The sequence below is a fragment of the Perognathus longimembris genome, chromosome 11 (genome assembly GCF_023159225.1).
Source record: "Perognathus longimembris pacificus isolate PPM17 chromosome 11, ASM2315922v1, whole genome shotgun sequence".
NCBI classification, from domain to species: Eukaryota; Metazoa; Chordata; class Mammalia; order Rodentia; family Heteromyidae; genus Perognathus; species Perognathus longimembris.
The window spans coordinates 9,115,245-9,403,602 of NC_063171.1; the positions used below are offsets into that span (position 1 = coordinate 9,115,245).

The following is a 288,358-nucleotide window of genomic DNA, read 5'->3' on the forward strand; positions in this document are numbered from 1 at the left end:
ACACCCTGTCTTTCTCTCCCATCTCCACTAAAAAGTTGTTTAGCTCATTTTCAACATAGTGCCTAGTTAGTATCACTACTGCATTTGTTCACCCTTTGTTTCTCCATTTGTCTGCCCCCCTTACCCTCCAAAAGACAGATAGAGGAACAAATAAGATTAAAGAAAATTAAGACAAAACAGCAACAAATACTAGTTATTTTTTGTAGGTAGAATTTTAACCTTTTTCTTCTAGGTAGTTTAAAGACATTATCTCATTGGTGCTTAATATATTCCTATTGTAATAGGCAGGAATGCAAACTTTCAGTTACAAATTAAAAGCATTTTATTTTCAGAAGATACTGCAGATAATTTTTTTTTCTACTTCTGGAACTTGAACTCACTTAGCTTTCTTGCTCAGCTGGTGCTCTACTACTTGAGCTATGACTCTAGCCCTATTTTTTACTGGTAAACTAGAGATGTAATCTCACAGACTTTTCTATCCAGACTGGCTTCACACTTTAATTCTTTAGATCTCAGCCTCCTGAGTAGCTCAGATTATAAGCATCAGCCACTGGCATTCAGCAAATGTGTTTGTTTGTTTTTAAGTGTAAGAAAATCTACTCATAGTTTTAATGTTTGAAGACATGGAAATTTGCACTTATATATAAGAATTTCCCACTCAAAACATTTCAGCTTTGGAATGTTGCATCTCTTCTGAAGATCATATTTGTAGCATGTGGTACTCTGGGAAAGTTCCCGTTCTTTCAGGAATTCTCCTAAAGGTTGACCTAGCACTATCATCCCCTGAATCATTTGCGGACCACCCTCATCCTCTGTTACTAATGATGATTTACAATGAGTTAGTCATGTTATGGTTTGGTTAACATTAACCAAAGCTTTTTAAAGATGAGGAAATGCTATTTACTCATTTATAATAATAATGATGATGATTAAAAATAACTCTATTAAGATTCATAAATCGAAAGGATTGTCATGCTGAAGTTTGGAGTTCCAAGTGATCTTAAATAGAAAATCTACTTATTGATTCCTCAAGGGTCCTTTGGCCAAAATCATTTTTTCTCAGAATAGACATTAGAGGGTCCTGTAAAACGGCACCATAGTTTGTGTCAAAGTAAACTAAAAATAGGGTTTTCTACCCATTAAAGTTTCAAGATCAAGGATATGTAACATTTTCAAATAATAATATGTAAAATTCCATAGGTTCTTCTTTTTGTAAATGCAGAATCTTTAATTGTTGGATTTACTCAGAAAGAATGCAAGCAATTTTTTGCGTTATACATCTGAAATATGAACTAGAGTGATGCATATTTTTTCTACAATGCACATGATTTGTTATCTAATATTTTACATTTAGGTTTTGTATACCAGGCATTGAGACTTACTTTTTATGCCAGAAACTTAGTCATTAAATAATAAATCATGCTATTGTTTTTTCAATTGATTTAGAATTTAGGAATTGTTCTTTCAAACCACAATTGATTGACCAAAATGTATGTCTTTGCTAATGATTTATGATAATTCAAAGGGCAGATGGCATCCTCTTGGATTTGTCTAGTAGTTTATTCATGGAGAAGTCAGGACTATTGAGTCACACTAAATGAATACACAGTTCCTTAGATCTCAACATTCTTCCAGGAAGATATCTTCAACTATTTCTTATGAAAATCACATTGTCAGGATTTTATCCTTCTGTGTTAAAGGAAAATATCATTGTGCCAAGAATAAGGACAGATATTCTACATTAAATATACTACATTCTGTCATTACATCAAACAATGAGTCCTCACAGCTCTCCTACCATTTTTCAGCTACTGTTCTATTTTACTTTGCTCCCCAAAACTGCATATTACCTTTTTTTTAAAAATAAAAAAAATACATCCAGGCATTCTTTTGGCTATGAACTGTGGCAACGAATGAGAGAACGTGGAGAATGTATGTGTCTAAATGGATCTTACATTCTTTATTATCTGAAAAGACAGGATAGCAAAATGACATTGGGAAACTTTGAAAAACTTATCCTGATAAGATGGGTAAAAAACAAATGAGTAAATGGAAAGCTAACACTTAAATCTATACTTAGTAATAGACATTGAGAACACTAAACTTCAAAAATTATTTTCATAAAATAAATTGTTATGAATATGGCAATATTTTGCCCCCCAAAAGACATAATGCTAGAAATAAATTATAAAGGAAACACTACCTTAGTACAAATAGTATATAGCAAATCTTTGCTTATAATTAAGCTTTTATCCATAATAATGTACTACTACTATATAAAGCTCTGTGTTCAGGTTAGCTATAGAGGAATATTTCTAATTTTATATGGGCAGTCTTTTAATGTGCTTAGTCTCAAAGTCTAAATAGACCATGTCTAATATTATCCAAAAGTTGTTATTGCATTAGTTCCCACTGTATAACAGAAACATCTCTTACTCTTGTAATTCAGTTATTGTGTGGTCTAAGGATCACATTCTAACAGTCTGTGAATTTCATTTAGCCACAGAAACCACCGATTCATCCAATTTTCTCTGCTCTTTTCTTGGCTCTACTCAAGCCAAGATTTCATGGTCAATGTTTAAATATCTCTTCTTTGGAAATGTTGCTTATTTCTACTTCAAAATAGGCTGCTATATAGAGTTGAGTTCTACTGTTGTAAGGCCTTCCTTAATGCAAAAGTCCTGGCTTGGGAGAATAGATAATATATTCACTAAAATCATGTTCTGAACTCTACCCAGCAGCAGGCTAGAGCTCTTAACACCTGTAAGTATTTTAAATTTACTTGTCCATCAAGCATGTAAGCTTCATTAAGAGACTTGCTTTATTTTACTTCTTCTGTGTTCCCAGAGAAAGAGTTCCAGAATACAGTATTTCCTATCTTGCTCACCAGATAGAAAGCCAAAAATCTTTATTAAGCTCATTTTGTTGCTTTTTGTCTGTATGTGTAACACAATGTTCAACATCCGAACATTTTCTTTTGAGGGGAGCCCCTAACAAGGGAGGAGTGACAGCTGTCTTCTTCAATTCATGACCACAAGCCTGCTACTGGAACTGTTTCTACATCAGAAGCTGTAAGAGGTCTCTTACAAATTTAACTTTAAAAAAATTCTGATGTTAGTCATATTCTCTACTCTTACAAATCGCCATAGTTTTCCTGTTTTGTTTCCCTATGACTGTTATGATAACTTCCCTTTATACAGAATTGAGAAAATATATCTTCATAAAGCTTCCTTCAACATCCACCCACTACCATATCTGCTCACCCTTTGGACCAATATTTTCTGCATACCTCCCACTATTACTGGAAGAGGGCTGGGATGTAGCTCAGTGGCAAAGCGCTTGCCTAGCAAGTGCAACGTCCTGGGTTTGATCCCCAGTACCAAAAAAGAAAAGATAAAAAATACTGGAAAAATGTCCCACTCTCAATCATGACAAATATTACACATGTGCACTGCACCCAAGACATCTCTTATTTATTTAAAAGTCCATTGCTTTATAGAGCAAAAGCTACAGAAAGGATATTAAACATAAGATTGTGTAAAGAGCAAGTGTTCTTGTAACACTGATCTTTACTTATTAGATGTATGCTTTAGGAATGGGAAAATCAAAGTAAAGAAAGGAAAAAGTAAAATGTGAAAGGAGGGACACTTAACAAATTGTTTTGTGGGATGTAGTGAATGATTAGGCTGGACAGAAAAGCCCAGTGTTTTGGCGATATGGACCATAAATTCCTGTTTGAGGAATTTTGACTTAATCCTGATTTTTTTATTAAACTTTTTTCTTTATTGTCAAAATGTGATACAGAGGGATTACAGATTCATATGAAAGGCAGTGAGTACATTTCTTGTTCTACCTGTTACTACCTCCCTCATTTCCCCCCTGCCCCTCTCCTCCCAAGAGTTGTGCAGTTGATTTACACCAAATGGTTTTGTAAGTATTGCTTTTGGAATAGTTTGTATTTTTGTCTTTTGTCTCTCGATTTTGATATTCCCTTTCCCTTCCCCAGTTCTAAAACTTGCATAAACAGTATCCAGGGTACTCAGTGGTAGCAGGGGTACAATCACAGGAAATGAATACAAGAGAAACAAAACTAAACAAATCCTGATATTTTGTAGAGCATGAATTAAGGCTTTTTATTTGTTTTGCCAGGCTGGGATCTGCACTTAGTCCTTGTGCTAGAGCTTGATATGCAGTATTCAAGTGCTCTACTATTTGAGATACACATTCCATTCAGATTACTTTTCAGTTAAGTCTTAATATTTTTTTCATCAGAATTCTCTTTAGGCTTCCTCTCCACCCCCTCACTTTGGTGGTACAGGGAGTTTGAACTCAGGACCTCAGGATTGGATTGTGTACTTGTTCATGGTTGTACTCTACCACTTGAGCCATAGATTTAGCTCAACTTTTTGCTGCTAATTTGGAGATAGAGTCTCACAGACTTGTATGCTTAGCATAAGGTTCCAGATGTCGACCTCCTGAGTAGCTGGGATTGCAGTTGTGAGCCATAAGCACCTGGTGGGAGCACTGACTGATTCTTGTGGAGTCAGTCCTGCTGGAAGTTCTCCTGTGAGATGTGCTACCCAGGGCTCCCTGTCAGCAGTGGAAATGCTCTTATTTCCTCTCTTGAAATATGACTTTCATTTGTTAAAAATGTGAATTTTAATTTTTCAAATTCACTTATAGTAACTAGTATTTGAATTCAGAGCCTCACACTTGATAGACTGCTGTCATATTGCTATTACATCTCCAGTCATATTTTTCACTATTTTGGGGACAAGGTCTCACTTCTTGACTGGGCTCAGCTCCGAAAGGTGAACAGTCATCAACTGCATACTCACTTGGGCTCAGAGAACTTAGTTTTGGTCTATTTCCTCTCCAGGCAGTAGAACTTGCCTCTCACAAGAGAGTGCAGGCCCACCAACCACTGCACCCTCCACATTCTGAGTCTTCTCTGGCCTAAATTTCTCAGCAAGAGAGTGCCTATCAATTCCCCTGTCTACAACTGCCTCTTGTGTATGTCTCTCTCCCAGAAATTGTGCAACAGTGCCCATGGGTGCTCTGCCTTGCATTTATTCTTTGTTTACAGGTCCCAGGAATAGCTTATTCTCAAACAATAGGCCACTCTCAGGAGCAGAAATGTAGTCATTTTCCTCTCCAACATGAACCTACCACACAGTAGGTGTCATTGACTCTGTGATATTAAATGGTACCTCAGGATTTAAGGCCTGTGAAAACTAAGAGTTGTCCTGCTGCTAGGATAATCTTGACAGGATAGCTCTTGTCACCAGAGCTCCTCGCTTACCTCCTGGTTGGGCTTCAGCTGCTCACTAGGAAGCTGTGAGCTGTTTTCCTAGACTCTCTGTATAGTCTTTCAGTTTCTTCATATTTTTCAGTTGTCCTTTCATGCCATAACGACTCCTGACACTGTTTCATTCTTTCTCTCTTTGGGATATACTGTTGCTTTTCTTACTCAACTCTTCTCTTTCACAGAATTTTACAGACGATGCTGTTAATCTAAACATCTTGCCCAAGAAGCTACCTTGTTTTGATATTCTAGATTCATAACTGGATTTGGTGGTTATTCATTTTAATATTGAAAGCTCAGACTTAAAACATGCATATGCACATTTTTAGTTCAAGGCTCATAGAATCTTTTGTTGCATCTGAAAGATCCCAATTGAAGTTCATCGAGCTATTACTAAGATTGTATGTTTGTCTTATCTTCTATAGCATGGTTTGTTTTTTTGTTTTTTTTTTTTGGTAAAGAAAGAAATAATAATATTACTCCTCATTTTCAGTGTCTGTCTAAATGACTACCTTGAGCCAAACAGCAGAAAAATACTAACCTTTATTTGCTAAGAAAAGACAGAAGCTGGGAGCTGGTGGCTCATACCTATAATCCTAGGTACTCATGGGGCTGAGATCTGAGTATCACAGTTTGAAGCAGGCCTGGGCAGGAAAGACCGGGAAACTCTTATCTCTAATCTCAGAAAAAGCTGGAAATGGTGCTATGGCTCAAGTGTCAGACCACTAGCCTTGAGCAAAAAGTCGCTCAGTGACAGTGTCCAGGAACATTTGAGCCCCAGGATTGGCACAAAAGAGAGAGAGGGTAGAAAAAGAGAGAAAGGAGTTGTTTGTGGGTGTGTCTTTATTTTTGTACTACATTAGTAAAAGTCAACAGGGGTAATATATATTTTGAGGGAGGATTTGCTATAAAAATAGAAGTTGGTTAATTTTTTCTGCTTAGAAAAACAACTATTTTACACTGTATGTTCTATAGTTTATAAAAACCCATGCATGTATGTTTTTCCTGAGTCTTTTCCACTTTGAGCTTTAAAATGAAGGCCTGAAAAGTGAATTCAATGTAGATCACATGAAAGTAGATATGGCTGGGTGATAAGTGGCACTTGGCTCTTCTGTGGATTTGGTTTGAAGCCATACACATAGGTTTCAAAGAATAATAGTTTTCTACTGTGTATGTGTATGAGTCTTTAATAAGAAGCACTTAAAATTTATGCTTTTACATGCCTACATTTCTAACAACAGATAGGTATGTATTTGAAATAACTTTTAGGATTAATCAAAAGGTAGCTGTGAATTATTATAAAATCCAAGTTGCAAATTGGTATTTGCTATATACTGGTTTCCTAAGTCTCTGGCATATTCAACGGTACTTGTTTTATTGTTCTAGGGAATACTTATAATACAAAGGAGGGGATGCTTTAACTCTTAGCCATTTTACTGTCTAAGGAATGATATTCTGATAGTCACATCCTGTCTGCCATGCATAATGCCCCTCAATTAACTTGATTTTTACTTTATTTTCCACTGAAGGAGTGTCTGAAAATTTACAAAGCTAAAGCAATGAATCTGCAGTTCAATGACAACTTCCAATGACTCAGAGGAAAGGCACTGCAACTGTCTACACAATAACCCATACTGGCTACACTTAAAAGCAAGTAAAATGCACATTTATAGCTAATTATAAACAAAAACTAGTTAACACTTTAAATTAAAGAAAAAACATAGCAAAAAGATTTAAAGCCTAGACAAATAGATGAAAGGATCTGAGCTGCCTTCCTTGTGATATTACTCAAATGCAACGGTCTGTCTCCAATTACCTGAGGCTGTGGTATGGTATTTATTCCCTCCTGAAAGCCCAGATCAGAGCAGGAGTCTGTTCCATATCTCTGCTTACTCACAGTCCTCTGGAACAAGGTCAGCAGAAATATTTCACATTACGAAACAGTCTGGAGCCAGGCAGCGATGAAAGTAATCACAGAGTCACAGTACTAACTTAGTAGGACAGCTGTCTCCCAGAAATGTTTGAAGAGGCAGAGATTTGGGTGAGGAATTTTTAGTGATGAGAGGGAAGGCATCATGGAATTTCCGAAATGCGCCAATAAGACCACTGATTACTATTTTTAACCAGTGGGACCATTTGGCCCATGGTGGTCTTCGGTAGAACCAGTCTTAAAAGATTATCTTAGAGGAACCCTTCTCCACTGTTGGTGCGAGTACAAATTAGTACAACCACTTTGGAGAACAGTATGGAGGTTCTTCAAAAAGCTCAACATAGACCTACCCTATGACCCAGCCATACCACTCCTAGGCATTTATCCTGAAAAACAGGTCTCAGGATATCAAAAAGACAACTGCACATCCATGTTTATCACTGCACAATTCACAATAGCCAAAATATGGAAACAACCCAGATGCCCCTCTACAGATGAATGGATCCAAAAAATGTGGTACCTATATACAATGGAATACTACATAGTGATTAGAAATGATAAATTATTGGTGTTCTCAGGGAAATGGTCAGAACTTGAGCAAATAATATTGAGTGAGACAAGCCTAGAGGGCCATGGTCTCCTTGATATATGACTGCTAAGGTGGCAGGGTGGGGGGGTGGGGGGTGGGGGGTGGGGGGGGAACAGTAGAAACCAGGTCTGCAAAACAAAAAACTTCTTGTCCAATGGTATTTCCAAAGGTTTGGGTCAGTGACCTTACATTATGTATCTAAAACCAAACAACTATTAAACATGAAAAGGTCTAAAATAGACCTCTCTGTGGATCACAATAACTCAACAGCTATGTATGTATGATCATATAAGACAAGGATAAGCAAACTCCATTGTTGACATTATATTTAAAGTTGTAGGTGAATTTCCTTTGGTGTATACCACGTGGCTACTGTATATGATTTTGGTATACTGGGTATTGTATATATGCCTACCTGATCTAGGGAAGGGAAAGAAAAATGAGGGTGTAAGATATCACAACAAATATACTCACTGCCCTATTATGTAACTGTACCCCTTTTGCACAACACCTTGTCAACTAAATTTAATTAATGAAAAAAAGATTATCTTAAACTCTAATCCTAAAATAAACAGAATTAAAAGTTATCAAAGAAATAAAGAGCAGTCTTAAGAAGTTTACAGTTTCTTTAGTGGTTCCAGCCATAAGCTTTCTGTGACTGTAGAGCTGTAACAGTAATTTGGGAAAACAATCTTCGGGGAATCAAGAATTGATTGCTATATTTCACTTAATAGATTCTCACTCCACTTTTTTCAGTATATTGAATCTCAGGATATTTTTCTTGCCTGGTGCAGTTGTGGCTGTGTAGTACTGAGATTGGTATTCTGGGCATTGCTTATTGTTAGATTGGCAATCTTACTCCTGAACCATATTTACAACCTTGGTCTCTGCTGGTTACTTTTTGAAACAGGATATTGCTTCCTGCTTGGTGTGCCCCTGGGTGTGATTCATTTATATTAGGCTTCCCTTATAGCTAGACTGATAGGCATATGCCACTTTGTCCCACTATCCATTGACAAGCGGTCCTATGAGCGTCAGTATGTCCTGAATACAAAGAATGTCGGCTTTGGAGAACATGGCACATTTTTCAGAAATTATTTTATTTTCTAGATTTTTTTTTCTCTTCTGTAGCAACTTTGTTCCATGTTATTCCTATTTTAACCGCCCCCTCCCCAAACTCCAAGAAGCTGGTAGGCTTTATTCATACCATACAGACTGAGAATTCTTTATTTTAGATCTATTCAAACAATTCTGAAGCTAGATATATGTGCCTTATTTTTGGGTAGTCTGAACTAGTGGAATCACCTGAATGCAGGAGATTGAGGCTAATTTGGGCAATACAGTGAGACTGAATCTAAAAATACAAAACCAAAATAAACCAAGCAAGCCCCACAATTTGGCATACAAGTAGGAAGACAAAGGAATGGTATTACATATGTGTGCAAGTTATTCTCAGATATTTTTAAAAGGTCTGGGGAACTTATTTAATTTTACTGATAGAGAGGTACCCCCATTTAAACACAATATATGTTTAATTCTACATCTGCATTCTGTATAGATGAATTATAAAATAATTTTGTAATATTCCTGGCACAGAATACTTTTCACATGTTTGAGATATTGTATCCCCATCCGTTTTGGATGTGATTGTGAAGTAGAATATGCACCAGGTAATTTATATATTATCTTAGTGTCCCATGAGACAACTCAGTTAAAAAAAAAAGAATTATCACCCTGATTTAAATTTATGCTACCAAATTGATGTTCATAGTCAAAATCTACCACAGTTTAGTGGAGACACAAAAATGCAATTGAAAAACTACAAGACAATCCTATGTTTTTATGAAAAGTCTGATATTCAAGGTCCAAACATCAACCTTAATGGTGCAAAGAAGTGGAAGATAAAGTGGTCCTACATCAGTCAGGGATGTTCAATGCTTCTGGTGTGAGCTATAAGAGAAGTGGTTTCTACAAAGTGTGGGCTGCCTGGCTTACTCATAAGCAATGGTGGATATTAGCGGTCATACAAACACCTGTTAAAGATGGTCAAGACCATATAGCAAACACAGGAAGCTCAGAAAATTTGATGAAAACAGAGATAATTAAAACTTTCTCAAGAAGTTTATGGGTTTCTTATGATTTTCTTTGTGATGCTCAGCATGGGGCTTCGTACATATTGGGCACGTTCCCTTCTAAGCAGCTACATCTCAGCACTTGGTTTTTTTTGTTGTTATTGTTCTTTTTTTTAAAAAAAATAACATAATCAGCATCAATATCATCATCATCATCATAATTTTAAAGAGAGGCAATGTAGATTAGACTCCAGCTCACCATCCTCTAGCCTCCAGTTTCTGAGCTCTAGGGTTATAGGCATATATCATTATTTGCAGAGTTCAGAAAATATTTTCCAAGATTGCCATAGAGAGGAAAAATCCATTTGGTTCTTCCAATTGTGGGCTTAAGGGTCAAAATGCAGTCTTTAAGGTGATTCATTTTATCTCTAATTTAGCGTTCTAACAAAGCTGAATTGGAGCTGATTACAGTTTCAATATGCCAATTTGCTTCATTTTAAAATCATGTAAAATTAAAGGATACATGAGAATTTTAAGTATTTTCTGTTACTCTAATTTAGCCTTCTGATTGTAATAGAGATATTATGTTCAGTAACATGGTCTGCTTTTATGGTTTATTGCTTTGTAGGAAATCAATATTCTGACACATTGTATGTAATAAAGTGTTCTTGCTTTTGTTTTAGTCAAACTTGGTGCATGTACTTGAAGCTAGAAGTGTTTGGGTCATATCAAAAGGGAATCCTTCTGAGCTAGTGGAATGCACTTTATTCCACTTACCCCAATATAGAGGATTCAGCTGTTTGTCTTCCAGTCCCAATTTGTCAGTAGATATTTATTTAGTATGTTGTACCGATTACTGGAAGCACTCTACAAAACGTTATGTGTATGTTCATAGTTTTCTCTATTTGCCTAAGGTTACATAGATCACTTTAGTAGCAGAATTAGGAATAGAACACAAATCCCTAGCATATGATTATCATGCATTTTAAGTTGTAAAAGTTGTTTACTTAAATCTTTTTTTATTTTTATTTTATTGTCAAATTGATGTACAGAGAGGTTACAGTTTCTTACATTAGGCCTTGGGTACATTTCTTGTACTGTTTGTTACCTCCTCCCTCATTCCCCCCTCCCCCACCCCCTTTCCCTCTCCCCCCATTAGTTGTTCAGTTGGTTTACACCAAATGGTTTTGTAAGTATTGCTTTTGGAGTCGTTTGCCTTTTTATCCGTTGTCTCTCGATTTTGATATTCCCTTTCACTTCCATAGTTCTAATACCAGTATGTACAGTATCCAGAGTATTCAGATGAGATACAGTGATGGAAACGAGTGTTATATCACTGTTGTAATTACTTTCAACACGCCCTGTGAAACCGTAGCTTCTTTTGTTGATGATCCTCTTGCATCTCTTCCTGTGGTTGTACTCACGCTATCGCTGTATCTCATATCAATACTTGAATCTTCTAAACAACCCCCAAATCCTTACTTTCAAGTTCAGTCTTTTTTGATGCCAGTACTGAGACTTACACTTAGGGCACATTTACTGGACATTTTGCTACGAGCTAGCACTCGACTACTCAACCCAAGCCTCCAGTTCTAGATTTTTAAATGTTAATTGGAGATAAGAGAATATCCGATGTGTCTGCTCTGCTGGTTTGGAGCCTCAATGCTCAGATCTCAGCATCCTGATTAGCTAAGAACTTAGGTGTGTCCCACCAGAGGGTAGCTTCATTCTCAATCTTAATGTTTTCATTTTATGAAGAAAAGAGAAAATATTCTTCTTTAAAATGGTGCACACTGTGGTACTTCTGTTGTTTTCCCTTAAAGAAAGCTCATGTGATTCTAGAATTTTATCTGGAAACAAATCAAATTATATGCTAGAGATCTGAGAGCAGACCTTTTATAAGATACTATATTCCCATTGGAGTCTTTTCAAAGCACAATTATTGGAATACTTGCTCTGTTCTGCATTTGATAAATATGGCTAGTGACTGGCATGTAAGTTTATATGAACAATATAAAGTACAAAAAGGGAAAGGAAAGAAAAACAAAAATTCCCACTGCCAGCTCCAGTGATCTTTGTTAAATTTGACAATCTTGCCAAAGGGTTGGCAAGACACTTGGTTATGACTTTTTAGATATTGTACAGACCTTCGAGAAAACAGTCAGTCTTGAAATGACAAAACCTTAACCAGCCCAAGCTGTAATACTGTGTTATAAGTAGTGATCCAGACACTTTGCTAATTCCTGAGTGGCTGTGGTTGGTTTTATTTTTTATGCACATTTGGAATGTTTTATAATCAACATCCTCAGCACCACTTTGTCTTTTATTTTTTCTAAATGGTCATAAGTATGGGGAAATAAGTATAAAATGACATCTTTAAAAATAGTATTGGAATTTAATAAATGTTCATTTTCAAATGACAGCTTCATTTACTCTAGGAGTTTTTTAATTGAAATTTTTACTTTTTTCCCCATGGCTCATTAATTTTGAAACTGTGGGACACCAACCATTTATTTATTATGTCACAATGAATGTTTCAAAATCTTACAGAATATACTGAACAAATTAAAAGTGAATTACTTGAAATTGAAGTATCTTTGGAATGTCTACGCCAAATAATAAGTATTGTATAGGAGAGAGAAGTGGAAGAGAGGACATATTTACATAAATTCCTAGAATGCTTACTTGTTGAGGGTGAAAAAATTCACTGATGTACTTATTTTACCTGATGGTGCTTCTGTATGATTCTTAAAAAATTTAAAATATTTATGTAATTTCCTTCCCAAATTTGCTCTTTAAATTTCTGTCAGACTACCCATTCTTTATTTTTAGATAAAAATTATAGCAAATAAAACTAAAGGCATAGATCAATAGTAGAGCACTTGCCTAGCATGTGAGAATCCGTGGATTTGATCCCTAGAGCCAAAAAAACAATTGAAGCAAAATAAATGGGTATACAGTAGATTTCTCCATTTGGAAGACATCATGAACTACTCACTTGTAATCTTGTACAAGGAATATTATTGGAAAGAGTTACAAATTCTTACCATAGGGGCTGGGGGATATGGCCTAGTGGCAAGAGCACTTGCCTCGTATACATGAAGCCCTGGGTTCGATTCCCCAGCACCACATATATAGAAAATGGCCAGAAGTGGCACTGTGGCTCAAGTGGCAGAGTGCTAGCCCTGAGCAAAAGGAAGCCAGGGACAGTGCTCAGGCCCTGAGTTCCAGGCCCAGGACTGGTCACAAAAAAAAAAAAAAAAATTCTTACCATAACTAGAAGGTTGCACCTTTTCTGCTTTCTTGTTTGTGTTCATACCTTCACTTGAGAGAATTAAATCCCATGACTTTAAATATAATGGTGAAATTAGTACATTATCTTCTCATATTGCCCTGACTGATATAAAGAAATTATTTAGAATTTTTGAATGAAGGGAAGCGTGGCATTAATCAGGATCTGTTGTCCTCATAGATTAACATATTGATTGAAACCCCTTCGTAAAAACACTGAAAGACAATTGGAAAAAAAAATTTAATTGGGTATGTAATAATCTTACCTATGTTGCTAGAATAATATCAACTTAATCAAATGTGTATATATTATTTTCAGCCATGTATCAGTATATTAAAAATAAACTAATTGGAGTATATTAGGATTAATAATTTAAATAAAATTTGTGTTATATAGTTCATAGTTTACTTGAGATAGAATAAGTATTTACTCATGCCACATCCTTTTCTTATTTTTTTTTAGCTAAAAGTAACTGAGAAATGGAGATTTCCCTGACAGAGATTCACTAATGGTGGGAAGTTGTTTTTCTTTAATATAATATTTCTTCTCATACTATAAAGAGCTTAGTATATTTCATCTCAGGGAAACAATAATTAGTTTGATTTTTGTTTCAATTGTAAGTATAAATCTATTATATGCTTTAATTCTGGTGAGTTTCTGAATTTTATTTTTGCATCTCTATATGAATTTTAATTCTTCTTAGCATGAAATTATTGTGAATAGCATAGTACCTTCTCTTTCAAATAGGATTTAGGCCAAATGAAACACAATGAAAACAGCAGATAGAAATTTTAAGGGAAAAAAAGTTGAAGTACTTGGTTATAGAACACTACTCAGTTTCTATATTAAAATTAAATTTCATGGAGGGACACTTAAGCTTCTCTGGGTTACCCCTTTCCTTCCACAGTGGAGATTTTCCATCAGGCAGAGAATAGCAAGGGTCTTGCAAGTCTCCTTGCTTCTCTGATTTAGATTTTTCTTCTCTTTCTCTCTAATATCAGTCAAATTTTCTAGGAAAAAAGTGTGTACTTGCATATACACATATATCAACAGTTATATATGTATTTGCATAGTTCTGTCTGGTGTATATATTTATATTGTTATCTATATCTTTATAGATATGTTGGTGAATAAATGGTAGACAGAGACAGGCAGGCAGACAGACAGACAGACATTGTGGTCATAGAAGCTTTCAAGTATAGAATTAACTAGGCAGGCTGACAATTCCAGTAGAAGTTGATGATGCAATCTTGAATCTAACATCTGCACATAGTCTGGAGACACAATTCAGTCTATCTGAATTTTGAGCCTCAGTGTAAGTCTTCCACTAACTGGATCAGGCCCAACCATGTTATAAAAGAGAATCTGCTTTTTGTTAACTTGACTGATTCTAATGTTAGTCACATTTGAAAACTGCCTTCCCAACAACTGTTTGGTTCAAACGGGGCATTATAACTTAGTCAAGTTGATGTGTAAAATTAACCAACACATTCATTAGTGAGAATGTGATTGCTATTTAGGAAATTTTTTATCTATCACACTCTTTGTCATTACCTTAATTAGGCAAAATATAGATGTTCTGTGAACAGATGTTACACACTCAATAGTTCTTGACTTGCTGTAAACTGTTATCCTAGATGAATTAGAAAACAGAATTTCTCAATTTCTATAGAAATCAATAGCTGAGGTAAACAATATCAAGAATAAGCACAGATTTCAATTTATGGTTAATGACAAAATTGTTGGTTTAAACAACAACTATCTTTTAAGTTCAGAAATTAAAGAGGGAGTAATGAGTAGTAGGTCATAGTACATACTTAACATTTCCCTAAAGATATAGCTCTATAATTTCTAAGCAGTTTTATATAACCTGGACAGTCAGTAGTAATGCTATTAAGAAAAGCAGTGAAACCTTGAAAGAACTTTTCAATCTGATTCTTGCTCCTCTCATTTCACAGCTCTAAGGCCTCAGACCAATACCAAAACCTTCAATATATAATTTCTACATAAGGATTAAATGGACAAGGACAACCCCTGGCACTGAGAAAGTAATTAATAGATGCTAACTGCATGCTATTTTTATAATTATGAATCAGAAAATGTTTAGTGGTAGAAACAGACCTGCAGGTAATGTATGGTAGGCCTGGGAAGCAAGCCCAGGAGTTTCCATCTCAGTTTCTGACTGTAGAATGTCACCTGGGGGAATTGGGCCACTGTCCCATCCCGACCTTCAGCTCTTATATCAGTACATAGAAGTTGTCCAGGAGCTCTGCTGGGAAAACTTGGGATTTTATAGGGAAGAAAGCGTTGAGAAATCCATCCCCAAGGGCTCTTCATAGAGAGGAATACAAGAGGGCTCTCTGAGCTCCAAGATACAGCAGGAGCAAGCAAGCTTAGTGACATTAGTTTAGAAATGGCGGGGGTGGGGGGGCATGACAGATGCAGAAGGAATGAGTTTGATCAAGGTATATCCATAAACTTAACAAAGGAGATATCCATATATACTTAATTAATGCAAATAAAAAAGGATAAAATTGCCAGGTGCCAGTGGATGTTACATTTGTTTTTTTTTTTTTTTTTTTGGCCAGTCCTGGGCCTTGGACTCAGGGCCTGAGCACTGTCCCTGGCTTCTTCCCGCTCAAGGCTAGCACTCCGCCACTTGAGCCACAGCGCCGCTTCTGGCCGTCTTCTGTATATGTGGTGCTGGGGAATCGAACCTAGGGCCTCGTGTATCCGAGGCAGGCACTCTTGTCACTAGGCTATATCCCCAGCCCCCTGGATGTTACATTTGTAATACTGGCTTCTCAGAAGGCTGAGGTCTTGAGGATTGTAGTTCAATGCCAGCTTAGTCAGAAAAGTCAGTGAGAGTCTTATCTCCAATTAACCAGCAAAAATCCAGAAGAGGAGCCATAATTCACGTGGTAGAGCAGTACCTGTGAGGACGAAAGTTCAGGACAGAACCCAAGTCCTGAGTTCAAGGCCTAGTTCAAGTCCAGGGTCCCCCCTCTGCTTCAAACCTCATTCTATTCGAGTTCAAACTATTTCAGTGGCTTCACCAAGGCCTGGAGCAAGAGCAAAGTCAGGAGTATGCATTTATTCAGATAGACGGTTTCCATCTGTGTTATTGTCTATCCATTATGTAAACAAAGCGATGCTCCTGGATCTATTTGTTTAAGTACCCCCAAAGTTACTTTGTACTTTCCAGCCTTCCATTAGTCCTTTGACTTCCTGAGACAGAAGATGGTGAGAAGTTTCCGTTTTTTGAACATACTAACTCTCAAACCAATCCCTATCCAAATAAAGTCTAATTTTTTATTTTTTTATTGTCAAACTGATATACAGAGCGGTTACAGTATCATACTTTAGGCATTGGATACATTTCTTGTACTGTTTGTTACCTCCTCCCTCGTCCCCCCTTCCCCCTCCCCCTTTCCCTTCCCCTCATGAGTTGTTCAGTAGATTTACACTAAGAAGTTTTGCAAGTATTGCTTTTGTAATCCTTTGTCAATTTACCCCGAGTCTCTTGATTTTGGAATTCCCTTTCAGTTTCCCAGTTCTAATACCTGTATACACAGTTCCCAATGTACTCAGATAGCGTACAGAGATAGTGAAGGTACGACCACAGGAAGGGGATACAAGAGGATCATCAATAATAGAAGCTACGGTTTCACATCGCATGTTGAAAGTAATTACAACAGTGATATAACAGTCTTTTCCAGAACATGGAGTTCATTTCACTTAGCATTATCTTATGCATTCATATGGGCATAGCATATAGAAATGCCATTGATTTTTGAGGGTTTATTTTATATCCTGCAACTTTGCCAAAGTTTTGGATCAGCTCTAGTAGCTTTGGAGTAGTCTATGGGGCTTCTTTAAGTATAGGATCATGTCATCTGCGAAGAGAGAAAGTTTAACTTCATCTTTTCCTATTTGGATCCCCTTTATATTTTCTTCTTGCCTAATTGCTATGGCTAGGAATTCTATCTAGTACTATGTTGAAGAGAAGGGGAGAGAGCAGACATCCCTGTCTTGCTGCTGATTTTAAAGGGAATGGCTTTAGTTTTTCACCATTTAGAATTATACTTGCTCTTGGTTTGTCATAGACTGCATTTATTATACTCAGGAGTGTTCCCTGGAATCCCAGTTTTTTCAGGGCTTTTATCATAAATGGGTGCTGGATTTTTTCGAATGCCTTTTCTGCATCCAGAGATATAACCATGCGGTTCTTTTCTTTGCTCCGGTTGATGTGGTGTATTACATTAATTGACTTGCGTATATTGAACCAACTTTGCATCCCTGGGATGAATCCAGTTTGATCGTGGTTTATGATTTTTTTGATGACCTGTTGTAGTAGATTGGCCAGAATTTTGTTGAGAATTTTTGCATCTATGCTCATCAAGGAAATCAGTCTACAGTTCTCTTTCAGTGATGAGTCCCTGCCTGGTTTTGGGATGAGAGTTATACTGGCTTCATAGAATGTGTCTGGTAGTGAACGTTCTCTTTCAATTTCATTGAAGAGTTTGAGAAATATTGGTGTGAGTTCTGTTTTAAAGGCCTTGTAGAATTCTGCAGTGAATCCGTCTGGACCTGGGCTTTTCTTGGATGGGAGATCACTTATTGCCGTTTCTATTTCAATGCTGGATATGGGTCTGTTCTGAAGGTTTAAATCTTCATGGTTGAATTTGGGGATATCAATTTTTTCTAGGAAATCATCCATTTCTTCCAGGTTCTCGAATTTCTTGGTGTAAAGGTTTACAAAATAGTCCCTTATTGTGTTCTGAATTTTGGTTGTTTATGTGGTGATGTTACCTGTTATATCTCTGATCTTGTTTATCTGGGTTTGCTGCTTTCGTTTTTTGGTCAGGATTGCTAAGGGTCTGTCTATCTTGTTAATTTTTTCAAAGAACCAACTCTTTGTTTTGTTGATTCTTTCTATGTTTTGTTTTTTGTCTCTAATTCATTGAATTTTGATTTGATTTTAATTATTTGCTTCCATTTATTGACGTAGGGTTTGGCTTGTTGATCTCTTTCGAGGACATTAAGGTGCTTCCTTAAGTTGTTGAGTTGCCCTTTCACCGGTTTGTTGATGTAGGCACTCAGAGATATAAATTTCCCCCTGAGTACAGCCTTTGCTGTGTTGCAAAGGAGCTGGTAATTTGTGTCCTCATCTTGGTTGAATTCCATAAACATTTGAATTTCCGTTTTAATTTCTTCAATGACACACTGATGGTTCAGCAGTGTGTTGTTTAGTCTCCATGAATTGTAGTATTTTCTGTGGTGGCTGATTGAGTTGAGCTCTAATTTTATTTACTTCTGAATTTGTACATATTTTCTTTGTGCCCTAAGATGTGATCTATTTTGGAGAATGTTCCATGTGCTGTGGAGAAGAATGTGTATTCTGTTGTTGCTGGGTGGAATATTCTGTAGATGTCGTTTAAGTCTAGTTAGTTGGTCTATGCAATTATTTAGTTCTGTGGTTTCTTTGTTCAGTTTTTGGCGTGTTGACCTGTGATAGTGGAGTGTTAAAGTCCCCAACTACCAATGTGTTTGGGTCTATGAGTGTTTTTAGAGTCAGTAGTGTTTGTTTGATGAAGTTGGGTGCTCCTGCATTTGGTGTGTAGATATTTAGAATGGATATATCTTCCTGTAGGAGAGATCCCTTTACTAGTATGTAGTAACCTTCTTTATCTCTTCTTACCTTTTTTAATTTGAAGTCAATTTTGTCTGATACTAGGATTGCAACTCCAGCCTGCTTATGGTGGCCATTTGCTTGATAGATTTTATTCCAGCCTTTCACTTTTAGAAGATGTTTACTTTTGCTGGATAGATGTGTCTCTTGGAGGCAGCAGAAAAATGGATCTTGATTTTTGATCCAACTTATGAGCCTATGTCATTTGATTGGAGAATTAAGTCCATTAATGTGGAGAGTTAGGATTGTGAGATGATCGTTTTTTGCTTTCATTATCACTATCTTGTTTGAAGCTGTGTCTTCCCATGTCTTGATCTGATTTTTCCTATTTGGGGTTCATTTCTCTGTCTGTATTGGGATCTTGATTATTTTCCATGTATAGTACATCTTTGAAGATTTTCTGTAAAGCTGGTTTGGTGGATATATATTGATTCAGTTTTTCCTTATTGTGGAAGACTTTTATTTGACCTTCGGCTATGAATGAGATTTTGGCTGGGTACAGAATTCTTGGTTGGTAGTTATTTTTATTTAGTGTTTGGTATACTTCATTCCAAGGCTCTCCTTGCTTTTATGGTCTCTGCTGAGAAGTCTGGGGTAATTCTGATTGCTTTTCCTTTATATGTGATTGTTTTCTCTTCCTAACAGCTTTAAGGATTCTTTCCTTGTACTCTACTGATCCTGTTTTGATCACAATGTGTGATTTTTGATCTTTCTCCATAGAATCTAAGGAATCTTCAGCTCCTGAAATTTTTTTTTTTTTTTTTTTTTTTTTTTTTTTTTTTTTTTGGCCAGTCCTGGGCCTTGGACTCAGGGCCTGAGCACTGTCCCTGGCTTCTTCCCGCTCAAGGCTAGCACTCCGCCACTTGAGCCACAGCGCCGCTTCTGGCTGTTTTCTGTATATGTGGTGCTGGGGAATCGAACCTAGGGTCTCGTGTATCGGAGGCAGGCACTCTTGCCACTAGGCTATATCCCCAGCCCAGCAGCTCCTGAAATTTGATCCTCTGCTTCAGTTAGTCGGGACTGTAGGCTAGCTAGTTGATTTTGAATCTCTTTTCCTTCTGACTGGTCTTTCCTGATGATTTCCATGTCATTTCTTAGGTCTTGTATGGACTTCTTTACTTCATTAACTTCATTAATTTGGTTTTGAGTGCTGTCTCTCAAATCTTTTAGCTGGGTAACTATCTTTTCATTTGACTCTTGAAGTTCATTTATCTTTCTATTTGTGGATGTCATGAAATTCTCCATTAATTTTTGCTTTGCCTCCTCATGCTCTAGAATAATTGACTGAAGAGATTCAAACTTTTCATTTATCATGTTTATCAGTAGACTTTGTAGAGCATTTTGGGGGTTCTTTTCTATATCTTTGATTGACTGCTCTGCTTCCTGCTTGTTTTGAGTGGGGGATAAGACATCATTGTTTGCCATCTTTCTTGTGTTCCTTCTGCCCATTTGAATTGGGAATGCCAGTCTACCAGCACTTGTGAGCACTGTTCAAGACCCAAAGCAGCCCTTACCAAGCACTGTTGTGTTAATCTTACTAGTTCACAATTATATACAGATACCTTGTATACCTGTGTATAAAGTTAGATTTGGTGTTCCTAAAGAATACAATTTCAATATAACAACGAATCCTGGGCCCTGTATTCAGTAGTTACTTATTTACTGTTACAACCCTATAAGCAATTCTTGTTTTTATATTAAGTTCTTTTAGGACGGGCTTTCTCTATGAACCCCTTTGATTCACTCGGATTAAGCTGGGATACCCTCTATCCAATAACCAGGAGTCAATGGAAACTGGAGTTCCAGGCAGTAAGTCAGGAGGGTAAGTTGGAGGTAATAAAGAGAATAGAGTAAAATGTATTGGGGAGGGGTGGTGGTGATTTTGGTTTAGTTTCAGTGACGTGGAAATGTGGAGAAGAGTAGAACCAGTAGAAAGAACAAGGTTAAAATGATAGATAATGGAGAGTTAGCAGAAAAGAGTGGAGGTGTTATTCATAGGAAAGTAATTTTTAAAGAAAGAGAACACAAAGAGAGAAATAAAGTAAAAATAGTGGAAGACAGATGCATAAAACAGAGAAAAATTATTTTAAAAAAGAAAAAAATAATAATAAGAAAAAAAAACAGAAAAGAAACAACCCAAACATACAGAAAAGAAAAAAACTTGATAAAACAAACAGGTAAAAATAGAAAACATAAAAAAAACTGACGACGCTTCAGAAGTGAAAAAAAAAAATTTTTTTAAAGTTTAAAAAATGTTGAAAAGAAAAAAAAAATGGAGTTCTCCTTGTTTGGGTGGTCTTTTCCCAGTCTCTGGTTTCCTTGTAATGGTCTGCAGTCTAATTTCCTGATTGGCTGGGTTTGACTTGATTTCAGTTTACTCCTCTGTCTGCTGTGGGGCCACGCCCTTTAATGCCTGGCTTTGAATAGGCTGTGGACTCAGCAGGGCGGGGCACCTCTGGCCTGGTTTACCCAGCTGAGAGTTGCTTGCCTGGGTGAGGCTCCTCCCTCCTGTGCTGGGCGGCCTCCTTGGCAGAGGTGGCTATGGAATGCAGCTCTGTTTCGGCCTGGGAATTGGGCTTCCTCTGTGACGGGACCGTTTAACTCTCTCAGGAGCTAATTGTTCCCCCGTCTGGTGTTTCCGTGCTGCTGGGAGCTGCTCGCTGCTTTCGCTTTAAATTTAGAAATTCTGGTGGGTAGGGTGAGGCACCTCTGGCTAAGCCAAGGCGCAGGACACGTCTCTCGCCAGGGCAGGGGGCATTCTCCTGGGCCGAGTTGGCTCTCACTGGTAGGTCCCTCTTGCCCTTTGCAAAGATGGCTCCTTTGACCTCACTTTCCCCAGGCCTGCTTTAGTTCCAATCTGGTCTGAGCCTATGCCAGTGGCAAAGATGGTGCTTTGCTCTGGCGGTGGGGGAAGGGCTGCCTTCCAGAAGCTGCTCTGTGGGCACAAGTGAGAATATCTTTCGTGGGGTACTCACGCTTTCTCTGCGATTTCAGGTCGTCCGTGCTCAGCCGCCATCTGGAGTATTTCTCCCTGGTCTACGCTGTGTGCTTTAGCTGCATGGAGTGCGGGTTGCTGTGTCATGTGCTGTGCTGACGCTGGCACTGGCGCGGTGGTGGGATGCTGCCCGGAAGTCAAATCTGTGTTTTCAGAGGAGCAAAGTCGATTTTTCCTTCCTGGCCAGAATCCCTGTACTTTTAGAACTTACTTTGGCTGTCTTTCTAGGAGTAAAAGTTTCTATGGGGTGAGAAAACTGTAATGTCGGAGGGAGCTCAGCTACTGCTCTGCAGCTCCTCTGCTGTCTTCCCAGAAGTCTCAGTTCTGTGGTTTCTTTATTCAGTTTTTGGCATATTGTTCTGTCCAGAGGTGACAGTGGATTGTTAAAGTCCCCAACTATCAATGTGTTTGTGTCTATGAGTGTTTTTAGAGTCACTAGTGTTTGTTTGATGAAGTGGGGTGCTCTTGTATTTGGTGTGTAGATATTTAAGATGGTTATATCCTCCTGAAGGAGAGATCCCTTTATTAGAATATAGTAACCTTCTTTGTCTCTTCTTATGGTTTTAATTTGAAGTCAATTATATCTGATACTAGGATTGCAACGCCAGCCTACTTATGGGGGCCATTTGCTTGATAGATTTTATTCCATCCTTTCACTTTTAGAAGATGTTTCCTTTTGTTGTATAGATGTGTCTCTTGGAGGCAGCAGAAAGATGGATCTTGATCCAACTTATGAGTCTATGTCATTTGATTGGAGCATTAAGTCCATTGATGTTGAGAGTTAGGATTGAGAGATGATCCTTTGTTCCTTTCATTATATCTATCTTGTTAAAAGCTGTGTCTTCCCATTTCTTGATCTAATATTCTGGTTTTCTATTTAGGGTTCATTTCTCTGTCTGTATTGGGATCTTGATTATTTTCCCTGTATAGTACATCTTTGAGGGTTTTCTGTAATGCTCATTTGGTAGAGATATATTGTTTAAGGTTTTCCTTACTGTGTGTGGAAGACTTTTATTTGACCTTTGGCTGTGAATGAGAGTTTAGCTGGGTACAGTATTCTTGGTTGGTAGTTATTTTTATTTAGGTTTGGTATACCTCATATCAGACTCTCCTTGCTTTCATGTCTCTGCTGAGAAGTCTGGGGTAATTCTGATTGTTTTATTCTCCCTAACAGCTTTAAGGATTCATTCCTTGGACTCTATTAAACCTGTTTTGATCACAATTTGTTGGTGGGATGTCCTATTCTGGTCTGGTCGATTTGGGGTTCTAAATGCTTCTTGTATCTGTATAGGCCTATCCTTCTGGATATTTGGGACGTTCTGGGCTAATATTCTTTTAAATAAGTTGCCAATTCCATTAACTTCTTTCTCAAGGTTTTCCTCAATACCCATTATCCTTAAATTGGGCTTCTTGATTGTGTCTTGAAGCTCTGGAGTGATCTGCTTTGTCGATTGGAATGGTTTTGTATTGATTTTTTTATCTTTCTTCATAGAGTCTAGGGAATCTTCACCTCCTGAGATTTGACTCTCTGCTTCAGTTAGTCAGGACTGTAGGCTAGCTACTTGATTTCGAATCTCTTTTTCTTCTGACTGGTCTTTCCTGATGATTTCCATGTCCTTGCTATACTTATCTTTTAGGTCCTGCATGGACTTCTTTACTTCATTATCTTCATTAATTTGGTTTTGAGTGCTGTCTCTCAAATCTTTTTGCTGGGTAACTATCTTTTCATTTGACACTTGAAGTTCAATTATCTTTCTATTTGTGGAGGCCATGAAATTCTCCATTAATTTTTGCTTTGCCTCCTCATACTCTAGAATAGTTGACTGAAGAGATTCAAACTTTTCATTTATCATTTTTATCAGTTGACTTCGTAGAGCATTTTGAAGGTTCTCTTCTATGTCTTTGATTGACTGCTCTGCTTCCTGCTTGTTTAGAGTGGGAGATGAGACTCCATCGTTTGCCATCTTTCTTGTCATTTTTTCTGCCCATTTGGATTGGGAATGCCAATCTACAAGCACTTGTGAGCACCGTTTAAGGCCCAAAGCAGCCCTTACCAAGCACTGTTGTGTGAATCTTAGAAGTTCACAATTATATACAGATACCTTGTATATCTGTGTATAAAATTAGATTTGTTGTTCCTAAAGAATTCAATTTTCATTTAACAACCACTCCTGAGCCCTGTATTCTGTAGTTACTTATTTGTTACAACCCTATGAGCAATTTTTGTTCTTATATTAAGTTCTTTTTGGACTGGCTGGCTTTGTCCTTGAACCTCTTTGATTCACTCTGATTGAGCAGGGATACCCTCTATCCAATAACCAGGGGTCAATGGAATCTGGAGGTCCTGGAGGTAAGTCAGGATGGTAAGTTAGAGGTAGTAAGAAGAATAGAGTAAAATGTATGGGGGGTGGGGTGATGATTTGGTTTAGTTTCAGTGACATGGAAATGTGGAGAAGAGTAGAATCAGTAGAAAGAACAAGGTTAAAATGATAGACAATGGAGTGTTAGCAGAAAAGAATGGAGGTGTTATTCATAGGAAAGCAAATATTTAAAGAAAGAGAATGTGAAGAAAGATAAAGAAAAATAGTAGAATGCAAATGCACAAAAAAGAGAAAAGTAAAGAAAAAAGAAAAAAGAAAAAAAAAACAGAAAAATGAACAACCAAAAAAAAAAAAACTTGATAAAACAAACAGGTAAAAATATAACACAAAATACCAATGACGTTTCAGAAATGAAAAAAAAAATGCTTAAAAATGTTTTGAAAAAAAATGGAGTCTTCCTTGCTTGGGTGGGCTTTCTACAGTCTCTGGTTTCGTTGCGATGGTTCGCAGTTAATTTTGCTGCTTGGGTGGTTTGACTTGCTTTCAGTTTGCAGGGGGTGGATCTGCTCTGACCCCCCTCCCCTGTTAGTGAAATCCTGGGGCTCTGTGGTTCACACAGCTTGCAGGTAGGCCTTGGGGGCCACTGTACATGCGGGACTTGAACAGTCTTGGGAATTGTGGCTCCTCCTGTCTGCAGTGGGGCTGCTGCCTTTAATGCCTGGCTTTGAATAGGCTGTGGACTCAGCAGGGCGGGGCACCTCTGCCCTGGTTTACCCAGCTGAGAGTTGCTTGCCTGGGGGAGGTTCCTCCCTCCTGGGTGGGGTGGCCTCCTGGGCGGAGCTGGAATTCAGCTCCATTTCGGGCTGGGAACTGGGCTTCTTCTGTGACAGGACCGTTTATCTGTCTCAGGAACTGTTTGTTCTCCCAATTGGTTGTTCCATGCTGCTGGTAGCTGCTTGCTGCTTTCAGTTTTAAGTTAGAAATTCTGGCGGGCAGGGCGGGGCACCCCTGGCTGAGTTCACCTGAGTGTGTGAGCTGCAGCCTTGCCTGGGCAGGGGACTTTCTCCTGGGTGGAGCTGGCTCTCACTGATTGGTCCCTCTTGCCCTTTTCAAAGATGGCCACTTTGTCCTTGCTTTACCCTGGCCTGCTTTAGTTCCAGCCTGGTCTGACCCTATGCCAGTTTCAAAGATGGCAGTTTTCTCTGGCAGTGGCAGAAGGGCTACCTTCAAGAAGCTGCTCTGTGGGCACGAATGAGAATGTCTTTCTTGGGCTTATGCTTTCCCTGCGATTTCAGCCTGTCTGTGCTCAGCCTGTGATCTGCCTCTGTGTGTGGCCATCTCGAGGATTTCTCCCTGGTTGCCACTGTGTGCTTTAGGTGTGTGGAGTGTGGGGCACTGTGTGGACGCTGGCACTGGTGTGGTGGTGGGTCACCACCCAGAGCTCAAATCTGTGTGTTCATTCCAGCAAAGTCGATTTTTACTTTCTGTACTGAATGCCTGTACTGTTATAACTTACTTGGGCTGTCTTTCTAGGAGTAAAAGTTTCCCTGGAGTGGGAAAACTGCGATGTCAGAGGGAGCTCAGCTAGGGCTCTGCTGCTCCTCTGCCATCTTCCAGGAAGTGTCCTAAAGTCTAATTTTTAAAATATTTGTTTTAAATAGTGAGGCCATTCATTCTTAAGTATATACTGTGTCATAAGAGACCCCTGACAAACTAGTGACATTTTTGTATTTGGGTTTTTAGAAATGACAGAGAATCATTGACAGATTTTCAACTGGTGAGTTGAGTTTTAGTTTCAAAGGATGATCATATAGTCCCCAAACAGCTGTTCTTGTGTGAACAGAGAAGTTTCCTGAGGCTTTCAAGGTGACTTAGCTCAGCATCTCCTTACCACATATGTGACAGAAGGCAGGATAGTGTGACTGGCAGAGCTCTGGCATTTCCTGTGAGGCCAGATCCACCATTCCAGAAATACAGCAACAGAAACCATAGAAAGGTCCTAGACCTCAGCTTCCTTCATCTTGAAACTGATGGAATCTAAGCTTCTGTAGGAAAGAGCTATAGGAATACGACTATAGAAACAGAACTACTTGTTCTGTGCAATGTGAAAAGCTGCTTCCGGTGGCCTTACTGGAAACCACACAGTGTGAAAATACTTTGCAAACTTCACACACACACACACACACACACACACACACACACACACACACACTATCAGCTTGCTGGTAAGGAATTGCTATGCTGTCCTGTGTTCTACTACTTAAAAAAAATAAAGTAATAATTGCAATTGAATATAGTAGAATACTGTTTTTTCAGATCATTTTATGATTTCATAACTAAATGTATTCAAAAGAAAAAAGATCTGTGCGTGTTTGAAAGGAAGCTGAACTAGCTGAACATCTTGTATTCCATGTGTTGATATAATACTGTCATGTGATAATTCTACTTATTCATGTGTTCTTTTTTTTTTTTTTGCCAGTCCTGGGCCTTGGACTCAGGGCCTGAGCACTGTCCCTGGCTTCCTTTTGCTCAAGGCTAGCACTCTGCCACTTGAGCCACAGGGCCACTTCTGGCCGTTTCCCATATATGTGGTACTGGGGAATTGAACCCAGGGCTTCATGTATACAAGGCAGGCTTTCTTGCCACTAGGCCATATTCCCAGCCCTCATGCATTTTTTAATTAATCTACAAAAGGGAATTTGGAGGTCCAATCTAATATGACCAAAAATATATGCTTTGAATAAATAGTTTGAAGTCGTCATTTCTCCCAGGAAGTAAAGGAGCATTTGAGATGGAAGCTGTATCCAAGCACTGAAATAAAAATTGAATGAACATAGTGTAGTCTTCACATGATTTCACAGGGGAAGCCAAAGTAAGATGTTATTCTAAGTTAGATTTCTGGGAAATATTGTTAAAGTTGTCTTTAATCCCACTGTATGTGTTTAATTCAGCTCTGCTTTTATCTTTATTGGTATACAATGCTTCATTTGTATCACCTAAATAAATGTTTGATTTATTTTCTTGCAGAGTGATTCTATGTCAGTTCATAAATGGAGAATGTAGAAGATTTAGATTTGTCTAAAAAGAGGTCATTCTCTTGCATTTAAATTTAAAAAATAAAGGCACCAGGGGTAAGAAAAACAACTATGTTCTGAAATCTCTATTACCGTATAAGTTATGTCTAATTTTTGTTTTTTGGTTTTTTTTGGCCAGTTCTGGGCCTTGAACTCAGGGCCTGAGCACTGTCCCTGGCTTCCTTTTGCTCAAGGCTAGCACTCTGCCACTTGAGCCACAGCGCCACTTCTGGCCGTTTTCTGTATATGTGGTGCTGGGGAATTGAACCCAGGGCCTCATGTATACGAGGCAAGCACTCTTGCCCACTAGGTCATATCCCCAGCCCCAAGTTATGTCTAATTTTAAATTCTTTTTTTCTTTAAATTTCATATACTTGAAAATCAACATTTCAAATGAAATTGACTCATGAAATAACAAAGACCAGGTTTTAGAACTACATTTTTTCCAGCTGTGTTTATTTTTTACTAAATTAATCCTGGAATGTATAAATGTACAAGAAATGATTAAAACATAAAATGTAAATTCCTTATAGCTATTTGGTTAGAGATCTTACTCATATCTATTAATTTGGGTGATGTTCTGGACTGAGAGAATTGAGACATGAATCCATGCATGCTACACCATCCACTCAGGGTAAAGATGAATAAGATGCAGAGATGAATAAGATACAGCAGCCTTTATTTCCACTGTATGGATATTTTCCTTGAGAATATTCTTATCTATTGAAAAATTTGTCCATTTCAATAGGACATATATGTGCTATTACAGTTTTCTATAAAATTACTTTTAAAATGTGTGTAAGAATAAAAGTCATTTTCTTTTGGCAAGAGTGAAAAACCTATAAAAAGCTACAAGTTGTGTGATACTTATGTGTGTAGTGTATTTGTTGAATGTGTGGTGTGGTGTCATGAAGCCAGAACCTTGCACAAGGCAGAAGACAGACTTTGAGCACACTCCAGTCCTTGTAAGTAGTCTTCTGATTACATCATGAGAAAATTAATGAATTTGTTGAACAGTGAATTAGCACAATCACATGAAAGCAATATTAATAAAGTAGTAGTGTTTTTTATTATTATAGGATGATTATATGACTGTGTAGGTTATAAATATGCTTAATTTACCTTATAGTGTCTTTTAAGTTAGTTACCTAGTAAGCTATTCATTTATTTTGAAACTGGATCTTACTACATAGCCAGAGCTGGCCTACAATTCCTAATCCCCTAACTCAGTCCCCCATTTCTGGAATTTCAACTATACACTACAAACACCAGTTCTTTATTTATTTACTTTATAATTCTTAAGAAAATATGACTAGATTTCTATTTTTTCCATTTTTAGTTCAGTTTTAGCAAAGGCATTTTAAAACATCCAATAATAAAAAAACAAGAAAGTAATAGAGGCACATTTGTGATAAAGCTTTAAATCACACATAAAAAATAAATAAATAAATATATGCAAGTTCTTCCTGTGATATTGCTTGAGTATTTTACCAGAGCCAAAATTACATAACAAATGAATCAAAATGGAAATTTAATCATTCATGTAAAATAAAGACAACAGGAAAAAGAACTCAAAGGAATGTTGGTTTTAGTGACTTCATACAGGGTACACTGTTCATTTGTTGTGGGAGAGAAAATATTTAATCAATCCTGAACCGATACACACATACTTTATTATGTCTACTGACTTTTAGAGTGTCAACTTGTAAAGTGTTTATTCAAGAAATGGACTTCTGGCACATGGGTAAAATGAAAAGTGAAATGTTTAGTTCATATTTAGCATATTTTCCAGAAACGTTCTGAGTAACTATGAGAAGAATAAAATGACTACAGGTTTTTGTTTATCTGATTTGTGCTGGCAGACCATGGAGGCTCCAGCCTGGTATTAAAAGTGAAGTGACATGGAATGCCTTAGCAAAATCCCCAAACAAAGACATCATTCCCTTCACAATATTGATAAAGCAAAACAGATTTAGTTATTACCCAATTTGGATTTGTTATTTAACTACTTCAAGTCCTGTAGAAGACTGTGTGCGGACCACAGGGAGAGGGTTCAGGCTTCTTGGGATGAATGGGGGAAATTTGAATTCCATGCCTTTTATTTCAGGCCATGTGGTAAGTTGTAGGTCCTGCATTTCTGTGGCTGTTCTATCTAAATTGTTATAACAGCCATTGACCTTCAACACGGTAAGACTCCTTAATAGCCTTAGTAGCCTTCAGAGATTTGTCACTTATTAAAAGAATATTCTCCAATGGTGGAGTTTCTGAAGTCTCTTGGTTGTTAGCTTTAGTGCTCTCAGGATAGAAGGATATCCGTATGTCACACTTCAGAGGATAATGATAGCCTTACCTTAGAGTTTAGGTTGGTCATTATAATGACAATCTTTACCAAGGTTTTATTGTATAAAAGAGAAACTTTCATACAGTCACAAAATCCAGTCTGATAAAGTTAGAACTCATGAAGATTTGTTCCTTAAAATAATGACAAAATATTGGTGAAATTACTATATTTTTGCTGAAGATTCAAATCACTGCATTCTTTTTGTTAATTTCCTTGTTCCAGACCTGGGGTTTGAACTCAGAGTTTGGGTGCATTTTACCTTAAAGCTAGTACTCTTCCACCTAAGCCACATCTTCACTTCTGGCTTTTTGGTGGCTAATTGGAGATTAGAGTCTCATTGTCTTTCCTAAGTGGGCTTCCTTCAAATCAAAATCCACATTAAGTATGCTTCGTGAATAACTGGGATTGCAGGTATGAGCTACCAGGCCCAACTAATGACTGTATTCTTGAAATGTATGTACCTACGAAGAGAAAGGGAAGGACAATATGAGAAAGAAAAGTCATGTTGTTTTGTCCACTAGTTTTTACTGAAAGAAAAAGGAAATTTTGAATAATGAGATTAGTTTGACAAGGTTTAGAGGGAATGAGAATGACTGAGAGGGTTAGTCTTATCAAGGTACATTGTATCAACAACTCAAAATAAACCTCCTTATACAACTAATTGATGCTAATAAAAATAGAAAACAAACCCAGAAATAAGAAAGGGTAAAGATTGATTATTGAGTTTAGCAAGTACATTTCACAATCATAGAAATGTGACTTGAGCCCATTAGTGTATACAACTTGAATAAATATGCTACCAGTATAGTAGATATTCCACTAACACTAATTAAATGGAAATAGTCTGAGAAAACAGTTCATGGATATTTTCAGAGCAAGGGAAAATTTGGAGGAGGAGAGGCTTGAATAAAATCATGTAGCAGTGAAAGCTATTGAGTGGTATGCAAGTGGTTACAAATGAATCAAATAAAGTAAAATAGACTTTATGAATGCTCAAATAGTATTATTCTGTAGAAAGACTAAGTCAAAGCCCAACAAAATAAGTGCCAACAAGAGTACTAGCATTGAGGGAGGGGGGGATAGAAGAAAAAAGAGGGGAAAATTCAGTCAAGAATTCATTGTATGTACCACAAAATGAAGAAAAATATGGGAAGGGGTGGGTTCAAGGGGGATGAAAATATTGAAAGGATGACACAGATAAAGATGCATTATATATATATATATGTATATATATATATGTCATTTTTAAATAGCAAAATAAATCAATACATATCCCAAAATATTAACAAAAGTGAGGTAAGGGGTGGGTTGGGAAGGGTGGCTCAGAATGTTCAAAGGGGTGATACTGTTCAAGATTCACTGTATTCACAAACTGCTTTGTTGAATGGCAGCTCTTTGTACAACTACTTAGAGGTAATAAAATACCCTTCCCCCAAAAAAACCCAGAGGATTTTATCTAACCACACATTTCATAAAGTAAATTGTAAAGTGCTTCACAAGCTTACTAAAAGTACTCATTTGGTTGTAAGATACAAAGAGCCATGATTAATGGATTTGCATGACAATGCATTAATAATAATAATGCATTATAATGTATAACCTTCTAGAAGCCAAGGGACTCCAAGGCAGCCACCAGGGAGAGACTTTAGCAGGTATATGAAAAGCATTCCTGCCAGAGGTATTGTCATAGTTACAATTCAACCATGAGAAACAATTCTGAATCTAAATCCTGATTTCATTGGTTTTATTTCTCTTTCATTTGTCTGACATTGGAAAGTTATTGAAGTCAGACTGATCCATTTCCTCCTTCCTAACACAAGGAGACCAGAAGAGTACTTGGCACAGAAAAAGCAAGAGACCTGCTTGATGGTGTCTTACTTTTTGGTGTTTATCAGCAACATGTCCCTCTTTACTCAACTCTGTTTTCTTGATGACTATTATTGTAAATTCCTAGATGGGAGACATGGGTTCATGAAGTACAGTTATCATGACTCCAGGCTGGACAGTGAGTGAGGCAAGCTTTGTAAATCAATGTAAAGAAGAAAAAAAAAACATACTATGCCGAATTTTCTAAGGAAAAGAAAAAATAGTGGAGCAAAGAGAAAATTTTATGAAAATACATGGTGATCTTTGTATATGTTGAAAGGTTTTTGTTTTCTTTTTTCATCGTGAGAACAACTTGTACATCCTAAAATTCTTGTATCGTCTCATTTGGGTGCCTATTAGTGCATATTTTAAATTATGGACAAACTTAAAATATAGCATGAAGACATCTGACTGATTTTCCCAGCAGTTACCTTGAAAGGAAATGCAGTTGGGGCCTTTCACCAGGAGAGCTTACAGCTCCATTTACTTTGCAGATTCTAATCAGAGTTGAGGGCAAGATGTAGCCATGTAAATGTCAGCACTGCAGAAGATGGGCATCTATGTGGGCTGTTAAGGGGAAATGACAGCCACTATGCCGGTGCCTACAGCAGAATCACCACTCTGTACAGGCTTAGTGTCCTTCATTTGTTTGGCAGTTCAATGTAATCAGATACATATTGTATTTAACACTGTAACTGAAAATGCAGTATGTTTTCTGTGAAAGAAGATCTAATTTTCCCCAAAGGATGTATTGTTTTCTCCTATTTCTGCTATTCAAATAGCAGATATCTTCAAAATCCCAAGGCTTTCTGTGGTTCCTCCCTTGCTTCTTCCCCCTCCAAACAATATCCTCCTATCTGGGTGAGACCACGTTCACACTCTTTTTGCTGTTCACAGTCTCCCAAGAAGATACATTTGGAAAGAAAATATGTTTTAATCCCCCTGGCCATACTGTGGTATGGAAACTTGCATCTAAACTAATTTCAAAAGGGAAGTATTATTCCTGACACAGGAAACCCTAGATTAGTGTGAATCTATGTAGGTTTGCATGTACTGGCAGAACGTTGTCCACCTCTACTATATAGTCTAGAACTCTCTGAAACCATCCTCAGAGTGATTGGGAGTTATTTTACAATGTGATAAAAATATATCTGTACAGAATTATGTTGTCATTTTTTTCTTTGTTTTTGATTCCTTTTTACATGGTTAGCAGTAAACCATGGATTTTGTAGGGAAAAATTAATGAATTGATGGAAATGATTTGACTTAATGATACTATGATTAAAGCAGACAGATTGGGATTAGTTGATATAGTTTTTTAAATTTTTCTCAAAAATACATGAACAACTAAACAAGAAGTCCTTGACTCCTTATGTCCACGAATCCACAAGAAAGAGAGCATAGGATGCAAAAGCAGTAAGAGAGATTAAGGCCAGGTGCCAATGGCATCCGCCTGTATTCCTCGCTACTCAAGAATTTTACATTTGGAGGAATGAAATTGGAGACTATCCTAGGCAGATAATTCTTAAGAGATTCAATTTCCAAAATTATCAGCAAAAAGATAGCTGGAACTTTGATTCAAGTGGTAGACCACCAACTGAACAAGCAAGCCTAGAAACCTTGAGTCCCTGGGTTCAAGCCTTGATGTTGGCAATAAACAAACAAACAAATAGATTCTATAATTTTGATAAATCAGGGAAAGAATAATGTTAGGCAAAAAGGCAAGAAAAACATATTCCAGCAGCATTTTCCTTCCACCCCATCATTTTTATTTTTATTTTTGTCATTCACAGGGCTTGTCAGGGCTTGAACACTATCCCTAAGCTCTTTTGGTCAAAGCTAGTGCTCAACCACTTTGAGCCACAGTACCACTTCCAGATCTTGAGTGGTTAATTGGAGATAAGAGTCTTACAGGGACTTTTCTGCCCTGGCCGGATTTGAACTGCAATCTTCAGATCTCAGCCTCCTGAGTAGATGGGATTACAGGTGTGAGTCATCAGTGCCTGTATCCACACCATTTTTAAGGATTATTGTAAATGAATACACAGCACAGCATTGCACATTAGAGTATTTTATCTAATAGTTAGACCTTGGTCTTTAAAGTTGGTTTTCATTTTCACAATTTAAAGACCTCTGAGCAAGGATGAAAATGAGTAATTATAGGTATATACACCTATAATCAATGGACAGACATATCTATATGTACGTATTTGTTTTGAAGCTTTTCAAAACAAAAATGATTTTCATTTATAATACTAGAAGAATGTGAAATTCTGTTTTGCTTCACTTGACTGTGTGGGGAGTTGAATTTATAATCTGTCTCCCAACTTTGAAATTCTGTTTTAATAACTGTAGGATTTAAACCTGAGCACAGTCTATTATTGTCATGCCTGCCTGTAGTTTCAACATTTGAGAAAGTAAGGTTAGAACATCATGAATTCAAGATGCACCTGGGCTACATATGAGAACCTGCCATAATATCACAGTTAATTGTTTAATAAATAATTAATTCTTAATATAAATTATTGGAAAGTTGAATTTCTTTTCTCTCCTTCCTAGTGTTATTTAAAACTACATTTATGTAAAGTTTCTGAGTGATTTATGTTGTAATATTTTATTAGAAAGGCTCAAACAAGAAAGCAAGTGATAAGATTTTAAATGGTGACCAGAGTCTTTTCTGGTTTGGTAAATCTGCAGTGTGTAAGCATTGTATTGAATTAGATAGTCTATGACCTATTTGTACTTCAGAGTCAAACATACTCAGAATATAGGAAAAGACATATGCAAGTAATTTTATGCTGAAATGTTTACAATGTCAGTATCCAGAAATATTTGCCCACTATTTTACCATTTTGCCCAAAGCAAGGGATAGATTTCAATAAAATAAACATAGAAACAAATTCAGTGTCACAATCAAAAATTGGTGATGGGCATTTGTGGTTTATGCCTGTAGTGCTAGCTACTGAAGAGACTGAAATCAGATGATTGTATTTCAAAGTCAGTCTGTGCAGGCAAAACAATGAGACTCTTTTCTTAAAATAACCACCAAAAAGCTGAAAGTGATGCTGTGGTTCAAGTGGTTGAGAGGCAAGCTTCAGTAAAGAAAAAAGAAAAAAAAATAAGGAAGAGTACCCAGGCCCCAAGTTCAAGTCCCAATATTGTCACTCCCTCAACAAAAAATAATAAAAACTTGATATTTTAGTTACAATGAGGAATAAATTTAGTAACTAAATAATGGAATATCTTGTTTCCAGGGCAATGATACATAAAACAGAAAATAAGGATATTTGTCTTTTGCTGATAAAGAAAGCAGATACAGGAAGAAAATGTAACATTTTCTTAATTCCATTCTGAAACAGAGACAGATTCCAAATCTGATGCATAAATACTATTGCTAGAAAATCCTCATTAAGAAAGCTAAAATCCTGAAAAATCAAATCAAATCAAAACATAGCAACAACAAAACAAGCTAAGGATCTTTGTTTGAAGCCAACCCAGTCAAGTAAATCCACCAGATTCTTCCATTTGATAAACAAGCAAAATAAATAAATAAATAAAAAGCTAGAAATGGAGTTGGCTCTACTGATAGCCAGCCATGAGCACAAAAATAAGCAAGAGGCCTAGGGTTCAAGGCCAGAAGTACCAATCCATGCATGTACACACAAACACACATACACATACATTCACAGTCAATAAAAGAACCACAAGTAAGGCCAGTTGAAACAATTCAAAGTTTTAATATACAAAAGGGAGGTAATCAACATTGAAAACTAAGTTCCTATTAGAATTGAATCAAGAGTTTTATGTTAGATCATCAGCCAAATAAACTCCAAAAGCATAAAGAAAAAAATTCAACTTTAAAGCTGGAAGTTTAACTGGGGGAATATATTGGGAAATATTTACAGGATTTGGAAAGAGGAGAAGTTGCCAATATCTAGCCACAAACTATTGATACTTATTTCTATTTTGGTAACTTATTTTTAAATGAGTCATTGGGTTTTTTTGTTTGTTTGTTTGTTTTTTGGTCTTCCACTAAGTAAGAAATTGCAGAGGGGGAAAAATCAAGTTATTTTAGGGAGGCTTTTTGCTTTTTTTTTTTTTTCAAACTTCTTGTTATCTACATATGTTCCTATGCATAAATTGCCTATCTCCTTTATTACACCTTTATAAAAATATCTATTTCTTACAATAGTGTAAGTGTACAAGCTGATGACAATTAGTACTATTGGTTGGTTACAAATGACAGTAACTTTTGCTGCTGCCACACTGTTCCTTCTCTTGCTTTTCTCCGTATTCTATCTTATATTTTCTAGTCTATTTCTCAGCTGTGTGCTTCTTCTATTTAATTGATTATTCATGGAGCTATGGTCTGTTCACTTATCATAATGACATATGTAGTTTTAGCTTTTGCTTCTTAGTCTCCATACCTTCCCATTTCACCCTACTTCCTCCTGTTCATTGTTCTGACATACTCATATTAAAATATTTAGTTATGAAGATTCCAAACAACTATGTAATATACTTTATTTTCTGTAATTCCAAACAGCTATATAATATACTTTAGTTATTGCAGAATTAAAGGCTTGTTTATTTTTTTAATCTTAGTTGAAAGTTATTTTCCCTGAGAATATGGGAGTTATTCATTTGTTTATTTTGTTTTGATTTTTCCTTTTACAAACACTCCCTGGTATGAGAGTACACATGCCTGACTGTGTGACTTGTTATCTCAATGGAAATGTGTTTTTTTGTTTTTGTTTTGGAAGGGGGGGGCAATGTCTTTCTCTTCTGAGGTTGATCTAGAATGATTCATTAGATTCTGATAAGAGTGATTGTTTCCAGAATCCCCAGGGAGATAAATCATTGAAATGAGTATAAGCCAAACATGCTGGGTGTTTAATTCAGTGTCAAAGGATGCGGCATAGGGGTGTGCCTTGTGAGTATCTGCATTTGGTACATCTTTAGGAACAAGTAGAAACAGAAACCAGAAGAGTGCAGGAGATCACTCCAAGAGATGATATCCACAAAGGATGAGTGATCTGACACCAAACCTTGAAAAATACCATATTTGAGTTGCTCCTAAAAGAAAAAGATCACTCAAAAAGGGGAAAACCCTTTCAAATGAAAAGAAAAATAAGTTAATAATGTATTATAGAGGTCCAAAAAATTCAGAATACAACAGAAGTTCAAGAACAACTGTAATATATATGTATATATATACATGTATATACTCATACATGTAGGTATGTATATATATACAAAATAGTTGTTTGCAATATTAAATAATGAAAAGTGTGTAACCATGTCCAAAATTCTTGAATTTTGGTGCATTTTGAGTCATGAGTCAGAAGCTAGATAGAAATGGGCTGGAAAAAAGGAAACTGAAAGTACTAAAGATACATTATTTTTGCGAGAGGGTTGGACCAGAAGCCGATGGAGAGAGACAGAATGGAAGATACACACACTCTTAAAAATCATTTTAGCTTGTTACATATGAAAATCTAGATATAACCAGTTGTGTAACTTGAGAGAGAATCTGCATTTTACTGTAGACAGACAATTCACAAGACACAAGATAATTGTGATCTAATTGGTGCTAGTTAGGATCATGGATAGAGTTCAGTAAATTTGAATGATTGCAGAAACGTCTAACCCAGGGTGATACATTACAGTCAAGGGGGGACACTAGAGGACAAAGAAGATAAGACGATTTTCCCTTTCTTAATACTCTGAAATAGAGAGGCTAGACAAACAGGAAAGTCCTTCCAAAGAAACCATTTTGGATTAGGTGCTTTGATGTCCTGCTTTGTTGTCTCATACTTTCACTCACAAAAGTAGCAAGTATATAGCAGGAAGAATGTGTAGCCTGACATCCAGAGGGCTTTAGGATATAGTTTTCTCAGCCAGTCAGTGGTGGGGATTCTGTAACTCCAATCCATGGAGGTAGAGATAGAAGAAGGACAATTGGACTTGGAAGGGGTGGCATTTAAGAAGATATCCATGCTTAATGAAGAATGATGGATGGATGCTCTTATGAGTATCAAAAAACAGGGAGCTTACTGGCTAGGATTTTTTTGATGACTGACCACCTCATTGTGGGGCATTTTCTATAATTTGATTTCTATATCTTGAACTTCAAGATATAGAAATATAGATGATCCTGACCAGCTTAGGGTAGTCTTGCATGCCTACTGGTAGAAGGAGAAGAAAGAATAGGAAAGAGGATAAGGGAAGAATGGGAAAGAGAGTTGAAAAATGAAGCGATGTCTTAAGGATGGAAAATAAAGCTAGGCCTCAATGGTTCATGCCTATAATTCTGCTCAGAAAGCTGACATCTGAGGATTGTTGTTCAAAGCCAGCCCAAGCAAATATGTTATGACACTCATATCCAATTATTCATCAAAAAGCTGGACAAGAAGTTGTGACTCAAGTGCTACTTTGCTAGCTTTGAGTATAAAAGCTAAGGTACATTGTCCACACACTGAGTTCAAGCCCCAGTACAGACAGACAGACAGACAGACAGACAGACAGACAGACACAGACACAGACACAGACACACACACACACACACACACACACACACACACACACACATGATGGACAATGGTGTATGGGCAATCTATAAGAGTTCCCAGTTACTTCTATTACCTTAGATTGACATTTCCTTTCTCACATATTTTAATGTATTTGGAAACAGTGGAGGAAGCAATAATATAAATATATTTAGAAACAATAAGAATGTATATAGGAGTTGGGTGCCAGTGGCTCAAGCCTCTAATCCTAGCTACTGGCTGAAATGTGAGGGTCGTGGTTCAAAGCCAACCCAGGCAGGAAAGGCCATGAGACCCTTATTTCCAATAAACCACCAGAAAATTGAAAGTTTTGAGCTGTGGCTCGAAGTGGTAGAGAGTTAGCCTTGAACTGAAGAGCTCAGAGACAGTGCCCAGGCCCAGAGTTCAAGCCCCGGGACCAACAGCAATGACAACAAAAAGGAATGTAGATAGGGACTAAGAGTAGAATAATTTCCCTTCTGCTAGACACTGATTTTATGCCTTCAAGTTGAACCAGAAATGTACTCACTGCCTTACATATGAAACTGTAACCCTCTGTACCACCGTTTGACAATAAATAAAAAAGTTTCACAAAAAAATGTTAAGAAGGTAAAGAATCAGATTTGCTTGTAAATATTTGCATGGTAATTGTTTTTCAACTCAGCAATTGCTAGGAGGCTCCTTGTCTCTTATTAACAACAACAACAACAAAAAAGCTTTCAACATGTCAGGAGTATCTTACAAGTACTGTCGGGCTACTGAAGTTGAGGTTTATATAAGCACTGGAAGCACTTTTTCATACATGCCAAACATGATTTGATTGTTACTATTGTGTGTGTGTGTGTGTGTTTGTGTGTGTGTGTGTGTGTGTGTGTGTGTGTGTGTTGTATTTGAGACAGGCTCACTAGCTATTCCTAGTCGATTTGGTACTTGTGATCCTCCAGTTGAGCCTCCTGAAAGCACTGAGATTATAGGTGTGTATAGCCACACCTCTCCTTGACTGTTGTTATTTTCTTTTTCCATCCTGAGAACTCTGAATTTGCATCAGTGGGAAACCTGGGATTGTTTGCTTTGTGGAATTGCTTGGGATGAGTCCTAGTATTTAGGATGGAAATTTGGTCATACAATTATTTTCTGTCCTTGTTTTTCTTCCATCTTTCCGTTTTCTTTTCCTTTACGTTAATATGGAAGCATGAACTCAGGGCCCCTATGTTCTCACTCACAGTATTTACTACTCATGTCTGACACTCTACCATTTGAGTTAGATTTCCAGTCAGCCATTTTGCTGACTGGAGTCTCACAGATTTTGGCTTTGAAACTGGATCTTCTAGGTCTCAGACTTCTGAGTAGCTAAAATAATAAGCATTCCTACCTAGAATGGTTCATTTATTTTTAACTGTGTATGTCAAGGTTGTAGATGCCTCCTCACTGTCCATATGAGCTCATGCTGGGAGCACCTGAGAGCCCATGGCTCCTAAGAAGTCAGTCAGCATGATACGCTCACCTATGGAAACGTTTACTTAGGTTTAGGCTGGCCTTCTGCAGTTTAATGAAATTCTAGTCACAAAGTGGTTAGTATTGGAAAGGACGTGATGATTACTCAGTAGAGCTGCAAAGCTTATAGACATATTGTTCCCTTCAACTTGACACACAGCATTGCCAGATACCTTTTTCTAGGTACAAATCTCCATAAATAATCTTGTTTTTTCACTTCCCCAGGCTCCTCTCTCTCTGCTTCTCATCTGAATTTTCCTCCTCAACCCAAATTTCATAATCTAGGTTCATCCAACCAGAGCCCCCTCTCTTTCTCAGTATGAAGTTTCTTTTATGTATACCTGCCTCCTCCTTTTCTACTTGTAATCAAGAAAGTACCTTCCCCTTTTAAGAGATCTGTTCTGGATCCCTCTGTTTCTGCTTTCAGTTTCTCTTTAATAGACATTAGTGCATTGGTTTTATTGTTGCCATGAAACAACTACGCATAGGCCAGAGTCCTGTAAAAGATTAGGGTTTGTTTGTGCAATTCAGTTGAGGGTACTGTGAACCTGAAACAATCTGAAACTAAACTCTGCTTTTGATTGAGTGTTTTTTTTTTTAATGTGATCTGTTTTTGTTTTCTACTTTTTTCATGGGACATGGTTGAGTGAGTTTAGATGAGAACCTGGCTTATGATTCAGAAACTTTCTACTCTTCTTATATCTACTCAGTGCTCAAGTTGGGACAAACAAATTTACTTCCTAAGTAGAGGTGTGTGTGGGGGGTGTCTTTCTGGTTCTTTCTCCTTTTCTCTTACTCTAGTTCTTTAGTGCTTTAGCTTATGATATATATGCCTTGGAGGAAGGACCAATGCCTTGTTCTAAGCCTCATTCTGAATTATTTCTCTCAGTGAAATATAAAATAAGATTTTCTTTGTCCTTTTTTAAAAGCCTTGTCATATTAAATTAATGTGACAGTATATCTTAGATAACATTTATTAATTATAAACTTTTTTTGTAAACACTTTCCATCACGGCCTGCTAGTCTAGTAATTGTGCTGAGATAAGCCATTATTCTATACCTATTAAGTCCTACTCACCTGTACCAGGACCTAATATACTTGTTACTTGATGTTTTCTAATAGCTACTGAGGCCTGATAATCCAGGACCCTTATTATACTGTTAAACTTAAATGTGAAAGTTTATTACACTTCATAATTATTTTTCAGCCTATAGGGGACATAATTAAGAAGCCAAATAGAGGCTTACAATATATTTGTTTATAATTAATGATGCCATGTTCACTCAACCATCTCTACAGATCCCTGGGGATGAAGACTCTGTAGCAGGTACTCAGTTTAGTGAATGATTATGGTAATCATCATTTCCAGGCTTTGGCAATTGAATTTCATTTCAGGGTCCCTGTTTCCTTACAGCCCCATGACTCAGTAGATTTTAATGAGTCCAACACTGTGACCTACCCTTACACATATACCCTTGGCTTACAGAGAATCTCAGTGCTCAGCCATGTCTTCAGTCCTTTCTTTGCTTTAGTTACTCTTTACATAAGGTTGTGTGCTTATTCACTTGTATTTAGGCTTCCTGTGTACCTGGGATTATAGACACAAACCACAACACCCAGCCTAGAAATTGTACGTTCTCATCAATTAATTCATTAGTGTATATTAATTATCCAATGGTGTTTCATTGTCTTATTTCCATACATGCATGTATTACTGTTCTTTGACCACATTCACACATTTTGTTACATTTTCTAGTACCACCTTACTATTTACAAACAAGTCCTCATTATTCTAATTTCATACATACACGTAATATACTTCAAGAAAAAAACATGTATTTCTCTCACTTTTAATGGATACATTTAAATTAACAAGATTCAGGAACTGTGAGCATGGCTCAGGTGGTAGAATGCAAGCACTAGGCTCTGACTTCAATCCCCAGAACACCATACATACACATCCTCCCTCTCCATCCCTCTCTCTCTCTCTCTCTCCCATACACACACTAAAGAATCATTCATTCATTATAGTTTTGCTTTTGCAAAGTCATATTACCTTGAAATTATCTTTTCTAATCATTATTCCACAAATTGGTAAATATTATAGGTTTGCCTTTCTCATTCTTGTGAGTAACATGAAGCTTGAGGTTTGCTTTCATGTATTCAAGTTTTTTAACACAGACATCCAAACATTCCATCACTACGTGTAGAAAGGCTGTCTTCATTGAATTGACTATGTCCCTTTGTTACATTCAGCTGACTATATTTGGATGAGTCTACTTCAGGACATTCCATTTCACTGATCTCTGTGTTTCTTCTTTTGACAGTAATTACCATAATGCTGTTGATCACTGGTATTTTCTGCCTTCTAGGTTCAGAAACTTTGCTTGGCTCCTGGATAGTAAGGATCAGCATGAACTCCATTTTATATTATTCCTCTAGGGACAATCAGTGCCCCAATATACATCACTTAGATTTTCTAACTTCCCTTTTCACATTGTGTATGTGATGAACTTATTCTTATGTAACTAACTTTTTCTGAAGAGCAGTTTGCTGCTTTCAAATCACAATTCCCATTAAGGTGTAAATCCCAGTTTTCATTTTAAGAAAAAAAGAAATATCAGCCTATCTGCTTAGTATTCTGAAGTTTTCTGATTTTTCTATTGCCAAGAACAAAATAGTTGGTATAAAAGTATTCTTTGTGCTCTTTAAGAAGATGTAGAAGATCACTCCAAGGCTTTTAGTAATGAGAACAGAGGATTTGTTCACTATTAGACTAATGTATTGTTACATTTCATATATGTTCTTACAGGGTACTGAGAAGGAGGTGGAAATGAAGATGATGATTTAAAGTTCTAACAATTTTAGTTACTTTTGAAGCCTTTCCTGAAAATAAATGATGCTCTTAAGATTTTTACTTTATTCTGAAAAATATTACAAAATCTAACAATTCATAATAGAAAGACAAAGTCAGGGAAGGATTTATGATAACCCTTGGCAATTCATTAATGGTGGTGTGATTTTTTCCCTTGTGTTTAGTACTGATATGCCTTATGTACTTTGCTGCCTTGGTGGACTGAATTGAATTATAGTCATTGTGTGTGTACATTTGTTTAGTGCCAACCCAATTGCACACTTTGAAAGGAAATGATAGTGAAAGAAATCGAATGAGGAAAGGTCACAGAAGAACCAAAGAGGACTAATTACTAGGTCTACATTTACTAGAACAGAATTGAATTGTTGAATCACTGGAAGGCAGTCAGATCATACGTGTGCACATGAGAAATGACCTTACCAAACACTTCGTTTCCATCCTTCAGTATAAACATAATGGTCTCAAACTATCTTGAACTGTCACTGCAATAGAGACACTGGGTGAGAGCTTTGTCCCTAAGTTTATTTTTTATTTAAAGGTGAAGAAATTAATAAATTACCTGTCACTGTATGTGCAAGGCTTGGAGTCCCAATAGGCCATAATACTCATAGCTCAGATCTGAATTAAGATACTAGCTTTGGGCTGGGGAGATAGCCTAGTGGCAAGAGTGCCTGCCTCGGATACACGAGGCCCTAGGTTCGATTCCCCAGCACCACATATACAGAAAACGGCCAGAAGCGGCGCTGTGGCTCAAGTGGCAGAGTGCTAGCCTTGAGCGGGAAGAAGCCAGGGACAGTGCTCAGGCCCTGAGTCCAAGGCCCAGGACTGGCCAAAAAAAAAAAAAAAAAAAAAAAAAAGATACTAGCTTTAACAATAACAACAGCTGCAATTGTGATGGAAACAAGAGGAGGCTGAAAAAAATTGATTTACTTCCTCCCTCAAACATGTTTGCTTAGCTCTTGACTGTAATAGTCTGTTAAATAGGACTGTGTGCATTTATATGCATGCATATGATCGGCCTATGAAAGAAATTGAGTCATATGAGATTCTCAAGAAAAATATATTATTCTTTATTACTCATCTCTAATAGAATTCTACAACATTATCTTTATTTCTACATAAATTAAGTGGGGAATTTTTTTTTTAGCAGGAACTACTGTAAACTTTCTCTTGAGATAAGTGAGATAAACTGTAGATAAGTAGAGAGGAACAAATAAGGGTTGTGTCATCACCTCACTGTGACACTGGCTAAGCTATCCCCAGGAGACTGAGATTTTTACATCAGTTTTAATTTGTAGAAGTGACATTTATTATCTCCTAATTGTGTAGGGAAAGGATGAGGCAAAGGAATTGCCCTTCTTAACTTCACTATGGAAAGAATAAGTGAAAAATCATCTCATTCTCTACATCATGATGGTTAAAAAAAAAAAAAGCCCTGTGTATTGGTTGTTGCAGAGTAACAACATCATCTCCTGTAGCTTACTGTGGGTCTAATAACCCTCAAAGCCAACTTACATACTTGAGCTCCTTTAAATCCTTTAATCCTCACCAGGAAACTCTGTCTTCTCTTTTTAAAAATTAGGTAACAAAGTTCAGAAAAGTCAACTGTGGACCAACTAAATCTTAGTGATCCAAATCCAAAGCCATGCCTTTTTAAATTTAGGCTGTTAAAAACCAAAAACCCCAAACCTGGCCTAACAGACTTTTTCTATTACGAAGTTCCTAAAAATGAGGTTCTGTTATTTTTTTTTCCAGGAATCTCTAGACTATTGGTTCGAATTTTTTTCCCTAGCAAACACTGTATCAGATAACTATGTTTCTATTAGTGTTTAGAAGCTGGGATCAAGCAGAGAAATTAGAAATCCATTATAGAGGTTAAGTAATAGGGGTGAGCACCAATAGTTTCCATCTAAGATATCTTCCAGATGAATCTTGAGTTCCTATCCAGAACAGTGTAGGGAGGGGGAAGAGCTTTAAAAGGAGGAACCTAGTGGAAGAAAGTTAGGTCTTTGAGACATATTCTCAAAGAGAATATACAAATTCAGCACCCTTCTTGCCCCTACATACTCTGTGCTTCCTGGTTTCTATCACATAGCAGCTTGTTCATTATGTGCTGGGTACCGTGATGTATTAATGCCCACAGGCACAAAAGCAAAAGTCACTGACCATGGACTAAAACCATGAGAGAGCATCAACTTTTCTCTTTGAACTCCAACATATGGAAACAAGACGTTCTTATTATGCACTGTAAGTAGTTTTTTCATTTAAAGTTTCTCTTTCATCTCTCTCAACTTTCCCTACCTGTGTCTTGCATATAAGATTATTTGATCGGGGGAAGGGAAAGGAAATCACAGAAAGAGCAGGTCAAAATACAAACTAATAGAACTGTACTTGCTTAACAGTAGGTTAGAGCTGGGTGCTGGTGCCTCACACCTGTAATCCTTGCTACTCAGGAGGCTGAGATCTGAGGATCGCGGTTCAAAGCCAGCCCGGGCAAAAATGTCCGAAACTCTTATCTCCAATTAACCACTCAGAAAACCATAAGTGTTACTGTGGCTTAAGTGGTAGAGCGCTAGCCTTGAGCTGAAGAGCTCAGGGACAGTGTCCAGGCCCAGAGTTCAAGCCCTATGACCGATCAAAATAACAAAACAAAACAAAACCTACAACAATAGGTTGCATATCAACCTTACAACTGGGGTGGGGGGTGGGAGGGGGAGAGGGAGTCGGAAAGCATTAGGAGGAGAAAATAAAAGATAGGATAACATTGTTTAAAAACAAATGTGATCATTACCTTACTTATGTAACTGTAATCCCGCAGCTCATCACCTTTTCAGTAAAGAGAAAAATATTAAAAACAGCCATATTGGTGCAGGAGTTTTTGTTGGGGACACTTGGGACCTTGAGTTTACACCATAAACACTATTGCACTTGAGTCATGTTGCCAGCATCTTTTACTTTGGTAATTTCTTTACATTTATGTTAAGGACAAGCCTTGTCTTTAATCCTCCTCCTTTGGCATTTTGTGTAACTGAGATTACTGGCCCAGATTCTTAAGACAGGGTCACACTAACTTTTGCTTAGTTTGGCCTCCTACTCCTCCCATCTCCACCATCGGCATAGTTAGGACCATATGCTTCCACACCTGACCCATCTCAGGTATTTCTTCTAGTGACAGAAAGCTAAATAACACAGACACTAGTAGTTCACAATTATACCAAACATCTCTTATTTTTTATGGTGGTGTGTGCTATGGGGAAAAATAAGTGAGGAGTTACTGTGAAGCGATACAGTTGTACTTTTGCTTCATCATTTCGTAAACATCCCACTGTAGAGAGTTTGCCTGTGTCAAGACCTTAAGAAATTTCTTTCTTAGGTATGAGAACACCTGGATTAAGAGTATTCCAGGAAGATGAACAAATGTAACATTAGATGTTAGGTTTTCTACAGTCAGAGGATAGGAGCAACAAACTAGTACATAGAGAAGCTATAGTAATAAAATTGTCATTTGCGATGGAATCTCTCTGACTTCTTTTAATTAAATGTAAAGTAAAGACCCTGAAAATTCAGGGTATCAGTCAACACTCCTTTGATGACTCACTCCTGATTGATTTTTTTAACATAGTTTATTTTTTCTATAATAAGAATCATTCCTGGAACTCCATGACACACATAAAAAAATACTACTCTGCATTGTCTTAGATATGTTTCATGTTGCTGAGACGTAAATATTAAGAGATGCTTCCCATCTTCTGCACATGGCCTTGACAGAGCCATGACTGAGGAGACTGACCTGATCTCAGAGGACCAGTGAATGTCTGACTGCCTGCCAACTTGAGGAAAAACATGGTCAAATGCTTTTGTGTTGGCAGATGGGAAATAACCAATAGTTATAACTGACAATATAATATTGCAAAAGTATTCCATTTGCTAAGAAAATGCCTCTCCACAGAGGTCATATCTTGTGGCAAGGAAATGCTATTTCAGGATAATTACTAGCACCTCCTTTGGTTGCAATAAAAACCAAGTTTTGAGTCATTCTTTGCATGTATAACTCCCCGTCTGAGAACTGCCTTAAAAACAGATGAGAAGTTTAAGACTACAAAATAGTCTGTGGCTTGCCTAGTCATTTCCTTATTCATGTTTTGATGAGCAGGGTTTTTAATTTGATAAGGTTCAATTTATTTCTTTTTTGTTTGCTTTCTTGGTTGCTTTCTTTGTGTCTTACCTAAAAAGAAAGTCTCTGCCTACCCAAATGGTATTTTAAGAGTTTAATTTTTAACCTATTTAGTTTTAGAAGTTCATGTTTCTGTCCCTTAGAATACTTATTCCTTATATACAAGGATTACATTTTCCCATACAGATATCAAATTGTTCTATCACCATTTGATAAGACCTTTTACTTCCTACATATAATAGGCTTGCCATCTTTGATAAAACTTAAATGACCTAATGTATGTGGATTTTTTTCCCTGTACCTTTACACATACCATAATGTATTGATTTTAGCTTTATCATTCCTAGGTAGCATAAATCCTTCAATTTTGTTCTTTTAATCAAAATAGATATTTGCTATTTTAGATGTTTTAAGTTTCTGCATAAATTCTAGAATCAGTACCCATTTCATTAGGTGACTGAAAATGTCTCCAATCTGTAGAATGCTGTTAGACCTAGTAGATGGCGCAATACTGAGTCTTCTAAACTAAGAACATATTAATATTCTTGGCATTCATTTGGGCTTCTATTGGTTTCTTCCATAATTGTTTTTCACACATTTCTATTTTGCTTCTCTGTTACTTTATGTTTTGTGATACAATTCATTTATTTTTGAAGTGGTGTTGGGGAGTTTGAACTCACAGAGTTATGTTATTAGGATGGTATTGGTGTGATAACCCTAGATTTATCTTTTTCTTGTGATTGCTGCATTTTTTTAGTGGTATAGGTGTATTTTGGGGGGAGAGGGTCACTCACAGGGCTTGAACTCTGGGCCTGGGTGCTGTCCCTAAGCTCTTTTGCTCAAGGCTAATCGTCTACCACTTGGAACCACAGTTCCACTTCCAGTTATCTAGTGGTTAATTAGAGATAAAAGTCTCAGGGGAACTTTTTAGTCCAGGCTGGCTTTGAACCATGATCCTCAGATCTCAGCTTCCCGAGTTGCTAGGATTATAAGTTCTTCAATGTATAGATATCATTTGAGAATCTCATAGAGTAGCCTGCATAGTGAGGAAGGTTCAGAGAAGATATCTTGTTTCTATCCCAACCACACCTTGCTGGACAGTGAATGGGACATGCTGGATTCAAATTATCTAGAAGAGAATTCGGAAAGAATACTTTTTCTGTCACACAGGTTTTCATTAGCTGAAGGTTGCATGAAACTAGAGAGCTTTATGTAACTGCTTGTGATGTCTAATATCCAAAATATGATAGTGTTATTTTCTTGATGATGTTCAGAAAAACACTTATTTGCTGCTACACTGAGGGCATGATTGAGAGTGCTCTTCACATCAAGTAGGAGATGCTATTCTTTGCCATGGCCACTACCAAAGATGTAGCTCCTAACAACAGTGTCTTTTCCTTGAGACTTATACCATTAACCAGATTTCTACAGGACAGTGGTTGGTTTCTAATTTCTCTTAAAGATTCATAACATTCTGAACCATCTTCATAGACAATCCTTATATTTAGGATGTCAATAAATAGATTGCTATTTTACTTCATAATTTGCCGGGTACATATCCTCTAGTTCTCAAGAAAAGCAGCGCTACTTTATACACAAGGAACATAAGGTTTAGAAGATTAGTCATCTGCCTAAAGTTATGTGACTTACAACAAAGCCAGGGAGATATTATTCAATAATTACAATAATTATTGGCATTACCAGCAGTATCTATACATATCAGAATTGAAAAATATATTCAGGGAAGATAACCCTATGACTGCCTCTTCAAAATTCAGCTCCTGTTCAGTTAGTTGGAGAAAATTTTTGGTAATAGGATGCATATTTTTAAAATGTGACATAAAGTATACAGTGTATGTGATTTTAAATACTATACAATACAAAATAAATTTGTTTGCTGATAATCTCTCTTTTATTGATAAAATAACTTGATACAATGGGGTCAAATGGTTTCCTTGTGCGTAGCTAGTTATAACCAAAATGCAATATTCTACACCTTCTTGTACTAAATATTGTGTTTTCACTTTATATGATGTTCCATTTTGATTAAAAAACATTAAAATGTTATAAGATAGATAAATGGATGAACCAGATATTAGAGTTCACACTAATTTACTCTTTAAAAGTCAATTTCATAAAGTGCAAATATCAGAGACATGATGCAAAAGAATAAATGACTTGTCAAAGCATTTGTAATTTAACTTCACCCTAACAGTTTTCAAATACTCCTGAGGCATGTAAGAGAAATGATTTGTTTCCCACATGAGGACATACTTACTTGATTGGTTTTTAATAAAACATAATCCAGTTATGTCTTATAACATTAATGTTCTTGATTATCTACTCTCGAAGCAATTCTAACACTAACACTTTCTGCAGACAGATTCTACAGCTCAAGACAATCAAATTCTCACATGCATGCACCCTTCAGAAGCTGTCAGGATTAGTTGACGATATTGTGCTCTTTTCCCTAGTAGGCTAACTAAAAAGAAATGTAATTCCTGAGACCCACAAGACATCAAAGCACTGTTGTCATCTCTTCTCAGCACCTAAAAGTTGATACTTTACTGCTCAAAGATAATGACAACGGGAAGTTTAAAGGAGAGCCAAATTGTATCTCATAGTCAGGAGTTGCCATATATTTCATATGTTTATGTATTTACGTGTGGTAGTGGGGATGGAAACTCTATTTTTGTGTGTGTAATATGAGCATTCCACCACACATTATCTGCTTTCATTTCTATTTTATTTATTTGTTTCCTTGTTCATTTTTTTGTCTTGCTCCCATGTCTGAAATTCAGGGCCTGGACATTGTACCTGAGCATATTTGTTCAAGAATAGCACACTAACACATCTCTACTTCCAGCTTTTTTGGTTACTTGGAGATAAGAGTCTCATCAGCTTTGCTGCCAATCTAGGATTACAGACATTACCAATGCCCTATCATCTTCAACTTTTAAATCAATAATATTCACTCTACAAAGAGATTGTCAACTGCCATTGGCAATTCTATTTAAAGTCATTATGGAGGGGCATTAAGGAATTATTTCAATGAGAAATAATACTGCCTTGGATAAGCTTTATTGGCTTTCAGGTATTTCAGATATTTAATATCCCTTACATTCTGAGCAAAACTAAAGATCTCATTTTTAACATTCATATTGTTTTTCATAGCAGAGATTTTAAATCAGCTATATAAAATATAAAAGTTGAATTAAAAAATAAATATCAATATTTAACATACATTTTTAGTTAACAGAAACAATTAAATTGCTTTAAAATATTTGTCATTTAATTTTAGTTAGTGGTAAAAATAGAATTGCTTTAAACGTTTTCACCTCAGGGCAAATAAAACTTAAATACAACGTAGCAATCATAGTAATGCTGGTCCAGACCTATGTGAAAAAGAAGACAAAACTTCTTTTTATATCACCTGTTTTTGCTGCATCTCTGCTCATAATCACTTCATCATGAGTAACAGACAGCATACTTTTCATGGTACAGATTCATATTGTCAAGTTTTAAACTCACTGTATACTAGGTGTGGATTCTTTGTCAAGGAACCATTTTGAAACTTCTGATCTGTAGCAATAATAGAATGCATCCTTCTTCTGGAGATTAATCCTGATTGCAGCATTGGCTATGACACTGGCATGGATTCAGTAATAGCAGAAGCATGTATAGTGGCAGTCTTTACTGATGTCTCCCAGTACTCTTGCTTCCCCAGCCTTAGTAACTTAGAAAGAAAAACATTATGTAAATATGGAATGTGTGTTAATTTGGAGACAAATGTTTGATACCATATTTGTTCAGGGTTTCAAACAAAAGAATCATCCCATTACTTCCAGTGTATCCTACTTTGACCACCGTTCATTTCTGAAATATGTCAGTCAGATACATTATGTTTACTGAAAGTGGAATTGGCCCAGGTTTAGTTATCAGCATAGAGAGGACTACTTTCTTTGTCTACTGCTCTATCTTGAAACTGTGAAAAACTACTGTTGGTGCCTGAAGAGTTAGAATTCTCTTGGTTATAATAACTGTGCATGAATGAAATCAGTGTTTGGATGGAAAAGAATGTCCCATGCTGGAAAGTAATAACAGCTTTTATGTTCTCATGTGTGTGCTCTCATAGCTTTCTGGAGACTGCAGTATATTTCTTAATGAAACCAACAATTGGAGAAAAGGAGGTATACCCAAATGTTTTCTTTGGTATCTGGTATGAATTCAGTTCCAACTTTAAATGCTTTGAAAGAGGAAAGAGAACAAACACATTCTCCCAGAGATAGGTATTTTCATTTGCATGGTGGCATTTAAAACTGGTATTTTATTAGCTGTGACATGGGAATTGCCAGAATTGATACTATGGATGAAAAATTCAATGTCCCTCACCCCGAGCTGTCAAATGAAAAAGTGTAATGCTATTTGACAGAATTTGGAGTTTGGTTAGGAAGAGTGAGCCCTGAACTGTGACAATACAGAGAAAAGCTAAGGTATGGGACAGAGTGCCAGGATCATTGTCTATTTAAACACCTTCTGCCAAGGTAAAAACCACACAGATACAAACTATTTAGAGTCTGGATAATCCTGTAGGATGATAAACCCTCTCAAAAAAGATGATAAAGATAAGATTAGTAGTTTTTATTTTCTTGTTTTGTGCCAGTCCTGGGGCTTGAACTCACGGCCCAAGCACTGTCCCTGAGCTTTTTATGCTCAAGGCTAACATTCTACTACTTGAGCCACAGCTCTACTTCCAGATTTTTCAGTGATTAATTGGGGATAAGAGTCTCATGGACTTTCCTGGTGAGGCTGGCTTCAAACCATGATTCTCAGATCGCAGCCTCCTGAGTAGCTAGTATTATAGGTGTGAACCATTGGTGCCGGGCTAGATTTTGCCTTTGCTTTTGCTCAGTTTCTGGCACATTGTCAGTTCTGTCATTCTACCAGAATTTCACCCAAATGATTCCAAGAATCACAGATAATCAATGTTACTTAAAAGTTCTTTAAGAGACTAGTGGGATTGCTTTACATTTCCTAAAATAAATCTTTTCAGGAATGAAGAGAAGTCTTTTTCTTAAATATGTGAAATGTCATCTCTGTGATTATGAAATTCCACAGTCATATTAAATATTAAATCAAGAAGAAAGCTAATTCTCCCAGGGCAGCCTGTCCAAATGGCTGGGTCTAGTGGGAAAATAAAAGGAAAATAGAATCTACTATAAAGCAAAACCTAATACTGAACTAATTAGCATACTTCCTAAGATTTCTACACTAACAAAGTCTCCCTTTGAATATTTAGAGAACTTACATCTTAAGGGACTTGGTTCACAACCACCACAAAATACTGCAGCTTTTGCTTGTCTTCCTTATGTTCTAGTGACCTGTAAGATCATTGTGCCCACCTACATTCTGGTGTCTCTTTAAATTAGATATAGTTAGTTGCTAACATTTATTGAACATGGAGATCATGAGTGGGGAGAAGGCCAATATCCTAGAAACATTTGGTATCATGGGCTATCAATGGCCTTTCTAGCTGTACAGATAATTTTCTATGGACAGTGTGCATTGTTATAAATATGAAATGGCTGTGGAAGAAATGAACATTCCCCTTAACTATAGATGATGACAGACTTGAGTTCATGCATGTAATTGCAGGCATGCATGTTTTAATGGTGGGGCATTCATGCTGAGAAATGAATTGTAGTTGATTGATTGTATGAGCATTGCAGTATGTTTCCATGAACTAGGATTGTTAGAAAATCACTAGATAGTATTTCAGGGACCAGCAGCATATATGCAGTCAGTAGCTGACCAAAAGTTATGCAGTAAATGACTATGAATTCTTAGATTTTATATATTTATTATAGAAGGTAATATACCTCAGTGAATAGCACAAGAGAAAACCCACAGCTTTAATAGAAAGAAATAAGGAGGAACAATATAAAGGGTAACATTGATCAAGACAGGTTGTACTCATAAGTGACAGGTTGAAGCAAAACCTGTTTATAAAACTATTTAAGGATAATAAAACATTTAAAAAAGAAAACATTTTCAACATCATTCTAAAGATAATAAACTACATCTATCTTAAAATGTACCAATGTGAATTAACATAAATTGAGTATTTAGTCAAATACCTTTATGGTTGAATTAGGAAAAAGAACTCTGAAAATAGGTATAGTTGGACTAGAAGCTTGACTTAACAGGTAGCACCCTTGTCTTGCAAATGGGAGGCCCGGATCCAATCAATCCTCAGTACTAAAAGAAAAAAAAAAGAGAGCATTGTTTTGTTCCTTTAGCCATATATTAAGTGACTAAGTGACTGTTAATATGTTTTGTGCCAAAAAGCCTTGCTCAGCTTAGGCAATTGTAAAGAAAGTACTTTTTATCAATGAAGAAACTTGTTTAGATAAATTAAAGACAAGAAATGAGAAGAATGTATTCATAATAGTCAATGTACATCCTATGAAACTAGGAAAATTGAGGGAATATGTAGAGTTGAGATGGGGAGAACAATGAAAGGGATTTCACTGATCAATATGCATTATATTCACAAACTGATGATTTAAATTATAACTCCATAGCACAACTATCTCAAGATAACATAATTTAAAAAAAGAAACATTTTAAAAGCTTAATACGTCATACAAAACTTCCATTCTTTTACTACTTTTCACTACTAAGTCTTCATTTGTTCTCTTAAAAAGGGGGTGGGGTAACCAATGCAATATGATACTCACAAGACAATATGTTGGCAATGAACTGCACAAGGGTTGGGGTGAGAAGGAAAGCCAGAGAAAAATGAGGGAAAAGGTAATAAGTTTGACAAGAAATGTACTCACTAGCTTACATAATTGTAACCAACCCATCTATACATAATCTTAACAATAAAATTAAATTTTAAAAAATCTGAAAAACATTCCTGCTAAAATTCAAATGGAAACCGAAGGGTTGCATCATCCCCAGGATGGTGAGAATAGACATGTTGTGAATGAGGCATCCACAAGAAAGGATAGGTGCAAGCTCCATGCCCTGGTGCCCATCACATTAACAAATGTGTCACACAGAAGAATGTCCTGGCTTGAATGAGGACATAGAAACATACATTTACTGTTATTTTCTGCAGCCACATAGAACATAAAAGGTGGTGCCATGCCTGCTATCTTGTAGAAAAATTTGGAAGTGCCAGAAATGCAAGTCCATTAAAAACACTCATGGTATCTGTCCAACATGAACTTATGACCCCATTATATTTCCAGGTAATTAGCATCATCAGAAGTCTATCCCTCTGTTTTATGGTATAGCATATGCACCAGGCATGCTCTAAATTAGTTTGGCTTACCCTTCTACCTATTTCATACATGAGCAGGATGGTTCTTTATACTTTATCCTGTGCTTGTCCTGTGCTAGAATTCTGCTGTGGGCTCTTGGATGCTCAGTTGATGACCTTACTTTCATTTTGGCGATATTTTGAGTTGGCAAAGTACAGTGCTCCTCACCACAGACATCTAAGTTTACTAAGTCATATTTCTTTAATAACAAACTGACTGCCGTTAGGGAAATGCAAATCAAAACCACTTTGAGATTCCAACTTACCCCAATCAAAAAGGCTATCATCAAGAAAAATGACAAAGAGCTAAGGGTAGGGCTCAAGTAGTATTGTGCTTGCCTACCAAGTCAGAGGCCCTGATCTTAAAACTCAGTATTTTCCCACCAAAAAACAAAAACAAAACCAAGAGGAAAGAAAGAAAATGCAAACTGGTTCAGCTACTCTGGCAAGCAGTATGGAGATTCCTCAGAAAGCTAAACATAGAGCTCCCCTATGACCCAGCAGCCCTACTCTTGGGCATCTACCCAAAAGACCACAAACAAGAACACACTAAAGACACCAGCACAACAATGTTCATCGCAGCACAATTTGTCATAGCTAAAATATGGAACCAACCCAGATGCCCCTCAGTAGATGAGTGGATCAGGAAAATGTGGTACATATACACAATGGAATTTTATGCCTCTATCAGAAAGAATGACATTGCCCCATTCATAAAGAAATGGAAGAACTTGGAAAAAATTATACTAAGTGAAGTGAGCCAGACCCAAAGAAACATGGGGTCTATGGTCTCATAGGGAATAATTAGCACAGCTTTAGGCTAGTCACAGCAGAGGATCACAAGAGCCTAATAGCTATGCCCCTATGAATGCATAAGATAATGCTAAGTGAAATGAACTCCATGTTATGGAAACGACTGTTATATCACTGCTGTAATTACTTTCAACATGCCATGTGATACCGTAGCTTCTATTGTTGATGATCCTCTTGTATCCCCTTCCTGTCATTGTACCTGCACTATTACTGTATATTATCTGAGTACATTGGAAATTGTATATACTTGTATTAGAACTAGGAAAGTGAAAGGGAATACCAAAATCGAGAGACACAGGATAAAAAGACAAATGACTCAAACTGTTTGGTGTAAACCAACTGAACAACTCATGGAGGGAGAGGGAGGGGGAATGAGGGAGGAGGTAACAAACAGTACAAGAAATGTATCCAATGCCTAAAGTATGAAACTGTAACCTCTCTGTACATCACTTTGACAATAAATAAGAAAAAAAGAAATAGTAACAAATACTGGAGAAGATAGAAGGAAATGCTAATGGGAATCAAGTTATTCTAGTCACTATGGAATTAAATATGGAGATTCATCAAAAAATTAAAAACAGAGCTCCCATGTGATCCAAGTATTCCATTCCACTTCCGGTAATATACTTAATAGAATCAACATCAGCTTGTACTAGAGATACCTTCATATTCTTGTTCATTGTGGCTTCAAATTATAAAAATCTGCCTACATGTGCTATATGTAAATAATGAATTTTGATTCAGCCATTAAGAAGAATGAAACATGTCATTTTTCTGGAGAATAAGTATATTAATTTAATAAGTAATTCCCAAAAAGACAAGTATATTTTCTCTCCGTTACTTGATGCTCTAAATCTTTTTGGTGTTAGCATTTTGGTCTTTATCTCCCATGCAGAACCTCAGCATCCTCATTGCCACATTGCTGTCACTTGTCACTTCCCCACTCTGCCATTGTCTTCTCAGTATGTCCATAAATCTTTCCTTATTTAATTTTTATACCATTAATTCTGATAGAACATCAAAGTAATGACTTAGCCTTCTAAAGTGATGCACAGGTTTTCTCACCTTTATTAAGTTGAACATTGTATATAATAAAAATACCCCTTGAACCTATGCAATGGTGGTCCAAGCCTGTAATCTTAGCAACTCAGGAGGCTGAGATATGAAGATCCTGGTTTGAAGTGGGCCTGGGAAGAAAAGCCAATGAGACTCTAATCTCTAATTAAGCAGCACCAAAAAACCCAGATGCAGAGCTATGGTTCAAGTGCTAGAGTGCTCACTTCAAGCAGAAAAGCTCAGGGACAGTACCCAGGCGCTGCGTTCAAGTCTCAGGACTTAGACACACACACACACACACACACACACGCACACACACACACACACACACCACAGACACAAGTCCACCTCCAAATACCTTAAGTAAAAAGAGAGACAGAAAACAGAAGGAAAATGGACAAAGAGCTTACACCCAGATGGGATGGCAGGGGAAAAATCCCACTGGTAGTCCATGAGGAAAGTGGATATCTCTCTTCCTCCTTTTCACCATCCCTTTTTCACTAGGTGTGCCGCTTTGTCTTCTCTCTGTCTCTTTTGAGTCTGCCTTCTCCCTCCTTCTTCTTTATCTTCTCTTTCTTTCTCTTTCCTTTACTCTCTTTTGGCTCTTTCTCCTTGTTTCTCCGTCTTTCACTCTCTTCCATGGATTTGCTAAATTTTTCAAACAAGGGCTTTCCTTCCTTTTTTTTTTTCCTGTCTGGCAATATTAGCACTAGCATGTAGTTCAGGTCCTTGGTACTTGCTAGGCAAGCACTCTAGCACTTAAGCCATACTTCCAGTCCCATTTGCTTTCAGGCAATTTTTTTCAGATATGGAATCTTTTCTTTTTTTTTTTTTTTTTTTTTTTTTTTGCCTAGGAGTTGGCTTTGGTGAAAATCTTCTGACCCACAGTCTCTCTACTAGCTGCAATGAAAGCTGGATATCACCATGCCTAGCTTATTGGTTAAGATGGAGGATGAGAAAGATATTATTTTTTGGCATAAATTGGACTCACCAGTTATCCTACCAATCTTTTCCTCTCAAGTAGCTGAGATTACAGGCACAAGCCACCATGCATTGCAGGCTTTTCTGGCACTAGCATGGCTTAACTCCTCACAGAAACAGAGTATTTGTTGTCTACCTCCTTCTGGAAGATGCTAGGAATGATTTCTTGTGGTCGTCTTTACATCTCTTGCACTGGCTAAGGGGAGAGATACTACTGCCTGCAGTTTGCATACCCAGGCCTGAGCCTTCATAAGCATGTTCTTTCATAGCAGTATAAGAAAGCAAACAATTATTTACCACTATGATCCAGTTTGCAGAAGTAATAAGTAATTATTCTATTGTTTTAGCATGGTAGAAATAACATAAAAATGATGTGAGTGGTGTCCCTTACAATTTTCTTTTCTGAGGAAGTTTCCTTTGGTCTAATTTGGTATTTATAGATGGAATAATCTCTGTGTGTGTGTGTGTGTGTGTGTGTGTGTGTGTGTGTGCGTGTGCATGCTTGCGTGCATGGATATGTGTACCAGTCCTAGAACTTGAACTCAGGACCTCATGCTATTGATTGGCTGTTCCTTAAAAGACAGGTACCCTTCTACTTGGGTCTCACCTCCAATCTAGAATTATTTTTGCTGTTTAATTAGTGATAGTCTTGCAGACTGTTCTGGCTGGCTGGCTTTGAGCTACTACAATTCTTAGATCTCAGTGCTTGAGAAACTATGTGCCACACGCTCTGTGCCAATTGAATATCTTTTATGGTTTTAAATTTGGGCTGAGGGGCTGGGGATATGGCCTAGTGGCAAGAGCGCTTGCCTCGTATACTTGAAGCCCTGGGTTCAATTCCCCAGCACCACATATACAGAAAATGGCCAGAAGTGGCGCTGTGACTCAAGTGGCAGAGTGCTAGCCTTGAGCAAAAAGAAGCCAGGGACAGTGCTCAGGCCCTGAGTCCAAGGCCCAGGACTGGCAAAAAATAAATAAATAAATAAATAAATTTGGGCTGGGAATATGGCCGAGTGGCAAGAGTGCTTGCCTCCTACACATGAGGCTCTCGGTATCACCTTCCTATGGTTGTACCTACACTATCTCTGTAATCTTATCTGAGTATATTGGAAACCGTGTTTACTGGTATGGGAAGTAGGAAATTCAAAGGGAATACCAAATTTGAGAGACACAGGGTAAAAAAAGAGAAATAACTACAAAAGCAATACTTGCAAAACTGTTTGGTGTAAGTGAACTGAACACCTGGAGGGGGGAGGGAAAGGGGGGGAGGGAGGGGGGCATGAGGGACAAGGCAACAAACAGTACAAGAAATGTATCCAATGCCCAACGTATGATACTGTAACCTCTCTGTACATCAGTTTGATAATAAAAATTTGAGAAAAAAAAAAATTTGGGCTGGGAATATTGCCGAGTGGCAAGAGTGCTTGCCTCCTACACATGAGGCTCTCGGTTTGATTCCCCAGCACCACATATATGGAAAACGGCCAGAAGGGGCGCTGTGTCTCAGGTGGCAGAGTGCTAGCCTTGAGCTGGAAGAAGCCAGGGATGGTGCTCAGGCCCTGAGTCCAAGGCCCAGGACTGGCCAAAAAAAAAAAAAAAAAAAAAAAAATTCATATGGATTTTTCCTTACTCTGTTATTTCTTTTTTTTTTTCCTTCAAATTTTTATTATCAAACTGATGTACAGAGAGGTTACAGTTTCATATGTTAGGCATTGGATACATTTCTTGTACTGTTTGTTACCTTGTTCCTCATACCCCCCTCCCTCCTCCCTCTTTCCCTTTCCCCCATGGGGTGTTCAGTTCACTTACACCAAACAGTTTTGTAAGTATTGCTTTTGTAGTTGTTTGTCTTTTTTTACCTTGTGTCTCTCAATTTTGGTATTCCCTTTCAATTTCCTAGTTCCAATAGCAGTATACACGGTTTCCAATATTCTCAGATAAGATTACAGAGATAGTGTAGGTACAACCACAGGAAGGTGATACAAGAAGATCATCAATAGTAAAAGCTACAGATACACATGGGACATTGAAAGTAGTTACAACTGTGATATAACAATTGTCTCCATAACATGGAGTTATTTCACTTAGCATCATCTTAGGTGTTCATAAGGGTATAGCTATTGGGCCTTGTGATGCTCTGCTATGACTTGCCTAAACCTGTACTAATTATTCCCAATAAGGGAGACCATAGAGTCCATGTTTCTTTGGTTCTGGCTCACTTCACTTAGTATAATTTTTTCCAAGTCTTTCCATTTCCTTACAAATGGGACAATGTCATTCTTTCTGATAGAGGCATAAAATTCCATTGTTTATATGTACCACATTTTCCTGATCCATTCGTCTACTGAGGGGCATCTGGCTTGGTTCCAGATTCTCACTATGACAAATTGTGCTGTGATGAACATTGTTGTGCTGGTGGCATTACTGTGATTTTGTTTGTGGTTTTTGGATAGATACCCAAAAGTGGGGCTGCTGGGTCATAGGGGAGTTCTATATTTAGCCTTCTGAGGAATCTCCATATTGCTTGCCAGAGTGGCTGAACCAGTTTACATTCCCACCAACAATGAAGTAGGGTTCCCTTTTGGCCACATCCCCTCCAACAATTGCTATTGTTAGTTTTCTTGATATATGACATTCTTACTGGAGTGCGATAGAATCTCAATGTTGTTTTGATTTGCATTTCTTTTATGGCCAGTGATGTAGAGCATTTTTTCATATGTCTCCTGGCCATTCTCATTTCCTCATCAGAGAAGTCTCTTTGTAAGTCTTTAGCCCACTTGATGAGGGGGCTATTGGTTCTTTGCGGTTTTGTTTTGGAAGAGGTAATTTTTTTAGTTCTGCATATATTTTAGATATGAGGCCTTTGTCCATTGAATGGCCGGTAAAAGATCTTCTCCCAGTCTGTGGGCTTACTGTTTATCTTGCGAGCTATGTCCTTTGACATGAAGAAGCTCTGCAGTTTGATGCAGTCCCATTTGTCCAACCTTTCTTTGATTTGTAGCCTTTCTGGGTCTTTGTTAAGGAAGTTCTATCCTGTGCCAAGGAGCCCAAGTGTTTCTCCTACTCCTTCCTTTAGTGTTTTCAGGGTGTCTGTTTTGATTTCGAGGTCTTTAATTCATTTGGAATTGATTTTGGTGCAGGGTGATATATAAGGATCTAGTTTTAGTTTGTTGCATGTGTTGAGCCAGTTTTGCCAGCACCATTTGTTAAAGAGGCTATCTTTCTTCCATACTATTGTTTTAGCTCCTTTACCAAAGATTAAGTAGGCGTAGTTCTGTGGGTTCATTTCTGGGTCTTCAATTCTGTTCCATTGGTCTTCAGGCCTGTTCCGGTGCCAATACCAAGCTGTTTTTATTACTATTGCTTTATAATACAGCTTGAAGTTGGATATTGTAAATCCTCCAGCACTGTTCTTTCTGCTTAGAATTGTTTTTGTTATTCTAGGTCTTTTATTGTTCCATATGAATTTCTGGATTGCTTCCTCTATTTCATTGGTATTTCATTGGTATTTAATTGGTATTTCATTATAAAAGTGATAGTAACGGTTTCTCTAGATTTGTCTTAATAATCCATGTAATTCAGTGAATGTAGTTCTTGAAAGGGTGCATTTCCACACATTATAATCATGTAGCAAAGATTTTCTGTATTTTTAGTATACATAGTTTGGAACATATGAGTACTTTATTTATTTATTAGTTTGTTCTTCTAATTGCTACTTCCAGAATTGTAGAGAGTGTTTGACTTGTAAAAGTTGTGCTTTCTTGACCTTCTAAAATAGAGATCGCAATATCTTTTTTGCAGTGTTAGTGATGATACATTAAAATATGTAGTGCCTTATCTACATGTCAGGTGACCAATGGCTTTTTCTCCGTCACATAACAGAAATGGTACCCCAGTTATGGCTCATGACAAGATGATATAGTATGGTCAGAGGCATGGTCTCAAAATACAAATTGTTATTGTGACTTAGTTATATTCTTGGTTAGATTAAATGTCTTCATTCTGAGTCTCATAATGAACTTTTATTTTAAAATATTAATGTAATTTGTACCTGCATATTTGCACTGGGTTTTATGATGGAGTCTTGACTTCATTTTGAAAACAGCAAACCCATGGTTTTTTTCATCTCCTCAAAAGAGGCAAAATATGCATAAATATCTATCGGTAAGAAATTCCCCTTTATCTCTAGGCATTGTTGCCTCACACCTCAAATTCAATCTACAGTATTCCGAAGTCTTAGGATCATAGTTCAAAGTCAGACCTTGCACAAAAGTTCATAAGACATTGTGTCCAACCGAACTATACAAAAGCTGGAAGCAGAGATGTGGCTCAAGTAGTAGAGACCATCCTTGAACAAAAAACTCAGGGACAATACTTAGGCCTTGAGTTCAAAGCCCAGGACTGGCAAAAAATAAAACCCCCTTTTCAAAGGATACAGACATATTATTATTGAGCAACATAGAACAGGACAAATAATTAAGAAAATCGATTTGGCTCTATTTATGAAAGGATGGAGGAAGAGAAATGAACATTTACTTTCACTAAAGTTCCTAGAGAATGTTTATGTGTATAAGAAATTTTCAGATTTCTGGGCCTTTGTTGAGGAAGTTTCTTCCAGTGCCAAGGAGTCCTAGAGTTTCTCCTATTTCTTCTTGTAGAGTTTTCAGGGTGTCTGATTTTATTTCCAGGTCTTTGATCCATTTGGAGTTGATTTTGGTGCAGGGTGATATATAGGGGTCTAGATTTAGTTTGTTACAGGTGTTGACCCAGTTTTGCCAGCACCATTTGTTGAAGAGGCTGTTTTTTTTCCAACCTATATTTTTAGCTTCTTTGTCAAAGATTAGGTAGTTGTGGGTCTGTGGGTTCATTTCTGGATCTTCAGTTCTGTTCCATTGGTCCTCAGGCCTGTTCTTGTGCCAGTTCCAAGCTGTTTTTATTACTATAGCTTTGTAGTACAATTTAAAGTTTGGTATTGATATTCCTCCTGCACTGTTCTTTATACTTATGATTGCTTTTGCTATTCGAGGTTTTTTTTTTATTGTTCCATATGAATTTCTGAATTGCTTCCCCTAACTCATTGAAGAATGATGTTGGGATATTGATGGGTATTGAATTGAATTTGTAGATAGATTTTGGTAATATTTCCATTTTCACAATGTTAATCATCCCAATCCAGGAGCATGGGAGGTTTTCCATTTCCTTAGTTTTGCCTTAATTTCCCTTTTTAGGTTTTTAAAGTTCTCATCATAGACTTCTTTACTTCTTAGGTTAAGGTTATTTCTAGTTATTTTATGCTATTTGAGGCTATTACAAAGGATATTGATTTTCTGATTTCAGCCTTGCTCTTCAGGTTGTTAGCATATATAAAAGCCATTGATTTTTGAGGATTTATTATATATCATGCTACTTTGCCAAAGTTTTGGATCAGCTCTTGTAGCTTGGGAGTAGACGCTATGGGGTTCTTTAGGTATAGGACCATGTCATCTGTGAAGAGAGAAAGTTTAATTTCATCTTTTCCTATTTGGATCCCCTTTATGTTCTCTTCTTGCCTAATTTCTCTGACTAGGAATTCTAATACTATGTGGAAGAGGAGAGAGCGGACATCACTGTCTTGCTCCTGATTTTAAAGGGAATGGCTGTAGCTTTTCACTGTTTAGAATTATGCTTGCTGTTGGTTTGTCAAAGACTGCCCTTATTATATTCAGGAATGTTCCCCAGAATCCCAGTTTTTCCAGAGCTTTTATCATAAATGGGTGCTGAATTTTATCGATCACCTTTTCCACATCTAGTGAAATAACCATGTGATTCTTGCTCAGGCTGATGTGATGGATTATATTAACTGACTTGTGTATATTGAATCAACTTTGCATCCCTGGAATGAACCCAGTTTGATCATGGTGTATGATTTTTTTGATGACTTGTTGAAGTCAGTTGGCCAGAATTTTGTTGAGGAGCTTTGCATCCAACAAATCAAAGAAAGGCTGGACAAGTGGGACTGTATCAAACTGCAGAATTTCTGCAGGGCAGAGGATATAGCTCCGAAAGTAACTAGAAAGCCCACAGATTGGGAAAAGATCTTCACCAGCCATACAACAAAGACCTGATATCTAAAATATACACAGAACTCAAAAAGTTAAATTCCTCCAAAACAAACAATCAAAGAACCAACAGCCCTCTCAACAAATGGGCTAAAGACCTAAAAAGAGACTTCTCTGAAGAGGAAATGAGAATGGCCAAGAGTCACATGAAAAAGTGCTCTACATCACTGGCTATAAAAGAAATGCAAATCAAAGCAACATTGAGATACCACTTCACCCCAGTAAGAATGTTTATTATCATTAAATCTAATAATAACAAATTCTGGAGAGGATGTGGCCAAAAGGGAACTCTACTACATTTTTGGTAGGAATGCAAACTTGCTCAACCCCTCTGGAAAGCAGTGTGGAGTTTCCTAAGAAGGCTAAACACAGAGCTCCCCTACAACCCAGCAGCCCCACTTTTGGGAATCTACCCAAAAGACTAAAAGCAAGACCACACACTAAAGCCACCAGCACAACTATGTTCAACGCAGCACAATTTGTCATTGCTAAAACATGGAACCAACCGAGATATCCCTCAGCAGATGAGTGGATTAAAAGAATGTGGTTCATATACAGAATGGAATTCTATGCCTCCACAGAAGGAATGACACTACCCCATTCGTAAGGAAATGGAAGGACTTGGAAAAAAATCATACTAAGTGAAGTGACCCAGACCCAAAAAAACATAAACCTTATTGTGTCCCTCATAGGGAATAGCTAGTACAGGAATAGGGTCATGGTAGAAGACAAATTACCCCCAACAACTACACCCATATGACCACATAAGAAGATGCCAAGTGAAATGAACTCCATGTTACTGAAACAGAGTTATATACCACTGTTGTAATTATTCTCAATATGCCACGTGAACTCACAATACTTTTTTTTCTCTTTTTCCTTGTCAGTTTGTTTGACTGAGTGGTTTGTCTAGTTTTGTTTCTCTTGTATTCCCTTCCTTTGGCTGTACCCTCGCTACCACTGTACTACATCCAAGTACCTTGGATATTGTCTGATACAGGTAATAGAACTGGGGAAGGGAGAGGGAATACCAAAATCGAGAGACAAAGAACAAAAAGACAAACCATTCTAAAAGCAACACCTAGAAACCATTTAGTGTAAACCAATTGCACAACTCTTGGGGGGAGAGGGAAAGGGGGAAGGGGAAAGGGGAAATGAGGGAGGAGGTAATAAGTAGAACAAGAAATGTACTCACTGCCTTTCATATGAATCTGTAACCCCTCTGTATCACATTTTGACAATAAAAAATTGAAAGAAAAAAAAAGAAATTCTCAATTTTCTGCAGAAAATTTTCAGAAAAGCATTAGCACTAGTGTCATTGAGCCACTGATGAGATGTGTGACATTGGGTCAAGAAGAGTTCTTTCAATTAAAGGTCCAGGCATCAGGTGCTGAGCATGCATGTCGCTTTTTGCCTCCTTGATGGGATAATGGCTGAAGTCTTAAGGAAGAGGACCTATAAAACAACTTTATTTCTTGCTTTGTCTGCATTGGAATTTGAGGTTTGTTTTGAAGCAGAAGATTAAGCTGTGTAATTATGTCAAATTTTATCTACTTATTTGCTCCTTCCATACTGAGTTTTTCTAGGTGCATGTTCACTTTCATTTGAAGAAGGTCTGGCTCTGATGCCTTGCTCTGATAGTCTACAATTCTGGTGGAAGCTACAGTGGGAGAAATGAACAAGGTGATGGGGGAGATTAATCATACCAGGAAAACATTTAAAATGGAACTCTGGACCAGTGTGGACTAAATGTTCTAAGAAGTTCAGAGACATTAAGGGCATTTTAAAACAGAGAATCTAGCTCCAGATAACTAACCCTCAAACTCCATAATACGAATTATGTGCTAATATAATTGCAGTTCTAATCTGCTTGACACTTTAATTTAATGAATTAATTATGACATTAGTGAGGGTTGTTTTTAAAGTACCATCTAAATAATTTACTAATTTATTTACTTGCAGACAGATAGTCTTGGATTTACCTTGCAGGAAAAAAATAGCACTTTGGTACAAGCATGCACCAATCAAAGTGTGTCTTCATCCTAGCTAAAATCTGTAATCAGGGAGAAAATACTGGAATCCCAGTCCTTATATTCTTATGTGTCCTGATGGGGAGAATGCTGGTGCCATATGAGAACATCCTCATTTCTGTAACTTGTATTTGAGTGATCTGTTTGTTCAGGTTGACTCTAATGTTAAAAGAGCAATATAAGAAGGAAGAGAGCTGGGCACAGGTAGCTCACCCCTGTAATCCTAGATACTCAGGAGACTGAGATATGAGGGTTACAGTTCAAAGTCAGCCAAGGCAGGAAAGTCTATGATACTCTTATCTCCAATTTACTACCAGAAGTGGCACTGTGACTTAAAGTGGTAGAGTGATAGCCATTAGCAAAAGAGCTTAAGGACAGTACTTACACCCTGAGTTCAAGGCCCAGGATCGTGAAAAAAAAATGTGATCCTCTTCTAGGGGTATCCTATACATATACTAATTATTACAAATGAGGTAAACCATGGAGTCTAGATTTCTTTGAGTCTAGTTTACTTCACTTAATATGAATTTTCCCAAGTCTTTCCATTTCCTTAGGAAAGGGGAAACATCATTCTTTGATAGAAGCATAGAATTCCAGTGTGTGTGTGTGTGTGTGTGTGTGTGTGTGTGTGTGTGTGTGTGTGTGTGTATCACTTGGTCCATTCATCTACTGAGGGGCATCTGGGTTGGTTCCATATCTTAGCTATGGTAAATAGTGATGCAATGAACATAGTTGAGCTGGTAGCTTTAGTGTGGCCTTGTTTATGCTTGTTTGGCTAAATGCCCAGGCGTGGGATTGCTGGATCAGAGGATTCTATGTTTATTCTTTTGAGAAACCTCCATACTGCTTTCCAGAGGTGTTACATCACTTTATGTTCCCAACAGCAGTGTAGTAGAGTTCTCTTTTGGCTATATCCCTACCAGCATCTACTATTATTTTTCTTGATAATCATCATTCTTACTGGGTGAGGTGGAATCTCAATGTGGTTTTGATTTGCATTTCTTTTATGGCCAGAGATCTTGAACATTTATTCATGTGTCTATTGGCTATTCTATTTCCTCTCCACTGAAGTCTCTTTTTAATTCTTAGCCCACTTATTAATGGGGTGGTTGTTTCTTTGAGGATTTTTTTACTGGGGGGGGGCTTAATTTTTTGAGCTCTAGGTATGTGTTTTATATGAGGCCCTTGTCCACTGTAGAGCTAGTGAAAATCTTCTCCCAAACCATGGGCTTTCTATTTGTCTTGCCAGCTATGTCCTTTGCCACTCAAATCTCTTCAGTTTAATGCAATCCCATTTATCCAGCCTATCTTTGATTTATGGTGACATGAACTCCAAGATATTGAAACAATAGATTTATTGCTGTTGTTGTTGTTGTTGTTGTTGATGATGATGATGATGATGGTGTTTTATTTCTTTTTTTAAAAATTTTTTCTTGTTTATCCCCTGATGTCATTGGATGGTTTTTTGTTTGTTTGTGTTTTGTTTGTTCTGGTATCTTGTGTCTTGAATATAAGTTTATGATTTGGGGAAGGGAAAGGGAATAAGAAAATGGTTAGAAAAAGGACAAAGTGTGAACTAAATGTGAAATCACCTCTTGGGTGGTGGTTCTCTAGTGTTGTCACATCTCATTACAGTAATATGACTTTGAAAATGACTTTGGCAGACCATTTATACTTTGTCTTTAGATGCTAGCTTCTAAAGAATAGCTCACAAAGATATCCTTTTCCTAGCACCAACTTTCTATAACTGAAATATTGGCAGGACTACTGACAAGCTGAGAGTTTAAATAGTGGAAAGCAGAATCTGAGAATGTGTCTGCACTCACAAATCAGAATAATTAATATAAATTTAGGAGTAATAAGCAATTCATTCCACAATTATTCATGTTCTCTCATGTGCCGGGTAGGGTTCCTGGCTAGGGCTCTGGGTCTTATTCTTTAATTTAAAAAGAAGACAATTTTAAAATATAGGCATATATATATATATATATATATATATATATATAAGGCTTAGGAAATAAAGAGGGAACCATTTTGTAGAATCATAATTGGGAGAGGCTCATTAAGAAATGAGGGAGGCAACATATATGTGGACACGTGAAGAATTCAAGGCCGCAGCTGAAGCAAGAGGTAATGTGAGGTGTGAGCCCTGAAGGGAGAGGGGAAGACATAAGTCAATTACATGATGCCGATTATGACTTTTACATTCATATATAGATATACAAAAATATTTTTATCCACATTATGCTTCAGTAGCATATTTGAACATTTTTTATTTTAGTTCTGTTGATTTATTTTGCCTTTGATTCCCCAGTAAGATCTGCAATTAGATGTGTAGACTCCCTGACACCCTGAAAGTCTCTCTCAGCCTGCAAAATTTAATCAGCTTCATCTGTCATTGTATCTTGTTGCTCATGTTAAACATTCTCTAAATAATCCATCAGCCCTGTCTCCATCCTCTCCCACTTGGCCCTGGCCATGTTCCACCTCCCATTGATTAGAGAGGACACTCCCTTCCTTTAGGACTAGCAGTTAAGCTGGCCTAGAGTGTCACACACTGTATCCTGGTGAAAGAATGTGTTCCTGGCCAACATGTCTCCACAGCTCATTGATCTCCCTCTAGAGAAAGACTGATGTGTCTCCTTAATGAGTTTTCTTTTGAATGATTTAAACTTGATGCTGAGCTGAATAAAGGCTTATTTGGAGAATTTGGCTTATCGTAGGGGTCATCTTGAGAATTGCTATTTCCACCTTTGCATAGGGAGATACAAACCTCTCCTTGCAAGTAGCTACCATCACGTGCGGTGGAATTAGACACCAATTTTACCTCAGAAAGCTTGGATTCAAGGGTAGTGAGGACATGTTCATACTAATGTAGTCAGGTATCACCTCTGCCCCATCCTTGGGACACACCAGCAGACTAAAGCCCTCTGGCTATTTGGAAGGAAGTAGGAATGTTCACTAAGGAGTAATCCAGAAGAGTATAGAATTCTGGCTGTGATAGTTGGTGGGAATGAGCTGGGTGATCACAGATTGGTGTGACCTGGAGGGAAAGCCAGCAACCTGTTTGAGAAGTAATACCCGCTACTTTGCTGAGAAGTCTCACATCCAATGAGAGTCATTAACTCAAAGATGTTTCTAGCAAAATAGGAATCAAGGAGGAGCAGAACTTAGCAGAAGTCTTCTATGGCCTATTAAGCCAAAGAAGAAATACTTGATTAAATATTCCATCAGGGTAATAGGATGTTGGGGTAGAAATTAACAGCTCACATTAATGAGACAGGGGAGAAAGTTTAAAAAGATAAGCAGGAAATATCTTAAATGATATTAAAGATTTAGTATTTTGCTTTGTATGTTTATATTATGTTGTTGATATTTCCTTATCCTATAATATGGGCATTAGGGATGGGTTGCCTTACTACCATTTCGAAAATGATTGACATTGAAAATTAAGTTATTGTCATTAACTCCTTTTCTAACAAATTTTGAATACTCATGGTAAATAGGTATTGGCTTCTTTTAAATTAAAAGTAAGAAGACATAGGAGTTTGTGAGAATCCCAAACTTCTGAGTTTTAATTTATTATGAAAACATGATGAAAATTAGGCTTTCAATTTAGGGGAAAAGAAGTAAGTGTAAGCTTTCAGTGCTCAGTCAAGCTCTTCCTGCTTAAACATCCCCAGACCTGGAATCAAAAGCCTGTACCGGGCTGGGGATATGGCCTAGTGGCAAGAGTGCCTGCCTCATATATATGAGGCCCTGGGTTCGATTCCCCAGCACCACATATACAGAAAATGGCCAGAAGTGGCGCTGTGGCTCAAGTGGCAGAGTGCTGGCCTTGAGCAAAAAGAAGCCAGGGACAGTGCTCAGGCCCAGAGTCCAAGCCCAGGACTGGCCAAAAAAAAAAAAAAAAAGCCTGTACCACCATCAAGGGCATGCTTTAAAGTATTTGAATTATCATATTATCTTTACACAATGCATTTTTCAACTATAAAGCCCATCAGAAAGAAAGTACACTCATAGCAGACCTTAATTTTATTTGATAGGATTATTATTCTTAAAAATTAACCTCTAGGGTTCATATTCTTAGGTCGAGGAGGCAGACATTTTTGAAATGCTTCCTGAAATTCCACTGCACTCTTCTAAGTGTCTGTGGGAGTTAAATAAGATGAAACAAAGTAGAAAGAAAAGTTTGTTTCATCAATTATAAACCTTTCTTATGCGCACAGATAACTTCAATGTTTTCATTGTAAAAGTCTTAAATTCATGTGCTGTTATAATGGTAAATACTCAACTCTATTCTGAGTTCAAATACGCATTTATTTTCTGTTACCTCTGACAAAGTTTCCCATTTTTTTCATTTTGCAAAGACTGGACATGACAAGTGTTAAGAGCCACAGCTTATGTTTATGACTCAGAATTGAAATTCATTTCTGATAATATAAGTATTACCTTGTCATACTGCTATACTTTTAAGAACCTCAGTTTGTCTGTCTGTAAAATAGAGGTGAAAACAAACATTGCACAGTTCCTAGAGTGAATTATTTAAGACACCAACTGCAAACCTTTACCTGCTTCTAATACACAGAAACTTCTCTTTGAGCACTAGTTTCAGATATTATCAATTGAATATTAATCTTATTCCAAACTCAATAAACTTGTTAGTAGAAAGATTTAACCCTAAAATTCATATAAACCAGATCCTGCAATTTTTTTCTGAAAAAAATGAAGGTACTACCAAATATAAACTCTTGACTTCGGGAAATTATTTAGTGAACTTTAGTTTTCTAATCTGTACAACTGAAATAATAACCTAGAAAACAAGGTATTGGGAGCAGTGAATGGTTTTAGGAGAAAAAAATGATATGTCAATGGCTTATTGAAGATGTTCAATGTTTTGAGTGGCATCAGTAATGCTTACTAATAATAATTGTTATTAACATACAGTAAGGAAGAACTAGAGAGAGAACTTGGGAAAGGAGAAAAGTGAGAGATTAGGAAAGATAATAATGTCTCAAATGGTAGGTATAAATCATATAGAAACTAGAATAACCACTTGAAATAACCTCTCTGCTAAGAGGCTCATACTTTCTTATGCCAGCAACATTATTCATCATTTAATATTTACGACTAAACCAGAGCCATGCTTACTGCAGAGCCCTATCCAGCCTTCATTGGGGTTCCATAAATCACAGAAATCTGCTGTTTTGTTTTCATTACCAACTCAATTCCTGATGATCATTTCTGTTAAGTTGTGACTTTAAATACTGTAAGCTTTAGATTTATAACAGAGTGTTTTATATATATATATGAATTTTGTTATATATATGGATTTTTTCTTTAAAATACATCTGATCCTCTTAGATGAGTATTAAGCAAACTATTGATAGAACATGAAAACCTAAAACCTTGGAGTTTGCTGAATCTATCTAAAATAGAAGGTCAGTAAGGAACTAGAAAAATAGGTATTGGTGGAAAATTAGAAATAATGGTGAAAGGGAAATAGTTCTTTAAAAAATGGATAAGCAGATGAAGGATTTGGAATATTTTCCCCTAGATTTGTACCAGAAAAAATCAATTCCATAGGTTGTTTGTAGTCTTTACTCACTCAACTTAGTGTGAATGTTCATATGTATTTTCTTATTCTGTGCTGTGCCAGATGCTTTGTGTGTAGTGTTATAAACCATATTCTCTTATGAACTTGGGATAGGCTGCCTGACCTGGGTTTGGGTAACGGAATTAGTGGTTGATTGAACTATGAATTCATTGACACTCACTCCAGAATCATAGGGATGCATCGAATCCCTTTTCCAATAAATGGATTTTCTTATGTTTGGGTTAATGCTGATCATGCATTAACTAGAAGAATTTTATTTCTCTGATGCCATATCATCAGTTTTATTCATTGTGTTGGACATTCTTGAACCTTTCTAGTTCATTTACTTCTGGTTTTGTCATGCCTTTGTCACATTGTATTCAGCTATGTCCTTTCTGGTACTAGGTTGTGTACAACAGATTATACTTCTCAACTGGTCATCTCTTCTCAGTCAGTAGGCACAGCCTCTTACCCTTCTACTCTGGAAGACATTCTCTAAGCTCAATTATTTAAAAAATCAGTGTTGGATAACCTGAGATGCATTCACTCAGGAATGGATATCCTAAGGCAAATCTTGGGAAACAGGTCAAGAATGCTTTCATTCTAATTTTCATTTTCTTACATAATTGTTCCCCACATGTTGTCTCCTGCTTTCTCTAGACCTTAAGCAGCATGTCTCCATTTTTACTCTCAGGTTAGCATTTGTCTACATACATTGCACAATTCATGCAACATGTAACTGGAATTGCTTCAAAAATCAAATCTCTGTCCTGGTGAAGGTGGAGGTGACATTATAATAGGTACATATCACCAGTAAACATGGACAATGAACATGTAAACAGAATTAGGCCAAGGAAGTAGTTTGTTTTCATGTCTTTCCATGTAATTATAGAAAACAATATACTTGAAGAAAGTGAGAGTAAAGTGTTTGAAATGTGAAAAGGGAGAACGTTCTAGACAGAGTAAGTAGCAAATACAGACATGGAGGGAGGAACAACACATGTAGCAAAGGAGCTCAAACTGATGGTACAGTGCAAGCTGGAGGAGAGGCAGAAGATGAGTTCTCAGAGGGAGACTGGGCTAATGGATTGAGTAGGGCCACCAGAAGGAAGTTATATAGGGAGAACACATAAAACACTGTAGTGCTCAGGCAGGGGGACGCTGAATATTGACCTTTTATTTGGGATCTTATAGGAGCTGCCAGCATGCACATTGCAGTCTGGTCAGCATTAGGGACAAATGCCTGCCCCCTGGAACCAGAAGAAACAAACACAGCCACTGCAAGCAATTCTTTGGAGAAGTTTGAAAATGTGAAGATTTAGCTTTTCCATCAGAAAAAAGAATTCCAAGCTTTTCCAAATAAGTGAAGAAAACCCATGTGACCAAAAGCTTAAAAATCCTAGCATTTATATGTATTATCAGGACGGAGAGGAAGATTAAAGTTTATTTTCTCACGGTTCTCTTTTGTTTGGTTTTTGTATGGAGGAATAAAAGACATATTTGTAGACAGAGGATTTATCCAGTAGAGGAAAATTGTGACCCTTCTCCCTTAATGTGTGTTTCCTTGATATGTTCCTGCCTCGTATCTCCCATGTCTAATTCCTTAATTAAGGCACTCTTCCTCTTGCATAACTCTCAAGCATTATGATATAAATAGCTTTGTGGTACTCTTTTATGCATTTTACAGTAAGGAAATTGGAAGAAATTTCTATAATCTAATTGTTATGTCTGATAGTCTTGAAGTCCCCCAGACTCCTAGTGCAGTTTTTCAAAAAATAATAAAAAACCATTACTCACATCACCCTTGCTGAGACATGTCAAAATGAAAACCACAGTTTAACTACTAGGAGAGGTGTTTTTTTGTGTTTTTTTTTTTAGTCTGTTGTAGGGTTTGAACTTAGGGCCTGGATGTAGTCCCTGAGCCCTTTTTGTTCAATGCTAATGATCTGCCAATTTGAGCCACAGTGCCACTTCCAGTTTTTGAGTGGTTAATTGGAGATAAGTTTCTTACAGGGAATTTTCTGTCCAGTCTAGCTTCTAACCATGATCCTCAGATTTCAGTCTCCTGAATAACAAGCATTACAAGCATGAACCACTGACACCTGGCTAGAGCTGAAATTTTTATCCATTAGCTATCATTGAAACTTTTCTCAACCACATGCAAAAACAATTCACTGAGATTGACTGAGGTTAAGAAAATGTCTTCACTTGCCCAGCAGGCATGAAGTTTTGGGCTCAATCCTCAGCACTGAATTATTGGTGTATGGAAGAGTGCATGTGAATATGTGCATATGTGTGCTCATATGTGTATGTGGGATATGTGTATGTAAGAATATGAATTGTGTGTTTGCATATATGTGAATGTACATGTGTGTATGTGAGTATATGTATGTGTATGTGAAAATGTGTGTGTGGATACAGATGGAAATAGTAAAGAGATATTGCTTAAGAAACAGTATTACTGTAAAATAAAAGATGAATTTTCCTATCAAATTTAACTTTTTACTTGCTTTAGTCAACACAAGCAACAGGAATTTGTTTTTATGTATTATCTCTAGTTTCTGGTACTAGTGATAGTTGTTTTACCATTTTGAGGAAAATTTAAAAATGTTTCTGACTGTTCAGATAGTGTATATCATCACTCTTGTAGAACTTAAAGGGCACAACAAATGAGTTACTTTTACAAATTTCATGAAAATCCATGCCTAACATTAAAAGATCCATGAAGAAAAACAAATCCATTTATTTTCCAAATCAGAGATTTCAAAATATTACTGGGTTCTGGTGGCTCATACTTGTAATCTGAGCTATTGGGGATATAGGGTTGGGAACATTGAGATTTAAAACCAGATTGTATGAAAGGAAGTTCATAAGAGCTCATCTCAACAGCAAAATCTGAGCAGAGTGACATGTACTTGTCATTCTATCTACAAATATATATACAGGAACAAATAGGATCCTGGCTCTTACTTTACTCATCTACTCTCCAAAGAAATTGTATTTTCTTTCCTTGGTATCACATCTTTCCAGGGCTTGTCTGAGACTCCCAGTCTTCTCTGCTTGTTTTTCAATTAAAACTTTTACTTTGAGAGACAGGAGGAATTGTGTGAACTTTCTTTTCTTTAGCCTTTTCAATATTTTACCATGCCTTAGATTAGATACCCCCTGCCTGGAAATAAATTTCAAGTGTCATTAGATTCTTCTACCCAGAATCATCTTCACTAACTCAAATTTTAAAACATATCTCAGTTTATATAAAAACAAGAAATTATCCACTGAAATTTTTCTGTTATTTCTATATGATTAGATTTGTCTCAACTTTACAATTTATATACCTTTATTTGGAAAGCCAAGTCAAAATTCATTTTTTTATTCTCCAGAGGAATCTCACATGCAAACACACTTTTCATTTTCAGCAATGAGCACCTCAGCTTATTGGGAAGCTCCTACTATCTTTGTTTAAAGGTAACAGTGTAAGTTGGACACTCCTTTGTGGTTCACACCTGTAATCCTAGCTATTCATGGGTGGTTTATACCTGTAATCCTAGCTATTCATTGGTGGTTCAGAGCAGCAATCCTAGCTATTCAGGAAGAAAGTATCAGTATACCCTGGAAGCCATGGCAGAAAAGTTTGTGAGGTCCTCTCTTAAAAATAACTAGCAAAAATCAGGAATACAGGTGAAACCAAAATGGAACAATGCCAGCCCAGAAAATATAAGGCCTTGAGTTTAAACCCCAGTATTGTCAAACAGAATTCAGAGTATCTTGTTGCAGAACTGCCCTCCAGGATCGAATTAACCACACCCATTTTTCTAAGAAGTTCTCTCTCTCTCTCTCTCTCTCTCTCTCTCTCTCTCTCTCTCTCTCTCTCTCTCTCTCTCTCTCTCTCTCTCTCTCTATCTATCTCTTTTTAAGAGATAGGGGTTTCCAGACACCATTGGCTCATATCTGTAATTCTAGCTTTTCAGGAGGCTGAGATCTGAGAATTAAAGTTCAAGCCCAGACAGAGCAGGAAAATATCCCTTAGATACTTATCTCTAATTACCCACCAAAAATCTGGAAGTAGAGCTGTGGTTCAAATGATAGAGTGCTAGCCAAGATAGAGACAGAGTGAGACACACACACACACACACACACACACACACACACACACACACAGAGAGAGAGAGAGAGAGAAGAGAGAGAGAGACTATATAGGGCAGACACAGGCATAAGCTCCCTTAAATAATCTTTAATTTCATGTCTGTTCACAGAAAAAGTCCCAAGCCAGACATCGCAGGCAGCCTTGTCTAGATTCAGCACCTCTTGTGTTTGGGGGTAAAAACATAGACTGTTGGTCTCAGGTCTGCTTGAAGTATGAGCTGAACTGGCAGTGATGATTCCATGCCTACTCCTAGCTTAATACAGACATCTATCTCCATTATCAAGACTCAGACCTGTAACATCCCTGCTCTGTGCTATGTTTAAATATATCACAGGCCTGAAGACTCCAGTGAGGAATGAAGCTGCCACCAGAAAGCCAAATCGGAGCCAGGAAGATGTGACTCTGTCTGCCACACACACTTATTTAGATCCAATTGTTAATGTTTAGGAGCAGGGAAAAGGCTCCCTTTCTTGTTCGATTGAATGATGAGAGCATATCTGCTGTCTTGATAAGACTGTGACTAGAGTGGAATTTGGTCCAGAAGGTAGAGGAAACAGGCTCCCTGTAGGCTACAGGACTTCTGGCTTTTTTTCAGTGTCTGTGCCAGACAAATTGCCCTATTCATCTCACAAACTGTTTTTAAAGTTAATCACACTGAGCTTTTCATGTATATTTGCCTGACAATAAATGGGTTTAGGAGTAAGGTGGGAGAGCACAGAGATAACTAAGTCTTTATTAGGAGAGAAATGAGAAACTTCTCTCATCAATTAGACTTTTGTGAAAATCAACCCAGTGATAGTAAGAGGATAATTAGAGAAAGTCTTCATTTTGCTTGAAAAACTAAAAATAATGAGGAGGAATTTCAAAGTATTTTAAACAAATGCCATACTAAGACTTACTTACTATCTGTTCCCTTTCATACATCTATCTCCTTAAAATATTATAATTCTTGTCTCAAATTTTATTGGCAGAGTAATTTTTAAGTGTAATACATTAAAATCAAATAAGGCCACTATAATTTAGACTATCAAAATCCATATGGATACAGCAATATTTATTTAGCTTTTCTTCAAATGATATTGTTTATTTCATCTTTTTTTTTTTTTTTTTGGCCAGTCCTGGGCCTTGGACTCAGGGCCTGAGCACTGTCCCTGGCTTCTTACTGCTCAAGGCTAGCACTCTGCCACTTGAGCCACAGCGCTGCTTCTGGCGGTTTTCTGTATATGTGGTGCTGGGGAATCGAACCTAGGGCCTCGTGTATCGGAGGCAGGCACTCTTGCCACTAGGCTATATCCCCAGCCCTTATTTCATCTTTTTAAGAGATAAATTTTGAAGGATTTTAAAAAGCAAGATTAAGCTTTAATAAATATTTAGAGATACTTTGCACTCGCGCACGCGCGCGCGCGCGTGTGTGTGTGTGTGTGTGTGTGTGTGTCTGTTTGTATGCCAGTAGTGGGACTTGAACTCAAGGTAACTTGCTCTTACTTGGGTATTTTGCTCAACACTGGCACTCTCCTACTTGAGCTACATCTCCATTTCTGTTTTTTTTTTGCTGGCTAATTGGAGGTAAGAGTTTAAAGATTTTTCTACCTTGGCTGTCTTTGAACCACAATCCTCAACCTCCTAGTAACTAGATTGCAGGTATAAGCTGCTGTTACCTACTTATATCAAATTAGTTTATAATGACTAAGAGGAAGAACTGCATAATCATATTTCTCACCAAAAGCATTTCTGCCTATTCTTTTCATGGGACTTTGTTGTGCCAGAGACTGTCACTATAAATTAGTGGTATCATATTTCTTATCTAAATATGCTCAAATTTCATGTGTTCCTTCATCATTATGGACAAGCTGTTGCATAAGCTCAATGTTACTAGTTGTGCATCATTTTAGACACTTTGTTTTTCAGAGTTCTGATGTCTTTTCAATCTGTAAGCCTAGCTCTGGCCTCATAAACACAGCTGTGTACCCTGAAGTATGTGGGAATTGGGGAACAGAGCAGCAAACTCTAAGGCAGTTGACGTTACTGCCTGCAAGTGGTGGAATTACATTTATATTGCTAGAATTAAACGCAGAATTATAATGCACTACTTGGAAGCACCATCAAAACCAGCTTAGATACCTGTTTTTTCTGCTCTAGAGAAGGTAGAATTATTACAAGGAAGCAGAGTTATCTTCAGGTAAGCAGTGAGCACCATCCAACACGTCAAAGTTATTTCAGCCTCTTCATGGAAACATGATGATTTTGTTTCAAAAAGATGGTATTCCACATTGGTTGGGTAGAGACAGAATCTTTAAGGGAAGAAGTTTCATTACCTGGTATTTGTTCTTTATTCCTTATTCTATTTTAAAAAGAATTTCCAAAATCAAACTTGGTTTTGAAACAAAATTACGTTCTTCTATTGATCACCTTCTGTCTGGTGACTTCCCATAGTCAAATGTCTTCATAAAAATGACCATTATTTTTTTTTAGTATTGCATTGAATGACAAAAGACAGCTTTTTCAACAACTGATGTTGGCAAAACTGACCATCCACATACAGAAAACCGAAACTAAAGCGTTATGTATCACCTTGCACCAGAATCAATGCTAAATGGATAAATGATCGCAATGTAAGAATACATACCATGAAAATATTAAAGGAAGGAGTAGGAAAAATACTAGGGCTCTTAAGCACAGGTCAAAACTTCCTAAGTAAAGATCAGAATCACAACAAATCAAAGAAAGACTGGACAAATGGGGCTACATCAAGCTGAAGAGCTTCTGCATGGCAAAGAGGAGCTAGAAAGCTAAAGAGAAAGCCCATAGAATGAGAGAAGACTTTTAACAGCTATGCATCAGACAAGGGCTTCATATCTAAGATAAACTCAGAGTTCAAAAAATAATCCCCCCAAATAAAGAAGCACCACCTACTCAATTAATAAGTGGGCTAAGAGACTTCTCAGAAGTAGAATGGAGAATAAACTTTAAGAAATGTTCAAAATTTCTGGCCATAAAAGAAATGCAAATCAAAACAACATTTAGATTTCATTTTACCCCAGTTAGAATGGCCATTATCAAGAAAACTAACAATTACAGATACTGGAGAGGATGTGACCAAAAGGGCCATTGTACTGCACTGTTGGTGGGAATATAAACTTATTCAGCAACTCCGGAGAACAGTATGGAAGGTCCTCAAAAGACAGACATTTGGATTTTATTCAGCAGAGTTTTTAAGTTTCTGAAATCTCCTGAATAATCAAGGATTCTGCAGGAAAAAAAACATAAAATTTTATGGCCTTTATCTACTACTTAGTATCTCTCTCTTCTTTATAAAAGATAAGGTGGCATTTCCTGTTTTCTGGACACTGCTTCCTGTGTTCTCGTTCATTTTTCCCCAAATCACTAAAAGTGATGAATGGGGTTTGTTTTCATTATCCTGTGATCTAATCTGCCTATATTTTCCTTTTACTATGTAGTTGCTAATTGGAAGTCACATATTCTAAAGTAAGCCACCTTAGATGTTACCCTAAATGTTTTACTTACCCTTTTTAGTTTACTAGGAAAATGAAATCTTGAAAATCTTTTTCATGCAGAATTAAACCACACCGAAAAGAATGTATTTACCTGCTGCTATGTCTGCCCAGCATTAGTCCATCCATCCAGAATGGAAATTAGATTTAAGTGACACAAATATTTTCAGGTTGCAGACTGCCTGTCTCAGATCAGCCATGAGTCCCTCTCACTGTATCCTTTGTCCACAATAACTACCTTTTCTCCTTGTAAATAAAGTACTGTCTTTTTTATATTTACTTTCTCCTTCCTGAATGAGGTATATTGGTGATTTTGACTTCTAGTTTGAAAGTTTGTCCCTACCATGCCTCTTCACTGAAAGCCTTTGGTATAAATTCATAAAATGAACCCCATGAGAATAGAAGAAGTCTTGTAGCAGTCAGTCACTATACCTATGATGGCAGCTGGAGAAATCCACTCTCAAGTTCAAATAAAAAGGTGTGAGATCACAGCTGGCTTAACCTTCTCCATATCAAACTTCCCCTTATTATTTTCTTTATTTCTGTCAACTATGGCAGCATGTTTGAAGTCTATGGACATATTTATTTTCCTGTTACAAGTAGGCAAAATGTTTCTTGTTGTCAGAGTTGTATTAAAACCAACTGGCAATTTAGGACAAAGCAATATTTGCTAGGAAAGCTGGGAGCGGTGGCCATCACTGAAGCGAGCATGTTTATATGGCTTACTTTTGTGATCCGATAAGGTAGAGAGGAGTAGGAAGCCTTGTTCTGCTAGGTCAGCAGGCTGTGCAGCTGGGCTCCCAGGAGAGTAATTGACTCAGTTCCAGGTGCTATTCCTCAATGGTGTTGCCAGGACCCCATTTCATTACATTCTCCTGGTACCTGGTACCAAAATGTCACTCAGAGGACATAAGTCAGAGTATGTAATAATGGGCCTTAGAGAGGTTCTCCATAAATCTTCTATTCCTACACAAGAGAACCAACCTGTTCCTGTTGCTGCTCCATTCTCCAGTTTCCTCAGCCTCCTTACATGTATATATCCAGAGATGCTTAGGACTAGATGAGTCATTCACTCTAGTCAGACACATGGGAAACTGAGGCACAAACTAGAAACCCAGTTAGAAAGTGTGCCTTCAACATTGTGAGATGTGATGGCAGCAGAGGGGAGCTGGTCACGGGGCTTGAAGTTCAGAATAATATCCATTGACTCTTGGTCAACCATTGCATGTCATTCTCTATTTGCCATTTCTATTCCTTAACCCTCACGCCCATTTCTCTTTTCCAAGAAAAGAATGTCCAACTGAGACCTCTCTTGAAACAAGACTTTGTCTCAACATAACCCCTACCACCCAATGCCATATATATACATATCTCCTCTGTACCTTGTGAAAACTTAGGTTGTTGTTCTACATCTGCCACTGCCATTTACTCCCTTATTAGAAGTTATTTAATTTTAATTATTTTTATGCAGACATTATATGATCTTTCCTCAGGGCCTGAGCAGAGTTCTTGCTTTGTAAATGACTCAATTGTGTGGATGAAGCACAAGGTCCTGCAAGGACTCCTTGACTCTTTGGATGCTTTCAGGAGTGATTGAATTGTCTTTTCTAAAAAAATAAATTTGTTGGTATTAGAATCAGCTGCCTGTGATTCTTCCAAAATTGTGTTTTGAGAAGAAATTAAATAGAAGAAGAAGAAAGTTAGGATGCTTAGGGGTTCTAAATAGTTGTGAAGAAGTTATTTTATTTTTAAGCCACAAAATGCTTTAAAGATCTCCAAGTAAATTTAAGAGAGGATCTACTGGATTTGAGTTAAGTGCTGGGAAAAAAGTTCCCTTAATTCCCTATCCAAACAATTCACTTTAAATTTATTGGTAGCTATTTCAGAGAAAGATGCGGACCTTGCAATGCTTAGTTTGTTATAAAGAAGATGGTTTTGTCTTCACATGTTTAGCGGAAGGATTAAAGGCAATTTATAGCTTGGGTAGAAAGCAGTTAACAATGGGGTGTCATCGTTTTCATCATCATTTTCAGGAATTACTAACAATATCAACACAACAGAAATTTTACCTCTAAAAGGAAAGACTTTCTTTTGTCTTGCTTTGGGAAAAGCTCTGACTTCCACACTGAGATGCTAATCCAGACTCTGTTTTTCTGTTATCGAAGATAATCTAGCCAGTTGTACAAGAGATTGATTCTGTCATTAGATCATTTGCCACAGAGCTCAAAAAATGCGTTCATAATTAATTTCTTTCTGGAAATTCAACTACAAGATCTTCATAAATTGTTCTTAAGATCAAACTACAATCTAAATCTCTAGAAATGTTTTAGTTTCAATTCTCATGCAAAAACCAGGAGAAGAAATAAATTAGTTAGAAGGTTATTTTCTTTCATTTAGTCCCCCTTTTAAAAGGGTCTCGGGTTGTAGCTTTAAAAAAAAATTACTCTGTTTTTAATTAAGGAAATCAGATTTCAAGAATGTTTTCTTTAAGCTTTTAACCAGGTCCCAAATGTTAAGATCAAAATGTTTGTTTTTTGAAGTGTAAAAATTCATATGAATCTAATCATAGGCATTTATGTGGCCTTATGTACACTTCTGGGAGCAAGAGGCCATTTTTCTCTTTTTTTGTTGTTACTCATAAGTCCCAACCCAAGGCATCATTTGAACCCAGAGCATCTACGGTGTGGTATTTCCTGCAGTGTAAACAGAATAAGAAATGACATGTGTAGGGTTGTGCTTTCCCCACAATGCTCAGACCCCAATTGTAACCCAATAACTCTAACAGAGTTATTGTCTGAAGCTGTTGGGCCACAGATTGGCTTGAACATGCAGAACCTGCTCCCTCCTTGTCACCCTTAAAAAGATAGAATACCAGGCTGTATACTCTGGGAGAAAAGGGTTTGGTTGAAATGATAGTGTCCAGTGGCTCACAACTGTAAGTCCAGCTACACATGAGGCAGACATAAGGAGGATTGTGGCACAAAAACCAATATTAATGAACAAATGTTAACAAGACTCCATCTCAACAAAAACACTAGATGTGGTGTGTGTATGTGTGTGTGTATGTTTGTGTGTGTGTGTGTGTGTGTGTTCCCAGCTATATGCAAGGTGTAATTACAAAGATCATAGTATAGGTCCAACCCCAAGAAACAATGAAAGACCATGCCTGCAAAATAACTAAAGCCCAGGGCTGGGGATATAGCCTAGTGGCAAGAGTGCCTGCCTCGGATACACGAGGCCCTAGGTTCGATTCCCCAGCACCACATATACAGAAAACGGCCAGAAGCAGCGTTGTGGCTCAAGTGGCAGAGTGCTAGCCTTGAGCGGGAAGAATCCAGGGACAGTGCTCAGGCTCTGAGTCCAAGGCCCAGGACTGGCCAAAAAAAAAAATAATAAAAAAAAAATAACTAAAGCCCAACAATGCTGGGCCATGACTCAAGAAGTGAAGCACTGGCCACATAATCTCTGATGTCCTGAGTCCAAGCCTCAATGCTGAAAATAAAAGAGCAAGTAAATAAAAGTTACTTTTCTTTCAGATCTTCTGTATCAAATTTAATCTCGTCTATTGAAAAGCTTATTTTTGAATATTTTCTGATTAAAATTTAAAGCTGTATTGAATAAGGAAAAATAATTCTTTAAAAGCTAATCTCACTCTGCTATCAGAACAGAAGATAATTAAGGTTCATTAAGCATGGAATGCAGTGGCCAGTTCAGATCTGGAATTTATATATTAGCATTTGAGATCTAGAATGGGAAAGATGTGTTAGCACTCTTTCATATCAGGTAGAACTTAATTTTTTTGGTGTGTGCCTGTACAGAGATCTTGTACTCAGGGACAACTCTCTCATTCTCTCTCTCTCTCTCTCTCCCTGCCCCCCCCCCAGCTTTTTGTTTATGGCTGGTACTTTACCAGTTGAGTCAATTATGTCTCTACCAGCTTTTTTACAAGTTAATTGGAAATGGATTATCACAGACTTTTCTGTCCTGGCTGACTTTTAAACAGTGATTTCCAGATCTCAATCAGATCTTTCAGATCTCTGAGTAGCTCGGATTATAGACATGAGCCACTATTGACTGGTGATTTGTTTTGATGAAAAATTTAAAAGACAAAACAGACTGTGTCTGTGTGTGTGTGTTTGTGTGTGTGTGTGTGTGTGTGTGTGTGTGTGTGTGTGTGTAATTTATGGATTGATTCACCTTAAACTGTTTCTGGATTTCTGAGGAATTTAAACACAAGCAGAAAGGTCTTATTTGGATAGCACTAAACGCCTTCCCTTCAAACTCTTCCTTTTATCTTCTCTATTTGTTTTCAGAAAACAAAGATAAGCAAGAAACTTGAACTTTGACATCACAAGGAAAACAGTCTCCATGACCACTTCCACAGAATTTATTTGACCTGAGGATGGGAAAGAAGGGACACCATTCTGATCATTTTTCTGCTTAATTTCCTAAACAATCTTCATATCTAACACAGTTCACTAACCATTCAATTTTACTGTATGTTCATTTATAAATGCAAACACTGTAGCCCAGTGGAATGTGGAAAGTGGAAAATTTGACTTCTTTTTGTCAAAGTTCATGGTGTTATACTGACAGACTCAAACAGCAAGTTTGAGAGACAATATGTACATTAATTCCAGGCATGCTAGACATTAACTTGTGGGACATTTTCTTGAAACAAAACAAAACAACAGTTTTTACTTACAACCAGGATTCTATGAATGGATTTAGGATAATAGATAAAGGTTATTCTGATGAATTGTTTGTATCTGTTTCACATCTGCATAGATAGTTTTTATTTCAGAATACAAGCACCATTTCTATATCATGGTCACTGCTTTCCCATCTCTTGGGTTGTCCTCTAAAACAGGTCCCTTGACACCCTGGTAGAAACGTGTGTAGCCTCATAAATTACATCAGAGGTGTGCTTCTGCTATCCACTTTTATACACACACAAGACTCACTCAGTGTTTTGATAGCATTTATTAACTTTTTTAGATTTTTAAATTTTTACTGCAAAGCTGATATAAAGGAGTTAGAATTAATGAGTCAGGTAATGAGTACATTTCCTTGTGAACAGTGCCACCCCCTCCCTCATTGTCTTCCAGTTTTACCCCCTCCCAATATTCCTTCTGCCAAATTGTATAGTTCATTTCCAACATAGTATCTAGTGAGTTTTACTGCTGAATTTGGTCCCACAGATTCTGTGCTTCCCCTCCCCAAATTAGATAAACTTACATATGAAACAAAAGGTACAGAAATTAAAAAGTGACAAAAGGAGAAAAAGTGAAGGAAAAAAAGAGACAACCACAAATAGTACAATAAAAACTTCTTGTTTCCATTTCTTTGAGTGAATTTTGATAACCAGTATGTTATATAATCATATGCACATAGCTATTGAGACCTTTCCATCCTCTTCTAAGAATATTATCATTTGTTCTCACTATGTGAATGTTTAGACTGCTGTTTAATAAATCATGGCCAGGTGTAATTGTTCATCTTTTACTATCCATTGGGTTTACTTGTAGATTTATAAGCACATTCTAATTATTATAAATGAAGGAAAACATGCAACTTATGTTTCTTTGGGTCTGACTTACTTGGCTTAGTACAATTTTTTTCCAAGTCTTTCCATTTCCTAATGAACGCAGCAATGTCAATCTTTTTGGTTGAAGCATAGAATTCATTATGTGTTTATACATTTTCTTGATCCATTTGTCCACTGAGGGGCATCTGGGTTGATTCCATAGCTTGACTATGGTAAACAATGTTGCAATGAACATGGCTGTGCTGGTAGCTTTAGTGTTTCCAGGTTTGTAGTCAACTGGATAGATATCCAGAAGTGGGGTTGCTGGGTCATAGGGAAGCCTTGTGTTTAGCCTTTTGAGGAACCTCCTTTTACTTTCCAGAGTGGTTGAACAACTTTATACTCCCACCAACAGTGTAATAGGGTTACTTTTGGGCTACATCCTTGCCAGCATTTGTAATTGTTAGTTTTCTTAATAATGGTGAAATTTCAATGTTGTTGCATTTTTTTGTGTGTGTCCAGAGATGTTGAAAATTTATTCATGGGTCTACTGGCCATTCTTCTTTTGAAAAGCCTCTCTTTAAATCACAAACCCCATTTATTAATTGGGTTGTTGTTTCTTTGAGGATTTGTTTTTGGAAGGTTTAATGTTTTGAGCTCTGACCATATTTTAGGTATGAAGCCCTTATCTGATGCATAGCTGGTAAATATCTTCTCCCATTCGGTGGGCCTTCTATTTGTCTTGCTAGCTATGTCCTTTGCCATGCAAGTTATAAGAACATATTAACATTAGATAGAACTTAAATAAAGCATACTCATAACACTCCACCATGACTAATTCTCATTAGTAAAACAGAACAGAGAATGTTTTGTATAGATTAGAACTACATAGACCTGAACTCTGTTAAACAAACCTGTCTGTCTAGGAATGTTGACATGTTTGCAGTTGGCATTCCATGTTGTTATGAGTGGTTAGAGCTGCAAAATGAGAACATTGATACTTATGATCTAAATGAAGCTCCAGGGTAAAATAAAAAATAAGAAAAATCTCTCACTTTTTCTGAGAGTGTTTTAAAATAATCTCATGATGCTTGATAGTATCTGTGTCTAACATATATATATATATATATATATATATGTGGCTGCTCGTGGTATTGGTTGAGAGTTATGGGTATTGAAAAGTAGAGATGCCTGGTGCAAGTGACTCCTAAATTTGGAAAGAATTATTAATGACATAGATAAATAGAATAAAAATGGACCAAGCTAAGATATAAAACATGGAAACCTCAGTAGAAATATCTTGATAAAAACCAGGTGCCAGTGGCTCATAGCTGTAAGCTTAGGTACTCAAGATGCTGAGATCTGACTTTTGGGTTTGAAGACAGACAAAGCAAGAAAGTCTGTGACTCTTATCTCTAATTGACTACAAAAAAAGTGGGAAATGGAGCTGTGACTCAAGTGGTAGAGTATTAGTCTTGAGCACAAAGGTCAGGGTTAGTACCTAAACCCAGACTTCAAGTCCCAGGATCAACACACACACACACACACACACACACACACACACACACACACACACACACACACCCTGATAAAATACTTGCTCCTTTATGTTCAAACTAAGATTTCTTTTCATTCAGTTTCCAACTGAATGGCTTACCATACTTTAAAATACCTCATATTTTGGATCAAACCCATTGTCATTTTGTCCCCCAACCTTTCTCACCCTCCCCATTACCAGTCTCAGTGAACAAAGCCAGTACCCATTTCCAAACATGAATCATTCTGGCATCTCACTCTAATTTCTCTCTCTCCACACACATCCCTGTATAGGATGAGTCATATTGCTTCTACATGGTTACTGTCTGGGATGCATGCATTGCCCTTCATCCTTTTGCATTAAGTCCTAATTCAGAACCCTGGTGAATAATTTTAATCAATTAGTAGTTGGTTTCATTCCAAGAGTTGTTTGTATCTTCTTTTTTCTATACGGTGAACTCATTTTTTCCCTCTAAAATAAAAATCTGCTAATCTGAATTTCATATCGTATACATTTTTGGCCACACATAATAAAATATTTTATCTCAAAACTCATACAACGTCTTTTCTATAGCCAATGATGTGAACTTGAACCAAATTACAACCCTAAGCAACATGACTTGACTCTGCCTGCCTGGATTCCAACCTCCGTGTAGACTCTAATGCTGTAAAACTTTTTTGCCATGCGTGCCCTTTGGCACATGATATGACTTGAATGTATCCCAAAGGTCCAACGTTAAAGTACAGGAAGATGAATCTTCATTGCAACAGTTCTGGGAGGTCGGACCTAATTGGAGGTGCTTGGGTCATGAGGACAATGTCATTACAGTATGAACGGGTCTGTTATGAAAGTTCCCTTTGTTATATGTGACTCAGCATGTGACCCTCCCACCATGTTAACATACAGCAGAAAAGTCTTCACCCATTGTGGCTTATTGATCATGGAATCCAAAGTATCCAGAACTATAAGTCACAAAAACTTCTATTCTTTATAAATTATTTATAATTGGGCTGAGATGTAGCTCAATGACAAAGCAGTTACCTATCAAGTAATGTGACTTGGCACTTTGTCCTATATTCAGTACCAAAAAAGAAAAAGACAAATACAGTTAAAGAATTCCAAAAAACAACAACAACAAAGAATCATTTTGCTAGGCATCAGCGTCTCAGACCTGTTATTCTGACTACTTAGGAGGCTGAGATCTAAGGATAGTGATTTGAAGCCAGCCTAAGAAGGAAAATCTGGGAGAATCTTATCTCAAATTAATCACAAAAATAGAAATAAAAAAGAAATGAAGATGTAGCTCAAGTGAGAGAGCACTAGCTTGAGTAAAAGAGCTCAAGAGCAGTGCCAGGTTTACTGGCCATACAACAGACAAAGACTTCATATCTAAAATATACGCAGAACTCAAAAAATTAAATTCCTCCAAAACAAATCCTCAAAGAACCAAGGGCCCTCTCAAGAAATGGGCCAAAGACCTAAAAAGAAACTTCTCTGAAGAGGAAATGAGAATGGCCAAGAGACTACATGAAGAATTGCTCTACATCACTGGTCATAAAAGAAATGCAAATCAAAACAACACTGAGATTCTACCTCACCCCAGTAAGGAGGTCCATTATCAGGAAAACTAATAATAACAAATGTTGGAGGGGATGTGGCCAAAAGGGAACCCTACTACATTGTTGGTGGGAATGTAAAGTTGTTAAACCACTCTGGAAAGCAGGTTGGAGGTTCCTCAGAAGGACAAACATAGAGCTCCTTTACAGATCCAGCAGTCCCACTTTGGGGCACTTATCCAAATGATTACAAGCAAGACCACACCAAAGCCATCAGCACAACTATGTTCATCGCAGCACAATTTGTCATTGCTAAAATATGGAACTAACCCAGATTCCTGTCAGTAGATGAGTGGATCAAGAGAATGTGGTGCATATACACAATGGAATTCTATGCCTCTATCAGAAAGAATGATACTTCCCCATTCATAAGGAAATGCAAGGCCTTGTAAAAAAGTCATACTAAATGAAGTGAGCCAGACCCAAAAAACATGAACTCTATAGTTTCTCTCACAGGGAATAATTAGTATGTCTCTGGGATAATCATAGCAGAGGATCACAGTAGCTCAATAGCTATGCCTGTATTAACACATAAGATAATGTTAATCAAAATGAACTCCAAGTTATGGAAATAAATGGTGTATCATTGTTGTAGTTATATTCAGCATGTCATGTGAAACCATACCTTTCTTTTTCTCTCATATTCCCTTCCTGTGGTTTTACTCCTGCTATTACTGTAATCACTCTTAGTACCCAGGATACTGTATATATGTGTTTTGCAACTAGGGGAGGGGAAGGGAATACCAAAATCGAGAGACAAAGGATAAAAAGGCAAACCATTGCAATAGCGATACTTACAAAAGCAATGGATATAAACCAACTGTACAAATCATGGGGGAGGAGGGAAGTGGGAGGGGGGAGACAGGGGAAAAATAAGGGAAGAGGTAACAAGTTGGATAAGAAATGTACTTGCCTTACATATGAAACTGTAACCCCTCTGTACTTTACTTTGACAATAAAGAAGAAGAGAAAAAAACAAGAAGAAGAACAGTGCTCAGGGCCCAAGCTCAAGCCCCAGTATTGGCAAACACACAGACAATTACCCATAAATATCAACTTTATAAATACTGGCATCTTCACAGAAAAATTGACTAAGATGTCAACTCTGAGATTTATCCATGCTTGATTGATTTTTATTCTGTTTATCTATTTCATTAATAACTGCTTCCAACTTTAGAAGTGGCACATTTCTTGATGCTGGTTTCTCTGTCTCCTACTACATAATAGACATATAATCCACATTTATTGTTTAAAGTGAAATGGAGTAATATTTATGCGAAACACTTCAACCAAGTTGAGGACTGAAAGAAGTTATTGTTGAAAAGGATAATGATAAAGACTGGGGCCATATTAAAGATGGAGGTGGGAGAGGTTCCATGTAGAGTAACTTAAATCACTTAGATACTAGTAAAGACTTTTCTTAGTTTGAGAAACATGGTTGTCATCACTGAAATCTTAATTCTTTTTCTATTTCTAAATACAAATTGAGATAAAATATATTCTCAGAAGTGTAGGGCTGGCTGGTGGTGATGGGGTGCCATGGGTTGGAAATCAACAGTGAGTGACAGTACCTGAGGAAGTGATATGACTCTACAGGATAAGAGGGATTAATGGAAATTAATGAAGAGAAAACAAGCCTGAAGGCTGGGTCAGTATCAGAGTAAGGAGTCATTCCTACCACAGAGAGTCCATTGAAACTAACTTTGCATGCTTTGTTATCCCTGCCAAAGGCTAAGGCAGGGTCAAAGAAGCGAATATCTAGTGGGAGGAGAAAGCAGACAAAACAAAACAGGAAATGTTTATAGCACATAATTTCCAAAGTCATGGAGACACAGGAACACTGAAGAGACCATTACTATGAAGGTGGTGCTAGCCAGTGCCACCATAAGAAGCTGTTTCAAAACTGGGGATGGGTGACTACAACAGAAAATGACTATCCACAGAAAGGGAAGAGGGAAAACGGTTTCCAGAGTCTCTCCAGACAAGTTTGCCAAGATCTCCAAGAAAATTATCAACAAGGAAGAATAAAACCACTCCACAAATGGAGCAATTTGGATTGACTTTCCAAAGTACCAATAGGGCAAAGTTTAAATAACAATAATTTTTATGACTAGAATTGACAGGAAAAATGTTGTAACTATTCATTGTGATAAAAAAAAATGTGCTAGATGAATGAGTTCTAGATGGATGCAAATAAAGAAAGCTATTTTCTGTAAGATGCTGCTCAGAAATTCACCGACATCAAACCTAGAGAGACCAAGTACTTCTAAAATATGTCAGAGAAGGGAAAATAAATAGTTGAAGTAGACAGAGATTTCCACTTAAGAAGAATCTCACAGAAATAAGCTAAAGGAAATGTCAGATAAGCCAACTAATAGCATAAAAAAAACAATGGTTCAGAATTTTCTAGAATCAAAGAAGAATCTACTTGAGATTGTATGAAGAGTGTGCCTCAGGGCCTAGGTGCTATCCCAGAGCCCCTTTTTTGCTCAAAGCTAGTACTCTATTACTTGAGCCACAGTGCCACTTCCATCCTTTTCTGAGTAGTTTTTATTACAGATTAGAGACTCATGGACTTTCCTGCCTGGGCTGGCTTCAAACCATGATCTTCAGGTCTCAGCCTCCTGACTAGCTTGTGTTACAGGTATGAGTCACAGCACCCAGCTTCATTCCAATGCAGTTGCACTAGAAAGTCACAGTGAATTTTAAACTGGTAAAGGTAATATTTAAAAGCCTCTGGGAAGAAAATCAATCATCATCTCTAATGAGGTGACAATTGTCCTGAAACAGCTTTGTCCTCAGCAATAATGGCTGCTAGAAAATAGTAAACACAGTATTCAAATTGTGGAAAGAAAATGGTAAATCAGAATGATCACAACAAGCAGAAATATCATTCCAGTGGAGTGGGAGATACATACTTTCAAACATTTAAAAACCAAAATAAGTTTTTATACAAAAACATCACTGAAATATGCTCTGGTCAAAAGCATATTTTCACAATGAATACAGATTTTTTAGTGGAAGAACTAAGAATTGGCACATAAGAAGACACAGAATCCAGACATAGTGGAGCAAATCAATGCCAGATTGCTAATGATAACAACAAAAGTGACACAAAACTTTTAATGCCTGGGGAAAAGTTGAGGGAAAAATTCAAATCTTCTAATAGTCTTACTGTGTTTGATTCACTTATTTAATTCAATAAATGCATAGTAGTTAATATGGACCAGAAATTGCTATATATGTTGGGAGTAACAGACACAGCAAAATGCCTTGTCCTCATGAAACTTATATTCTAAAAAGGAGATAAACAAAAAGGTGCAAAATAATGACAGGTACTATGATATTTTAGTGTGTTATGAGTAACAAATATTTCACACTAGAGACTCCTTGAGAGTGTAAATGCTTGCTACCTTACCTGGAACCCTCCATAAACCAGTACTGCTCATCCCGTCCTCTACATATGTGCTATGTGAGTTTTAAGTCCTAGGAAGGAAAAATAAGAGAGAAAAGAACAACACTGAATTGTTTAGACTTTGTTTCAAAGCATGATAACTATGAAATTTGGGGGTGTTCATTACAAAAATTAAAATTATTAAAGATGAGGCAAAAAAACAGAAAAGTAAGAAAAAACTAAAACAGCAAAATAAAGCATAGTAAAAATCACAGTGCTTGTTATACCAGACTGGAGAGCCTTGGGTGGAAGGAAGTAGTTATAAGCTATAAACATCTTTTGTCACCATCCCATGAGTTACAAGAACATGTCATGACCTTTTTGACTTTCCAGCCAAGTAGTGGTCTCTGTGGAGGGTTGGAGCTTCAGTGTTTTGTTTATCATGAAACACATCTTCAGGGATACAGTGTAATAAAAAGTGGTAAGACGGCATTTCATGTTTTCCTGTGCTGTGGAAAAACTCATCCCAAAAATTTGCAACAAGGAGCAGAAATGCAAACTCTATCGTTGAAAATTAGAAGTATCAAAAACTCAAATGACAGAAGATCTTCCAAGTGTATGGGTCTCAGAAGAAGCAGAGAAAGTATGGAGAAGTAGCTACGGAAAATACAGAAAAGACTCATTGTGTGAGCTGCAGGCCCTAGGTGTTCCCACAAGCTCCTGTGTTTATGTACCTGGACATACCAGCAGGTAACAGATACTAAGTGCTCTCACAAGCTCCTGTGTTTGTGTACCTGGACACACCAACAAGTGACAAATACAAGAGACTTCCCCAATATGAGATATCATTTGTTAAAGCAAGAAGGAGGCATTCGGAAGAAATAGAATTAGTCAGATTTATGAAAAGGTAAACTGGATATTTATGGATTCTTGGGAAAAAAGCAGAGGAAAGACACAGAACTTTTTACTATGATTCCTTTGTTTTTTTAAGATTTGCCACACTGTGAAAAATAAATCAATATAGAAATATAGTGTAATTAAGTTTCTGGAATGTGCTTCATTTAAACTTTGAAAAACACGCACCCAGTCAATTATATTGAGCAGAGGCTAGATACTATTTTCAGGGGTTTAAGGCAGTCTTCAGCTGAGGGGTGGGAGGTGGGGGGATGAGAATGTTGAAATTCCTTTGTACAACTATTTAAAGAAAATTAAACTAATTTTAAAAGGTGGACTGAATGACCACAACAACTCTATCAGATGCCCTTCTCCAGAAAGATCAAGACAATTCTCTTGTCAGCTCACTCCATAGACGTTATTGAGAGTGTGGCAGCCAGCCCCATATTTCTGCAAGCCAACCCTATTTTTCTGCTACAGGAATGAAAAACTAAATAAATCAAACTGGAGTGATATGTGAGTATTTTCTCCCCTGGTGGTCTAATTGCTACAATAACTTTCCTAGGGTGTATTTACTTCCCAACAGGCCCATTTTGGTTCACCTTCTGAAAAAAAAGTCCCCTCAATTTTGGAATTTCTTCAGCTGCATTCATGAACTCTGTTTCAGTGTTAGGCACATAGCTGAACTCCTGTCACATACTCTAAGATTTGTCAGAGATTCCCCACACTTCCTAACCCATCCAAGGGCTGTGAGCACACTATGATCATCTGGAGTGAGAAATGTCTGCTGGTGTAGGGTTTTAGAGTTAGCAATTCATAATAAATACGTTTAAATAATTTCACAGCCAGGCTGTGCCCTACTGATACTCAGTTGGGCTCAGCTAGCCCCCAGAATACTTGTGATTTCATGCCATTTGATTTTCTTTGTAAATGCTGTCTGTTATTTGTCACGTATCCTTAACTTAGGAAGCTCATATTTTATCAGAAAAAAAGTGAGAGTCAGAAATTTTAGTATTTATCTTACAGAATCCCACAAACATCCAAAAATAGACCTTGTCTACAGCATGCCTTCTAGTTCATGAACAAGCAGAAGTAGGGGGCCTATGGTCAGAAGCTATTTATTCTAAGGCCCCTCAAATGAAACCAAATATATATATATATATATATATATATATATATATATGCACATATAAATATATAGACACATATATTATTTGTATGCATATAGTGAAAAAAATACAAGGAAGACCCATATATAAACATATGAAGAACTCAAAATCATTTTGCTAAAGTTTCACACAAAATCTGAAATTTCCAGCCTTGATTAGGTACATAATTCATAACTGAGTATCCAGTCCCTCCTCCCCAAAAGTTAACAGTCATATCCTTTTCAATTGCTATGCTCTTGTTAGATTAAAAAAAAGTGTCCTGCAAAGGCCTCATATCTAAAATATATGCAGAACTAAAAAAATTACTTTCCTCCAAAACAAAACCGCAAAGAACTAATAGCCCACTCATCAAGTGGGCTAAAGACCTACAAAGAGACTTCTGAGATGAGGAAATGAGAATTGCCAAGAGACATATGAAAAAGTGCTCTACATCACTGGCCATAAAGGAAATGCAAATCAAAACAACACTGAGATTCCATCTCACCCCAGTAAGAATGTCATATATCAAGAAAACTAACAATAACAGTTGTTGGAGGGGATGTGGCCAAAAGGGAACCCTACTTCATTGTTGGTGGGAATGTAAACTGGTTCAGCCACTCTGGCAAGCAGTATGGAGATTCCTCAGAAGGCTAAATATAGAACTCCCCTATGACCCAGCAACCCCACTTTTGGGTATTTATCCAAAAAAACTACAAACAAAATCAAAGTAAAGCCACCAGCACAACAATGTTCATTGCAGCGCAATTTGTCATAGCGAGAATCTGGAACCAACCCAGATGCCCCTCCGTAGATGAATGGATCAGGAAAATGTGGTACATATACACAATGGAATTTTATGCCTCTATCAGAAAGAATGACATTGCCCCATTTGTAAGGAAATGGAGGAAATGGAAGGACTTGGAAAAAATTATACTAAGTGAAGTGAGCCAGACCCTAAGAAACATGGACTCTATGGTCTCCCTTATAGGGAATAATTAGCACAGATTTAGGCAAGTCACAACAGAGAATCACAAGAGCCCAATAGCTATACCCTTATGATCCCATAAGATGATGCTAAGTGAAATGAACTCCATTTTATGAAAATGATTGTTATATCAGAGTTGTAACTACTTTCAACATCCCATGTGTATCTGTAGTTTCTACTATTGATGATGTTCGTGTATCACCTTCTTGTGATTGTATCTACACTATCTCTGTAATCTTATCTGAGTGTATGGGAAACAGTGTGTACTGGTATTAGAATTAGGAAATTCAAAGGGAACACCAAAATTGAGAGACAAAGGGTAAAATACGAGAAACAACAACAAAAACAATACTTGCAAAACTGTTTGGTGTAAGTGAACTGAACACCTCAGGGGGGGACAGGGGGAGGGGGGAGGGGGGTATGAGGGACAAGGTAACAAACAGTACAAGAAATGTATCCAATGCCTAACGTGTGAAACTGTAACCTCTCTGTACATGTTTGATAATAAAAACTTAAAAAAAAAAAGTGTCCTGGCTGTGGAAGACTTCATATGAAGGTAATCATTAGGAAGAATTTATATGCTTATTTCATTTTGAATCATTTTATTATGTTTTTCTCCTTCTTTTTCTTTTTTTGTGGTACTAGGCTTTGAACATAAAGCTTTAATGCTTGCTGAACTGGCATTCTAATTCCAAACCACATTTCTAGCCTTGTTTATAAATGCATTATTTTTAGGACAGGATCCCTGTTCTGGCTGAGGAGTCAGCTGAACCATAATCCACCTGCTTCAAGCTTTCCATATCGCTGGGATCACTGGCATGCACCATCACATCTAGCTTCCTGCCATGGACATGGGATTCTGGGTCTTACATGCTTGAGCTGGGCAGGGACCTTGATCTTCTCAATCTCAGCTTTCTACATGGGTTAAGATGACAGGTGTGCGTCATGGTGCCCAGTTCTAGGTTGAGATGAAATCTCTTGAGTTCTTTGCTAAGACTGGCCTCGAACTATAAGCTTCCTGATCTCAGTCTCTCCAGTACCTAGGATTATACACATGAACCACTGGTGCTTGATCTTTTTGGTTTGTTTGTTTGTTTGCTTGTCTATATTGCTCCCTGACTGAATTGGTCATCCTCTCAGCCTCCTGGGTAGCTGGAATTACAAGTGTAAGCCTCAGCACCTGACTATGTGCCTAGTTTATGAAATGCCCCTTTTCTTCAGGAATATGAGTCAAGAATGGAGTTCAAACCATGGCTGCTCGTCTGGAAAAAATAATGCTGTGCAAAGAGCAGAGGGAGAAGGGGAGGATGGAGCTACTGGGAAAGTGAAAAGGAGCATGAATTTTCTATTGCAGCAGAGATATGCATAGGAGAAGGGGAAAGGGCCAGAAACACTGTGTATTAAGACAGGAATCACGGAATGGAGGATCACCACTTTTATCAAGCAGTAAACAGGCAACCAAGGCCTGAGGAATATTGTTCAAATTATCTGGTGTTGCCTTTGCTGACTCTTAAGCATTTTCAGAGGTTATTTTGTCTACTTTCCCTCTATTGCCTCTCTTATTTTTGTGGATTTAGTAATTAGTGTTTTGCCTCCATATTTTGGTTCTGAACTCAAGTTCAGAAGTTCAAGTGGAGGAGAATTTCATTCAGATTATTTCGCCCTCACTGCAGACCCATAAAAACCCACATTATCTTCTAGCCCCAGGTTGTCACTAATATTGAGCTCACATCTCTCACACTGGTCATCACAGTCTGTTCTGGCTCTTCTTTTCTGATTCAGTTCTTCAACTAGGTTTGTTCCCAATTGTCACACTCTATGTTCTTTCAAGAACCACTGATTAGCCTATCAAGACGGGGATTCTGTGCCTCTAATTGCTTTGTATATGGTAAGTGAAATAGCCCTTAGGCAAATCTATCAGCAAACTTAACTTTCTGTGAGATAAAATGGAATTTCTGTCGTTTTTAATTTTCAAAGTCATCCATATTCTTTTCTCTCTGTTTCCTCTCTCCTCCCAGGCACTACCCCAGCAGACATCCAAGATCACTATCATAGTGTTCTCTTTCCTTTTCAGGGCTGATATACCCATCTCATCAAATCTTATTCCCTGGCTTCTACTGCAAACATCAGTGCTGCATAGTGTACAGCAGATTCCTCACCTGAATTGCCCTTAGTTGGAAGAAAGCATGCCCCCTTTCAAGTATGCCCTACAGGCTGTGATTGGCTACTGCAGGTGACAAAGTTCTACTTCCCCCTTTCTATTTAGGGCAACTTTGAAATGCCATTTTTAAGCTCCTCCTGGGATCAGCTATGTTCTCATTTAGGACCAGATTGCTTTTCTCATTGTTCAGTCTGATTTTTCTCATGTACTTCTAAACCTTGTTTCCAATAGATATGCTCAGAACTCTGGTCAGAGATTGGGAAACCAATTTAAGATAAGCATTGACATGGTAGGTGGCGCTAGGGAGCATACTTTAACATCCTCATCAATGACACAGAAACACAGGGACTGCCACTGCACATGGCAGAGAAAAAGATCCAAAGGTTCAGAGAAGGAATACCAGAGTAGATTTGAGAATAGAAGTTCAAATGGTCTAATCTCGGAGTTAGTGAATAGAATATGGTGTTTCTGGAGGCAAGATAGGTAGGCTGAGCAGTCCTTAATTCATACCCTCAAAAGAAATAAATGACAGATGATCAGAGTGAGTGGGCACTTTCTCAATCAAACTTCTCACCTGGTTTCCAAATAAGACACAGACTACATTAGCTAAACCAGTGCCTAATCTTTCATGAGTAAGTGCTCTGCAATGCTAGGGACAATCCATTCCTTTCCCAACTCCTCACTCTTTAACTTGGGGCTTCTTGGGGATCACTTATAGAGGTAAATCTTCTTTGAAGAAAGGGAGAATAGCCAGCACTTTGGAAGATTACTGAACATAATCTACATGGTATTTATACCTAGAGACCATAAGCCACTGTGGCTTACTACCACTGGGACCTATAGACTTGACTGGAATTGGAGCAAAAATCCTACTCTCCGTCCACTGCCTCATGAACCGGCCGACTAATCCTTTCCCTCTTGTCTGCATAGGTAAATGGAAGGAACAGTCCAAGTAGATTGATTCTTTGACCATTCAGAAAGAGTTGGTACAGTGTGAGGGGCAAGTAGATACTCTGAAACTGCTCTCGACCCCAGCAAAAACAGGACATGAAAACCAAAGCCAAATTCCAAAAGGAATGGGGAAAAACTCAACAAAACTCTCATACTTTAGTGCTGCAGTAGTCTCTGTCACATTTCAGAAATGTAGTAGCCCCAGTGGCCACTCCCACCCTCGGGGTTGCTTTCTTTGCTAAAGCACATTTAATCTGGAAAATGTGGCTTCTTCCATATGTATCAAAAAGTGGAACCAGATGCAATCCACCTTTTTGTTAGATGATCACCCATTGTGTTCATGATGCTATTTATTTACAATTTCATTCCCTTTGACAATGTATAGACTTAAAGGATCTGTATTTTACAGTCATTCTATACAACAGTACATAATCAGTGAATGGTTGAAATCATGTGGTAGCACCATATGAGAGATACAAGAGCAAACATGTAAGAGTTCTTGGTAAGCCTTTACACAATGTACATAGGGAATTAGTGACTAAATTTATAAAAACTCAGAAGACTTCTGATACCAGACTAGATGGGGTACTCATTTCCTTATGTCTCCTACTAAAATTGTGTGTGTGTGTGTGTGTGTGTGTGTGTGTGTGTGATAATAAATGTTTTCAACAGACATAAGAAGACTAATGGTAGAGGAGAGAAGTCAAACCAGGCAGGTGTCTCAGGATGCAAAACACAGTATGGCAATGAGTCCTAGTTTGTTCCTTCAACTGAGTCTTCTAGGCTGAGGACTATAGAAGCCAGTAATGTCAGAACATACACAGATATAAGCAACAATGGAAACTGATTTGTAAGTTTGCCTTTGGTAAACTGGCTGCACTATTTGCTGGTGTAAGAAGCCAGAGGCTTGAAATTTGGTGATCCAAGGGAGCAAAGTTAAGGGGTAAAGAAGGATTCAGAAAATGATGTAATAACTCACAAGCTTTAATTACATTATAATTTGGTCTTATTGTTCAAATGTAGATATTAATAATCAGTGACAATGTTTCAATTGTTAAATGAGCTTGCTAAGAATACATACATTCTGTATTATTCACTCAATGGCAAAAATTCATTTTAATTGACTTTGCTACATAAAAATCCATAACCACTTTCAGACAAGATGGATCTTTCTATCCTGTTTTCTAAGCTAAGATGAATTATTCATTATGCAACTTGAATTTAAATCCTTTGACTACCAGACAATAAATTAACTGTGTGCAAGTTTATTTGGGTTTTTATCCTTTATTGGTAATTGAGTTTCTATTTCAGGCAGATAGTTAAAATGGCAGAAAAAATGGAAACACTATGAGACCAGGACATATTTAAGAAATGCTAAAACCTGTGAATAGTAACTGTAAAGTTGAACAAAATTCAGGGAAATTTCTGGATCATTGAAGAGACCAGTGTGGCACACTGGCTATAAAAAAGAAAGTGGAACTGACCATAAAATTCTATGGGAAGTAGCTTTTCCAGGTTTCCGCATTCATTCATTTTTTTCATTCGTTCATTCTTCCTCAGAGAACACAGTAAGAATATCCTGTAGGGCTGGAGGAGTGGAAGTGGCATGAAGCTTGCAAGTCTAGGATCGAGTGCCTCTCACTCCTAGCACTCTGCTCCTTGCATGCCTGATTCGATTCTCCTTCAAGATACTAGGTCCTTAAAGATATCACATGTCAGGGACAGGCAGACTGGAGGAGCTCATGTCGCTAGATCAACACAATCTGCACACCGGGCTTCTTTGCTGGTCATCAACAGAAGCCCAGAATCCCACATTCATGGCACATCACACCAGGATCACATATAATCCTAGAGTATCTTTATTTGTTCTATAATTTAATAGTATACCTATAAAATAATTATATTATACTTATAACTTTTCTTCATTTATAAACAAAACAAAACAATTAAATACAATTTGAGCCATTAGAAGGTAAACTTGATATATAGGATACCCCCAGAAGGAGCCTCAGACTGCAGCATATCACATTGCTTTCATTACCATGTCTATGATTGGGTTCAAAGAGAGAGCTCCGGCCTATAATCCACGAGTTCTGGCTTAATCCTTCTCTTATTTGTGTAAGTTCTGCATTAACAAAATGATAACATTGGCCTTGTACTTGGATAGGAGACTTCTCTTCCTTCCCTTCACATTATACTCCACCAGTTCCACTGAAACCAACTTGGATTTCCTTCCTTCCTAGATTTTCTGCTATGTTTTTTGCACTAAGTCAATTTTGAAGTTTTCTGCTAAAATCACAGTTCTGATATTAGATACCCTCTTCACTTTTGTCTCCATCCTCAGGCTCTTTTACTAACTTATTTGTCTTCATTTTTGTCTTCGGATTCTACCTGCATATGCTTATCTCTGAAGTCAAGACCTTCCCCCTTTACAAGCAGCACAGTTCACGCTTGGGTTTTGTAGTGTTGGAGAAATGAGAAAAATACAAAACTCATAATGCAGTAACAAGCAATAGATCAACTTGCACATCCCATCACAGCCATTTCCTCTTCAGGTGATGAGTTCTAGACACCTCATCACTGCCTAGTGACAGAAAGCCTCAATCACAGAACAGAGTGAAGAGGGTCTCTCTCACATCCCAGGAAAACCATCCCTTTGAAAGTACACTGGCTTGCAAATTACCAGTGAAAGTTATTTAGAGTATGCTGATTCCTCCCCATGGCATCTCATTCACATTTGTCAGATTCTATAAACATCACTCACAGAGAGGCCTTCCTGAGGTGACAGCGCAAAGGGACTCAAAGTGAGTATATCTGCAAGAAAATAAATTATTTCAATTCTCTTCTATGAAGAGATCACAACAGGAGAATTTTGATAAATCATTAGAAAAAAAAGACAGTTTAGTGATTGCTTATGCTATTTGAATCTTTTTTTTTTCTGAAAGGAAGCTAGTTATTTTAGGAGGGACTCTTCATCTAGATTACTCTATGTTCGTTTTTACTTCCTCCAACACCCACAAGGGGATCCAACTCCTCACATTCTCAAATATATTTAAGCAAGAAGTAGATTTTGCTTAGTGTCGTGGCAGCAAAATAGTACGTTTTCTCAACCACTTGGGCATATTAAATATTGTAAGAGCTTTGGGTTGGGACTTCCTACCCAACACCCATCCACCCCAATCCAACTTCTACAACAGTGCTGCTGTTGCATCTTCAATGACATCATGTTCCAAGCACATCATGACTCCGCCCACCTCCCTGCCCTGTCTAAATTGGGTACAGGACTGTTAGCCACAGGTCAGGCAGTTCCGGAAATACCTTGTGTCTTTTCAGCAGGCCATCGCCTGCTCTCCTCCCTACTCAGAATGGTGCTTCTAAGCCAGAGGCAAGGCATGTGAAGCGATACAGGGAGAGGTCTATAGCAGTTTTAACAGCTCATTACAATCTAGGTCCATTATAAAACCAGCGTTAACATAGAGGGCCTTGTGTGTAATCACTGTCTACGTGCAGCGGTAGTGCATGCACGCCAGATTTCATCTTGAGTGCACAAATGGGGATGGGGACAGAAGGGAAGAAGAGGTGGTAATACCGGAAGAGGGTGGGCTTGGGTTACTGTGAGTAAAGTTCCCCAGTGTAGTCCCCTTCCTGATCCCCTTGGCTCATCAGATCTTGTAGATATTAGGCTAGTTGGAGACGCCATATCCATGGATATCTCCTTCCGGAACTCTCTACACAGGCACCGCAGTAGCCGTTAAGGACAGCCTCCAAATCGCGAGAAGGAACATCCACCCCGAGAGTTCCATTGGCCCTCCCCTTGCTCCCTCTCAAGAAGACTTTTGGTCAGAGAAGCGTGCCTTCCTCCAGGCGGGAAGAAGGGAGCTGGCATGGAGAATGAGACCAGGGCAAGGCTCGCTTTTCCACATGGTGCAAACATTTATGCGGGCTTGTTAGTGCATCGCCTGAATGGTCCTCTCCCACAACTGTCCGTGGTCTCCCTGCCTCATCCACCCGGCCCAATTTATAGGCTGGCTTTGGAGACATGAGTGGGGCCTAATTGGGGTGGGAACACATCAGCAAAGCTCCACTTGGGTCCTTGTGACCAGGCCACCTTCAGCCCCAGGAGAGGTACTGAGCCATGGAAGGAGGGGAGACCAGAGAGCGTGTCGGTGAGTGAGCTTCAGGGCAGGGACAGAGGCGGCGGCAGTGGCGCCCAGCGGCCAGGGTGAGGTGCTGAGCTGCGTCCCGCCTGGGGGCCCGGTGCTCACTGCTTGTCCGAGTCGCTCAGGTTCACGGACATGCACCTGCACTGCTTCACTTTCTGGATCTTTTTGAGTCGGAAGGGCGGATCCTGGCCGGGGCAGTCGAGCTCCACGATGGCAGAGGTGAAGCGGTGGGGCTTGCAGAAGGCGCAGGACTGGAAGGACTCCTCCTCTTTCTTCACATGCCGCGGGATGTAGAACGAGTTGCACTGGCCATAGCAGAAGCGGTTGAGGATGGTGCGGCTGCGGCAGCCCTCCTCGCTCACCGTCTGCCGTAGCGACTGTGTCTTGCACCAGTCACTCTTGAGGTACTTGCGCTCAGTGACCACCAGGGCCTCCTGGCTGGATGCCAGTACTTCCTTGATCTGTTGCTGCCATCTCTCAGAGTTGTTGCTGCTGCCGTCCTTGTAGGGCGAGGGGATGGCACCCGCAGGTCGGTTTTTGCGGGTTTCTGTTACCTTCACCAACAGGGCCACCAGGAACAAGGACAGAGACAGCTTCCGCAGCATCCTGTGACAAGAAGAGTTAGATGGTGGTTAGGAAGAGCGAAGGAGTACAGCTTCCAGCGGTTTCCTTTTAGTGCTGGTGGCTGGGTGGCTCCAAGAGGCGTTGGACTTAAGAAGTGACAAAACAGTAACCCTTGGAGACATCTCAGATACCCCCTGGGGAGTGCACGGAGACCAGGCGGTCAGGAAATCACTTTTAAAACACTTTTGAAAACATATCTAAGTGGAACAGATACAGAGAAATGAAAGCAAATGTCCTTAGGCGATGATTGCTCAAGGGCAGGGGGTGGAGGTCCAACCAGCAAGCACCAAGGCCTGAGTTCAAAATCAGGCTTAATTCAAAACTCCCAAAGAGTTTTACATTTTTAGCAAACACTGGTGGCACATGTCTGTAACTTTAGCTACTAAGGATGCTAAGAACCAGAAGTCGGAGGATGACAATTCAAAGTAAGCCAAGCAGAAAAGTCCTGTGAGAGTCCATCTCCAATACCAGACATAAAAGGCAGGACTAGGAGGCTGGCTCAAGGAGTAAGAGCATTAACTGAGCAAGTAAGCCAAACAAACCTTCACAATAAATAAGGAAATCAATTGATTGATTGATTTTTGCATTGAAAATCACTTCCTAGTTCAGAATTTCATTCAAAGCCTATCAGTTAAAATCTAAATAAGCACCTTAAAAGCCAATAAGATACATCCAGGTATAATGTTCCCAACAGCACAGAGGTCAGGCAAAATAGATGACATTTGATAAAATGAATAAAATATATGAGAGAAGTTGAGTGCTCATGCCTGTAATCCTAGCTATTCAAAAGACTTCAATCTGAGGAACAAGGTTTAAAGCAAGTACTAACTGGCGCACTTCTTACCACCCATTAACTAGCAAAATGCAAGGAGTAGAAAAATGGCTCGAATGATAGAGCCCAGTATTGAGTGGGAAAAAATATGCAAGAGTGCAAGGACCTGAGTTCAAGCCTCAGTAGCAGCATTAAAAGGAAGGAAGAGAAAAGAACAGAGGAAGAGGAAGTGTCAGCACAACTACTGACACTTTGAGGTTAAGATTTAAAGTCTTTTCTTATGCCACCTTGGTTCTACACATGAAGTATATGAAAATGAACATATTTCTAACACAGCCACAAAGCATGGGGTATTGAACCATGTTTGATATTTGCAGGAAGATTGTGACCCTAATTGTGTCTTAGAAAGAGAATATCTTGATTTCTCTTTCAGCTACAAGTTTGCAAGTCTCAGCCAGGAAAGAGTCTGACCCTTAACCCCTCCTTCCATTAGCAACCTCAATGCATAGGCTCCAAACTGCACATTTACCTTCAATGGGCTTTAGTTGTTGTCAGAGAAAAGAGAACTCAAACACAGTCTGATCAACTGGAAGCAAAATCACTTCATGTCAACATGAATAGACCTTCTGGTTAGATGTATTAACTGAAATAATGTAGACTCTAGGAAGGACTCAAATAACATAATTCCTTAGAAAGAAAAAAAAATGAAGGCCCAACAAAACAAGCATCAAGAAATGGCTACTTGCAAGAGGAGGTTGGGGCCAAGGAGAGAGAGGGGTACACAAATGAAGAGAAGGAGGGGAATACAGTCAAGAACTCATTGTACATACTGCAAAGTTTTAAAAAGTAAAGCAAGTCAGATGGGGGTGGGGGTGAGAATGTTGAAAGAGATGATACCAGTCTGTAATTGCATTCGTGAACTACTTTGCTAAATTACAATCCTTTGTACAACTTAAGACAATACAAAATTGGGAAGAGTGAAAAAGATATAAATAAATATGCATTCTTTGAACACTTTAGGGTACCTATAAACACCATAAATCCACGCATAGAAGTTATATCTCACAAGAACCTAGAGAAAAAAAGCAAAACTCCCATATTCAGGAAAGAAAAAGATGATTGATAAAATCTAGGTGACTAGAACCAACTCAGACTCTTCTCTTGCATTTCATTTCTTTTCTCTCTCCTATGTGGAGATAGAACCTCTCACATCACAGAACAGTAAGTGGGCAAGAGCTGGCCAACTTGCCATGGTGGCTGTTAGCAAGGGTCCTATGTCTTTCAGGAGCACTAAAGCAATTCAGATCATAACAGCTACTCCACTGGCCTTCTTTCATGCTGGGTTCATGGGAAAAGTGCCTGTGCCTACCTCTCTCTTCACTTCACCAAGTACGGGCTTCAGGGGACCCACCACAACCTGAATGAGGCCCTTCAGAGTTTTTCTCTGTCCTGAACCACTTTGCTAGCCAGAGAAAATGGCTGGCATAAAATTAACCTCTCAGGAATGTGGCTAAGACTGCCAGGAATGTCAGTACAAGGATATTTCATTTTACTCTCACATCTTGGATTTGGCTTCTATCAGAAGAAACTCATAAATAAATGCTGCTGGTTTTATTATCCATCCTTCTGGCCTGACAGTCTTGTCAATTTGCAAGCAGTGCCAGGCCTATAAATGCTGATGGCCTAAGCAGAATGGGTTGGCCAAAGTTGATTTTGCAAAAAGAGAGGTAGTAGTGAAAGTATTTTCCCCTAAGTAAACACTCTGGATTTGGCCTCTGAAGAAATCAGAGCAAGAGCTACCCAGGCCAGAACTTCACTGCCTTAGGCAGGAAAAGAATCACAGACCCCTTACTACCAGCTCATCTTAAAATGGTCAAAACTGGAGTTGGAGCTATGTAATAGGACTGGAACAAGAAAGCTCCTGATTTCTAAAAAAATGTATAGCAGTGCTGAAACATCCATCCCAACATATATGCAAATGAGCAAAGAGCAAAGGCCAAGGGTGCAATGAGTTTGATAATCTCTCTTTGACTGACCTTGTGGACTCTGAGAGGCCAGGTAGAGGCAGAACTAGGCTGTGAGTGAGGAATGAGATGCTACTGAAACACTTTCCTCTGACCTAAGAATTCTCAGGCATCTTTGAAAGACAACATTCAGGGATCAATATTCATCTCTAGGCACATCTGGGATAAACTTGCTTCTACCACCAAAGTAAAAGAACTGGAAGCAAACAATGTTTGAAATAAAAACCTCTAACAATGTTAAACACCAGAGATTACTTTTCCAGTTTTAAACAGCAACAGCCTCAACCACTAAAGGTTCTTCAATTGCCATTTTGATTCTGAAAGCTGGGATAATAGTGGTTTAGTTCCCCTAAGAGAGAGAGAGAGAGAGAGTTTTTCCCTGGTTACAAGACCATCCTCCATGCCTAAAATTGTTGGTGCGTAAGCGATTTACCTCCCCTGTAACTGTAAACTACAAGTGCAGCAAGCTACAGCACAGGAGTCAAACCCAACCTGAGTCTAGTTTCGCTGATAAGGTTGTATTGGTGTGTGGTCAAATCTATGCAATTACATTTTTCCTCTGGATGCTTTTGCAATGTGAGGCATGAGTAGTGGAGTGACCATAAGCCCACAAGGTAAAAACATATTGACTATTTGGCTTTTTACAGAATGGTCAGGTTTACTCCAATCTTTTTATTTCTAATTTAGTGCTTGACTTTTAGCAAGTACTTTCTTTCTTGTTTGCCACAAAAAGTAGTTTTCTTTCTTTCAAAATAAAAAATCTTGAACTTTTTAGCATGTCAAAAGTAGAACAAGGTAGGAAATAGAACAAATCCTTTGTACTCACCAGGAGGATAAAAGCAAGATTGCTACAGTCTCTTTTCATTTGTGAAATTAAAAAATGAATATGTATGTTTATATTTAGACAATGTTTCAGTCTCCTCCTTTTCCACCCCTTCTTGTACCTTCAGTGAAATGGCCAGCATACTACCATCAATACCTAACCTTCACTGCTCGTGCTTTGGGATGTGTGTGTGTGTTTATGCAAATAGTAACACAATATTCTATATCAACTATGTTTTTCAGAAATATATGTTCGTGATTTTATTCATGTGGATATTTGCAGAAGTTTATTACCACTGCTACAGTAAGCACAGTTTATTCATTCAGCTTCCTAAGAACAGGAGCAATTCTTCTGCTTTTCCTTTTTTTCCAAGAGAGCCACATTAAACAGTGTTTGTATGTATTTATTTATGCCCATCTGCTGAAGTTTTTTTAGAAGAGACACTGAGTATTGTACAGTACATGTGCAATATGAGCTGACAATGTTTTTCCAAGTTTCTTTCCAAGGAACTGCTCCCATCTTCTCTCCCTTGAGAGAATTTCAGTCTGGCTGCTGAACATACTAACACTCAGTGTTACTAGATTTATTATTTTTTGCCCATCTGACAATTTTTAAGTGGCATCTTGGGCTTAATTTGCATCTATCTGATTATGAAGGGTTTGCAGAGCAAGATCAAATGCAGTGATACTAAGACTTAAATTTTAGGGCTGATTAGGAGGGATGGCAATTTATTAAGTGAGAGAATAGCAAATTATTAAGGAGAAATATCAGAAGTTCTAACTAGGAATCTTCTGAAATGTCTCAAAAATAGAATGTGGTTAACAAATTCAAAGCAGAAAGAGCAGCGCATGATGCATGACTCAGAAATGTGAAATCCAAAAGGATCCATTTCCTTTTCCAAGTGGTATGGCCTGAATGGAAGAGTGACCATCATTTGTTCCCAGGGACATTCAATTTCATCTGATTTTTTTTTTCAAAAAAGACCTTCAACCAAAGAAGAAATGACACTGTAAGTATGCACTGTATGTTCTGGAGAGCAAGGGTGTCCTGTGGGGATCTGTAATCGAGGTTCTTAATCTCCGAGGAAATGGTTGAGATAACTTCAGAATGGAAAAAGTGAGAGTCAAGATGGCAGCAGTGAGCTTTATTAATAAGGAAATGGATGGAAAGATCTTTCAAAGAAAGCACATGTGTACAAGATATTGCTTCTGTCTGTGCTATATATTGGGAACATGGGAGAGAATATGATTTCTGGGCCTTGACTTTCCCTGGCTTTCTTGAAGGCCTCTGTGCCTTTCTGTAAAATGGATACAATAGCACTTCTCACACCCTATACCATGGTGCTATGAGTTGGAATGAGGCATAGAAGTCAAGCCATAGTCTCAGAACTCTCAGAGAAAAATGAACTATGAGATTTATTTGAAAGGAAAGAAAAGAATTTTAAAAGATTAAGAATTTCATAGCCAGTTACATGGTTATGTGCCATCACTAGTAAAACATTATTTTGTTTCCAAAAAGAGATTTTAGGCTATTTCCTGAAGACCAGTAATGTGCACAGCATGGATTCCACATTGTGAGGGCCCCTTCTACCACCACCAAGCAGAGTGACGTGTGTTCCAGGGGATCCAAAACAGCAAAATACCATTTTATGGTGTGTACAGTGTGTTAGCATTTCCCTAGCCTCAGGTCCTCAGCTCCTCCCACTAGACCCCAGATCCACCCATACCTAATGAGCCACTCCTACTCACTGCCTAACTACTTCCCCTTTACCCCCGGAGAGAGAAGCTGCCACCTGGATAAGGTGCAGACGCTATGTAGCTCCCTCTCCAGTGGGAACTATGGCCCCACTAATAAACCTCCTTGTGAACCTTCTTCTCCTGCCTGTGATTATCTCCGCATGGTCCTCTGGGATGGCCAGGACCTATGCTTTCATTGGTGCCGAACCCAGGATAGGTATCCCGGTGGATTTGCTCTCCCATTTCCGGGGGGTCCAAGCTGCCCCTGGGACCTAATCTGCTGTCCTAAGCCCACCCAGAGGACCACCGAGATAACTTCTCCTGACCAAGCACTCTACTTCCATCTACCATGACAATCTACAAATTCGCCCTCACACCCAGGGTAAGTAATCATCTAACCCGAGGGCTCAGATCTGACTTTCTGATTTCCCACAGGGCCACAGGGCTGTGGCCTCAGGGCCACACTAAAATTCTTGGCACCAAGTTCTGAGCCCCACTCCAAATGACCATAGCATAGGGCCACAGGGCTGCGGCTTCAGGGCCACACTCCACACTCAGTCCAGGACATAGTGATTGAGGTGACGATCCCATTGCTGATAATATCCTACATTTCAGCTGACCAGAGTAATACCGGGGATGCTTGATATTTAACTCCTCAGCTCTGCTAATCACTTACCATGGGAGGGGCACAATCATCCACCACAACAGATTTGAAACTCCAACCAGGGTGAGTGACCATTAGCCAGGAGCTTGGATTTTTCATAAGGCCACTGGGCCACCATAAATCTTGGCTCCAAGTTCCGAGCCCCTCTCCCAGGGAAGGCCACAGGGCCGCCGACCTTAAGCCACTGAGCTAGGTCAAGGGAATCAGCAATTGTGGGTGTTTGGAGTCAACTGATCTCTAGTTCATCTCCGCTGGTGACTCATCAAGTGGGGGACAGTCTAAAACGCTTCGGGAAAGCTGCTCAAGTTTGAGCCCAATCTTATAAATTTGGAATATTTTACAGGATTTACATAACTTATATGAGCGCTCGGGCAGATGGAATTCCTTCTCTCTCTCTTTCTCTCTCTCTCTCTCTCTCTGTCTCTTCTCTCTCTCTCTTTCTGCTTCTATTTGTTTCACAAAGAAAGGTTTTCTGTTCTTGTTATTGATGTTTTTTAAGTTTGGAGATTCGGTTAAATTCTGCTTGTTGTTGGATAAATCCTAAGTTTTCTCTAGCATTGACCACATGGTGAACCATAGAATTGGTTTTAACAAGTGCCATCTTGGTTCCATCAAGGTTTCAAAAACTCTTGGAGGTGGAAGCCCACGCATCCCCTGGGTAATTGGAGTGCCGAATTCCTGGAGGCTGGGCAGGGATGAGGAGACTCAAGCTCCGGGTAACTCTGCCCCCACCCTGAACTCTGTAACTGTGGCCTTGCAATTCAAATGTGCCTTGCAGTTCAAATGCTGGAATGTGTCTTGCTGTGAGCCTGCTAAGGCTCTGACCAGCCCTGCCGCCATTATGCCGTACCACATGTCTGTGTTCTGTTCGTGTCCTCTCTCCCATCTCCTGGACCTTCTCTGGTCACAGCATCCCACTTCAGCTCCCAATTGGAGCTGAACTGGTTTCCCAAAATGTGGCTTCTCCATTTCCTCGCCAGATAATCTGTAAAAATTTTTGTTTGCCGGAAAAGTTTTTTGTTTTCTAACTGACCACATGGTTCTAAAATATGGGCAAAATAATATCATTTTGCCACTGGAATTCCAGAAAACTTACATGGCCAATTTAAAAGAAAAAAAAAAATCTAAGCCCACCCCGAAGCTTGTGCATAACTGTCTGTATGTCTGTATGTCTGTTGGTAAAACATGTAAAAACTGGCATCATGGTTTCAAAGTTACTTGCCTTTTTGACTACTATTTTAACTTAAGTCTTGTGTTAAACTGATCTTTGCAGCCTGTGGGTGGAGTCACAGTGAACAGCCTGGAGGCAATCCTGACTCTTACCACCCTACTGTAAGCCAAAAGAAAAAAACCCAGGTGTTAAACCCAAACTGATCATGTTTGGGTGCAAGCAAATGGGTCTAAGAAAAACTCCAAAAGGTTCAAATATACAGCATGTGTGTATAAGTACAATGATGTAAAACCAGTGTGTTATTCTTTATGTCCATCTATGCTAAAAGTCAAGTGTACATCTGATCCTGACAATTCTTTGGTATTGACTAAGACTTTGCTTCTCCATTTTTCTCTCCTGTGCTCTCATAAACTCTTTAAGATCAAGGGACCAGAGTCATTTTGGAATGAGTGTGCAAATGTGGCTGCTAACCTCAATTTTCCTGACCCAGGATTAATATTTTGCTTTATAGGAAGCAGGTCGACATGTGTGCTAGCTGCATGGACTGTGGCAGCCCGTGGCTCCAGGAAGCTGCCTCTACAGTCTGCTCCCAAACTTCCTGGTTTCACTACGAGTGATTCCTTATTCTCTCTCTCTTGCAAAACTGCTCAGGGAATCTAGGAGTCACTGGTGATCTTCCTGTGAAGATTTTGACAGGCCCAGAGTGTTCCTGCCCTGTGTCTGCCGCGCCCCCCCCCCAAGATTAGAGTTGGGCTTATAGCAGTCCTATCATATCCCCTGCCTGTGGTTGTCCCCATGCTATCACCGAATCTCATCTGAGTACTCTAGATACTGTATATACAGGGAATGTCTGCTTGGTCTTTCTATGTCCTTTCTTGCTTTTTATTTTCCTTCTCCAATTTTCTTCTGAAAGGTTAGTTTCCCACTGATATTTTCCCCTCAAATTCTGTCTTCCTAGTCATCATACTAAGAATTTCTTCAAGATTAACAACTAACTCTCTGCCCAGGACTCTGACTCTATATTCACCTGCTAAACCAACATTCCCCACATGAAGTATAGCAGCCCAAATCCTATATGTGCCCACTCATCTTCTCCTCCTCTGAAGGTTCTCTTGAAAGAACTGAACTTTCATCCTTTCAGATAGAAAACTGAAAGAACAAACTCTACTCACATACTGCCTGCAAGCCACCTTATTCATTCTCACTCGAATTTCGCTCATCTATTGGATTCTAAATTTGCCATACACTCTTCCACATAACATAGAGGAGAAAGTCATTCATCTAAGGTAACTGGTTATCCCAGTATCCTTGGAAATGATTGATACAGATTTGGGCAGTAATGAAATGATGATGAATATGATATAAGATGTAAGTAACTTCTAGAAAAGAATGCCATTCCTAGATAAAAAGAAACATGCCAGGAGCAATTACTACTACATGTTGCTCTGTGGCTATGCAAGGATTTAATGTTAGAGACTGTGGTAGCCTCCATGAGATTCAAATAAGAGGTTGAAGTCTATTTGTAGTATAGAGCTTAATATGGAAAGAAAAATTTCCCCTCTATGTTGTTACTGGAGCTTAAACTCTGGGCCTTGTCCTCTTACTTGGATATAATTGCCCATGGATGGGGCTGTACTGCTTTAGCCATAAGTCAGTTTCTGGCGGTTGGTTTGTTAATCAGAGATTAAAGTCTTTTGGATTTGTCTGCCTGGATTGGGTCCAAATCTTGATTCTCAAATCTCAGTCCCTGAGTTGCTAGAATTGTAGGCTTGAGCCATGAGTGCCTGGCTCAATCTTTCCTTTTTTTCTGATTTTTAAATTATTTTTTCCAGTCCTGGAGCTTGGACTTGGGGCCTGAGCACTGTCCCTGGCTTCTTTTTACTCAAAGCTAGCACTCTGTCACTTAAGCAACAGCGCCACTTCTAGCTTTTTCTGTTTATGTGGTGCTGAGGAGTCAAACCAAAAGCTTCATGCATGAAAGTCAAGCACTCTGATGCTAAGCCACATTCCCAGGCCCTGTTTTGATTTAAAAAAATTTAAACTGGGACTGCCAGGAAGACGGCGGAGGAGCAGCAGAGCCCTAGCTGAGCTCCCTCCGACATCGCAGTTTTCTCACCCCATAGAAACTTTTACTCCTAGAAAGACAGCCAGAGTAAGTTCTAACAGTACAGGGATTCTGGCCAGGAAGGAAAAAATCGACTTTGCTCATCTGAAAACGCAGATTTGAGCTCCAGGCAGTATCCCACTGCCACACCAGTGCCGGTGCCGGCACAGTGCCTGGCACAGCAGCCAGCACTCCACGCGGCTAAAGCACACAGCTTAGACCAGGGAGAAATCCTCCAGACACTGGCTGAGCACAGACGGGCTGAAATCGCAGAGAAAGCGTGAGTACCCCATGAAAGATATTCTCACTCGCACCCACAGAGCAGCTTCTGGAAGGTAGCCCTTCCCCCACCACCAGAGCAAAGCGCCATCTTTGTCACTAGCATAGGGTCAGACCACATTGGAACTAAAGCGGGTCTGGGGAAAGCGAGGACAAAGGAGCCATCTTTGAAAAGGGCAAGAGGGCCCGAACAGTGAGAGCCAGCTCCGCCCAGGAGAACGCCCCTGCCCAGGCAGGAGGCGCGTCCTCGGCCACAGCTTAGCCAGAGGTCCCCCCCCCCGCCCGCCTGAATTTCGAAATTTAAAGCGAAAGCAGCGAGCAGCTACCGGCGGCACGGAAACATCAGACGGGGGAACAAACAGTTCCTGAGACAGTTCAACGGTCCCATCGCAGAGGAAGCCCAATTCCCAGCCCGAAACAGAGCTGCATTCCATAGCCACCTCCGCCAAGGAGGCCGCCCTGCCCAGGAGGGAGGAACCTCTCCAAGGCAAGCAACTCTCAGCTGGGTAAACCAGGCCAGAGGTGCCTCGCCCTGCTGAGTCCACAGCCTATTCAAAGCCAGGCATTAAAGGACTCGCTCCCACAGCAGACAGAGGAGCCACGGTTCCCGAGACTGCTCACGTCCCCAAAGACAGAGGACGCCCAAGGCCTACCTGCAAGCTGTGCGAACCTCAGAGACCCAGGATTGCACCAACAGGGGAGAAGGGTCAGAACAGATCCACCCCCTGCAAACTGAAAGCAAGTCAAACCAGCCAGTCAGGAAAATAGACTGCAGACCATTGCAAGGAAACCAGAGACTAGTGAAAAACCACCCAAACAAGAAGGACTCCATTTTTTTCTTCTCTTTTCAAACATTTTTTAAACTTTAAAAACATTTTTTTTAATTTTTTCACTTCTGAAACATTGTTGGTTTTTTTGTTTTCCATTTTTACCTGTTTGTTTTATCAAGTCTTTTTTTGTTTGTTTGTTTTGGTTGTTTGTTCTTTTGATTTTTTTCCTTTTTATTTTTTCTTTTTAAAATTATTTTTCTCTATTTTGTGCAACTGTCTTCCAGTATTTTTACTTTATTTCTCTCTTTGCATTCAATTTCTTTAAAAATTACTTTCCGATGAATAACACCTCCACTCTTTTCTGCTAACTCTCCATTGTCTATCTTTCCAACCTTGTTCTCTCTATTGATTCTACTCCTCTCCACATTTCCACATCATTGAAACTAAACCAAAATCATGCCCCCCCCCAATACATTTTACTCTTTTCTCTTTACTACCTCTAACTTACCCTCCTGAATTACTGCCTGGACCTCCAAGTTCCACTGACTCCTGGTTATTGGATAGAGAGTATTCCTGCTTAATCCGAGTGAATCAAAGGGGTTCATAGAGTAAACCAGACCTAAAAGAACTTAATATAAGAATTGCTTATAGGGTTGTAACAGTAAATAAGTAACTACTGAATACAGGGCCCAGGATCGGTTGTAATATTGAAACTGTATTTGTTAGGAACACCAAATCTAATTTTATAGACAGGTATACAAGTATCTGTATATAATTGTGAACTTATAAGATTTACACAACAGTGCTTGGTAAGGGCTGCTTTGGGTCTTAAACGGTGTTCACAGGTGCTTGTAGATGGGCATTCCAAATCCAAATGGGCAGAGGAAATACAAGAAAGATGGCTCACAATGGAGTCTCATCTCCCACTCAAAACAAGCAGCAAACAGAGCAGTCAATGATAAATGAAAAGATTGAATCTCTTCAGTCAATTATTCTAGAGCATGAGGAGGCAAAGCAAAATTAATGGAGAATTTCATGGCCTCAACAAATAGAAAGATAAATGAACTTCAAGAGTCAAATGAAAAGATAGCTACCCAGGTAAAAGATTTGAGACACAGCACTCAAAACCAAATTAATGAAGTAAAGAAGTCCATGCAAGACCTAAGAGATGACATGAAAATCATCAGGAAAGACCAGTCAGAAGGAAAAAAGATTCGAAATCAAGTAGCTAGCCTACAGTCCCAACTAACTGAAGCAGAGGATCGAATCTCAGGAGCTGAAGATTCCCTAGATTCTATGGAGAAAGATAAAAAAAATCAATACAAATCCAGTCTAATCAACAAAACAGATCGCTACAGGAGATTCAAGACACAATCAGGAAGCCCAATTTAAGGATACTAGGTATTGAGGAAAACTTGGAGAAAGAAGTTAATGGGATAGACAATCTATTTAATAGAATATTAGCTGAGAACTTCCCAAATATCCAGAAGGAAAGGCCTATACAGATACAAGTAGCATTTAGAACCCCAAACCAACCATACCAGAATAGGACATCCCACTTACACATTGTGATCAAAATAGAATCACTAGAGTACAAGGAAAGAATACTTAAAGCTGTTAGGGAAAAGAAAACAATCATATATAAAGGAAAAGCAATCAGAATTACCCCAGACTTCTCAGCAGAGACCATGAAAGTAAGGAGAGCCTGGAATGAGGTATACCAAACACTAAATGAAAATAACTGCCAACCAAGAATTCTGTACCCAGCCAAACTCTCATTCATAGCCAAAGGTCAAATAAAAAAAAGTCTTCCACAGTAAGGAAAAACTGGAACAATGTATCTCCACCAAACCAGCTTTACAGAAAATCCTGAAAGATGTACGATACAGGGAAAATAATCAAGATCCCAGTACAGACAGAGAAATGAACACTAAATAGTTAATATCAGATCAAGAAACGGGAAAACACAGCTTTTAACAAGATAGTAATAATGAAAGGAACAAACAATCATCTCTCAATCTAAACTCTAAACATTAATGGACTTAATTCTCCAATCAAACGACATAGGCTCATAAGTTGGATCAAAAATCAAGATCCATCTTTCTGCTGCCTCCAAGAGACACATCTATCCAGCAAAAGTAAAGATCTTCTAAAAGTGAAAGGCTGGAATAAAATCTGTCAAGCAAATGGCCCCCATAAGCAGACTGGAGTTGCAATCCTAGTATCAGACAAAATTGACTTCAAATTAAAAAAGGTAAGAAGAGACAAAGAAGATTACTACATAGTAGAAAAGGCATCTTTCCTACAGGAAGATATTACCATTCTAAATATCTACACACCAAATGCAGGAGCACCCAACTTCATGAAACAAACACTACTGACTCTAAAAACACTCATAGACCCAAACACATTGATAGTTGGGGACTTCAACACTCCACAATCAGCTCTGGACAGATCAACACGCAAAAAACTGAACAAAGAAACCACAGAACTAAATAATTGCATAGACCAACTAGACTTAATCGACATCTACAGAATATTCCACCCAGCAACAACAGTATACACATTCTTCTCAGTGGCACATGGAACATTCTCCAAAATAGAGTCACATCTTAGGGCACAAAGAAAATCTGTACAAATTCAGAAGTATCAAAACCATTCCCTGCATTCTCTCAGACCACAATGGAATAAAATTAGAGCTCAACTCAAACAGCTACCACAGAAAATCCTACAATTCATGGAGAGTAAACAACACACTGCTGAACCATCAGTGGGTCATTGAAGAAATTAAAACGGAAATTCAAATGTTTATGGAATTCAACCAAGATGAGGATACAAAGTACCAGCTCCTTTGGGACACAGCAAAGGCAGTACTCAGAGGAAAATTTATATCTCTCAGTGCATACACCAACAAACTGGAGAAACAACAACTCAAAAATTTAAGGAAGCACCTTAATTTCCTTGAAAGAGAACAACAAGCCAATCCCCAAGTCAACAGACAAGAGCAAATAATTAAAATCAAATCAGAATTAAATCAATTAGAGACGAAAAAAACCATCGAAAGAATCAACAAAACAGAGTTGGTTCTTTGAAAAAATCAACAAGATAGACAGACCCCTGGCAAACCTGACCAAAAAACGAAGGCAGCAGACTCAAATAAACAAGATAAGAGATGAAACAGGTAACATCACCAACAGAAATGACCGAAATTCTGAAAATTATAAGGGACAATTTTGCAAACCTCTATGCCAACAAATTCGAGAACTTGGACGAAATTGATGATTTCCTAGAAAAAATTCATGTCGCCAAACTTAACCATGAAGATTGAAACCTTCTAAACACACCCATATCCAGTATTGAAATAGAAAGGGCAATAAGTGATCTCCTATCCAAGAAAAGCCCAGGTCCAGGTGCATTCAGTGCAGAATTCTACAAGGCCTTCAAAACAGAACTTGCACCAATATTTCTCAAATTCTTCAATGAAATTGAAAGAGAAGGTTCACTACCAGACACATTCTATGAAGCCAGTATAACCCTCATCCCAAAACCAGGCAGGGACTCATCATGGAAAGAGGACTATAGAACGATTTCCCTGATGAACATAGATGCAAAAATTCTCAACAAAATTCTGGCCAATCAACTTCAACAGGTCATCAAAAAAATCATACAGCACGATCAAATTGGATTTATCCCAGGGATGCAAAGTTGGTTTAATATACACAAGTCAATTAATGTAATCCACCACATCAACCGGAGCAAGGTAAAGAACCACATGGTTTTATCTCTGGATGCTGGAAAAGCATTTGATAAAATCCAGCACCCATTTATGCTAAATCCCTGGAAAAATTGGGATTCCAGGGAACATTCCTGAATATAATCAAGGCAGTTTATGACAAACGAACAGCAAGCATAACTCTAAATGGTGAAAAATTAAACCCATTCCCTTTAAAATCAGGAACAAGGCAGGGATGTCCACTCTCTCCCCTGCTCTTCAACATAGTACTAGAATTCCTAGCCAGAGCCATTAGGCAAGAAGAAAATATAAAGGGGATCTAAATAGGAAAAGATGAAGATAACCTTTCCCTCTTCGCAGATGACATGATCCTATACATAAAGAACCCCATAGACTCTACCCCCAAGCTACTAGAGCTGATCCAAAACTTTGGCAAAGTTGCAGGATATAAAATAAACCCTCAAAAATCAACAGCCTTTGTCTATGCTAACAACCGGAAGACCGAGGCTGAAATCAGGAAAGCAACTCCTTTTTGCAATAGCCCTCAAAAACATAAAATACCTAAGAATAACCTTAACCAAAGAAGTGAAAGACGTCTTTGATGAGAATTTTAAAAGCTTGAAAAACGAAATTAAGTTAGAACTAAGGAAATGGAAAAACCTCCCATGCTCCTGGATTGGGAGGACTAATATAATCAAAATGGCAATATTGCCAAAGGCTATCTACAAATTCAATGCAATACCCATTAATATCCCAACACTATTTTTAAATGAAATTGAGGAAGCAATCCAGAAATTCATATTGAACAATAAAACACCTAGAATAGCAAAAACAATCCTAAGCAGAAAGAACAGTGCTGGAAGAATTACAATACCCTACTTCAAGCTGTTATATAAAGCTATAGTAATAAAAACAGCTTGGTATTGGCACCGGAACAGGCCTGAAGACCAATGGAACAGAATTGAAGACCCAGAAATGAACCCACAGAACTACGCCTACTTAATCTTTGATAAAGGAGCTAAAACAATAGTATGGAAGAAAGATAGCCTCTTTAACAAATGGTGCTGGTAAAACTGGGTCAACACATGCAACAAACTAAAATTAGATCCTTATATATCACGCTGCACCAAAATCAATTCCAAATGGATTAAACACCTCGAAATCAAAACAGACACCCTGAAAACATTAAAGGAAGGAGTAGGAGAAACACTTGGGCTCCTTGGTGCAGGACGGAACTTCCTTAACAAAGACCCAGAAAGGCTACAAATCAAAGAAAGTTTGGACAAATGGGACTGCATCAAACTGCAGAGCTTCTGCATGTCAAAGGACATAGCTCGCAAGATAAACAGAAAGCCTACAGACTAGGAGAAGATCTTTCCCGGCCATTCAATGGACAAAGGCCTCATATCTAAAATATATGCAGAACTAAAAAAATTACCTTCCTCCAAAACAAAACCGCAAAGAACCAATAGCCCCCTCATCAAGTGGGCTAAAGACTTACAAAGAGCCTTCTCTGATGAGGAAATGAGAATGGCCAAGAGACATATGAAAAAGTGCTCTACATCACTGCCCATAAAAGAAATGCAAATCAAAACAACATTGAAATTCCATCTCACCCCAGTAAGAATGTCATATATCAAGAAAACTAACAATAATAATTGTTGGAGGGGATGTGGTCAAAAGGGAACCCTACTTCACTGTTGATGGGAATGTAAACTGGTTCAGCCACTCTGGCAAGCAGTATGGAGATTCCTCAAAAGGCTAAATAGAGAACTCCCCTATGACCCAGGAGCCCCACTTTTGGGTATCTATCCAAAAGACCACAAACCAAATCACAGTAATGCCACCAGTACAACAGTGTTCATTGCAATGCAATTTGTCATAGCGAGAATCTGGAACCAACCCAGATGCCCCTCAGTAGACGAATGGATCAGGAAAATGTGGTACATGTACACAATGGAATTTTTTGTCTCTATCAGTAAGAATGACATTGCCCCATTTGTAAGGAAATGGAAAGACTTGGAAAAAATTATACATATGAAGTGAGCCAGACCCAAAGAAACATGGGTTCTATGGTCTCCCGTATTGGGAATAATTAGTACAGGTTTAGGCAAGTCATAGCAGAGCATCACAAGAGCCCAATAGCTATACCCTTATGAACACATAAGATGATGTGCTAAGTGAAATGAACTCCATGTTAGGGAAATGATTATTATATCACAGTTGTAACTACTTTCAACATCACATGTTGATCTGTAGCTTCTATTATTGATGATGTTCTTGTATCACCTTCCTGTGGTTGTACCTACACTATCTCTGTAATCTTATCTGAGAATATTGGAAACCGTGTATACTGGTATTTGAATTAGGAAATTGAAAGGGAATACCAAAATCGAGAGACACAGGGTAAAAAAAGACAACTACAAAAGCAATACTTGCAAAACTGTTTGGTGTAAGTGAACTGAACACCCCATGGGGGAAAGGGAAAGTGGGAGGAGGGAGGGGGATATGAGGGGCAAGGTACAAACAGTACAAGAAATGTATCCAATGCCTAACGTATGAAACTCTAACCTCACTGTACATAAGTTTGATAATAAAAATTTGAAAAAATAATTTAAACTGTAGGCAAACAAGACTGAGGTAAAGTTTGTAAATATACTGACTTAATACATACAATATCTACCCATCAAAATAAGAAGCAAATCACCCCTTAAAATGGGACATTTATAAAAGAAACTTAAATAATTGCCTTGATTCATTAGTAATTATTTTGCCAATTTATATTTTCCTATTATTTCAAAGTATTGTTCATTCCTCTTTCTTCCTTGGAACATTAACCTGGTATTTATTGTCACCTTTTGCCTTAACTGTAACAACTTTCCATTGAAAATAGTCTTTAATACGTGTTTCTCTATTCCTGAGGTTAAACAGGACTTTTTCAAGGGCTAAATATTCAAGGGTACTTTTAGAGGACTCTGTATTCAAACCTTCAACATGCACTTGCTCTTTCTTTTCTAAAATCTTGTCCTGCAAAAGTCCATAATTTAAACAAACAGTTGTTCTTCTTGTCCCTTTGCGATTTCCCTTCTTCTCCGTGACAACAGAGAATGATGTCTCCCATCCCATCTCTCTTTGTGTGCTAGTGCCTCTGCTAATTCCTCTTTCTAGACATAAAGAAAATCTGCTCCTCGAAACATGCATAATAAGAAATCACTTCACCAAGGTCATCTTTTTCAGGTAGGAAAGTCATTGAAATTTCAATGTTAAATAACTCTACCAGGTTAATTGCATATTTATGTTATTTTAATCAATACTAATAAGTAATTCATAAAAGAAGTTGAATAAACTTTTTAATATTTCATGCCTATAAAATAAAAATTAGTATCTATCTATGGATATATCAAAGAAAAATGCCAGAATAAAAAATAAGATCATTTTTAATGTAACACCTAAAGGCAAACTAAAAATGTGCATTGCAAGAAAAGAAAGGATGTAAAATGTTCTCCATAGGAGTGATCCTACATGAATTTTTTAAAAATGTATAATATGCATGCATAACTCTAGCATTTAAAACCTTCTGGAAAGATTTTTTTTTTCAAAATTTTATTATCGAACTGATGTACAGAGAGGTTACAGTTTCATACGTTAGGAATTGGATACATTTCTTGTACTGTTTGTACCTTGCCCCTCATACCCCCTCCCTCCTCCCACTTTCCCTTTCCCCCCATGAGGTGTTCAGTTCACTTACACCAAACAGTTTTGCAAGTATTGCTTTTGTAGTTGTTTGTCTTTTTTTTTTTTTTTAACCCTGTGTCTCTCGATTTTGGTATTCCCTTTCAATTTCCTAGTTCTAATACCAGTATACACGGTTTCCAATATACTCAGATAAGATTACAGAGATAGTGTAGGTACAACCACAGGAAGGTGATACAAGAACATCATCAATAATAGAAGCTATAGATACAGGGACGTTGAAAGTAGTTACAACTGTGATATAACAATCGTTTCCATAACATGGAGTTCATTTCACAAAGTATCATCTTATGTGTTCATAAGGGTATAGCTATTGGGTTGTTGTGAAATTTTTTTTTAAATACTCTATTTGAGATTATAATTAAAATTACATCTAATACAAATTTGGATGCCAATTAAAAAGATGTCAGAATTTAGGTACCTGTGGAAAAGCTGTTGGAGAGCAGTACACAAAAGCATATTAATATATATTATAAAATCATTTTAAATATGAGAATTGCATTGATAAGGAACACCCATGACCTCTGTAATGCGTAAAATATTATGTCCTCATGTCATTTTTTTTTTTTTTTTTTTTTGGCCAGTCCTGGGCCTTGGACTCAGGGCCTGAGCACTGTCCCTGGCTTCTTCCCACTCAAGGCTAGCACTTTGCCACTTGAGCCACAGCACCGCTTCTGGCCGTTTTCTGTATATGTGGTGCTGGGGAATCGAACCTAGGGCCTCGGGTATACCGAGGCAGGCACTCTTGCCACTAGGCTATATCCCCAGCCCCTCATGTCATTTTTTGAGGAAAGACTTAAGGCCTCATCCTGCTCTGATTCACTCACTCATATGTCTCAAATTTTCAAGCCTCTCTTTACTGGAGGTTTTAGTTGTTGTTGTTTTTTTGGTCAGTCGTGGGACTTGAACTCTCTGTTTGGGTGCTGTCCCTGAGCTCTTCAGCTTAAGGATAGAGCTCTACCACTTGATTCACAATGCCACCTCCAGTTTTCTGTTGATTAATTGGCAATAAGAGTCTCTTGGACTTTCCTTCCCAGGCTGGTTTTGAACTAAGAGCCTCAGATCTCAGCCTCGTGAGTGGCTAGGATTATAGGCATGAGCTACCAGTGCTTGGCTTTACTGAAAGTTTTTCAAAATACTTTTGGTTAATGAGTCCAGAGAGGACTGGAAAAACCAGTATTAAGTAATCTAATTGAAACAAGAAGTTTGGTTTGGTTGGTGTTAATTCTTAGGCATCCTGCCCTTTTCAAGTTAGCTCCTATTAACAACTGATGTTATATTTAGACAAATTTGAGGGCAAATTCAGGGCTCTCAGCCAAAGCAAACAAACATAATCAGAAACAAATAGGAGACTAACAACATGACAATGGATATTTAGTTATGGAAAAAGTGGAGAAAATACTGATAAAAGTGTATAAAGAATGAATATGAATACTCAAAACCTTCTCCATTTACAAGTACATACTAAGCAGCACTTAGTCTTGTGTATTATCAGATTCATTCACTCATTTTACATGTTGTGTATACTTTCTTAGGGCTTGATATACAATGAAAAAGAAGACATGAACTTCATCCTTGGAATCACACTTATACACACATGAATGACCTTGGAAATAAGAAAATACATAATTGGCTTTCTGAATAAGGGCACAGGGGATAGAAAATATGGAAAGAATTTTAGATGTTTGAGTTTTAATTTACTGAAATTATTAAAGGAGAACAAGAATAAGGGAGAGAGACAAATCTAGGTATTTACTTTGCCAGCTGTGATTGGAGCTTGTAGTAGTTGCAAGAAAAACAACCATTATAAAAGCAGGGGCAGAGGGTCTGCTGAGCACAAGGAAAGAAAGGGAAAGACATCTGACCTCCTGCTGTGGAGCTACATAGCCACCTCAGCAAGGGTGATGAGTTTTGCTTATGAGTAAGGAAAAGTGGGTGAGGATGAACTCTGTGAAAGGCCAGCTGTCCCATAGGGAAAGGCAAGGAAACTCACCCGGGTATCCAAGCAGAAGCTGGAAGAACAAAGGGTTTTAGAAATCAGGTGAGGCAATGTCTGAAGTCTGCATTGGATGGATAAGAGTGGGGAGAGGTAACTAACTGATGGAGGAGTTTCAGAAATAGTGAATAGGACCAGTACTGTAATGGGGAAGAAGTAAAGATGATAGTGTAAAATAAACCTTTTTTATTGTGTTTTGCAGTGTTGCTGATAAGCCATAATTCACCTAGCATTTAAATATTTAACAATCTATTCTGTGTGAGATAAGTGCAAAAACGGAAGTGAATAAAAACTTTTTTTTCTTTTGATGCTGAGGATGGAGTCCAAAGCTTTGTTCAATGCTAAGCAGATGCCCTACCATTTAACTACCCCATCTCATCTTGTTTTCTAAATGTTGTACTAAGGTATAAATTATACATCATCTAATTCACTAGCATCCAGTCAGTGGTTCCTAGTGAGCTCACTAGAAACCCCCAGATGAAACAGTCATTCTCTAGCTCTCTCTATACCCTGCCATCTATCCATTCCATCCCACCTCTGCTCTCATCCACCAACTATACCCTTGTATCTTTGTTTTCCAACTATGAATATTTAACACATTTTCCTTTTTATACTTTCTAAAAATCCATGTAAAATCATCCTGAAATGCTGAAAACAATATGGTAAGTACCAAGCAGATTCATGAAGCTCTGTCTTCATTTTCTGAGTTTTCTTTTGTTTCACAAATAATCTCTTTTGGGTAGATGCCCAAAAGTGGGGCTTCTGCATCATAGGGAAGCTCTATGTTTAGTTTTCTGAGGAAGCTCCATACCGCTTTCCAGAGTGGCTGAACCAGTTTACATTGCCACCAACAATAAAGTAGAGTTCCCTTTTGGACACATCCCCTCCAACATTTATTATTGTTTGTTTTCTTGATAAAAGACATTCTTACTAGGGTGAGGTGGAATCTCAATGTTGTTTTGACTTGCATTTCTTTTATGGCCAATGACATAGAGTACTTTTTCCTATGTCTCTTGGCCATTCTCATTTCCTCATCAGAGAAGTCTCTTTTTAAATCTTTAGCCCACTTGTTGAGGGGGCTATTGGTTCTTTGTGGTTTTGTTTTGGAGGATTTTAATTTTTTTAGTTCTGCATATATTTTAAATATGAGGCTTTTGTCCATTGTATGGCCAGTAAAGATCTTTTCCCAATCTGTGGGCTTCCTGTTTATCTTGCGAGCTCTGTCCTTTGCCCTGCAGAAGTTCGGCAGTTTGATGTAGTCCCATTTGTCCAACCTTTCTTTGACTAGTAGCATTTCTAGGCCTTTATTAAGGAAGTTTAGTCCTGTGCGAAGGAGCCCAACTGTTTCTCCTACTCCTTGTAGTGTTTTCACGGTATCTGTTTTGATTTTGAGGTCTTTGAACCATTTGGAATTGATTTTGGTGCAGCGTGATATATAAGGATCTAGTTTTAGTTTGTTGCAGGTATTGAACCAGTTTTGCCAGCACCACTTGTTATAGAGGCTATCTTTCTTCCATCATATTTTTTAGTTCCTTTATCAAAGATTAAGTAGGCATAGTTCTGCGGGTTCATTTCTGGGTCTTCAGTTCTGTTCCATTGGTCTTCAGGCCTGTGCTAATACCAAGCTGTTTTTATTACTATAGCTTTATATTACAGCTTGAAGTTGGGTATTGTAATTCCTCCAGCACTGTTCTTTCTGCTTAGGATTCTTTTGGCTATTCACAGTCTTTTATTGTTCAATATGAATTTCTGGATTGCTTCCTCTATTTCACTAAAATTGGTGTTGGGATATTAATGGGTATTGCATTGAATTTGTAGATAGCCTTTGCAATATTGCCATTTTTGACTCTATTAGTCCTCCCAATCCAAGAGCATGGGAGATTTTTCCATTTCCTTAGTTCTGCCTTAATTTTGTTTTTCATGTTTTTAAAGTTCTCATCATAGAGGTCTTTCACTTCTTTGGTTAAGGTTATTCCTAGGTATTTTATGTTTTGGGGGGCTATTGCAAAAGGAGTTGTTTTCCTGATTTTAGCCTCAGTCTTCAGGTCATTGGCATATAGGAAGGCCATTGATTTTTGAGGGTTTATTTTATATCATGCTACTTTGCTGAAGTTTTGGATCAGCTCTAGCAGCTTGAGAGTAGTCTGTGGAGTTCTTTAGGTATAGGATCATGTCATCTGAGAAGAGAAAAAGTTTAGCTTCATCTTTTTCTATTTGGATCCCCTTTATGTGTTCTTCTTGCCTAATTGCTCTGGCTAGGAATTCTGGTACTATGCTGAAGAGGCGAGGAAAGAGTGGACATCCCTGTCTTGCTCCTGACTTTAAAGGGAATGGCTTTAGCTTTTCACCATTTAGAATTATGCTTGCTGTTGGTTTGTTATAAACTGCCTTTATTATATTCACTAATATTCCCTGGAATCCCAGTTTTTCCAGCAAAACAATGTTCATCACAGCACAATTTGTCATAGCTAAAATATGGAACCAACCCAGATGCCCCTCAGTAGAGGAATGGATCAGAAAAATGTGGTACATATACACAATGGAATTTTATGCCTCTATCAGAAAGAATGCCATTGCCCCATTCTTAAGGAAATGGAAGAATTTGGAAAAAATTATACTAAGTGAAGTGAGCCAAACCCAAGGAAATGTGGACTCTATGGTTTCCCTCATAGGGAATAATTAGCACAGGTTTAAGCTAGTCACAGCAAAGGATCACAATGGATGTTATATCACTGCTGTAATTACTTTCAACACGCCATGTAGCTTCTTTTGTTGATTATCCTCTTGTATCCCTTCCTGTGGATTTATTAGCACTATCACTGTATCTCATCTGAATACATTGGATACTGTATATACTGTATATACTGGTATTAGAACTAGGGAAGTGAAAGGAATATCAAAATCAAGAGACAATGGATAAAAAGACAAACGACTCCAAAAGCAATACTTGCAAAACCATTTGGTGTAAACCAACTGAAAAACTCATGGGGGGGAGACAGAAAGGGGGAGGGGATTGGGGGGAATGAGGGAGAAGGTAACAAACAGTACAAGAAATATACCCAAGGACTAACGTATGAAACTGTAACCTCTCTGTACATCAATTTGACAAAAAAAAAAACAACCACAAAGAAACAAAAAACTTACTTCCACCCCCACCCCCCAAATAAAACAAATCATCTCTTAATACACCCAACTTACTAGTTCTTCAGAGTGGAAAGTTTCACCAGAAAAGAAGTCTGTTTTGCTCACCACCACATTACTAGAATTAAACACAAGTCCCACTACATAGCAGATCACTGATAAATATTTAGTGAATAAATGAATGAATATCCAATATTTTTAGCAATTACAGATGTTCTTCTTTCTAGTATCCAAAGAGCCATTATATAACTGATAGTTAAGAAAGGAAAAGACTGGGAGGTCAGAGGCATCATCCTTTTGCCTTTTGTTTGGAAAATAAAGCAAATTTAAGTGTTCTGTTCATGCAGCAAATATTTACAGACTGCATGTGGGTCCACTCTGCTTTTTATAAATCTCTGTTTAGATCTTCCTTTGGATTGGCCTAATTATAAATAATGTAAATAAAATGGACTTCCATTGAACTTTTGAAGTATTCACAGAGAATGGTTCTTGTTAACATCAAACAGAGTAAGTTATACCTTGAGCCAAGCTAACCAAATATTTTCTAATTTGTTGTTTCTGAACATGAGCATTGACTCAACCTTGTCCATACAGAAAACTCTATTATAGCATAAGTATGAAATTCAAAGTCAATAGACTCTCTTTTCTATGTGTAATACTCAAATTTTGTTATAAACCACACATATCTAAGAGTTTCCAGATAAGTATGGGGGCTGGGGGGGGTGTAATTCTGACACTCAAGATTTGAGTTGGAACCTGAAAAAGGCACTGTTAATACACACCTCTTACTCTACAAAGCACAGCCTATATTATTTGTCTAAAATATAATTATCTGAGCTCTGGTCCACTGGCCATGCCAAACTTCATTAATTATGACTTCATTAATGAATACCAGAGAGTAAAGCAGCAATTCATAGCAATCAGTGTTTCAGCTAATTGAGATTTAGATCGATTATTTCTTCCTTGAGCAATTTTCCTGTGTTTATAGTAGAGGATTTCTTTAATGACTTGTGACAGGACATTGTGAAGAAATTGATTTGCAATGAATTGGGATTTGTGTTTCTACTTAGGATTCCTTTCTTATTGATGCGATGTGCTATGCTCTACATAAAATTATTTTAGGACAACCTCCTGCACTGATGAATTAGGGACTTGATTCATTGCTGCCCAGACATTGTGATGTTAATTTGTACCAGCAATGCAGATCTCTGACCAAGAACCAGCTACCTTGATTCTCCTGACCTTCTTGTCCCTCTTTCCCTTGACTTTTCCATGGTGTTCAAGTTTCCTTTAGGCATCATATGTTAAGTAGAAGCTAAAAATGCTATTAGAATCTATTATGGTAGAAGAGGTCTAGTAAGAAATTGTGTATGGAAATCCTGGTAAGAAATTTAATGTGAAGAAAATTGTTCATGTTTGATGGTGGTGGCTGGGATAGAACCCCTGGGCCTTTTCCTGGCACATGCTAAGCAGAGCTTTGCTTATGGGGCACAGCTCCAGTAAGTGGCCATAATCCTCATGAATCAAGACAAACATGACAGCCTATGGTATGGAAGTCTTAAGTCTGTCTCAGGGATGTATCAGAGCAGAATGAGGGCCAGTGATCAGATAGGCTGGGGGTGTATGTGTGTGGGGGGGGGAGAAGAAGTATTCTTTTTACATGCCTTTGTTAAAAAATACAAAATAATACTTAAACAATTGACCATTGTGACAGTGGGGGTGAATATGATCAAACTTCATTGTACACATAAATGAAATTGCCATAATCAAAGCCATTATTTTTGTGCAAGAAAAAGTATTAACAAGAAAACTGAATGGTAGGCTGGGAATATGGCCTAGTGGTAGAGTGCTTGGCTCATATACATGAAGCTCTGGGTTCAGTTCCTCAGCACCACATATATAGCAAAACCCAGAAGTAGCACTCAAGTGGTAGAGTGCTAGCCTTGAGCAAAAAGAAGCCAGGGACAGTGCTCAGGCTCTGAGTTCAAGCCCGGGACTGGCAAAACAAGCAAGCAAGTGGTTTTCAGGCTGTATCCAGTTAAATAGCTGTGCTAGCTATATCCTCCAAATCTGTACCCTGACTACCACCAACTGCTATTTACTGGATACAGGGTTTCCTTTTGTAGCAATTTAAAATATTTTGAAACTAGACAGAGCTAATAGTCACAATACTTTGAAAATACACTAAATGGCACTGAATTGTGTACTTTATGGTTAATTTCTGTTTTAAAAGATGGGTTCTTGCTATTTGGCTGGATTATCTTAAATTGATGGATTCTGGGCCTCAATCTCCAGAGCAACTGGGACTAGAGAAATAGTTAACATTTGACTGGCAACAGCAACTGTCTTTATATTCTGTGACTTTTACTTTACTAAGAGAATCTGTTCTCCAAAATCTACTAATCTCAAATATTCTACTGTCTCAAAATCTAATCTAATCTCAAAAGTTTTACTTGTTTTTAAATTATATGACTAATAAAATTATTTTGGTTAATAATCTAGCTGAACAAAATTCAAATACTTTTCCTACCAGAAAAGTCCATGAATTGGTTCAGAGCACAGTAAGCTCAGTATTGCTTAGGAAAATATGTAAATGAAGATTTTATGTTTATTCTTCAAGGAGACAAGAAAGGGTATTTATACTGAGTGGACAGTGGTAACATGTATAATCCAAATTAATTTGTGTTATGTTTTAAAAAGTAAATCATTGTATCTTTAATTCACTTACATTTGGCTTCAAAAGCTCAAATGCAAATAACATAAATAAGTACAAATAATTTTCATGATTATATATGTGTCTTCAAAGTACTTATTCTATTTTGGTTGCTTCCAATTTTCAGTTTTACAAGTAGTAGTGCTATGATTTGTTATGCATACTAATGAGGATGACATTGCTATAGTTTGGAGCTTAAATATGCCCCCAAAGGACCATATGTTAATAATTTGGCAAGCTAGGCAAAGTAATTAGAATAATTCAGAATTATTCTGTAAGTTGAGTTCTAGAAGTAACTAAAATTGTCACATTTTCCTATAGTCAGGGCTCTATTCCTATTTCCAAATTAATTGCTTGTTAACCTTCATATTTTTTCTTGAATTTATGATTTCATAGCCAGTAAAGATGTAAATTTTGCCTGCCTTCCTACTCTATCTCCTAGATCTTTTGAATCAGAAACATTACAGTGGCAGATATGTTGGAGCCTAGCAGGTTACTTTAACGAAATAATGTCTAGTTTTATTTGAATATTAAGTTTAGATATTTCTGAAACTACTGTTTGCACAATTTACAGCCAGAGGACTTCAATTGTAAGAATTTTCATAATTGAGTAAAACTTTAGTCTCTTCCTGACTAATTGCTATTTTTTTCATAGTAACTAGGCAAAAGCGATTTAGAAAATGAACTAAAGTAATAAATCATCTGACCTTCTGCTTATTTTTGACATTGTGTATAAATAAATGCCTTATTAATTTCATGTAAGGTTTTTCATGGAAACTATTCACACCAGTAGAATTTGCTGGCAGAATTTACTATACATTTCACTTTCTTTACATTAAGTAAGGCACTGATATTAGTTGAAATTTTATATTCTCTACAATATCAATTGAAGAATGCTTCAAAGGGGTCTGCCTTGATATTTTTCTCTGACAAAAGTCATACATTCTCAAAAAATACTTATTGTAAAACTTCTAAGTTCCACCATGAGCTGGGGGAGGCTCTAGGAATATAGCAGTGGAGGTTCTGGTTCTCCTAGAAGTTCTATTCTAGAAGTTCTATTCTAGTGAGTGCACACAGATACTGGCTAGAGCTGAGTAGATGAGGGTGAATGAGCACATGGAACCCAGGATAAGGGAGATGGGGAGCCATCTATGCTTGGTTTGATGGAGTATGGAAGCACTTAGACTGCTTCGGATATTTAGTGAGAAGGCAACACAAGGTTCAGAATAAGAAAATGACAATATCATATTTGATTTCAGGGATACAAGTATTGTGATATATGTTTCATTAGATGCAAGAATAAAGCAAAGGTTTTGAACTGGGAATAGAAAGCCATAATTTCACTTTGTCCATGGGAAGTTTGATATGCCTATCAGACAGATATCCAATTGGACACAACAATAGAATGTCTGAATGAAAGTCTAAAGTTAGGGGAAAGGTACACACTAGACAGAGGCAATATTTGTACCTAAAGATAGAATTGTCTTTAGAAACTAAGGAAGAACCGAAGGCCTGTCTGTCAAACATAAAAAGCCACACAGAGAATTGAGCCAGGTACATGAGGAGGAACAGGTGTCATATAAGCCCAGGAAAACTCTTTCAACCTTTTAAATGCAGCTGACATGAATTAGGCAATGAAATTGAAATGTCCCATTTATTTGGCAATGCAGAGGTCACAGTTGACTTTTACAAGAACAAGTATATCAGAGATGTTTTGAAAGAGAGCTACTTTTAGTAGATGCAATAAGAGGATGTAAGCATAGTATCTACTAGGGATGATTTTGGAAATTTTGTTACACCTAGGCATAGGGCTGAGTAGGTAGCTGGGATGGGAAGATAAGTACTGTGAGGATAAAGAGGAACTGTGGGCAGTTTCATCCCAAATGATATGCAGTGTAGCCCTCTTCTCTATGACATAGCAACAAAAACCTCTAAAAGTCCATAAACCTCAACACAAAGTATGCTCTTAAAAATCAAATCAAGTAGCCTGGAACCAGTGAGTCATCCATATAATCCTGGCTAACCAGGAGGCTGAGATCTAAAGGTCCTAGATCAAAATTAGCCTGGACAAGTAAGTCCATAAGACTTTTATCTCCAGTTAACCAACAAACAGCTGGAAGTGAAGTCCTGACTTAAGTGGTAGAGCATCACCCTTGAGCTAAGGAGCTAAATGACAACTTCAGGCCTTGAGTGCAAAAGCAAGTATTGTTGCACAAAATATTAAGTCAATTGAATAACTTCCTCCACTTCTAGTTTTTATTACTTCCTAAATGACTTTTAATTAAATGAGTACTGTTGGTCCTTTGTAGCATGTTCCCTCTCTCAGTAGCATAAAACAGTAATCACTGTTTCTTACCCCTTCTATTTAATGAAATGAAAATGTATCAGTTAGATTGTACCTCAGAAGCACTTTAAGTCCCTTTGGAGGCACTATCAGGGAGGATTTTATTCTTTCTCATTTTCTCATTTCTTTTCTCTTTCTGGGAGGCATTTTGGGGATGATATGAGGTTAAGATTTTGAGTTAAACAACCCAGACACTTAACACAAATACTAGCATTTAAGGAAAAAGGGAACGGGGTCATTGCAAAATATTGTCAATGTTGGGACTATCTGTGTGGTTTTTGTGGGTTTTCTTTCAGGGGCTCTGTTCCAGAGAGGGCAATAAAGGGTAAAACTCATTAGTGTATCATTATCTTTTGTCTGAAGGAAACAATGTGTGGTTTCTGGGCAGCCCACTGGATGTTTGCATTGGCTCTGGAAACATTTCAAACCAACTATATTGTTTGAATGATTCCCTCTTGAACATGAAAAGAACCACCATGAAACCACAGAGTTGATGCTAAATTACTAGTGATGGCTGCTCTGGCTCCTAAAGGTTTCAAGATCTCAGTCACTTAAATCCTGGCTCTTCCTTCTAATGAGAAAGATCCTGGCCTTTTGAGAGACCTCCCATACAGTTCTTACCTGCCCTCAGCATGATCCAAAGACTTCTGGGAATTTTGGTTTAGAACTAAGGTCAATGAACTATCTCTAACACTGATTCTCAAGTTCAACTCTTTAAAAATCTGCCAAGTCAAGTTTGCAAATTCAAAATTCTGAGCAACTAATTGGTGAATAGATTTAATGTTGAAAACTCAATCATTTTTTTCTTTAGCAAAATAAAGCATCTGATGGATATCAGTAATTTTGTTGATATCAACCTGTTCCCTAAGCTCACTTACCTTCCTTGGGTATTTCATTAGATAATAATGAAGATGATGTTACCTTCAGCTGCAAGGAAATTTTAAAAACACATTGCTACCTGATAAGTACTAGTCATTACCCACCATAGGATGCACACTATTCTTGACTGTGTGCTGATAGTTTGGTTCTCCCAATAAACTCTCTTCTGCTTAAAAATCCCACACATTTAGAGTAATCAGAAGAGAAGCTTTCATAGGACTTCCAGGAAGGATACCATAAACTGTTCTTTCCAAACAAATGTGGATTTGATTCTTGCACTGTGATCTCTTGTCCAGATCTCAGCAACAAAACAGTGATCTTTCCTCTGGTTTATAATATTTCTCACAGTCATGAGATTTCTGAGTTTTAACATCAGAAACCCGAAAACCTAAATGCTAAAAGAATCATCATATTAACTAAATCATAATTGTTGGTATTTTTTTCATGATTTCTGTGATCAAGTGTACAACACAATTCAAGGTGTAATACATTACAACATGACCAAGCAGGAAGAAGGTGAACCTGGACCCTGAAGCTAGATTGTCTGGACTCTATCAAGTTTCAAATGACTTTATATCATAGTTCCTCAACTACATACTGATTACTGGAGACAGCACATTTATTTGCAAACTCTCACAAAATTAAAGAGAAAATATTTGAAAGGCTTAAAATTATGAATTTGTTAATAGTAATTAAAATGGAAACACAGCATTATAGCTAGGATCACATACAATGCTCACAGAAAATAGGAGTTCTATGCATAAACTTACTGCATAATCATATTCCCTCCCACTACCAAAGCTCTAGTTCCAGGTAGTTCCAGGTAGTCATGGGCATCTCAGTGATGCCAAGATAAAGGAGTCAGGAACTGAGCAAGCAGAAGCTTTTACTAACCATGATCTTTTGTACACTTTGACCAGAAGGGCAAAGCTTTTCACTTTTCATAAACTATGCCAGTTTAACTCCTTAATCTGTACTAAGGAGTTATTTTTCACATACTTCTAGATGCCAGTTTCTCCTAGTTAGTTCAGACTGTAATTAACCTGCTTGTGTTCTGCAAGTGCAAGTGATTAGAAAGTTGCTGGTGAGGAAGCAAGATTTGTAGTTGCAAAATATTCAATTCTACCACAAGTTGAAGAGACAGGGCTAATGTCATTTGTAAAAAGCATCCTCAATAACACTTATAAATAAATATATTTGGGTTTGTACTTTAAAAGATGCACAAAAATTCTGAAAAAAAATATGCCCTCAGGTCATATGATGTAATGAATAATATGTTTTATTTTTCTTTTCTTTTTCTCCTTTTCCTTTTTTTAGCTGAAAACTCTTTCATGATAGACAGCTAGAGCTGAGAATTGTAGCCTGCATTTTTCTACATTTGCTGTGGAGTTGTATGGAATATGGAGTTGTAAGGAAAGGTAACTCTAAGCCAGGCACAGGTGGCTGGGATATGGGTTCAAAGTCAGCCCATGAAGAAGAGTTCATAAGAGACCATTCTGAATATAACAAGCCGATATAAAGGCATGGATAAGTGGTAGAGGGCCAGCCAAGCAAAGGAGAGCCCCGAGTCCAAACTCCAGTGCTGGAGAAGAAGAAGGAGGATGAGGAGAGAAAGGAGGAGGTGGAGGAAGACTGTGAGGGTTAGGATGAGGAGAAGGACGAGGAGGAGGACAAGGCAGAAGTGATAGGAGGAGGGCAAAAACGTGAAAAAGCAAAGAAAATGAATTGAAGCTCATAGTTTGATTTTAAAAAATTCTATCTCATTCAGAAGAATACATTCCCCAAAATAAACACTAAGAAAAAAATTCACAGATTGTACCCCTACAAAGTGGAGTACAATAAAAAAGTGAGGTACTGATCAAAAAAGGATTTGGATGAAAATGTGCAACTCATGGTTTTCTACCACTTATTTCACTAAGTAGGAGACAAACTGTCAAAGTACATTTTGTCTTTCCATTTGACAACATGATTTTTTATTCCTTGATGGTTTTATTTTGTAAGAGATTTCACTCCATTTTTCATGTGGGTTTTTATATTTTTGTTGTTGATTGGTTATCAAAAAGATTGTGACTCAATATAAGTTTAATGCATATGAAAAATATTATTGATGATGCTCTGCTGCTTTCTCATGCTCCCTAGGCTTGTTTGGGGGAGGGGGGATAGAGTTTATTGACAGTTTCAAGAGATAATGGTCTTAGTGGCTTTCCCAGAAAGGGATTTCCAATTGGAGAAATTGATTGATTTTGCAAATAATCAATTAAAAGCTCATACTTATGTTGAAGAATCAGATAGTAAATTCTTTTTAAAAAATAATATTTTGGAAGGCAAAGAATCACTCCTTACATTCCTAGCTATACTTTTCACAAAGATCACTAATGTGTAGAGATCCATCTACACATATATTAAATGCTCTCAGATTGGGCACATAATTCCAGTGATGTTAAAAATTATAATACAATTGACTTTCCCCTTTTGTTCCTGTTTGGATTGATTCTGAAAAACTAGATTTCTCTTAATTTCGTTTTCTATTCTTTTCAGTTCTTTTCCTTTGTGTTATATTAATTGTCCAAGTCTGAAACCATATTTGGATTGTGAGAAATGAAGTATTCTTTCTCCTAGTATTCTTTTATTTCTCTTTATTTAATATATACTGACCTGAAAGATTTAACTCTTCTTTTGATGGTGTAAATGGAAATGAAGTATTTCTATTTTCCATAAATGTAAAACAAAACAAAGAGATAATGTTTATGGAAAGGTCCTTGAATTATTGATTAGAAGTTGTTTTGTTAATTAGTTCCAACTCAGTTTCACTGACTTTAGGACACAACTTTTTGCATGCACAGGTTCTAAGGTCATGCTTTATTCTTGTTTCCTATCTTCCTATTCTTACTCTGCCTCTTTTCATCTCATGTCATTAACATTGTTGCATGTTCTTTATGTTCAACCTAGTTCTCTCAAAATTGTTGAGTACAGAAATCACATCCCAAGATTTCATATGGGCTAGAGGAGTATTCTAAGCAATTCTCTTTCAAAACTAGGAATCCAAACTGCAGAACATAGTCAGACAAATAATTGTCTTTTTGTTTTTACAAAACAAAAGCAACCAAATGATGCTATGGAATATTATGGAATATACTTTGCTTATAGATAAGCTGCTTTGAGGAACAGGTACAACAGGTATGGTTTTCTTTCCTAGATTATAGAATCATTGATTGTAGGATTATTTTCATGTGTTTATATTTAAAAGCTTTATTAAATAATATTTTGTTTTAGTAAGTAAAAAATGTTGTTGTCAGGTTCATGTTAGCTTAGAATCCACAATCTGGTTCAATATTTCAGACTTTGAATTTCTGGAAAAGCTGAAGATATAGGATAGATTACTGTACCAAAGGAAACTCTTATGAAAGCCAAGGATTAAGTCAAATTTAATTCTGATTCAGTTTATTCCACCTCTGAGTCCTTGCTGTTGTTTTTTTCCTCATCTCTGCTTTTAAATTTTGATAAATTTTAAAGGTATGCTATTTTTCTGTCATGTGAGTGGTGAAGATAACTTATAACCAATCACACACAGTACTGTTGGCATTCTCTTTCTTTTTCTTGGTTTCTCATTTTGAGATATTTCAACTAGGAAAATGGATGAGAAGTTACATGTTCCAAAGAAAGGACAAATGATAATGAATCGTGTGTTAATTGTTACAATACTGTCTGTTTACTAATGAAAGCTTGCCCAGGGCATTTCATATTATTCTTAAATTGGCTAATTCTTTTTGTACTACTAATGCTACTGATCTTAATGTGTTTCCTTGTTACACATGTATTTTTTATGTGTGATATGTTTTATGTAGTTGGAAATCTAAAAAAATAACATTTTAAAGAAAGTCCTTAAATGAACAGAATGAGATAAAAGGGTGACTTATCCTCACTATAATGAAAATCTAGAGTACAGCATAAACTCTTGAATTGCATTTTCCAGGGAACACTGAACAATACTTGTTCTGGGAAGTGTCTTATCTTAATCACAGTGAACTTGGCTGTTGACACAAGAAAGGCTCTGCTGAGTGCTTTATCTTGGAGAAGAAGTTTTGGCATGGTGACAATTAAGAGAGAAGGTAAAGGTCTAATTTGAAATACAGTTTTGTAGTGGTAGCACAAAGCATGGATAATTTCCAGTAGATATATGAAATGATTCTAGAGAAGGTCCTTAGAGAAAGTCACCATTGCCAATTCCAGTTGAAAGGCACCTTTATATTATCAGTTTACTTATAGGAATGTTTGCCCTCATTCCTGCAAAAATATTGACTTACACACTTGTAACTTCTAGTAATTTAGTTTATAATTTCTCAGGTATTTACTAAGACCAAACAGCCCACTTGATTTAATAAAATACAATGCAACTTCATGTTTCTATTTTATTCTGTCATTGGAAGAACCTTTCCAGGAGAGAATACTTCTGTGTTGAAATAATGATAACCTTGAGCTTTTCAAATGAACAAGGGCAAAAAAACAAAATAAACAATATATTCAAAGACTTTTTTCCCACTCCATTTTTAAGATGCAACTGTGACTTTAAAAGAGTCAGTATTTGTGTACATAGGTGTTTATTTCAACTGAAAATGAAACAAAATATTCATGCGCTTACCTAGAACAGCAACATCCTTTCACTACTTTTCCAAAAACACTCCCCACAAACCCCTAAATACCCTCCATAGGTAGACTGACAATATGTTAAGAAAACTCTGTAACAGTACCTAAAGGATGAATGTTTGGAGAAGATACTCAGTAATTCACTAGTGTATTGGGAAGATTCATTCAACTGATGATCTTTCCAATGTTTCTTTTTTCAATTTTATTGTAAAGATGATGTATAGAGGGGGTACAGTTGCATAACCCAGGTAATGACTATAATTCCTTTTGGACAGTGTCACCCCCTCTCCAATGTTATTTAATTTTCAGTCACATGTAGAGTTGTATTGAAAAAAATCTTACACATAGATGATTTCATTTACCTTAAATATGCATTCCTAGTAGACAAATAATTAGATAAAAGGTTGTGTTTTCTTTTTCTTTTTAATTTTTTTTCAAATTATCTTAAGTAGTTGTACAAAGGAGCTGCCATTCAGTAAAGCAGTTTGTTTCCAAAGAATTCTCATTAAAAGTTATACCAACCCATATGCTCAGCAAGCATGTACTCATCTCAATGTCTTATGCTATTATTATCTCAATTTTTTTCCAATGCCTTAGGTAGAAATGATGTTTGTGTTCTTTTAATTTTAATTCCCACTCTAATAGGGTCACTTTGTTTACCATCTATTCTCATCTGTTTTTATAAGGTATATATTTATGTCCGCTTTTGGTTTTACTTAATTTCAGGAGAATTTTACATACTATGTTCTTTCACAATGGCATGTATTATGTTCTTTTTCAATACAGTTCATTACTATTTGATTTGTTTATGTGATAAAACAGGGAATTTGGAAAAATACAAGTACAAAAGGGGATTTAGGAAATGAGTGTCACAGTACTTTGGAACTGTGAGGAATTGTGAGTTATATGAAAAAAATTGTATTGAGATTATTGGAAAATCATCTCTAGACCATAATGGTCATAGCATATCAATATAAATCTTTCATGGACATAGGATTAAACTGAACAGGAAAAGAATCACAGGAAACATGAATTATCCAGTTATAGGGATGGCCTTTTCTAGTATAGCACAATATAAAGGCTATAATGATTGAAATACATTTACTTTTTGATGACCTTTCTTTTGTACCCTGTTTTTCTACCAGGCTGTTCAAAATTAGTTCTGAGCTCCAAATAGACATACCAGCAGAGCCTCAGCTCCCTCAGCATGAACCTAGAGTAACCTCATGATAATGTTGCTGAGTAGGATTGAACAGGTAGATTGAGAACAGCTCAGAATTGTGGGAAACTCAAGAGTTTTGGGGTCAGGCAGGACTAGTCCTTACCTGTTACCCCAGCTACAAAGGGCACTATGACCATGGACCAATCATCATTACTCTGAGGTTTACTGCTCACCATTTTCTCAGAAACCCTATCTAAGTTGGATCTAATAGGCCATGTGAAATGCTCAGCAGGTGGAGGCTCTAAATATTTCATACTCATTCTCAAAGTCTCTTTATTTCCTCTAACATCAAATTCTGGATAAGCTTCTTATTTTTTCAAGTTCATACTACACAGAAAGTGTCATGATTTGTTACCTCAGTATTACATACTACTACTTCTCTGCTGAATCTCTACTTAGTGATATATTATGGTTGGAATCTTAAATGTCCTCCCCCAAATCCATACTTTGGAAGCATAAACTCCACCTTATGGCACTGCTAAGAGGTGGTGGAACCTTTAGGAAGTAGGATCTAGTGGAAAGAAGTGAGGCCATGGGGGATATGATACTGGTTCTCCATCTCCCTCTCTCTCTTTTCCTTTGCATCCAAACTGGCATAGGTGAGCAGTTTGCCATCTCAAGTGCTCCTGGACAGATGTTCGCCTTTGACATAGAGACCAAGTACATATGTACTAAAACTGTGAGCTAAAACAAACCTCCTTGTACAAAAACTCGTTATTGTAGGCATTTGGCACAGTGAAGGAAAGTGGGACAACAGGATGTATGGAATGTAATTCTTTGGTTCCTTTCTTTTCTCTCTGGAGTCCCTCATTTGGAGAGATTAATACCATAAATCTAACATGGCTCTTAAGGCTCTCCTGGATCTCAACATAGGCCATGAGTTAAGTAGAGTGAAAAGATAAGGATAGGACTCTACTTATGAAACCTGTAATCCTTCTTTATTCACTTCCTATTGCTGCCATTGCTAATTCCCACAGATTGTCTTTGAAGGCAGAACAGATTGGTTGTTGTAACAGATTGATTGTTGTAACAGATTGATTGTTGTAGAGTTCTATAGATGGTAAGTCTAATATAGGATGTCCTGGTCTAAAATCAAAATTCCAATAATTCTATGTCCTTTCTGGAAGCTCTAGAAGGGAATTTATTTATTTGCTTTTCCTAGCTTTTAGTATGATCCCATTTTTCCATCTTCAAAACCAATAATGTTGAATCTTTTTTATCATTTTTAATAATAATGTTTAGGTAGATTTTCCCTATGTGGCTGAGGCTGGCTTTGAATTTGCAATCTTGCCTTAAGATCCTGGGTGATGAGATTATAGGTATGCATTATTTTGATTAAAATTTTAACTGCTATAAGTGGAGATTCTTTTTTTTTTTTTTTGCCAGTCCTGGGGCTTGGACTCAGGCCTGAGCACTGTCCCTGACTTCTTTTTGCTCAAGGCTAGCACTCTACCACTTGAGCCACAGCACCACTTCTGGCCTTTTCTATATATGTGGTGCTGGGGAATCGAACCCAGGGCTTCATGTATATGAGGCAAGCACTCTTGCCACTAGGCCATATTCCCAGCCCAAGTAGAGATTCTTGATAGCCTTATTGCCTGCTGAGCACAGCCAGGAAAGATTATCTTTTAAGAACCAATAAATTCACATAGTACTTACTTGTATTATACAGGATAATCTCCCAATTTCAAGGCCTTTAACTTCCTTAGACCTGCAAAGTCATTTTTGTCATTTGTAGAAACATATTTGCAAGTTGAAGGAGTAAGATCCAGTCATCTTTGGAAGAACATATTTTTTTTGCCATACCTCTCTCACATGACTCTGTGACTCAATGGTGGACAATTCATTCTGAGACATTAAAAAGTCATATTTTATAATCCTGACATGATAAAAATACAGTAGATGGATGGTTTGGAATGATAATTCTGTCAGACTTAATGCTTTTCTTACAAACGACATCCAAATTTAATGTGCTAGCTTCTGAAGAAATCAAAGCAACTCAATCTCTACTCTGCCTTTAATCACTAATCTAGCAAGCATTTAAAGTCATGTTCTCTGTGGCTGGCTCAGTTGTGCAGTCAAGTGGTACAAATGGCCCTGGGTGCAGCTGCTGGCCTCACTGCCATTGCCAGATCAGGTTTCCCCTACCTTCTTCTCTGACTTGGCTACTGCCCAAGAACTTTGATTTACATATTCTATTACTGATCTACCAGGCAGTCTCTGACTCTTGGCTGTCTTTGAAACAATTCAAAAATCTCTGGCTTACGTGTATGTGCCTCTTCAAGAGCATCTAATAGAAAGATACATGTTCTTCCTGTGTTCTCTTTTTAAAAAAATTGCACTGCAGTGAAAGTTCTTTAGTATTTGTCTACCATAAGAAAAGGAATGTGCATGTTGACAGGTTAAAAATTGCATTTTAAAGCTACTTTTCTTGGCACATAAAGGGATGCTTAAGTGCACTGGCAAGAGAGAAACTTGAGCCTCTAAGATGGGGTCAGATATCTTGTTACCTTTCAACCCATATTCCACTAGCTAAGCAATACTTATGAACTGCTCTCCTCAAAGTCCAGAGTAGCAAGGTAGCTGAGAAATAAAGGACAAACAGGAAAGAGAGATTAGGTCCACTTTAGGAAAAGGAGAGATTGTCTGTACCACTCATTTGTATCTAGAACAGGTTGAATAACCCTGTTCAAAATCTGCTGGCATTTTTTTCTCCTTCACAGTGCAATGTGAAATGTCAATGTGTTTTATTAAAGAAAGGGACATGTAATCATGATAGGTTTATACATATTGAGTTATTTATCATGATATACCACTCTCTGAAACCTGAAAACATTTGTAGGAATCCCAAGATGTCTTTAAAATGATGTTGCATGAAAAGAACTAGAAGAATTTTTAATACTTTAGGGTATATTATTAATTTTAGTGTCCGTTTTTTAATTAACTTCTTAGTGTATTCAGTGACTGCACTGTATTACACCATCATTTTATTGAATTCTCACTAGTATGCTTCTTATTCCTTTGTAGTGTTTGAGAAGGCAAGAACTACTTATTTAAATTCTATTTAAAAGCCCATCTGAACGTCAAATTTTACTCAAAAGTATAAATTGACTCTCAAACAATGCGATTACTCATGGGAGTTTGAAATTCCTTGGGATGAATTTTTACCATATGAATTTGTTGAAGTAGTTGGGCAATAATTTTTTTAATTACTATATTCTATACCCTAGTGATCTTTGTTCTCATCAGCCAGACACTCTCTATTTACCCACTCCAATACTTAATACTTAAGAAGCACCATTAACTACAAGGAGAAAACTGTATTTAAATTGAAGTGGAAATATTTTTAAATGGAGTATGCTGTTTATGCTGTATCAAGCTAAGAGTCACACAAAACGATATTAAATTAATTTAAATAAATTTCAAGTAATTGGGACAAAGCTTACTCTCAGTATGTTTAGTAACTGAGCGAAATCTTCACTTACAAACTTATCTCTTTGGCTTGCTTAGTGCAAGTCCAAGCATTTTGGCTTCTCAGTTCCAGATTTACCAAGGCCTTGCCAGGGAAATGATAAACAGCCTGCCTGCTGAGGTTTTATGACTTTCTAGCTTCAGAACAGCTCTTTCAATCCAAGTAGAGCTTTGGATTTAGCATCAAGCTTTGCCAAAGCCACATCAAGAAGAATCATTTAACCTGAATTAGTTTCTAGCTCTGTCTCCTCCATACCCATGAAGGGGCACTTGGGAGTTACTTGATGGGAGTATTTGACAAATCCCTATGTACAACAACCCAAATTTGCCCGAAGGTAAAATATAACCCAAATCCTTTCAGATTTATATTGCTTTATCATTTGACCATTACTAATGACAACAGGACCTTTCCAATCTTCATACGGTAGATATGTAAAGGTGTCAGGAGCTACTGGATTTTCTGATGAATCTGAGAACACAAAGACATGGAAGGCAACAGTGACATTGTAATACAACTTGATTGAGCTTTATACTGGGCTCATTTGACTTGGGTAGAATTTTTGTTGTCAAAACTTCCTATAATTATGGCTTGGAAATAGTTTCTCATTATAGTGGCTGCATATTTGTGTCAGTGAATTTAGAAAATGACAAGGCATAGAAAGTGGGAAACAGAATGAAAATAGGAAAATAACAAAATTTAACAAAATGGCTGAATTGTCCTATGTTGCTATGGTTTGCATGGCGCTAGACATCTCCTTGTGGCATGCCTTTCTAGTACCACAACTCATGTAGGTTTCTAAAGTCCACCAAGAAATGTAAGTATACACCTGACATGCTTACTCTGCAATGTGGCAAACAATGATGTCTCCAATGAACTACAAAGAAACAGAAACAAGGTATGATCAAAATCTTTAGTCACTGTATTCCAAAATTACCAGAAAGTTATAATTTATATGTAATAACATGGCCATATAACCCAGGCTGGCTTCAAACTCATAATCTGCCAATCTCAGACTGCTGAATGCTGATCTTGTAAGTGTTTCTCACTATGAACCCAGCTCTGTGCATACATCTTTAATGACTTGAAAATTTGGAATGGAATATATTAACTTTATTAGTGGCCCTAAACTCTCTGAGAGTTTATGTTCTGTATTGCACTTTCCAAATGATGTGAAAGTAAGCTTAATCCCTCTGAGATGGTGCTGAATGGTGCTGAAATAAGAACAGCTTATTTAGTAAGAAAATAGACAGTCTCAATTTTCACTGCTTGAGGATTTTCTCAATGTAATCTTAGGAAACAGATTATCATTAAATGCTAGTTCATATTTTAGTTGTGTTTAGCAAATACTGAACCTGAAGTTGACAAACCAACAATATAGTTTTCAATACCCACTGATAATCTAATCAGATCCTAACTTTCTTTAAAAAAACAAAACAAAACGGAGTAGCTCAATATTTCCTAAAAAATGATTTGTAAATGCTTGTTCTGTGAAAGTTTTCTATGGCTAAATCAACCGGGGCTGAACAGATAGATGCTCCTTTTCTGGAAGACATAGGGTATGACTAATATTGAAATGTGAAGCTCTCAAAGAGAATTCTAGTGGGCAAGATTTCCCAAATTCACAGACTAGGAAATAGACTAGTATCATAAGTAAGAGACACACGTGGGGACCTGCCAGACAAGATGATTTCTAAGATGCTTGACTCTTTTCTCCTCTAAATTCTCAAGTGATCTTTAGAATATGTGATAAACACTGATATGCCCCAGATACTTCTTACACACCTACATTTCCACATTCCTCTCTAAAATATATGGGCCTTTTACTAGTGTAAAACATCATAAGGAGATAACATAGGGCATTCATGAGAAGGATACCTTTAGCTTTAGAATGTAAAACATGTACTTCCATTTTAAATAATAGTTTTTATCACTAACACATCTGAGATAGAACAATCCCAAATGAAACCACTCTTAAGAAATAAGAGATCAATGAAACATAAGCAACATCATGATAAATCATGCAGAAGCTCAGCTATTCTTTCTACAGTAGCCATGTATGAAAGACTTCAAGTCTTTCTGTTGAAGTTTTCTCTTGATTATGAAGGACAAAAATAGGACTCCATAGTTTATCATTTGTCAAGCTACAAAGGGCTTGTGTGTAATAATAAATTCTGAGGAGAACAGAAAAGTACAATGGCACCACAACACTGCCTCTTGCTGACAAGCCTATAATATTTGGCACTATGATGGACAGCTAGAAGATCATGATATTAAGGGCTTTATTTTGTTAAGACTTCAATCATATCTTGCCAGAAATCATTGTGATAATTATCTTCTTATGAAGGTATACATAAAATTAGAAAACCAAGGGTCATTTAGAAACTTCTCTTTGGATTTCCATAGGAGAAAGAAGTATTCTCAGACATGTAGTGCTTCCCCGCCCGCCCCCCCCATTTTTTATTCTTGGAACAAATTCATGTCTTTATTTTGTATTTTCTTAATTGTCCTCATCTCTATTCAAAATTATCTCAAACAAATTGGTAACATAATTAAAATTTTTATTTTTCTGAAAAAGCACTTAATAACAAGGTAACATAGTTAACGATAGACAGAAATGGTGACATTAAACATGATCAGAGCTACATGCCAGGCCTGGAGAATGTGTCTGCCTCCTCCCAGAGTTTACAATCACTGTGATTTTAATCAGATTTGTATGTAACAGTATTTCATAATTTTCCAATGGGTCCTTTATTCTTTCTTTGGCAAAGAAAACCTCTCAAACAAAGGAAAGAGAATATTGTAGTTGGTGTGGTTATGTGGCAAGACCACTAGACCCACACTGTGGTGTCTGTCTCCTACCTAACATGGAATCACAACTTTTGGTGCTCTTGTTTTCCTAACCATAATTGGCATATGGGGTTCTTCTGTCCAAATAAGTGGAAATAACAGCCCCATAGACCCTTGGGTGTCAGTCTGTATTTTGCCAACTTCTACAAAGCTACATGACTTATAGCTTAAATATAACAGCTCACTATTTTCCTCTGTAAAAAGAGTTTGAGATTAAATGGTTTCTACTGGTTCTTACATTGCAATGAAACTGAGTCTTATACTTAAGGAGAATTTTCTAAGTTAACTAAAGTTACATAATTAATTTTCATTTTGACAATAATTTTAAACTAAAGGAATAACCAATTATAAAGCACAAAATAATATGAGAGGACTTAGAAAAGAAGAATGGAAAGGGACATTACTAAGGCCTAATGATAAGCATTGTAGTAACCATGGTATGGCAGTTAATCCTTGCAAGAACTGTGTAAGGCATCAATATCACCATCACCACCATCACCACCACCACTACCACTATTTTTATCATCATCACTGCTACATAATGCACATATGGAAGGAATGCTTCAAAGCTGAGCACATGTCAAAACATACGAGATTTCAAAAACAGCTAAAGGTAGACACAAACCCAGGCTTTCTTGTTCAAAACTATACTCAAATCTGTAGTTAACTGTCTATAGAATTTTGCTTTGAGGTACACATTTTTTCCTTTTGTATTCTTCATGTCATTTGTATTCCAATTAAACCCTATGCACAACAAGTTATATAATCTTTATGACCTAGAGAAGATGAAGGATGCATTCATTGAGTTGTAAAAAAAATAATACTTCTAATATAGTAGATACTATGAGATAAAAAGCCAGATATGCCTGAAGTATGGAGAAAAGGAAGAGAGAAGTAGATATTGTAAGAATAAAAGTGAAGAAATATCTGAAATGGAAGTTCAAGAATTAGTAGAAATAAGGTAGATATGAAAAAATTGGGAATAATTAAAAGTTAACAGGTAAGAGTAAAGGCGTGTAAAGGCACTGCATGTTCTAAGAATCAAGAAGTTTACATAAGTTCATCTCTTTCTTTTAGCTTTATATTTAAAATGCAAACTTTCTAATTATATATGTCACCAAAAGAAAAAAACACACAAAAAATAAAAGAAAGGGAAGAAGTAAAAAATAAGAGAGGAAAGGAAAACAGAAAAAAGTAAAACAATAGGAGTAGCATGAAATAGAAGAAAAACTGTACAAGATGATCTATCTCTCAAAGAGAGATAGTAAGGGGAAAATATTTGTATATGTAGGTAATTGTAAGGATGAGGAAATTTATACCTGGGCAGTCCCTCTGTACTTTGAAGATTGTCTCCCCACAGAAAACAAAGAAAAACTGTCTCACCTTCCCATCATTGGCTGAATGCAAGTGTGGTAGACTCAAGAAATGACTCTAGTGGGGAATGAGGGAAGAAGCTAACGCCTCAAGACAGAACAAAGGGAGTCAATAACCTCTGTAGATCATGAAACTATATTTCACTACTCTGATTCTAAAACCATCAGTAATGAAAATCCTGAAAAGTACCAGTGAATTATTATGCAGGAACATTATTGAAGTGTAATAGAACTTTGCCTAAGATATCAAATCCTGAACAAAACCTAAAACAGTCAACGGAATGTCATTCTCCCTGCAAAAACTGAACTTTACTTTGTTAGATCTAAAGAAACTTTAAGCCTCAATGCATTTCATATGCTGGAATCAACAGTCAAAGTAATAGATGTTAATAAGTAGAAACAGGAATCAATTGAAGGAGGATTTCTGTTAAAACATTTCTTGATCATGTGGATCATAAATTTATTCTTATTGTCTACAAACTAGGATTCAGGAGATCAAGTTGGATGTACCCTGCAAATGGAATGGTTAGTTGCTCTATCTTGACTCTCAGATATTTTATCCACTTGAAAATGTCTCTCCTTACCTCCTTTTTCACTGATTAGTCCCTAGGAATGCCAACTGCTCGAATAAAACTAATGTGAATTTTGTTCTTCAGTGTCAGCAATGTGAAAAAAGACTGAAGGAGGCATGGAATCACACTGTGGTTTTAACTACCTGTACTTACAGTAAAGACATGGGAAAAGTCAACAGTCTTGTTTGCTAATCTATATGTACCATGTTCATTTTAGCCACTTATATGACTGGGCAAATACTGTATATATTATATACAATACACACATATGTATGTATATATGCATATATATGGATAAATATGTATGTGTATATATATGAGTGTGTGTATTTCTTTTAAAATGAATGAGAAACTTGGAAAATTGGCCAAAAGCACTTTGAAACAGCTCTTAAATGAACAATTTTAGATATTACATTGTAAAAATGAAATAAAAGCATCATATCTTTGGCAGACAAGTCATTTTCCCAAGTACTGATGCCAAGCTCATGGCAGACATCCACCATGGGTTGATGAAGATCAGAAGGAGCTGAGACACCATCTCATGCTTATAGAATTTCAGAGTTAGAGACATTCAAAAGGGGAAGTATAGCATCATTTGCTCCAGTGAAGCCAAGAATGTGCACTGAGCTTCTTTTCTTTGCTAGTCAGGCTCCAGCATTCCATCCTTACTTAATGCTCACTGAATTCCTTATACTAGCCTAATACATGTTGAATTGGTTAAAACCCAAGGATTCACTGCAGTTACAATGGCTGACTCAGCGTCTTCAGGTTGTACCTGACTCCCTTGGATTTTTTCCACTTCTTCAGCTCCAGTCTCTGAGTTTGCATGAACAACCTCTCTAAAATTATTTTTAAAATGTTCAATGCATATCCTGTAAAATTAAGAAAACTGAAGGAAGCAGCTGAATTGAAAAGGAAGGGAGAAAATGAAGAGAAGGTTGACATGGATAAAGATAAACTATATTCATATGCTGATTGGTTGCTTGGTACTTCTTTGCACAACCACTTAAAGATAATAAAATATAATAAAAATAAATACAAGCTTTTAAAGAAAGAGAAAAATCTCCACTACTTTCATGGTGAGGTGCTAAACATCTCTCTGTTTTCTTCTGTTATTAGATTTTACTATATTCTCTGATCTTCTAGAACATCAGGTTCCTTACCAATGAGTGCCTCAGTTAATACATAGTTCAGCAATATGCATAAACAGGTCAACACCATGTCCTCCAGCACTTTGAAAGACTCCCTTGAAGTACTGTACTTAAATTATCTGGCAAAGCATAATCCATGTACATGCAAAGGGCAACTGGCTCCCCTTTATGCTAAACTCTGTGTAACACAGCTGAAGCAGACTGTAAACTGCAATGTTATTGTAAATTTTCCAGTAATCTAGATCTGAATTGCAAATACTGGAAACCAGTTCTGCCTTCCTGCTTCACACTGACAGTAACACTTTACATGACCACATCTGAGATCTTGTGGGTTTTGATTCATTCTGTTGTTGATGCCTCCTCCTTTGTTTTCTCAAAACGTAAATATTTGTTCTGTCTGCCTTTTAATTGCCAGTTGTGATGTCTTGGTGAATATAAGGGCTGTGGTAACTCAGTGCCTTAGGACCTCTTGCTATGTGCTGGGATTTCATGTCTTATGACATTAGCTTGGCATAGCAAATAGCCACCCTGTTCCTATGCCCTTAAATTGCAGCCATGTCTTTAATTGAAACCCAGTATTATTCTATTCCTTTCTGTAGAGAGGAAACCAGAGCTATCATTCTGTACACACAACAAACCACAGGAGCCTGGGTAGGGGTCTGTAACAACAGGGCCTCCTACACAGCACATTTGTAAGCTTTCTACTAATTACTCTAATTTTTTTTTGTCTAGACTAACTTATTGCATTGAAGGCTGCTTTGCTAGAAGGGGCAGATGAAGGAGAATCGTTAATCCTTTGATTGCTGCCAAATAAGGAGAAGTTAAATTTTTTAAAAAAAGAATAGAATCCAGAAAATGTAATGAAAGTTCAAGCAAAATAGAGTGAGAGTATTTGTCCTTGAATGGGCTATTTTCTGTAGTACAGGTTTGATGCAAATTATTCAAATGGGAACTTATATTTAGTAAGATTGCAATCTCTACCATTAACAGAAAAGAAAATGTAAAATAGTACATTAAACCAAAAGAAGAAATGTACTTCTTCAAAAAGACAGGTACTAAGGAGCTTCTGTACCTCTGTGGGATCTAGACAATCCTGTGAGAGAGAGAACTCTTCTGTATTTGTTCTTCTGTTTTTGTGGCGATTTCCTAGTTTGGCTTTCCAGATTAAGGGAAAATGAGCTTGTGTGGAACACCCATTTGGCTCACGTTTGTGGTGAACATTAAGGGAAATTTAATATCTCAGCTATAAACTCTTTGAGAGTTTCCTTGGATAAAGGAGAGAGACAAACTTGAGCAAGAACAGGCTTGAATTTTAAAAAGCCTGAGTTGAAAATGAATGTAGATGTTTCTTCCAGATAGTCTGACCTTAAGACGAGGGAGAAGAGCACAGAAAGGGGCCAGAGAATTGAAAGGCCACAGAGCAAGGCTGGCCCATCTCCAGCTGGAATTGCCTCTTAGGTTCCACAAGCCAAAGCCTTGGGAGCTTTGGGACTGGCCAGTGCCCTAGAAATGATTTCCCTGTGGGACACTGTTTTTAACCAATTTGTCTAGTTCTTGTTGGTTTACTCATTTCCAATTCTGCTTACTACATTGTATCCCCCTTTCCAGACATAACTTGCCATGCTCAAAGATTGATACTATGATGATTTTACTTTACTGCTGTTTTCCTTTTTCTCTTAAATTATGTTTCCCTTGAAAATTATACTTTTCAGTTTCACTGAAATAACTCCCAAAAGGCCAAAAATTCTAATTACTTTTGTTTGATGGTTTCAGTTGATTGATTAAATGAACTAATGATGGTCTCTTTACAAATTGCACATAGTAAGGATATTATTTTCTTTTCTGATTAAACATACTTATATGTAGTTAAACTGAGGAAGAATTGGAGAACTGATGCAATGTATTCCTTTTGTTTTTCCTGGGACAATGTGTCACTGTGTCACCTGGGCTGAAACCAAACTCCAGGACTCAAGTGATCCTCATGTAGCTGGGACTACAAGTGCATGCCACCATATCCTTGTGATATGGTACATATATTTCTTTCAGAAGGATAAGAAGATAGCTTGGGTTTCTATTCTATTCTGTGTGTGGAAACCATTGAGGCAAAGCATACAGAGGGCCTAGAGTCTCTTTTATGCCGCTATTCTTAGGTTTTGAATAATCAATATTGGTGCCACTAGCAGTAACCAGTGCTGCTTCTGTCCTCACTCATTAGCCTCTTTTCCTGGAGCATAAAGTTATATATTGATTATCTCTGTGGTTATTAGGTCTGGGTGACTAATTAATTACTTAATAACTAATAAGCATTAATCAGTTTATTCAGCTATTCTGTCTGTAATTCTTTGTTAAGTTTTATCCCAAAGCTCTCATAATTGAGGTAAACTGTAGTGATACATAATATTCAATTTTATTTTCTGTTGATAAAATTAATATGGGGAACAGTCAATCCTAACATTACCAAGGTATATCTATCCCTATTTTAAAAGTAATCTGAGAGGAATGAAACATAACATTTGAGTTACCATATTTGGGCATATCTTAGAACTCTACACACACGTAGCCATAGCAAGTGCGAACATGCACAGGGCATTATAAGTTTTGCACTCTATGTGTAGGGGCCATTTTCTTTTATTTTGGCCTTTCCCACAGTGATACCATAGAGTGTTGCCTGTAACTAGCTAACCATAAGTAATTGTTAGATTGACCTTAGTTTAGTAGAGGATGGGACAGTAGAGAAGTTTTGCAAATAATACTACTTTTACCTGCTTCAAATATCAACATTGTTTCGTAGATTTGTAAAACATCCTCTTGATGTACTGTGACACGCTCCATGGTATTTTGGGAATGAAAAAGAAACCTACGTTTTCATTTTATTAAATTAAAGGATTGTCAATAAATAAGTGTTTAACACTTGTTGTGTTTGCTTATTGATGAAAAACACAATCTTCTTTGTCAAATACAAATACTTGAGCTTTCTGGCTTAAAATGAAGTTAGGGACAGAGGATGTATGCAAGCTCACATAAAAATACATAGCCACATGATTATATTCTGGAACTTGCCAATGAAAGTGAATAGATCTTTCACGTTGCAGGAAATCAGACAAAAGATACGGCATTCAAAAAAAGAACATTGAAAACAGCATGATGAGGGAATATGAAGATTTTTTCTAGTGTACAATGGAAGAAGACTTTGGAAGAAGTTTCTTGGGGCAAGGTAATTTTTGGCAAGAAGTTTGAAAGAATGCTTTGGAGACAGGAATGAATCTAACAGGACTGCAAAACAAGGTGTAGGTGAGGGAAAGGTAATTTGATGTAAAGCAGTGAAAGAAAGTGAGAAATTTTATTGGGAGGAAGGGGTGAAAACTGAGAGAATCAGACTTTTAAGATCCTGACATATCAGATAGAGGAATTTAGATGATCTTGATGAAAGTAGGACTTAGTAATTGTCATAAAGGATGAAGCATCAGAATTTGGTGAAGACCATATGTGTAATTTTTATGTAAAAAGTATAGAATTAAGATATTGTTCCTCAGTCTTACAAAATGTCTAAGGTTTTTCTCCTTTGGCTTCCAAAACCTATCCCAGTTCCTAAGGTATATTTTCTTTGACAATGTTATTGCTTTTTATGAATTCTTATCATAGTCTTATTCTATATGTTTGGTTACCGTTTCCAATAACAAATATACAAGTATACACTGGTTTTAGTAAAACAAATATGAGTCTAGATTAAGAGATTGGCTAAATAATGTATAAGTACCTAGGAATTACTAACTGAGAGGTAAAGATGAAGAATGAGTTGGAGGCTGGAGATCTGGAGAAGGAAAGATGGGTTTTTAAGATGGGAGAATAAATGGGATACCTAAGAGGAAAGCAATAACACTACATATAATGAATGTTCAAGTTCCAGGAAGGAATAAACTGGCAACAAAGAAAAATGCACAACCTTTGCTTAGGAAGAAAAATTCAAAGGTAAAAAGAGAACAAGTCCATATAGAATTATAGAAAATGAATATGGAAGGAATATTTAGGAGAAATTAGTCAGGAAGAATTATGACTAAATACAAACTGGTGAAGCTAATGTTTCACAGGTAATTGGTAACAAGTGAAAACAGATGCAGTAAGGAAGTGTGAAGGTCATAAAATCACACCCGATTTTTGAGAAATGAAACAAGTAAGATGTGATAACTCACACCTGTCATCCTAGTTGTTGGGAGGTGGAGATCAGAAAGACTATACTTCCATTACAACCCAGGCAAAAAGTTTACAAACTCCTATATCATCAATGAAAAGCTGAGTGCAGTTGTACACACTTATCATCCCTCCCATGCAGAAGAATAACAGAGGTTGGTCATGATCCAGGCTGGCTCAGGGAAAAATGAGAGCATACTCATGAATGAGTTCAAACACCAGTGCTGAAAAAGTAAAAGGAAGAGCAAGACAAGCATAGACAATGAAAGTGATGCTGTGCCAATTATTTGAACTATGTAATTCACAGCTGGGATAAAGAAAGGATTTTTTTTAATAAGGATTAGAAAAAATTTACAAGGTTAAAAAAATCCACAGTCAAAGATTAAAGCTAAGGAAAACAACAATAAAATAGTGTTCATCAGAAAGTACGCAATTCAAAAAAAAAAAAAAGTACACAATTCCAGAGAAGATAAAGATTTATGGGACTTCAAGAAAGGTTTCTTCCCTTGGGGAGAGGAATCACCATTTCTCCCTGGTTTAGAAAAGAACATGTCTGGAGATGGAGAAGAAGATGTCACTCTGAGACATGCAAAGGCAGCAACAATAGTGATGGGCTAGCTTTTATTTATGGAAAAGATGAGACCATCTAGAGATGGAATTACATAGGATGAACTGCAAGTGAGATAAGGAAAAGTTAAAGCCAGGTAAATAAATGAGTTTAAAAATTAAAATTTTGCAAATATAGTCATAGAATAATTGTTAACTATTTCTTTAGCAACTCAGAAGATTGATTAAGGATGGATATGGCTTGGGACTAGGCACTGCACAAGTAAAGGCTAAATAATGACCTTTGGTATTTGGGGGCTAGGGAGTCATGGGAAAATGGAATAGGACACAATGTAGCATTGAAGGCAAAGTTAGAAAGGATTTCTGAGTTTAAAAAAAATGGAAGTGATTTTCCAGGTTGGGCCCTGATGGGAAGAGGGAGAGTTAACAGATATGGTAAAGAACGGTGAATCTGGCCAATATTCTTGGCATACAGGTGTGAAAATGAAATAATGACTCTTGAAACTGGCTTGGGAAGGGGTAAACAGAATGAAGGAGAGTGACCAAGGGAGTGAATCTGATCAGTGTGCATTGGATGAATATAAAAACATGTGAAAGTAAAACCACCTTATGAAATAAATTGTTGCTAGTAAAAAGCATGACAAAATTTAAATGCAGTTAAAAGTGGCTATCAAATATTTCCAACAATCAATTTATGCCCAACTACCTTGTCTCATAATGGCTTTTCTTTTGTATGTTTTCATAGAAGACTGCTTTAATAATAGCTTGTTAGCAGTTAACTAAGTCACTATGGTTTCCATTACACATCACGTTGTTGCGAATGAGCTAGAGCAGATACCACACTGACAGATGCAATAAATGGATATATTCATACTGCTAAAGTCTATATTATTTAAATTCTATCCTTTGTCCATTTGGACCTTTTGCAATTACTTTAGTGGAGCCACAAAGACTGATTACAATGGAAACTTACAACCTGAAAGGAAAAATAATTTTGGAAAAAAATGTTCCATGGCCAAAAGAACACACTAAAACTCTTCTATTATCAGCTGAACATTTCTGGCTGTTTCTTAATTTGATTTATTCAGTTGCAGGATGAGATTAGGCTAGCTCTGTGTCTTCTCCATGCTTTCCATGGAGTTAATCCAAGCACAGACTCTTCTGTAGTGTTAGAAGAAACTTTTGATTTGGATCTCCTTCACAAGTATTCAGAGAAAAAGGAAACATTAGTTCCTAGGAATGAAATAACTAAGGATGTTAAATCCCTAACATGAGGAAGAGGTGATGTTTTCTTGCAAGCCAAGTTTATTGAAAAGTATGGATTTTTGAATATTTGGGTCTAATTGTCATTAAATATTTTATATGAGTATATGAATGAGGTTTATTTAAAATATATGGTGAGTTAGAATGAAAATAATCACAGTACAAAGATCTTCAGTTTCTCAAGCTATATTCTCAATATTCTCTATATATTCTCTATATTTCTCAATCTGGGTTTAGGTGGCTCATGCCTAGAATCCTACCTATTCAAGAGGCTGAAATCTTTGCATCACAGTTCAAAGCCACCCTGGGCATGAAAGTCTATAAGGCTTTTATCTAAAATAACCTACCCAAGTAAAGCCAGAAGTGGGGAGTTCTAGCTCAAATGGTAGAGTACTAGCATTGAGCAAAAAAATCTTAGGGGCCGTGTCCACCTACAGAGTTCAAGCCCCAGTACACCCCCCCCCACACACACAATGACATTCAGTTTCTCATCTTTCTTGTTTTCATCTACAAGTTGAGTCCAATGTAGACTGGAGACACTGGAGGTAAATATGTGTTGAACTCATGGCAAAAAAGAAGAGCTTGAGAAAATTTCATGTTTTCTTGGAGCAAGAAGGATTATAGGCTATGTGATTTGCTTTTCAAATCTTGTAGATCAGGTAGGTACACTGTGACTTCAAGCAAAAAATGAGCTGTGTTTAAGATGACAAATATTGTCTATGAATAACTTAAGGCTATAAGACAGCTCTCTGCACCATACCATTCTAGCTCTCATAATTTTCTCTTGATCTTCATAAATCTCCATCATCTAGATGACTCTGTAAGATGTAATATATATATATATATATTTATATATATGCATAGAAGTCTTAGAATGTAAGTGAATGAAATGTTATATAATTCAGTTTTCTAACTTTAGTAGTAGCTGAAATAAAAATGCAAACTCTTGTAGAAGTTTATATAATCTTTAAAAGCAATACCAGTTTTTAGGAACTTTCCCTTTTTAAAAATAATATATATTCTCTCCTACAAAAAGGCAGATTTTGTCGACATACAAACTTTCAGGAAACTTGGTATAGGTATAGATCTGTTCTTTAGAGGCCACGCAAAACAAGTCATACCTATCTGATCTGGGATTTGTAGCTTCCAGTTGCAGAATAATATCCTTCTAGCCTACTTTAATGAGAGGGATGTAATCTATGAGATGCTAACTTTGAAAGTTCTCACTTTTTACATATTTATGGTGAAATTATAATAAAACATCTTTTTAAGTTATTAAGATCTTTCTTTTTTGATATTTTAAATTTTCATTTAGAATAAGGGTAACTTCAAATTTTCCTCCAATGCTAGTCTTTTTTTTATGAATAATTACTTATTTATTGTCAAAATGATGTACAGAGGGGTTACAGTTTCATACATAAGGCAGTGGGTACATTTTTTATACAATTTGTTATCTCCTCCCTCTTTTCTCCCCTCCTTCCTCCCCTTTTCACTCTCCCTCCATGAGTTGTTCAGTTGGTTTACACCAAATGGTTTTGTAAGTATTACTTTTGGAGTTGTCTTTTTATCCTTTGTCTCTTCATTTTGATATTCCCTTTCCCTTCCCTAGTTCTAACACCAGTATATACAGTATCCAGGGTACTCAGATAAGATACAGTGATAACCACAGGAAGGGGATATCATCATTAAAAAAAAAAAAAAAAGCTACGGTTTCACATGGCATGTTGAAAGCAATTACAACAGTGATACAACACTCGTTTCCGTAACATGGAGTTCATTTCACTTACCATCATCTTATGTGTTCATAAGGGCATAGCTATTGGGCTCTTGTGATCCTCTGCTGTGACTAGCCTAAATCTGTACACAATGGAATTTTATGCCTCTATCAGAAAGAATAACATTACCCCATTTGTAAGGAAATGGACAGATTGGAAAAAATTATACTAAGTGAAGTGAGCCAGACTCAAAGAACATGGACTGTATGGTTTCCCTCATAGGGAATAATTAGCACAGGTTTAGGCTAGTCACAGCAGAGGATCATAAAATCTTTTCTTGTGTGTGATTTTTCATGGATATTAATCGCAGTCAATGACTACAATCTATATGTTTGAATATAAGAATAAGCTTATGTAGTATATAATTATAATAATAATATAACATTTGAATATAAGCTTATTCTTTGCAATTTTGTTGTTTGTTTTTTGCATTTCTTTCCTTGAGTATTAAGAAATATTCTAAGAAGAAATACTTCTAAGAAAGAAATTCTGAGATCGGCTCCATGTTGGAAATTATATACGGCAACCTGATATTAGAATACCTTGAGGCTAAAGAGCATTGGAAATCTATCTTGAATCACAAGGACTTTGAAATGTCTATGCTGACATTAAGCCAAATTGGCCCTTGAGTCACAAGGCAGACACTTGTCTTTTTAGGAATCTGTCAAAGCTACACAAACTATGTAAGCTTGGCCAGAGTGTAGTAAATGCAAGGGAAAAGTAATTTCCAAACTTACAGTGCCAAAATGGGGAAAACAGCCTGAATGCTGAAGGGTAGACTATTCTTCATCTGGGCCAGTTTTAAAGACACAGGACAGATGATTAATGTATTTTTATTACCATTTCCTTACTCTCTAGGTGTCAAGTTCAATACATTTGTTTTGATAACCTCTCTAGTGCCCTCACAAACCCACCAAACTATCAGCTGCAGTAAAATCTCACCAACTCAGTATGGAATATGGATGAAAAAATTTATCTGACAGGCTTTACCTATTAGGTAAACACAAATTCCCTATTAGCAAGGATGAACATGCACACACACTTCCAATAGTTGACATTTTAGGTCTAAGGTCCTGTGGGGTCTTGGGGTCTCCACTATGTTAATAAAATGAACACTTCTCTCACCAGTTACACTTAAATATATGTAGGGAAATATGAAGAAATCTTGTGCGAAAGTGTATCTAATCCAGAGAAAGTTCATATTCCTCAATGAGTAGCTTGTGAACTCTGCAGAGATTGGTTTTCTTGATTGTCCTGAAAAAAATCCCATAAAAATGCTCCCAGAGATTAATAAAGAAATGGAGCCTGACTCAGAACATATGGAGCACAAAGAAACATGTGCACCTTCAAAGCAGCCAAGGGGTGAATGGTTGGAATTGAGCAGCCAGCCCTGATTGGCCAAAGGGCTTGTCTGTGAGCAGTGTACCCAGCACAGGCTCAGCTTCTGTGGGAGATGGCCTCAACTGATGATTTGAATGTTATCTGAACCAGACCTGCCTTTCTCTGAACCTCACTTCATTCTTCTTGGTTTCAGATCTATCACTTTCCAGAATGCTTGGGCTAGCTTCTAGTCTGGCTAGTCTTCCTCCTATACTACATACAGCCTCGGAAGAAGTCGTGTTTTTGCAATCAGTTGAGCATCGCTTCCACAGCAGAGGATACTTACCTCCTTAGGCAAATGGAAACAGATTGGACTTCATGTTACTCTGGGCACACATTCAATTTAGTCAGTGGACACAACAAATTGTAGTTATGGATCGGAAGTTCTAAAATTTTTTTTCTGATGCAAATGAGGGTTGGTTTTACTTGATCTCCATTTGTCAGATCAAGAAGAGAATTTTTTCTGTCATAATATCAACTTAGCTATGTCTTCATATGCTCTGATATACTAATGCTATGTTCTCTATAAAAAATTAGGAGTAAATTGCTAGTATAGAAACAATTGAAATTAAGCTTGTACATTGGAAAAGCTGCTTTTCAGGTATTTTCTTTTTTCCTGTTTGAGGTCCCAGTCTGCATATCTCCTTTCCAAATATAGTCCCTCACTGTTTAATGCAATGTGGAGTGTTGACCTTCCAGTTAGCCTTCTTGGAGCTAAAATTTTTATAAAATAGTAATAAAAGCTAACCCCTGATTTCCTCATCTGCTGTAGCCTCCCTTTACCCACATAAATCTTCCCAAGTCCCAATGGATTAGCTCCTTCTTCATGGCCAATATTATTCTCCCACAGGTTTCTTCCTAGCAACATATTTCAGTTTGTACAAAATTTCCTCAGACATTTTTTAGGCTAACGAGAACTGAGCAATGATGGAAAAGCAACAAAACAAACAAAATTACTGAATGAATATCTTCACCAAACATATATAAGATAGGAGTCATAATCTATGCCTGAAATGCCAGAACAAAGGTGAAAGAAAGGAGGATTGTTGAGTGTACCTTACAGTTTGGGTTTCATAGCAAGACCTTGTCTTAAAACAAAACAAGTCCATCAGTTCCACTTTGTAAGGAAGCTGGTAGCAGGCATTGGATACACTGAGACAAACAGAGCTTGTGTGGTTCATGATGCCACAGAGCACACATTGCATGACAGTAACAACAGCAAATGCATCAAGAGAAGAAAACTATATCTCTGCCCAGAGAAATCAGAGGGAAGTCTGTGCTGTCAGGCACATAAGCAGTTTTCTGGCATTACACATCTCATGGAAAGTTGTTCTTCCTTTGCCTTTTGTGGACATTAATGGTAAATAGGTTTTTGCCTTTTTCTATTTCATATTTTTCTTGCTTTGATTTTAAGTTCTTTTTATAGTAGAATAGAAGTTCTGATTTCTTTCCATTGCTTATTACTATAAAAACCAATAGCACTAATATATTTTCAAATTGAATGCAGCTTCTTTTCTGACTCAGAAAAGAGCACAGAAGGGAGACAGGAAAGGGTTTTTGTTTTGAAACTCTCAGAAACTAAAAAAGTTCATACAAGTGAGGCTGTAACTAAATTTTAACAGAAAAAGGTCTTCATATTTTAATGAGCCATGCTTTTTATTTTTGTTTTTAAAAAGCAGAATTGCAGTGATTATTGAGTAAGCTACAAAGATGTAAAAAAAAAGTTCATTTTGATCTCCTGTAACTTCCAGATACTATTAATTCCAAATTTCTATTCATTCAATTCTAAGTACCAAGAATATTTCTATGAATATTCATACTGCAAATCAGGAACCCAACGCAGGTGAACAGGTGAACAGACAAATGTTGGATCAATAGTATCCTAAAATTAATTCTGTAGCAGCTTCTCCACAACAAAGTTCTGGTGGTGGTGGTGGTGGTGGTGGGGTGTGTGTGTGTATGTGTGTGTGTGTGTGTGTGTGTGTGTGTGTTGGCACTTACATTAGTTAAAGTATTAGTAGTTGCCAAAATTTTTTCCAAGTAAGCAATAATTTGCATGAGAAGAAGCCAACAGGGGTAAACATACTTGCATTGGCAGATAACCAGCGATGATTAAATTGTTCAACAAAAACTGCATTTTTACATTGTCACAAAATAAACAGCTGAGAATTAAATTCCACAATTTTCACAATGTTTTTCATGTACTCTTAACATTTTTTATTTCAGTCCAACAATTACAGTGTGTTTCCTTCGCTTGGGATCTGGGCTGGCATATTTTGTCTCTTGTCTTCTATTTCTCCTCATTAGTTATGTTAATATTAAGAATGGATTGTAACAACTGTAGTATGTCCTAGGGTTGAGGGAGGGTTTTATTTTGAAATGTTGAAGAATGCAGTATTTGGGGCAGACAAACCTTGGTTCAAGTACTGGCTTTGTTAGTAACTAACTATAATGTCCTTGTGTAGTAATTAGAATTGACTGCATACACAACACAACATATATGAAAAACTAAGGTCACAGATTTGGGGAGGTAGGTATAAAATAGACCTCAGTGACTTGAAAGCTTAAAATGTTTGTACTGGATACTGAAAATAAATTGTCAGCAACTCATTCTAGCTATCATTGGAGAATTTATTATTAGAAACATATGCAGATAAATCATAATTGCTACAGAATAGACATATTTTAATTACCAAGATAACTTAGGTTTTTATTTGGTCTGTTGAATATATTTTTCTAAGGTAAGACAAAGATTACCTTATTGTCAAACACAATAACCCATTTTCTCTCCTTAAAATCAATATTATTTCTGTGCATGTATGCATCAGTACTGGGGCTTGAACTCAGTGAGTGGGCACACAATCCCTAAACATTTTTCTAAAGGATAGTGCTCCATAACATGGAGTTCATTTCATTTAGCATCATCTTATGTGTTCATAATGGCATAGCTATTGGGCTCTTGTGATCCTCTGCTGTGACTAGCCTAAACCTGTGCTAATAATTCCCTATCAGGGAGACCATAGAGTCCATGTTTCTTTGGGTCTGGCTCACTTCACTCAGTATAATTTTTTCCAAGTCCTTCCATTTCCTTACGAATGGGGCAATGTCATTCTTTCTGATAGAGGCATTAAATTCCATGTGTATATGTACCACATCACTGTTGTAATTACTTTCAACATGCCATGTGAAACCGTAGCTTCTATTGTTGTATCCCCTTCCTGTGGTTGTACCTGCACTATCACTGTATCTTATCTGAGTACATTGGAAACCGTGTATACTGGTATTAGCACTAGGAAAGTGAAAAGGAATACCAAAATCAAGAGACACAGGATAAAAAGACAAATGACTACAAAAGCAATACTTACAAAACTGTTTGGTGTAAATAAACTGAACAACTCATGGAGGGAGAGGGAAAGTGGGAGGGGGAGGGGGGAATGAGGGAGAAGGTAACAAATAGTACAAGAAATGTACCCAAGGTCTAACATATGAAACTGTAACCTCTCTGTACATCAGTTTGACAATAAAAATTTAAAAAAAATAAAGGATAGTGCTCTCTACCACATGAGCCACAGCTCTCCTTCTGTTTTTTTGCTAGTTAACTGGAGATGTGTCACACAAACAGTGAATATTGATCCTCAGTTCTTAGCCTCCTGAGTATCTAGGATTCCAGATATGAGTCACTGGCACCCAGCTGAGGATCAATATTCTTGAATAGTGAACAATATAATTGCTGAAGTTGTATTTGATGTTTGAAAACTATATCAATTAAAGCCCAAGTTATAAATCAAATCATATTTTAGTTAGAATTTTTAAGATGCTATTATACTTTGTAAATTCTGGAATATGAAATCACGGGAAATTCAGGAAATTTTGCCAAGAAAATAATAATAATCAACAGTCAAAGTATGTATTTACTTAAAGACAAAGAAATGAACTACATAAAAATTGCCACTGCATTCTAAATATACTTAAATTACAAGATATTAAGAAAGGAAATGTTTAAGAAAAAATGAGACGAACCCAAGTGGATAAATACTAGCACACAATATAATAATAAATTTTTGGAGGCCAGAACCATAGTATAGATTTTAAAGATTATAAGCCATGGTCATACGGAGTGTCTCTTTCCAACAATCCCAGATATGAAGGAGGCACAGGTAGGAGGATCACCGTCACAGACCAGCCCTGCTTATCAATTCAAGATCTCCAAACAATAACAAAAAGCTCCCTCTCCACATAAAACCAGACCAAAGCAAGCAAACAACAATCAAAGAAAACAGGTAAAGCAGAAAGGTCTGAGGGCTCAGGGAAACAAGGAAGGGTTTGCTCAAATAGTAGAATACTGGCCTACATTGTACAATCTCCAGTATTATCCAAAAATTACAAGATACAAAGGGATTGAGGGAGTCAGTTGAAAATAATTTAGATACCTTTTGGACAGCAATGAATTTGAGGCCACAAAGAGGCTGAATGACCATTGGTTTAGGTAAAATCCACATTTTCAATCCTATCTCTGTGTGAGGAGGAGGATTCTATGATTTCAGGGATATATATATATACATATATATATGTATATATATATGTGTGTGTGTGTGTATGTATGTGTATAATAGAATATATATATACATATATATTCTGAGAATATGCATGCACATTGTAAGTGGAAATGCATGCATGCACAAATACATATGATTACATGTATATGTAGATATACTCACTCTTCAGAAGCAGTTTTAAAATGTCTCTAACACAGGACACCAATTAAAAGTGAGTCTATGCCATAGAAAATAAAGTATGGGGGAGGAAATTGCACACCGAAATCCTCAAGCTCCTTCTCCCATTCAGCTCTCAAAACTGGAGCTTCTGCTCTCCATTCAGGAGATGATGAGAAATCCATTAGTTCCACGAGGAAGAAAAGATGTCATAACACAGAGGGCAGAATTAAATTAGATCACCCCTGAAGTATGTACCACAATCAGCAATTTTCTCATTAGTATTATCATTCAAATTAGTTCTTCTTTAAAATTTACTCATTTTTTTATTTTTTTCTACTTATTGTCAAAGTGATGTACAGAGAGGTTACAGTTTCATATGTTAGGCCTTGTCTTTACTGCTCCAATTCTAAATGAAATCCCCAAACTCCCAGGTATCAATTAACTAACCTTAAGAAATCCTCTAACATTATAGACAAAACACCAAACAAACTAATCACAACAAACAAAATAACTCAAAGGTAAATCACATAATCAGGGAAAATAAACATTTCAAAAGCTGAAGGTAAGTATTGAGCCTAGTGGGAAAAAAAGAAGCAGCTACTACGAGAAGGTGGTTCAGAGTAAAAAAAAAAAAAATGCTCTTGGAAATAAAAATATAGAATAGTAAGAAAATAAAAGAAAATATAAAACATACATGGCTATATTGGAGGACTCTACAAGCTTAAGATAAAATGGCAAAGTAAAAAAAAAAGATGATTAAAAAGATCAAAAGACTATGCTGACAGCTTGTTGTGTCAATAACTAAATAAAAGAAATTATATAGAGACCTTAGAAATCAGAGGGCATGAAGCCACCAACATATTTTAAAAAGAACATGGATGCACTGAAAAAACACCAGTATCCAGAAGAGTGAATTCAAAACACATCCCCAGTGTATATTCTTATCAATTTCCTAAAGTGGAAAGGTGTTGAAAATCCTAAATTGTTTCAGAAAGGAAAACCAAACAAAAATAAAACCTCACTTTTGTATCAAGATTCAAATATAAAAAGAGCATGGGACTTTTCAACACTTCCACTAAAAGAAGAAATCAATCTGGGAAAATCTTACCAAATATGAAGCCAACTAATAATATACTAATTTGTAATTTATAAATTTAGTAATTTTGCATTTTTTTTGTCAGTCTTGGGGCTTGGACTCAGAGCCTAAGCACTGTCCCTGGCTTCTTTTTCCTCAAAGCTAATTCTCTACCACTTTAGCCATAGCGCCACTTCAGGCCTTTCCTATATAAAGAGAAAACCACCATATAAATGGTGATGAGGAATTGAACCAAGGGCTACATACATGCAAGGCAAGCACTCTACCACTAAGCCATATTCCAATCCCTGTAATTTTGAATTTTAAATAAGTATGCAACATATAAATTTATATATATCTAAACTTGTACATGCTTGGAAATTTAATCTTCCATTTTTTATTTCTAGAAAGTGTGCTGTACCAAACTACATAGGGAAAGTGGGAAGAGAAATTTGGGGGACCACAAGAAGGACTGATTGGTGGGGTATGTGGAAGAATCTTATGATGGTGGTCACATAGTTACTGAATAGCATCCTGTCATATGTGACATCTGATAGTGTCCACAGACACTACTGCTGGGAGTTGAAAAATAGAACAGTGAATGTGACTAGGATGTCAAAGTGAGATTGTGCAACTAATGGAAAGTTTGAGATGGAAATGGGAATAAATAAAAAGAAAATAGAAAAAGGAAGAGAATGATTAATCATAGAAAAACAAAATTGTTTTCTGAAAAAAAGTAGAATAGTGTTACATTGTTTAACTGAGTAGTGTATGGAAGTTATCTAAGCAATCATTTTGGTATGAGAAGCATCTATGTCTGTTTGATTAGAGAGAATAACTAGGGAACATGAAATGAAAGATCTCAAGTCTTTTAGAATGTGGCATGATCAGATAATGCCAACCAACAACAACAAAAAAAATTCTAATGTAGGGTGTTTGTCTCTCTCTCTCTCTCTCTCTCTCTCTCTCTCTCTCTCTCTCTCTCTCTCTCTCTGTGTGTGTGTGTGTGTGTGCTAGGGCCAGGGCTTGAACTCTGGGTGCCATGCTCTTCCTTGGCTTTTCCTGCTCAGGGCTGGTGCTCTACCACTTAAGCCACATCTTTGCTAAGCGCTTTATGATTGTTAATTGGAGATAAGTGTCTTTGGGATTTGTCTGTCCAGATGGATTTAAACTTTCCTCCTCAGATATTAGCCTTCTGAGTAGCTAAGATTACATGTATGAACCATGCTGAGCAATATGTCCTACAAATGTTTTATTGATAGAAATTGTCTGGAACCATTGGGAGTAATTGTCTTTGGGGAGCTGAACACTTGAAAGTAGGTTGGCTCCTGAGGGAGATCAGATTTCTCTTTTTTGTATCTTTTAAAAAAAATTATCTTTAAGTAGTTGTACAAAGGAGTTGCCATTCAACAAAGCAGCTTATAAATACAATGCACCTTGATCAATGTCACCCCGTTCACCTTTCTCCCCAGAAATCAGATTTCTTTATCAAGTTTTATACAACAAAATTGCCTCTAAACTATACAAAAACAACCTTTTTAAAATAAAAACTTGAAAAGAATCAATAAGTCCACAAAACATGCATGACATTCAAATGTGCACAAGTAGAATTCCAACTGTGGAAATGAAATATAGGAAATATAGAATATAGGAAATATAAAATATATTGCAACTAGATAATAATTGAATTGTGGTAATTAGTGAGCTATGCTGATTTCTGTTAACAGAGACAGAAAATCCAGTGAGAGAAAGAGGGGAGCCTTTCATGAACACCCCATTACTGACTAGGCCAGCACTTCTCTCAGAATCCAATTTGCTACTGAAAATTATTAAGGACCAGAAAGAAACTTTTCATCTGTCAGTCATATCTACCACATTTATTCCATTAACATTAATAGGATAATTAGAACTGAAAATAATTTCAAAGCTGAGAACAATCTGAAACGTGTATTTGTGAATTTGTTGTAAAATAATGGTAATAAATCCATGGTGTGCTCTGTGAAAAAAAAAAGAACTATTTCCTAAAGCAACACCAAAAAGCATGGCATTATTTTATATCTTAGCATATCTCATATTTAGATTAATGAAAAACAACTGCTCATCACAGCTGCTTCTGCATTCAATCTCTTGTATCTTTATTTAGTTAAAGTTTAGGAAAGAAATCTGGCCTTATGCATACAAGTCATGATCCTCAGTGGATATCCTTTAATAGTACACTAAAACACAACTCAAAATAGTTTAAATGAGAAACTGTTATTAATGAGCTTCTTAAACTTTGTTTTACAATTTCAATGGATCTTTTACTCAAGTGTGATTTTGATTTTTTCTTTTACTTTTTTACTTATTTATTGTCAAAGTGATGTACAAAGAGGTTACAGTTTCATACGTGAGGCCTTGGATACATTTCTTGTATTGTTTGTTACCTCCTCCCTCGTTCCCCCTCCCCCTCCCCCTTTTCCTCTTCCCCCATGAGTTGTTCAGTTGGTTTACACCAAGTGGTTTTGCAAGGATTGCTTTTGGAGTCATTTGTCTTTTTATCTGTTGTCTCTCGATTTTGATATTCCCTTTCACTTCCCTAGTTCTAATACCAGTATATGCAGTACCCAGTGTACTCAGATGAGATACAGCGATAGTGTGGGTACAACCACAGGAAGGGGATGCAAAAGGATCATCAACAAAAGAAGCTACGGTTTCACATGGCATGTTGAAAGTAATTACAACACTGATATAATGGTTGTTTCCATAACATGGAGTTCATTTCACTTAGCATCATCTTATGCGTTCATAAAGGCATAGCTATTGGGCTCTTGTGATCCTCTGCTGTGAGTAGACTAAACCTGTGCTAATTATTCCCTATGAGGAAAACCATAGAGTCCATGTTTCTTTGGGTCTGGCTCACTTCACTTAGTACAATTTTTTTCCAAGTCCTTCCATTTCCTTATGAATGGGGCAATGTCATTCTTTCTGACAGAGGCATAAAATTCCATTGTGTATGTGTACCACATTTTCCTGATCCATTCGTATAATGAGGGGCATCTGGGTTGGTTCCATATTTTAGCTATGACAAATTGTGCTGCAATGACATTGTTGTGCTGGTGGATTTAGTGTGTTCTTGTTTGTGGTCTTTTGGGTAGATGCCCAAGAGTGGGGCTGCTGGGTCATAGGGGAGCTCTATGTTTAGCCTTCTGCTGAATCTCCATGCTGCTTTTCAGAGTGGCTGAACCAGTTTATATTCCCACACCCAAGTCCTACCTGTAATCTGTGATTTTGATTTTTTCTTGCTAGCATCAAGTGTTTGAACTCAATTCCTTGTGGTTTTTAGATTTACTCTGCTAACACTCTACCACTTGAGCCATACCTGAAGTTTGGATTTGTCCTTTTTTTCTCCTGTTTTCTTTTTGGCTAAGTAGTTGTACAAAGAATTTCATTTCAACCTTTCAGTGTATGGGTACAAAGCATCTTGATCAATGTCATATTTTCCAGGATGGAGTCTTGTGAACTTTTCCACCCAGGATGGCTTTGATCCACACTCTGTATTACAGGCATGAGCCACTGGATCTTGGCCCGAGTATGATTTTTTTTTAAATTTCTCAAGCATTATGTTTTACTGAATTGTACAGATCATGAAAATATTGAGATATTTACACCTAATGTAAAACAATCCATCAGTACTGTCAGCACCAATCTCATCAGAAAAGACATTAACAACAAGCTGTCAAACTACTTGTGGCATGAACAATTAGTCAAAATTGTATTATTTCCTTTAGAACTTAATGGTTTTATTGCAAATAAGGCTCACTGCTCTTCTGGAGGTGAGAAGATTGTTTTGAACATTTTTATTCTTGTGTTGAAATAACTGGAGTTAGTTTGGTGGCCTTTCTTTTAATTAAAATCTTCCATAACCTGTGGCTCACACCCATATTCCTAGCCACTCAGCAGGCTGAGATCGGAGGATCATGGTTCAGAGCCAGCCCAGGAAGGAACGTTTGTCAGGCTTATCTCAAATTAACCTGATAATCAGAAGTGGAACTGTAGCTTGAGTGGTTGAGTGACAACCTTAAACAAAAAAGCTAAAAGACAGTGCCAACTCCTGATTTTAAGCCTCAGTACTGGCATCAAAAAATGCTCAGGGGGGTAGAAGAGTGAAAAGAGGAAGTGTAGGGGGGTATAGTCATAAAATCCAATGCATAGACTACAAAATTGAGAAAATGGAGCTAGAGGGTGGGGATAAGAGAGATGGGGGAGAATGATAAAAGAGGTGACATGGATCATGACTCATTGTATTCAATACTACAATATTAAATAGCAACTTCTTTGTACAACTACTTAAAGATAATAAAAATATTTTAAAAATATAAGCCAAAAATAAAATAAATTGTTCCATAAAAACTGGTATCTTAGGGGGCATATTCTACTCAATTACACAAGCACTTTTATCTTGACTAGTCGTGGTTTCACAGGACTGCTTTATTCATGCTATTCATATGTATATGTATAGGCTTATTATTTTTAAATGTTGTTTTGAGATGGGTTCTTGCTAATGTTGCCTAGGTTAGTCTTGAACTCCTATAATCAGGTTACCTTGCCATGTCAGCCTCTTGGGTAACTAGGATTACACATATACCTTACCTGGCCTGGCGAGCAAATATTTCTTGGATTTTTTTAGGATGTTTGTTTTGTTGACTTTTTTGGTTCAGTTTATTTTCTTCTTTTTGAGATAGGGCCTCACTTAACACCCCAGGCTGGACTCAATTTCTTAATATTCCTGTTTCAGCCTCCCATGTGATGGAATTACAGGCAGGTGTGACCATGCCTAGCTTAGAAAATATTCTTAAGTGAAACTGGTGATTTCTTTTGCCCTTGATTTCCTGCAGAAGAATAAAGCAGATATGGCAAGTAGGTAACACAGATGTGATTAGTGCTCATATAATAGTTTGACTCACCACTGCCTCTGTGCCTTTGCAGTCAGTGGCAACATGGTGAACAAGATGATAATATTTTAGTATTATAATACCTTCGTAGTATCATAATAACCTCATGGAATATGTCTTGGGATTTCTAGGTTAAATCATAAGCTCCTTGATACGGAAGATTGGTTCTACTTTGTTTCTGTAGAACTGTGGTTACTTCATTACAGGTGCTCAGGAAATACAACGAATTATACTAAACCATGAACTGGATAGCTAAATAAAACAAGAGTTATGAGAAACAGTTAACAGAAGATCACGATGAAGCTCATCCTTGTAAAACCAATTTAAATTCTCTACTATTACTGCACACACTATTCTTAAAACACATCTTTCCCTTCACCTCCAAACCAACTGTCCTCAACTGGCATCATATTAGCCCAGAGATCAACACAGCATAAACAAGGCCTGCATTCCTGCTCTCCTGCCAAGATGAAACCAATATCTCTATCTGTACATACTTCTTCCAAATTCATCATCTGTGCCTTTCTAATAACTAGTGATCCTTCCCCTCCCCATCCTTTCATTGTTTCATAGCCTCTCTGTTTCTTTCCTTACTTATAACACTCACCTGAAATCCTCATATTTGCATGATGAAACTCCTGAGAATCTGATACCTTCTCTCAGGATAATTTAAGTGACATAACTTGCCATTTTAGAACTAGACAGTCATCATTATTTGCTAATTGACTAATAACATATTTGGGGGGAGGGGACAACTGGGAATTGAATTCATGGCTTCATGCTTGCTAAGCAGGTCTCTTACCCATTAAGCAATGCCTGCAACCCTGTTTTTAATTGGCTATTTTCAAGGTATGATCTCACTTTATGCCCAGACTAGCCTGGGCTGTATCTTTCTTCTTGTTATTTCCAGTGTTACTGGAGTTGACTGGCATGCAACTTTATGCCCAGCCATTGTGCTTCCCCTATGGCTAGTATAAAAGGGCATTGTTGGAGGAGTGTCATGAAACCCTTTTGCTGATATAGTCTCAAACTATGATGCCCTGATTTCTAACTCCTGAATAGTTGGTTACAAGCTTAAGCCACCAAACCCTGCTTTACACTAATGTTTTCTCCATTGATTTAAATTTCTTAGAATGTGGAAATTATCCATTTCTAGATGAGAAGAAACAAGGGGACAGATTCAGGACTTGTAAATCAATTTTTACTGTATAATCTGTCATCATTTTAATAAACCCTACATCTTTAATATGTACAGACTCAATGTAGGTCTTCAGTAATCATTTCTGGATGAATTGAATGTAGAAATTAAGAAGTGCTGTTTGGGAGAAAGATGAGCTACAAGGGGCTTAAAAAACATGAAAGGTTGTATGTGTTAAATTCAAGTAAAGCATGTCCAAGTAAAGTTTACTATAATTTCTAGTTCTCAAGTGATTTTCAGTTTATTTTATTTGCTCATTTTATTAAAGTCAGAAAAAAGAGGAAACAAATGTTGTAGTTAAGAATAGAGCCCAGTGCTGATAGCTCATGCCTGTAATCCCAGCTACTCAGGAGGCTGAAATCTGAGGATTGTTGTTCAAAGGCAGCCCAGACAGGAAAGACTGTGAGAATCTCATCTCCAATTAGCCACCAGAAAACCAGAAATGACACTGTGGCTCTTTCTTCCTTTCTTTCTTTCTTTCCTTCTTTTTTTCTCTTTTCTTTCTGTATAGCAACCCTGGGGCTTGAACTCTAGGTCTGAGTGCTGCTCCTGGGCTGTTTTTAAATGTCCTCAAGGCTAGTGCTCTACCACTTGAACCACACCTTCACTTCTAGCTTTGATGTGGTTAATTGGGGATAAGTCTCACAGACTTTTTTCCCAGCCTGGCTTTGAACTGGGATCCTCAAATCTTAGCCCCCTGAGTAGGTAGGATTATAAACATAAACCATGGCACCTTGATAGGAATAAACATTTTTAAAACATTTGTTGAAATGACAAGATTTAGCATCATTCATATAAAATAATCTTGCATTAAAAATCCCTTCCATCAGAATTGTAAATGGAAACATTTACTGTAACACTTCTTATTTATTGAATATATAGGTTATATCATTTATGTAATTCTTTCCCTCCCCAAACTTTCCACAGAGATACCAGTGTTTCTATTTAGAGAAAAGTAACATACTGTGAAAGAATAATTACCTTCCCAAATCATAGACCCTATAAACTCTGTGTTCTGTACAAGAATGATTGTGGGCAGAACCTCAACATCACTTTGTGTTTTCACTCCATGTTAGTTAAAGAAGGCCAAGAATACCACTGCTCAATTTAATAAGATGTCAAATCAATAGCCTTATGAAAGAATTTGAAAAATTAAATGTGCAACCAACTGCTGTGTGAATATTAAATACAAAATGATGCCTTTTCTTGCTTATTCAAAGATTTCTTGCAATAAGACAAGAGATGGGATATTTCCTGGCTGTGGTGTTTTGGGGTACAGGTTATCAGTATCAGGTGATTCAATCAGCAGCTTGCTGCTGACACAGAAACTTCCAGAAAGGAATCTATAAACAGATGGTCCCAGAGCCCTGTTTCTTTGCTGAACTTTGTGACCTTTAGTCAACCAAACAGCCATTGTGTTACTGGAGGTTCTTTTACCTTGTCACGCTAATGAAATGGCTGAATTTTAAAATGACAGGGTCACTTGTAATCTTCTGAGCAGTCTTGCCTCTGTAGTAGCCATTTTTTATGCACTAGGATTATGATTCCTACACTAGCAGGTGGTGTCAAAACTCAAAATCTGATCCTCCAGCGGCTGCCTGGTATTCAGTTTCCCCTTTCACGGCAGGTATAATCCACGTCATTAGTTTAATATTTCTCTGTAGGAAACACATCAAGAGACAGGATCCTGGAGAATGTTCTGGGATTTCCCATGTCTCTAGGGAAATTATTTGGATCTAAAATAGGGCTTTCCTTTAAAGGTTTGCTATAAAAAAATTGGAGATGGTAGAGCTGGCTGCAGAGTTTATACAAATGTACATGCACAGAAACATACTTGTTTTTAATTTAAAGTCTGCACATCCATTTCATTGTGATGAAAACTGTGCAAACTCTTAGATGGAGAACACAATGGTCCTCAGGCTAAATTCATGGTAGATGGACTTCTGTCTGTTTGTTAGTACATATTAAAGGGCACAAAGTAAGTTAGCAGAAACTCCTGTCTGAATATATTCTGTAACATAATGGCATAGCAAATTGATTTAGACAAGAGCAAAATAGCTGAGCACGGAAAAAATTGTTATGTGCCTAGCTATTAATCCAAGCACAGGATAGGGTTGCTACCTTTCCCTGAGTTTCCCAGGATCTTAGTCAAGAGGACCAAATAAACCTTTGGCAATCTCCATAACAACTACAGAGATGCCTGGCAAATTAACAGGAGCTAGCATCACCAAGTGGGCCTAGGCTCACATGTTATTTGGTGAGTGAGTCAGTTTTTCATAGCCCACTACTACATTTCTCACCATTTTTCTTTTTTCTGCTGTTCTTCCCTTTTCATTTCCAGGTAAAATAAATACTAGAGGCAGACATGTACTTGATAATCTTTCAATGTTTATAGATATATTAAAAGCAAGTCTCCCATGAAAGCCAATGTGGAGGTTTCAAATTGTCCTTGCTTTAAGGAAGGTGAAGATGTAACAATTTTATCATTATTCTGAAGTTTTACATGTCTCCTTTCTCCCTTCCCTATAAGATGGATTTGGCACGAAGACAACAAATTTAATATCAGTGAGTGGGTCTAGCACAATCCCATGGTTCTGTAACCTTCCCTGAGGTCAAGTATATTCCTTAAAAGTCATTAATGCTGTGTCTTTACATTCATCTCTACCTTGCCACACATTTTCTTATGCATCAGGTGCTTTTATATGACCATGAGTGCAGTTTTCATCTGTAAGGGACTGGAGTTCTAGGAGTTCAAGCTATGTTTCATTAGCATTTCAAAGAAAGTATTTATGTAGTTCACAGTGAATTTTGTCATGTTGAATATAGCCTGCCAACTGTAGAACACTGGATTTGAAACTAACCATTTCACTTTCTTTGGTTAGAAGCACATATAGTTTACTTGAATTTTATTCCTTATAGAGTTATATAAGTTTTAGGAATAATAAATCACTTGAATATGCCTCTGAATTTCCTTTCTACACCTTTTTATATGTACTTTATGTTAATATTCAGTTCTATGTTGGTAGAGGACGCATATAGTTGAATGTATGCATAAATATTCCCTAAACACTAAAATTAAAAATTTAAAAATTTAAATTAAAAATTAAAAAATTGTAGCATGCTGGGTGCCGGTGGCTCACGCCTGTAATCCTAGCTACTCTGAGGATTACAGTTCAGAGCCAGCCCAGGCAGGAAAGACTGTGAGACTCTTATCTCCAATTAACTACTGAAAACTGAAGTAGTGCTGTGGCTCAAGTGGTAGAGCACTAGCTTTGAGCTAAAGAGCTCAGGGACAGTGTCCAGGCCCAGAGCTCAAGCCCTATGACCGACAAAAAAAAAAAAAAAAGTTAACATAAAACTTTGAATGTGAATCCTTAAAGCTGACAGCAATCTCAATTTGCCAAAAATGACTATTATATTTTACACCATATTTCTTTTATAATTTCCATTCTTACAAGTATAAAGTCATATAAACAATCTATTTTCTTGGAGTTTTTTTATTTCTTATATTTTTATTTAATTTTATTGTCAAGGTAATGTGCAGAAGGGTTACAGTTACATACATGCGATAATGAGTACATATCTTGTGGAACAATGTTGTATTCTCCCTCATTTTCTCCCACTTCCCCTCTCCCTCAACCTACCACACCCCAACCACAGAATTATAAAGATAATTTCCAACATAGTGTCTTGTGAGTATCTTTGTTGCATTGGTTCACCCTTTGTCCGTTGTTTCACCGTTTGCTATTCCTCTTCCCTTCCCCAAATCAAATAAACATATATACAAGACACAGCATACCAAAATCAAAAACATCAACAACAGGGGATATACAGAAGGAAAAAAAGAAATAACCTCACACAGAACATTAAAAGCAACAACAACAAAGAATAATCTCTTGTTTTCATATCTTCGAGTTCATTTCGATTAGCATCATCTTATATGGTCATATGTACATAGTTATTGAGATATTGTAATCCTCTGCTAGGACTATCCTAGACATAACTAATTATGATAAATGAAGAAAACATGGAGCCTGTATTTCTTTGGGTCTGGCTTACTTCACTTAATATTATTTTCTCCAGGTCTTTCCATTTCCTTATGAATGGGGCAATATTGCTGCTTCTTATGGAAGCATAAAACTCCATTATGTATATATATTACATTTTCTTGATTCATTCATCTACTGAGGAGCATTTGGGTTGGTTCCATATCTTAGGTATGGTAAATAATGCTGCCATGAACATGGTTGTGCTGATAGCTTTAGTATGGCCTGTGGGCACTGGGTCATAAGGGAGCTCTATGTTTAGTCTTTTGAGGAACTTCTATACTATTTTCCCGAGTGGTTGAACAAGTTTGCATTCCCATCAAGAGTGTATTAGTGTTCCCCTTTGCTTAAATAAACACTTAAAGAAACACTTTGCATAAAGAAACACTTAAGCTGTTTGAAAATTAGTTAAAACTATATAAACTACACCGGCCCTATCATTAAATGCCTCTCCTTGGCATTTAATCTCACAGCATTGCTGTGTATAACAACACAAATCTCTTCATGGGTGAATGGATAAAGAAACTTCAGTAAAGTCAGACAATGGAATATTGTTCAGGTAACCTAAAGACCATTAACAAAAAAATGAACTATGAATGTACAACAACAGAATAAATCTCCAAATAATCTCCTGAAGTTAAAAGAATCAGACATACTAGATGACTTCATGTGTATAAAATTCTAGGAAAACACTGGGATATGTGGTAGAGGAAGAATTCCAAAGGTATAGCAGGAATTTTGTAAGGTGATAACTGTTTTGGCTCTCTTAATCGTGGTAACATCTGCCCCAAAAAAATCTTCAGCATAGATTTTTCTGATCAAATATACATCATTAATTCTGAAAAATGCAATTGAAGCCTAGAACTGGTGGTTCACACCTAATCCTAGCTATTCAGGCTACAATCTGGGGAAACAAGTTTTGAAGTTAACCGTAAAGTTTGTGATATACTATCTCCAAGCCATTCAAAAATAAAATAAAATTATGTCAGTTGAATAGACTGTGTGTAATAAAGAATTGGTAGGTCATGTCATGTGATCACATCAACTAACGACGTAGATGCAATCATCTGAATTTAGTATACTATTGCTGTCTTGGTTCTCCTTCTTCATCTTACATTAAGCTTGTGATAACCTATGCGCTGTGTTCTACAATGAAGGGAACCTGATCATGAGCAGGAAACAGGACAGATGTTAAAGAATTATCATAATCATATTAAACACTTACATGTTACTAATTTTAATTATATAATATTTTAACATGTGGACCATGTTATGGTCTTTGGTGAAAATGAGTTTAATTAGGATATAGCATGTTTATAAAAGAAACATTGAATCTTGTTTTTTTTTCCATCTCAATGTCCTGTGGATATTTATTTTTTAGTTTGTGTGAAAAAATCAAATTTTGTTTGATTATGTGTTTTTCAGTTTAGGAATGAATAGCATTTGCTATACGCAGATAGAATTAGGAGGTAGAAAAAATCTCTGCAATAAGTGCATATGCTTGTTTTTTATTCTAAAAGGTTGGGTTAGCTGGGTGCCAGTGGGTTACACCTATAATTCTACTCAGGAGGTTGACATCTGAGAATCATGGTTCAAAGTCAGCCTGATAAGAAAGACATTCTGATCTCAAATTAACTACAAACAAAAAAATCCAGAAGTGGAGCTTTTGTTCAAGTGGTAGAGTGCTAGCCTTGAGTGAAGAAGCTCAGGGACAGTGCCCAAGATCTGAGTTCAAGCCTCAAGATCAGCAGAAAAAAATAAAATGAAATAAAATTAATTAATTGAAAGGCTGAGGGCCTTGAAGAAGCTTTATTCTCTGTAAAACTAGAACTGTTGGAATTGGCTGATTTCTAAAACTTCTCAAGTGAAAATGTCTGCTTTGAAGTAATCTTTAGGGAAATATAAATTTCAAAGAAGTGAAATCTTGCCCTCAAATGGCAAGATTGATCACTGCCCAGTTTTAAAATTGAAAAGATTGAAATTATTGATTTTACTTGAGCATGAAGGAAAGTAAGGAGAGTACGGAGGAAGTAGGGAAGCCAAGAAGCAAAGCTAGGCCCTGGTCAGTCCTCTCACTGTGGAGACAAGGTGACTGCCAGGAACAGCTATGCACGTCAGCACGGCTACTTGGAACTGTCTGGCTCCAGAGGGAATCTGATTACACACACAGGGCCCCAGGAGAATTTTGGCACCTTTTGGTCCAAGAGATAATTGGCATGGAACTAATGATAAATAAGCATCTTCCCTTTCTCTTGTCTTCTCTAGTTTTAAATGCAGCTAGAATAATTCAGTAAATTTATTAAGACACATGGAAGCTCAGTATTTTTATGTCTTTCAAAAATGTTATTGTGTCATTAGATATTTGGACAAATTCTATGAGTTGCCAAATCATGTGCAATACTAAGTTGTACACAGTTTGTGACTTTCACTCAGCAGATAAGCAGATAACTGAGTTTGTTACACTGGTGTGTGCATGACAATTAAACTCTCTATAAAGTGAACTGTGAATCTGCAATACTACAACCAAAGTGAACATAGCTGGCATCACTTGACAGATGAGATATAGAAAAGTTTTTCTAAGTATTTTTCTGCATTACATGACAAACCCGTAGCAATTCAAATTGCCTTAAAGAGTTCCATCTTTCCCATTTTTTGATTGATTACCTTCTTATGTCAACAATGATAATAATTGTCAATACCAATACAATTTTGTTTCTTACTGAATTTTACCTTTGAACTAATGATAAATTGTTAAAAATATTTTCTTCTAGTTTTGAGACACATATCCTGTAATTCCTTTTTCTTGTAGATACTGTCATAATTTGCTTGGAGAATTGATTGTAAAGGATATTTCTACATTAAACATTTTGATGGACTATCTTAAATATTCCAGAAAATCAGTTTATGGCTGTGAATAACTGGAACAATCCTTAGAATGAATGTTTGTTTTTCCTGCTAGTGAATAAGGTATGTGCAATTAAATGTTCTAAAAACAACTATAGATGTGATAACTCACACAAATTGACTCTGAGCTTGTTTTGCAAAGTAGGATACCGCTTCCCTTACCTGAATAATAAATTCTTTATTCATAAAACTCTTGGAAGCAACCCTATCAAATAGTGTTAAATATAGCTGAGACCAGGATGAGGCAAAGTGAAGCATGTGTCTACAATTCAAACTTTAATTACCAGAGCTTAATAATTCTGTTAAGTGGGAATGCTATTTCTGAGCTATGTTCCTTGTCCACTTCAAACTTTAAGCAAGAGAAGAATTCAAACTTTAAGCAGTTTGAAAAAAATTCAGATATTAAGCAGGGGAAAATATATGGTAATTAAACAACATATGAAATCCAAAAAGAAAGAAACAAGGAAAATATTAACTCACTGTAGAAAAAATTCCAAACTGAATGAAACCACAAAATTTTAAATAAAGATAAAAATAGAATTAGTCATTGAGATCCCTTTTTACTTCAACACATAAAGACAGATAGATGATATGTAGATTCTATATATCTATATCTATCTATAGACAGATAGACTAGATAGTTAGATAGATAGAAAGATAGATAGATATAGTCTCTTTTGCTTTAACATATGTATCTCCAAACATCATTATTGCTGACATTGTGCAATTTCCCATGCTTTGTTTATTCACAAAAATTGAGCCCATGAAAACATACTCCTACTGGGAATAGCTCTGAGATTGCCTCGGAGAAATGCATATGAATCTAAGTTCTACTTAATAAAAGTCTAGTATTCAGTAACTTACTAGAATTTTTAAATGACTTCAACAACATATACTGTGCTGTCACTTTATATTACTAGTATGTGTTCATTCAAAATACCATCACAGTAAGATATAACTTTTCTTATTTTTGAATAAAGCTTACAGAGAAGAATAATTTTAGAAAATCAGAGTTTGTATGCTACTTGCTATGTTGAACTAGAGGAGGAAAAAACAAAAACATATCTATAAAACATTAGAACGTAAGATCAAATTGCTATGTGTCCTATAAAAATAACTTAAAATAGTTCTTTTAGCTTCTTCCAGTAGTAAACAACACTGGGCATCTTGTAGGAAATAAGTTCTCTAAAGAATAAAATTGAGAAATCCATTTCTTCAATGACCTATACTACTGTACTAGTTAACTTGTCATTCAGAGAGTAGAACACAGCTTGGGGGGGAGGAGGGGGGGAGAGGAAAATAACACATCCTAGGACTTGAACTCAGAACCTGGTTGCTGTCCTTGCAGGTTTTTTGTTTGTTTGCTCAAGGCTAATGCTCTAACATGGTAGCTCCAGCTCTCTTTACTTGAGGCCTTTTGGAGGTTAATTAAGGGCAAGAATCACACAGACTTCCCTGCCCAGGCTGGCTTTGCATCCTGATCCTCAGACTTCAGCCCCTTGAGTGGCTAGGATAACAGTGGGGAGCCACTGGCATCCAGCAGAACAAAAAAATTCTGACAGCTGGTCCCATTATATGTATCCTTTGTCCATTTTCCTATCCAGAATTCATGCAAGCCCCAAACTCTAGAGACTTTGGTTAGATTTGGTTTGGTATGGTTTGGTTTGGCCATAAGAGAGTTATTAAAAATCTACAATCACATAACCAGTCAATAGCTCCAAAGGCTGCCAAAACCCTAATTTTAGAAATGCTAGAAAATGGGGGAAGGAGAAAGCAAATAATAGAATCAAAATTAAATCTAAAAATTAATGTTTAAAGACAAAGTTAACCATTTGGAAGAGAAACAATTGAATATTTGGGCTGGAAACAATCTATCAGAAATCAAAACAATTACTTTTTTGAAATTGTAGATACTCTAACTACAAGGCAATAAAACTCAATGATTTTAAATTTAGGTATTTTATTTAAACTCTGAGTTAAGGTTTATTAATCTCTGCCAATTTCTTTTGTATTCACTTACAGCATTTTATTTTATAAACAATGATATGTGCCAGTGTGACAGGTAGAAAGCAGTGTATGATTAGAATTTATTTGGAAAGATTTTTAAAATAATCTTTAAGTAGCTATACAAAGGAGTTTCAAGTAAACATGTCTATTTGTGAGTATAATACAGTATAATATGTCTTGAGCAATGTTACTCCTCCATCATTCCCCCTACTCTCCCAATACTACTCGTCCCTCAATTTACATAGTTCCAATTTCATATGTCAGTTAAATATTATGACTGCAATAGCCCACCCTTACTCTCTCCCTGTGGGAGATAAAGAAGCCTGCTACACTGTTGGTAGAAATGTAACTTTTGCAACCCCTGTGAAATGCAATTTGGAAATTTTGCAAAAATCTAAACATAGAGCTACCCTGCGATTCAGGATTACCACTCTTCTAACACTGTACCCAAAATACTACAATCCAGAATATGGTAAAAATGTTCACATCTGTGTTTGTTGCTGCATTATTCACCATAGCCATTATTTTTAAAATATTCTGTTTTATGTCTGTTTCTTAGAAAAGTGCTATATGGTGATCCTCGTTCATTTCTATATTTTCTTCTTTTTTTCTTCTTCCTTTTCCTCTTTTTATCTCTCTTTCTTTTCTTCCTTCCTCCTTTCCTTTCCTTCCTCCCTTCCTTTCCTTTCTCCTTTCCTCCCTCCCTCTCTCCTTCTTCCCTCCCTCCCTCCATCCCTCCTTCCTTCCCTTCCTCCCTTCCTTCCCTTCTTCCTTCCTTTCTTCCTCCCTTCCTTCCTCCCTCCCTCCCTCCCTTCCTTCTTTCCTTCCTTCCTTCATTTCTTTTGAGAGAAAGCCTCACTATTTAGGCTAGGATGGCCTCAAATTTTCTGTGTAGTCCCAATCAGCCTTGAACTCAAGATTCTTCTACCTCTACCTCCTGAGTACTGGGATTACAGGCATATAATACTAATCCCGGTTTCTGTTACTTTTATAATAAACAGATTAATTAGATTTGTATTTGAAACCTTTGCAAAGATTTTCCATTTTATTTTATTTCGTTTCGTTTCATTTTATTTTATTTATTTATTTTTTGCCAGTTCTGGGGCTTGAACTCAGGATCTGAGCACTGTCCCTGGCTTCTTTTTCCTCAAGGCTAGCATTCTACCACTTGAGCCACAGCACCACTTTTGGCCTTTCCTGTTTATGTGGTGCTGAGGAATCAAACCAAGCACTTTATGCATGCTACACAGGCACTCTACTTCTAAGTCACATTCCCAGAGCAAAAATTTTCCTAATTATTCTTTGTTTCCGCCACGTTAGATGCCAAATAGGTCTTTGGTGTCTTTTGAGTATTTTCATTTCCCTTAGACATACATGCAAGGCAAGAGTATATTCTTTAACCTAGTTTTAGAAACATTCCGGGGAGCATCCAAATCTAAATAAATAGAAGTTTACTCCTGAAAATGAACATGGAATTGACTTGGCTCTAAAAGTGATGTGGTCCCAACTTATTTCAACCGAGAGAAGTCTTAAATTAAAAACATGTTTCTTCTGTCATGTGTCATACAAGGGGAAAAAAAGAGGAAATCTTAATGTGTTCCTAATTTAGGTTCCTCTTCAGTACTATAAACATAACTTTCTCCAACAATGACACACACCAATATGTTGTGTCCTTCTTGGGTACTGATGGCTTCTCTGTTTTCAGTTTGGGTTCCCATCATTTGAACATTAAAAATAAAGAAAATTGAGTGTACCTCTACATTTGTGATGATTGGAGGTGGGTCGACAATGAATGTGTAGGTTTCTTGAACACAGTTTTGATCTTGAAAATCATAATGGCATAGACCACAATTCTTTGTGAAATTAAAGTTTAAAGTATCAATCTGAAAATTCATAGATGTTTTGGTCAAGTCACAAAACTAGTGAACTCTCTAGATAAAATATTAGTGAGTTTTAAAAACATTACTGGAAATCATGCATATGTATAATATGAAGAAAATATTTTAGAATTTTAGCCATGAATTTCATAGTGAAAATAAATAGAGCACACAATTATACACTGAGTCATTGTATGAAGTAAGTCACTTGCTTAGTAAAGATAAATTAAAATGCAGCCATTTTCTCTGATAACAATTCATAAACCTTTTTAAATACATGGCACTGAATTCAGCAAACAAGAAACAGGAGGAGACTGGACTGTGGACTCAGTGTAGGGGAAATGAGTTTACTCTCCTGCTACCCCTACTTTTAAAAAGGTAATTTTCTTTCCCTTGGCTTGCTCATCTTTGAAATGGGTGTAAAAACACTTGCTGCTCCACTGTTTGGCCTCAAAGGGCTTTCAGAACAATGCTTCTGATTAGTATGTCATATTACCCAGTCGGTTATTTTTTTTTGTTTGCTTCCAACTTGCCTCCACCCAGGCTCTGAGACCTCAACTTCACTGCTGGTAAAATAAATGAAGTTGGAATTATTATCAGATGCCCTGCCATCATTTCCTATGTGTTCTAGCCAAAAGCCTAACAAACTTTGGAATTGCTCAAGATAGTTAATAATGTAATTGGCTATAAATAAATAATCTCGAGCATCCATGTCAGGGTTGGCATGACCACACAAGTTGCCCACCTGCTTCCTTACAGAGCAGAGCCCACCTCCTCATCTTTGCTGTTGTCTTTTACTAATCCCTGTTGTCAGAATCCCAAGCCTATCTAGAAGGCAGATCTCTGGGCTGCAGAGCAGAATGGAATGAATAGGAAATTGGGAGTCTTTTTTTTTTTTTAAGTAAAGTGGGAGGCTATAAAGCTGATTTGAGAATTTGTCAGGTGGAGTCAGGTTATATCAGAAGAGCCAGAGGAACACGGTACAAAACATTGTTCCCAGTCTCCCAGGTTCTTCATGTACAACAAAAAGTGAAAGGTAGTATTACACTACTTCCCACGGTAGAAAAGTCCATGAGATACCATCTCCAAAATAACCACCAAAAAGCCAGGCTGGAAATTTAGCTCCAGTGGTAAAGTACCAGCAATAAGCAAGCCCAGCTGTGAGCATGCAAGATCCCCGGTTCAAACTCTAATACTGATTTAAAAAAAAAGTAAGTATATGTCAATGCTAAGATATGTACAGAATGATAAAACATTACTCGACAAGCTAGGGCTTTGTTAAATTTCTTCTCTCAAACCTCATTTTCTTTTTAAAAATAAAAATAGTTTTAATGTTTACAGGCTTTTTCTTCAGACTAATGATCAACTAATATTTTCATTTACTATCATATATCACCAAGATATCTAGTTTAATGAACTGATGACTCATTGTACAAAATGTTTATGGAGACCTTTTCCTTAATTCATGAATTACTTTTACAAGATTTAGCTGTAACATAGTCAAGATATCATTACATTACCTAAATGTTTTTACCTAAGAAATTAAACATTTGGAGCTGTGATGTAGTTTAGTGGTAGAATACTTGCCTAGCATGTATAATGTCTTGAGTTCAATCCCCAGTATCAGGGAAAAACAAAGAGAAACAGAGAAAGGCAAGTCGACTAGCACTGCTTGTAAAGAATGTAAACTCTTCTACATTCAGATATCCCAGATTTGTTACCCAACTCTGACACAGTTACTATATATAATAAGTAGTCACTAGTAACTATTTCATAAAGGTGTTAGGAAGGTTAAAGGAGCAAATTCTCAATATACTGTAGCCAAAATAGTACTACCTAAAGGTTTAGCATTTTATAGCTCTAAAACAATGTTATTAAATAATTTATAGTCTATAACTATAAAATTAATAAATAACTTTTAGAAAATGAGTAATTTTTAGGAAAATTACTTTTCAGGATATATTTGTTTTAGAATTACAGATATTTTCAGAATGAAATGTACTTTTATCACAGAATTAAAATTTGTAGTCACTGGAATTAACTTTTGCTATACTTGCAAATGTATAAGTAATTACAAATAGCTTTTTTCCAAATATAAAATTCAGACATTATACCTTCAGCATGGATGTTTCTGCTTTTAGAGTTATCAAGATGTCAATTTCCCTGATAGAACCCAAAATTTGATTGATAGTTCTCCAAAATAAAGTAGAGCTGTTCCGGTGTATGTGCAGCTCCACATCTGCAGATCAACCAACCACATTTCCAAAATGTACTGAAAAAACTGCACCTGAACTGAACATGCATGGGTGCTTTTGACTTGTCATCCATTCTCTAAATATATGGTATAATAATGTTTCCCACAGCAATAGGAGTTGTTAGGTATTACAAGTAATGAAGCAATCTGGTAAAGCACTTGTGAAAATGTGCATAGCTTGTATGCATGCACATATCATGTCACTTTGCATAAGAGATTTAATTGGTTAGTAACCATGAGGTCCCTGGAATAACCCCCCCCCCCCCAAAAAAAAAGGGAGAAACAGCTAAAGTTACAACAATACACTAATTAATAAACAACTCAATTTATAATAATAATTTAGTAAGCTTTTTAATAGCTTTCTATACAGAGGATTGTTTTCCAATGCAGTACAGCTACCTGAAGAGTCACTAAGGCACATGTGTCTGGGTTCTTGGTTCTGAGTGTATCTGATTCAGAAAGTCTGTTTCTTCCACAATGTGACTTTGTTGTAGTTTTGTAGTTATTGCTGCTGGCAATTGGACCAAAAGGCCTCAAACATGTCAGACAAGGCTTATTAGTACCAGCAAAATAACTGAGGTCTTCAAGTGTTGCCCAGATTTATTTCAAACTTCTGGGGTTAAGTGACAAATTGATATTGCTGTCTCAGCTCCCAAGTTGATGGGATCCTATATAGGTTTGAACAACAGTGCTTGGAAAAATCTCTCTCTCTCTCTCTCTCTCTCTCTCTCTCTTTCTCTCTCTCTCTCCTTCTTCTTCTTTCCCTTTTCAACTCTCCATCTCCCTCTATCTCTGAAAGTACTGGAAATTGAATTTAGGATCTCATGCATGCTGGGTACACAGTAGGCTGCTTGAACCACACCTTAGTCTTTTACTTGGTTTTGTTGTTCAGGTAGAGTCTTGTGCTAACTTCTGCCCAAGTTTGCCTTGAACCTCTATCTTCCTACTGCTGCCTCCCCAGTAGGAGCTGGGATTCCATCCACTATCACACCATGATAAGCAACATTACATGATGGTGAGGATTCTGGCTCCAGAACCACACCCTGCTGTAGCTCTTTGTAAGAGTGAAAAAAGATTGGAGTCTTGGGTTCTGATATGAATAATCTTTTATTAAGCAATCTGTTGTTTGATTTTCCCCTCTTTGACCCAAGGGACAACTAATTTTAGAAACCATAATTATCTTTTGAATTCTACATAAAGTAAAATTTGGGGAAATCATTTTCTCAGAAAACTTCTGGGCTTTATGGACAATTTTTGTTTTCATTTTAAATTTGCTTTGTGAAACCTCTTGCATGTTCTTTCTACTCCTTATAAAACCTCACTTTAATAGTGATGAAAATTTCTTTCTCTGAGATTTGAAGATTTAATTTTGCTTGAAAGAATCCTAAACAGTTTATTTCCTGTACCACCCTGTATATTGTCTTCTAATCTGTAACTACCTGGCCTCATTATTTGAAAGTATAATTTTTTGGAATGTGACGCATTGGAAAATAAGCCTCATTGCTGAAAATGTTGCTTATTCGGCAAAATATGCATTTACTTGTGTACAAAAGAGAAAAGCCAAAAGAAAAGAACAACAACAAAAAAAAACATTCAAAAAGCAACACTTAGAAACCATTTGGTGTAAACCAACTGCACAACTCTTGGGGGGAGAGGGAGAGGGGGGAAATGAGGGAGAAGGTAACAAGTAGAGCAAGAAATGTACTCACTGCCTTTCATATGCATCTGTAACCCCTCTGTATCACACTTTGACAATAAAGAAAAAATGTAAATTAAAAACAAAGAAAAGAAAAGAAAGGCTGAAGATGTTCAGCTTGAGCAAAAATCAGAGTTATCTGATCATATAAAAATCATTTTTTAAGAAATATGAAGTCATGAACAGTGCAGCAATGAACAAGGAGGTGCAGGTGTCCTTGTCATATCCTGGTTCCTGTTGTTCAGGATAAATGCCTAGGAATGGTATGGCTAGGTCATAGGGTTTGTCTATGCTGAGTTTTCTAAGCAACCTCCAGACTGTTCTCCAGAGTGGTTGTACTAGTTTACATTCCCACCAGCAGTGCAGTAGGGTTCCTCTTTCTCGGCCTCCCCTCCAGCATTTGTTGTTGCCTGGGTTCAGAGTACAGGCCATTCTGACTGGGGTAACGTGGTATCTGAGGGTTGTTTTGCTGTACTGTTCACAATAGCCAAGATATGGAAACAACCCAGATGCCTCTCTACAGATGAATGGATCCAAAACATGTGGTACCTATGCACAATGGAATTTTACACAGCTATAAGAAATAATTTTTTTAAATGACATTCACAGGGAAATGGACAGGTTTAAAACAAATCATGTTGAATGAGACAAGCCTAGAACATAGAGACAAACAGCACATGGTCTCCCTGGTATGTGGTTGTTATAAATAAATAACAAAAATACATGATAAAGAAAGCAGGACCCAAGGTACCAATCCACAGGGAAACCAAAAAAGGTCAGTCTTGGGAGAAAGGCACTAAAAAGTAAAACACAAACACTAATTCATATGTACATAAATTAATGTCCAGGCTGATAAGAACTACAAAGAAAAGGAAGCAAGGGACTGCATCATAATTAGTCTTAGAGAATTTAAATTACCCTATAGTTATTATGGCACATATGGCATATACACATGCACATCTGAAAGAAGCTGGGAGGAGGGCACAGAATGAATGGAAAATGGGTGTATGTGTGTGTGGGGGGGGGAGGAATACAGTAGAAAGGGCCCAACAGCTGAAATGGACACTGATGAGAGCAAACTAAGCAACTCAAGGGCAGTGGGGTAGTGGGAAGCAATTACAGAAAAAGAAGGAACAGATTACACTAAGCCAAAAAAAAAAAAAAAAAGAACGAAAGAAAAGAAAAAGAAATGTATATGTACATATCACCCAATCTGGAAGGAATTTTTTTTACGGTTAATAATCATAGAGGTCATAGGCATTATGGACAAGATTAACAATGTCATTCAAGGGGAATATCTCTTTAAAAATAATGAAGAAACCAAGGGGGAGTGGGTCCAGGGAGGGGAGTGGGTCCAGGGAGGGCAGGAGGGAGAAAAATGGGGAAGGAGCTAACAAGTATGACAAGATATATATATATATATATATATATATATATATCACTACCTTAAGTACGTAACTGTAACCCCTCTGTATATCACCTTGACAGTAAAAAAAAAAAAAAAAGAAATATGAAATTGTAGCCAAGCTCTGGTGTCTCACACCTGTAATCCTGGCTACTCAGGAGGCTGAGATCTGAGGATTGCAGTTCAAAGCCAGTCCAGACAAGTTAAGTCCATGAGACCCTTGTCACCAATTAACCACCGGAAATCCAGAAGTGGCACTGTGGGTCAAGTGGTAGAGAGCTAGCCTTTAGCTGAAGAACTCAGGGACAGTGCTCAGTGCCAGCATTCAAGCCCCATGACTGACAAAAAAAAATGAAATTGTGAAAAGTGTATTGGCCAATGACCTTTCCTGACTAATCAAACTGGGTTACTGGATCTCCCCACATTTCTTTGACCCTTGTGCTGCATTTACTGGCAGGTCACAACTTGTCCACTGTAATTTTACGCTGGTGACAAAAAATATGCTTCATATAAACTTTAGTTTCTGAATTACTTCTCCCACTCCCTATCCCTTGCTTTCTTCCTTCTTTGTCAACTCTACTTTCTTCTGTGTCATACCTACTTTGGAAGTTGTGCTATGCCTTGAGTCTTTCAGAGTGATGGCTACTACCCTCTCTCCAGACCTATCTGTGAGACGAGAACTATAGTGTTCATTATTACAGTGTTTGGTATCCTCTCCTTCCACTCCTTTTCATTTTCTGTGCTTCTTTTTCATTTGGAAACAAAAAGAGAGCATATTTGAGTAGATGAGAAAGCACAAGAATGGAGCTCGAGGTGAGCCCACAGGTAGACACCTTCCTGCCAGGGAACTGTTTTGTCCCTAAATCCCCATCCCCCAGCCAGCCCCATCACAAAAGTTTTCAGTCAGTCCATCTCTGAGTTACAATTTCTTGATTAGAAAATTCAGTTTTCATTACCAATTTAGGGGAGAGGTATGATGTTTTCTAAATTCCCTAAATATGTGGTGAGATGACTTAAAGGAGACACAATCTTAGGGCCTTATGTAAAGGTTGCCCTCCATCTAGTGACTTAACTGTGCTCTGTAACTCTACTGGTGTGGGAGTGGTACAATCATAGCACAAATGAGTGGAACTGAATGAATCACCTTATTCTCTAGTATAGATGTACTTAACAGAGACTAAATTGTAGGATTAGAGAAATAAAGTTTCTAGCCAATGAAAGACCCCCACAAAATTTTTTGCAGACTACTGAACTAAATGTATTAGGGAGAGGAACTGAGTGTTAGTGTCGCACACCTGTAATCCTAGTTAGTCAGGAGACTGAGATCTGAGAATAGAAGGCAGCCTAGGCCAAAAAAAAAAAAAAAAAGCACTGAAAGATTCTTATCTCCAGTTAACCAGAAAAGCAAAAAGAAACGCATCAGAAGTGACTTAAGTGATAGAGTGCCAGCCTTGAGTGAAAAAGCCAAGTAGGAGTGTGAGGACCAGACTTCAAGCCTTGGGACCAACACATCCCTTGCACAAGTATTGGGTGAAGGAAACTTGGATATTTTCAACTTCCATAACTTCCATCTAAACAGCTACTCTTCAAAACAAGCTCTGACAAAACTTTTACTATATTTAGTTCAAAACTGACATTAAAAATAAAAAGTGTAACCAATAGCCAATGGCAGCAGAGAAGCCCTTTCTCTACAAACAGTCCTGCTTCCCAAGAAGATTTAAATAAAAATATTTCCAGCCTCAATATAACATTAAGATAAAGATTGCTACATAGTGACAAAGCTAAATCACCTTGGGAAGATTGAGTTACTTGTTCACTAATGACTGTCATCTGCCAAGAACTAGCCTGCTATTAATACTTGTAAAGCTGCTTGAACTAGAAAATCATTACTAGCAAAAATACAAGTCCACTTTTATTTTAGGAAATTAATCTAATTTGACATTGTCCTGATAATTGCTTAGCAGAAATGGTGTTGACTCCCTTCTCTATAAAGGGCAAATAAATATTGAAAGAAATTTCACCATGGGAACTGAAAATAATTGTACACTTTCTTAGTTATACCTTCTCTGTGTTTAGTCAATTCTCCATTGCAGAAACTTATCAGGGATGAATGATGTTAGCATGGAAAGTACCTGCATAAGCACATAGGAGAATAAGGAAGATGGCTGTGGAAGAAAGAACAGGATAGATTGATGAACCCCAGAAGAAAGCAAGAAACCACACTCCTTGTGCCCTGTGGTGATTATACAGATTACAGAATTGAGATCACTCAGATTTTACTCCTATACCTCTGTTGCTTCCTTGAAAGAAATATGATAATTCTAACAGAAACAATAAAGTCCAAAGGTGTTGATCTCACGTCTTTACTTAAACTACTTAAAATGGCTCCAATAAAGAAGCTCTACTTTAAGTGAATTAAATTGGAGCAATGAGATATTGAGACAATGTGGAGAATAAAGGAATATATATCAGGCACTGAAGCAATCAGTGGAGAACTCTTGAAAATATATATGGTGGAGACTATAGACATTTCTGCATCGAACTGATTTTTCTCTTTAATAATATAATTTGACTGAATGTACCATCCTGTCTTGGTTGTTTATGCTTATTCTGAAGCTAAGTCTTCCATATACTTACAGATCAATTTAAGAGAAGTTAGAAAATCCAGATCATCAGAAAAACAAAATCACTGAGAAACCTATCACCCCAAAATAATTCTTGCTAAAATTAAGCTATGCATAACTATTTCCTTCTGGGTTTTCATGCATAGTCATATGCACCTGCTTTTTACTCAAAAGTTTTGCACCTTGGAGTTTCACTGTCATATGTTTTTGCATATGAGTACACTTTTCATCTCAGATGAGTTACCACAGATTATGTAGATATCTTATAATTTATGGATTTACAAGCTCAGGTACAAAATTATCCTGAATGTCATTCTTATAAGTCCAGACAGACTATAGAATGCTTAGGCTTTTTTCCTTGTGAAGGAACCTATTCAACTACAGTAGTAGAATCAATCTTTGACCTACATGTAGGTTGTTGCCATAGTCCCTTCATGTCATCAGCACTTGCTTGCATTCCTGCCTCACAGGTTAGCACATTTCTCTTAACTGGAAGCCTGAATTTGACTACCATCTGGAACCTACCATTCTTTTTTTTTTTGAAAAGGACAACCTTTTAATATTTTTTTTCAAATTTTTATTATCAAACTGATGTACAGAGAGGTTACAGTTTCATACGATAGGCATAGGATACATTTCTTGTACTGTTTGTTACCTTGTCCCTCATACCCCCCTCCCTCCATTTTCTTATGACTACATCATCGCATAAATATTGTCACATTCCAAAATATTCTCGAAGTGTTCATGAACTTACCAGGAGTCAGAATAACCTGGAGTGGCTGTTTTTCCTAGAATACTTGTTATTAGTTGACTGACAGATGGGGAGTATCAATACTCAGCTTTTCTACCACCAGGCAGAGATGACTGTGAGGTGTATATTTTGCACGGTTTTCCACTGCTGTTTTACTGAGTAAAGAACTATTTGTCCACTGTGGTCACTGGCTTCTAATACACCTTATGTTGACTACTTGCATGTCCTAATCACTTCTTCCTTTCCCCTAGTCTCTTGTAGTTTCCACTTGCTGTGCACACTTGAATTCTTAGTTCAGTGTCTGCTCTGGGAGCACTCAGGCTTTGCTACCTCTTCATAGTATTTCTGAAGCAGAAATTCTCAAGGTGTGGGCTTTGTTTGCTCTCACAGAAGTACTGTGAAAGTTCACCTACTCAACAAATTGTACAGCACAGTCCTGGGTAGATAACAATGTTTCCGTGAATGAGGTAGATAGAGAGATAGGCAAGTAGGTAGGTAGGTAGGTAGGTAGTAAGGTAGGTAGATGGATGGATGGATGGATGGATGGATAGATAGGTAGATATAATTGTTGTCTCATTAGATTAAAACATTCTATTTAAAACATTCTATTTCTTGTGATGGCATAGCTGTTGTTCTGGTAGCACAGTACATTGGTGGTGAGGTGCTGTATATAATAAGCCTATTCCATATAAAATGTAACATATATACATGTACCTACAAAGTGCTTGAAAATGTTAATAAATTATTGTATTCATGTGTTATGCATTCACTATGCTATACCTTCTGTCATTATAATAGTCACTTCTACTTACTTTAAAAATAAAGATGACTATAAAACAGTACACTGACATTATTTTGATACTTCATATTTACCTGGTGTCTTGAAACCATGTCATGTGACTGACTTGTGCCACTTGGGTTTGTGTACATGCACTCTGAGACTCAACAGTGAAAGAATCACTAGCAATGCAGTTCTCAGAAACATCTCAAACTAACAGGGTGTTTGACTCTACAGGGTTTCACAAGTTATAGGGGATCTGTGGAGGGTAAGCCCTTTTAAGTTTTTGACTGAAAAGTTTAAAAATTTTTAGGTTAGGGTTTATCAAGTCCATGCAGCTAACTAGAAATTAAGCCAGTATCTAAACCTGTATTTTCTGAAAAGAACATTTACTTGTATGAGATAACAATGAATGTATCAAAAGTAAAGTTGAGTTAGGTTGCATCAGGGATATAGATACTGACTGAATTTATTTGAAAAAGCTTGAACTTTATAATGTACAGTAAATTACCTTTTCTTTCCCTGAAAGTGATACATTTCTTGCCTGAAATCACATATAGTGCCAAACCCCATTTGTTACTATATATACCACCTTATAAATTATTTAATTTATAAATTAGTTATAAACTATTATCAATAACTAATAATAACACACGTAATTATAAATATGTACTGTAAAATGTGGAACCTGATTTTCTTTAAAGAGTCAAAACAAGTCTTAATTTTTGGGGCAGTGGATCACAGTTGCTTATTTTAGACCTATGTTCCTTCCTTGAGCCTACTCTCTACCTGTGGACTTTTATGGAACTTTCCCAGAATCTCTCTCTATCTTTGGAACCTGAGGCTGCAATTGTGTACCAGCTGACCTTTAGTAGACTGTGCTCATGGGGCAGAGCAATGTGCATATATAAGCATGGTTCAAGGCATTTTAAAAAAAGGTGCAAAGTCTTTGGGAGGAGAGAGGAAGGAAAGATAAGTTCTGTCAGAGGGAGAAGGGAAAGTTAGCTGGAACAGGTGGGCTTTAAGCTGCATCTAGAAGAATGGGTAGGATTTCAACAGGTGGATATGGGGTGGGGGAAGAGGAGAAAGGAGCAACATGAACACAGACTGGCACCCAGGGCACAGGGCTGAAGATGGAAGAACTGTGCATACATTTAGATGGAGAAGGATTTTCATCTCAATGCCTGGGAGTTTCTTTTGTATTTTAGTATTTTTTGATTTGGAAAGGATCATACTTAGATTTTCATTTGAAGAATATTTACCTAAGGATACCTTCCTTGTTTTAGATAATCGGTGTTATCTTATACTCAGTCACTTTGCTTTGAAATTTTTGAAACAAGATATCGATGCATCTCAGACCATACTAAAACTCACTATGTAGCCAATACTGTGCTCAAACTTGTATCACTCCTGCTCCTGTATCACAAGTGTTAGAATAAAAAACACATACCAACATGCCAGGCTATTGACATCTTAATGGCCAGTTCTTCAGCCTAAAGTAACACGCATGCTATTTTCTGCAGAGAAAATAACACAATTGTTTATTATCTGTGTGTTTATTTTTTACCCGCTGTCTCTGTAAAGGACTTTATAAAACCATGGGTCACATTATTACTATCCTTTGTGATCTTCCTAGTTTAGCAGAGTAATCATGCAAGAGCTCCATAAGTTCTGAAAAGACTGAATGAAGTAAAATTAATTTGCTGGAAAACTGAAAAGATGTTAAATTGTTTAGAAATACACTGAAATACTTTATTCTGCATCTGAGGACAGACATTAAGACCAAGGACTCTGGAACCTTCTGGCCCATGGATGTAGAGAACCTTATACCCTTGGTATCCCTAACTTGCTCATGCCATTTGGTATAGTGTTTATCAGTGGAATTATCTCTTGGTTTCTTCTTTGCTACATATCTTACCTCCAACATTTTCTGACCATTATTTCAACTAGGTGCTAGACTTGGTAATTTTCTAAATAATCTGGAAATTGACTGCTCTTTTGCAGATGGCTATAGATTGGGTTGCTTTAGACTAATCCAAAGCCACTATTTGCTGAAAAGTGAGGGAGTTGTTTTGAAATGGAAGGAAGTTTTGGAGGTCATCCAGTAGCTTTGGAAACAATTTTGCCAGCTAAACTAGGAGGCCAGAATCCAATCTGGATTTCCGAATTCCTGTAAATAGTTTGACGCTATTTGGTGATGTTTTTGGATAACGAAATGACCTTCATTCTTACTATAGGATAATTTCATATGCTCATGTTTTCAGCCATTGTTCTACAATTGCCAATAAAGCATTTCAGTCTTGTTCCAAGGATATGAAAATCAATAATGGGATCATCATCCAGTCAGTGCTATAACTGGAAGAATTTGAAAAGGCTACAACTGAGATATTCTTTCTTGGAATTGGGAGAAAATAATTTCTACAGGTAATCTGAAAATATATAAAGTTAGGTAGGATTAATTTGAGATGATTTTTTCCTTTTTTTTTTAAAGATAGTACACTAAACGACTACAAAAGCAATTCTTGCAAAACTGTTTGGTGTAAACCAACTCAACAACTCATGGGGGGAGAGGAAAAGGAGGTGGAGGGAGGGGGAATGAGGGAGGGAGTAACAAACAGTACAAGAAATGTGTCCAATGCCTAAGTATGAAACTGTAACCTCTCTGTATATCACTTGGACAATAAATATGAGAAAAAAAATAAAAATAAAGGTAAATAAAAAAAGATAGGGTCTTGCTTTGTAGTTCTCGCTAGCCTCAACCTTGCAGTCCTCTGGCCTCTGCTTTCCAAGTGCTGTGATTAAGGTATGCACAAACATGCCTTGCTTGAGGTAGCTTAAAAATTAATTCTCGGGGCTGGGGATATGGCCTAGTCGCAAGAGTGCTTGTCTCGTATATATGAGGCCCTAGGTTCGATTCCCCAGCACCACATATACAGAAAATGGCCAGAAGTGGCGCTGTGGCTCAAGTGGCAGAGTGCTAGCCTTGAGCAAGAAGAAGCCAGAGACAGTGCTCAGGCCCTGAGTCCAAGCCCCAGGACTGGCCAAAAAAAAAAAAAAATTTCTCACCTGGAATATGAATGAAATATGACTAATCATCACAACCATGATTTCAAGAAGGATATTTAATCAGAACCATGAGACATGATTCATTTGTATGCCTAGTTCAAAGGACAGAATTGTTTTTTCACTATTTTATTGTGCCAGTGAACAAAATGAGACACCATTATAATAACAGCCTTGGGGATATTTGGGGGAAATATATACCTTATAGAAATGTTTGCATAATAATAATTAGGCATTTAAAATTGGGAGTTAAAATAATGCTATTTAACTACCTTCAACATTCTCATAGATGGAATTCCATTGATTGAGGGCACTGGTCAGTAGGATTTGCTAACATCTTCTTGCTTCACATGGAGAGTCTAGAAACATTCTGAAATATGATGTAAACCATTTCCTATCAACAGCACAACTGTGAGTATGTTAATTTAGTTATCTCAACATTGTGTCCTCTCCTGCTGTCTGGTACAGAGGAAGGCAGTACCTGCTGCCTTTGATGTTCTCAATCTTTTGTATTGTGAAGGAAGAATTTGGCTCCATTTTCCTGAACAAAGCTGCGAAAACTGGCACTGTTTATGATGTCTCTACTCCATCTCTCTGCTCCCTAATGAAATTCTGGGCATTCTTTAAGGCCTATCTATACTGCTGCCTCTTTAGAGACATTTTCTTTCCTCTTGTTCTCCCTGTGAAAGGATGGAAAAAGTAAGGAGCTTTCTACTGTCAACAACAGAGACAGGATCCAAGTGGTCCATAGCTATTGCGATCCTATCTTCTCATCAGAGTTATATCCAAGTACCCTCAACAGGGAAGCAGTGAAACATGGTGTTATGAACTCAGGCTTTGAAATCCCATACACTGCAAATCAGACTCTGTTTCCACCGGTTACCCATGGGGACACCCTGGGGGAGTTTGCCTCAGGGTATCAGTGTCCTGATTTGAAAATCCAGCATCATCATATTACCTAGTTTAGTAGATGAGGTGAGGATAAATAGATGCGTATACATCAACCAACACAGTGTGTTCCCTGAAAAGCTCTCAATGGGAGTCAGTTAGTGTTGTTACTATTACTAATGTACATTACACATTTGTCTTTTCTCATTTGTCTCTGAGCTTTAGTGGGGAGTCTTTATCAGTCTCAAATAGCCCTGACAGACAGTGTCCTCAGTGCTTGTAAATTAACAGATGTAGTTTTCTCAGTACCTGTTAAAGGACATATGCAACCTGCACATAGCTATATTATGTGAAAGGTCTGACACTGCCTTGGTGGCAAGAGTTCACTCTTTTTGTGTCCTTGTTTGCCCTGCAATGGCCCAGTCTCCACCTGCTGTCCTCATATGATTATTAATAGCTCCTTCTTTCACTCTACTTTTGAGAGGAGTCTCATCAGATTGATTCCTAGAAATTGGCCTCCTCAGCCTCAGTTCCCACACCCCACTCAGCAGGAAATATGGGGAGCAGTGGATGTCTACTGCCTGGATCTGACATCCTGATTATAGGAGAAATGCTTAACACAGCTGATAAAAGAAGGAAAGGACAATTCACTCATTGTTTACTTCCTTTTCCTGAAAATTAACTAAGAATGACTATCAGATATGAGTCTAAGAGGACAGAAGAAATGAATTAAGAAACTCTTCTGTCCATTGACAATGAATGGTAGGATAATCTTAGATTCAAGAATTCAAGATTCTAGAAGATTCTTAAAGATTACTGAATTCAAGAGTGCAGTAGCACATCCAAAACAAGATATCAGACAAAAAGTATCACACACATATTCTAGTTATTACAAATGAGGAAAACCATGCAACCTATATTTCTTTGGGGCTTGCTTTCTTTGCTTAATATAATTTTTACTAGGTCTTTCCATTTCCTTATGAATAAGGCAGTATTTCTATGATATACTTAGCAGGTGATCACAATATTCCAAATACTAAGTGCATAGGACCATATAAAATGAAACTTATCAAAACAAACTCAAAGAATTGGAAACAAAAGATTCGTATTATGTTCTGTATGCAATTATTTGTATTTTTTTCTGTTTTTGTTTTCTACACCCTTTGCTTGTATAAATGTTTATCTGATCTATGGAAGAGAAGGGAATCACAAAAACAGCAGGACAAAAGATAAACTAATGCAACAATGATACTCACTAAACACTGCATTGGTAATGAATTTTACAACTTGAAGGGAAGGGAGATGGGAAGGGGTGAGCAGGAGAAAATGAGGGAGGGTGTAACAGAGTATGTTCATCATAGCACAATTTACTATAGCTAAAATATAGAACCAACCCAGATGCCCCTCAGTAGATGAATGGATCAAGTAAATGTGGTACATATACACAATGGAATTCTGTGCTTCTATCAGAATGAATGACATTGACTCATTCATAAGGAAATGGAAAGACTTGGAAAAATCATTTTCAGTGACTTTGCCTCCCAGCCTCGTCAGATCTGTGATTCTCCCCTACCATGTTCCTTTTGCCCACTTGTACCCCTCCTCCTGCAGATGTTGGCAACCCAGAGCCTTCTGGATCAATCTCCAAAAATCTTAAGTCATATTTTACTTGTTAAGTTAAATTCCAAATTATAGCATGAAGATTGTAAAGTTTGTAATGGTTATTTCAAGCACTGAAGCCCACTGGCAAGGCAACCAAGGGATGAGGTCAAAACCTGGGACATATCTGGAGTGCAAAGACAGCAAGAATTTGAGATCAGGCAAAGTGGGTTTGAATTCTGGCAATGTGGCTTTGGCCTTTCATTTATATGTAGGAAATAATCACAATACCTGACTCCTAGGCTTGCATGAGAACAAAATTGGGATGATAAAACACCTTATACCATGCCCAGCACATACTGCAACAAGGAAATCAAGAATAAGAGCTTTGGTGGAGGACAGACAAAGAATCTCACTTCGAATGCCCAAAGTCAATCACTTCATCTTCTGTCTTTGGGAGGACAGAATAATCACTTGATGGTAGTAAAACTTAACTACACTTAAAAGATTTACCTCAGTTTTTGGTAAAATAGCACTAAGTTAGGGCTGCTATGATAACAGTTATTATTAGATTGTTCTACTGTCAGAGGGGCTTCATGACTGACAAATATGGTGTTCTCATTGTTGGAATGGCATGAGATACTGTCCTGAATTCATTTTGGAAGGATATCATTTTAGTTAAACATAATGTAGAACCCTGAATCTAACCAATCACTTCATATTGCATTTATCTTAAACGATAGGTCAGCTGGTGTTGGAGAAATCCATTATATTTGTATCAGGAGTTAAATGAATGTTAAACCAGAGAGGGACCATTTAACCTTTAGTGTCTCAATTGCTACTTCCCAAAGGTCATTTATCTAATATCACAAAGTGACTGATCTGTTTTAACCTGTTCTCAGGCTGTCCAGGACAGCTGTAAGGCCTTGTTATGAAATAGGATTTCATCTTAGTTGCCACTAGTCACGTACATGTATTCAAATTTGCGCTCTGATAGAAAATCAAACATTTGGATATCTACTTGTGGATACATGAGGGAGAGACTAAAACAAAGAGAGAAAAAAAACTGTGACCTTTCTGTAGTCATTTTCTCCATCTTGCATTCTGGCTAGAGAACAAGTAAATAAAGGCTGGAAACTATGAGCCTGCTTTGCCTTTCTTTCTCTTGAGCTCAAGTTCTACCACTGCCAGACATGAGATCAGAAACCAAGACTATTACTGCTCTACGTGGCACTTTCCCTTCTGCTGATTGTATTGCCTAAAGAACTACACCTGGATGTGACTTGTTTGAATCCCAATAACCTTTGTTTTTAATGATTATTGTTACAGTCCTTCAGGAAAAAGCCAGGAATGATACTGCTGCCCTTGTTGCAGAGAAAAACACAGGCACCAGGTCTTGAGGACTATAGCTTGCCCAAAACACCTACTGAGCAACAGGCAGGCAAGATGGCAGGGTCACTTAGTTGTCACCGACTGTGTGCATTTATACTTCAAGGAACTAGGAAGCAACTGTATAACATAAAAGTGCTGGATGTTCACAAAAACCACTAAACTAAATGGTTGAGTAAATGAAGTGTGGGAGTTCTTGATTGCAGAGGATAACTAGCACCGCATGTGCATCTTGATTCCAAGTGTTTTCTTTCAGTCCCACTTCACTCAAAGGTTGCTCACGATAAAGAATGCTGTAGTTGTTTACTTGTTCATTTCTCTTAGTCATCTGGGAGCTTCTAGTAGGCAGGGTCAGATCTTTGATATTTCAGTGCCTGGCACACTATTGAATCTCAAGCAATGGTTTTTTTGAACGCTGCCCAGACAGAACTGATATTCTAAGCCAATGTGTTGGCATCATCCACTACTTTGTTATATTTTAACCCAAATCCTCTCGTATAAATCTAAATATTTTATGTTTTTCTTTTTCATTCTTTTTTTTCAGGTAGCCCCCATTGTTTTTCAGGAAACTACTCTATGGCAAATACTGTAAGGTTACACAGATGGAGCAAATCTTTTCCATCTCTTTAAGTGAGATTACTCAATATGTGCTAAGAGACAGACTCTATATATTCAGAAGCCACCCTAATAAACATTTTTGGGTTTATTTGATAGTTCTGGTTGTCATTTGGAACAGAAAATCAGTTCAATACCACTGCAGTTTCATATTGAATAAACCACTATGAGCCTCATTTGGACAGCGCTGGATCATATGGAGACAATCTGAACCTTACTGCCATAGAGAAACAAGAAGAAGATCAAATGAAAGAATTGGGAATGCATGTCAATTTTTATAATGTAGGTTGGTAATAATGGAAGTACACTTTCTTGTCACAAAAGGGACTTTTGATAGGCAAGCTCTTGTTGTGGAGAGAGTATACGGACTTCAGTGGCCTCTTTGCCTTTGATATTTTGCATTTTAAGTTGTGGGGTTGTGTATGATACACTGATAATCCAGGAAAATGTACAATCACCACGGAAGGAAAATTTTCTACGAGTAATCATTTATAGTAAAACCACCTGACATAAAACATGTGGGGGCATATCACCCTTGTGAAGACCAAAGGTATTTTTATAACTAAGGATTACTTTATTCCTTTGTATAAATCCATATGGTGCCAGCCCAGACATCAGTCATCTGTAATCTTGTCTCATTCAACTCCAAGAATACAGTTAAGAAGTTTTGTCCCAAATTTGGATAAAAAGAACTTGGGATAAGGGTTTCACTGATTTATCATCTTTGGCTCAATTACTGAAAGTCAGAGGCACATAGATTTAACAGGAGTACAAAAGACAGCAAAAATAAAGTAGTCCTGGAAGATAGCTCTCCTGCCATGGACACACTCTGATTGATATTTCCTCTACCCCTACTTCTTTCCCTTCAGGTGTCAATGCCTTCAAAGATACTAATTCTCCATAGTAAGCCCTGTCTTACTATTGACTTTTGTAGTTTTTGGGGGGTACCATGGGAAAAGATTGCTGGACTCCCCCCATCTAATAATACACCAATTATTCCATGCATATAAACGTGTCTGTCCATTCTTCCACCCACTCAATTATCCATACACACATCTATGCATTCATCAATCCACCCATCAACCCATGGGTGCACGCATCCATTCAATCAACCACTTATGCCATGTATATACATACAATAACTCATTTACCCAATAGAGATCAGTTGGGAGATATGTCTTTTCTCTTGAGAAACCTTTTGCAGGTGAATCTATGGTAATGTATATGTGTGCATCCAGAAATAAAAGGGTGATAAAGTGGACAAAAGGAACATTATACCAACAAGTCTGGCTAAGAGCAGGATGTTTCTCTTGCCTTTCTATGACACTTTTTTCCTTCCCCTTTATTGAGAGAAAAAGTTCTTGTTGGACTCTGACACAAATTTCTTTCTGTCTTGAATCATGTCCAGAGGTTGCATTTGCTGGTTAAAGAAATTCTAAGCATGATCAAATAAACCAGTCTAAATGGGTCATTTGAACTAGAGAAAATACTAGTTTGGGATGGGGTAAACTTGAGCACGTGTTTCATAGAGATAATCCATCCTAACTCCATACAAATTCTGCTCCAAATAGAAGAAAAGAAGAGGCATCAAACTATTTAGGTGAGCCAAACTGCATGGCTGGTTTTCTAGATGTGTTTGGGTTGATTCCAGTAGATTGCAGCTTCCCGGAATCCAGTCCCTGGGATGATTTGGTATTGCAGTGAACAGTAAGAAAAATCCAAATTACAAAATACAGCAAAATCCATATGGAATTTTTCTATTGCCCCCAAGAAGAATGATTTCTCCCTGATTTTGGCATACAGATTGCACCTTGGACTTTTGTGAAATCTCCCCTGCAAAACATCGTGTACTGTTGATTTTGGCTCAGCCTGAAGGTGGAAACTTGTGAGGGAGGCTGGTATAGCAGAAAGTGGAATAGGAAGGAATTGAGAAACCTAGGTTCTAGTGCCAGCTCTATAACAAATTTTCAGTCTTCCAACTCACACAACTTTGGGGGCTTTTACGTTTCTATCTGTGAAATGAAACTGAATAAGTTGCTCTCTAGTATCTCAGAAGCTGTCAAAATTAAAAGGTATATAACATATAAATGCATGCTATAAGTAGGGAATGTAAAAGAAAACACTGTCAAATGCTAATAATCAGGTAAGGAAAGGAAAGCAGGAAAAAATCAGTGAGTGGGTAACATTGCTCATAAAGAAATGTACTCATTAATTTACTTATGTAACTGTAATCCTTCTGTGTATCACCTTTACAATAAAATTAAAATAATAAAAAGAATGGTAATGAAGAGTCAAATTTCTCTCACTTCAAAAATTTCCTCCAAACTAGCCATGCGTTCTTTTGTGGATTTGACCACATACCCAAGACAACTGGCTGGACTTGGACTGAATTTCCAGTATCAAACATGAGTTAATATGAAGAGACAAAATAAATGTGATTAAGGAAAAAACAGTGCTTTGGAATCCTTTTCACTTTATATTTCAGACATTGTCTTGTGCTATCCTATGGCTGGCTTCAGATCTTGATCCTCCTGCACCTGCCTCTAAAGCAGCTGGAATTATAATTATGTACTTCTGCATCCAGCCCTATTTGGAGATTTTTTTTCCAAATTTTTATTATCAAACTGATGTACACAGAGGTTACAGTTTCATACGTTAGGCATTGGATACTCTATTTGGAGTTTTTAAACACTCAATCAGGATTATTTCTCAGCCACTTAATGAATGTGTGATCAAAGAAATTTACCAGACCTTAGTGAGCAAAATGCAGACAATTGTATTTAACTGAAAAGGATGTTAAATATGGTAGATTCAAGGTAGATCTCAAATAGTATAGTTTCTTAAGAAGCCAAAATCAAATGTCAGCAAAAATAAAACACCAGGGAGCAAGTACTCAAAAGGAGTGGAGTGGGATCAATGGGAAAAGGATAGACAAATGAAGAAGAGAAGACAGGGAAAATGCAGTCAAGAATTCAAACAATGTATATCCTACAACATTAAGAAGAGTGAGGGAACAATGGGTGAGGAGGTTGAAAGAGGTGACAATGATCAAGACCAAAATTGAGAGACTCAGGGTAAAAAAAAAAAAAAAGTAAAACAACTACAAAAGCAATACTTGCAAAACTGTTTGGTCTAAGTGAATGGAACACCTCATGGGGGGAAAGGGAAAAGGGGTAGGAGGAGGGGGGTATGAGGGACGAGTAAAAGTACAAGTAATGTATCCAATGCCTAATGTATGAAACTGTAATCTCTCTGTACATCAGTTTGATAATAAAAATTTGAAAAAAAGATATACTGCATTCATAAACTGCTTTGTTAATTGATAATTCCTTTGTACAACTACCCTAAAAAATTTCATAAAATATTACTTATGAAAATGTCTGGAGCACATAGTACAATGCTCAGTAAGTTCTCTCCCTACTCCTCTCTAGTCTCCCTTCTAGCGTAAGAATTAAACCATCAAAAAACAATTCCCTGACTGTGAGGGAATGAAAGAGATGCTTGCAGAGACCTCTGTGCACCCTCATCTCATGTGCCAAGTGAAGCACTTTATCTCTTTATAAATGCTGAGTACCTGCCAAGGCCTCAGCCATGAGGAAAGGGACTTTCTATCAGTGCTTCCATTGAGCAGAACAAGAAGAGACCATTTATTTTACTACTAACAATATTCTTTTCTGAAGTTTGGACTCGGGTACTTTGTGGTTCAGAATTTAACATTATTTCAGGATTAATTTTCTCCTTCATCCCATTCCAAGATGGTCGGTCCTTCAAGCTAGGATGTTAGCCATCTTCTCAACACTGTGACACAAGAACTGAGAAAACGACTTAAAGGAATAAAAGTTAATTGTTTTCAAAATTTCTGAGATCTCAGTCCATGATGATCTGACTCCATTGCTTCTTCATTTTTTTTTAAAAATTTGTCAGTCATGGGACTTGAACTCACAGCCTGGGCACTATCCCTGAATTCTTTCACTCAATGCTAGTGCTCTACCACTTGGTGCCACAGAGCCACTTCTAGTTACAGATAAGAGTCTCATGGACTTTTCTTCCCTGAATGGTTTTGAACCATGATTCTTAGATCTCAGCCTCCTAATAGGATTATATGCATGAGCGCTATCTGCAGCTGGCTCTATTGTTTATAAGCCATAGAGTAGAGCACCATGGCAGGTGCTCTCCCCATGGTGGCCAGGTAGCAGAAGATCAAGGAACAAGCCATGAGCAAATATTCTTCTAAGGCAAACTCCTACTAACATACTTTCTCTGTGGAAGCGCCACCTCCTTCCCATCAATGAATGTCATCAGGTAACAATCAAGTCATTTATGTCCTTTGGGGCATTCCAGATGCAAACCATAACAGTAAAGTCAAGAGGTACACCATCTCATATTTTTCTTTCTGAAATTACTATTGTTTAAGAAAGGCACCAGTTCTATAACAATGGTGACCTTCAATAAATGATATACTTTTTCATTTATTCACTAAATATTAAACATCATGTAACACATCAAAGATATAACCATGTACACAACAGCACAGAAGAGAAGAACGTTATAAGAGAACTAGGGGTGCAATATGGAGCAGATGAGACAGGATGACTCTTCAGCACACCAGCCCCTTGATTATCTACTACACCTGTTGTCACCTATCTTATCTCACCAAAAAACATTGTTATTTAAGAACAACCATTAAAAATAAGACCTTTGAGCCAAGCTATAAAAGACCCAAGTATCAAATATTTTTGCTTATTTGTGCTATGTAGACTTAAAATGGTTATATGTATGTATGTATACATGCATAAATATACACAACACATCCATATAACTACATATATACTTATCTAATATACATGCCATATCAAACACTTTGTAAACAAGGGGAGAATAGAGGCAACTATGAAAATATAGTGGAGGTGATTGAAGTTTTGTAATGTACAATATTTGCAACTATGGAATTAACACAATTTATTAATAATGTATATAATCTAAACAGATTTATTAATTTTTTTAACTGGACACCAGTGGCTCACTCCTATAATCCTAACTACTCAGGAAGCTGAGATCTAAGGATCATGGTTTGAATCTAGCTTGGACAAGAAAATCTGTGAGACTCTTCTTCAATAACCACCCCTCCGCCCCCAAAAAAGCAGAAATGGAGCTGTGGCTCATGTATTAGAGAGCTATCCTTGAAGGCAAAACTCAAGAGATATACATTAGATTCTTGACTGCAAATTGAGAACTGTAAGGGAAGGAGTGTATAGCAGAGGGATGGCAACAATGTTGAAAAGCCAAGACATTGATCAAGATATATTGTATTCATAAACTATTTTGTTAAATGGTAACTCCTTGGTATAACCAAAGAAAGTTTTTTTTAAAAAAGAAAACTTTAAAAAGTTTAAGAACTTCAGGAGGAAAAAAAATCTCAGGTATAGTATTCAGGCCCTGAGTTCAAGCCCAGGACCAGGAACAAAATAAATAAATAAATGCACACACAAAATAGCAAATATGACCATTTTGGGCAGGAAGTATGCCCTTAGACATTCTTCTATTTTTTACATAGTATATTTGGCTCAAACCAATAGAAATTCAAGCAGAAAAAAATAAATGAATGACTGCTCTCTTGGTCTTGAGCATATCATGGTGATAACATTAAGGAATAACTCCATCAGTGATGTTTCTGACTGGATTGGGTTTATCCTGTCCTCCAGCACAATATTCATTTGCTCACATGGGGACCATGTGTTGGCATCTAATCAGCCAAACTTTCTCACTTACAAACTTTCTGAGTTACATTCTTACAGTTTGTTGCCCAATACCCTTGTAGGTTTGATAAAGACTAAACATTCCATTTCAAGTGTTTTTAAATTTATGAAGTATACAATACTATAAGTAAATTACACATTCACACACATATATAGAAACATATAGCTTATATAAAGCAGTCAGTAATAGGTTGTAGATGCAAATAAGATAAGTACCATTATTTTGAAGTAGTGGAAAATATAGGTGACATTGTGAAACATCTGTATCAACTGCAATATGATATAAAAATAGTTTTTATTTCTATTGGTGACAAACCACTCTGGTTTGACCTAGCCATCTTGAGGGAATATGACTTTCCAGTATAGTAAAATTCAAGATGCAGTTTTGTCCACTCAAGTTCATAGATTCCCCCAAAGAAAGACGAAAATAAAGATAGGTGGGGTTTTTGTTGTTGTTGTTTTGTTTTTGTTTTTGTTTTAATTCTGTTCTCTGAACTAGGTGAGATGCAACAAGATTGTAATCCTAGTATTCTAAAGAATGAGGCTAGGGGCTGGGAATGTGACTCAGTGGTAGAGTGTTTGCCTAGCATGCATGAAGCCCTGGGTTCGATTCCTCAGCACCACATAAACAGATAAAGCCAGGAGAGGCGCTGTGGCTCAAGAGGTAGAGTGCTAGCCTTGAGCAAGAACCCAGGGACAGTGCTCAGGCCATGAGTCCCAAACCCTGGGACTGGCAAAAAACTTTGCAGTTGGAGCTCAGTAAAGGCTACATAGTAAATCGCTGTCTGAAAGAAAAATGGAAAAAAAAATCTGCCCTTTAAAAAAATCACACACAGTAAATACGTGCTTAACCGTCCTCTTTCTCCTAAATTAAGATTCCCATTAAAAACAGTGACACTTTTCTCCAGAATTTTCTGTAGTCTTATCACTTTTTCCTTTATGAGCACTTTTTTTTTTTGTTTGTTTTTCAAACTAAAAGAGACCAGAGAGGTAGATATGTGTTCCAGATTGTTCTGTCCAGCACGGAGACTACTGTAAGATAAAGGATAAGTTTACAGAGACACCTTAGCATCCTCTAATAATGTTTTCCTTCATGTGAAAAAATATCCTATAAAAATAATTGATTTACTTTTTAAAAGTGTTAGGTGTGCCCTGGAAAAGTGGCCCCTTCCCCATTGTTCTTCTTGGGTGCACATGTGCCCTCCCCCACCCCCTGGTCCCCCAGCATTGGTAACCCAGGTAACTAGAGCATCTGGGGGCAGTTACCTCCCCTTCTCTGAGGTCACATTCTGGACCACCCGCCTCCCCCCTTGGCGCCCCTTTCAGACTGTGGGAGGTTCCCAGACCCTGAGGTCAAGTCCCCATCCTCCTTGGCCAGGCTTCATCCCTGCCCTCTCCCTACATTGACCCCAACCCAGCCAGAAGTCACTCCTTTTTTCCCCTTCACTTCCTTCCCTTCTCTGCCTTCCACCGCCACGGGCCTCCAGTGGCTCTCCCCACAGTAAACTCTGTTCTGCCTGAAGCCTGTGGCGGGTTCCTTTCGAATAAACCTGACAAAAAGCCTAAGTCATAAGATCCTTTTGTAAAAGGAGTTCACTGGTTTTCAATAGTTATTGTACTTCATCACTGAAATGATCTTTTTAAACAGTTAAAAAGTCAGAACACAAGAGACAGGTAATTTAAAAAAAGAGGGGGGGACCCTTTCCAGAATAGATGAAGGGGTCATTTATTTCATTACTGCTAGATGTGTGAGTTTCAAGCATTTGGAGACTGTCTTTCCACAGATAAACAACAGTTCCATTCCTAGCTCTAAATTGGGTGTTACCTGATCCCAGAAGATGCAGATCCAGTATAGTTCATCATGCACCAGTTCGGAATAAAAAGATGAGTAAGAAACAGCTTCTAGGTCTGGCTCTATGGCTTACACCTATCATCTTAGCTTCTCACGAGGATCAAGGTTTGAGGCCAGCTTGGGCTTAGCCTTACTGAGACTCCTCCTCCCATCTCAATAGATAAAGGGCAGGTGTGGTAGCATGTGCCTATCATTCCATCTAAGCGGGAGGTACAGGCAGGAGAATCACTGCAGTTCAGCAAACCCCCCAGGCCACCACCACCATTGATAACTATTAAAGACAAAAAAGCACAAAAGCCTGAGGCTATGAGTCCAGTACTAGCACACCTGTTTTAGCAAACACTAAAAAGTAATGAAAGATGTAAACATAAGGCAAAAAATAATTGTAAGAGGAAGAATAAAATCACTCAAAAGCAGAGGCGGAGAAAGGATCTGAAACGAGGTGAAGAAAATATTTTAGCTACTGTTACAATTGGCAGAGTTAAATTGTCAAAATTAAGGCAAAATAATAGTGTAGTTCAGAGTAACATAGATTATTAAAATCCTCAAACACCAGTATAATTGTTGGTTCTACTTCTTTCCTACTAGTATTGAGTTGTTTAAGAGACCCTGTCTTCTTTACTAATCACACCCTCAAAGCTTGCACAGTGGTTTGCATGGAGCATCTTCTGAATACCTGTGAATGCATAAATGAATAAAAACACAACATAGAACAGGCCAGATGGAGAAGGTGAATCTGAAACTCAGTTCTGCAATTTGCTTGACTAAGGGACATTTTGTTGTTGTTTTTTTGTGTGTGGTTTTTTTTTTTGGCCAGTCCTGGGGCTTGGACTCAGGGCCTGAGCACTGTCCCTGGCTTCCTTTTTGCTCAAGGCTAGCACTCTGCCACTTGAGCCACAGCGCCACTTCTGGCCATTTTCTGTATATGTGGTGCTGAGGAATCGAACCCAGGGCCTCATGTATAGGAGGCAAGCACTCTTGCCACTAGGCCATATCCCCAGCCCCACTAAGGGACATTTTGAAAGCCCTGAACTTCAGCATTTACTTCTGTAAAATTAAGATAGTGAGGGTATTAATTGGAATTTTTGTAAAGATTGGACGAATGCTTATAACATGTTGAGCATCCTTGAGTCAGACATTTCACACGGTAGAGGACCTGGAACTGATATTAAGGGCTGAGATGAAACCCAATGATACAAATCTCTCATCATAAGGAGTAAACATAGGAGAGATTAGGCTTTCCAGATACAGGTACAAACTCAACTTCTCTGAGTTTCTACAAAAAACACATTTTCTCGTGATCATACAATTATCTCTTCTAAGTTAACAAAGCCCCCCAACCATTTGATTCTTTGAAACAAAGGCACATTGATAGACTGTTACCTCTAAAGACTGTAATGTTTGTATTCAGAGAAGGAAAACACTAAATGTATGTTCCTGTTTACTGAGTTTTTTTTTTTTTTTTTTTTGCTTTGTTTTGAGACAGAGCCTTGCTATGTAGTCCCAGTTTGGTCTCAAACCCCTGATATTCCTGTGTCTGCTTCCCAGATTCTAGGATTACAAGTGTGAAAGCCTTGCCTGGCTTTTAAATGTGTTTTCCATATTCTTTATTAGGGTGAAGACATAAATACGTAAATACGAAGTTTCACATTTCAGTATCACTCAAAAAATTTTGTAAGACTACCAGGTGTTGTGGCTCATACCTGTAATCCTAGATACACAGGAGCCTGAGATTTGAGGATCATTGTTTCAAGCCAGCCCAGGTAGAAAAGTCCATGTGATTCTTATCTAAAATTAACCTCAAACAAGTCCCAAGTGGAACTGTGACAGAAGTGGTAGAATGCCAGCTTCATGTAGAAAGCTAAGGGAGAGTGCCCAGGCCTTGAGATAAAGCCATAATACATGCATGTGGGCATGTGCACACACATACACACACACACACACACGCACACACTTCCTAAGTTTTCCTCTCCCTATGAAGTATGCCATTATCACAGGAGTCCAAATTGACACAGACCTATTTTCTTTCAAGTAGTAAGCTTGAGGGTGTTTTTGGTTTCATATATTTATAGTCCATCAACTTGAATATGTATATATTTCATTAAATATATTCCATTGGCTACAAATCAAAATCAGTTAATATTAAACCAATCATATATACATATATATCTTTATTTATTCCACAAGAGAAAGGACACCTAGATAAGTTTTGAGTGTATTCTTTTATGAATGAGTGCATGGTTGTATTTGTAGCTACTCAGTGTTATAACAAAATTCTAAGCAAAATGAACTCCAAGTTATGGAAACAAGTGGTTTATCATTGTTATTGTTATTTTCAACATGCCAAATGAAATTATGCCCTTTTTCTTTTGCTTTTTTCCCCCGTGGTTTTAGCCCTGATATCACTGTAACTGATTTTGGTGCTCTGGGTATTGTATATATGTGTATTGGAACTAAGAAAGGGAAAGGGAATACCAAAATTGAGAGTTAAAGGATAAAAAGATAAACCAATGCAACAGCAATACTTACAAAGCTATATGGTATAAACCAACTGTACAACTCATGGGGAGAAGGGTAGTGGAGGGGAGGAGGGAAGGGGAGGGGGAAGGTGGGAGAAAAAACAAGGGAGGAGGTAACAAGTTGGATAAAAAATGTACACACTGACTTATATATAAAATTCTAACTCCTCTGTACATCACTTTAACAATAAAGAAATGGGAAAAAAACATGCAAGGTAGTGGTGAAGAGCAAATTAGATCATATGAGTAAATTGTCTTCTGTAATCTGGCACATGGAATACATTTAATAAATGTTTGAAAAATCTTAATTTAAAAAAATGTTTAATAAGGGAAAATAAAAGATCGCTTGCAAATAAGTTTCCTAGCAAAGGCATTCATTGGAGAAATCTCATTTTAGAATTGCTGATTATGCTTACTATGTCTTATTATATTTGTGCTTATTCAACATTATATTTATTATATTATGGTTATTAACTATTTGTAATTATACTTAGTAACTATGACCCAAACACTATTTCTGTAACCAAAAGATCTGGTGCATTAATTAGCACTTTTAGAATTGTATGAAAACAGTCAGAGACAACTAGTCTTCCCTATAGATTATAGATTGATTTTTTTAAGTTTTTATTATAAAACTGATGTACAGAGAGGTTACAGTTTCATACGTTAGGCATTGGATACATTTATTGTACTGTTTGTTACCTTGTCCCTCATAACCCCCTCCCCCCTCCCCCTGTCCCCCCCTGAGGTGTTCAGTTCACTTACACCAAACAGTTTTGCAAGTATTGCTTTTGTTGTTGTTTCTCGTATTTTACCCTTTGTCTCTCAATTTTGGTATTCCCTTTGAATTTCCTAATTCTAATACCAGTACACACTGTTTCCCATACACTCAGATAAGATTACAGAGATAGTGTAGATACAATCACAAGAAGGTGATACACGAACATCATCAATAGTAGAAACTACAGATACACATGGGATGTTGAAAGTAGTTACAACTTATAGATTGATTTTTTACCAGCCTTGATGAATAATATTTTTAATGCAGACCATGTTTGTAATGGACAAAGTCAGTTTAATATTTTATGCAAGCTAGTCCAGTATTACTCTGCTCAGCATGTTCCTTTTTTTTTTTCTCCTTCACTGTTTAAATAAATTGTAGAAGAGTAACATGTTATCTTGGAACTGCCACTAATCCATGTCATCCAAGTCATGTCTGAGAATAATTGTTTTCTAGGCCTCCTGTCCTTCAAAAATTCCCTTAGAAGAGGACTTTTCCCTAAGACTTCTGTAACAAAGTCCCTTGCATTCATTATCCAAGAATGGATCACACAAGCTCATGGGTATGGCTCCTTGTGATTATTTTGTTATTTTCCTGAATACTAGACGCTTTATTCAACTGAATTTCTTTCAAGCAATATCCCTTTTCATTTCAGCCTAAGACATTGTTTAAGAGAATGTAATCTGAAAAGGGGGAGAGAAGTTGGAATTTCTCTGATTATAAATTGAGAAATGCTACTACAGAAAGTGAAAAACATCAGTGGAGATTTCTCAAATGTGATCCCCACTTTGGGGGACTTGTTTCTTCTCTTTGTTAATAGTGTACTATTACAGCATTGTCTGCTCCCATGGTGATGCTAGGTGACTCTCTGTCCTCCACCTAAGTTTTCCCAGTTCTGGGGCACAGTTCTTATCCACAGATGGAAGTGCAGCCCAAGCTAATCTGGCTGTCCTAGGGGAGGCACAGTGACTTCCCTTTCCTTCCAGACACAAAGAATCTTGTGAAACATATCCTTTGCTTTGATTCAAGGGCACTACACTTCCAGTATCATGCAGTGGCCCCACAAAAGACAGTATCCACACACTCAGGGCCTCACTCATGCAAGCACACCCCTGAGTCGTGGATGGGCAGTCGGACTGGTCCTCCTGGCAGCCACTTCCCAGAAGCATCAAACACACATGCTTTTAAAAAAAAAATCTTGGCTTTCCTCTCCCCAATATATCCATCCCCAGCCTAATACCCATTTGCCTTCTTGTCTCTCAGAGTATAATGTCTGTTATTTTCTCCCCAAATATCATTGATCTAGGATCTCAGCCATGGTTTCAAAGACCCCTCTGTGAACCTTTCCATATGCCCCTCACCTTCAGTGGTAAAATATGTGGCAATTGAACCAAAGACAACAGAGACAAGGTTGCATCTGAAGCTAATATCTTGAACCTAGAACTGATTTTTAATCACTTTGTGTTTTTTGTCAGGAAATGGGTGCAAGAAAGTTTTTACTATCAAACACAGGATTCCCCTGCTGAAGTGATAAATTTTCTCTTCTGGGAAAACTTACAATTTGCGTCTAGAATACGTCACACCTCTAAAGGTGTGCAAGGAAATAGCCTATTAACCTTGAGTTAGACTAGATTTCAGATGGACTAGGTTAATCATCTCTGAGCTTCTAATAGGTGGACTCATGACTGTGCTTGTTCAGCACACCAATCAGAGAAGCTATTACAGCCCTACTTTGTTTTGAAAGCTAGCTTGTTAGGATCCTGAAGATACTCTTGATTGTCCTGTAGGTACTATTGTCAATGTACAAAATAGATCCTGCACTCTCTTCAGTTTACATTTGTGACATGCTTTTAATAAAGGGTACACATATTGATAAACTAGTACATAAGCATTTCTCCTGGAGAGCTAACCCAGGAAGCCTCGTCCTTTCTTATCCTCCCTTTTCTGTATTGTTTCCCTTTCTCTTATCCATCTCCTGGCAGAGAAAAGATAAATACTGCTTGAACAAAGAGTAAAGCTAGTCAAAAATTAAATTAAAATCACTATTAAGGTTATTACTTTCCTTATTTAACCAGAGACTAGCCATTCTGGAGGCAAAACTGGAAATGAGTCTTTCTGGATGACATATGCCTTAAGACTGACTTTGCTTTCTGGAAAAGGGAGGGTACGTCACAACATAGAGACATTGCTTAGCCATTTGACTGGATCCTTCTCCTGAACAAGAGAAGCTCTCACTTTCTCAGAGCTGCATGCTGCCCCCTACTGGCCCACTTGCACAACAATGTCAGCCCATCACATACATTCACTTTAATCCTACAACTGTGAGTGAAGTCCCTGTGAACATTGATGACTTAGTTGAAAATGTTCATGGTCATCAAAAATATAAAGTATATGCTAATTAAAGCTAATTAGAAGACATAAATTCACTTTTTCCTGTGACTCTTGGATGTATAGTTAAGGATGGCTTCATTTTGTGTCTGTTGCTTCAGATCTGCTGTTCAACCTTATCCCTCTCTACATTCTTAGCTTCACATGGCACTAGAACTCCTTCCTCTACAAAGCAGTATTCCACCATGAGAGGGATCCTATCAATATGCTTGCCATTCAGAGATATCTTCCCTAACAGTAATAGTAAAATGGGAAATATACTGAAGTTGTGGATTAGGGTTTCAGTGAACGGTCTAAACACTATATTTTAGCCTGACATTTAGTCAAATATAATTCTAAATATCAGATCAACATATCGGCTTCAAAGACAAGGGAACTACCTAGTAAGGAAGAGAAACAGTTAATCAAATAACTAAATGGAACTGTGTGTCTATTCATCCTCCCTTTTAGCAATTTGTCTTACATGTTAATCTTTTGTGGATCTTAAACCTCAAACCAGGCACATTTTCCCTGACTTAAATAATTCATTCCTCATCCTCTAAAGACCTAAAGAAGTCTAATCATCAGATGCTGCCTGTAATCTGGCATAATCATGTGACAACAGTGGTGTGCAAAAGAAGCTGGCTTAATCTGTAAAGTGTCTTGACGTAGGAAGGCCAGTCCTTTACATATCTGCAAGAACTCAAGGCCGTGAAGAAGTCTAATGAAAGAATATTTACTTTGAAGAGATTTAAAGGCATGTACTTTGTTTAAACTTTACCCAACTTATACCCTGAAGGTTTAGAGATCTGACTGGCTATACTAAGATTTGTAAAGAATGAGCATTTGTTTACCTCTTGCAAAGAAAAATAGCACAAAACAATGAATAATCACTGTATATATTTTAGAACTGTCTTTCCAAAGTCATCAATGTCTCAGCTTAAATAAAGTATATATTCAGACTAATACTTGCATAGTCAATACCAACATATCTAACATTGCTTCACAGTTTAATAAGAGAGAAACCAGTCACAATTTACTTCTGATTTTATAGTTTTAGGAATTAAAACATGCTTATAAATAATTTGAAACTACTATTCAGATTTACTGACTCAAATATCTTGTATTTATTTGACTAATTAATGCTTTATCATTTATTTCCTTTGCAATATAAAAGGAGAAAAATCATCTAAGACACTAAAATGTCTTCTCCCAGATATAATATTCATATTCACCTGCCATATCTATTCTTTGACACATTTTCATGAGACTGATGTCCTACCTACTGTGCTAATGAGACACCTATCTTTGACACATTTTTAAATACCCTGTTTAATTGTTCACATTAGTTCATGGTCCAAAAATGTAAAGATTTTACCATCCCAAAATTTTCAGGATCCCACATATTTCCCTAAATTATGAAAGAACTTAATGATTTGATTTAAAACAATATTCAGCTAGGAACCGGTATGGCTCACATATATAATTCTAGCTACTCAGAAGGTTGAGGTCCCAGAGTCATTGTTCAAAGCTAGCCCAAATCTCTTAGATTTGTCTCCAATTAACCACCAAAAGAAGTGGAAGTGGAGCTTTGGCTCAAGTGGTAGAGCACCATCCTTGAGGGGAAAGAAAACCCTAAAAGAGCTTCCGGCCCTGAGTTCAAACCCAAGTACCAGCACACACACAGACACACACACACACACCCCACACACACAAACACACCTCAGATCAGCATAAATTCTGCTTGAAAATGTGCAAAGTGAATATCTTCTGTAAAAATCTTACGTCACTTGGTCAGGCACATGTCTTAGGATAAGAACTGTTCTGAAAAATCATATACCATTGAGTAATGAGTTGACTCTGAATCATGGATGAATGGTTTGAATATGATCTACAGGAAAGTTATTAAGAGTACCGTTCAGAATTAAGGAACCACACTTGATTTTGCCTTGCACCTGCTAATCTGTATTCTGTTTGATCTACAATCTTTATTTGTGCATAGTCTTCACTACAAAAAGAAAAGAAAGAAAAATAAAAGAAAAGGTGTTTTAATATTCTCCGTGCCAGCAGATCATGTCTATGATCCTTGATACTGCAGAGGCTCATATCTGAAGATCACAGTTCAAAGCCAGCCTGGATAGACAAACTCAACACTCTTACATCCAATTACCCACCAAAAAGCCAGAAGTGGAGCTGTGGCTCAAGTGGTTGAGTGCTAGTCTGGAGCACAGTAACTCAAGGACAGTGCCCAGGCCCCAAGTTCAAGACCCAGGATGGACACATACACACAAAAAAAGCTTCAATAATATTTCACAGCAGTTGAATACCAACTAGTACATGAGTATTGTCTGAAGCAAAGCAAGTCTTTTAAACATTTTATTCTGTTCCTGTTGGTTGACTTGAAATACCTAAACAATGTTAATTTAATCATAAATAGTAAAAGGAGGTCAACTGGAGAATTGTTATATGATCATATTCAAGGTTCCGAATCAAACCTAGTAAAATCACAGAAAAATAAATAGCTTAAAAATCCTTGCACCTCAAAATTTAAAAGTGTAATGAAACAGGAAGAATCTACAAATTTTAGATTCAATTTAAACCAAACTAAAAATGGGTATTTCCTTACAATAACATAAATGCTAAATAATTCTCCTTAAAAAAAAGTCTGACTACCTAAGATTAGCCTGGAACTCGCAATCCTCCTGCCTCAGCGTCCCACCCTTAATCTGTAACTTTTTAACATGGTAGCATACGAAAGCTTATCTGAAGGTGCAAAACACAATGCATTTTCAACTCATAAGACAAAGTAAAATAACACACATGCACAGAGTTACAGATGATCATATTTTAAAATATCTATCCCATAGCATAATAATATAGTGACATTGCACTCGCAGTGTTAGTACGCCTTCTCATGAACCTTTCAAAATAAAAACCCTGCCCAAGTCCACTATGCTGCCTGTTCCTGAAAGGAGAATATCACCCTGATAGGTAGGTGTTGAAATGGTCAAAGACTGCTATCTAAACAATAGAATCCATTTGACTAGCTACAGGTCATCATTATAAGGGAGTTCACCAGGAGTGAGTCTATGTACAGGCTGCAGACAGCATTCAAGTCCTGTGGTTAATGAAAACAAAGAGATCTTGAGATCAAGTTTAAGGTCTTTGCTTTACACCTACACACAATCCAATAGGTGATTGAACCTGTGTCCTGAAAACAGTGCACCAGTGGTTAATTCTCTAGGATGGTGGGGCAAGACACTCGCACAGGGTTTTTTGCTGATCAGTCTCAGAACAAAGTCCACTTCCTTCTAAGTGCCATGTGAAAGTAGAAATCAGAAATCCTGCCTGTATCAGGTTAGTGGTGACAAGCTGCATACCTGCAAACGATGTGATGGAGCCTCCTCTTCTTCCTCTCCTCTTCCTCCTCCTCTGTCCTGGGGTCCTTTCTCTCTGTGCCCCTCTTTTTCTGCTTTCTCAGCACAGTCCACAGCGGGGGATCTAAGTTTGCTCTCTCCTGTCTGCAGCTTCAGCAGGTCCGCAGGGGGTTGCAGGAGGAGGGGAAGTACACCGGGAGCTGGCAAGCCGGCCACCACCACCAGCCCAGGCTCAGGCTGCTGTGCCTGCAGATGTGAAAGGAGCCAGGAGACAGCTCTGGCTCCTCTTGGCTCTGCGTGGGGATATTATCACAGTCTGGGATTTCTATTGGCTCTGAATACCAAACAAATCACACCAGCCACCACCCCCCTTCTCCCTTTCACTCAGCACTGGTTTCTCATCTAACCCACAAACATTGCAGCCACACACACTTCAGTCGCTTGCAGTGTTTCTCTTTGCCTCCTTCCAGTCTGTGGATTTACAACCTTGTGGTCAGCGCTAACATTTCTTTTAGCAGACTTCCAATCCAAACGTTTCTTGTTTATGTAGAGAAATACTCAATCCCTTGAACCCGCAAAACCACTGGTTCCTTTCAGATCCTCTTCCTCCTTTGGTAAATGGGTTTGAAATGTGAGGAATGCAGAAAGCCTGTGATAAGTGGAACCTTCACACACACACACACACACACACACACACACACGAGACAGAGAGAGAGAGACAGAGAGAGAGAGAGAGAGAGAGAGACAGAGAGAGAGAGGAGACTCCTTTTGTTTTGAATAACCGAGGTCAGGGAAACTAAAAGCAAGCAAAGCCTAATAACCCAAGTGAGAGTTTAATAAAATCTTGAATGAACTCAGTGCAAAAGCTCATTGTTTGTATTTGTTTTCTCTTCCAAATCGTGCTAGGTCATGGTGGCCTCCTCCCCCTCCTTTTCTGTGCACATTTTGGAGCTTGAATTCAGGGTGCTGCCTGGTCTCCCCACTTTTTTATGGGGCCTTTGCACTGTCTCTCCACATTTTTGTTTTACCATTTGTCTCCCAAATGTAGCTGCTGTTTCCTTTTCCTTTCCCTCTCCTCTCTTCTCCTTCTCCTCCTCCTTCCTGCTCCTTCCTCCTCCTCTCTTCTCCTCCACCTCCTTTTTCTTTTTTTAAAAAATATATATATTATTATCAAACTGTCCACCTCCTTTTTCTTACAATTAATTGGAGATAAGAGTCTCACAGACATTGCTGCTCAGGATGGCTTCTAACTGTGATCCTCAGATGTCAACCTTCTGAATATCTGGGATTATAGGCATGGGCCATCAGTACCCAGCTATGTGTGTTTATTAAATACAAAGGTTTCTAATGCAAATCAGCTTCCTCAATACCCAAAGCACATGGAAAAGGAACTTGGCAGGTTCTATCAACTCTCTGTCTCTGCACAGACTCCTGGTGTGATGTTGGTGAGAAGGCTGCTAAACTCTGCTGGTAAAGGTGTCTGGATAAAAATTTATCATCTCTATATGTCAATAGAGATGATAAACCTTTGGCTCCTCAGTGGGGAAAGGATACAAGAAAGATTTTCTGAGATCTTACATGATGCTTAGCTGGGACAATTCAGAATTCCAGTTTCAGTATGGTTTGTAAAACAGACCCTCCTTTAGCCTTTTCTCCAAATCAACTTCACTGGCACTCATGGAAATCTCAGTGACATTGTTCTTGACAGTTGCCATTGCTTTGGAAATCACCATGCTCTATTTAGATTTTGATACTATTGAAACAATTACTTTGTCCAGCATGATTCCATTTGTATGTTATTTTATAATAGTCTGGTTCTTGACAAATCATAGCAAGTTTTGCTGTGATGTCAGAATATTGGGATTCATTTTTGCAATTATTACCAAACATTTTATCTTTCTTTTCTTATTTGGACATACTAAGAATTCTGAAATATAGTTTTTTTTTTGTTGTTGTTTTTCAAAATGGTCCACCTGCCCCATACTCTAGTTTCTCTTCAGATTATATAAATCAATTGCGTTTTACAAAATGGGCTGCCCTAATAACATCTGACATTAAAAGCAAAAAAAAAAAAAATACAAAACCAAAATTTGGCTGCCAGTTCCTGCTAACCACAGTCAATTTGATATGACATTATTATGTTAATGACTCCAGTCCATTCCTTATCTTCAGGTAAACAATTAAAAATTAATAATATCATCACAAAGTTTTAAAAAATGTAGAGCACACATTTTTCTTAAAAATATTTTAGCATCCATTGTACAAGAGTGTTTCATTTGGGAATACCAGTCCATCTATATAGGATGTACTCAGATCAGAGTCACCCCTTAGTCACTCTCCCTCCTTTCCCAGCCCCTTACCCAAACCAGTCTCAACAAGCATTGTCCATAAAGTATGGGGATCATGTTCACTACCTGTTTATTGCTTTTAAGGAGCTCAATAGTCCAACAAAAAACGGACTCCTTGGTAAGATTTTCCACATTCCACAGGTGGAAAAACATAAGATATCAAAGTGACTTGCAGGAGGTGTGCTGAAACTGCTAGCAGTTAGGATAACTGCCTTCTTTCTATCCAACAGGAGATTACTCTCCTATGCAAACTATATTAAAAAGTCAAAGGAAAGTGAAGGATCAACCTACTAAATTCTAATTTTTGCCTTTCCTTGGACACAGAGCTAACGATTCATGTAAACATCTCTTCAACCTTCTAAATAGTAATTTTACATTTTACACATTATTTCAGAACCAATTACATCTTCATGCAATTTAACAACCATTTTCCATTTTAAAATATGACAGTGACTTGTTAAAAATTACAACAAAAAATTGAAGACCCAGAAATGAACCCACAGAACTAGGCCTACTTAATCTTTGATAAAGGAGCTAAAACAATAGTATGGAAGAAAGATAGCCTCTTTAACAAGTGGTGCTGGCAAAACTGGCTCAACACATGCAACAAACTAAAACTAGATCCTTATATATCACCCTGCACCAAAATCAATTCCAAATGGATTAAAGACCCTGAAATCAAAACAGACACCCTGAAAACACTAAAGGAAGGAGTAGGAGAAACACTTGGGCTCCTTGGCACAGGACGGAACTTCCTTAACAAAGACAGAGAAAGGCTACAAATCAAAGAAAGGTTGGATAAATGGGACTGCATCAAACTGCAGAGCTTCTGCATGGCAAAGGACATAGCTCGCAAGATAAACAGAAAGCCCACAGACTGGGAGAAGATCTTTACCGGACATTCAACAGACAAAGGCCTCATCTCTAAAATATATGCAGAACTAAAAAAATTTCCTTTTTCCAAAACAAAACCGTAAAGAACCAATAGCCCCCTCATCAAGTGGGCTAAAGACCTACAAAGAGACTTCTCTGATGAAGAAATGAGAATGGCCAAGAGACATATGAAAAAATGCTCTACATCACTGGCCATAAAGGAAATGCAAATCAAAACAACATTGAGATTCCATCTTACTCCAGTAAGAATGTCATATATCAAGAAAACTAATAATAACAATTGTTGGAGGGGATGTGGCCAAAAGGGAACCCTACTTCATTGTTGGTGGGAATGTAAACTGGTTCAGCCACTCTGGCAAGCAGTATGGAGATTCCTCAGAAGGTTCAATATAGAACTCCCCTATGACCCAGCAGCCCCACTTTTGGGTATCTATCCAAAAGACCACAAACAAAATCACAGTAATGCCACCAGCACAACAATGTTCATCGCAGCACAATTTGTCATAGCGAGAATCTGGAACCAACCCAGATGCCCCTCAGTAGACGAATGGATCAGGAAAATGTGGTACATATACACAATGGAATTTTATGCCTCTATCAGAAAGAATGACATTGCCCCATTTGTAAGGAAATGGAAGGACTTGGAAAAAATTATACTAAGTGAAGTGAGCCAGACCCAAAGAAACATGGACTCTATGGTCTCCCTTATTGGGAATAATTAGTACAGGTTTAGGCAATTCATAACAGAGCATCACAAGGCCCAATAGCTATACCCTTATGAACACATAAGATGATGCTAAGAGAAATGAACTCCATGTTGTGGAAACAATTGTTATATCACAGTTGTAACTACTTTCAACGTCCTATGTTTATCTGTAGCTTCTATTATTGATGATGTTCTTGTATCACCTTCCTGTGATTGTACCTACACTATCGCTGTAATCTTATCTGAGTATATTGGAAACAGTGTTTATGGGTATTGGAAGTAGGAAATTCAAAAGGAATACCAAATTTGAGAGACACAGGCTAAAAAAAGAGAAACAACTACAAAAGCAATACTTGCAAAACTGTTTTGTGTAAGTGAACTGAACACCTGGGGGGGGGAGTGAAAGGGGGGGAGGGAGGGGGGTATGAGGGACAAGGTAACAAACAGTACAAGAAATGTATCCAATGCCTAACGTATGAAACTGTAACCTCTATGTACATCAGTTTTATAATAAAAACTTTAAAAAAAATTACAACAAAACAAATCAATAAAACAACTGCAACCAAAACAAAAAACAAAAAGTCCAAGCTTTTCTATTACCTACTTGTTGTTTTATGATTATTATAGCTCTTCATATTGCTGAAGATAATATAAGTAAAATCATAAATAGTTTAGAAACACAGATAATGTGGTGATACACTCCTGTAATAAGAACACTCAGGGGGCTGGGAGTATGGCCTAGAGGTTGGTAATATGCTCGCCTCATATTCATGAAGCCCTGGGTTCAATTCCTCAGCACCACATACATAGAAAAAACTGGAAGTGGTACTGTGGCTCAAGTGGTAGAGTGCTAGCCTTGAACAAAAAGAAGCCAGGGACAGTGCTCAGGCCCTGAATCCAAGCCCTGCACTGGGGAAAAAAAAAAAAAACCCAACAGAAATAAGAACACATAGCAGGTTGAGGAAGGAAGCATTTAAGATTAAGACCAATCTGGGTTACATAGAAAAACCCTAAAATATGCTATTGGCTCATATGTGCGATCCTACCTACTCATGGGGCTGAGGTCCAGAGGACTGAGATGCAAAGTCAGCTCAGACAAAAGATTCTGAGAGACTACATTTCCAACTGATCAGCAAAATATCTGGCTGGAGTTGTGGCTCACATGGTAAAGCATCAGCCATGAGCAAGTAAGCCAAGCAAGTGCACAAAGACCCCAGGTTCAAACCTTCACACTGGCACAAAATAAAAAATAAAAGAAAAAGAAAAAAAACCTTATCTTTAAAAATAAAAGACAGATTGAAATGTTGAGCTCAGCTGTCTCCTCCGTGTAATGAAGAGCAAAAAAGGATGATTTAAGGGACAATTCTTACAAGGAATCAGTTCTGTGATTAGGAGAAAATAAATCATCAGCATAAGTTCTTATTTATGCTTTAATCATGTACTATTTTAAAAGACTGTTTTACCACAGACATTTTTCAAATGCTGGATTTCACTAAGACCATAATAAATGATACAGAAATTGTTACAGTAAAGTCTTGCATCTCAGTAGGAGCAATAGTGGACCACCACGAAAATCAATGGCAAAATTTTATTTCCTCTTCCCTATATTCCAGCCACCTCAGTATCCTTCTATGTGGCACTCTTTAACAAGAGAGTCACCCACTAGCACAAATGCAAGAGAGCTGATAGAACTGTGATTCTGAGATGCTAGGGTGCACAGAATATTTTGTTTCGGAGAAAGTATTTGGAGTGAAGATAATAATGCATTTATAGATATTAAGTATGGAAAAGAAAGTGCTTATAGCCCATATGATGCTCAACATTTTATATATTTTCACAATAACATATTTATTGTACTTAAGATGCTTTGTAAATGTGTAAATGAATGAACCAGATTCTAAGCCATAATCTTAAATATTATTTCACCAACGTGTCCAATCACTTAGGAAACAATTCTAAAGATAAATACTTTGTTTTACTTACATCTTTTTTATGTTTCTTATTTTGTAAAACTGGGAGAAAAGGAATTGTTTACATTAAAGGTTATTATAGCAGATAAATTATAGCTTTGAAAATGTTAATTATCAGGAAACATTACCTTTCCCAATCTCTGTGTGCATATCAGAGCATTTCTGCATGAGTATTCATTTAATTGAAAGCAATCTCATCACTGAATGGCCTGCAGATACTGCTGGGAGAATTGTGGCTTTAGTGATGGTGGTAGTTTATATTTTCATGTTTTAGAAAGTGAACTCAGGGCCTTATGTTCAGCTTCTCCCCTCAAAACTGGTATTTTATCACTTGAGGTATACCCTCAGACTACCATTATGGTGTTAAGTGGAAATGGAGTCTAGCCAGTTTTTCAAGCGGTCTGGCTTGAAACTCCTATCCTCCAGGTCTAATTCCCCTGAGTAGTTGGGACTATAGGCATGAATCACTAGTGCTGGGCTATAGAGAACATTATTAGGTTACTTTTATAAAGAAAAATTTTAAAGTCTCTTGACTCAAACATGTCTCTGGTAGAAAAGATAGAAAGAATTTGAAAGAGTTTCTGAGACTAGAGCAGTTATTGAGAGAAAATAAAGGAGGTAGGAAGAATTTCAGCTATTGGATGGATTTACCTGAAAACGGCTGATTTTATCTTGGTTTTTTTTCTCAGGTATCAGGACTTGATCTCAGGGCCTTGTGCTTGCTAGACTAGCTTGCTATTTTGCTAGCACTCTGTTTGAGCCAAGCTTTTAGGCTTGAGGTTTTGAGGTAAGTCATTTAAATGATCAAGCAAAAGCTGTACAAACATCTGAAGAGATTTTTAAATCACTGTTAGAAAAGCTAGACTAAATGGCCCAGGGCTTATTTCAGTTGGAAAGAATCTTTTATTTTATTTTGAACCTTTAAAATATTACAGAAAACAGTTTAATTTCAATGATCATCTTTGTTGTATATTGTTAAATAAAAATATGATTGTGATTTAATATATTTTGGGACTATAGATTATTTCAATTCTTCTTTTGAAGTATCTATTGTGCTATGAAGAATATGTGTAGTTTAAAATATAAAACCTAAAAGTAAAAACAATTATAGTTCTTTCTTGCTAAACAAAGATATGAGAAATTTTCTCTGAGGAGCATATTAAAGATACACATTGCATTTCCAGTGTTATAAACATGACAATCTTGATCTGGTCTGCATCTGTTCATTTCTTCCCTTTCTGATCTAGGTTGTATGCCATCTGAGTACAAATACATGCTTCTTACTATTTTCTTCATATTTTATCTCTTTATTCTCCTAAATAAGTTCTTATAAACCTGTCCATATGTTGATAAATCTTTCTCTCTCTCTATATATATATTGCTTCTTAGATAATTACAGTAGTTTATATTTAAAAATACTTCAAATGTTATTGATGCATAGAGTTCTAAAATGTATTAAACATTTTATGATGTCTATTCTGCTAACCAATGAAAACTTCTGTTACACAAATCCAGAAACTTTTTGTTTCAAAGTCTCCAAATAAATAAATATTTATGTATCTAAAATTCATGCACACACACACACACACACACACACACACACACACACACACACGAATGTTACCATCCTCAAATTTTAAATGTTTATTTCTATGGAATGATGTTTTTCCTCTTGCATCACTATACTCCCACCCAAAATGTGTAAAAGTGATGTATATTAAACGAAAAATTATAGTTCTTACTATGTTTCTGAATAAACTCGTTGAGCATGGAAGTGCCATCTGTCATGTTTGTGTCACCCCAGTGGAGCAGACAGCACAACCCACAGTCCAGCCTGGGAAATTAATAGGAAAAAGGAGTGACCACATATTCAGCTCAAGCCCCACATTTTCCCTTAAGGCCAGGGAGCAGCTGGTCATGGGTTTTTCTCATTCATTAGCTATACTTATTAGATGTCAGCAAAGTTTCTTCATTGTACTCTTACTACTGAGATATGGATAGGAAGAGGTGAAGAGGGCAAGAGGTAAAACAGATGGGAAGGAAGACATAGACACCTTTGATATAAATGTGCTTTTGACTTAATGTGAGCAGTGAAGAAAGGAGTTGGATGAAACAAGCTTACAATAACAAAGTAGCTGAGGAAATGGGCAGGATCCTCCTATCATGATGACTGTCCATCTCACAGGTTTTTCCCAGACCTGATACCTAAGGAGGTAGAGCTGTACATTGCATAGATGAGTGTGCATCACATGCATCTGTCCATATGAATAAGTTTTTCTCATTCTTTAGCCATACTCTACACACATACATGTATATATGTACATATATGTATATATTAATGCATATATATGCATATATATGAATTCGATTAAATTCTACTTCAAAGCATTTACCTTGTGCCTATCTAGAGACAATAGTTGATATACTAGGGTTTTTAACTCAGGACCCTATACTTGTAAAGTAGGTGCTCTAATAATTTAGCAACTCCCTTATCACCTTTTGCTTTAGTTGTTTTTCCACATGGAGTCTTACATTTTTGCCTAGAATTGGTCTAGACTGAAATCTTCCTACTTATCCCTTCCATGTATCTGGAATTAGAGGTGTGTATCATCATACATAGATACTTGTTTGAATTTATGTCATATAAAAATTTCCCCAGGCTGGCAATGAAGTCTTACCAATCTCTACATATAGAATAGCTAGGATTATAGGCATGAAACCCCATGTACTTCCTAATATCACCACTGTGTTACTCAGCATTAATTTTGCCAGTGGATTTGAAAGTAATTTTATTAAATGAATGAAAGGGGGGTGGTATTATTATAGTAAGAAATATTTCTTCTAGCATGCTTCCTGTAATAGACACATTGCCTAACTGCTGTGAACCAGTGCTTAATTATATCCTAGAGCTGTTTATAGAGAAATGTAGAAACTTTAAATGCTATGGAGAGATCATTCTCACCTTTGGTGCTTTCAAGTAATAAGAGGTATTATTTTGAATTAGCTTTTGTTAACAATGATAATATATCATGCTCATATTTCTTAAACTCTGATCCAGATTAAGAACCTTGCAAGTCACCTCACCTGTGTGAAGCTCAGAGCAAAAGTAAAAATAAAATGATCCTTGCTGTTGCTTTTTGATCCCCATTCCCTTCTCCCTCCAATCTGAAAAGATTGACACTAATGTTCCTGATATATTTGGAAAGCACAAAAATCATTTTAAAACTGCATCTGACAGGGCCTTGTATTAATGGGCATCTGAACCTATTCTGTGTGAACTTCTCCAAGTGACCTATCTCCCCGCCAGGATTGGGGGTAGGCAGACAGCTGGACAGCTTGAGGGTGACCTTTGTCCCCCAGGACTGCAAGACTGTCCTGTTACAAAAGCCAGGCTGAGGGGCTCCTCACCAGCTGCTACCTTGGGAAGGACTTTCTCATCAAGAGCCTCGACATGCCAGGGTCACAGAGTCACAGATCTCTGGAGATTAGGTAACAATATAGTCATGTTCCTTAGTCTCCTGGTTTCAGAAGTTCATGAATATTTATGACATGTATGTGGCCCACTGTAAGAAAATATCGATTAAACTTCTGTATCCAAGTGTCAGCATATTAAAAGTTGATAAATGAACTGAACTGAGAGGTGACACTGAACTCAGGCAGCAGAATGGGATCAATGGAGAACAAACAAAGCAAAATGAATGGAAACACCTGGACCCTTGAGAATAGCTTCGAAGTCAGAGGATATCTTTTGGTTTTATAATACTGAGGAGAATCTTTATGTAATATAATGTGAGATTATAATATAATATTCATTTATGCATGTACATATTGGCAATAATCTTTACAGGGAAAAAGACAGTTACAGTCAATGGGAAATTCCAAGAGTTTCATTTAAGTCATAAAGGTCCTGGTTATTTCCATGAGGACTTTCTTATATATTTTAGCCCTTACTGATTTCCCCACTTTAGACTCACTGTTTACATGTTTGTAGTTGGCATATCCTTATATCCTAATTCTGTCTTAACTAAGCAAGTATTGTTCAATATTGCATAAATGTGATGTTACTCTTAACCTCTTCCTGCCTTAGCAGTCCAATATGTTATGGTCTCCAAAAGACCATGTTTTCATGGGCCATGTGAAGTTTGTAAGAAACACATCACATTAACTGTAGTGTACTTCAAGTATTAGGTCATATCAGCTGCTTTAGGATACTGAATACCAGCAGTGCTGAATCCATCAGTGCCAGAGATGAGTTTCACACTCCATCTTCCTTTCTTCAGTGAGTGAGTGCTTTAGGATTTCTATAATACAGTGTCACAAGCTGTGTACCTTAAAGAATCAAAAGTTTACTTGCTCACAGTTCTGGAGGCTAAGTCCAAAATTAAGGTATTGACAGGTCCATACTTTAACTGAAATATTAAGGAAACTGGCTTTGTCTCCTCCTGGCTTCTGGTAGTGGCTGTCAGTCCTTAGTGTTCCTTGGTTTTCCACTATCCCTCTTCATGTATTATGGTGGCTACAGGACATTCTGTTCTCTATGTGTTTCTCCTCCTCCTTATTGTCATCTTTTTCCCCGCCTCTGTCTCCTCCTGCTCTTCCTCCCTCTTCCTCCTCTTCCTTCTCCTCTTATTGTTCCTCCTTTTTATTCTCTTCCTCCTCTTCACCTGTTCCTCCACAGTTTCAGCAAAGTAAAATCTGTAAGATCACTGTTCAATGTAAGCCTTATCTGCATAAGTCCCAGAGATATCATCCCTAAAACAATCAACATAAAGTAGCTGAAGGTGTGGATCTAGTGGTAGAGTGCTTGCCAAACAAGACCAAGGCTTTGAGTTCAAACCTTAGTATCAAATAATAATAATAATAATAATAATAATAATAATAATAATAATTGTTGGGGTCCTCTTTCCCCTTGATGGAAGGGGCTTGATGCCCCTCCCCCAGCCCTGGGGAATGCGGCCCTGCTACCTTCTCTGGATTGGAATCCGGAGAAACCGGTTGGGCAAACAGCCCCCAACCTTCTAGCCAGCCTGGCGCGCTCGAGTGACTTTAGCCCTTGGGGGTCAGGTGACAGCTCTTAGCCTATCGGAATCCTGGCCAACCCCCTTCCCTCGAAATCATCTCCCCTTGCCCTTCTCTCAATAAAGTTAGTTCGCTCTAAGAAGCTGGCCCCGTTGCATGTATTCGTTGCAGGCGATCACACATCTACGGCAGATCACGTGCTCGTCAGGTCGGAGTGACCCCCACGTCCCACTCTAACTTACCTGCAGGCCGAGGGTTAGGGGAGAGGACAAAAGGAGGGTGGAAAGAAAGAAGGAAGAGTCCAAGCCCGGAGGGGCAAAAAACCCCAACAAATAATAACAATAGTGATAATAGTATAATAGTAGTTGTAGCATGTTTAAATTCCAGGGGCCATCATAATAATCTCATCCTAATTTGATTCTATCTGCAGAGATCTTGTTTCCAACAAAGCTCACATTCAAACTGACTACTACAGGCTCACACCTATAATCCAGGATGTTGAGATCTGAGGATCCCAGTTCAAAGCCAGCTTGTTCAAGAAAGTCTATGAGACTCTTATCTCCAATTAACTACTAGAAAACTAGAATTGGAGCTGTGGTTCAAGGTGGTAGAGTGCTACTCTTGAGCAGAAAAGCTCAGGGATAACATCCACATTCAAGCCTCATAACCAACCAAAAAAATTTAATCTGCAGTGTCCATATTTTCTAAAATGGTGTCTTCCAGACTCCTTGCAAGGGCTTTTTCAGTCAACTCCAAGCCCCACCACTCCCTCAGAGCTGATCCCCCGTGTTCATCGTTGAACTACTTAACTATTTCTTTTCCTTGATTGTCACTGATAAAATGCTTTTCAGACAATATCTAGAAGGCAGGAACAACTTACCATGAAAAGGTTGACTCTATCAACAGAACTAAAAATGAAGGAAAGAGAAAGACTAGAGGTAATGGCAAAGAAATCACAACTGATTGATGGCAGATGTCTCAGTATGTTAGTCTGTTAAGGGTTCCTCTGTAGTGGTGATAACAGAGCCACTGACAATGCAGCTGTTTTTTATGAGAAAAATATTTTAAAGTGTAATATTGTGAAATTATTTTATTTTAAGGGAGTGAGAAAAATTTCCTACCTTTAGGTTTGTCAATGCTTTTTCAACAGTGAGAGTTGTATTCAGTTTATATCTCTCATTTCAAAAGCATTCTCAAAGAGTTCAAGAGATGCCCCTTAATGCACTGGCTTTGAAATTCAGCAGACATACTAACTGTAATACCCTACTGATTGCAAGTAGGGTATTTTGTGAACAAATGCATTTGAGATTCTGAGTCATTTAGAAAAAAGAGAACCAACCTGTGTATTTCAATCCCTTTCTGATATTTACAGAATTGACATCTATTTGTATTGCATTGTGTGGGAGAATTATTGAACTACATTATGTTGCCACTGGAATAGAGGAAGAGTTAACATGTTTTAAGGGAATCCTGAACCCTGTTTATTTTCAACATGACACCTTATTCAAGCTGATCAACAAAACAAACCTAGATATAATTTTTCTTCTTTTATATGTAAAGAAATAAAGCCTAATCCAACCTTTAAAGTGAAGAAACAAAAATTAAGTTCAAAACCCTCATTCCAAAACTCAATCTTGCAATAAACATTTTTTTCCACTAGGAAAATACAGAATTCTTGCTATAAAGCAATTTATGATGCATTAAGTTAAAAGAGACCCCACCAGTCATTATTGAAAGAATTGTTAGAAAAATTAAATCTAACAGAATTTGCAAAAAAAGAAAATAATTGAGCAACTGAGCCACACACGGGACAATTCTAGTCTTATACGTGTCACTGATGTAGAAGGAAAGCCAGAAATAGCTTGACTGGGTACAGAAGGTGTTTGCATCTTTTGGACAAAGGTCTATTAATTGTCTGTCTGTCACTAGCTAAAGATTGGCAGTTGTGATTGGCTGACATTCAACTGGTTTTAATATTCCTACAAATATAAACTAAGATAGGTTGAAGATCATACCACAGACTCAGGTATGGATTGAGTTTCATGCTAGATTTAAAAGTCAAAATCTCAACACTATTCACTTCTTAGTTCTTCCTTTTTACTATATAAAAAAGATTAATCTTGATTTTCATTTCATATTATATTTGAACAATTTGATGGTTATGTAATATTCCAGATAATAGATACCCAACTGTAGCCAATTATACTTAGTAGATATTAAAATTATGATTAAGGATTTGCTGTATACATTAAAATTGTAATAAATTTCATTCTGATAACAGTATTTTCTGTGTATTTTAAGAGTTAAATTATAAGAGGTTGTATGAGATTTTTGTACATCTAATTTTTAAAATATTAGTAGTTTTTAAATGTTGGAACCATTAGTAAGTTATTACAAATAAATTTAATTGATGCATTAAGTGACAAAATGTCAAGTTCTTTAGAGTCTACTAAGATATTTTCTTGGGGCTGGGGATATGGCCTAGTGGCAAGAGTGCCTGCCTCATATACATGAGGCCCTGGGTTCGATTCCCCAGCACCACATATACAGAAAATGGCCAGAAGTGGCGCTGTGGCTCAAGTGGCAGAGTGCTAGCCTTGAGCAAAAAGAAGCCAGGGACAGTGCTCAGGCCCTGAGTCCAAGCCCCAGGACTGGCCAAAAAAAAAAAAAAAAAAAAAAAAGATATTTTCTTGACTGTATGCTGGTGCCAGGGCTTGAAATTTGAGCCTAGGTTCTATCCCTGAGCTTTTGTGATCTTGGATGGCATTCTACCACTTGGACCATAACTCCACTTCCAGATTTTTAGTTGTTAATTGGAAGAAAACGTCTTAAAGACTTTTTAGCTCAGATTGGCCTTGAACTACCATTCTCAGATATCAGCCTCCTGAGTCGCTAAGATTATAGGCGTGAGTTACCAGCACCTGGCTTTTTTTCAACAATTCCTTTGCTATTTAGTATCCCACAGAGAAGTGCTCTGCCATCCTGAAAGGCTACATTCTGCATCTTCTTTTTCCAAAAGCAGAATCTCAAGATACTTTCCAAACTTCAGCTAACTTAGCAGATATTTAGTTGTCTTTATTCAAGGAAGTTTGTAAGCAATGTAAATATTTATGACATATATCCTAATTACTTTACTAAAATGAAAAGAATATAAAAATGAAGTAGATAGAAAGAAAATGAAACTAGATTTAGCCATATTTACAAAAATTTCCTCTCATTTTTCAGCTTTTAATTTTCATTCAATATTAAAACCAAAAACGTAAGACACAGGTTAAATTCTGAAAACTCACTGTTAAAGATCATAACTAAAAAGTGAAGTACAGTTAGAAATAATAACATGATTGCATTGATTAGGTAACAGAAGATTCCTCAGGGAATTGTTAGCATGTGGCCTGTTACCTATCTACTTCACAGCAACATAGGGGCGCCTCAATGACCTTATGTTTTCTCCCTTGGCCAGGACAAGGGTTAGAAGCAGATAACATTTAAATAAATTAGTCAGAAAAATCTTATCCATTTCAAAGTTTGAGAACAACTATCATTCATCTTTACTTTCCTACTGGCAAGCCTTCACATGTTTGGTCATTGAATCAGAAACAATGTAATAACAACAAAATTATTTCCAATACAGTGCTGAAGAAGCTCTTCATCTATATTCCTTTCCAGTTGCTTCCTACAATTTGCTTTTGTATACTCACATTTCCTGTCTCTTTTTAGCATTGTTATTGAATTCGTTTCATTTATTCACTTTGAGTTGTTGTTTTGTCCAGATTTCAGTGAGACTGATCACTAGAATTACAAATGTATGCACAATTAAATGGTCCATTGATGTGTACTACCAATTGGCTCACTTACTGCTGGCATTTTGCCACCTCCATCCTGGAGTTTTGCTATTTAAATGATGATGGAATTTTGCAGATTCTTCTTTTTTTAGTGGCATATGCTCTTTCTTTTTCTTCTTTCCTTCTTTATTTTCAAAGGGACATACAGAGGGGTTACAGTTTCATATGTAAGGCAGTGAGTACAATTCTTATCCAACTTGTTACCTAGTCCCTCATTTTCCCCTCACCTCCCCATTTCCCTCTCCCCCCCCCCCCGCCATGAATTGTACACTTGGTTTACACCAAATGGTTTTGCAAGTATTGCTGCTGCAATGGTTTGTCTTTTTATTATTTGTCTCTCAATTTTGGTATTCCCTTCCCTTCCCTAGTTCCAATACATGTATATACAGTATCCAGGGTACTAAGATCAGTTACAGTGATAGCAGGGGTAAAACCACAGGAAGGGACTACAAGAGAAAAAAAAAAGTATGGTTTCACATGACAGGTTGAGAATAACTACCACAACGATATAACACTTGTTTCCATAACCTCGAGTTCATTTTGCTTAGCATCATCTTATGTGTTCTTATGGGCATAGCCATTGGGCTATTGTGATCTTCTGCTATGACTATCCTAGACATGTACTAGTTATTCCTTCTGAGGGAAACCATAGACTCCATGTTTCTTTGGGTCTGGCTCACTTCACTTAGTATAATTTTTACCAACTCTTCCATCCTTACAAATGGGGCAGTGTCATTATTTCTGAAAAAGGCATAGAATTCCATTGTGTATATATAGATATATACCACATTTTCTTGATCCACTCACTGAGGGGAATCTGGGTTGTTTCCATATTTTATCAATGACAAATTGTGCTCTGATAAACATAGTTGTGCTGGTGGCTTTAGTGTGGTCTTGCGTGTAATCTTTTGGGTAGATGCCCAAAAGTGGGACTGCTGGGTCATAGGGGAGCTCAATATCTAACTTTGGAGGAACCTCCAGAGTGGTTGAACAAGTTTACATTCCCACAAACAATGTAGTAGGGTTCCTTTTTGGCCACATCTCTTCTGGCTCTTGTTATTATTAGTTTTCCTGATAATGGACATTCTTACTAGAGTGAGATAGAATCTCAATATTGTTTTGATTTGCATTTATTTTATAGCCAGTGAGTACTTCTTCATGTGTCTCTTGGCCATTCTCATTTCCTCTTCAGAGAAGTCTCTTTTTAGGTCTTTAGCCAATTTGTTGAGGAGCTGTTGGTTCTTTGAGGATCTGTTTCGGAGGAATTTAATTATTTGAGTTCTATGTATATTTTAGATATGAGGACTTTGTTGTAAGAACTTCTCCAAATCTGTGGGCTTTCTATTCATCTTGCAAGCTATGTCCTTTGCCATGCAGAAGCTCTGCAGTTTGATGCAATCTTATTTGTTCAACCTTTCTTTGATTTGCTGCATTTCTAGGCCTTTATTAAGGAAGTTTCCTCCTGTGCAAGGAGCCCAAGTGTTTTGCCTATTCCTCTTGCATCACTATACTCCCACTCAAAATGTGTTTCTCCTATTCCTTCTTGTAGTGTTTTTAGGGTATCTGATTTTACTTTGAGATCTTTGATCCATTTGGAATTGATTTTGGTGCAAGGTGATATATAAGGATCTAGTTTTAGTTTGTTACAGGTGTTGAACCAGTTTTGCCAGCACCATTTGTTAAAGAGGCTGTCTTTCACCATCCTATTTTTTTTTAGCTTCTTTATCAAAGATTAGGTAGCCACAGGTCTGTAGCTTCAGTTCTGTGTCTTTAGTTCTGTTCCACTTGTCCTCAGGCCTGTTCTTGTGCCAATACCAAGCTGTTTTTATTACTATAGCTTTGAAATACAGCTTGAAGTTTGGTATTGAAATTCCTCCAGCACTGTTCTTTATATTTAGGATTGGTTTTGCTATTCGGGGTCTTTTATTGTTCCACGTGAATTTCGAGATTGCTTCCTCTATTCATTGAAGAATGGCGTTGGGATATTAATGGGTATTGCATTGAATTTGTAGATAGCCATTGGCAATATTGCCATTTTCAAAATGTTAATCCTTCAAATCCAGGAGCATGGAAGGTTTTTCCATTTCCTTAGTTCTGTTTTAATGTCCTTTTTCAGGTTCTTAAAGTTCTCATCATAGAGTTCTTTCACTTCTTTGGTTAAGGTTATTCCTAAGTATTTTATGTGTTTTGAGGGTATTACAAAAGGAATTGCTTTCATGATTTCAGCCTTGCTTGTTGACATATGAAAAAGCCATTGATTTTTCAAGGTTTATTTTATATCCTGCTACATTGCCAAAGTTTTGGATTAGCTTTAGTAGCTTGGGAGTAGAGTCTATGGGGTTCTTTAGGTATAGGATCATGTCATCTGCAAAGAGAGACAGTTTGACTTCATCTTTTCCTATTTGGATCCCCTTTATGTCTACTTCTTGCCTATTGCTCTAGCTAAGAATTCAAGTACTATGTTGAAGAGGAGAGAGAGCAGACTACCTTGTCTTGCTCTGTATTTTAAAGGAAATGGCTTTTACTTTTCACCGTTAAATATAATGCTCACTGTGGGTTTGTCATATACAGCCTTTATTATATTCAGAAATGTTCCCTGGAATTCTAGTTTCTCCAAAGCTTTTATCATAAAGGGGTGCTGGATTTTTATCAAACACTTTTTCCTCATCTAAAGAAATAATCATGTGATTCTTGACCTTGCTCCTGTTGATGTGGTAGATTACGTTAATTGACTTACATATATTGAACCAGCTTTGCATCCCTGGAATGAATCCAGTCTGATCATAGTGTATATTTTTGATGACTTGTTGAAGTCAATTAGCCAGAATTTTGTTGAGAATTTTTGCATCAATTTTCATCAATGAAAAGGAGTCTATAGCTCTTTCTTTGATGAGTACATGTCTGGTTTGGATAAGGGTCATACTGGCATCCTAGAATGTGTTTGGTAGTGAAATTTCACTTTCAATTTCATTGAAGAATTTGAGAAATATTGGTGTAAGTTCTGTTTTGAAGGCCTTATAGAATTCTTCTGTGAATCCATCTGGACCTGGGCTTTTCTTGGATGGGAGATCTCTTATTGCAATTTATATTTAATTGCTGGATATGGGTATGTTTAGAAGGTTTAAATCTTTATGATTAAGTTTGGGCATATCAATTTTTGTTAGGAATTTGTCCATTTCTTCCAGGTTCTCAAATTTATTAGCATATTGGTTTGAAAAAGATTCCCTTATTATATTCTGAATCTTGGTTGTTTCTGTGGTGATAGTTCCAGTTTTGTCTCTGGGTGTTGAGTTTGCTAGGGGTTTGTCTATTTTGTTAATTTTTTCAAAAAACCATCTCATCATTTTTAGCAGCAGAGTTTGTAGAGCATTTTGAGGACTCTCCTCTAGGTCCTTGGTTGACTTCTCTGTTTCATGCTTATTTTGAGTGAGAGATGAGATTCCCTGACTTACCATCATCTCTCTTATGTTTCGTTTGTTCAGTTGGGTTGAGAATGCCAATATATGAGCACCTATGAGCACAGTTTAAGACCTGAAGCTAACCTTTCCAAATTCTGTTGTATACATCTTAGAGGTTCACAATCATAGACAGGTTATTTCCCTCTCTTTTCTGTATATAAATGCAGATACAATTTTAAGATAAAAACCAACCCTGAGCCCTGTATTCAGTAGCTAAATTATATACAGTTACAACTGTGAACAAGTTTGTTCTTTTGTTGGGTTCTTTTTGGACTGATATGATTGCTCTATGAATCCCTTTGACTCACTCAGATTGAACAAGGTTACCCTCTATCTAGCCTGCTAATGACCAGTGATCAATGAAGTCTGGAGGTCCTAGAAGTAAATTTAGGAGGGTAAGTTAGGAATGGTGAAGAGAAGGGAGTAAAAGGAATTGAAGATGATGATTTTTATTTAGTTTCAGTGAAATAGAAAAGTGAAAAAGAGTAAAATAGGAAGAAAACCAAAATTAAAATGATATATGACAGAGGGTCAACAAAAACAGCAAAAGTATTCATCTAAAGGAAGTAATTTTAAAGAGAAAAAAATGAGAAAAGAAAAGACAACAAGAACAACAACAACAACAACAACACCAAAACAAAACAAAACAAAACGAAGACAAAAGGAGCCTTCCTTGTTTGGGTGGCTTCTTTGCAGCCTCTGATTTCCTTGGGATGGTCTGTGGTCTGTTTTCTTGGAGCTTGGCTGGTTTGATTTGCTTTTAGTTTCAGGGGGCTGGTCTGCTGTGACTCTCCTCCTGCGTTAGAACTGTGTGGTTTGCACAGCTGTGCAAGTAGGAGTTGGGTGCCCTCTGTAACTGGGGGATGCTGATCAGTCTTGGGAACCATGGGTCCTCCCATTGCTGTGGGGCTGCAACTTTCAGTTTGATTTTTGAAAACTCCTCCGGTGGGCTGAGCTGAGGCATCAATGGAGCAGGGCGCCTGTGGCTGTGGTTAGGAGTCTGAAAGTTATGGGCCCTGAGAAAGATCCTCCAACTTGGGTGGGGAGACCTTCCCCTGAGCAGAGATGGTTTTCATTGTTCGGTTACTCTTGCCCTTTTCTAAGATGGCACCTTTGTCCTCGCTTTCCCCGGCCCGTTTTTTCCGGTCTGCTCTAGCCCATTCTATGCCAGAATCAAAGATGGTGTTTCACTCTGGTGGTGGGGGAAGAGCTACCTTCCAAATGCTGTTCTGTGGGTACAAGTGGGAGTGAGAATGTCTTTTGTGGTGTACTTACACTTTCTCTGGAATTCCAGCTGGTTCGTGATCTGCCTTCTTGCAGAGTTTTCTACCTTGGCTGCATTCAAACTTTGATGAAACTGTAGTTATGAGCCACAAGGTCCTGCTTCATAGGTGTCATCTCCTCTTGCTTTTTAGAGAAGAGGAGAGGTAAGGAGCTTAGGGCATCTCCTGAATATGGCACCAAAGTAGTATCATTTATATTAATATTGGAGGTGCACCTTCTCCAATGTGAAGCATTTGTAACCATGTGAGTTTCCGTTTTGTACATTCCTTATTTATATGTGTTCTACTCCTTTAACTTTTAAGATCTTAGGTTTATTTTTTTTAGAATGTCTTGTGAAGCTATGCATTGTTATTTTAACTCTATGCCACATTTAGCATAAATATTTTTCCACTCTCTTGCTTCCCTGTAAATGCACTTGTTATATCCTGGGGATATAGCACTTATGTTTAAAAAAATACATATTTTCAATATATTGATATTTTCTCTCTGATTTCTTTCATAATTTTACAAATTTAAATACATTTCTGATCTAATATACTGTCAATCTTTACTGTATTTCCTTTCACTTATTATTTAATTTAATTTAAAAAATGTAAAACTTTAACTTAAAAGTAATTTCTTGATGTAAAGTAAGCTTTAAGTACTATTTCATAGAAACTGAGTATATTGACTTTTGTGGGTAAAATATATTTTGTAATTTACATAAAGTGTTGATATTAAATAAGAAATAATACTTCATCACTGATTTGCACTAGATTTTTTGCTTATATATGATTACATGTGCATTACTATGTAAAGATTATATACATGCTTACTACAGATACACATACACACATATGTACTATGTAATAACATCATGCATATATTATTTTCTTGCTTTAATCTGAAATAAGGTTACTGGTTTTAAATGGCACCATCTTGGCAACGTGGTGGGTGATATGGAATTGGGTCTAACTTGAGCCATCTTGGCTTCATGGTGGATGAAGGTGAAATCCCACCCCCAGGTGATGGGCATATGTTTATACCCTGACCAACTCAGCCACCATATTGCACCATACCTCCTGTCTCCTGACACTCCTCAGGTCACCGCCCTTTTTCAGCTCTCTATTAGAGTTAATCTGGTTTGTTCAGATTGTTTTTATGCTGAGATGATCCTGAGTTTTCTTTTTGTCCCCTACCCTCAAAGCCATTACCATAGCTCAACAATGCTATCTTTATCTCTTCCATGCACTTTTTTAAATGGTGCTACACTGTATGTGGGAATGTAAACTTGTTCAAACACTCTGGAAAACACCATGGAAGTTCCTTAAAAGACTAAACATAGAGCTCCTCTGCGACCCAGCAACCCCACTACTGGGCATTTACCCACCTGATCACAGACAAGGACACACTAAAGCTATCAGCACAACTATATTCATTGCAGCATTATTTACCATAGCTAAGATATGGAATCAACCCAGGGGCCCCTCAGTAGATGAATGGATCAAGAAAATGCAGTTCGTATATACAATGAAATTCTACACTTCCATCAGAAATAATGGTTCCATTCTTAAGGAAATGTAAAGGCCTCCAAAAAAATCATATAAAGTGAAGTAAGCCAGACCCAAAGAAACATAGGCTCCATGGTTTCTCTCATTTGTAATGATTAGTATATGTGTCTGGTATATTCCTAGAGGAGTTTCACAATAGCCCTATAGCTATGAACATATTACCATATAAAATAATGCTGATCAAAAGAAGTTCCATGATATGGAAACAAGAGTTTTTGTTGTTTTTTTCCTTTCCTTTTTACTTTTTAGTGTACTGTTTGCAGTTATTTATTTTGCCTTTCATTTTTTTCTCCTCTGGTTTATTCCTGGTGGCCACTGTTTCTGATTTTGGTACCCTTTGTCTTATATATAAGTTTATTTGGTTTGGGGAAGGAAAGGGGAATCACAGCAGTGGTGAGACAAAGGGGTGAACCAATGCAACAGTGATACTCACAAGACACTATGCTGAAAATGAAGTTTGCAACTTGGGGGAAAGGGGTGTTAGGGGGAAGGAAAGTGGGAGAAAATGAGGGAGGGGATAATAATGGAAATAAATGCACTCATCACCTTACTTATGTAACTAGAACTCCTTTGTACCTCACCTTTAAAATAAAATAATTTTTTTAAATAAGGAAAAATAATAGAGTGCAGTGGAAGCCATAGAATGAAGCAAAACATTACCCACAAGGTGACATTGGGAAACATTTTGTCTCATAAATATACAATTCCATGCAAATGAAATTTCATCAGCTTAGATGGCAAGTTTTACCTCTGTTTCCTCAAAAGGAAAAATAAATAAATAAATAAAATAAACTGGTGGTCTTCCAGTGTCTCTCCCCATCTCCATGGTTCTTCATCCCTTGATAAAGTTGAAAACACCCTCTGAAGATCTTTAAAGTGAATAGATCTATGCTATTCAAAGTGATAGCTAGCCACTAGCCATGACCTTTGAATTGTAGTCGGTCTAACCTCTGAGGTGCTATGAGTCTAAACTACAATGCTGATTGCAGGACAGTACAGCAACAAGGTAATAAGTTATTATTTTAAAATGATAATGTTAAAGTGACAATGATTTTAATATATTGGCTTAGATGAACTATGAAAATGACTTTAAGGCTAATTTCACCCTCCAAAATGATGACCTGCAAGTTAAAGATTACAATGTGTGATTCTTGGGCTGTAAAACATTACTCCTTTAATTACAAAACAATGCATAGAGTCACAAGCATAATTTAAGTTTATATCTAATTACTGGGATTTGTAGTTCCATTCAGGATTGATGTGATCTGGGAAGAAAAGTACAGCAGAAAACTCTTTGATAGGGCTTTCACAAAATAAACATAAAAATGTCATGAATGTGGCTTTAAATACTGACTGAATTTGTCACTGACTGCAGGTGAGGTCTGTGATTCTGTAATATTGTATTCCAGGCTCTTCTCAATATGACCTAATTTACTTTCCAAGCCTTCTTTTCTGATACATCCTAACTGCATGTATCCATCAGTTCTCCAACTCCTCCCAGAAAATTGACCTCTTCTCACACAGGCACACACATGGCTTCTGCCCTTTCTTCATTCTCTTAGCCTAGATATTTCCTTTTTCCAATTTTTCACCTGTCCAAACTCCCCTCATTCAACAAAGCCCATTCAAATCTGAGTTCCTCTGTTAATCCTCTCCTGTCATTAGATATTGAGACATTGAGATATTGAGTTCCTCCTCTGTGGTGTGTCCCATTGCAGTTAGTGAACATTATTATCGTATCCATCTACTTCATCTTTCAGTTATGTATACACTCAAATGTGGGCATTTCACATCTATTCATGCATCTGTCTTCCATACTGCAATACAAAATAATTTAGCCCATGACCTTATATATTCCATATTTGATTCTCTAGTCTTTTAAATACAGCATGTCATAAGATGTTTAAAGGATTAAAAAATGAAATACTAGCAGAAGGTTAACATATTGAATCTTTGGAGAAGTTAAAAAGGCTAAGCTGTGTCAATAGAAGACTAAAAATGGAAAATGAAGAAATAAACAAGAAATATCTCATGGTTTGGGTAAAGGAGATAAGAGAAAAGGGGACCATGCACTAAGTGCATACAGTCACATGAATGATGATACTGAATGTGGTGGGGTCAGGAGAAGAAGGACTGAGGAAAGGTATGTGTTGAGTTAGTAGGTTTCCATCGACCTTCAGCTATGTAGGAGAATTTCCAGCCAATAGAAACATTTGACTTGGGAACTTGAGTGACACTTCTAAACTATTCATTTGTAAAATGGAATTTGTAAACTGTTCATTTAAAAGTTGTGGAATGAGCCAGGTGCCGGTGGCTCAAACCTGTAATCTTAGCTACTCAGGAGGCTGAGAATTGAGGATTACGGTTCAAAGCCAATCCCAGGCAAGATAGTCCCTGGGACTCATCTCCAATTCACCATCCAAATAAACTGGAAGTAGCTCCGTGTCATAAGTGGGAGAGCACTAGCCTTGAGCTGAAGTGCTCAGAGAAAGTGCCCAGACCCACAGTTCAAGCCCCACAACTGACCAAAAAAAATTATGGAATGAACCAAGTGAGAAGATTAGATCAAAGGAAAAAGTATGTGGATAAAAATAAGACAATAAAAGCAGTCCAATTTTCATTGCTATGATAAAACACCAGATGCTGCCTGAGTGCAGATGACTATCTGAATGGCTGAAATCAGAAGGACTGGGAACAGAGGCCAGTCCAAGTGGAAAAGTTTGCTTAACTCCAATGGCTGGTTATTTATCACATAGGCACTAATAATAATAAAATAGTAATCAGCAAAAACCCAGATGTGGCTCAAGTAGTAGAGTGCCAGCAAAGCAAATAAGCTAGTCAAGTTTGAGGGCCCTGTACCACCTGAAAGCAAACAAAACAAAACACAGATGCTAGAATAACTTAGAAAGAAATTTGTTTAGCTCACAGTTTTTGAGGTAGAAAGTCCAAAGAGCATGGAAGCCACTCTATCAAGGACCTCATAGGAAATAAGGTAACAGTGGCAGATGTGCATGCATGGTGAAATCTAGTCATATTGAGGAATAGGAAGCTAAAGATAGAGAGGGGCCAGGCTTCTGTTGTCCATTTTTCTTTTTTCTTTTGGCACACCTTAATTACATAGGAGAAAAGGCTTATATTATGACATCTACTCATGAATACAATTATTCTAGTCAATCTCCCTTTCCTTGTCCCCACTTCCTAAAACAATTCAGCAGTTTTCACTGTTGTATTTTCATGTATGCAGATACAATCTTGCTCTTTTTTGATACACTATTAGGAAAACAAACTGGTTTCTATGAGAACTCCTTGACCTTCCTTAAGTTAAAACTCCAAGTAAACCTTGTTTGTCTCACTTAGACTCCTTGCCTTAGCAGTTTCTCACCTCCTCTCAACAAAATCACCCTAGGGGCTAAGTCTCCAATATGACCTTTGAGACAAACAATACAAACAAAAGCAATAATTGAGGCCAAGAACTTGGATGATAACATTTCAGTTTGGAATAAAGAAGCAACTCTAACAAATGAGATCAGAGACAAAAAAAATCAGAACACAGAATTTCCTAAATTGTACCTAGAACTCTAATTACAGTGGACTGTGGACATTGTAGTTTATATTCTTTTATCCTTTGAAGCATTGAGAGAGAAAAGTTTCCACCAGGGGAAGAGCTCAGAATCCTGCATTTTGTGAACTGATGGTTTTAGATCACAGGCTGAGTATAAGGACTCCACCCAGTTCCTATATGCTTCCAAGCCCCCTCTTCAACACCTCTTCCTTGTGTCAGAATATTTCTTACAGATTCTGGTACATGCGAACAGGATTAGATAAATGAAAGGCAGAGAACTGAGTGGTTTCTACGACAGAGATTGAAAAATAAGAAATACGGCTCTCCCATGACATCTTGCTCCAAAGCTGCACCAATTCCTTGTCAAACCTGGCACAAAAGTCCAGCAGCCCAGTGGATGTTATCATGTAGAGTGCACCACATATGTTTACCTGATTAGAAAGTCTTTCTGCCTTGCAGATTGCCTGGGAGATGTGAGATTTTTCCCAAGTACTCTGTAGGTGGAAGTCTCTCTTCCTATGTCTCCAGAAGCTGTAAACACAGTCATTTCTGCCTTGCTCTTAAATATGGTATGGAAGGTTTTGAAGATGAGATGCATCTCTTTTAACAGGTGATCTATTAATACACAGGGACAAGTTAAGCAATAGGTCACCTCAATCATCACCTTCTATAAAACAGTAGATTATGGAAGTTAACTTGAATTTCACTCCTGCCTCTATCTATCCTTCCTTCCTAAACCTATTTCCTTTACCTGTGTAAGTGGAGGGAGTAGCAGTGCTTCTCTTGAAGGCTGTGTTAAGGATTATGTTGAAAAACATTGAGGTAGAAATGCCAGCATCTTCAGATGCAAATGGAGTCTAACCTGAACTCTGATTTTGGCCTTTTATATTTTAATCCTACCAAGTCCCTGGGCCTAGTCGTGCTAATATTATGTATCTATGCTATATGTAATACTATATGTTGGTATTCAGTGCTGTATTTGTCATATTTTTTTGTGCAGCACAAGGATATGAATTACTTCAGCAATGACATGTGCTTCTGGCATTGCAGCAAGATAATCTACCACTTTTACACACTTTCAACTTGATTCTGTGAATTTGATTTTCAAGTGTAAGAGAGTCTAGGTGGATTTTATTGCAAATTTTTGGAGTACATTTGTTGATATTCACACAAATTAAAGGACTTCCCCTTGGTCTTGTAGCTGTGGAACCACAAATAGAAACTAGGCAATCAGGATTCTTTTTATCGACAAATACTGAATGTGCTTCCAAATTTCAGCATGTCAAAGGACAAAAGTAGCAAGATAAATAGACAGTCCACATACTGGGAGAAAATTTTTACTGGCTACATAACAGACAAAGGTCTCATATCTAAAATATACTTAGAGCTCAAAAAATTAGCCCCCCCAAAAAAGAAATCAATGAAGCAACAACCCCATTAATGAGGGGGCTAAGGTCTTAAAAAAATACTTCTCCAGGGAAGAAATAAGAATATCCAGTAGACAGATAAAGAAATGTTCAACATGTCTGCTATAAATGAAACCCAAATCAAAATGACATTGAGATTCCACTTCACCCAAGTTAGAATGGCCATTATCAAGAAAACTAATAATAGCAAATATTGGTGGGGATGTGGCCAAAAGGGGAATGTTGCTACATTGTTGGTGGGAATGTAAACTTTGGCAATCACTCTAAAAAGCACTATGGAGGTTATTCAGAAGACTAAACATAGAGCTCCTCTGTGACCCAGCAATCCCACTTTTTGTAATTTACCCCCACGCCCCCCCAAAAAAATCCCATGCATGAGGACAATAAAGCTATTAGACAACCATGTTCATTGCAGCATTATTTGCCATAGCTAAGATATATAATCAACCCAGGTGGCCCTCAGTAGATGAATGGATCAAGAAAATGTGGTATATATACACAATGGAATTCTGTTTCTATCAGAAAGAATGACATTGCCAATGGAGACTTGGAAAAAAATTAAATGAACACAGGCTTCATTTTTTCCCTCATTTGTAATAACTAGAATACATTTAGGATATTCTCAATAAAGGATCACAATAGCTCAATAGCTATGTGCATATGACTATATAAAATAATGTTTGTTAAATGATCTCCAAGATATGGAAATAAGGGGTTTTCATAATGTACTATTTGCAGTTAATCTCTTTATTCTTTCTCTTTTTTCCCATTTTGGTTTATACAATGTTATCACTGTGTTGTTTTTTTTATTTATGTACCCTTTGCCTTATACATGAGTTTATCTAATTTGGGGAAGGGAAATCACAGAAAAGGTGGGATAAAGTGTGAACCAATGCAATGGTGATACTCACCAGATACTATGTTGGAAATGAACTTTACAACTTGTGGGTGTGGGGGGGGGTTGAGTGTGGTGGGGGGGGAAATGGATGAAAATGAGGGAGAGGATAACGCTGTTCAAAAAGAAATGTACCCATGACCTTAACAGTGTAATTGTAACCTCTCTAACCTCTCTGTACATCATCTTTGTAATAAGATTTTAATTTTTTAAAAAAATGATGAATGGAGGCTTGGGAAAACAGGGACTTTCCTGCCTATTCCTCGTTCCTTTTCTCTATCCTTTCACTTTCTGTGGATATGGAAGCTATTCCTTTCTGTAATTTTCCTTGTTCACTATCAAAGAAGTTTGCTTTTACTTGTAGATTCATAGACACATTCTGGTTACAACAAATGAGGGGAACTATGCAACCTATGTTTCTTTGGATCTCACTTACTTCACTCAATGTAATTTTTTTCCAAGTCTTTCCATTGCTTTACTAATAGTGTCATATCATTCCTTCTGATGGAAGCATAGAAATCCATTGTATGTATATATCACATTTTCTTGATCCATTCATCCATATTTTGATTTTTATTTTGGCTATGGTTAAAAAAAATGCTGCAATGAACATGGTTGAGATGGTCTTTTAAGTGTGGCCTTGTTTGTGGTCTATTGGATAAATGCACAGGAGTGGAATTTCTGGGTCATAGGGAAATTAGAAAGTTCAAAAAATTACCCCCCCATAAGCCCTCAAAGAAACAATAACCCAACTAATAAATGGGCTAAAGATTTAAAAAGAGTTTTCCATGAAGAAGAAGTATAAATAGCCAACAAAAAAAGAAATGTTCAACATCTCTGGCCATAAACAAAATGCAACTCAGAACATCACTACCTTTAGAATAGCCATTATCGAGAAAACTAATAATAGCAGAAGCTGGTGGTGATGTGGCCAAAAGGGTATACTTCTACATTGTTGGTGAGAAGGTAAATTTATTTAACCATTATGAAAAGCAGTATGTGGGTTTCTCAAAACTCTAAACACAGAATGATATCATTAGAATATTATTGAAAGTTTTTATCCAAAATTAGTGGCATTTTTGAACTCATGTGTTTGCACTTGGGAGGCAGGCACTCCAACACTTGAGTGAAGACATCCTAAATTATATATGTGATATTACACATTTTTTATTTGTCAGAGTCTCCAACACTGCATTGTTCTTGAATCTACATTTACCTTTAAGACATATGCAACGTCTTCATTTTCAGAAAGGAAGTATGTTTATATGTATACCTGTGTGAGTGTGCATGTGCATAAGGTAGAAAGAGGTGCTCATAGCTGAGTTATATATTTAGAAAAATATTTTATTGTACATATTAAACATACCTTACTATGTTGGAAAGGTTCATTTGGTTCCTGAGAATACAATCACTTTCACCTATAGGGTGATGGTTCAATAAATAAACACTGTTGTGCACGGACATATGACAAGAATTCAAGGAAAATGCTTGGAATTGTGGATAAATATGAGTCATGTGTTATATATATGTACATATATATGTACATATGTACATATATACATATACATATGTACATATACATATGTATATATACATATACATATGTACATATATATTTGTACAAAATACAAACCAGGACAGAGATCATGTAGGTTATAGTATAACAGAGAATATTATTTCTACCTGGAGTGAGACAGAAAATCCTCAAGAGAAACATCTAGACTCATTCCTAAAGTATGAGCAGGATTTTGATTGGTAGACTAGAAGGTCATGGTGGAAGAGAATTTTCAAAATCGGACTTTGACAAAAAATAAAGGTAACATTGGGGAGGCAAAGCTGGCAGATTGCAAGGTGGCAATTCTTCCATATGCTTGTCCAGAGAAGAGTTTCTGCACTGGGCAGTAACAGGAGTACAATGGAAGAATGAGAAAGGCTATTTTATTAGTCAAGGCTCATCTGTTTGTAAATAACTAAAATTAAAGTTAATTAATTACTTAAGACCCTTTGAGGAAACAAGAAACAAAGAACAACAACAAAAGAAAATAACAACCCCAACTCTCCAGGCTTGGAAACACTCTGGGGAAGTTCACAGAGCGTAAGTACTTCCTGAGATGGTAGAAAAGGAATTTAGTATTTTTAGAAATACTAATTCTGTCCCTTTTATTATTTTTCTTTATTTAGTTGTACTTTCTTCATGCCTGCCAGGCATGATGGCCACTTGTAGTCCCACAATTCTATCCCTTTATGGTTGTGAGGGGGAATGTGGTAAATCATGTGACCAACCTAGTCAGATCACATGACATGTCTATTACATGACAGTGAGAAAGGTGCATTGTGATTGTTATGTGTGAGAACTGAAGAAACTCTTTGGGCAGGAGTCACCCAGGTTCCTTACACAATGTAAAAAGTTTTGTTCTTTTATGAATTAATTCATCCATGTATTTATTTTTATTTTTTAAATATCTGCCTTCTAGATAATGGGGGAGCCAATGGGACAATTTTTTTGTCTGATGAGTAGCCCAAGCAATGGAGACGTTTAGTGATTTCCAGGATGGAGTGTTATAGGAAAGAATCAACTAGGAGACTACCAAAGAGTGAACAGGTCTGTATCAGGGATATAAAAAGCTGAGAGAAAGAAAGCAACCAACTTGATGCTTAATTGGTAGATCACCACAAAATGAAAAAGACTACAAGTTAAATGAAGAACAGAAGAGTCAAAGATGAGCTTGTTTAAGTGAGATGGGAGGGATTATTAAGGCCTATTAACTTCAATCATGAAGTCATACTGAAAATTAGTTGGATAAGAAAATTGTTATTTCAGAAAGTTCTGGATACAATGAGTGTGAAGCAAGGTTAAGATGACGATTAATTCTGAGTACTTTCATCTGAGAAAGGAGGTTGCAGGTATGAGAAGCAACCAAATGCAATGGAAAAGTATATAGCATTAGAGAAGATAAGAACTCAGGAAAAAATTTAGGACATAACTTAAGAGATCCTATTGTTGCCTGGCTGTCTGCCTCTCAAGGACTCCCTGGCTTGGCCTTGCCACCTGGCCTGGACACTATCGTTAACCCTGACTCCCCTCACAATGCAGTCTCCCATTTTCTTGCAGGTTCCCTCCCTATAAGTAGAGAGCTGCTCCTCTCTGTCTGGCATTAAACTTTTCTTCCCCTCTCAGATGCATGTGATGTGCTTTATCTGAGGGAGACATCTAACACCTATTTATTTGCTCATTCATTATTTATTAATTCACTCATTATTTATTCCTTGGCAGCCATGACATTAACCTCAGGCCTTTACTCTTAACCCCTATTTTATCACTGAGTAGATCACCAGCTCTAGGGGTAAAACTTTTTTGGCAGTACCAGTGCTTGAACTCTGGATTTAGGATTTGCCAGGCAGCTACTCTACTATTTAAGTCATGCTGGCAACTTTTTTACTTTCATTATTTTTCAAATAAGTTTTTGTATTTATGCCTGGGCAAGACTGGACCTCTATCATCCCATTTATACTTTCTATGTACTGAAATGACAGAAATATGACACTATGTACAGGTTTTTACTGGTTGAGATGGGATTTTATGAATTTGTTTTTGCATAGGCTGATCTTAACCCATGTACCATCCAATTCTCACCTACTAAGTAGTTGGGATTACAAGTGTAAACTATCATTCTTGACTTCTGGCCCTAGAAATCCTTAAACTCATTACAATCTTTGTTACAATGTGAATTTTGTTCTCTTAGTATTCTTTTTAGCCATCAAGCTTGTGGTGATAGGTTATGGCAGCCCTCACACACTAATACATACTATTTCAAGGAATGTCACCAGCTTTACCGCCACCATCAAAGTCCTTCCCACTCTTCAGAAAAACAGGAAGAGTTGAAGGAGAGTGGGTTTTGATCTTCCTATAAATACAGACAGATAGATAATATGTATGATAGATAGACAGATAGATAATATGTATGTATATGTATGCTAGAGGGGGAAATATAAAAATAGATTGCTACTACATATTAATGTAGCATAAAGAAACTCCTCGAAAGCTTTTGAACCTATAGGTGATGGGGCATGTGGAGAGCAATAACAATAGAAGGAGTCATTCTAATTAAATATAATACATGCATGTACAATATATCATGGTAAAACCCCTTGGTACAATCAATATATACTAAAGCAAGATGTCTTGAGGAGTGAGAATCAGAGGGAAGGATGAACATGAGCACAGAATGTCAATGAGTATGACTATGGTCAATGTAATTTATATGCATGTATAAAAATAGAACAATAAAACCTGATAAAATTGTTTTAAGAAGAGAGAAAAGGGGATAAAGGAGAGAAATAATAGGGGTAAGATTGATGGACACATTGCATTCATGTATGGAAGTATCTTAGTGAACACTCTCCTTGTGCTAATAAAAGCAATTCATAATTCAAATAAAAAGAAAAACTTCCTAACCTCCCATCTTCACAGTCATGAATATCACTAAACACTCTAAAAAGCAAAATCACCAAAGAAAAGACATTGGAAATTTGGGGCTTTTCAAGATACATATTTATTAAACGTTCTTTAAAATTTGAAAAAAAATACTTTGGGTTGAGCACTGTAATCCTAGAAGGCTGAGATCTGAGGATTGTGGTTCAAAGACAGCCTGGGTAGAAAGTCCATGACAATCTTATCTCCAGTTAAACACCAAAAAGCTGGAAGTAGAGCTGTGACTCAATTGGTAGAGAGTTAGCCTTGAGCACAAAAGCTCTAGGAAGGCACCTGAATAAACACACACACACACACACACACACACACACACACACACACACACACACACCACATCTTTTTAGTCACATGAGTTTCTTTTAAAAAATAATTTAATTTTATTGTAAGGGTGCTATCAATGGGGTTATAGTTATATAAGTAAGGTAATGAGTACATTTCTGGTTGCATATTGTTACCCCCTCCCTTGTTTTCTCCCACTTCCCCTCTCCCCCACATCTCTCTCCCCCAAGTTGTAAAGTTCATTTCCACCATAGAATCTTGTGAATATCACTGTTTCATTGGTGAGTTTCTTATGATTAAAAAACTAGAGAACTGATATAAACAGCTGGTACACTATCCACTATAAAGTTGGCCCATATTCTTTATTTAGGTTTTGTTTTTGTTTCCAGTACTGGGGATAGATACCACGGCCTTGTATACTTGCCCATAAAGTAGGTGCTCTACACTGAATTGTGTCATAGCTTGCCCCAATAGTTGTGAAATTCTTCAGTTGCACGGTTTTGCCCTCTGACAAAAGCTTCCCATAGATTTTCACTTTTATGTGGTTGTAAAAAGAACCCTTAGTTTTTTGATCATTGAATGTCCAATGTACTACATGAAATTGTTGGGCTTTTACATGAACTCCAAAATTAGATCTCTTTGCTAAGTTATCTTGGGCTCCCACATATGTAACAAGGAATGGGAAATAAGTTACATGAATATCCATACATGTCCAATGCACAAAAACAAATGCATCCAGTATAATAAGCAAATTAATGTTGATTCTAGAGCTGGAACACTTCTCTTCCAGGGACAGGGACAGTTATGACTGGACTTTATCCACCATAAACATAAGCTAATGTTCACCATCCCATGGACACTATAATCAAGAGGTAGGGGTTTTAGCTAAGATGAATTCAATATGGTAGTCAAATCAAAATGTTTCCTTTGTGTATGATGATGTACTTTTTAAAGTCAGGTTTTGGAGACTATATTATCTTCAAGATTCTTTCATTTTTTACTCGAGTAAAAATGGTCCCATTGAATGCTTTAGTTTTATGGCAATTTTTTTTTTGGCCAGTCCTGGGCCTTGAACTCAGGGCCTGAGCACTGTCCCTGGCTTCTTTTTGCTCAAGGCTAGCACTCTGCCACTTGAGCCACAGTGCCACCTCTGGCCATTTTCTATATATGTGGTGCTGGGGAATCGAACCCAGGACTTCATGTATATGAGTCAAGCACTCTTGCCACAAGGCCATATTCCCAGCCCAGTTTTATGACTATTGGTAAGTTACAACAGTTGCACAGGCTATATATTTCTCTTACATAAAATGAGCCTTGAGTCATTCCCAATCAGGTTGATTTATTTTCTAGAGTGAAAGCAGGTGCCTTTGATAATCACACAAAGACAGCAGGCCAAGACTAGGACTGTCTGTGAAACTGGAGTATCTACTCATATTTGGTTCACTGTCTACATCCAAATCTAATCATAAACATAGTCTTTATGTAATCAATTGTCTTTGAACAGGAGAGGTCTTTTCAACCTTGAGGAAATGTTAGACTTAATAGGTGTGTTAGACTCTCTGTTATGTACAGCAGAAGGAGGGTTAGTTTAATTGTTCATGGACTGCTATGCCGGAGTAAAATTATCCCTGCTATGTCCTACCCAAGCAAGAACATACTCTGGACTCGCTCTGTCCTTGCAAAGGTTTCCAATGAGGAATCAACTTCTTTTTACATCCTGGTTTCAGGTGACTGTAAGCCAGTTCTCTTGAATTGATATTTCAAACGTTCTGCTCAAAACAACTGCAGTGAAGACTGCTCATGTGTCATTGTCCTTTAGCAGGAGCAATGGTAGTTGTGATTGTTGCTGCCAGGATGCTGTCATTTGGCATCTGTGGACTGGAGTCTAGAGGTATACTTTTCAATCTATGATTACCTTGTTCTACTAACTTGACATCAATCCATCCATTTATTTATTCTCTCATTCAACAAATGTTTAGTGACTATAACCTATGTGTGAAACATGGTGGGATTCAGGATGAGTTGGGAATTAGACAAGTGAAATAAGGGATCAATTACAACAAAACATTGTAAAGGGTGGAAAAGAAATCTGAACAAAACAGAAGAATTAAACATTGTGTGAAATGTTTTTAATTTTTATATGTAACATGCTTTTTTTTCCACCAGCATCATTTGTTTACCTCAGCTCATTAAAATGTAGGGATTTATTTAGCTCCTTTGTCATCCATTCACTACATTTTTCTAACTCCCAGAGAATAGCTCCCAGATGAATTATCATGGTCATGGAATGAATTTCTTGTTGGGGACATTGACACACAAAGTATTATACAAGAGTGACATCACCTCTGTACAAAGCCCCTCTTGCTGGAAAGAATCTCGGTGTCATCCACAATTTTCTCTCCTCATTTTCTTTCTTTCTCTGTTCCTTCACACACACTCTTAGTCACATGCAGGGTGCCACCCTGTGACACTTCTGACCCCATTCATTCTCACTGTCAGAGGCAGATACCCAGCACTATCACTCATTCTGTCAGGAGTTTCTTCCTCACAGAGTTTCTCTTTCTCAAAGCCACATGATCTCAAGTTTGTAATTTTCTGCAGATGTGTTGTGTCCTCTGAGACACATTCTCCCTCCTTGGAGCTCATAGACTTGCTCCAGAACAATCTCACTGTAACTGCACACACCCACATCTGCAGGCACTCAGTGATTGTTGTGGATGTTTTAGAAGTAATAGCTCCTACCAGGAATCCCCAAATTTTTTGAGTACTTTGGGCTGTGAGGATGGTCTCTGTAACACTGTGACAACAGGAAAGCAGTTCTAGACAAAGCATGAATGAACACACGGGGCTGGCTTCCAATAAAACTTTATTTATACAAATAAACATTGGGGTATAATGGTCCATAGTTCTCACTCTTCTCAGAAATAACATCAAGTTTCCTGGTGTCTAGTTTTTGTTTTCTTTTTTTGGTTACCATTTAATTGAACAATGACTATATGAATTTTTGTTATCAAATTTAAAAATTTTACTGATGTTGGGCAGATATTTTAAAATCATTTTTTACTTGGAGAAAAAAAAGTCCCACTTGTTAATGAGAGAAATGGTCCATTTCTAAAATAATGATTTTTTTTCTTTGCCAGTCCCAGGCCTTGGACTCAGGGCCTGAGCACTGTCCCTGGCTTCTTTTTGTTCAAGAATAACACTGCCACTGGAGCCACAGTGCCACTTCTGGCCTTTTTGTATATATGTGGTGCTGGGGAATCGAACCCAGGGCTTCATGTATACGAGGCAAGCACTTTTGCCACTAGGCCATATTCCCAGGCTAAAATAATGATTTTTATCACACCATTGGATAAACAAAAGATTTCTTCATTTGTGAGCTGCAAAGAGGTTTTCCACCAGAATCAAGCTGCTACCTACTTCTACTACACCACCAACTGCAGGACTGTACTTGAGGACAGTGTAACATGGGCACAAGCCCAGGACAGATAGACTGGTTGCTTGGAATGGGTAGGAAGGCCTGGCTAGTGGGTTGTCTAAGAGGGTCTTAACCCCACAATTAGGACTTGGGAGTAGAGAGAGAATATGAGGTCCTCGGGTAATCTGGTGTGAGTTCAAAGATGAAGCTACTAAAAGTGAGGCTGAAGAACCTCTAAGGGATTCCAGATTCTGACTCCAGTCAAAGATGGGGATTTTATTTTGCTTGTTTCTGCTCCAAGAAACTTTCATCTGAAAGGCTCTGGTTTAGAGCCAGTGAGCTTTTGGGTACAAAGTTTGACACTAGAGAGCAAATGTACGAGAGTCATTCCATATGGTTAGCTGTAGATTTGCATGTCGTTACTCTCTTTATTAGCTCTCTTGTGCTTTTGAAGTGCTGCTATTTGTTTGGCAACCATGTCCAAATAATAGAATACAGTGGAACCGCTACAAAGAAGATTTATGCATAATGACATATTTATACAAAACATGGTGAAGGGAAAGAGAAAAGCAGATTTGCAGAGAAATTCTTGTAGGAATATCTCACATTCATGTATGTGCACATTTTGTGCATGTATAAATATGACATTGATACACATTTGCCTGGAAAAAGTACATTTTCATATGCACAAATTTTAAACAGCAATTATATCATAGCCACATGGAATTCCAACATTACAATACTTTGTTATCTCTCTCTCTCTCTCTCTCTCTCTCTCTCTCTCTCTCTCTCTCTCTCTCATGTTTCCTGCTGTGGGGGCAATTATTAGAGTTAAGACCCAAAAGAACAATGAGTATCTGATGGCAGTGGCTATTTTGGAGGCTGAGAACAGGAAGATTATGATTTGAGGCCAGCACAGGCATAAATGTTCACGAGACTACTTCCTTCTCAACTATCACTGTGCATAGTGGTGCAAGCCTCAGATGCCTAGCTATATGGGAGGATAAGAATCAAAATTTCAGGTCAGGCCTGGGTGAAAAGCTTATGAGACTACAACTCAGCAGCTGACATGCACCTGCCATTCCAGCTATATTGGGAAGTCTAAAATATGTGGATTACAATCCAAGAGCAGGAAGCAAGACACTAACTCAAAAATAGCCTATTCCAAAGAGGGCTGGAGATGTGGGCTCAGTGGTAGATATTTGCCTAGCAAGCACAAGGCCTGGAGCTTAAATCTTCTGACAAACAAAAAGAGTAACGAAGAGCTCTCTATTCAAAATACCTATGAAAGATTTTATAGTTGTAACTACAATTACAATGGGGAAGCTAGATGTGGAAATTACAAAAGAGAAAATTTGGAGAGAGAAGGGGGAAAAGGAGGGGAAAGAGAGAGAGATTTGGGAGAAGAAGGAGAGGAGGGAGAGGAGGAAAAGAGGAGAGAAAGGAGGAAAGGCGAAGTCAGGACAGGGGAGGAAAGGGAGAAGGGCAGGGCAGAAGAGGGGAGAGCAGGAAAGAGGAGGCAAGAGGGGAAGGGAAGACAGGAAAGAGGAGGGAGGAGGGGAGGGAAGGGCAGGGAAGGGGATGAAGGAAGTAGGGGAGAGAGGAAGGGAGAGGGGAGCAGGGGAAGACAGTGGGACGAGGAGGGAGAGTGCAGGGGATGAGAAGGGAGAGTGCAGGGGAGGGGAAGACAGGAAAGGAAAGGGAGGAGGGGAGGGGAGGCTGGACAAGGAAATGAGGAGGGGGGCAGGAGAGGGGAGATTAGGAAAGGGGAGGAAGAAGGGGAGGGGAAGGCAGGAAAAAAGGATAGATAGATAGATAGATAGATAGATAGATAGATAGATAGATAGATAGATAGAATCAAGCGGGTACTGGTAGCTAAGACCTGTAATCCTAGCTAGTCAGGGGGCTGAGATCTGAGGATTTCAGTTCAAAGCCAGCCCAGCAGGAAAGACCTTGAGACACTTACCTCCTTTTAACCACAGGAAAATGGAAGTGGCCCTGTGTCTTCAGTGGTAGAGCACTAGCCTTGAGCTGTAGAGCTCAGGGACAGTGCTCAGGCCCAGAACTCAAGACTCATGACCTCCAAAATGCATATATATATACATATATATATGTATATATATGTATATCTATCATCTATCATCTATCTATCTATCTTTGTCATAATGGGTAAAGAAGAGTAAGATTTTCTCTCTCTCTCTCTCTCTTTCTTTTGTTTTCTTTGTGGGTCATGGGACTTCAGTTCTGGGCCTGCATGCTGTCCCTGAGCTCTTCAGCTCAACACTTGTGCTCTGCCATTGGATTCACAGTGCCACTTCTGGTTTTATGTGGTTAATTGGAGATAAGAGTTTCAAGGACTTTTGTTCTAGGGCTGGCTTTGAACCACAGTCCTCAGATCTTAGCCTCCTGAGGAACTAGGATTACAAACATAAGCCACTGGTGCCAGGTTCCCATCATGATTTTTTTTTGTCCCTTTTCACTTGTGTTGTATAGATCAAATCCAGTCACAGAGGAAAAATGTGTTGTGGATTTGCATGTCTACAATCCATTCACTCAGGATTGTTTAGGCAGGAGGATGAGGAGTTCATTGCCTGCTTGGAGTATATACAGAAATCCTGTCTCAAAGGAAAAGAAAAGAATAAATCTTATCAAATAAAGGGATTAATCTTATCTATGGGATTAATGTCTGTGGATGAATAGTGGACTTGCCACTAGATTTTTGGAAGTAGTGAGTATCCTAAACAATTTTAAGTAAACTACCCAACCTTTCTGAAAACTCCTTTTAGCACTTTTGATAAATAGTACAGGTTGTACCAGTGCATAAAGATAAATAGCAATAGATTAAAATACCTGGTAGAGACTTATATACATGTTCCACACTAAAGGAGAAACACAGCTAACTTTCCCAATCTCATTTTCTTATTCATTGGCAACAAACTGCTTAAATTCTAGAAAAGGAGATGGCAGTATGCCTGTGCTTTGAGAGTCCCGTACCATTTTATTTATTTATTTATTTATTTATTTATTTATTTATTTTTCATACTTATTTATTGTCAAAATGATGTCTAAGAGGTTACAGTTTCATACATGAGTACTTGGGTACATTTCTTGTACTGTTTCTTACCTCCTCCCTCATTCCTCCCTCCCATTCCCCTTTCCCTCTTCCCCCATGAGATGTTCAGTTGGTTTACACCAAAGGGTTTTGCAAGTATTGCTTTTGGAGTCGTTTGTCTTTTATCCTTTGTCTCTCAATTTTGATATTCCCTTTCACTACCCTAGTTCTAATACCAGTATATACAGAATCCAGTGTACTCAGATGAAATACAGTGATAGTGCGGGTACAACCACAGGAAGGGGATACAAAAGAATCATCAATAAAAGAGCCTATGGTTTCACATAGCATGTTGAAAGTAATTACAACAGTGATATAACACTAGTTTCCATAACATGGAGTTCATTTCACTTAGCATAATCTTAAGCGTTCATAAGGGTATAGCTATTGGGCTCTTGTGATCCTCTGCTGTGACTAGCCTAAACCTGTGCTAATTATTCCCTATGAGGGAGACCATAGAGACCATGTTTCTTTGGGTCTGGCTCACTTCACTTAGTATAATTTTATTCCAAGTCTTTCCATTTCCTTACAAATGGGCACTGTCATTCTTTCTGATAGAGACCTAAAATTCCATTGTGTATATGTATCACATTTTCCTGATCCATTTGTCTACTGAGGGGCATCTGGGCTGGTTCCATATTTTAGCTATGACAAATTGTGCTGCGATGAACATTGTTGTGCTGGTGGCTTTAGTGTGTTCTTGTTTGTGGTCTTTTGGGTAGATGCACAAAAGTGGGGCTGCTGGGTCATAGGGGAGTTCTCTATTTAGCCTTCTGAGGAATCTCCATACCGCTTTCCAGAGTGGCTGAACCAGTTTACATTCCCACCAACAATGAAGTAGGGTTCCCTTTTGGCCACATCCCCTCTAACATTTATTATTGTTTGTTTTCTTGATAAAGGACATTCTCACCGTGGCGAGGTGGAATCTCAATGTTGTTTCGATTTGCATTTCTTTAATGGCCAATGACATAGAGCACTTTTTCATAGGTCTCTTGGCCATTCTCATTTCCTCATCAAAGAAGTCTCTTTTAAAGTCTTTAGCCCACTTGTTGAGGGGGCTGTTGGTTCTTTGTGGTTTTGGTTTGGAGAAGTTTAATTTTTTCAGTTCTGCATATATTTTAGATATGAGGCCTTTGTCCATTGTATGGCTGGTAAACATTTTTTCCCTATCTGTGGGCTTTCTGTTTATCTTGTGAGCTATGTCCTTTGCCCTGCAGAAGCTCTGCAGTTTGATGCCAGACCACTTGTCCACCCTTTGCTTGATTTGTAGCATTTCTGGGTCTTTGTTAAGGAAGTTTCACCCTGTGCCAAGGAGCCCAAGTGTTTCTCTTACTCCTTCTTGTAGTGCTTTCAGGGTATCTGTTTTTATTTCAAGGTCTTTGAACCATTTGGATTTTTTTTTTTTTTTTTTTTTTTGCTGCAGGGTGATATATAAGGATCTAGTTTTAGTTTGTTGCAGGTGTTAAACCAGTTTTGCCAGCACCATTTGTTAATGAAGCGATCTTTCTTCCCTCCTATTTTTTAGGCTCCTTTATCAAAGATTAAGTAGGCATAGTATTGTGGGTTCATTTCTGGGTCTTCAGTTCTGTTCCATTAGTCTTCAGACCAGTTCCTGTGCCAATACCAAGCTGTTTTTATTACTATAGCCTTATAATAAAGCTTGAAATTTGGTATTGTACTTCCTCCAGCACTGTTCTTTCTGCTTACGATTGTTTTTGCTATTCTGGGTCTTTTATTGTTCCATATGAATTTCTGGATTGCTTCCTGTATTTCATTAAAAAATGGTGTTGGGATATTAATGGGTATTGCATTGAATTTGTAGATAGCCTTTGGCAATATTGCCATTTTGACTGTATTGATCCTCCCAGTCCAGAAGCATGGAAGGCTTTTCCATTTCCTTAGTTCTGCCTTACTTTTGTTTTTCATGTTTTTACAGTTCTCATCATAGAGGTCTTTCACTTCTTTGGTTAAGGTTTATTCCTAGGTATTTTATGTTTTTGGAGTCTACTGCAAAAGGACTTGCTTTCCTGATTTCAGCCTCGGTCTTCGAGTCATTGGCATATAAAAAAGCCATTGAGTTTTGAGGGTTTATTTTATATCTTGCTACTTTGCCAAAGTTTTGGATCAGCTCTAGTAGCTTGGGAGTAGAGTCTATGGAGTTCTTTATGTATAGGATCATGCCATCTGCAAAGAGAGAAAGTTTAACTTCGTATTTTCCTATTTGGATCCCTTTTATGTATTCTTCTTGCCTAATTGCTCTGGTTAGGAATTCTAGTACTAAGTTGAAGAGGAGAGGAGAGAGCAGACATGCCTGTCTTGCTCCTGATTTTAAAGGGAATGGCTTTAGCTTTTCACCATTTAGAATTATGCTGGCAGTTGGTTTGTCATAGACTGCCTTTATTATATTCAGGAATGTTCCATGGAATCCCAGTTTTTCCAAGGCTTTTATCACTAATGGGTGCTGGATTTTATCGAATGCCTTTTCGACATCTAGAGATATAATCATGTGATTCTATACCTTGCTCTGGTTGGTATGTTGGATTACATTAATTGACTTGTATATATTGAACCAACTTTGCATCCATGGGATGAATCCAGTTTGATCATGGTGTATGATTTTTTTGATGACCTGCTGAAGTTGATTGGCCAGAATTTTGTTGAGAATTTTTGCACCAATGTTCATCAGGGAAATTGGTGTATAGTTCTCTTCTGTGATGAGTCCCTGCCTTGTTGTGGGATGAGGGTTAAACTGGCTTCATAGAATGTGTTTTGTAGTGAACATTGTCTTTCAATTTCATTGAAGAGTTTGAGAAATACTGGTGTGAGTTTTGTTTTGAAGGCCTTGTAGAATTCTGCTGTGAATCCTTCTGGACCTGGGCTTTTCTTGGATCAGAGATCTCTTATTGCTGTTTGTATTTCAGTGTCGGATATAGGTGTGTTTATAAGGTTTAAATCTTCATGGTTGAGTTTGGGGATATCAACTTTTGCTAGGAAATCATCCATTTCTTCAAGGTTCTCAAATTTGTTGGCATGAAGGTTTGCAAAATAGTCTCTTTTGTTCTGGATTTTGTTTTTTTTCCTGTATGTTGTTACCTGTGTGCTGCCTTCGTTTTTTGGTCAGGTTTGCTAGGTGTCTGTCTATGTTGTTAAGTTTTTCAAAGAAACAACTCTTCATTTTGTTGATTCTTTCGATTTTTTTTTTTTTTACTCTAAGCCATTTAATTCTGATTTGATTTTCATTATTTGCTTCCGTCTATTGACTTAGGGTTTGGCTTATTGTTCTCTTTCAAGGACCTTAAGGTGCTTCCTTAAGTTTTAGAGTTGCTGTTTCTCTAGTTTGTACATGTAGGCACTAAGAGATATAAATATCCTCTGTGTAATGCCTGTTCTGTGTCCCAAAGGAGCTGGTACTTTGTGTGCTCATCTTGGTTTAATTCCATAAATGTTTGAATTTCTGTTCTAGTTTCTACAGCAGTGTGTTGTTTAATCTCCTTTGAATTGTAGGATTTTCTACAGTGGCTGTTTGTGTTGACCTCTAATTTTATTCCATTGTGGTCTCAGAGAATGCATGGAATGATTTTGATACTTCTGAATTTATGCAGATTTTATTTGTGCCCTAAGATGTGATCTATTTTGGAGAAAGTTCCATGTGATGCTGAAAAGAATGTGTATTCTGGTGTTTCTGGGTGGAGTATACTGCAGATGTTGGTTAAGTCTACTTTGTCTATGCAGTTGTTTGGGTCTGTGGTTTCTTTGCTTAGTTTTTGGAGTGTTGATCTGTCCAGAGGTGATAGTGGAGTGTTAAAGTCTCCAACTATCAATGTGTTTGTTTCTATGAGTGTTTTTAGAGTCAATGGTGTTTGTTTGATGAAGTTGGGTGCTCCTATATTTGGTGTGTAGACATTTAGTATGGTTATATCCTCTTGTAGGAGAGATCCCTTTATTAGTATGTAGTAACCTTCGTTGTCTCTTCTTACCATTTTTAATTTGAAGTCAATTTTATGATACTAAGATTGGAACTCCTGCCTGCTTATGGGGGCCATTTGCTTGGTAGATTTTATTCCAGCCTTTCACTTTTAGAGATGTTTGCTTTTGCTGGATAGATGTGTCTCTTGGAGGCAGCAAAAAGATGGATCTTGATTTTTGATCCAACTTATGAGCCTATGTCATTTAATAGGATAATTAAGTCCATTAATGTTGAGAGTTAGGATTGAGAGATGATTGTTTGTTCCTTTCATTATAGCTATCTTGTTAAAAGCTGTGTCTTCCCAATTCTTGTTCTGATATTCTGGTTTTCTATTTAGGGTTCATTTTTCTGTCTGTGTTGTGATATTTTTGTTTCAAATTTTTATTATCAAACTGATGTACAGAAAAGTTACAGTTTCATAAGTTAGGCACTGGATACATTTCTTGTACATTTTGTTACCTTGTCCCTCATACCTCCCTCCCTCCTCCCCAATTCCCTCCCCCCCCCCCACGGAGGTGTTCAGTTCACTTACACAAAACAGTTTTGCAAGTATTGCTTTTGTAGTTGTTTGGCTTTTTTACCCTGTGTCTCTCAAATTTGGTATTCCCTTTCAATTTCCTACTTCCAATACCAGTATATACGGTGTCCAATATACACAGATAAGATTACAGAGATAGTGTAGTTACAACCACAGGAAGGTGATACAAGAACATCATCAATAATAGAAGCTACAGATACACATAGGACGTTGAAAGTAGTTACAACTGTTTCCATAACATGGAGTTATTTCACTTAGCATCATCTTATGTGTTCATAAGGGTATAGCTATTGGGCCTTGTGATGCTCTGCTATGAATTGCCTAAACCTGTACTAATTATTCCCAATAAGGGAGACCATAGAGTCCATGTTTCTTTGGGTCTGGCTCACTTCACTTAGTATAATTTTTTCCAAGTCCTTCCATTTACTTACAAATGGGACAATGTCATTCTTTCTGATAGAGGCATAAAATTCCATTGTGGATATGTACCACATTTTCCTGATCCTTTCGTCTACTGAGGGGCATCTGGGCTGGTTCCAGATTCTCGCTATGACAAATTGTGCTGCAATAAACATTGTTGTGTTGGTGGCATTACTGTGATTTTGTTTGCGGTCTTTTGGATAGATACCCAAAAGTGGGGCTGCTGGGTCATAGAGGAGTTCTATACTGAGCCTTCTGAGGAATCTCCATACTGATTGCCAGAGTGGCTGAACAAGTTTACATTCCCACCAACAATGAAGTAGGGTTCCCTTTTGGCCACATCCCCTCCAACAATAGTTATTATTAGTTTTCTTGATATATGACATTCTTACTGGAGTAAGATGGAATCTCAATGTTGTTTTGATTTGCATTTCTTTTATGGCCAGTGATGTAGAGCATTTTTTCATATGTCTCTTGGCCATTCTCATTTCCTCATCAGAGAAGTCTCTTTGTAGGTCTTTAGCCCACTTGATGAGAGGGCTATTGGTTCTTTATGGTTTTGTTTTGGAAAAAGGAAATTTTTTTAGTTCTGCATATATTTTAGAGATGAGGCCTTTGTCTGTTGAATGTCCGGTAAAGATCTTCTCCCAGTCTGTGGGCTTTCTGTTTATCTTGCGAGCTATGTCCTTTGCCGTGCAGAAGCTCTGCAGTTTGATGCAGTCCCATTTGTCCAAACTTTCTTTGATTTGTAGCCTTTCTGGGTCTTTGTTAAGGAAGTTCCGTCCTGCGCCACGGAGCCCAAGTGTTTCTCCTACTCCTTCCTTTAGTGTTTTCAGGGTGTCTGTTTTGATTTCAAGGTCTTTAATCCATTTGGAATTGATTTTGGTGCAGGGTTATATATAAGGATCTAGTTTAGGTTTGTTGCATGTGTTGAGCCAGTTTTGCCAGCACCACTTGTTAAAGAGGCTATCTTTCTTCCATACTATTGTTTTAGCTCCTTTATCAAAGATTAAGTAGGCGTAGTTCTGTGGGTTCATTTCTGGGTCTTCAATTCTGTTCCATTGGTCTTCAGGCCTGTTCCGGTGCCAATACCAAGCTGTTTTTATTACTATAGCTTTATAATACAGCTTGAAGTTGAGTATTGTAATTCCTCCAGCACTGTTCTTTCTGCTTAGGATTGTTTTTGCTATTCTAGGTCTTTTATTGTTCCATATGAATTTCTGGATTGCTTCCTCTATTTCATTAAAGAATGGTGTTGGGATATTAATGGGTATTGCATTGAATTTGTAGATAGCCTTTGGCAATATTGCCATTTTGATTATATTAATCCTCCCAATCCAGGAGCATGGGAGGTTTTTCAATTTTCTTAGTTCTGACTTAATTTCATTTTTCAAGCTTTTAAAGTTCTCATCAAAGAGGTCTTTCACTTCTTTGGTTAAGGCTATTCCTAGGAATTTTATGTTTTGGGGGGCTATTTCAAAAGGAGTTGCTTTCCTGATTTCAGCCTCGGTCTTCGGGTCATAAGCATAGAGAAAGGCAGTTGTTTTTTGAAGGTTTATTTTATATCCTGCAACTTTGCCTAAGTTTTGGATCAGCTCTAGTAGCTTGGGGGTAGAGTCTATGGGATTCTTTAGGTATAGCATCATGTCATCTGCGAAGAGAGAAAGTTTAATTTCATCTTTTCCTATTTGGATCCCCTTTATTTTTTTCTTCTTGCCTAATTGCTTTGGCTAGGAATTCTAGTACTATGTTGAAGAGCAGGGGAGACAGTGGACATCCCTGCATTGTTCCTGATTTTAAAGGGAATGGCTTTAGTTTTTCACCATTTAGAGTTATGCTAGCTGTTGGTTTGTCATAAACTGCCTTGATTATATTCAGGAATGTTCCCTGGAATCCCAGTTTTTCCACGGCTTTTAGCATAAATGGGTGCTGGATTTTATCGACCACTTTTTCTGCATCCAGAGATAAAACCATGTGGTTGTTTACCTTGCTCCGATTGATGTCGTGGATTACATTAATTGACTTGTGTATATTAAACCAACTTTGCATCCCTGGGATGAAACCAGTTTGATCGTGGTGTATGATTTTTTTGATGACCTGTTGAAGTCGATTGGCCAGAATTTTGTTGAGAATTTTTGCATCTATGTTCATCAGGGAGATCGGTCTATAGTCCTCTTTCCGTGATGAGTCTCTGCCTGGTTTTGGGATGAGGGTTATACTGGCTTCATAGAATGTGTCTGGTAGCGAACGTTCTCTTTCAATTTCATTGAAGAGTTTGAGAAATATTAGTGTGAGTTCTGTTTTGAAGGCCTTGTAGAATTCTGCAGTGAATCCAACTGGACCTGGGCTTTTCTTGGATGGGAGATCATTTATTGCCGTTTCTATTTCAATACTGGATATGGGTCTGTTTAGAAGGTTTAAATCTTCATGGTTGAGTTTGGGGATATCAATTTTTTTCTAGGAAATCATCCATTTCTTCCAAGTTCTCGAATTTGTTGGCATAAAGGTTTGCAAAATAGTCCCTTATTATTTTCTGAATTTTGGTTGTTTCTGTGTTGATGTTACCTGTTTCATCTCTTATCTTGTTTATTTGAGTGTGCTGCCTTCATTGTTTGGTCAGGTTTGCCAGGGGTCTGTCTATCTTGTTGATTTTTTCAAAGAACCAACTCTTTGTTTTGTTGATTCTTTCAATGGTTTTTTTTCCGTCTCTAATTGATTTAATTCTATTTTATTTTAATTATTTGCTTCCGTCTATTGACTTGGGGTGTGGCTTGCTGTTCTCTCTCCAGAAAATTAAGGTGCTTCGTTAAATTACTGAGTTGCTGTTTCTCCAGTTTGCTGATGTATGTACTCAGAGGTATAAATTTTCCTCTGAGTACTGCCTTTGCTGTGTCCCAAAGGAGATGGTACTTTGTGTCCTCAACTTGGTTGAAGTCCATAAACATTTGAATTTCCATTTTAATTTCTTCAATGACCCACTGTTGGTTCAGCAGCGTGTTGTTTAGTCTCCATGAAGTGTAGGATTTTCTGTGGTGGCTGTTTGAGTTGAGCTCTAATTTTATTCCATTGTGGTCTGAGAGAATGCAGGGAATGGTTTCATACTTCTGAATTTGTACAGATTTTCTTTGTGCCCTAAGATGTGATCTATTTTGGAGAATGTTCCATGTGCTGTGGAGAAGAATGTGTATTCTGTTATTGCTGGGTGGAATATTGTGTCGATGTCGGTTAAGTCTAGTTGGTCTATTCAATTATTAAGATCTGTGGTTTCTTTGTTCAGTTTTTGGCGTGTTGATCTGTCCAGAGGTGATAGTGGAGTGTTAAAGTCCCCAACTATCAATGTGTTTGGGTCTATGAGTGTTTTTAGAGTCAGTAGTGTTTGTTTGAGGTAGTTGGGTGCTCCTGCATTTGGTGTGTAGATATTTAGGATGGTTATATTTTCCTGTAGGAGAGATCCCTTTACTAGTATGTAGTAGCCTTCTTTGTCTCTTCTTACCTTTTTTAATTTGAAGTCAATTTTGTCTGATACTAGGATTGCAACTCCAGCCTGCTTATGGTGGCCATTTGCTTGATAGATTTGATTCCAGCCTTTCACTTTTAGAAGATGTTTACTTTTGCTGGATAGATGTGTCTCTTGGAGGCTGCAGAAAGATGGATCTTGATTTTTGATCCAACTTATGAGCCTATGTCGTTTGATTAGAGAATTAAGTCCATTAATGTTGAGAGTTAGGATTGAGAGATGATCATTTGTTCCTTTCATTATCACTATCTTGTTTAAAGCGGTGTCTTCCCATTTCATGATCTGATGTTTACTATTTAGGGTTCATTTCTCTGTCTGTATTGGGATCTTGATTATTTTCCCTGTGTAGTATATCTTTGAAGATTTTCTGTAATGCTGGTTTTGTGGAGATATACTGTTTTAGTTTTTCCTTACTGTGAAAGTCTTTTATTTGACCTTCGGCTATGAATGAGAGTTTGGCTGGGTACAGAACTCTTGGTTGGTAGTTATTTTTATTTAGTGTTTGGTATACTTCATACCAGGCTCTCCTTGCTTTCATGGTCTCTGCTGAGAAGTCTGGGGTAATTCTGATTGCTTTTCCTTTATATGTGATTGTTTTCTTCTCCCTAACAGCTTTAAGGATTGTTTCCTTGTACTCTACTGATCCTGTTTTGATCACAATGTGTCGGTGGGATGTCCTATTCTGGTCTCGTCGGTTTGGGGTTCTAAATGCTTCTTGTATCTGTATAGGCCTTTCCTTCTGGATATTTGGGAAGTTCTCAGCTAATATTCTGTTAAATAGATTGCCTATCACATTAACTTCTTTCTCCAAGTTTTCCTCAATCCCTATTATTCTTAAATTGAGCTTCCTGATCATGTCTTGAATCTCCTGTAGCAATCTGTTTTGTTGATTGGACTAGATTTGTATTGATTTTTGATCTTTCTCCATAGAATCTAAGGAATCTTCAGCTCCTGAGATTCGATCCTCTGCTTCAGTTAGTCAGGACTGTAGGCTAGCTACTTGATTTCGAATCTCTTTTCCTTCTGACTGGTCTTTCCTGATGATTTCCATGTCATTTCTTAGGTCTTGTATGGACTTCTTTACTTCATTAACTTCATTAGTTTGGTTTTGATTATTGTCTCTCAGATCTTTAAGCTGGTTATCTATCTTTTCATTTGACTCTTGCAGTTCATTTATCTTTCTATTTGTGGATGCCATGAAATTCTCCATTAATTTTTGCTTTGCCTCCTCATGCTCTAGAATAATTGACTGAAGAGATTCAAACTTTTCATTTATCATGTTTATCAGTAGACTTTGTAAAGCCTTTTGGGGGTTCTCTTCTATGTCTTTGATTGACTGCTCTGCTTCCTGCTTGTTTTGAGTTGGGGATAGGACTTCATTGTTTGCCATCTTTCTTGTGTTTCTTCTGCCCATTTGAATTGGGAATGCCAATCTACCAGCACCTGTGAGCACCTTTTAAGACCCAAAGCAGCCCTTACCAAGCACTGTTGTGTTAATCTTACAAGTTTACAATTATATACAGATAACTTGTATATCTGTCTATAAAGTTAGATTTGGTGTTCCTAAAGAATACAATTTCAATATAACAACCGATCCTGGGCCCTGTATTCAGTAGTTACTTATTTACTGTTACAACCCTATACGTAATTCTTGTTTTTATATTAAGTTCTTTTAGGACTGGCTTACTCTATGAGCCCCTTTGATTAACTCAGATTAAGCTGGGATACCCTCTATTCAATAACCAGGAGTCAATGGAACCTGGAGGTTCAGGCAGTAAGTCAGGAGGGTAAGTTAGAGGTAGTAAAGACAATAGAGTAAAATGTATTGGGGGGTGGTGATTTTGGTTTAGTTTCAGTGATGTGGAAATGTGGAGAGGAGTAGAATCAGTAGAGAGAACAAGATTAAAATGACAGACAATGGAGAGTTAGCAGAAAAAAGTGGAGGTGTTATTCATAGGAAAGTAATTTTTAAGAAAGAGAACGCAAAGAGAGAAATAAAGTAAAAATACTGGAAGACAGATACACAAAACAGAGAAAAATTATTTAAAAAAGAAGAAAAAATAAATAAAAGGAAAAAAGAAACAGAGAAGGAACAACCCAAACAAACAAACAAAAACCTTGATAAAACAAACCTGTAAAAATGGAAAACAAACAAACAAATAAAAAACAAACAAACAAAACAAAACAACCAACGATGTTTCAGATGTGAAAAAATTAAAAAGAAAATTTAAAAAAATGTTTAAAAAATGTTTGAAAAGAAAAAAAAAAATGGAGTCCTCCTTGTTTGGGTGGTCTTTTCCCAGTCTCTGGATTCCTTGCAATGGTCTGCAGTCTATTTTCCTGATTGGCTCGTTTGACTTGATTTCAGTATGCAAGGGGTGGATCTGTTCTGACCCTTCTCCCCTGTTTGTGCAATCCTGGGTCTCTGAGGTTCGCAGAGCTTGCAGGTGGGCCTTGGCGTCCTCTGTAGATGGGGACGTGAGCAGTCTCAGGAACTGTGGCTCCTCTGTCTGCTGTGGGGCTGCTGCCTTTGATGCCAGGATATGAATAGGCTGTGGACTCAGCAGGGCGGGGCACCTCTGGCCTGTTTTGCTTGGCTGAGAGTTGCTTGCCTGGGGGAGGTGGCCTCCTTGGTGGAGGTGGCTATGGAATGCAGCTCCGTTTTGGGCTGGGAATTGGGCTTCCTCTGTGACAGGCCCGTTTAGCTGTCCCAGGAACTGTTTGTTCCTCCGTCTGGTGTTTCCATGCCGCCGGTAGCTGCTCGCAGCTTTTGCTTTAAATTTAGAAAATCCGGCAGGCAGGACAGGAACCTCTGGCTAAGCTGCTGCCCAGAACACACCTCCCACCTGGGCATGGGGCATTCTCCTGGGCAGAGTTGGCTCTCACTGTTCGGTCCCTCCTGCCCTTTTCAGAGATGGCTACTTTGACCTCGCTTTCCCCAGGCCCGCTTCAGTTCCAATCTGGTCTGACCCTGTGCCAGTGGCAAAGATGGCGCTTTGCTCTGGCCGTGGGGGAAGGGCTGCCTTCCAGAAGCTGCTCTGTGGGCGCGAGTTAGAATATCTTTCGTGGGGTACTCACGCTTTCTCTGCGATTTCAGGTCGTCCATGCTCAGCCGCCGTCTGGAGTATTTCTCGCTGGTCTACGCTGTGTGCTTTAGCCGCGTGGAGTGCGGTTGCTGTGCTGGGCGCTGTGCCGGTGCCGGCACTGGCGTGGCGGCGGGACGCCGCCCGGAGCTCAAATCTGTGTTTTGAGACCAGCAAAGTAGATTTTTCCTTCCTGACCAGAATCCCTGTACTGTTAGAACTTACTTTGGCTGTCTGTCTAGGAGTAAAAGTTTCTATGGGGTGAGAAAACTGCGATTTCGGAGGGAGCTCAGCTAGGGCTCTGCTTCTCCTCTGCCGTCTTCCCAGAAGTCCCTGTGTTGTGATCTTGATTATTTTCCCTGTGTAGTACATATTTGAGGATTTTCTGTAAAGGTGGTTTGGTGGAGAAATATTGTTTCAGTTTTTCCTTACTGTGGAAGACTTTTATTTGACCTTCAGCTATGAATGAGAGTTTAGCTGGGTACAGTATTCTTGGTTGACAGTTATTTTTATTTAGGGTGTGGCATGCCTCATTCCAGGTTCTCCTTGCTTTTGTGGTCTCTGCTGAGAAGTCTGGGGTAATTCTGATTGGTTTTCCTTTATATGTGATCATTTTCTTCTCCCTAACAGCTTTAAGGATTCATTCCTTGGACTCTATTTATCCTGTTTTGATCACAATGTGTCAGTGGGATGTCCTATTCTGGTCTGGTCGGTTCGATGTTCTTTTTGTTATTTTTTTTATTTGTTTATTAATTGAACATAAATTTTTTTACAAGGTGTTGTGCAAAAAGGGTACAGTTACATAGTAGGGCAGTGTGTACATTTCTTGTGATATCTTACGTCCTGTTTTTCTATCCCTTGTCTAGGTCAGGTAGACATATATACAATATACAATGTATCAAGAACATATACAGTATTCACAGACTTGGTCTCTACTGTCTCTCTGTCTCCCTTTGTTAACAGTCATATGTCAGGGAGATCATGCCCCTTTGTTTTCTGTGTTCTAGGCTTGTCTCACTCAACATTATTTGTTTGAGTTCTGACCATTTCCCTGCGAATAACAATATTTCACCATTCCTAATTGCTATGTAGTATTCCATTATGTATAAGTACCATATTTTTTGGATCCATTCGTCTGTGGAGGGGCATCTGGGTTGTTTCCATATTTTGGCTATTGTGAATTGTGCCACGATAAACATGGAAGTACAAATGTCTTTTTGATATCTTGGGGTTTGCTGTTTAGGATAGATGCCTAGGAGTGGTATGGCTGGGTCATAGGGCAGGTTTATATTGAGCTTTTTGAGAAACCTCCATACTGTTCTCCAAAGTGGTTGTACTAATTTGCACTCCCACCAACAATGGAGAAGGGTTCCTCTTTCCCCACAGCCCCTCCAGCATTTGTTGTTTCCTGAGTTCAGAGTATAGGCCATTCTAACTGGGGTGAGGTGGTATCTCAGGGTTGTTTTTATTTGCATTTCCTTTACTAGCAGGGATGTTGAGCATTTCCTCATGTGTTTCTTTGCCATTTTTATATCTTCTCTTGCGAAGTCTCTTTTTAGCTCTTTTGCCCATTTCCTAATAGGTTTATTGGGCTTGGAGGGGCTTAGTTTTTTGAGTTCTCTGTAGATGACCGATATCAGGCCTTTGTCTGTTGCTGTGCTGGTAAATATCCTTTCCCATATCGTTGGCTGTCTTTCTACTTTGGTTGCTATTACCTTAGCTGTGCAGAAACTTTTTAATTTGTAGTAGTCCCATTTGTTGAGTCTTTCCCCTATTTGTTGTGCCCCTGGGACTATATTCACAAAGTTCCTTCCTGTGCCTATAAGTTCTAGCGTCTTTCCTATTCTGTCTTTCAGTAGTTTCAAGGATTCAGGTCTGATATTGAGGTCCTTGATCCATTTTGAGTTGATCTTGGTGCATGGTGATAGGCTTGGGTCTACTTTGAGTTTTCTGCATATGGCTGCCCATTTCTCCCAGCACCAGTAGATGAAGAGGCTATGTTTATTCCATTGTATGTCTTTAGCTCCTTTGTCGATTATCAGTTGGCTGTAAGAGTGCGATTTTATTTCTGGGTCTTCAATTCTAATACATTGGTCTTCCGATCTGTTTTTATACCAATACCATGCTGTTTTTGTTATGATGGCCTTGTAGTAGAGCTTGAAGTCTGGTATTGTGATACCTCCTGCACTGCTTTTTTTTGCCTAGAATTGCTTTGGCTATTCTAGGTTTTTTGCTGTTCCATATGAATTTATGGATTGGTTTCTCTATTTCAGTGAAGAATGTGGCTGGGATTTTGATAGGTATTGCATTGAATTTGTATAACAATTTGAGCAATATGGCCATTTTCATTATATTGATTCTGCCTACCCATGAGCATGGGAGGTCTTTCCATCTCCTTGTGTCTTCTTTGATTTCCATTATTAGATTTTTGTAGTTTTCATTGAATAGGTCTGTCACGTCCTTGGTTAAGTTGATCCCTAGGTACTTTATTCTTGTTTTTGGCTACTGTAAATGGAATTGTTTCCATAATTTCCTTTTCTGTTTGTCTATTGCTGGTGTACAGAAAAGCTGCTGACTTTTGTGAATTGATTTTGTATCCTGCTACTTTGCCAAATTGGTTTATTAGGTGTAGGAGTTTGGGTACTGAGTTTTTTGGGTCCTTCAGATATAAGATCATGTCGTCTGCGAATAGGGATAACTTGATTTCTTCCTTGCCGATGTGGATCCATTTGATGTCCTCCTCTTGCCTTATTGCTATGGCTAGGGATTCCAGCACTATGTTGAACAGAAGTGGGGAGAGTGGGCATCATTGTCTTGTTCCTGAGTTTAGGGGGAATGATTTAAGTTTCTCTCCATTTAATATGATATTAGCAGTTGGTCTGTTGTATATGGCTTTTATTGTTTTGAGGAATGTTCCATCTATTCACGTTCTCTCCAAAGCTTTTAATAGGTATGGATGTTGTATTTTGTCAAAGGCTTTTTGGGCATCAACTGAGATAACAATGTAATTCTTAATTTTAGATCTGTTTATGTGGTGAATTACGTTGATTGATTTACGGATGTTGAACCATCCTTGTGACTGAGGGATGAAGCCTACTTGGTCATGATGTATGATTTTCTTGATCAGTTTCTGGATCCTGTTAGCTAATATTTTATTGAGGAGCTTTGCATCCGTGTTCATTAGTGATATTGGTCTGTAGTTCTCTTTTTTTGTTGGGTCTTTGCCTGGTTTGGGAATGAGTATGATAGTAGCTCTGTAGAATGAGTTTGGGATTTCTCCCTCTGTTTCTATTTTGCGGAAGAGTTTGAGGAGTATTGGTATTAGCTCCTCTCTAAAGGTTTTGTAGAATTCGTTGGTGAATCCATCTGGGCCTGGGCTTTTCTTAGTAGGGAGGTTCTTGATTACCTCCTGTATCTCACCGTAAGTTATTGGTTTATTTAGTTGATTTATTTCTTCTTGGTTCAGTTTGGGCAGTTTGTACTTCTCTAAGAATTGATCCATTTCTGTAAAATTATTGTTTTTTGCTGAGTAGAGGTTTTGGAAATAGCTCCTTATGATTGTTTGAATATCGTGTGTACTTGTAATTTTTCCGGTGGAGTCCCTGATTTTACGTATATGAGTCTCTTCTCTTCTTTTTTTGTAAGTCTTGCAAGGGGTCTGTCAATTTTGTTTATTTTCCCAAAGAACCAGCTTTTAGTCTTATTTATTTGTTGAATGGTCTTTCTATTTTCAATCAGATTTATCTCTTCTTCAATCTTTGTGATCTCTCCCCTCCTAGTCGTTTTAGATTCTGTCATTTCTTGTTTCTCCAGTTGTTTTAGTTTCATCGTGAGGGTATTCACCTGCTCTGTTTCCATTCTTTTAATGTGGGTGCTGAGTGCAATGATCTTGCCCCTCAGTACTGCCTTAGCTGTGTCCCATAGGTTCTTTGTGATGTGTTTTCTTTGTCATTGTGGCTTATGAATTCGTTGATTTCATCTTTAATTTGGTCTGTGGCCCAAGTGTTGGATAGCAGCATGGGGTTTAGCCTCCAAGAGTGTGTATAGGCTCTGTGGTATCCTTTGTTGTTGAGGGTTACCTTTAATCCACTGTGATCAGATATAATACATGGGATGACGTCAATACTTTTGTATTTGCTGAGGTTCTTTGTGTGGGCTGTGACGTGGGCTATTTTGGAATATGATCCATGGGCTGCTGAAAAGAAGGTGTATTGGGTCTCTGTAGGGTGGAAGGTTCTATATAGGTCTGTTAGATCCATTTGGGAAATGGTGGTATTTAGGTCCTCAGCTCCCTTACTAATCCTCTGTGTGTTGGATCTGTCTCTTGGAGAGAGAGGAGTATTAACGCCACCCACTATGATTGTGTTCGCATCTATCTTGCTCTGTAATTCTGTGAGAATTTGCTTGATGTATATAGGGCCTCTTTTGTTCGGTGAGTATACATTTATCACCGTGATTTCTTGATTCTGGCTTTTTCCTTGTATTAATATGTAGTGTCCTTCTTTGTCTTTTTGAGTTGACTTTAAAGAAAAGTTCAGCTTGTCTGAGATCAGAATGGCTACACCTGCCATTTTGGTGGGTGCATTTGCTTGGTAGATCTTGCTCCATCCTTTCATTCGAAGACTGTTTTTGTCCCTTGCTGTAAGGTGGGTCTCTTGTAGATAGCAGATGTCAACTTTTTGTTTGCGAATCCATTCTGCCAGTCTGCTCCTCTTGATCGGGGAGTTTAAACCATTTATATTTAAAGAGATCAAGGATAAGGGTGTTTTTTTCTCCTTCCATTTTCTTGTTGGGCTGTTTTTTCCTCTTTTTTTTTTCCTTGTCTTTAGTGAGCTGGTCTTTATGCTGGACTTTGGCTATTGAAGTTTCTTTCTGATTCTGTCTGTGTGTCTTTTACAATCTCTGTTGGGTGGGTGGAGTTCCCCTCTTAAAATTCGCTGTAGGGCTGGTTTTTTATTCACATACTCCTTTAGCTCCTCTTTGGTGTGGAAAGATCTGGTTTTCCCTTCGAATGTGAACTCCAATTTCGCTGGATATTTGAGGTTGTAAATTGTTATTCTGAAGTACTTGGATGGTGTTCTTCCACTCACTTCTAGCTTGGTAAGTTTGTGTGGATAAGTCAGATGTTATTCGAATCCTCTTCCCATTGAAGAAAGTTTCCTTCTTCGCTTTGGCTGAATTCAGAATTTGCTCTTTAATCTTGAGGTCTGTAGTCTTGAATATTATGTGCCTTGGGGTGGCTTTCCTGGGGTCTGGCCTGCCAGGTGTCCTATAGGCTTCGGTTACCTGGATGGGGTCTCCTGTGAGATTGGGGAAGTTTTCTGCAATAACTTTATTGAGAACATGATTAAGCCCTCTGTTCTGGTATTCAGCTCCTTCTTCTATTCCTATTATGCACAGATTATATCTCTTGTCTTTGTCCATTAGTTCCTGATTAGTCTGCCCTGAAGCCTTACCTTTTCTTGGAGTGTGGTCATTTTCTGGTTATTGTCAGCTGCTTCATTGTCCAGGCAAGAGATTCTGGATTCTATATGGTCCACTCTTTGTGTTATGGTTTCAATTGCGGAGTTTAGGGATGTCAGAGAGCTATTTATGGTTGTCATATCAGCTTTGATCGTGGAAATTTCTTCCTTTAAAGAGTTGTATTTTAAATCTATTTTTTCATGCATTTCAATTCTCAGGATGTGGAGATTTTCTTTAAAGAAGCCTTGCATTGTATCCATTTTTGCTTCCATTTCTTTTTTGGCTTCCTGGGTGTCCTTCCAGATTTCTGCTCTAAACTCCTGGAATTGTTTTCTGATTTCATTTCTGACGCTTTCGATCATTCCTGTTAACATGGCCTCATTTGCTTTTTTAGTCTCCATCTCCTCTTCAGTCATGCTGCTTTTTGGAGCTGGCGAGTTGGCTTGCCCTTTGATGAACTGAGTTATTTTTCTTTGTCATTTGCGCATCTGGAGATCTGTGTAGGTCTTCCCTCCCTTCTGTGTAGGTGTGTCTACAGCAGCAGGTGCTGTCGCTGTCGCCCCGCCCACCAGTGCAGGGTACGCCTACCAGAGCGGGCGCTGTCGCCTGGGGCCCCGCCCTCCTGTGTGCTGTGCGTCCACTACAACAGGCACTTTAGCGGGATATGCCTCCCAGAGCAAGCCCTGGGTTGTTGGGTTGTGCTTGCGCCCTCCCGTGAGTCCGTTTGGGGGGGCAGTATGTGTGGGGCCCAGTGGGATCGACTGTCCGGGTGTGGCTTGGCACCCTCAGACCTCGCCTCCATTGTGAGGGGGGGGACGTGATCAGGCCCAGGTGACCCTGCTGGGCTGGTATTGCCCACCAGCGCCTGTGATTTTAGTTGTAAGAGTCTGCGAGGTCCAGGCACCTCGGGTGGGGCTTGCCCTGCCGGCCGTCCCCCGGCCCCTGTTGGGAAGGGGGCGGGGCCGGTTCTGCCAGTTCAGGAACCTGTGGGGCCTTGGGGCTGCTCCGCCCTTCCCCTGCTAAACTGACTTCCCAGCGCCTGATGGGAGCTCCCCGCCTGATTTGGGGGTTCTTTGTTCCCTCGGGGTGGGGAGGGGGAGGGAGGGAGATCTAGCTTCTCTTTAGGGCTTGCGTCTCTGGTAGCTGGTCTCCCATTGGGGGAGGGGGAGGGAGGGCACTCACTTTTGCTGCTTTGTGTGTGTGTCCCGCGCAGCCATTGGCCCTTCAGGGGTTGGCGAAGTGTCGTGGTGGCTTCCCCGTTCCCTCTTTCTGCCGCGCTGGGTTCCCTTGTCCGAACCCAGTGTGGACCCGAACTTCTCATCGCTGCCAGTGTGTGTCTTGGTCCGCACCCTGCCTTGTGTCCGTGGGGTCTCCCGCTATCTGAATTCTGCGCTCCTGGAGGCCTCTCTGCTGATCGCCGTGTTCCCCTTTCCCAGCCTGGCCCTGTTTGGGCCAGGGTCGGCTGGTTGGGGGAGGGTGCCCCGGAGATTCTCCGGCTCGGTGTAGGTTTTCGGTTCTTCTTTTTTGCTCCTTTTTGTTTTCCTGCATTTCTCCACTCCTTCTGGCTGCTGGTTTTGCTGGGTTCTTGATGGGGTGTTGGGTGTTGGAGTTCCCAGCTCGCTATTCAGTTGGAGTGAGTCGGTGTGCCTCCCTATTCTGTCGGCGCCATATTTCTCCTCCGGTTTGGTGTTCTAAATGCTTCTTGTATCAGGGTAGGCCTATCCTTCTGGATATTTGGGAAGTTCTCAGCTGATATTTTGTTAAATAGGTTGCCTATACTGTTGACTTCTTTCTCAAGGTATTCCTTGATACCTGTTAGCCTTAAATTGAGATTCTTGATTGTATCTTGGACCTCCTGAAGTGATCTTTTTTGGCAATTGGATAGGTTTTGTATTGCTTTTTTATCTTTCTCCATAGAATCTAGAAATCCTCATTTCTTGAGAATCGATCCTCTGTTTCATCTAGTCTGGACTGTAGGCCAGCTACTTGATTTCAAATCTCTCTTCCTTCTGTTTGGTCTTTGTTGATGGTTTCCATGTCTTTGCTATAACTTTCTCTTAGGTCTTGCATGGACTTCTTTACTTCATTAAAGTGCTGTCTCTCAAATCTTTTAGCTGGGTAGCTATCTTTTCATTGGGCTCTTGAAGTTCATTTATCTTTCTATTTGTGGAGGCCATGAAATCCCCTGTTATTTTATGAACAGATTGATGTATTGATTCAAACTTTTCATTTAACATTTTTATCAGTAGTCTTGAGCAAACAAGAAAAAAGAAAGAAGAAGCCAGGGATAGTGCTCTACCCCTGAGTCCAAGGACCACCCCCCCCAAAAAAAAAGAAAGAACGAGAGAGAGAGACAGACAGAGACAGAGAGAGATATCTTTTGCTGTTGTGAGAGCTAAGAAGGTAAAACAAATTTCTATTGATATTATTGATTCAGCTTCACTGTCTAATTCATATTATTTGCCCAGTCATTGAGTGTGTTATTACTAGTTCTGAAGCCATACATTCTTGTACTTATACATTTCCCCTTGGTTCTTTCATCAGACACACAATCCAAGAAGCCCCTGAAAGAAGGTATAGGAAATGAAGCACACTTATTATTGGCTATTTTAGAAGGAAAATTGTACCTGTAAAGGAAATAGCAACAGTAACAATAGTCCAGTGAGATTTCTAAATAACACTACCAGCTCTGGGCTAGAACAGCACTCCATTAAGAGCACAGTCAATGATTGCCGCTTGAATCATGTTTGGCTAATCATGTTTGGCCTCATTTATTCTTTTGGTTTGCTTATTGAAATTGAATTTGTCTCATTCTCATCAAATCATAAAGTAGCCAGGCACTGGTGGCTCATGCCAATAATCCTAGCTACTCTGGAGGCTGAGATCTAAGGATTGAGGTTCAAATCCAGCCTGGCAGGAAAGTCTGTGACACTCTTATCTCCAATTAAACACCAGAAAAATGGAAATGGTGCTTTGATTCAAGTGGCACAGTGCTAGTCTTGAGCTGAAGAGTGCAGGGACAGTGCCGATGTTTGGAGTTCATGCCTCACAACTGACAAAAAAAGAAAAACAAAAAACAAAAACAAAAAAACTTGTAAAGCAAAGTTTAATAATGGCTTCCAAAGGAAAGTGAAGATGCACCTACTCATGGAAAATTAACAAAGTTTCTTTCTTTTTTCCTTCTTTCCTTCCTTCTTTTCTTTTTTCCTCCCTTCTTTCCTCCTTTCCTTCTTCTGTTCTCTGTTCCTTTCCTGTATTTGTTCTTTCTTTCCTGTTTCCTTCCTTTATTCATTTCTATCTCTTCCTTTCCATTCCTTCTCATTCTTTTCTTTCTCTCCCTTTCTTCTTCCCTATATATCACCTTCCTTTCCTCTTCTTTTCTTTCTTTCCATCTGACCTCCAGCCAGCACAGGGTTTCCCTCCATGACAGAGACTAAGCCTGCTTTCCTCACTGACTTCATTGTCTCTCCAGTCTCCTCTCATTTGCAGGCTTATGTTTATCTTTAAAATCCCATCTTTAGTAGCTCTTAATCTCATCACTCAACCATGCTATATTGCAATAAGATTGCAAATTCCTTCAATTCCATATGTTTCAAGATTTGTACAAATACTTTAAAGAAGTCAGTTACTTTGTTTTCCCTTATAAACCATGAGGATGTTTATCTTGGGAAAAAATTTTAGTTCAGATGTTTGTCAGATAGTTGCTTCCATAATTAAACTGTTTGATTAGTTTGAGAAATAGAAATTATTTATCTGATTAATTGCTATAGTTCTTGACCTAGATTTTTAAAATCAGTACTATCTGATAACCACTTAACTGAAGAACATGTTGAAAAATATTTAATAATGGATGATGTTTTTTGTAGATCAAAGTAGTTGCTTTATATGCACCTTCTTATCTTCCACTATAAAATGTTTATAAACACTGCATCTATCAAGGCTCTCTTTCCAGTACAATTAGAAAAAAATATCAAATAAGGCATAATGCATGTTTTTGGATTACAAAATACTTATTTCTTTTTTCTTCAATGGCCCTATAAATGTATCTTAAAAGTCCTATGTAACAAGGAGCATTTTCTCTGCCAATATCCAGTGGAACACAAATAAAGCCACACTAAAGCTATCAGCACAAGCATGTTAATTGAAACATTGTTTACTAAAGCCAAAATATGTAATCAACCCAGATGCCCCTCAGTGGGAGAATGGATCAAGAAAATGTGGAATACATAAAGAATAGAATCTGACTTATCCATCAGAAAGAAGGATATTGTACCATTCATAAGGAAATGGAAAGACTTGAAAAAAATATATTCTAAGTGAAGAAACATAGGTTTCATGGTTTCCCCTCATTTGTGGTAACTAGAATGAACCTCTACATCTACAAGTAAACACATTGGATGCTAAAACAAAACAAAGTACACTAGGATGTGATAAATTATCAGGTCTCTAGGCATTCACAGAGTGAGAGAAAAGGAGGATATTACTAAGAAAGGATCACAAAGGTGCAATAGCCATGTGCATCTGATCATATAAAGTAATATTTATCAAAATAAAATGCTGGACAAATAAAGCTGTGGGACAAAAGGTGAACACATGCATCAGTGATACACACTAGACACTATGTTGAAAGTGAACTATGGGTAGGGACAAAAGGGGAAAACTGGAAAAGAGCAAGGGAAGCGGTGATATTGTTAAAAAAAAAAGAAATGTGTTCTTTATCTGACTTATGTAACTGTAACCTTTACAATAATAATAAATAATGATTTTTATTTTTTTCTACTTTCAAATGTTAGCTGTTTTTTTTTTTTAAGTAAGCAGTGGTATATATGTCATCTTCATAAATGTTTCTTTTGGGAACAGCTTCCAGAAAATGCACCTTTGGGAACTTTTGTTGTTTGTCCCAAAAACTGTCTGAGAATTTGATGAAGTTTCTTCCAAAAGAGATGTAATATGCCTGGATGAAGTCAAAATAATCTGAAAAATAGATGTTTCCCAGTGGAAAGCCTTCGGTCTTTTCAAGTTCCTCAAATATGCCACTATATGTTACTCTGCTCTAGGTGAAGAATAGATAACCAACTATCAACTGTGTGTTTCTCTCACCAAGTAAATCCTAGAAACACTGGTTACCATGCATCATTTCTTGCAGATAAACAGTATTCGTGTGATAAGCAGCCATCTAACTTGGATGTCTCTGGGAATTCCAATAGTATGACTGAGATGCGTAGTAAGCTCTCCAGTACTCCTCATAATTCTGGTAGGAATCAGAAAAACTCAGATGTGTTTCTCTATGACAGTCATACCAACCATCTTTCTGGGGTTCTGTCTGTAATAGATAGGAAGAATGTCTGGTTAAGTTTCTCTGGCTTTGCTTAGATCTCTGGTTAGACCCTTTTTTATGCCTTGCCTTTATCTGGATTTCAGGTAACTCTCCTGGAGTAGGAATGTCATTGCCATTCAAAGATTGTTCCAAAGAGGTAAGGCCATCCACAGGAGTAGATTCAGAGTCTTTCAATTGAGCATCAGAAGAACCTTCTAAGTAGGACTCATTTTCTTTGCTCTGGGAAGATGTCCTGGAGCTGTACGAATCACTGTCACTCTCTGAGTCTCCAGATTGGCTACTACTTGCCAACATCTGTACTCTATCTTCAGAAACTCTATTTCTCACAAAACCATTTTGAGGATTCACAGTCTGATCCCCAGGGCCTGTGTAGTGCCTGAAAATTTCCACAGGTTTCTCCAACCCCTCTTTAATACAGTGCTCATAATCTTCTACCAGTTCTGCAAAAGTCAAAGTATATGGCTGTTGGATCTTAAAGGATGACAAGAAATTTTGGGGAGTGACCCAAGTAAAGCTTCTTTGTCCTGATGCTGACTACTGGTGGAGTTTTCAAGGGATGTCTGAACAGAATTCTTCATTTGTTCTTCTAATTGTATGCCATGCCCTGGTTCTTTCGATGACACTGACTTTTCTATGATTCCACACTCTGAGTGGCTTTTCAAGGGAAATTTTCGTTTGGTATTTTTTGATTTGACTGATAGTATAGATGATACAGAAGTATGCCTAGAGGAAGTCATGTGGTTACCATGAACTTTTGGAGTTTGAAATGTCCTCTCTACTTTTTGAGTTTGCTTTTTGGGTGATTGGTTTGGCACACTTGCTAAACCATACATATGCATAGCAGCTTTCATCTCTACATCCCAATCCAAACTTTCTTCCATCAGACCAGGAGCAACGGGATCTTGTAAAGGAAGAAGGTTGATAGTACATTTCTGGGCAATTTTCGTCATCATATTTTCTTCCTCTCCACGGGAACAGTAGGTCACTGTCATTCCCAATGTACCAAAATGACCAGCTCTACCAATCCAATGCATGTATGTCTCCCAGTGCAATGGTACATCCAGATTGGCAACCAGATTCACCTTCTCAGCATCAATGCCACTTGAAGTCAAATCTGTAGAAATGAGAACTCTGCAGTGAAATTGCTTCAGCTTTGCCATGGCATCAAGACGCTGATTCGGATTCATGTTGCCTGATAGGCATTCAGCAGGAAAGCCTTTAGAAGAAAGAATATCAGCCAAATGTTGAGCTCTGCTGTACAAATTAGAAAAGACTAAAGCTTGATTAAATGGAATTCTGCTGAACAGTTTCTGTCAATGAAAACCCTTTTCTTCAAAAATCTTATGGGCTAAAGGATATGAACTGACAACTTTGTAATACTACTTCAGACCTATGAGACTTGGATTATTGGAATTCAGTCTTACAAAAGTAGGATCTCTCATATATCTTGTCAAAGCATTAGCCAAAAACTCTCAGGGTAAGTAGCTGATACCGCCAATATCTGTTTATGGGCAGGTAAGGAAGAAAAAATCCAATTTATTTGTTCCTGGAAGCTGCCTTCTTCTAAAAACTTATCAGCTTCATTGGGAATAAAAAGACGAATAGTGCCTGGATTCAAATAGTCAAGTTCTATGAGCTGCATAATTCTGCCAGGAGAGCCAACAGCAATATGACACTTTTTAAGTTTAGCTTTGTCTTGTGATAATGGAGTCCTTCCAATAAAGCCATGGCATTCTAAACCTTCCATTTTTATTCCAATGGATGTGATAACAGAATGTATCTGTACAGCAATTTCTCTTGTAGGAGCCAAAATCAAAATCTGTGTTCTGTAATTTTCAAGAATAAGAGAGTCCAAAGCAATGGTGGAGAATACACAGATTTTCCCAGTGCCAGGTTTAGCAAGAACAATTAAGTGGAGTCCGCAGCGCCCCAGCGGGATGGCCTTGAGCTTCACTGGTGATGGCCTCTGGAAGCCCGCCGCCCCTCCAGCACTGTCCGCGACATCAGCAGCGTCTCGAAGTCTGCTGGCTCTGCCAGCAGCACATCCCCCGTGCGGGTCCACAGCCCGCCAATGTCGTGAGCGGTCCTCAGACTCCTCGAGGGACTGGGCTAGGCTACATGCTCCGCTGGCTGCCATCGAGGTCTCCAAGATCGCTAAGGTAGCCGGAGCTTCAAACGCCGCCGTCATGGTAGCCGCGCCCTCAGATAATAATGTTTTTTTTTTTGTTTTTTTTTAATTCAACAATGTTCTAATTGAACCAGGGGCCAGTGTTCTCACCTGTGATCCAATCTACTCAGGAGGCTGAGATCTGATTATCATTGTTCAAAGCTAGCCTGGACAGTAAAGTTTGACAGACTTTTATCTTCAATTAGCTGGAAAAAAAAAAATCCAAAAGTGGAGCCCTGGATCCAATGATAGAGTGCTAGACTTGAGCCAAAATGCTCAGGAACTCCACCCAGGTCCTGATTTCAAGTACCAAGACCTGCACCAAAAAAGGCCAATGTGACAAAATACATCCAAACAATTATTGTTTAAAATTATTCATTTTTAATTCTAATCCCATACCCCCAGCAGTAAATCTCATGTTCATTTTTCTGAAGCAGTGGTATTGGGATTTGTACTCCGGGCCTTGTATTTACAAGGCAAGTGCTCTATCAGGCTGCCAGAGTTTTCTTGCTTTTCATGTTTCTGCTCACATTTATGCCCGTACCATAATAGATTGTAATCCTGTTTATAATTCCTGTGCATCTGGGATGGCAGACACCCATCCCCATGCTCAGCTTTTCTTCTCTTGTAATGAGATTTCGCCTGAACTTTTACCTTCATATCATATTCTTACAACCTCAACCTCTAAGTAGGTAGGATGAGCCACCACACACAGACAGGAGTTAATTCTTAAACATCTTCCTCTGGTCAACTTGAAGGTTGCTTTCTAACTGGCTTAGTGCTTACTTTCTAAACCTCACAGTTCTAACATTTTTCCTTTTCAAGAGAGAAATATATTTCCATTTCATTGCTTCCTATATTCCTTATTATCTCCTTTCCCTGGGGAAATAATTACCTTGGTCAGCACTGGAGTGCAAGGATACAAAGTATGGAATCTTCAACTTTTGGATCACACCTGTTTCTTCTGGCCAGAAGCCCTGAACTGGATACACTAATCGTTTAACATCTCTATTTCAACAGAATGGGAACATGAACATGTAGCCTACCTCTCTATTTAGACGTGTGTGTGTGTGTGTGTGTGTGTGTGTGTGTGTGTGTGATCTTATACCTTCATTTTATTTTTATCTTTTTAATTTTTATTTTATTGTAGGTGATGTACAGAGGGATTACAGTTACATAAGTTAAGGTTAGGACTACATTTCTTGTTGAATATTATTACCCCTCCATCATTTTCTCCTACATTCCCTCCCCACTCCCAACTCCCCTCCCCCCAAGTTGTAAAGTTCATTTCCAAGGATGTATCTTGTGAGTATCACTGTTGCATTTGTTCACTCTTTATCTCACTATTCTGTGATTCCCCTTCTCTTATCCAAGTCAGATAAACATATATACAAGATACAACATACCAGAATCAAAAACAGTGACAACAGAGGATAAACTAAAAAGGTGGCGGGGAGGGGGAGAATAGTACACTAAAAACAAAACAAAACAACATTTTGTTTCCATGTTTTGGAGTTCATTTCCATTAACCTCATTTTTATAGTCATATATACATAGCTATTGAGCTATTAACAGATGCTGGCAGGGATGTGGCCAATAGGGAACTCTGCTACACTATTGATCAAAATGTAAACTTCAACAACTCTGAAAAGCAGTATGGAGATTACTCAAAAGATTAAACATACAGCTACCCTATGATCCAGCAATCCCTCCTAGGCATTTAACAAAATGACCACAAACAAGGCCACACTAAAGCACAACCACGTTCATTGCAGCATTATTTACTATAACTAAGATATGGAATCAACCCAGATGCCCCTCAGTAGAAGAATGGATCAGGAAAATGTGATATATATACACAATGGAATTCTATGCTTCCATCAGAAAGAATGACATCACCCTATTCTTAAGGAAATGGAAAGACTTGAAAAAAATATTAAGTGAAGTAAGCCAGTCCCGAAGAAATATAGGCTCCATGGTTTCTCTCATTTGTAATAATTAGTAAATGTCTATGATAGATCCTTTTAATTTATTTCAGTAGAGTTTTGTAATTTTGCCTCACCTACATCTTATATTTATTTTAGTAGATTTATATTTTGTGGTGTGTGTGTGTGTGTGTGTGTGTGTGCGTGTGTGTGTTCTTACAGATTGTGTTCAGTGTTACTATTATATCCCACATGCTTATTGCTGATTTATAAGAAAGCAGCTGACTTCTGTCTAGTAAGATTGTGTCTTGAAAAATGATAGAATTGCCTATTAGGTCCGAGAGGTAGTTTTGGCCAATTAAAAAATGTTTTCAATATTAGTCATTTCAGCTATGAACAAAGCAGCTTTATCTTTGTGGGAAGTTTCTTTTCTCTGGTTTTCATCTCATGCTATTGCATTTCACTCATAAAGTGTTGGATAGGAGTGACAGAGAGAGCAGCCTTCTCACATTCCTCTTCTTGGGAGGAAAGCATCCTAGGAACTGTGGGGATCTTTTGCCTTGTGGAAAATTCTCTTTGACAAGATGGAGGCTTTATCTCTGTTCTTAGTTCTCTGGGACATTTTTGTTTATTTGATTGATTGATTTTTTTTCTCCCTCATTCCAGGATTTGAATGCAGAAGCCAACTAACTCACTCTTCCTCAGATTGCCTGCTTGTGGCTGGTGCTCTGCCACTTGAGACATGCCTCCAGCCAGAGTTTTTGCTCCTCATTTTGGAAATTTAGTCTAGTGGATTTTTATGCCTGAGATGGCTCCAAACCAAGATCCTTCAGCCCTCAGCCTCCAAAGTATCTGGGATTACAGATCTGAGCCACCAATACCTGACTGGTTTGTTGTCAGTATTATAGGCAGTATATATAGGCAGTATTGGGTATTGGATTCTGTCAAGTATGTGTGTGTGTGTGTGTGTGTGTGTGTGTGTGTGTGTGTAAATTTCTTCTTTAGCTTGTTGACATTATTGATGACATAAATTGATTTTTGAGGGTTTATCCTCCCTGGAATAACTAAGATTGTTCTCACATTGTTATAGTATATAATTCTTTATATACAATGGAAGATTTAATGTTTCATTGGAGGTTTTGTATCTACCACTGAGAGTGCTGGCCTGTAGTTTTCTTTTTTGTGAAGTTTCTATATGGTTTGGGTATTAGGGTAATGTCATACTTACATATATTCTAAATAAGATTACAGCAAGTTGATAATATGTATTCCTAATTTCTTAGGATATAGTGACTATGCCAATTAAACCATGTAAACATGATATTTTCTCATTTGGAAGTTTGTTAAGTGTTAATTCAGCTTCATTAGGGACACAAGCCCATTGAAATGTTATATTTTGAAAATTGTGATTAGTTTATCAATTTTAGGGGCACATTGTCATGATATTCATTTATTAACTTCTTAACTTGAGTGAAATTGTTGGGGACAGTACCCCCTTCACTCTGATGGTAGTAATGCATTACTGCTCTCTCATTTACTTCATTAGCCTAAAAGGAGGTCTATCTTTTTTTAATCTTTCAAAAACAGCTATTGAAGAAACTAAATCCAGTAGGAGAGAAAAATGTCATGTATGATATTTTAACTTCAGATATTAGAACTACAGAAACTATACACAGAGAGTAACTCTTCACCAGAGAACAAAAGTCACAGTATCTGTTTGTGAAGTGAATATGATTGTTATAAATGAGAAGAGGGAACATGGAAATGCCCTGTCATAAGACATTTGTGCTATACATGAGATAGAAGAGTGTTACTTGAAAATGCAGTTGGGTTAAATATAAATGTGCATGTATAAATGCTTAGTTTTACAAAAACATAATGATATAATAGAAAAGAAAAGAAAATATAACCACATAAATATGTTCAGTTGCAACCAAAAACAGCAAAAAACTAATAAAAGACAAAAAGAAGGTAAATCAAGGAAAAGAAAAGGCATTGAATAGGATACTATTAGTGGGTGTTAAGGAAAGTATATTGGTCATCACATTAAAAAGCAATTAAATACACAAATTAAATATTAGTAGAGATTAAATATCATACTCATTAAATATCCCAAGTAAAAGGTATAGATTGTCGGAATTTCTTTTGGAAAGATACAATTATATTATTTACAATAATTCCACCTAAAGTATAAAGACACAGGGCTGGGGATATGCTCTAGTGGCAAGCGTGCTTGCCTTGTATACATGAAGCCCTGGGTTCAATTCCCCAGCACCACATATACAGAAAATAGTCAGAAGTGGCACTGTGGCTCAAGTGGCAGAATGCCAGCCTTGAGCAAAAAGAAGCCAGGGACAGTGCTCAGGCCCTAAGTCCAAGGCCCAGGACTGGCCAAAAAACAACAACAACAACAATAACAACAAATCAAAACCAAACAAACATAAAAAAACCCAAAAGTATAAAGACACAGATTAAAAGCAGTACTATATCAAAAAGGTAAATCATGTTAACATCAATTTAAAAAGCTGGAGTATATGTATCCATTTGAGACCAAGCCAGTCTCACAGAAAGGAAAATTATCAGTAATTAAGAGGCTCATGCCAGGTGCTGGTGTCAAATGCCTATAATCCAGCTACTCAGGAAGCTGATATCTAAGAATCAAGGTTGGAAGCCAGCCCAGGCATAAAAGTCCTTTAGATTCATCTCCAATAAACTATCAAAAAGCCAACCAGGGACCCTGACAACTTCACCCCTTTATAGCAGGAAGCAACTCCAGAAAAAATGACCTCTGCCCACACCCCTAGCCCAGTACAAGTAGATATTAAACAACAAAGGGGAAAATGTTAGCATTACCTCCATCTCAGGTCCTCAGCCCCTCCCACTTCACATCACAGAGCAGCTTGTGGCTGACACCAAATGCATGAGTGGAATGCTCTCAACCCAAACCTGTACTTCATTCTGCCCTTCACAAAGAATTTTCCCAGGGTTCCTCCCAGTCCCACCTCTAGCCCTGTTTTAGGAGGATGTCCCTGGGTAGGTACAAGTGCCATTTTGCTCCCTCTCCCGTGGGAGAGCTGGCCTTGTCAGCCCCACTTATAAACCTCCTTCTTCTGTAAAAAAGAAAAAGAAAAGAAAAAGGTAAAAGTGGAGCTGTGGTCAAGTAATAGAGATTTTGCCTTGAGCAAAAAAAAAAACTCAGGGACTGTATCCAGGCCCTGAGTTCAAGCTTCAGACTGGCAATGTGTACCTATGCCTATTTTGAACCTGAGAGTGAAGTAAAAGGATAATGAATTTTAAAGCACAATTACAGAAAAGAGAGTGGCCCTTTGAGACCTTACAATTACTAACCATGTTAAATATTTGGTTAACGTACTTGGCATTTGGTAGGATAAATAAAAAATAATGCAAGGGGCTGGGGATATAGCCTAGTGGCAAGAGCACTTGCCTCGGGTATACATGAACCCCTGGGTTCAATTCCCCAGCACCACATATATAGAAAACGGCCACAAGTGGCGCTGTGGCTCAAGTGGTAGAGTGCTAGCCTTGAGCAAAAAGAAGCCAGGGACAGTGGTGCTCAGGCCCTAAGTCAAAGGCCCAAGACTGGCAAAAAAAAAAAAAAAAAAAAAAAAAATCAAAAACTGCAAGCTTTAAGATAAAGAGGTGTTGTGATAATCAGTACATGTGTATGAAAATAGAATAATGGGCCTTATTGAGATTGTTTTAAGAGGAATTAAAGAATAACTCACATGATGGAAGGAATGAATTTGAATTGGGGTACAGTGTGTCAGTATGCACAAATATCATAATTTACAACATGTATATATAAATTAAAGTGAGGGAAATTGGTGTTACAATCAAGTTTTTCAATAGACAAAGTTGGAGGAAAACAAACCAGTTAGAAACTACATTTTCAGTCAAGAGATCAGCATACATATAAGTGAGTTATTTCTCAAGCTACAGAAGTTAGTTTATTTGTCATTACTGGTAAAAATTATTGAGGAATGATCTTCTTTTCCTATTTTAAAGTTTTCCTAATCATTCACTAGACAAATAATTCTTCCTGAATACTTACTCTATGTCTGAAAATATATATGATACTCTGTCAAATCCAAGGGTGAAAAGCAAAAAAAATATGTGGCTAAAAAAGACATGTTATTTTTTGTCATCAAAACTTGCCTATTATAATGCCACAAGTTAAGTATACTTTGGAAATTAAATGTGTTAGCTTGTGGTTGTAGTCTGAGATATTTTTCAGGCTCTAGGAGAATTACAGTCCAAGGCAAACCTAGACAGTTAAAAAATAGAGTAGTACCACCATATGGGCATGGCGGTACATTTCTGTAATTCAATCCATGTTGGAAATAAAGTTGGAATATCACAGTCTAATGACGCCCTTAAGCAAAAGTGTGAGACCCTATGTGAAAATTAAACTAAAGCAAGAAGGGATAGACACATGACTTGAGTGGTAGAGTGTGTAAACCCTGAGTTAAAAACTCAGTACTGACCAAAGAAGGGGATAAGAAACTACTTTTATCATTTTCTGACACGAAACCTACTACATCATATTGACTTACTCATTAAATTGATATTCAAATGGAGATTTTATGACAAGTCAAAGACAAAATAAAACAGCTTTTATATAGGTATTATTTCACATATTATATATATGTGTGTGTGTGTATATATATATACATATATAATCCAATACTTACAATGCCAAATCCTGAAAAAGAAAGTAGAGTGAAAGTAGAAAAAATGAAGACAGTTCGTCTAAAAATATCATCCAAAAGTGTACAGTATATATAAATATGTCTACTATTTATGCATACATTTCATTATACATGGATAATGAAATGTTACTATGACTCAGTGATAATCTATGTTGAAGTATCATAATTCCAACTTATTTAGTCAATATATTATTTTCTCTTAGGAAAATAAGCCTTTTAAATATAACCCAATGTTTTATTTGTTCATTCAATAAAACAATAAACTCTGTAGTGAGCAACATTTGGTGATGGTGTGACACTGGAGGAATAAGTGACATGAAGACGAATAACTCAAATAGTCAACTGAAGTCAACTTTATTTATTATTATCTTTTATCTGTCACATCTATAGGATGTGAAGAGGAGCCATGATGTTTGGTAAAAGACTTCAAAACATAGAGTGAAGGATACTCGTTACTTCCCACCACTAAGCCTCTGTCACATTTGATATTTATTTTGTTATTCATAATTTAAAGGAAGAAGCTGGGTACCAGATGGCTCACATCTGTAATCCTAGCTACTCAGGAGGCTGGGATCTAAGGATCATGATTTGCAGCTAGCCTGGGCAAGGAAATCTGTAAAACTCTTCAATTAACCATCAAAAAGGTGGAAGTAGAGCTGTGGTTCACATGGTAGAGTGCTAGCCTTGAGCAAATAACATTCAGGGACAGTCCCCAGGTCCTGAGTTAAAGTTTCGGGACAAGAACAATAAATAAATATGTAAGAAGGAAGAAAGGAAATACATGCCTATAAATACATCTCGGTGTACATTCTAAGTATTAGAGGAAAAGCCATATAGAAAAGAAAGGAGGATTAGAGAAATCTACTTAGATGAGTACTGTCAAGGGGTCTCTTAAGAGCTAAGACCCCACTTTGTAAAGAGTCCAGGGCTGAGCATCTCACAAATGGGAGACAAAGGAATGGATCTTAGGCAAGAAAGAACAAAGTAGGCCTGGAAGCTGTGGGAAATACCAGCTCATACTAAGTTGAGTCTTGTAGTTTCCACCAGGTAAATGTGAATGACAGCTCACATCAGAGAGACACAAAGTATGAATGAGCATAACGGGAAAGATAAAGGCAGATGCAGGCAGGAGGTGGTATTTCAAAGAGCTGAACAAAAGCAAAAATAAAACCTCTAGCAATGTCTATTATCACAGATGATTCATATGTTTGTGCAGGAAGACATGATAGACACATTTGTAATGGTGATTCTGAGACATCTTAATTACTAACAGAAGATGTTCTAGAATCAAGCAATAAGGAAACAACTTAGGCATGTAAACAGAGAGCAGTGTGACCAGAGGAAATTTTATAGGGTTAGTCAAGAGTAATTTGGGAGACAGTTCCAAAGCGAGGATACTCATGAGAAAGTGCAGTGATATAAAAGAGTCTGGCGAAAGATACAGACACTCCCTTGGTGTATTGCCTCTCACCACCAAGACTGCATCAGTGTCTTAGCTCAGTGTTACACTACATCTCTGTGCAACTGTGGTGAGAAGCAGCTTTCCATACATAGTTTGATGACCACCATTTTCCTGGTTGCTCTAAACTTCACCTCTGCAAGGGGACAGGTCACCCAGAAGATGTAGTGCTGAGTGTAGCACTTGACTTCTGGTCAAACTTCATGATCTGAGATTTCCTTTCAGAACTTTACCAGATGGTGAGGAGATGGGTCGTGGATGCCCCCATGGTCTATGCCATTGTGCTGATGCTAAGTGTTGCTCAAGGTATGATTCACTATATCATGTCAGACAGACCACCTTCAGGGTAACCCTGGCAGGCCTTTCATTCTTGTCTCTAAGGAATGTCTGCAGTGGTTTTGCTTCTACAAGGAATGCAGTTTGTTCTATCATGATATCTAGTTATGAAGCTGTTGACTGCTCAGACTTCCTTTGCAGGACTTCCTAGGAAACTTAACCCAGTTTGGTCCTTCTAGTAAGTGCATTCATCTTCATTGATTATCTTCCAATCTCAGTAGCCCAAGACCAGCTTCTAGAGTCGACAGGGTACCAAGAAGGAGTGTGGAGTCAGCCCAGGAATTAGAGACTCGGAGTCAAAAGTGATGAGTTAGTCTCTGGTCTAAATAGCTCAGAGGTCTTTATTTATACTATTTTTAAGCAGGGAAATTGTCACATAAAAGCATCTATTTATTCAAAGAAAGCATCTTTCACACATGACTGCAAGGTTTTTTTCTTTTCCAGTAAACTCTAACCAATTGTTTGTGTATTGCTCAGCTGTCCATAGTTATTCTAACATATCCTGTCCGACTAGATATTGGGATTCTAATCACAATAAAGCTTTGGTCAGAGGTGTGAGATATCTCTTTATCTTAAAGCCAGAAATAGCAACAGAAGGCAAGAGACATGGTGGTATGTTGATGTCTTGAAGGTGAAATAAGGATATTGGGTTTAACTGGCACCATCTTGGCTACATAGTGGATAATAGGTAATTGGGTCTAACTGGTTCCATCTTGTCTTCTTGGTGGATGAAGGTGAAGTCCCACCCTCAGATGATGGGCATGCCTGAATTCCTAGAAGCAGGGCTGGGGGCTTAAACAATAGGCTACTGGACCTTGGAGACCGATACTATGAACTCACGAGACTCTGAACTCTGGAGCTCCCTGTGACCTTACCCCCTGACCAGGACCTTATGTGGGTCCCAGCCTCTCTGTCACCATTTTGCTCTATGTCTCATTTCTCTTGACTCCCCTCAGGTCACCATGGCATCCTCTTCAGTTCTCCATTCATCAATCTTGTTCTTCTACTCTTTTTTTTTTTCTTTCTACCCTTTAACTCAATTTCCTAACAGTACTGAGTATTCAAGGCTGCAAATTTTTGGAGATGTCAGCTAACAGTTGAGTGTTTTTTAATAATGTCTCCTTATTTGACGTCTCAAAATGTGGCATCTCTGTATTTCATGATCAAATTTCCATAAAACAAAGGGAAGTCCTTGTATGTGAAGGAAAAGCTGAGGAAGAATGAGAAACTGATGGATGTACTTATTGAGAACTATAGTTTTTAAGTACATAATCTATTCTAAAGTCACCAGGCAATAGAACAAAATCCAGAATCATGCCAACAAGTAACATCAGATGAAACCAAGCTGTGAAGACTATGAAAGAGGCTAAGAGGTTTTCACACAAATCTAACAAAAAATAATAAGAAGAATAGCAACAGTAATATTACATTTAATTTTAAAGCAGTGATATACACAACAACATTTCCTCTTTAAGGAGGCCAAGAAAAGTAAAGCATATGCGAATGATGATATGATTCTGTGAAGTGGAGAATGGAGATAACCTGGAATGTTAAACTGTACTGAAGAAAATACTCACTAAAATGACAAGCAGTACACCAAGATAGATTTGGGGCAAACAACAGAACTGATTGAAAAATCTGTGCAGGCAGATTAAAAGACTAGCAACATTTCTAAGAAAGAAATACATTATAAAAATTCACACTAGACAAATTCAGGCAAGTGATTTGAAAATAGTAAGAAACATTTGATAATATAAAACAATTGAAATAATAGTAAAAGAAGATAGCAGTTTGAAGCCAGCCCTACAAAAAAGTTCATGAGAGTGTTATCTCCAATTAACTACCAAAAACATGAAAGCGGAGCTGTGATTCAAATGGTAGAGCACTAGCCTTGGGCACAAAAGTCCCCAGGACTGGCATGAAGGGAAGGAAGAAAGGGAAGGAAGGAGGGAGGGAGAGAGGGAGGAGGGGGGGGGGGCATGTATCATTAGGTAGTTGCACAAAGGAGCTACAATTCCATAAGGCAGGCTATGAATACCGTACTTGACAATAACTAAAAAAATTTATGTGTCAGATTGAGCTCAAACCTCATCTCACAATGCAAGAACTACTATCTTTTTAATAAAAAATACTCTGACACAGAATTTCATTACAAACCAGTTGGCTTTCATGGATGAGAGAACACTATCAGTATATTTGGAAATACTTGGAGTCAGGTGCTGGTGGCTCATACCTCTAATCCTAGCTACTCAGCAGGCTGAGATCTGAAGATCACAATTTGAAGCCAGCCAGGACAGGAAAGTCCGTGAACACTCTTATCTACAATAAACTACTCAGAACAAACCAAAAGTGGCACTGTGACTAAAATGGTAGATTACTGGCCTAGAGCACCAAGAGGCTGAAGGACAGCTCCCAGGCCTTGAGTTCAAGCCCCAGGACTGGAAAAAAAATGAAGTTAAAACATAGAATATCATTATTTGAAAGACTTTGTAGTGAGCATTGAAGCAATTAAGTATAAATGATTATACTTAGTTGCAAAAGTATATACCATACTTTAAAAAATACATAACTATTAATTCTTAAATGTACACACATACAAACATACAAGGTATATAAGGCGGGCAATCTTGAACGATTAAATACCTTATTGGTAGTTTTTAAACTATTCTAGGCACTAGTGGTTCACATCTGTAATCCTAGCTATTCAGTCAGGAGGCTGCTATCTGAAGACCAAGTTTCAAAGCCATCCCAGCAGACAAACTCAAAAGATTCTTATTTTAAATTAAAAAGTAAAGAGCAGGAAATGGAGCTATGGCTCAGGCCTGGGGAAAAGTCATGGAGATTCCATCTCCAATTGACCACAAAAACCCAGACTGGAGGCATGGCTCAGTGGTAGAGCATAAGCCAAGTAAGAAAAACTGAGGAGGGCTGGGGATATGGCCTAGTGGCGAGAGAGCTTGCCTCGTATACATGAGGCCCTGGGTTCGATTCCCCAGCACCACATATACAGAAAACGGCCAGAAGTGGTGCTGTGGCTCAAGTGGCAGAGTGCTAGCCTTGAGCAAAAAAAAAAAAAAAAAAAAAAAAAAAAAAGAAGCCAGGGACAGTGCTCAGGCCCTGAGTCCAAGGCCCAGGACTGGCAAAAAAAAAAAAAAAAAAAAAAAAAAAAAAAAAAAAAGAAAAAAGAAAAGAAAAGAAAAGCTGAGGAAACCAGAGGCCTTGAATTCACACCCCAAAACTACCAAAAATAAAATGAGTGGGAAAAGGAGAAAGAAAAGAATGGACAGATGTAGGGAAAAGAGAGACAGCAGAAGAGAGAAAGAGAAAGGGGGAGGAGAGAGAAGGAAATGAAGGAAGCAAGGAGGAAATCAGGCAGAGGAAGGAAACAATGCAGCTTGATCTTTCAGCTTCTTTTCAGCCCCTGACTATAAAGGACTCCATCACAAAATTGCATCTTATTTTTCTTATTTGTGTTCACCACAGAATGAACACATAAGTGACATGTTTCTTCTGTGTTCTTCACAGTTAGTGGCCAAAAGATCAACTTTCAAAAAGTTGCTGTTCTGTAATAAAACATTTTAAAACCAATTCATCATTTGTCAAATTGCCTAGTTGGCTCTCTACAATAAAAACATTACAAAAACAAGAACAAATCTATGCAGTTCTGTGCTTTCTTGTTTGTAAAAAACAAACAACAAAAAAATAACCTCTTCTTTTTCCATGTAAGTCTACAGCCTTATGATTCCCATGGGCCTGTTTGATGCTAATACTCAGAGCTTTGGCAACAGTATGGGATTTTGAGGAGGAATATTGAGGCCCATTATAACAAAACTCTGTCTCGGGGATTCCATGACCAGCACTCTTTGAATGGGATATTGCTATGCAATTCCCTCTTTGCAATTCCAGAGAACTTCTGGAAATCCAGGACAGTAATGTGATCCAGAAATGTGATCTCTTTCTCAATTCAAGCAGAGCTCTGTCTAGTGGTACCTGAGCTTCTTCAAGCAGCTATTTGCATTGACTAAAATAACTGATGTTTCAGAATTAAGCAGGTGATCTCAGACATGCCACAAACTATTCAGCTATCTCCAGATGTTTTGTTTGAATTTTCCATACTATAGCTTAATGCTGGATTTGTGTTAACAAATCTACACATAGAGAAGAATAGTTTTCATCATTTTGGGGGAAGAGCATGAGCACATGGGTTAAAACTTGGGGTTTGGCAATCTGATTAGACAGTTTTGCTTACAGTTAGCATTCTATAAGACCACAGCCTGGTATTTTGTTGGTTAATTGGAGATTGAGTCTTCTGTACTTCTACCCAAGTTGAACCATGATTCTCTGGATCTCTGCCTCCTGAGTAGAAAGGATTACAGGTATGAGCCAACAGGACCTGAGTATATTCATGCTCTTTTAGGACAATAAGTCTGCTCATTTGATTTCTAGGTTAGCAACACCAAAGACTTCTTTGCTATCGTTTTGTGCAAACTCATCCAATTACTAATGCTTGTTCTGAACTGAACAATTTTGTAAATTGAAACCAACTGTCCCATCATTGAGAAAAAAAAAGACCTTGATAAAATACCTGTGATAGTGTTTGTATCTTCAGAATCCACTCCATCAACAAATAACTATGGTTTTCTCGCATGAAGTGAGAGGCAAGTAGGGGAGTGAATGGTGTGGGGGTGTGTTCCTGGAGGCCCTCATGAATGCTTGGCACACTTTGAGGTGATAGTATGTTCACTGGAAGCTCAATCTTCTTAGATGAAAGGAAGGGTAGCTACCAAACTCCAGAAAGATAGGCTCAAGTATATTAGTATTTTTTTACTGCTGCATACCATGTCCCCAATTTTTTTTTTTTGTCCAGTCCTGGGCCTTGGACTCAGGGCCTGAGCACCATCCCTGGCTTCTTCCCAATCAAGGCTAGCACTCTGCCACCTGAGCCACAGCACCCCTTTTGGCCGTTTTCCAGATATGTGGTGCTAGGGAATCGAACCGAGAGCTTCATGTGTAGGAGGCAAGCACTCTTGCCACTAGGCCATATTCCCAGCCCCCCAATCCATTTTTTAATCATAATAATTTATTATCAAAGATCCACTGGTTGATTAGGTGTCTTGCTCTTCATGTAGGGTAGCTTGTGTTTCTTCAGCCTGCTCAGGCCCCAGTATGTTGGAATAGTTCAGCAATCAGCTGTGGGGATGGGGATTGGCCATCAGAAGGCTAAATGAAAAAGGCAAGAGGAGGGAATGAGGGTGGAGGTAACAAACAGTACAAGAAATGTACCCAAGGACTAACGTATGAAACTGTAACCTCTCTGTACATCACTCTCACAATAAATTTTAAAAAAAAAGAATATATTCAGAAGGTTTGTATAACAGATGACAAAAGATATTTAAAAATATAAAGATTATAACAGTGTGGTTTTGTTGCAAGTTTCTAAACATGGACCAGTGTAGTAGTATAGAGAATAGAGAAACAGATCTACACAATTGCACAATTGAAGTTCTGTAAGTGCTCTTGCAAAAGTGTATGTGGGAGGAGGGGAATCTTCATAAATACATCACACCGATTTACTGGACATCTATTTTACTCTTACTTCTCACAATGGAAAACTCATATCTAGACGGTTTATGATTTAAACAAATTTATCACTTTGTTAATAACAAATATTTAATGAATTCAGTAACTATAAAGATTGATAAATTGGACATCATTAGTATTTAAAACTTTTGATTATCAGTAGATACCAGGGAGAGAGTTTAAATGCAAGCGTGCCACTGTGGATCATTCCTTTTATAATACATACAAAGATCAGATTAGTACATATGAGGGCTAGTTGTACTGGTGCATTTCTTTAACTCAAGCTATGTGAACAAATTCATTGATTAGGAGGATTTTTATCTGAGGCCAGCAGAGTAAGAAAGCACAAGGCTCTATCTAAACATATACATGTACAATCTATGACCCAGTAATTCCACTTATAGGTACAAAAATGTTCACTGTAGCTTTGTGTTTTCCTAATCTAAAATGAGAACATATATCAAAAGCCCACTAAACAGATAAATTGTGTTATAATTACCTTGTGCAATACTATAAAATGATGAAAACAGAATATGTGACTTTCATATACAGTGAGATCATTATATTCCAAATAGTTAAAAGAAACAATGATTCTACTTATATGAAGATACTAATAAAAATTGTTTT

General features: G+C 37.6%; 1 protein-coding gene and 1 pseudogene across 1 annotated transcript; both read right to left on the bottom strand.

Moving 5' to 3' along the window:
- Positions 1-97,464: 97,464 nt before the first annotated feature.
- Positions 97,465-211,203, bottom strand: Grem2 (gremlin 2, DAN family BMP antagonist). The gene is made up of 2 exons (XM_048357638.1): positions 210,956-211,203; positions 97,465-101,111 (listed from the first exon to the last, which is right to left on the bottom strand). The coding sequence occupies exon 2, from the start codon at positions 101,108-101,110 to the stop codon at positions 100,604-100,606; it is 507 nt and encodes a 168-aa protein (XP_048213595.1). The 5' UTR covers position 101,111; positions 210,956-211,203; the 3' UTR covers positions 97,465-100,603.
- A 60,103-nt stretch (positions 211,204-271,306) lies between these two features.
- On the bottom strand, positions 271,307-273,722 carry LOC125359876 (annotated as a pseudogene).
- Between the last annotated feature and the right edge of the window lie 14,636 nt (positions 273,723-288,358).

Excerpts from the sequence above, each read along its gene's own strand:
- Grem2 (XM_048357638.1), bottom strand. The coding sequence starts at position 101,110 with ATGCTGCGGAAGCTGTCTCTGTCCTTGTTCCTGGTGGCCCTGTTGGTG.